Below are 243,793 nucleotides of genomic sequence, written 5' to 3' on the forward strand. Positions count from 1 at the left end.
CATTATTCCTCTTGTGCTTCAGCATCCCTGACAGATAAAAGAAGGGACCCCACAGACAAGCACTACCATAGCAGAATGGCTGGGGGCTATAGAAACGTTATGGTGAATAACGTGAGAACTCACTGATGGCTTGAGATGCCATTGTGCTATTCAGGAGAGCATGCATTTGGAAATGAAGGATATGTTTATTTCTGGGATTTTCCATGTGGTGTTTTCAGACTGTGTTTTAACACAGATCTCTGAAATGGTGAAAAGTGAAACCATGGTTGAAAAGGAAAGGCTAGTATCTGCTTTGGAGGGGTTAAACTAGAATTTTTAGTTTTAAGCATATTAAATTTAGAATTAATATATACTAAAATAAGGTATGGCAAGAAATCAAAAGAAGCTCATTGATAGTGGGGCGGGCCAGCATAGAGTGCAAATGAAAGGAAGAAAGAGAAAAAAAAAAGAAAGAAAGGAAAGGGAAGGAAGGAAGGAGGGAGGAAGGGAGAGAGGGAGGGAGTAAGGGAGGGAGGGAGCAAGGAAAGAGAGTTTGCAATGTAATAAAAGTTGTCTAGAAATGATCAGAGGGTGGATTATGAGGAAAACCAGGACTTGTAATTTAGAAACAATGAAAAATATGAATTGCATTGAGAATTAAAAACTCTATTCAATAACTGTGATATACCTTTTTGTAATAAAATCTGCATTGGGGAAATTTTAAATGATATAAAAATATTACTTATATATTAAGGTAGATAATAATACACATTTTGATTTGTGTGCCAAAAGATCAATATAGAAAGTGCGGCATCTATTTGAATTAAAAATGATTGACAGGCTTATACCACAACGCTAGTAATATTTATCTCATGTTTACAGACTGGCAAACTGATTTTCTTCTGTGCTTTCAGTTTTCTCCAAAATATTAAAGAAAATGGATTATTTCTGTGCATATAATCAAAACTATTAGAGGCTAGTGATTATGATTCCTTGATTTCTATCCCAATTTATTTTGAAAGATTTTAAAACTAAAGGGAAGTTGAAAAACAATTCAGTGGGCCTCAATTTCCACCTAAACTGTCATTTATTGTTTCATTTTCCTTTCTCATATATGCATCAGTGTGAACACACATTTCCACACTCCCACACACATACGCACACACACACATATGCCTATACACATTCACACAGTATTTACACATGTACACTTGCATATATATGCACACCTCTGCTCACATTCACACCTCGCACTTACGTGCATACATGCACACACACACCTATAAAAGATGTGTATATATATATTATATTTATGCTGAATTTGAGAAAAGTTGGAGATGAGAGGTTTATTTATGATCATCCTTGAGTTCACCCACTTGGAAGCGTTTGCAGATGAGCAAATTTTAAGTGTATCTAATTCATCCTTCAGTGTTAATATGGCATTTTATTTTTAAAAAAATAGCTGTTTGGGGTTTTTTTGGTGGGGGGGGACTTGAACTCAGGGCCTGGACAATGTCCTTGAGTTTTTTCTCATTCAAAGCCAGCACCTGAACCACAATTCCCCTTCTGATTATTTTGGTGGCTAATTGGAATAAAGCTTTCAGACTAAAGCTTTCAGACTTTCCTACCTGGACTGGCTTCGAAGCACAATCCTCAGATCTCAGCTTCCTGAGGGTCTCATTGGTACATACCATCTAAAGGTGCCACCATGTCCCAATAACAGCCAGGTCAGGGGACCAAGCCTTGGAGACATAGGACTTTGGGGAAACATTCTAGAGTCAAGCTATTACCGATGGCTTTCATATGCTCTGTGGCGACTATCACTTGTGTCTTTCTAGGTAGGAAAACTTAATGGAGCCTTTTCTCGGTCACTTCGTGCATATTCCTCTAGCTTATGTTCATTGCCTGTCACGGTTTAAAGATGGGTTCTAACTTTGAAATGATGTTCTCTGTTAAGTGTTTGTTCCTGTTCATAAAACACTGCTGTTAGTAATTGAATCATTATTTTCAGGCAATATTGACTTGAAACACCAAGTAAATATAGAAGGGGTATCCCCTCTCGTTTCCATAGCAACAAATTAAAAGCAAATACAAGCCTGTAAGCCTTTCCTTGTTGATGCATGGGGCACACATTAGCACACTGCCTCTGGGATCTCTCCTGCGGAGGGAAAGCATCAGGGACTATCCCTTATGGAGAACCACAGGGAAATCTGCTGGAGCTGCTGCGTGGGTTTACAAAGGAGATTTTATAAGTTCTATCACTGCAAGACTTTGGAATGCCTAGGTTGACAGTAGCAGAGAAACACTGGAGGATGCTCATATAGGAGAACTCTTGAGCAGTGTTCATAGAAAGTTTACCAGCAATAATTTGAAGCAGGGAATTAGGTGAGAAAGGGAATTCTGGGAGGTGACAGCACTTCCCAGTAGGAACAAGCCTTCCCAAAGGCCCAACACAGACCCGGAGCTCCAACTATTTATTTCCTATTTTCTAGAAAGTTGAAGCTTTGCTTACAAATAATCTAAGAGTCAAGCTTCAGTTTCTCTTTTTTGAAAGTCAGGCAGTTTACAGATTCTTTGTGTATTTCTTTGTCTGCATACATTGTTAGAACCTAAATTAATTGGGGATTTTGTGGTAGAAAATGCTCTCCCTAAAAGAGCGATTTCCATGTCAAAGAAATAATCAGGTGTCTATATTTTCACAAATGTAATTTTAAGCTATTAAAGGCCGATCTAAAAAGAAATTAGAATCATCCCTTGTTTATCTTTGTTCTTGAGGCACTGGTAAAGAACAATCTACACTATGTAGTATATGTCTTAAACAGCACTGATCTGGTGACTTAATTACTTAAACCACATCCCATAAATATGTGTACAGCTATAGAGTGTTAATCACATGACTTCAGGTCTAAGGTTGGTATGAAGGCCCCAAAGAATTCTAAGGCTTTCCATACCTATCCATACTATATTTACTGATTTTCTTTTCTTCTTTTTCCCACCAGTCCTGGGCTTGAGCTCAGGGCCTGAGCTTGTCCTTGGACTTTCTCAAGGTTAGAGCTCTACCACTTGAGCCACAGCACCATATCCGGCTTTTTCTATATATGTGATATCTAGGAATGGAACCCAGGTTTTCATGCATGCTAGGCAAGAACTCTACCACTAGGCCAAACTCTTGGCCCATTGCTGATTTTCTTTACCATGAACACATGCTCAGTAAACATTTTATGACATTGCATGAGGGAATAATTTCTTCTTTGGATTGTGATATTTCTTTAATCTCCTTTGTCTGCAGACACTAAATCTTCTCCATAGTATATAAGAGAAAAAGAACATTTAGTAGATTTTTTCATGTTGTCAGGATTTAAATATCACCAGAATGAAATACGATAGAAGATGTAATTTTATATATTATATTAATTTCACATCAAGCTAAAAAATTATGGTATTCTGTCCAGTTTCTGAAGAACACAACTTTACTTCACTCTGAAAGCACCAATCAGAGGCATGTATGCCCATGTAATGATCAAATTCAAACTGGCATGGAAGTGTTCATTTTATTTTTATTTTGTGATGTGTGTGTGCCCATGTGCATTTATGCATGTGTGTATGCATGCGTGCATAAGTCCTAGGGCTTGAACTCAGGACCTTGACACTGTTCCTGAGCTGTTGTGCTCAAGGCTAGTGTTCTATCCCTTGAACTACAGCTCTACTTCCAACCTTTCCTTTGGTGGTTAATTGGAGAAAAAAGTCTCAGACTTTCCTGCCCCAACTGGCTTCCAGCATGGAACCAAAGATCTGTTTCCTGAGTAGCGAGGATTACAGATGTGAGCCACTGCTGTCTGGCTGGAAATGCTCATTTTAAAAGGACTAGCTTTAAAAGCTCACAAGACTTGCTTGGCCCATCTTTACTCAACTTTTCCATATGAAGGAAACCAAATCTTTGGTTGTGTCTTCCAATATAACCAAATCTCTGGGAAGAAGCTGTATGGAAATTGTTTACCATCAATTTTCTGAAATAAAGCATGTGGTTATCTTCTGAGGTGGCTCAGAGGCAATTTACTTTTTCAACACACAACACACATTCACACATGTCCATGCCTGGACCACAGGCTGGTTTGCTGGGCTTCTTCACAGGCAAAAACTAGTTCACCAAATTGGTGTGTTTAAACAGATCCTACAATTAAACACCTAGTGCTGTCTCTACAGGCTAAAATCACCAAGCCCACATCATTCTTGATCTCATCAGAAATGGCAGTGCTAAACAAGTGTCAAATTTCTGTGCATCACACCCTTGTAAAGGTAGAGATTTCCAATTTATCTGTGTGTGTGTGCATGTGTGTGTGCATGTGCGTGCGTGCGTGCGTGCGTGTCTGTGTGTGTGTTGGTCCTGGGGCTTGAAGTTCAGGCCTGGGTGATGTTCCTAACTTCTTTTTCCCAGGGCTAGGGCTGCCCAATGTGAGCCATCCTTTTCTGGCTTTTTGTTGGTGGTCCCCTGGAGATGAGAGTCTCATGGATTTTCTTGTCTGATATGGCTTTGCACTATGATCCTCAGATCTCAGCCTCCTGACCCAGCTAGGATTACAGACATGAGTCACTGGAGCTCTGCATGCCTTTATATTTTAAGTAAACCTTTCCTGGTCCCTGTTTCCTCATTGTACAAGAAAGAGGATGCTGCCACTCTGTTTGGAACTTTGTTGGTAGACTCTAATCCAGAAGTGTTTTTAAAGTGTATACAAAAGGAAATAACTATATTAACTATTTTGAAACAGAGTGATTATGAAAATAAACCCTCTACCTGCCAATTCAGGAAGTCTCAAATGAGAATTAGACACAGCATATCTCAAGTTTAACTGATGAAATGGACACTTAACCTTTTTAATTTCAAATAAGGACCCTCTTGCCCATTGTGTGCTTAATTTGATTGTTGCTCCTGATATTTTGGGGCTTTAAGTGTGGCTTCATCATCCAGATATGCTGCTAAATTTGGGTCTGCAGAAGAAAACAAAGAGAAAAAAAATCACCTTCTTTGTTTTCCTTCCTGGGATCCAATTATTTTCCAAGACTATAGATGTATTATATTCATACGTACAAATGTGTGCTTATAAATTTGAAAAAGACAATATGTGACACTTGTTTGGTTTCAACTTGTTTCTGTGAAAAGGAGTAGACACATCTATTTGTCTGCTTTGTTAATATCATTGAGGATCACACAACCATTAACATAACAAATGTTGCACAAACTCATAGCCTATATATATTTATAGTTTTCCCTCATTCCTTCCCTTCTGCTCTATTTTGTTTCAAGTCCTGCCTGGGGCTTGAACTCAGGGCCTGGGCCTGTCCCTGAGCCCCGTTTTGCTCAAGGCTAGCTCTCTACCACTTGAGCCACAGTGCCTTGTGGCCTTTTCTGTGTATGTGGTACTAAGGAATCAAACCCAGGGCTCCATGTATGCTAGACAAGCATCCACCACTAGGCCATGCTCCCAGCCCCCGTTTGACTCTATTCTGTGTATAATTAATTCTTCTGTCCTTTACCACTCGGTATCCTTGCCTCTTTGCTGATACTATCAGCTTGTTACATCCCCTTGCCATTACTGTTCTTATTATCACCATTATAGGTGGAGCTTCCACAGAGACAAACTGTACAGCACTGGGTGCTTGGGACTTTGGCTTGGCTTACTCAGCACAGTGGTCTTCAGTTTTGCTTTTTACTTTGTCTCTACACACTTTGTCGGGTTTGTATATTGCTATTCCAGCAGTGTACTGCAACCCACTGAAAATATGATACTTGCTTTTAAATGCTCTTCTATTGGCTTAAATTGTCCTCAGTAATCATATCTACAGTAGTTATGCCCAAGACTTCATACTTGAAATGTTGATGTGGTCGAAAAATGATACCAAACTCTTATCAAATTAGTATAGAACTCTCTATAGAAGAGTTATTGATGCAACATGTTTAAAAATGACTTAACTACTTGCAAATCTTGAAATGTCCCAAATTATTAAATCTATAGGGAAGAACTTAGAAAGAGGCAATCCCCTATAGAACACAATGCAAAATAATTACCTGCCATTGACAAAAGGGAGTTGCTCTGGTAGAAGACACTTTTCTAAGCAAACAATTTTAACAAGCCAGGCACCAATGGCTCAAGTCTGTAATTCAGCTACTCAGGAGGCTGAGATCTTAGGATCACAATTCAAAGCCAGCCCAGGCAGGGAAGTCCACGAGAATCTTACATCTATTTAAGCTATTACTTACATAGATAGGACTGAGCATAACGGTTCAAGCCCCAGTACCAGCACAACAAAACAAAGTTTAACAAACTAGGCTGCAGAAAAATGAATTATTTCATATTGTCTTAATAGAAAATGGCATTGCCAAAGCATTGTTTTGTAAAGAGATGAAAAAAAAGACAATGTAAGCAAAAGAGCAGGAATTAATAATGGTATAGAACTGTTGTTCAATTAATTTTAAAAGTTGCCTATTTTCTGCTTTTGCATAACTTTCTGCTTTTTTTGTAATTAATAGTGAGGCCTTTTTAAATTACAAGCAAAACTACTATGAACCTTAGTTTAAACATTTTTGCAATTGTTATTATAAAGGTGATGTGAGAGGGGTTACAGTTACATGACTCGTGTGATGGGTGCATTTCGTTTTTGGATAATGCTCCCCTTTCCTTCACTCTCTCCCAGTTTTTCCCTCCCATCCTAACCACAAGTAGTATAGTTGATTTTGAACATAGTCTCCTGTGAGGACCTCTGTTGCATTTGTTCACCCTTTGTCCTTTCATTTCTGTGCCTCCTCTTACCCTCCCCAAGACAGAGAAATGAACAAACAGAATGAAAAGAGAAGAAAAAAAGAAAAGAAAAACTGCAACAAAGAAAAAACCTTTGTTTCCATTTCCTGGAGTTAATGTCAGTGAATAATATTTTATATGATCAGATGCACATAGGCATTGAACCTTTGTGCTCGTCTTCTAAGAATATTCTCCTTTGGTCTCACTGTGTGTGACTGCCTAGAGATCTGCATAATTTACTATGTCCCAGTGTATTTTAGAACTGTGTATGAGAGAAGACTGCTTGTCTCTCCGAGCTTGGTTTACCTAACTTAACATGATTTGCTCTGGTCCATCCATTTCCCTGTAAATGACATAATATTATTCTTCCTAATGGTGTGTGAAATTCTGTTCTGTACAGATGCCACAATTTTGGATCCACTCATCTATTGTAGGGCCTCTGGGCTGTTTCCACAACTTGGTTGCTGTGAATATTGTGGCAAGAACATGGGTGTGCAAGTATCTTTATGGTATCCTAGCTTATGGATGAACCAAAGTTTAAATGAATGATGTTGCATATTTTATTAGCTAAAGAGAATTTCCAGAATAGTATTAGTTTGCACATCACAAACTTTAGATGGCTTCTTGGTTAGCTTGGCTATTGTTCTTATATATACACACACACACATATATATAACATATAATATACATTTATAGATTACTATACATAGTGATGTTATATCTAATGGTATATATAGTATATCGTGTTATATATAATAGTACTAATGTTACATATTACATATTATGTATTATATATACTATATATAGTATGTATACTATATGTATTATACTATATATAAAGTATATATGTATATATACTTTCTACAGGGCAGATAATAGAGTAGCACATATACATATATAATGTAATTTATATAGTATAAAACATTCTATATATGGTAGTATATATAATAGTATATACATAGTAGTATATATAGTAATATATATAGTATATACATAGTATATATATAGTAGTATATATATAGTAGAAAGTAATTGGCAAGCACACATGACTACTGTGTGAACAGATTCCCCATCTCACACAGCCATACAGGGGTGTGCAACTTTACACTCTGTTGTTTACCAGTAATCCAAGTCTCACCAGCCTTCACTGCACACTAGAATCCAAATATGTCAGCCCAGGCCCATCCTGTCCAGTGAAATCATACCTTCTGGAGATCTGACACTTAGTATGTTGTTTTAACTGCCCAGGTGACTCTAAAATAGGCCCAAGTGAGAATCACTGCATTATACCATATCATAAACAGACAGTGTTGGCTTTGGGCTGTCTGTTTCCAGTTTTCAAGGCAGTCACGCTATATGAGTGGTCGGATGGCAGGAAGCTGGACCAACATATTTTTCAAGTATTTGCAACATCTTCTCTGGTTCACTTCCCAACAGTTCCCTGATCCACAGCTGGCATTGCTTAGTATCCATATGTAGGCTCTGGCCCAACCAGAGCGCCAAGCAGCCTTGTTCACCAAAGCCTGAGGAAGCAGACAGCACTGTCATTGGCCATGTTAGCACCTGTTAGCTGCAGTGGGTCAACCACACACCCTCAGTCCTAGCAGTTTAAAACTGCAATTAATAATTATCCAGCCTTTCACGTGCCTCCGCTTGATCAAATGACCATCAGATTGCTGCTTAGTTTACCTTTTCAATCTGGCCTCTACATCCTTATCAGATTATTTCCCACACCATCTTTGTATTATATTATTTCCTGGATTCCTTATAGAAGTGCTGTAGCATTTGTATTCCTCACAGTATAAGTGTCATCCAGCAGATGTGCTGTTCTTGTTTCACTGGTGTTAAAAAGCAAAGACTTTTCAAGTTCCATTTCAGATCAGGAAATGAAGACAGACATCTTGAAAAGATGTTCAGAGGGCCAGTGAAAATGTTGGAAGATGAATAAGCAGAAGATAGAGTTAGCAAATACATTTCTTCTGCTTATAAGTTCAAGGGACTGTTGGTTGCTGAAGGAACAAGTGCATCTGGGTCTTGGTCATAAACAACAGCAAGCTGAAAAGCCTTGTTAGCTTTTTTGCTCTTCTAACAGTATTTATTAAAAGCCCAGAGCCGTATTTACTTTAATAGTCAAGGCTTCTAAGTACTACTTAAAAAGCATAACTGGACAATGTCCTTTGTGTGGACAATAAATATGCTTTGTGTCCTTCCCCAACAGCACAGCGCTGGGCTTCCATCCAGGTACCTGAATTTGTCACTAGATCCTCTGAGCACACAAGAGTGTCACTAAAACATTCACAGTAATTCCATGGTGTGAATTGGTCATTGCCAGTACACTGCCTTCCTGCTGAGCTAGTGTTTTATTTCCCTATGTTTGTCGGCTTGGGTTTTTATCTGGGCTTGTTACATTCCTTTTATATTCTACAAGTACACAATACCAGGTCATTAATCTTAATAAAATTTCGGCTCAAAATTCCCATCAATTTGGAAACAGGTGAAACTGCCTGGGCTCTGGTGATGAAGGCATAATCAGCAAAAGAGATGAAGAACCCCCAGACCTGTTATGCTAATTGAGCTCCTCCTACTTAAATGGAAGCAGCAGGGGTGAGGAGAAAATACCATATCAGTCATGTGGCAAGTACTTATTTATTTATTTACTCTGAATTATATTAAAGTTACCCTCCTAGATCATCCATTGATTTAAGATCAAGGGGAAAAGAAGATAGCCCTTAAGTCAAGATGCTTAATTAGTTTTAACCCTAAGGAGTATTACAAACTCATGAGTATTACACACATTATTTTGTGGAGATTTGGGGGCACTTGTATTGATTCCGTGACATTTTTAGCATCCATTTAATGAAATTAGTGGGCAAAAAATATCGTTAGCATTTGTTTTCTTTTCTTCAGGATATTATAACTTTAATAAAAGTTACATGAACATATGATGAGTTTAACTTTTACTGTTTGTAGACTCCCTAAAAAACAGATCAAGAGAGGTACTCAAAAGTTCCCTGCTTCTCAGGGCAGAATCGCTAGTCGGCTCTCCTGGAAGAGAAAATGAATCAAATCAAAGAAATGCAGACATATAAAACCAACGGGTCTGCTTACCAACACAACTACGAAGAGAGGCAGGATTCAAAAAGAAAGCGAAATGTTGGAGAAAGTAGGTACTGAAAGAAGGAAGAGAACCAAGGAAAAGAGCGACTGTCTCTAGTCACATGGGAGGTTAGTTGGCTATCAAGCCATGAGAGAGAACAATGTATTATAACAACATATATTATGGGTTCCGAATGAACTTGAATTTCATGCCCCTGGAAGTTGTAGCTAATTAAAGCCATTGGAAGGACTCTGGGCACTGTGGGATCTTACAGCTGGTCTTTATCTTCTAATCCAATTCCACAGAGTTTTTCCTTCAAGCTGTCTCTGTGGTTTGTTTCTCTCTGTTGTCTCTTTCTTCAGACTCACCATCTTATGCCTCTTCTTCTACAACACTGACCTCAGATTTATTCCAAAAACCAAGGCTGACCCATCTAACCCTATCATTGAAAGCAGTTTGATGTTTCCTATAATAAGAATCACATTTCTATACATTACCTATAAGGTTCCTTTGACGAGCTGAGCATGCCTGTCTGTGCCCTCCATCTGGGACTCAGTGGTCACAATGGCTCTGTATATCCTCCACTCCCAGCACAGGACTCCACATGCCAGGGCGGCACAGAATACAAGTGGGCCTTCTTATTAGGCTACACATTGCATTGAGATAATGCATTTCTTAGATAAGACTCACCCATCTGGGTCTAAGCCCAGTTACATCTAGACTAAATCCGAAAGCCAAACCAAACCAAAACCAAACAATAAACTATTGACAGCTGGCTGCCACATGGGCTCCTGTCTCTAATCCTAGTTACTCAGGAGGCTGAGATCTCAGGATCCTGATTCTACTCATCTGGCAGAAAAATCCAAGAGATATTTCTCTCCTGTTAACAAGCAGGAAGACTGGAAGGGAAGATGTGACTCAAGATCTGAGTGTCAGCCTTGAGCAGAAAAAGCTGAAGGACAGCACTCAGCCTCTGAGTTTAAACCCTCCTAGCAGCATAAAAAATAAATACAAAATTAAGTACAAAATAGCCAATGACATAAATTGTGAAAGCATAGGCACCAATGAATAATTACTTAAATAAAAGAATAAACATAAACTCCGCTCTATTTTTCCAACACATTATTTTGTCTAGTTGGAGAATATTTATATTCAAAACTAGGTACTTGAAATAAAGATACATTTCTTAATCACGTTATATTGTTAATTGGAGAGTTCTACCCCTCATACTTTACTTTGCAGCTAGTTCCTCAAAGACACACTTTTCTTTAAGCAGATTGTCAGCTGCTTACATTTTCCCAGGACAAATATGCTCTTAAGAGCCTTTTCTAATTGAGCAATTGATTAATTAGCACTTTTCTTTCTTCACCAGGGAGTGAGAATTTAGAGGGTATTACTGTGTTAATAAGATCACACCTTTCCTATTTTAAACTGTTTTCAATTTTGGGAATACAAATCCCTGAGACAAGAGGAAGTAAATTTTAAATCTTTCTATCCAAGCAAAATTCCAAAGTAGGTCGATCTACCTGTTTCTATTTGACAAGACTGTTTCCTGAGGAAGGAGACACTTCTTCCTCACGTTTCTGTTTCAAATCTATGAAGTATTTGTAGGGGCACATAACATCACAATGTGTAAAAGAACAAACAGTAGTACATCACAGTCCAAAAAAGAGTGATCAAAGCCCTCAACTTTGACAAGTTTTATCTTTTACTAAGAGATCTCAACTCATGTATATTCATTAATAAGTAATAGTCCTTGTTATTTCCATTATATATATATATATACATTTATGTACTTATTTTTGTTTTGTGCTGATCTTGAGGCTTGAACTCAGGGCCTTAGCACAGTCCTGAGGTGTTTTCTTTTATTGTTTGGCTCAAGACTCAGTGTACGAGCACTTGAATCATACTTCCACTTTAGCTTTCTGGTGGTTATTTTGAGGTAAGAGTCTTACAGACTTTCCTGCCATGGCTGATTTGACCCATGATCTCCAGATCTCAGCCTCCTGAGTAGCTAGGATGACAGATGTGAGCTATTGGTGCCTACATGATTTCCTTTTTTTGATATCTTTCTCCTGAAAGTGGCAAGAACTACTTTCCAAGACAGCCTCAGGGGATGTGTGTTGGGAGGGGAGAGAGAGAGAAAGGGGAGGGGGGCAGGGAGAGGCGAGACAATTTGTGCAGGTAAGAAGAAAATGGTGAATCAGGTAAAAATACCATTCACACATCCCAGTGAGGCTCTAGGAACCAGTAGGAGACTGGAAGTTGACAAATGAGGCACTCAGGCAGAGGGAGTGAGGTGGGACCAGGCCTTTGAAGAAGGTTCAGGGCCTTGCCCATAGGCTTCCCAGAGAGGGCGGTGGGTTGCTAATGAGAGACTCATTTATGTGATTCCAGTTTTGGCCACTAGGTGTGGTGATGGCTCACCGCTATGGTGGATGTGTGGACATTGGAATTTGGATCTGTGAGCTGAGAACAAATGATTGTATACTACAATCAACCACATGAGGAAAGGAGGAGGGAAGCTTCTCTACACCAAGGCGCAGGATGTCAACTCTTTCCCAAACTGCTTAGGTCAGGCTTGAAATTGGATGCCAAGATAGTAACTCCATTCATAGTATTCAATATATTCCATGTGAAAAATGAACCATGCAACTTGTGGGCATGGACAAAGCAAAGGAAAAAGAAACATTGCCCAAGAAGAATTATAGTCATTTTCTGACATAGAATTGTAACCCTCGGTGCAACACCTTAATAGTAACAACATTATATGAATACATTTTTAATTAAAAAGTACTGTAAGATGGCTTTCCAGTTTAATAACTTGTATAAATTGATAATTCAGTGATCACTAAAAATTTAGACGTATACCACTTTCATACTCTTTCGCTTTTTTTCTAAAGTGTTTGGAATTTATTGATAAGAAAGATTAACATTGTGTCATCGTGTGAGTCACTCCTTTGCCTGTTTTGTAAGCTGGAAGCAGAATTCTGAGATAAGGTAGGCCCCTGCTCCTTGGCTCACTGCTTTATTTTTTAAGTTAATAGAAGCTCAAGACAAGGTATTTTTTGAGACATTACTTACTAGTCAGAGAAATGGCCAGACATGGATGTTCTTAGATCAAGATGAAGCCCTTTGCTCATGTCAGAGGAGCTAGCTAATTTCCTGGATGTCACTTTATTTCATCTCCCTACTTGAGCAATTACCTCTTTTAATTAGTCAGTGACTCCCAGCCTGATTGGGATAATTTTTCCACTTCCTTTGTTAGTTAATGTATTTGCCTGTCTAGAAGTCAGTAAGCTGGCTTTAAACAATAGGCAAGACTCTTGCACAGGATGTTGTCCTTGTGTTACCTTCCATGGAGCAACACCGTTCATGATCTCATGTGTTGTTCACAGATAGGCATTTGTCTACTTTTAACAACTAGTAAATGGAATTGTTATTTATAAGTTAATCATGTTTAGAGCATGGTTACTTTAATATATATATTAATTTTCCTTAATATATATATATTGGAAGATGCTAGCATGGATGTCTTACTGTAAACTCAGGTTCAAGGATTTATAAATGCTGTGAGATATTTTTCTTTTCTTGTGGTGGTCCTGAGGCTTGAACTTAGGGCCTAAGCACTATCCATGAGCTTTTCTGCTCAAGCCTTGTTCTCCATCCTTTGATCCACAGCTCCACTATCAGCTTTTCGCTGGTTAATTGGAGATAAAAAGTCTCACAGACTTTCCTGTCCCATCTGGCTTTGAACCACAAACCTCAGCCTCCTGAGTAAAATTACAATTGTGAGCCACCAACTTCTGGTTAAGATGTGAGGTACTTTCTTTAAGTTATATTCAATTTCTTTTCACCTAGATATTTCTCCATCTTTCTCTGCCATGCCCTGTGCCTGGCGATCTGAATTCTGCGAATTTCACCATCCAGATTCCTTTGGCCTCTGGTTTCTGGTTGGAGTAAATTAATAGAAGGCACCAACCAATCAGATGGTGACAGAGTTTCTCTGTGATTTTATTCTTTCTATCTGGTTATAGTGATAGACACTGATGTACTTCTCTGCAATTATTCATCCTGTCAGAGACCTTTTCCAAGCCCTATCAGTGGTTCTTCCAGAACCACTTCTATTCTTTTATTCTAGCCTTATAGAAATAGTGTGTTTCTGATGTTAGTTCTTGATAATCTCAGAATCCTCTAATCACCTCTGCTCACATCTCTAGAAACCCTCTGCTCTGTAAACTTTGTATGTCTTTGATGAATGACCACTGCAGGTGGAGGATTAACAGCCAGATTAAACCCAGGTCATACTGACTTCTGCCCACTGCCCCTTTCAGCTGTGCCAGGCTATAGGGATTCAGATGTAGGAAAACCATGGTTTGTTCAAGCAGGTCCACTTGCAACTATTAAAAATATATATAGGGGATACAATAGTGAAAGATCAAACACCATCTGCATCCCTAAAAATGGAGAGTGACAAATGATCCTCAAGGTTTTGATGGAGTAGATATTATGACATACCAGTGAAGGTATGCAGACACACTCCTGCTTTTTACAGGGGGAAGCTGAGCCCTCCCACTCCAAGAAGGAACTGGGTCTCTGAACTGATAGCCAATGATTCCTCCCTCTTCATTAAATCATCTAGGGGACTGCTTACATGGATGCTGAGAGGGCATTGCAGGTATCTAGAGATGTCTACACTCTCTGCTTATATTAATTGACGAAAGTGATTTTTCAATTTGAAGACAAATCACTTAGAAAAATTAAAACGCAGCTTTTATCCAGTTTCTCCATCCACCCCATAAAATTGAGAATAAATATGTGATTAAGTCTAATGGGTACACAAGTAGTTTAATCTAGACAGACTTTGAAGGTATATATTCTCCAGCATAATTTTTTAGCTTAATCGAAATCTTGACTTTTTTTTTCTTTTAGCTTCTCTATCCTCATTTACAAACTCAAGCTAGCCTGCAAGACAGCAGAAAGCTTTCAGCACTATAAGGGAGTTGCTACTGCTTGCACAGTGAGTCAACATTTGTAATTTGCTTTTAACCAGTGGGAGGTCAGTTGGCTTATCTGAAATTGAGAGCGTAAAGGAAAATCCTTCTGTGTTTATTTTATTCAAAATTGCTTCTACACAAAGATATAAAACAATGGAAACACAAAGAAATCCTAGGCTATTATACAGTATTTTTATGCAAAGTAGTTCTACTATTCAGACTTAAATATTTTTTAATATTGTACTTGATGTCTTAAATATTTCCAGATAATGTCACATTATTTCACTGGTTATTACTTAATTTAAGATTTTCTTTTTGTCAGTCATGGGGTTTGAACATGGAGCTTGGGCACTGTCCCTGAGCTCTTTTGCTGAAGGCTAGTACTGTACCACTTGAACAACAACTCCACTTCTGCCTTTGTGGTAGTTACTTGGAGATAAAAATCTCATAAGCTTTTCTGCCTGGATTGGCCTCGAACTATGATCCTCAGATCTCAGCCTCCTGAGCAGCTAAGATTACAGCTGTGAATCTCCTGTACCCAGCAAGGTTATTCTTGATAATAGCCATTCACCATAAAGAGAGTAAGAATTTGCTGTTCGGTTCAAATTGTTCAAGGTAACTTTGCTAGCTCACCTATTTAAGACCAGTGTGGCAACAGAGTGTAGAATGTATTCAATAGCTTTACTATCCCATTCATGTATTCTTACTTTTGAAATTTAAATAAAATCCAACTGAACTCATCTTTAGTTTCTGGCTTCTCCTTTCACACGGAAATAGTTTGTCATCGGGGACAAGATTCAGGTGATGAAGAAAGTATCCAATCCGGCACATTTTCCCCTTTGTTCCATCCCAATATTTCCTCTAAACTAAAACTTATGTCTTTCCACAAAGCGCATCGGAGAATTGCTTCACAGACTAATTTCCACTGATGGTTTCCAGCCACAGAAGTGCAGAGGCAGAAGTGCCAAACTTTCTCAGAAAGGGCTGCCCTGGTGACATCTTTTGGCAGTGGACAGTATATAGAAAACCTTGTTCTTTCATGATTTCCCCTAGGATCCCAAAGGGAATGAGATTTAAGACCAAATGCAAACAATGTCCACTATAATTTTGTATCCATACTTTGTGTGAGTGTGTTGGCCAGAGATTCCCCCAGGGAAACAAATCAATCCCTGATCAGTTGATCCACTCCAGTAAGATGAATGAGTCCCTACTATGTGCCAAACCTTATGTAACATGCTGTGTGGATAAAGAGGCAAATAAAAGTTCCCCTCTGCTTGAAAGTAGTCAAAAGGGAGAGAAAGAGATAAATGTCTTGAGAATTAAAGGGGAGAGAAAAATCATAATGATGACAGCGAAATATACTGGGCGAGTTTTCAGTGCAACACAACATACTCAGAGCATTGCATGACTTACCTCATTGCTTTCCCTAAAGATTCAGCTATCTGTAGTCCTCAGATAAGGGAGGTGAGGCTGACAAGAGGTTATTTGATTTTTCCCAACAATAATGACATAAAAAAAAAACTTCAGCTAGAATTCAAATCCAGAATAATTTTATATTCCCCAAGAAGTCTGCCCTGCTGGTATTATCACCATATAATCTTACCAATTAAAAAACAAACAAAACAAAGTAGATCTAACACTGTCAGACAATCCAAAAATGTATCTTAGCTCACCATAACTACGAAATAAATGGCATTTTTGTCATCTTGTCCCAGGATCTAAAGAAAGACTACAGGAAAGTGAGTGTATTCAGTATTATGTGGTACAAGATTTCTCAATTTTTTTCTAAGGGTTTTCCCCCCTGAAAAGTCACACATAGCTCCACTGTGGCCAGCTGAACTTTGTCATGTATTGGCATTCTACAGAAGGCGTTGTTTTCTCCTAGTGGCATCCTGTCAAGATGTGTCCCACTTTTGGAGATGTGACCTCTGATGTTCCTGGTCATCTGGTCAACTTTGTGTATAACAGGCTTTCCCACCATGTCATTATTTCTTGTGCTTGTTTTACTGTTGCTTCGTGCAGAAATACTTATATTAAATCAGGCTTTCCTCAGCCAGCCTCTAAGCACACATGGTTGCTGGTTCCTCTGTCAACCATCACTTTAATGACATCTTAAATGTCATTTCTTTGTACAATTATCTAGTGAAACATTACTATTGGAGATTTCCTTTTCTCTTTTTCATTTCTTTATATCTATACAGCTCTGAACTCATATATTAACTAATATACTCATTAAGCAATTTTTATTTTGAGACTGCATTGTCTTATATTTAACTAGAGAGAGCCCTGTTACCTGTCAGTGTGGTTTTGTGTCTATCCATCATCTGCCACTTCATACTCCATACTCACTGCTTTACTTACTGGCAGTGTTTGTGTGTGGGGGGGGTGGGGGGGTGGGTGTTTATGTGCCAGTCATGGGGCTTGAAATCAGGGCCTGGGTGCTGTTTCTAAGCTGTTTTGCTCAAGGCTAGCTAGCACTCTACCACTTGAGCCACAGCTCTAGTTCCAGCTTTTTGGTGGTTAATTGGAGATAAGTATTTCATGGGCTTTCTAGCCCAGGCTGGCTTAGAACCTTGATTGTTAGATTTCATCCTCCCGAGTAGGTGACTGCAGATATGAGCCACAGATACCAGGCTATCCAGAAATCTTGATAATGATAATGTATGTTTCTTCCACATAAATGATTCCTCTTCTTATCAGTTCTGCACAGAGCAAATCAAAGGATCTGTGATTTACCGGCATGTGTACAATCTTGAGGTTTGAGTAGAGCATGAGGATAAGTAGAGAGCCTGAGCATTATTGCCGGCTACAGATGTTACAAATGTTAGAGAAACTCAAATTAAGTATAAGAAGAAGTTTGCAAAGAAAACCATAGCATGCATTTCCACATCATCGTGTTTCAAGTATTTACTAAAATGCAGCCTAACCTAACATGCTATCCAGCTACAATAAACATTACCCACCTTGCTTGCTTTCAGTTGATACATACCATTGACTTGGTTGTATACCAACAAAACTGTATACCAACACAATTTGCATGCGAAATGTAATTGAAAACTCAATCTTGTGGGCTAGGAGTTTCTTTGAGTTAAAAAAAGATTCTGGGCATGAAGACACATTTATACATGTTTATTCAAAGAGATGCATTCCTGAAATAATTAAATACTAAATAACAATGAAGGAGACAGCCAATACTTACACTCATGTCAGTTCTCTTATTATTTAGAGTCCAAACCTCAAATTCTTTCTGTGGCCTTTATCATTTTCTTTGAAGATATAATATTCTTCTAAGAATTATTTTTACAGGAAGAATGAGAATGTACAATATGAAAAAAAGCATATTATCTTAAAGAAACAAAAGTACAACAGGGCTCTGCCCACAAATCTGCTCTTAATTCCACGTTATGAAACACAGACGGATGTAAACAGCCAGCCTCGGTGTATTTCATGGTTTCACTCTGCCTCTGTAAGCTAATGTTCTGAATGTTGATAGGGAGCCTTAAATCTTTGAGGGAGACCTCTGGATTCTGCAAGGGAGACCCCTTCATGACACCCCAGATCCCAGCAATAAGGCCCTAGCAATGTACTTCTTAGTCCCTGTGCTCTTTTGACCCATTTCTCTTCACATTGGTTTCCATATTTCATCTGTTCTGGACTGGGTTTGCTTTATGATTTTGGTTAAGTGTGAAGAAAATCAACATGGCAGGTGGAAGGAACTGAAGCTATTCTTTTCCAAATGTTAAAGTTCTGCCAATATGTATTTTGTTTCCCTAGGCAAAATCCCTAGTGGGTCATTTTTCACCATGTGGAGGAAGCCTTATCAACCCCAGTTAAGTACTATCAGATGTCATAATCCTTGCAGAGGACAGCGAAAGAGACTCTGTGTTTGCTAAGCTAAGAACAACATGGGCCAAGTGCCAGTAACTCACACCTGTAATCCTAGCAACCCAGGAGGCTGAGATCTGAGGTTCGGCTTTAAAGCTAACCCAGGCCGGAAAAGGACATGAGATTCTTAACTCTAATGATCCAGCAAAGAGAAAAAAGTGAAGCTGTGCCTCAACTAGTAGAGTACCAGCTTGAGCAAACAAACTCAGGGATAGCACCCAAGCCCTGAGTTTAGACCCCAGGATTTGCATCAAAATAGATAGATGATAGATAGATAGATAGATAGATAGATAGATAGATAGATAGATAGATAGATACAGAGAGATACAGAGATACAGAGATAGATGCAGAGATGCAGAGATATACAGACAGACTGATCACTATGGCTTATGGACAATAGTACACAATGAACTGAAAGAAACAGAGCCTCAGAAATATCATCAAATGCAGAAACCTGGTACTGGCTGGACTTCAGCTGTAAGGAAAAAACACTGAGCTGAAAATCTTGCCATTGGTCCTGACTTAGCTTGCCATGCCAGCTTACTGACAGCGCTCACAGTCTGAGTTCCTATCATGACAAAAAAAAATTCAAAATAAGCCAGACCTCAAGTGTTTTAATTAGGCAGAAGTGAGATAACAAATATAACATGGCTGTTGAGTAACACTCACAAAAATGACATGGATCCTTTTGTTACAGGTTTTATTTGAGTTTTTGTTTCCTTCTTTGGTGTTGTTATTGTTGCCCTCTGGAATGTGAATCACCGCAATCATCTTGATTTTAATTTTTAAAACAATCTTTAAGTTGTCTCACAAAGGAGTTACAGTTTTAAATATAATGCATCTTGATGTAGGTGACACCTGTTTCATCATTCTCTCCCAACCCTCCCAATCCCATCCCTCCCTTCAATTTTTCTTAATTTTGCAGGCTATGCATTAAAATTTAAGCCTGCATTCTCCCTCTCCCTCTCTTTCTCTACTCTTTTGTCTACTTACTTTCTCTTGATCTACTCCCTTATCTTTGAATACCTGTTTTCTGGTGTTTATTTTGTAGGAGTATGAGTTAGCTTTTGTAAGGAATTACTTTCTCTCCTGAATCTACTGTATTTTTGTTAATACATGTATACGCACTTGGCTAACACCCTGAAGTACTTATTATATTAATGTTAATAACAATTATTAATTATAATATAATTTCTATAATACAATACAATATTGTTATATATTGTTGTACTATATATTATATTATAGTAATATAATATATTATGTATTATATAGTACATAATGTATAATATAATTAATAATTGAATTCTAGGTTCCACATATAAGAAAAAACACTCACCCTTTGTCTCTCTGGGCCTTACTTACTTAACATGGTTGAGTTTACTTTCTTAACAAATTAAAAAACAGTTTCAGATGAGAATGTTGAAGGGGTTACATGGATCAAGATGTACTGTATTTATAATCAATGACGCCTCCTTTGTATACTCCTGACAAGTAATTTAAGAAAAAATGAATGATCTGAAAAACTTTCACCTAACAGGATACCAAGAACCAGCTGTGCAAATATAAATATGTATAAACTATGTATATATAAATATGCTGCTTGTGTGTACATATATTTTAGTGTGTATATACATCTTATATAGATTTTGGGGTGTAAACACACGTGCGCACACACTCACTCACACATCGGCCCAGTGCTGAAGACAGAATGAAGGTGAAGCACTGGCAGGTATTAAAATCTTCCCCAAGTGGGTTTAACATGAAGCCAGTGAAGAAGCCCTGTCACCCCTCTTAATCCAAGGCCCTTTGTGTGGCCGAGACTCTGCTTGCCCCCAGGTTACCATTCGTCTGGATGTACAACACTAATGTTAATATCAAAAATCTTCATCTGACATGGCCATTTTACTGACCTTTGTCATCCTCTCCTAGAAATGAAAGCAGATGCCGTGTGCCCTTCTGGCTTTGTAATGGAGAATCTCTCTTCCTGGATCCTGTCTATCACTGAACATGCACAGTGATGATCAAAGGAGAGACCTTCAGTCACATGAACTCTTGCTAAAATGCAGATGATGAGACTCATATGCTAATGTTCAGGAAACCAATCTTCACAAAGCTCAAGGGAAAATAACTCAAAATGTACCTATAAATGAATAAATACACACAGCCAACTATCTATGTATAGCAAAGTATTATAAAGCCCTCAACAAGGAAGGAAATCCTTACACATACTACCACATCATAAAGATTCAAATACAAACTGAAATCTGGAAGATGCAAAGGAAAAAAAGTATTTTATAATTCCTATTATATGAGCAGTCAAATAAAGAGAGAGAGAGAGAGAGACAAAAAGGACAGCGTTTTCCCAGGAATGGAAGGAGGCAGGGAGCAGAAAGTCATAGCTTCACAAGCAGATTTTGTGTTCAGGAGGATGTAAACTTTTGATAAGCAATTGTTGTAAGTCAAAAATACACATTTTGAAGGTTCAAATCTTGGAGTCTTTATTAAAAGGCCATTGACTGCATGGTAGACTACCTCTCAAAATCCAGCAGCCAGAACATACACTCAATACAGTCAGGAAACAGAGGAGAGATGACAGAAACAAAAGACACAATACCAGAAAGCCAGTTCTGCTCTGAGGGAACTGAACTGGGACACCATGGTGAACAGAAAGCAGCCTGGAGACAGAACACAGGATGGGACCATGAGACACATGGCATGGGGCATCATGGTGCCTAAGCTGGTCCAGGCTTAAATAAACTCAAGTCAGGGGACAGGGTGACAGGAAACTCCCAGTCCCGGGTATTGGACTGAGGTCTGCCCAGCAAGAGCAGCCAGGACAGCTGCAAAATTTTACTTAGGCTCAGCCACCATTTCACAATGTTTGCACAACACTGTGACTGTGATTATATGTCTAGTTTTATTTTAGATATCTTAGATCACAATGAAAAAAAACCCATAATAATTATAAAATATGGATTTTAGTTTAGCAGGCCTGGATAGGATGAGAGCCTGAGCTAGTTTGTTCAGATAGGATCACTCTGTGTGGCCAATTGTGGCCTGGCCTTTCCTGCCTCAGCCTTCTTTTGGGATTATACATTACGTGCACACTACTGGCCTTGTGACTTTGAACTTTGAACCAATTACTGGATGATGTCAATATTGTACAGTATGCACTGCTTTTATAGTAAGACTGTTTGAAAAAGATTATTTGACTGGAAGTGTGGCTCAAGAGGTAGAACACCAGCTGTGAACCAAAAAGCTGAGCAATCTAAGGCCTTGAGTTTGATCCCTGATAACAGTAAGAAAAAGAAAATGAAAAAAAAGGTAAATAAGAATATATATATATATATATATATATATCACTCTTTTAGGATAAATAGTTTGACAAAACAAGCTTGCTTAAAAATTTAACAAATAACATACACACTATGATCAAGAAACATTTGGCCATTGAGCAGAATATCTGCTTTATGATACTCAAGTATTTTCATATTTCTGTGCTGTTCTAATCACATTTTGGAAATCTGTAAGTGCAACAGGCATGTTGAGCTTTGCTGTCTTATCTCAATGATCCATATATCAACATCCTATAAGAAAAAATTAGCATTTTCAATGAATTTTCGTGTGGTTCTGTGGTTTCATAAACATTGTTCTTATCCTATTCCTCCCAGTTAGCAAAACAAAAATGTAATCATTTCTTGGTTTTACCACATTGCTCATCATGAATCTTGGATTCTATTATAAAAGACTGTCCCATATAAAACCAAGCAGTAATCTCACGTTTACTATCCCTCTTCTTTTTATTTTCCTGTATCATTACTAGAGTCAGGAAAGCAAACACTAATTTTCAAAAAAAAATGTTCCAATTCTTTCTGTTGACAGGGAATTGTAAATCTAGGTTTTGCAGATTTTTATTTTTTATTTTATTTTTTTATTATTTATTTTTTTATTGTAATTAGTAAAAGGGTTACATGATATTTGCCAGATAGCAGGTGCATTAATTCACATACATTGATACCCTTTCACATGTCTTGGTACCCATTTCCCTCCCCCCCCCACACTCCCCACCCGTCTTGGTTTCCCCCCCTTCCCTATCAAATTTCAAATATCCAAATACAAATAAACTCAATATATCAGATAACAAAGTGAGATACTATACCAATATGAGATAACCAAGGGATAGAAAGGAGATGAGAGACAACATAGTACATTAAGGACAACAATCATTCATTATATGGCTTTTGTTTCAATATCCTGGAGGTCCTTTCAATTAGCTTCACATTATATGGCCTTATGTATCAAGATTTTTGCAGATTTTTCTTTAACTCATTGTTAGAAAGAATAGAAGAATGGGGTTTTCCCTCTGGTCATTTACAGTGAGATTGATTCTTATAGAAGGGTAAAAGATGGAGCCTGGGGATGGGTTAGTTCTGAAGCTTCCATTTCCTTATATATAAAATTATGTTTTAACTACAGAAGCAGGGGCAGTTGGCTCATGTCTGAATTTTTCCTAGCAATTCAGGAGGCTAAGATCTGAGGATCGAGGTACAAAGCCAGCCTGAGCAGGAAAGTCTATAAGACCCTTATCTCCAATTGACTACCAGAAAACCAGACATGGAGCTCTGGCTCAGTATGATAAAGCACTAGCTTTGAGGAAAAGAGTTCAGAGCCTGTGCCCAGGAACTGAGTTCAAGCCCCACAACAACACAACAACAATAACAACAACAAACAGTGGACATCATTCAGTGGAAGAACACTTGCAGAACAAATGAAAAGTCCTTGGTTTGATCACCAGTACTGCAAACAAAATGTTGATGATTCTTTCAGTCTATCAATCTGTTTCTCCCTCTGGATTCATTTCACAAGATGGAAGGCCTGGTGTTGGCAGAAACAATGTGTATGATTTACCACTGAATGGCAGTGCCTAGTATAATAACTGGCATGCAGAAAGCTCCATGAAGATTTCAATCCATAAACAATACCAGTAACAATAACAACAGAATGCCTATGACACATTTATTTCTTTTGGGGTCTCCAAGGTGAGAAACAAATGAGTAGTTTGGAAAAGGAGTACATTTTTGTTTGGAATTTTGCGTGAGGAGAAATGGGTACATGATCCTGTATCTATTTCATTTTGAATTTTCTATTTTGGTGACAACTCAGTGGGAATTAGTATTAACCTTCTGAAAAGAAAGCAAAAGAAAATGTGAAGTGGCTGGTGCTGTGGCTTTGATTCTGTCATCAGCCAGACTTCTTCCTTGTATGTCTTTTATGCTCCTCCATTCCATCCCCTACACTGTCTTCCACAACCCTGAAGCTCACCCAGAAAGGGCCCCAGACATGTGGGATAATTATTTGCTCAGAATCACTAGGAATACCCAGAAAGGAAGCATTATTATTGAAAGACCAAAAAGATATGAAAATAAATACAGATTGCCTTTTTATTCTCATGTCCTAGCATCAAGACCAAATACTCAAATAAATGCATAAGTATAAAAGTCGGAGAGAAAGGGGGACCATGTCATGAGAAAGGGTATAGATGTTTGTGAAGTTATGCACCTTCTATCTGGTGATTATAATGTAACCCTTCTATTAATCACAATAAAAATATTTTTAAAAAGTCCAGAACTTAGAGGGGCCTAGTATATTGCTAAAATAAAAAACAGAGGATCTGGAGAGAAACAAAAACACGTTGAGTTGAGGGGTCTTCTGCAGTTAGGATTCCTCTGATCTTGGCTAGAATCTCTGGGCTCAATTATATCTGAATTCTTCCGATGACTGATGCCAGGAAAACAACCTTTGTTTATGCCTGTTGCTTGCTCTCTTTCTGTCCCATTTGTTTGTTTGTGATACTTGGTTCACAAAAGCTTTCCTTCTGTAAGCACTCTTCCTTGGAAATTTAATTAGATCACAAATTGAACGATTAAAAAGACTCAGCTGTGTACATGATGGATGAAACATTATCCAGGTAACCCAGAATAGAATGCAGGAAGCAGTGTATGTCCCTGGGAGACAGAGATAAACAAAGGAAGGCTCTGATAGAGGTCAACTGGGAAAGTATTGGGGAAAAAACAAACCATACCAGTCATTAGATCACAGTGTACTGCCTCATCATTCACATCTATACTGTAGCCAGGTCTGATTCTAAGATGGACTGCAAAGCTTTGGGAAAACTCCTCTTATTTCTTCAAATAAAGGTTTGTTTTTTTTTAAAAAAAAAGAATATATAGATTGGAAGATGGCACCGAGACAATAGGGGCGGTGCCTAGCTCTCTCCCACAAAAAGAGAGAACCAGGGAATCCCACAAGCCATTTACCTTAAGAAATCCACAACAACAAACTCAAGAAGCAACGGAGAAGGATTCAAACCAGAAAAGAAAGCCAGATAAAGCTCACATCCAACTTTCTCAAAGAGTTCCAAATGCGAGGACCCCTCCCCCACCCCTTGCCACCGGCTCTGAGCCGCAAAAAGCCTTGGCTGAGGGCGCCTGGCCAGGCAGCCCCGACCACCTCAGGAACCAGCAGCAGAAGCCAGATGCAGGAACCAGCGCAGACCAGACCAGTAAGCAGTGGAATCCAGACGCGGATAACAGGCGGTGGCGGAGATCCGAGGGGAGTGAAGGATTCTCCAACACCGTGGAGCACCCACAGCCAAACGCAGAGGAGTGAGTAGCCCAGGGGGTTCCCAAACCCATCGGGAAAGCAGAGCTGGTGCCAAGCTATAGAACCTATCTCAGACCTCTCCACCCCACCCGAGAAAGACTGGCACATGCAGGGGGGCAAGGAATTTAGAATCCTGTCCCTTCCCCCAACAGCCTCCTTCCCCAGGCTATTGACTGGAGACTGACAAACAAGCGCTAAGACCCAGCATCCCACCAAGTGAGGCAGAGGTGTCCCTGCTCACCCACCCACCAGGTTCCTCTCCCAGGCCACTGGGTCTGGAGAGTAGGGTCGCTGAGACCCTGCCTTCCAACAGTGGGTGGGGTGTGCGGGAGTCGAGGAGCCAGCATCTGTCCCCCTCAAATCTTCAGCCTGGGACCCTCCAGCTGGGAATCCCCAGCAAGACAGCACCGAGGGGCCCCCACAGTCACAGACTCTTGGCCAAAGTGGTGGAAACACAGCAGGGCACTGAAGGGCCAACAGCAGCCAAGCTCACCTTCCAAGAACCAGAAAGCCGGGGCTCCGCCCTTGGAGCCCACATCCTCAGCTGGGCCCTGCCCCTGGGAACAGAGAGGACACCTGCTGGCCTACCTGAGAGCCCCTGGAAACCCCCAAACTTCAGACCCTTGGTCGGGGGCCGCCCCTAGAGGCAGCCCAGGAAAACCAACCATCTGCCCAGCGTGCTGAGACTGAAGCACGTAGACCCATCCCACGGCCCACTGTGAGGCCACTGGTTGGGCTGAGAGATAATCGTGCAGCAGCACACAGACTCTGGAACAGGCTGAACACCTGCAAACACTGCTAACAGACCTAGTCAGCAGCGGAATCAATTTGGCTGAGAACCACAGGTTTACACAGATTCTGAGAACCACCAGTCCTAATCCAAGTAAAGACCGCCACCTACTGACCACAGAGCAAACTACAACAACAGTTCTCGATGCCTAGGAAAGTGCAAAGATAAATTACGACATACATAAATAATCAAAGTCCCACACAAAGCCCAAAAGGAAACAAGACCGAAGGGACGAGAGAGATGTCACCATCCCAAGAAATGACACCTGAGGAGACACGAAATATGACTCAAATCAAGGAGATGATTTTGGAAATGACTAACGAAATTAAGGCTGAATTCCAAAAACACAAGCAAGAAATTTCCAAGGAACTCTTTGAATTCAAAAGAGAAGAGGAAGAAAAGTTCAATACCCTCTCAGCAGACATGATCAGCTCAGTGTCCACACTTCAAGCAAAAATGGAGGCATTAAGCAGCAGATTGACTTAGATGGAGAATAGAACATCAGGAACAGAAGATAAAACACAAGAGCTGGAACAAAGAATCATCACCTTGGAAAAATCAGTCAGAATCCACCAGGGAGAACTCCAGGACCTGACAGATGCAGCAAAGAAATCTAATCATCGTATAATAGGGATTGATGAGGGCGCCGAATTTCAAGACAAAGGAAAGCAACTCTTATTCACCAAAATCATAGCAGAGAACTTCCCCAACCTCAAAAGGGAAAATACTCACATTATTAAAGGTTTCAGGACTCCAAATAGGCAAGATCCTAAAAGGAACTCATCTAGATATATCATAGTAAAGACACTAGACCCAAATACCAAGGAATTTATCTTAAATGCTGCAAAAACAAAGAAAGAGCTATACTACAATGGGAAAAAATTTTGAATTACAGCAGATCTCTCCATGCAAACCTTAAATGTAAGAAAAGCTTGGAAAAACATCATTGATGTCTGAAGACCAACAACAGCCAACCCAGACTGATAGATCCAGAAAAACTAGCATTTACATTTGAGGGAGAGAAGCTTTATGAATAGGTGCACACTAAACCAATTTTACAAAAATATTAATTAATTGAGAACAAATTGTAGAACATCAAGAACCCCCATCAAGAAGCAAATAGCTATAATTCACTAAACACAAAAGGGGAAAAAAGAGAAAGAAAGAAACTTAGAAGTAAAAATAAATAATGACAATGGACACTGACAACTTCTCCATAATTTCCCTAAATGTGAATGGGCTGAACAATCCAATCAAAAGACACAGAGCAGCAGACTGGATTAAGAAACACCACCCATCCATATCTTGCCTCCAAGAGACCCACCTCACCACCAAAGGCAGAAACAAATTCCAAGTGAAATGATGGAAACGAATTTTCCACTCCAATGAACCATGCAAAAAAGCAGGAGTAGTAATCTTAATCTCGACAAAAATAACTTCTCAGTAAAATCAGTACATAAAGATAGAGACGGCCATTATATATTAGTATAGGGTAAAATCCATGCCCATAATATTACAGTTATAAACATTTACTCCCCCAACATGGGAGTACCCAAATTCGTCAAACAAACTCTTTTAGAATTACAGAACAAGACAGACTCAAACACAATCATAGTGGGAGACCTCAATACTCCACTCTCAACAAAAGACAGGTCAACTCAACAAAAGTTAAGCAAAGACACTATCGACTTAAACGACACCATAGCCCAGATGGGCTTAGCAGATATACACAGAGTCTTCCACCCAACTGCGAAACTTTTTACATTTTTCTCAGCAGCACCTGGAACACACTCCAAAACAGATCATATAATAGTTCATACAGAAAACTTAAGCAGATACGAGAGGATTGATATAATCCCATGCATTCTATCAGACCACAGTGGAGTCAGACTAATACTGAACAATGCAGTCAAAGTCAAAAAGCATTCAATCACTTGGAAGCTGAAGAACACACTTCTGAATAACTCCTGGGTAACAGATCAGATCAGAAAAGAACTTAAAAACTTCCTTGAATGTAATGACAATCAAGAGATATCACAAAGGAACTTATGGGACACAGCAAAGGCAGTTCTAAGAGGCAAATTTATCGCACTACGAGCGCATATTAAAAAGACAGAAGAAAAGCACGTTAATAACCTAAAAAAAAAACTGGAACACCTAGAGGAGCAAGAAAAGTTAATTCTAAAACAACTAGGAGGACAGAAATAATAAAAATAAAATCAGAAATATCAGAGATTGAAATAAGATCTACTATACACAAAATGGATAAATCAAAAAGTTGGTTCTTCAAAAGAGTCAACAAAATAGACAGACCCCTGGCAAGATTAATCAAAAAAAGGAGAGGGGTGGCTCAAATAAACAAGATTAGAGACCCCACAGGAACAATCACAACTGATTTCCAAGAAATTCAGTCCATAATGAATAGGTACTACCAGGGCCTATATTCAAAGAAACAAGAAAATCTAGTAGAAATGGATGATTTCTTAAATAAATATAGGCTACCCACACTGAACAACGATGAGGTAAACAAATTGAACAAACCAATCTCTTACAATGAAATTGTGGAAGCAATTAGGGAAATGCCAACCAAAAGGAGCCCAGGTCCAGATGGATTCAATGCGGAATTCTACAAGACATTTAAAGATGAAATAACACCTATACTCTTGAAACTCTTCCGAGAAATAGAAACAGAAGGAGCAATACCAAACTGATTTTATGAAGCTAATATTACTCTCATCCCCAAACCAAGGAAAGACCCAACAACAAAAGAAAACTACAGACCTATCTCTCTAATGAACACAGATGCAAAACTCCTCAATAAAATATTAGCCAACAGAATCCAGAAACAAATTTAAAAAATCATACACTATGATCATGTAGGCTTCATCCCACAAATGCAAGGCTGGTTTAACATTCGCAAATCAATCAATGTAATACATCACATCAATAGAACTAAAGATAAGAATCATAAGATAATTTCTCTGGATGCGGAGAAGGCATTTGACAAAATACAACATCCATTCATATTGAAAGCACTAGAAAAAATACATTCCTCAAAATAGTGAAAGCCATATATGAAAAATTTACAGCCAGTATTATACTAAATGGTGAAAGACTGGAAACATTCACCTTAAAATCAGGAACTAGACAGGGATGCCCACTCTCTCCTCTTCTCTTCAATATAGTGCTGGAACCCTTAGCCAGAGCAATAAGGCAAGAAAAGGACATCAAAGGGATCCACATAGGGAAAGAAAAAATTAAACTATCCCTATTCGCAGATGACATGATCCTCTACTTGAGTGACCCAACAAACTCCACTCCCAAACTTTAGAATTAATAAACTACTTTATCAAAGTGGTAGGATACAAAATTAACCTTCAGAAGTCAGTAGCCTTCTTGTACACCAACAATACACAAACAGAAGACCAAATCAAGAAAATGATCCCATTCACAATAGCCCCCAAAAGAATAAAATACTTAGGAATATACTTAACCAAAGATGTAAAGGAATTATTCAATGAAAAATATAAAAGCCTAACGAAAGAAATTAAAGAGGACACTAGGAAATAGAAAGACATCCCATGTTCATGGCTAGGGAGAACCAACATAGTGAAAATGGCTATATTGCCAAAATTGACATACAAATTTAATGCAATCCCCATCAAAATCCCAAAGACATTCTTTACTGAAATAGAAGGTATAATCCTAAGATTCATATGGAACAAGAAAAAACCTAGAATAGCCAAAACAATTCTAGGCAAAAAGAGCAATGCTGATGGTATTACAATACCAGACTTCAAACTCTACTCTAGAGCCATAATAACAAAACCCGCTTGGTATTGGCACAAAAACAGATCAGAAGATCAGTGGAACAGAATAGAAGACCCAGAAGTAGAACCACATACCTATAGGCAACTTGTATTTGACAAAGGAGCCAAAGATATACAGTGGAACAAACAGTCTATTCAATTCTTGGTGCTGGCAAAACTGGGCAGCCACATGCAGAAAACTAAAAATTGACCCTAGCCTTTCGCCATGCACAAGCATTAACTCAAAGTGGATCAAAGACTTCAACGTCAGACTGGAAACCATGAAACTGCTACATGATAAAGTAGTAGAGACACTGGAACTCGTAGACACAGGCAAAAGATTCCTGAACAGAATCCCAGGGTCACAGCAGATTGGAGAGAGACTCGATAAATGGGACTACCTAAAAATAAAAAGTTTCTGTACAGATAAAAACATAGTCGCGAAAGTAGAGACAGCCAACCAACTGGGAAAAGATATTCACCAATAATACATCAGACAAATGCTTAATATCCAGTATCTACAGGGAACTCAAGAAACTAATCCCCCCCAAACCCAATAAACCATTCACTAAATGGGCATGGGAACTAAAGAGAGACTTATCAGAAGACGAGATTAAAATGGCAGAAAAGCATATGAGAAAATGTTCATCATCTATGGAAATAAAAACAACCCTAAGATACCATCTTACCCCAACAAGAATGGCCAAGATTTTGAACTCAGACAATGACAGTTGCTGGCGGGGTTGTGGAGAAAAAGGAACCCTACTACACTGCTGGTGGAAATGTAAACTAGTTCAGCCACTCTGGAAAGCAGGGTGGAGGTTTCTTAAAGAACTGAAAATAGACCTTCCCTATGATCCCACCATACCACTTCTGGGCATCTATCCTGAACACCATAACCCAAGATATGATAAGGACACCTGCTCAGGTATGTTCATCTCTGCACTATTCATAATAGCCAGGTGATGAAAACAATCCAGATGCCCTACTGCAGATGAATGGATACAGAAAATGTGGTATATATACACAATGGAATTCTACATAGCCAACAGACAAGATAAAATAATGGCATTCGCAGGGAAGTGAATGGATCTAGAGCAAATCATGTTGAGTGAGACAAGTCAAGACCTAAGGAACAAAAGGCGCATAATATCCTTAATATGTGGCTATTAAATCCAAAGAGTAGAAGAGCGAGGACTCAATATCTGCATACCCAATGCTATGGACATGGTAATGGAAATATAAACATAACAATATAGACATGAAAATGTATGACTCTATAGATACAATGTTTTATTTCATAAATTAATATGTTTCTATGACATACAAACCCTTAGCCTAATTTTGATTAAGTTCTAAATACTAAGTCCCAGTGATTGTAAATAGAGATTCCCTTCTTGAACACTTGTTTGTTAAACTTGTCATTTAAAATATGATATAAAAATCAAAGTCAATAAATTCTTTAATAAAAAAAGAATATATATATATATATACATTCTTTTATGGGGGGAGGGGTGTTCATGGGGCTTGAATTCTGGGCCTGGGCCTTGTCCCTGAGCTCTTCAGCTCAAGGGTATTGCCCTACCCTTGAGCCAAGCCCCACTTCCCATTTTCTAGAGGTTAATAAGAGATAAGAGTCTCAGGTCCTTTTGTGTCTAGGCTGGCTTTGAACCTTGATACTCAGATCTCAGCCTCTTGAGTAGCTAGGATTACAGGTGTGAGTGACCTAAACCGGCTAAAATTATCTTTAAGTAGTTGTACAAAGGAGTTGCCATTGAACAAAACAGTTTATGCAAACACTGTCTCTTGATCAACATTACCCCTTTCACCCTCTCACCCTTCCTTTCCTTACCCACTCCTTTCACTCTCCTTCATGTTGTAGCATATAAATTGGATTCTTGGCTACATTCTTTCCTTTTCCTTTTCATTCATTGATCCAATTTCCTTGGACCGGACCCCTCTTCTTTCCTGTACTTGCCTCCTTGTGTTTTCTTTTGCTGAAATTGGACGTTAGCTGTCTAAGGCAATCTCACCCTTGAATTCTACCATAGTTCAATAAAAATATATTATATATTAATTGAAATTAATAAATATTAATTGAAATTAATATATATTTATACATTCACTGCCCAATGTATCATCTTTCAAGTGTATAAGCTAAACCTAGCTTCCACAGACGTGGGAAGGCTTGCCTCCTTTGTCTTCCCGGGCCCGACTTACTTCATTTATCAGAAAGGTTTTATTTTTCCCTCTTCTCCAGTGCAAATTCTGGAAAGCTTGTTTTATCTGTCAAAATACTTTCCTTTTTAACATTTATCTTGGAATTGGAAGTCATCTGAAGATTTGGATTATATTTCTCATTAACTACTGGAAAACTATGTCACAGCCTGGCATAGCCTGGTCAGTGGGCAAGGCTGATTTAATGTGTTAGATCTTGGTTATGGAAAGATTATAGATACAACTTACGTGTGATTTAAAGAGCTAAAAATGATTCTCCTGAGTGGTTCTTTACATGTGCCATAGCACTAAATTGCTCTTCTCAATGCTCCATATAGCCTTTTTTCCTCCAAAAAAGAAAATAAATAAACACGTCATCAAAACCAGTACAAATTTCTGTCCCTGTCTAATTAGATACATCTGAGTTTCTTTAGCCTTACTAGTCTATCTTTTCTCTCTTTCCTTGGGCTAAGCAGAGAATAAGCGAGGGTGATGAGGAATGAAATGATTGTGTTATAAGAAAACTGTCTTAACAACATGGAAGAAGTAGCAGCTACCTATCAAAATTGTACTTAGTTAGGGTCCTGGGCAAATGGACAGGAATCTTTCAATACAAGAGATTTTTGTTTTCTTATAGAAACTGCCTTTGAAAGCGCTTGCCACAACTTCACCTACTAAATGTCTTGAGAGTCAGTTTCATGGATCCATTTGCTACATTTCTGCATAAAGTTAAATCATAAGTAGTATTTTTGAGACTTTTTTTTAAAAAACATAATCATTTGGGAGAAAGGCAGTTCTTTTGTTTTGATAGGAATGGGAGACACCTACTGGGATCAGATAGAATCTCTCCAGGAAAGGTGTGCTGCCACAAGGCATTCTGTAACCCCAAGTCCTGGTAGTACTTATTCCATTTGATTTGAGAGCATGGAAATACACAGAAGCAATAAAAATAACCATAAGTAGGTTTCAGTTTCTAAACAGTTTGATATTCAAAACCTGCTGCGAACATCACAAAAGGTCTCTTTTTTGGTTAACTTTTTGTTCTGTTCAATACACAAAGACTATTTGTATATATGTATATGCTGGTTCCTGGGACTTGAACTCTGGGCCTGGGTGCAGCTTCTGAGTTTTTTTCTGCTCAAGGTGGGTGCTTTGTCACAGCTCTACTTCTGGCTTATTGGTGGTTAATTGGAGATGAGACTGTTATGGATTTTCCTACTCCAGGTGGCTGTTCAAACTCTCATATTTCAACCCCCTGAATAGCTATGATTACAGACTTGAGCCACCAGTAACCCTGCAGAAAGATAATTTATTTTTCATGTGTAACATCCTTTGAAAATTTTCTTTTCCAAATACAATTTTAAGTGGCATTATTAGTGTACAATTTGCATACTAAACTTCAAAATAGATATGAGTACCCTAATATTCATATTAATGTATTACTTGAATCTTTTATGAATATATTCAAACATACAATTGCCAAGAAACCTTAAAACATTCTCATGTGACTTTCATTCAGACTCAATTTGACTATTAGGAGAAATAAGAAATGCCTGTCAGGCTCTGAAGAATTATCTAAGCATAATGAGACTATCAGATTGAGCCACTATATTCTTAGCCAATGATTGAAAGAGAAATAAATTATACATGGTCTAGACAAATGAAGATTGTGGAGAATTACTCTTGTTTTTGTTTGGTTTGTTGTTGTCTTGTGCAAGTTCTTAGGCTTAAATTCAGTGCCTGGGCTATTGAGCTCAAGGCTAGCACTCTATCCCTTTTGGCTTTTGGAGATGAGTCAAATAGACTTTCTTTTCCTCATTGGCCTTGAACTTTGATCGTCAGATTTCAGCCTCTTGAGTAGCTGGGTTTACAAGCCTGAGCAATGGGCTTTATTTTTTAAATTTGGAGAACTCAAAGGAGAAAGGCTATATTGAACTGTTGAGTTGAAGGCTAGGATGATATTTATAGATATTTTTCAATAATGTATCACACACTGGAAAGGAAAAGTTTCGGGGACTCTTTTCATGCAATCTTGGATATTTTCCTCACTTTTCTAAGACACCGTCAATGTTTCTTTTCACTTGCATATGAAATAAAAAAGGAAAATTATCTGACACATATTGTGCTTTTCCCTAGATTCCACTCTTTTCCCAGAGTTTAAATTGAGTTGGGGGGTGGAGTAAAAGAAAAAAAAAAGCATGCACAAGAATGTTCACACATCTGTAGAACAAATCAATAGAAAATGATTGGTTTGGATAGGAAATGCCCTAGAGCAATGTCTTTCTAATTATTTTAAAATGTGGAAGCAGTTTTGAAAATATCCATCTTATGGAATATCCATGTGCCTCTGCCTGGCCTGCAGAGGCTCCAAACGTGCAGACTATGAGACCCAGCCCTGCCCGGCCAGGCTAGTGAGCTTCTCTCTTCCCATGAATTCTGCACCTTTCCCAGAGAGACTGGCCCCACAGTGCCCGCATCTGCCATTGTTGTTGGAACTAAAGGTGCAATCTTTTCTGTATGTTGATGGATGCTTATTCTCATTTAATTTGGAGTTGCCAGATAAAGTAGCGGATGGCTTGTGAACAGCATTTTATGGATAAACAGCAAATAGCATTTTCATATAGCCATGACCCAAATGTTGCCTCAGATATACATAGTATGTGTAATGTTTGTGTAAAATTCAATTCATAAGACCTATGAATGTCAAAAAACATTTTATGTAAAAGTCAAATTCAAACAGATCATTCTGTATTTAATTGCTTAGTCTAGCATCTCTCTGTGGAAATGGTTCAGGGAAAAGAAATCACCCTGGATTTGAACTAATAAATGTAGGTAATCTTTTTATAAAGAGTGGTTTAAGAGAAGAAAATGCCATTGATAACTTTTTTGTGTGTAGGTGTGTTGGTACTGAACTCATGTCCTGGCCACTGTCTCTGAACTTCATGGCTAGGGCTCTACCATTTGAGCCACAGTTCTGATTCAGGATTTTTGGTGGATAATTGGAAATAAGTATCTCAGGGACTTTCTGTCTGGAATGAGAAAATTCTCCTTGCATTATTTTTTGTATGTTGGTTGGGGGGGCTTGAACTCAGGGTTTGGGCATTTTCCCTCAGTTTCTATGCTCAAGGCTAGTGCTCTACCACTTGAGCCACAGCTCCATTTCTGGCCATTTTAGTAGTTAGCTGGAGATAATAGTCTCACAGATGTCCTTCTCAGGTTGGCTTCAAACTGCAGCCCTCAGATTTCAGCCTCCTGAGTGACTAGCATTACAGGCATGAGCTAGTGGTATCTGGCTGGTCCCTCATTTTGTTAGCAAGGTATGTTAATACTTAGTTGTAGGTAAGAAAATAGTTTTATCAAACATGGTGGCCTAAGCCTGTAATCCTGGCTGAGGCAAGTTTGAGGCAGAAGGATCATGAGTTCAAAGCCAGCTTGAACGACAAAGTAAAACCCTCAAAAAAAAAAAAAACCCTGAAAAACAAAAGGTAACTTTCAGTGAAGCAGTGTAAGAATTTAACTCCTGTCTTCAACCTTTATTGGCGGGGTGTCTGGGTAAGTAATTAAATAGAACTCACCTTTGGTCCTGGGAAATAGGCATAGAATGCTTACCTGGTAGAATACCCACGAGAGTTACTTGGAATGTATTGAAAGACATCTGGTATCTACCTAAAACAGAGTAGATGGTCTGCTAAAATTACCCATTTTCTTAGATCCCATCCAAACACACAAAAATATTCCAAGATTATTCAGTGTTTATTTCACTTTTTTTCAGCTGATCATTTTTAATAAAACTCCAACCAAGTGACTACTTTTTATCCAATTCTATTTTGAATCTTAACCAGGAATTCTGATATAAAATTCCTGAATGAGTGTAATTCATAATCTTTACCAGCCAAGCCATAGAGGCCTTTTTCCAACTAGAATGCATACAGAGTAATAATTAAAACAGATACAAGCAATTATTTAGTGTCCACTGTCCAACAGTGGACCTGGATTTGGAACAGAGATGGTAAAATAACAGTGTATAAACTTTTATGAAGCTTGATCATATTCAAACCTTAACCCTTCCATAAAATAAGCAAGCAACACATCCTTTGAGAGCTAACGCAGCAATTGAATCTTAACCAAAGTGTATTTAATGACTCCTAATGAGTGACGTTGCATCTAAATATACCTACTGGCAGTATGTAGCAATGTCTTTCTTAGTTAGATATTCATTATTGATATCATCGACATCACTCTGCTGAGTATTTCGCACTCATTAATTTAATCCCATTGAAAAGTTGAAGCTGAATTTATATCCAGGTTACTATTAAGACTAATAGGGATGACTAACCAGGAAGGTGGAATTAGATATTTTAATTTACTTTCAATTACCCCCCCAGTCAAGTTACCACGCATGACACTGTGCTGCCTTGCCTTTCTCTAGAATTAATACAGCAAAATTAAAGATCACATTTCAATCAGAATGATGCAAATGATTTCCTTAAATTACTGTTAACTTGTTTGACAACCACCATCACCAGAGTGATACAAAGATCATGTCTCGGGAATTTTCTTCAATGGAAATTGCAACTCTAGCAATCAAACTTCAGAGAAAGTCTTGGAGGAGTTAAAAAAAACCAGAAATAGTATAATGGTCTCCATTCTTTTCTCAAACACAGTGAAAATAAACACATGTCTGTTTAACCAGATGTGGAGGGTAAAAAGAAAATCATAAACTAAGCAAACCTCACACCTGGATATTTGTGGGCCAGCAGTCATGCAAAGGCTGGGTGTTTGCTTTGACACCAACCTTCTTGCAGCACTGCATAATATTTTGCATGCTTATTAAAAAGTAGGAAGGTATTCTTTTGGATATGATTTTGATCCATATTTAAATGTGTGTCCACAAGAATATTTTCAATGAGTCAGAACAGCAGAGATCAAGTCCACCTCTTAGCTTGGGCATTAAATATCCCAACTGCCTGTCATAGGCCATTATGGAAGAGAAGCATTAACATCCTGGAGAATGGAGAGCACCCCCTCATTGCTGTCCTAGCCCTCTTCGTGTTAGGACCAAAAGCAGCACTTTAGATTCTTCTGGCTGGCATGAAGAAAAGGCAGAACACTGAATAGGAGACTCCATTTTAGTGAATAAAAACTGGTTTAAAAAGGTGGGTGTTGGTAGTTCATCTGTAATCTGAGCATCTTGGTTTGAAGACAGCCTGGGCAGAAAAATCTATGAGACATTTATCTCTAGTTGACCAGCAAAAAAATCAGAAATAGAGGTGTGGTTCAAATGGTAGAGAACCAACCTTGAGCAAAAAAAGCCAAATGACGTCCCAGTATCAGTACCACTCTCAAATAAATAAGCAAGAGCAACAAGGGTAACCAGCAAACTGTAACAAGGCTATTTACTTTATAGACACTGACTTTAAGTAATTAGCTAGACACAATTTGTAATATGTGCAAATCTGTAACTTAGGCCTGAACCTATGTGAATATAAACCCTACCAGTCCTATGCACATGCACTTATTTGCATTCTTTGTTTCACTAAAATTATTGTGCTTCTGCTTTACATTCACCGCATTATTTTAAGTTATTTAAAAATGATCAGCAGTAAACTTCATTTTCAAGATTAGCTGAGGTCAGGCATTTGTTCTTGCTGAGCTCTTCGACAATGAAATGTTTCCTCAGTTTGGGAAAATGTTCTTTTTCAATTAAACATGGAACTAGGCAAATCTGCAGTGTTGACAAAACAATTAATGACATAGCAGGTGTTAGAATTACATTAACCTCGAATTTGCCATATGTTAGGAGAACTTCCATATTTCGTTGTGTGGAAAAGATTGGCTAGTGGTACCTGTTTTTATCATCATTTTGGTTTGCTTAGGTTAAAAGTAGTAATAAAATAAGTTTTCCTATTTGAAGGCAAGAATGAATGACCAAGCATTCATTTCCAAATAAATATTTTAATATTACTTTTGTATGTAACCTTTTCTTAAAACATGCGTCTCAAACCATAACCTGAAAGAAAGTAAGTCTCTAAGGGTGGATAATGTTTAAAAACAAAAACCTAAGACTACTTAAGAAAAGGTTGTTTAAGTGTCACTGGAAGCAAATATGTCAATGTTACTGATGAGAAATTTTAGTTCACTTTTTGTTACATATAATTTGTTCCTGTATCATTTATTACTGAGTGTTATCACATTACCAACAAACACATTCATCAATAACCGTATTGCTTAATAACCTGGAAGTGTAATGAAAATATTTGCACAGATGTGCAAATTATTGACACCATAAGAAAGACAGCATATGTAAGACTAGAGGCTAAATTTGCTGTCTGTAGTTTTCATAATAGAATTTTGTATATTGATACCTCATGATATGATTTACAAACACGACTCCTATGTGTTTTACTGCCCAAGTCCTTTTCAGAACTCTTTCCTAAAATAAAGCAAGCTATGAATGACATCTCTGGAGTTCATCACTTTTTTAATTCAAGTCAGCTCTCTCTTTGACTTGACCTGATCTTTAAAACTTGAATTTACCACTGATTGCTCAGAGAAATCAAAACCATAAATAACAGGCCTGTAGGACTGCAACGTTGGCTGATAATTTCTCTTCTCTTTTGTTCTTACTCCTCCTCCCTGTCCTCCCCGTTCCCCTTCCCCCTCCCCCTCCTCTTCCCTCTTTTCTTCTCCTCCTCCTCTATTGGTTTAGTAATGCTATGTGGTGCAGTTGATGTACAGCTGAGAGGCAGCAGTGGAAGGAAGTGTGTGGAGCTGGCTTTGGATATGGAGTGAAACATAAGGCACAGGTGAGAGGCCTTAAGAACTAGGAGACCAAAGAAGTGGAGATTTCAGTCCTGTAACCACAAAGAAAAGCTGTTCAGCCAACACTGATTGCTCACACCTTTAGTTCTCAGGAAGGAGGCTGAAATTTGAGGATTAAGGTTCTAAACCAGCCTGTAAGATTCTTATCACCAATTAATTACAAAAGAATCTAGAAGTGGAGAGGTGACTCAAGTGGTAGAGCTTTGATAAAATAAAATAAAAAGCTCAGGGATCCTACCCAGGCCCTGAGTTCAAGCCCCAGGACTGGTACTAAAAATATGATTTCTATAAAGACCCAGGTCCTCATTTCATTTCAAATAACTGTCAATAGAGATGTGTTATATAGCAATTAAAAAAAATTTGTCCATGTGTGAAAAATTGAGTTGTGTACTTCCCATTTTGTTACCTTACTCTATAGTGTGGCCCTCAATAAAATATAAAATAAATTATAATGAAAGATAGAGGGAAGGTCTGGGAGAGAGTGAAAGAACCCAAGGCACTGCACAAAATTAGTGTACTCATTACCGGACTTAAGTAACTGTAAACCTTCTAACCCTCTGCACATTACCTTTATAATGACAATAAAAACTTTAAAGATGTTCTATTTCAACTGCTTGGATAATGAAGCACCATGTGAATTATGGAGAGATGGGTTAGAGTGTCCTTTAAAAGTACTGGAAATGGTCCTACTATGTGCTTCGCTTGCTGCTGGTCTCATGGGTTCCCACCCTTGCCAATAGCAAAATTGCCCAGGTGCAGTGGTATAGCCAGGACTAGGCTGGCATCTTCCACATATGCCTGTGTTTGGAAGGGAATTCCAGCCTGGAGCCTGGGAACATGGAGTTTCATTGTTCTGCAGAGCCAGTGCGAGGCTCTTAGTGAACCTGGGCAACCTGCTGCTTTCTGCCTCACTCCTGCCCCTGATCACAGATGGCAACACACTGAGGGAGTTTAAGAGGCATCCACAGATGCTTTCTCCCTCCTCCCAGGACCCACCATTCACCTTCACCAGTGAGACAACTGCACTTCACCAGTGAGCTTTCCTTCCCACTGTTGCTGGGATGCTTTGCTGTGCTTTGGCATGGATTTGCTGGCTCTCTGTGATGCCATCTTCAACGTCTTGTGATGTCAGCACACTGACTCAGTGTTACTGTAATGAGAATGCTTGGACTCTGGGGGGGGGTGCTCCCCAGGCAGGGGATAGTTGTGGATATCTTCATGGTTGGGCTCACTTGCCCTTGAACCTTCAGTTTGGAGGAGTCAGTGGAGAAGCAATTGAAACCTCTGCCAGGTGAAAAACACTGGTGTCCTCCACTGGGCTCTCACATCTCCCCATGCACTGCCAGCTGTAGAGCAAACAGAAGGCTCTTTGGAGACATCTATCTATCTATCTATCTATCTATCTATCTATCTATCTATCTATCTATAATATTTATCCATATATATACACTAATACATAGGAAATGTTTCTATTTTCTATTAAATACACACACATATTGGTTCAAAAGACTGAATGATTTTACTCACTCATCTCCATGTATCACAAGGCTCTAACTCAACCAATCCCCAAACCGTGTTCAGCTATAAACTTGGTTTACTATGAGAAAATGCACCCTAGAGTCACCTCCTTGCTCCTGTAAGTGTGTCTGAATAGGAGACAGAGTCCCATTAGCACATTTCTTCTTGTAAAATCCCTCCTTGGTCCCAGGCGTGAGGAAGAACTCTTCATGCCTTTCTCTAAAGCAAAAGGAAGATGCTCTCCAGAGCATCTCTCAGAACGTTCTTGTTTAGTGAAGTAAAGCTCTTGTGAGACCTGCTCAGAAAAGTAGGGGGGGGGGATATATTACATTCTATTCACCAACTCAAATATGTATGTGTTTGGAAGTAGATGTAAGACAGAACATGATAAGAGTACCTGTTATTTCAAAAGTTTTAGGAAAGTAGAAAAAGGTCGCCATGATTCTTTCTCGAATGCTCAGAGAGTTAGAGACATGAAGAATGGCTGTACTTCAAATCTGCAAGAAGAGAAGAGATAAGAAAAGTTAGGAACAGATGTGCCCAGTGGAAGGAAGGGCTCCTCACTTTACTAATCCCCAAGATAAAGTAGATTGATGGGGTGCTTGAGGCTAGGTCACGGGAAGGCCAGGGAAAGATCAAAAAGTTACCCATGAGAACCTTCATTGCTGTCACCCTAAAGTCCCGAAGCGAGACTGTGTTATATCTACATTTCTGGAGAAGTTTGTTCTCAATAGTAACAGAATTTAAGGAGGTTTCTTTCCCTGCCTCTTTGAAATAAAACCAGAGTTAGATTTATATATGTTCAGTATTTAAGGTCAGACAAATACTAGTTATTAACAAGTTGTTTTTTGTATTGTACTTAAATAGGATATACTTTTTCAATTACAAAAAATTTGGTAAGATGAGTTAATTTGCTATTCAGATACCTTAAAATATTGTTGCTTTTCCCAGAAAGGGGCCGTGTGCACTTACCTTTCATTTCTCTTTAGTGTACCATATATGCAGAAAGTCTAATGGTTCAGTCTTAAACATAAATCAGAGGAAAATGTCTAAACTTGTAAGGCCTCTGCCCTACAGCTATGTCTGGATAGAAGTTTATAGTAGGAAATAAATATGTCCATTTACTTAAAGCTTTCATGACTGAAACATATATATCAATATTCATGACAAGGCTTGAAGAGCATGCACTCAGCTTTCAGACCTGAAACAAATTCCTGCATTTACTTTGTACTGTTATGTGAAGCAACACAATTACTTAAAATCTATAGGCCTCAATTTCCTCGTTTTTCAAATGGGATTAATTTTTACCACATACAGAGAAAAAACCAGAAATGGATTGTGGCTCATGTGTTAGAGTGCTAGCTTTGAGAAAGTTCAAGGACAATGTCCAGGCCTTGCATTCAAGGCCGTGGATTAGCAAAACAAACAAACAAAAAGAATAGTGGGAATATACCAATCAATTATCATAGTGGTTTATGAAAAACAGTCTGTAACAATTTATCCTGTTCATATTCTAAAAACCTAGGCTAGCTCAAACACAATGATACAATATGTCACTCATTTATTCACTCATACATTTAACCCATACAGTAGATTTAACCAGATATTGGAGATAAATAATATAAATAGAAGCTGTACCTTTGCTTCAACGTTTTTGATAATATGCACAACTTTCTAAGCAAATTGATGAGTTCTTTTAATGAAGGAGTAACTTAAAGGAACTTTTATGTGTTCATAGTAGGAACCTCAAAAGTGGATGTAGAATATTTAATCAATTGCTTAATACTGGAACTCTAAATTCTGTTGATCTCTTATCATCAAAATCCAGACACATTATTACTTAGACACAAAATGAGAACTACATAGATCTCCTTTCTAAATTCCCTGTAGGGAAAGTGTAAGGTGAATTGAGAAAGTGCCCTTCAGAGATGAAAATCAAAGATGCTAATGTAAGTGTTTTAGAGGATTGGAGACATACACGATCATATTTGGTAACTTTTGTGCATTTCTCAGCTTGTGAACTGTTGTGGTTGATCAAAGGAGAAAATACAAACAAAATAGAGATTTCTGAACAGTAGACCATTCTGGCTTTAAATTTCTAGTCCAAAAGATGGATGGAAAATTCTAAAACACAAACAACAAAAAAATCCTCCTGTTGATTTCTGTGATCTATTCATTTTAAGTGTCTAGACTCAAAATTATTGAAGATTTAAAAAGCAATAGAGTTCCAACATCAGGCAGTAAGATGAGAAAGTCACCTGTCATATAAAATCATACAAATATGTGAAGAAAAGTCTCCAAAAGACAATATCGCTTGCCCTTCATTTCTAAAACAAGTGCATCTTCTGCTTCTTAGACTCTGTCCACAAACATATTGTAATCCATGTATTTTTCTTTTCTTGATATTAATTTGATTCTTTTCAAATGAGCCCTGACCAAAATTATTGAGCTTATTCAAATATGTTTGTCCTGAATGGCTGCTAAGAGTGGTCCTTCCTCTCTGGTTGGAAATTTCTGCTGGAAAAGTTGACTTCTTCCTAGGGGCCTCTGAGTATGGGGAGTCTGTGAGCTGGATTAATAGATGTAAGACTTAAAGCTGAAGATTAGAGATTTTGGATTCCCAGATCCTGAGATAAGAAGCCTATAGTATCAAGTACCCAGGTCAGATATTGTAAATTCTTGCTTGCTAATGGCACAAACACTCAGAAACGAGCAGAATCTTTGACTTTCAGAGCAGCTGACATTGGCAGCAGTAAGTTTTGATCAGTGTTAGGGCTCCTTGTCTTCTAATATCAGCTAGTCTTTGCAGTAGTACATGGGGGCTTACAGTTCTTGACTCTTGGATACAGAAGATCTTTGGTTGCGTATGCTCGATAACTTTCTGAAACACATTCTAGAAATCACCAGGAACAGGCCCTGGTGTTAGCTCTTTCAGCTTTTCTCTTTGCAATCAGAGTTCTCCACCACCTCTTCCTCTTCCCAATATTTCCATCCCTCTAGCCAACAGCTCTTGTTCCTAATCCCTCCCTTGACCTCTTCAACTGTCTGTGTTTTTGCTGCTGGCATGGATGCCCTCTGCTCTTGAAGTCATTGCTGGCTTTTTATATAGCCCATGATAAGAAACCACCAGGGACAAAGCCTATAATGGGACCTAATTGCAATACAAAAGGGAGATCAGACTGCAGAGAGAGATTTACCAAATAACTCCAGTAATGAATCCATAATTATGAACAAACCTTTGCTGGAAAGCACCAATTCTGCAAGAACACATGTACACACACACACACACACACACACACACACATCATTATGCAGTGGAATTATTCCACAGCTGCTGGTGGATGCTGAATCCACAAGGATGTCAAGCTTCAAACATAATGTACTTTTCCTTATACATGCATACCTATGAGAACATTCCATCTATAACTCAAAAGTTGTTCTCCCAGTAGATGTTAGCTTCCTCAGCATGTCATTAACAAATACATCAGAATGACTTGAACCCATGAATTCTTATTCAGGACAGAGTAGAAGCTAACAAGCCAACAAAGAAGATGAATGAAGAGCAAATAGAGGTAAGTATCCTAATTAATGAAGGAAATTAAGAGGAATATCTTCTATAGTAACTATCAATCACTTTTGTAGCTGAAAATGAAGGAAGGAAGGAAGGAAGGAAAGAAGGAAGGAAGGAAGGAAGGAAGGAAGGAAGGAAGGAAGGAAGGAAAATTTCACACAAAGAAGTACATGGACTTTGTTGCTTAAGTACCTATCATAAGGTAGAGTTTCAGATCTACATCTCTACATACACTTAATGTCTGATTCCTACAGGATGGGACTGTTGAATAAAATCACATGGAAACTGTCAAGTGTTTTATATAATAAATGTTTGCTACATGTGAGTTCCATCCTTTCAGAGATGTCAAAAGGCACTCTCTTCCTGCTTTAAAAACTAACATTAGATGCCAGGCACCAGTGGCTCATGCCTGTAACCTGAGCTACTCAAGAGGTGGAGATCTGAGGGTCATGGTCCCAACCCAATCCAGGCGGGAAAGTCAGTAAGACTTTTCTAGAAATGGAGTTGTGGCTCAAGTGGTAGAGTGCTACCCCTGAGCAAAATAAAAGCTCAGTGACAGTGTGCAGTCCCTGAATTTAAGCCCCAGGATAGAAACACACACACACACACACACACACACACACACACACACACACACACGCACACACACGCACATGCACACAAATAAAAAAGAAAATAATACTAAAACAATCTGTTAACAGTGTAAGTGGAAAACATTCAGAACAGAGATATTACAAGGAAAGCATTATATAGTGAAATTCTCAGAGATGAATGCTAAGACAGATTTTAAATATTTTCAAAATGGTGAAAATTATCTTCTTGGGACCAAGAGAACATGTGTTATCAATTTTCAGTTACTGAGTGTCAAACTCAAATGAACACGTGTTGTGAAGCAGTGGCAGGCTGCACGGTGGTGCTCGTGATGGTGTGTATGGAAACACGTTTCTCATCCAGTAGTAAAGGCTGAAGTTCGTCTTAAACCAAACCATACATCAAGGCTTCACTGAGGACATCAGTGCTGTTTGTGTACCTAAAAACAACCAAACATCACAAAACACAGGTTGCTCTTCACAACCGAAGAGCATTGTGCTCGCAGAGGAAGTAGCTCTTACTGGCAACTGGGAGATTTCGTTCTTCATTCGGTGCTGTGTAGGCAAAGCTAAGTTTTAAAACAGCAGTAATAAATCAACTTAATATTTCAATAAGTTAACAAAGGCATATAAAAACCAGAGAAGGAAAGAAGGGGAGAGGAGAGAAGGAGGGACAGAGGGGGGAAGATGGATAGAGAGGAGAGAGGGCAGAGGGGCGAGAGAGGGAAGAAGAGGTGAGAGATGTTATATCATTTGTTTCCTGACACATTGGTTGATGGAATGAGTTGATGAGTGAGCCACTTGGGAGTTATTCAGAAGGCTGAGATCAAGAGAATAACATTTGGAGGCCAGCCTGATAAAATGTGAATGAGACCCCTTTATAATCAAGAGCTAGAAGTGGTAGTGGCATGTATCTGTGTGCCAGCTATGACAAAACATGAAAAAATTGGAAGGTGGTAGACCAGATGTATATACAAGCAAGAAACAAGGCTTTGTCTCATTAAAAAACAAATAAACCAACCAACCAGTACAATGTATGGATCCAGTGATAGAAGATCTACATAGCAAATACTAGGACCTGGAATCCCCACTCCTGTCAAAAATACATATATATTGAATGTGTAATTAGCATGCAGAAGCCTCAGAATGTAAGTTAGGATCCCAGGAAAGTAAAGCTAAAGAGGAAAATGTGGAAAGTTGGTTGAAGGATGCACCCTGAAATCATGGGTGGTGGAGCCTATGAGAGTAACTCTTCATCAGCCTGGGAGAAAATAAAACATATTTCAACTTTGAGGACTTGATCCAAACGGGACTTAAAGGAAAACAACATTTAAACAGTACAACAAAGCAATTGTGGCGTTGAGCAAAGGAAATAGAAACTTTATGTTTGTCCTGGACAAAGAATGGTGACATAAGTGCTGACCTTTAATTGGCTCAATGGTAATTTGAGTTGTCTGACTTTCATCAGATTTCATATATGACATTTTCTTTCTGGAAATGAAGCAAGAGAAGTGAAGGAGAAAAGGGGAAAAACTAAAAGTGGGAAAATGAAGGACTCTAAGAATACAGGACTTAGACTTGTGGGTCATGTGGTGATTCAACTTCTTAAACAAACTTGAAAGCTACAGAGTTGAATTCACTCAAGAAAGATTTTTCATTTCCCACCTCTGGGAACTAGTTGATATCATTTTATCTTATGGATATAGGCCTAAAGCTTGATGGGATGAAATAAATTATTTATTTATGCAAAGAGTAGGTGACTAAGTCAATAATTTGCACCTTTTCCATGGAGTCTCCATGACACAAATCACTTATCTTCAGTAATTCTTCCTAAATATACTCTATTGGATGATGTTTACTGGTGTGTGTGCACGTGTGTGTGTGTGTGTGTGTGTGTGTGTGTGTGTGTCTTGGTCTTGGGGCTATGTTGGTCTTGGGGCATGAATTGAAGGACTAACTGTCCCTAAGCCTTTTAGCTGAAGGATAGTGCTCTACCACTTGAGCCACAGCTCCATTTCCAGCTTTTCTGAGTGGATAATTAGAGATAAGAGTCTTATGCATTTTCCTGCTCAGTCTGGCTTTAAATCACGATCCTCTCATCTTGGCCTCCTGAGTAGCTAGGATTACAGACATGAGCTACCAGTGTGGGACTCAGGGTTCTTTATGTGAAACTAAACCAGAAGTTACATCACTTCTGAAGTCTTTGTGATTTTTCCTTTTCTTTCACTGCTGTTATTTTAATTCAATAGGAAATCATCCAAATAAGAAATATCTCAAGCATCCTACAAAATTTTTATTTAGTTTTATTTTTTGTAGACGGTGGTATTTCTTTAAAATTTAAGTAATTTCAATTTAACACATCAGTTTATAAGTACAATGCATTTTGATTGATGCTGTGCTTTGCATGATTTTAATCAGGACCACTCCTTCCTTCCTTCCTTCCTTCCTTCCTTCCTTCCTTCCTTCCTTCCTTCCTTCCTTCCTTCCTTCCTATTTTTGGTACTTCCTTCCTATTACCAGTAATGGGGTTTGAACTCAGGGCTTGTGCTTTATCTCTGAGTTTTTTTTCTTTTTCTATTTTTTTTTTGTTTTTTGTTTTAGCATTCTACACTTGAGCCACAGTTCTGCTTCTGGCTTTTTGTTGGTTAATTGAAGATAAGAGTCTGAAAGATTTTCCTGAGATTTCAGTCCCCTGAGTACACAAGACTTGATTACCATTGGTTACAAATGTGTTATTGTTTATCACTCTCTGCTGAGACCTAGAGTGAGGGTATATTAGCTGGAGGGACTTCCAGAATAGGGTTTTTTTTGGAGAGAGAGATTTTCCTGCCTTGATGAAGCTGCGTGGCGTCTCTGTTCGTGCTCCCGGGAAGGAAGGCTGAGTGCGGGAGGTCAGTGGGCCCTCTCCTCTAGTGGCTTGGCCTGGTTGGGGCATGTTTTCCCCATCCCTCCTATTAGTTGAGAGGCACAGGGGACGAAGGACCCCGACAGAAAAATATTTTGAAAATGGCCAGAAAGAGAAAAGTACAGAAGTTTGCTTTATTTACATCTCTATTTTTTTTACATCTTTCAGATGTAGCAAGATAATACAAGCAGGTTTCATTCCAATTGTATTTATTCTAAAACATATAGAATGTAAGAAATCGAGAGCTTTTTTGTAAGATTCTAGTTAGAAGATTCAGCAAATAGCAGATCTATTACTCACAGTGAAAAAGTATTGAAGAAATGAGAATTTCCTTAGATGAGTACCTAACAAATAAACAGAGGAGGTTTATATAAAAAAATCCAAGCTTACTAATTAGGGCTAGATTTTGTGTTTTTCTACCAGTAGGACTGTACTTTCTAAACAATGGCAAATTTTAGATATAACATTTGTGGTCTCCATTTACTCAATGTAAATGCTACATGAGTTTATTCTCTATGGTATTCCAGTGGATTGAACTGTTTCTGTAGTTCCATATTTCAAAATGTTATCACAAAGTATGAAAACTAGATTAAATTCATCCATCATTAATAGATGAGCAATTACATGTAGGCGCAGATTTAATAAAGATTTGTAAGCCCCCTTGTTATCATGCCAAGATTTTAATACTTCTTTAGTTGCTTTAATTAAAGGAAGATGATTAAAATGTTAATTATATTAAGGATTATTAACCGCATCCATCTATGTGTCACTTTGTGGAGGGCTACCTGTGTATTCCTGCTTCAGGAATTCAGATCTTCAGAACAGGGGTAAACATTGAGTCTCCTCTGGAGCTCACTGGATTAGCTACTGCAATACACCAGTTTGAAAATGTAACTTACGCTACAGAAGCTACTTGCGAAAGATGGAAGCTGAATTTCCTCCTTCATAGGTTTTTTGTATCATTTCATGCTTTCTACAATTAGAAATAATTGACCCAAGCACCTTTGGCTCATGCATGCAATCGTAGCTCTTCAGGAGGCTGAGATGAGAGGACTGCGGATTGAAACCAGCCTCGGCAGAAAAACTGTTCAGAGATTATACCTTCAATTAACCACAAAAATGGTGTGCCTCAAGTAGTAGAGTGCCAGCCAAGAATAAGTGTGCTGGTGGAGTGCAAGGCCTTGGTACTGGCAATCACACACCACACACACACATATACATACGCACATACAATAGACATAATTAAACATAAGAATTGCATTTAGCTAAAGAGATTGTTATTACTTTTTCTTCAATGTAAGGGCTGAAGTGGCTTCTATTTTTTTAGTGGTGCAAGCTACCAACATTTAAAAGATATCAAATTCGATTTCAGGTGGTACCAGAGTGTATCACTTTCTCTGGGTTTGGAGAATTTTAATTATGTAGGAAACGGAAACAAGCTGGGCACCAGTGGTTCATGCCTGCTATCCTAGCTACTCAGGAGACTGAGATAGGAAGATCACGGTTTGAAACCAGCAGGGCAAGAAAGTCTGTGAGATTCCTGTCTTTAACCACCTGGAAGTGGAGCTGTGGCTCAAGGGGTAGATTTGTAGCCTTAAGGAAAAAAAAGCTCAGTGATAACACATAAGCCTGGAGTTCAGGTCCCAGAGCTGATACCAAAATAAAAACTTTAAAAAAAAAAAAGAAGAAAAAATGAACAAGCAAATAAAAGCTGAAGCTGTGCACCATTTCCAGACATAGGACAGCTGGCCACGGGTACTGCAGGAAGCTGGGCAATGTTAAATGCGGGCTGGCCAAGTATACTCTAGACCACTGGTTATCAAGGACAGGTCTCTCTGTGGACCTACTGGAAGGAGATAATTGGGGGCTATCCCCCACCAAAGGGTCTTTGGACTTGTGAGGAAAAGAAATGTGAAGATGCAGAATCAAGTAAGTGCACAGATTCAGCATTGACTTGTCATGAGTTAGAGAAAGATGGACAAGGACAGCTCATGCAATAAAGATGCGTTGATAAGCCTCAGGACCGCAATCACCCGTGGCTGTGGGCTGTGATTAGTTCTAGGAATTGCTAATATGTTTCTCTCTGGGCACGTTGAGTGGGTTCATTGCCTATATGCCTACTTTAAGAGAAATATTTGTGTTATCTTTAAGTAGTTGTACAAAGGTGCTGCCTTTAGTTTATGAACATAATTTGTTTTAATCAATACCACCCCTTTCACCTTTCATGTGACTACTTTTAGACATTCATTTCCTTTTTCTTTCTTCCTCCCCCCCACCTCTCTCATATCTGTCTTCCTTAACCTCACTCATTCCCTCAACAAAAGCAGTTTATATGTATTCAACATTTGTTGCTCTGCCAGACAACGGGAAATGTGCACCGTTCTTAGTAACAATCATTGGCGATAAACGTAGAAAGGAAGGAATTTGCTTAAAAAAACAGCCAGTAAAAATGCTGATCTTTCCCCAAATCCGTTCAAAATACCAATGTGTGTGTTTAACTTCTGTGTACTCGTACTATATTGTTACAACTATCATAGTGGTCATATTCTGAGGTACATCTTTTTTGTTTGTTTTTAACTCCAGAAATGGGGCTTGAACTCAGAGCCTGGATACTGTCCTTGAGCTTTTTTTGCTGAAGGCTAGCCTTCTACCACATGGGAAATAGCTCAAATTTAGTCATTTTTAGTGGTTAATTGGAGACCAGAGTCTCTTGGGCTTCCCTGCCCTGCCTGGCTTTGAACCCTTATCCTCAGCAGATACTCAGTCTTCTGAGTAGCTAGGATAATAGGTGTGAGCTACTAGTGCCCTGCTAAAAATACAATTTAAGTTAAGAAGTGAAACCTACACACACACACACACACACACACACACACACACACACACACACACACATATATATGTCCTTCCTTGGTAAACAAGAGCAAACCAAAGTTAAGTCCAGTGGCTATCTTCTCATAATGTCAGTTCTTGCATACTTTCTTTTTACATACTTAGACTTAAATTTTATTGGATAATAACTTCTAGCTTTGTGTTTGAACAGACTAATATTGATCCCTATTTGACCTTTAAATTCATCAACCTGAAACATTAACAAAGAATTGGAAGAGCAACTCAACAAATATTAAATGCCAATCATCTTTCTGGAATTCAAAAGCAGTATTTAAGTATCATATAGCTTACCCAAATTAGAAACTCTTTTATAAGTTCTCCTTTTTATTTTCACTTGTTTTCCCATTCTCTTTCACGTGCTTTATTTCTTGATATTTACCATCCCAACCTACACTATCTGCAAGAGTCGTACATTCCTATACTTAGACGAGGCAATAACAATGGTGACTCGATCGGCCTTGTCTGAAATGCTATGATGAGCACAAATGTGACTCCATTGTATACATTACTGAGCTGAGATTCAGCCATATGGGGAAATGAGTATTAAAAATGAGTGGGGAAGGTTTGAGCAAAAGGAGCTCAGGGACAGAACACACACCTAGAATTGAAAAGAAAACTGAGGAGTGTCGTGAAAAGATGGTTGGGGACAAATAGGTCATTTACTTCTTAATTCTGATTCATTTAATACTATTATTAGGCTATTAGTTGATTTTCATCCACTGGTACACAATAACTGCATAGGGTTATTAAAAGCATAGATAGTCTTTCACTGCAGTATCTAAGGACTCAAAAGTGTATTCAATAGTTTGTTGATTGGCTAGAATAAGCTTTAAATAAGCCTCTGAAAATGTCTTTGTTTTAAATATGAAATGTAATACCTAAGTAAGCATTTAGTGAATATATCTTTGATTCTTCTTCCATAATACAGTTCTGGAAAACACCCTCCTTCATTCTTTATTCTACTTCATTCTCCCTCTCTCTCTGCTTAGGTTATTACCTAATGTGGCAGGACAGTTCCTGGCACTCAATTCTCTCTGCGGTAGTTCTGAAACTTCCTTGAATTAGAATCAGCACAAAAGCTTTTTATCACATTTCACCTCTGGATAGTTTGATTTGTTTGGCATAGGGTAAGAACTTGTCCTGGGTATTTCTTTTCCTAGGAGATGTTAATAGGTTCAAAACTCGAGACACACTAAAAATAAGCCAGCAATGACACAATGACCACAGACTGATGTAGAAAAACACTCGATGAGGTCTAAGGTGAAAACCAACCCCCAAACCTTGGAGTATGGGGTAGATAACCCTTTCCAGGAAAAATTGATTTTCTTGAGCTAGAGAGGAAGGGATGAACACATGCACAGTGAGAATAAAACAGATACTGGGTACAAGGTTAAAAAAATAATCAGAGCCAAGACAAATTTAAGGTATTATCCAATGCAATTAAACAATATATTAATAAAATCAGATGGGCGTTATTAAATATGCTCTAAGAAAATCCTAAGGAGTGAACCAGAAGTCATCTAGAATGACATGAAGAAGGTCAGTTAATATATGTCCTTGCAGGGAAAAGAAAAATAGCAAGAAGGTGAAGCAGGATAGAGCAAATGGCTTTGCTGAAAGGGAGGGCAAGCCTGGCGCTGGTGTAATCCTAGAAACTCAGGAGGCTGAGGTCTGAGGATCATGTTCAAAGTCACCGGGGGCAGGAAAGTCCTGGAGACTCTTACCTGCAATAAACTACCCAAAAGGATGAAAGTGGTGCTGTGGCACTCACAGTGATAGAGCACTGAGTTCAAGCTGAACGACTGACCCCCACCCCCTCAAAAAAAAAAGGAAGGATCAGGTAACATCGGTGCAGGTTGTGTTTCAGATGTCTGGAGGATATCCAAGTGCAAAGATAGATGTAGTGAGGAGTGAATTCCTGGACAAAGAGAAGATATACCAACTTGTGACAACACTTCATTTTGGTGTTGAATGAAATTTGATGGCAAAAATTATACTCCTCAGGAAGGAAATTCAGGTGGAAACGAAAAGAGAACCAAAGGGAGAGAAGCACTGAACATCAAATTAGTTGCTTGCATTCACACACGAAACCTTTTTTTTTTAAGTGTGTATGTGTGTGTGTGTGTGTAAAATGATCCTGGGCCTTGAACTCAGGGCCCATAAGTTGTTGTCCTTGAGCTTCTATGCACAAGACTAGCACTCTACCACTTGAGTTTCACTATAGACTTTTTATGGTTAATCGGAGCTAAGAATCTCTGGGACTCTGCCTTGCCTGGGCTGGTTTCGAATCCTAGCTCTTGAGTAGCTAGGATTGTAGGCGTGAGCTGCCCACGCCCAGTGAAACCTTTCCTTCTGATGTCATAGGAAGCATGGATCAGCTCTCCACATCCTCAGGAGATGTTGAATGATTTGTGAGCTTTCATGGAAAGTGATTGTAAACGTCATGTTTCTTGTCCATCTCAAAGTTTCAGTATGGAAAATGACATGCTTCTCCCATCCTCTTGCAAAGATAGATTCCTCATGGATGACAGAAACACAGGCAAAGGCCTCCACATCTCTGAATAACCACGGATGGAAAACAAGCAAAAACACCATCTGGACTGTCATGGAAATCGTTATGGGTTCCCTGAATTCTCCACAGCTTTGTACAACGATTTCTGATGCTATGCATTGCACACCAGGTCCAATTTCCTTCCAAATCTTATTCTTCCTTCAAAACCAAATTCAATTTCTTGTTTTAGTTGAGTTCCTTTCACCATTGTCATCTACAGTGATTATTTCCTTTTCTGAACTCTTAGCATAATTTCTGGTCACTTGGTTGGTAAATGATCAGATTTTTTTCTTTTGTATTTCTTCTAATTAAAATTGACTTTTCATGGTTTCTCCATCTGAGATAAACAGACTTGCCCTTGGCATATTTCTGAATATATTATCATTGATTTACAAAAAGTTTTTCTTTTGTCCATGAGAAAGACAAAGTGTGCTCTGAATAATAAGGGATTTTGATCTAGGAGAAAAATAAACTGTGGCATTAACTAGATTTCTGTGTTCCTAACGTGGTCACCCAAGAGTTGACTTTCATATTTATTATCAAACTCTCAGACACACGACAAGCTACATCTCTCATTCTGTATTTACAGTATTAATTGAAATTAGTAGCAAATTATTTATCTTTTTTTGTCTCATATAACTTCCCCCCAGCCTTATTGTTATTCTATCTTTTGACCAATTCATTTGTTTTCTCATGACAAGATTATAGTGAAGTTTAATATTATATACAATCTTACCATTATGTATCAAAGTCTATCCCAAATATGCTTGGGTGCTGGGTGCTAGAGGTTCATGCTTATAATCTTAGCTACTCAGGAAGCTGAGATCTGTGGATCACAGTTCAAAGTCAGCCTGGGCAAGAAAATCCATGAGATTCCTATCTCTAATTAAGCCCAAAGGACAGAACTGAAGCTGTGAATCAAATTTTAGGTAGAAAATCTCAAGGACACAGCCCAGGCCTGGACTTGGGGGCAGGAATGGAAGACATAATAAGATTTTGCCACTTGGGCAGAGAGGTGGACATTTCTGTGCTAGCTGACAGCCATCTGAGAGATTCCTGGACTGCAGCCCGAGCAGTGTTTTATTTCTACATTTGCAGCAAAAATAAATGCCTCTCCACTTTTATTTCTCATCTATCAATGTCACTGTAGACCATAGGGTTAATTTGTTGTTTCATACTATTTTTTTGGCAGGGGAAGGTAATAAATGGCTCAATTAGATTTCTTTGTGAGGAGGAGATCATTCCTGCAAATATGAGGCTGTAGAAATCACGCCTAAGGGACTGAAGCAGGAAAGAAAAATATTTTCTCTAGCAAAAGCATCAAAGTCTTATGAGCATAGCCCAAGAAGGATGAGACAGGAAGAGTGTGGGTTGTTTAAGACCACACTGCTACAAAGGCTTTTATTCCATTCCAACCATTTCAGCGGAGAAGAATGATGGGTTGGAGATGGTTTTTAGAATACTCTGCTGCTTCTATTGCAGTGCTAAATCTTGATTCATCTTTATATATGTCAGGGAGAAGTCTGGATGGAAGAAAGAACTATGGCAAGGTTTTCAGATGGGTCTTCTGGTATAGTCATTCACCCAGAAGGACACAGCAAGTTTGCAATCAGGACTTGAAAGCAATCATATTCTGGTGGCTTCATCCACAGTGTCTGAAATCTTATGCTACTAAAAATAAAGGCAGATGTTGTGTCTCAAAAATGGGAAGAGGCAAATGAATGCTTCTATTCAGGTTTCCCAGATCAATGTAAGTGGCTCATGCCTATGATCTTACCTGAGATTGGAGAGACTCCAATTTAAGGTGGCCAGTCTTTTCTGGAAAAAAAAATATATAAAGAATTGGCATGGTGGTGCTCGTCTATCATTCCAGCTGTGCTGGGAAGTGCAAAACATTGGATTCCCGTCTGCACTCAGGCCTGGGCAAAAAATAAGACCTTATATAAGAAATATCCAGTTGGAAATAAAAAAAGGGGGCTACAAGTGTACCTTAACCGTAAGTGCCTACAAGGAAGTTATAAGGCCCTGAATTCAACCACAAGTGATGTTATTCTAGACAGAAAATCATCATCTAGAAGAAGGAAATATATAAGGGAAAAGCATAGCTGCTGGTCCATCAGTAAGCAGATAGCTAGGCAGGTATGTTGTGCACTGCTTTTGGCAAGAGATTTTGCAGATACAGTTCACTGTCTTCTGCTTGCTGGGTCAAATAAAGAAAGGACTGTGCACATGGTTTCCAGAAGAAGGAAGAGTAGTCTTATGCATTCCAGGAGTGATTGTGCCTTATCTGGAACAGCTGGCATCAAATCATGATCCTCAGATCTCAGCATCCTGCGTAGCTAGAATTATAGGTGTGAGCCACCAGTACCAAGCTTGTTCTGCCAGTTTAAAAGAATTCTAGGCTGTGTTGCAATATGGAAACTTGAACATCATCATGTGGATATTTCATAAATGCACACGCTATCTTACTGATAGCTTTTCTTTAAGATGAATGAGTGACGGAAGCATTGAAAAGAAGAAGGCCTTACTCCAATCACATCTTGCCAATGACACAGTACCATCGAGCCTTGAAAATTTGCCTACCCAAAAAAGCAAAGACAAACTTTGGACTGGTCAAGGTCTTCTAGCCTTTGGCCTTTTGAAATCAGAAATCCTGGCCAGAGATTTGAAGATGGTTATAAGTAACAACTCGTGCTTTTCCAAAGGAACAGAAGTATTTGAACAATTAGGCAGGGGAATGCACATTCCCTATTCATGTTGCTCTTCTCTGATTTGTTCCAAGGCGGATGCTCTGGAAATCGCATATCCATGTCTATCCATTTAGAGAAAAATGAACAAAAAGATTCACACTTCAGCAAAAGCAAATCATTGTAGGAAACTAATTGGTAACAGATGTTATTAGCTGAAAAAAAAAGAATATGACTAGATTCAATAAGAATCTGAGCATGCAAATTAGAGCCCAATTAGTCACAGACTCAAATAAATGCCTATGGAAAGCAATTATGGAGTCTTTGATGCACCTCTGCCCAACACCTTCTTCTCCTTCCTCATACCATTCCCCTTTTTTAATCCCATACACTTCCTTGTGAACACAGATGCTCGAGAATGCTCAACCTCCCCAAGGTGGCTGATGGGAAGGTGATACATGAATTTCCTCCAATAGTCTAAAAAGGCAGTTAATCTGCTTCCCTTCCCTTGTTCACACGATTCCATTTGAATTCATGGAAAATTTCAACAGTTTATAGACAAATGCGAAGCATATAGTTTTCATCAGCTCAAGGGCCCCAGCAGACTGGAATGAGATCAACCCTTTTCATTTTAAGGAAGGATTATATTTAAATACAAAAGGTATTTAGTGCTAGTCCTGGGGCTTGAACTCAGAGTCTGGGCACTGTTACTGAGCTCTTTTTGCTCAAGGCTAGGACTCTACCACTTGAACCATAGCTTCACCTGTGGCATTTTTTTTGTTTTGTTTTGCTAGTTAATTGGTCTCATGGACATTGTCTCATGGACATTTCTGTCCAGGCTGCCATCAAACCTTATCTTCAGTCTCTTGAGTAGCTAGGATTATAGATGGCAGCCACTGGTACCCAGCTAACATTGATTTGGAGCGGTTGGTCATGGGACTCATGTTGTCCTTGATTTTTTTCTGTTCAAGTGTAGCACTTTATCACTTTGAACCAGAGCTTCATTTCTGGTTTTCTAGTGGTTAACTGGAGGTAAAGAGTCTCATGGATTTTCCTGCCCAGACTGACTTTGAATGCAAAGATCTCAGCCTCCTGTGTAGTTAGGATTATAGGCATGAGCCACCAGTGCCCTTCTATTCCATTTCTTTTATTCTTTTTATGATACTGAGACCCAAACCCAGGACCTTGTACTTGCTAGGCAAGCACTTTGCCAGGCAAGCACTTTGCCAGGCAAGCACTTTGCCACTGAACCACATCCCAGCCCAGACATCTCTATCCTCCATTCTTCAAAACATAATGATAATGGTCCAGTGTGATTCTCTATCTGCTACCATTTTCTGTTCCACCAGTTGGGTCATGAGGAGATACTTGGTTAGAAGCAGTTTGCTGAAGCAGGGTTGTTTGAGCACCCCACAGGGCTGTGTGCCGGCAGCAGATGAGAAGATTAAATAAGCCAGGGCAGTGCAGGGGTCGTAGTTGAACACTGCAGTCTACCTTTGTGATAATGGCTTCCTAGCTAAGGATTCTATTGCATTAGGAAGATCAGAGGAGTGGGAGACAGTGAACTAGTCCTGTGGAGCAGGACAGATCACGGATGTACTACTGTGAATACACAGAACTGGCTCTCTTATATCACCCTACAGATGTGTGTGAAATCCACAGGCAATGTTTACCAAATATACTCACTATATAGCTCCTACTCCTTCATAGTCTTCTCCTTCAGGATGCCAAGAGAGAACATAAGATAACAGAACTGACTGGCTTGGATATGAATTTATCATTGTCAATTCATTCCAGATTTTTCCTAACAAGTGAAACAATGGTTAATGAGCAGAGCAAGTAGGTACATGTGTTTATAGGACAAATGCTACTTATTTCTTTAAATAATGTAGAATTATTTAGTTCTATGATTGGCTTCTGTAAACTCTCAGGAACTACTTTATTCAAAATTCAACTGAAACTGAGCACTGATGGTGCATGCCTGTAATCCTAGCTACTGGAAAGGCTGAGATCTGAAGATCACGGTTCAGCATCAGCCAGAGCAAGAAAGTCTGTGAGACTCTTATTTCCAACTAACTGCCAAAAAGCTGAAAATGTGGCTCTGGTCCAAAGTGGTAGAGCACTGGCATTGAACCAGAAAAGCTCAGGGATAGTACCCAGGTCCTGAGTCCAAGCTCCAGGACTGGCACCAGGAAAAGAAAGAAAAAAACCAAGAGAGACAAAGAAAGAGAGAATAAGAAAGAATATTCAGATGAACTTTGTACTGCTTCTTCTACTTCATCTTTTAATTTTTCATTATTTTAAATATTAATCTTACAAGTTATCCCCAAGACTTTGTGAAAAAAATATAAACCCGCAAGTCTAAGACAAAACCATGAATAATGTTACTGAATCTTTACATTTCTTCATGAGAAACAGGCAAGAAATTGAGTTGATGTAATCTTATTGTAGAAAAAGAATAAACTGTGTTTTTGTCAGTCCATGGACAGTTGAGTTAAAAAAATGTTTTCAAAGCACTTGACAAGAAAATATTGATATCAACCTAAAGTGACAATAGAGACTTTTTACCTCATTAATCTTGTTACACACAAAATGAATTACTGAACGCAATCCCAGACACTTCCTTATTGAACCAGTTGTCCTGAAATTCAGAGCTGCTGAAGGGCTTTGATGTCCAAATACAAACAGAGATTCTAAATCACCCAGGCCAGAGGAAGGAAAAGCCATAACCACCTATATGACCATTGAGAACGTTGTAAATTCTGCCTTAGGCTTTGTCTGATCCCCTACCCCCAGAAATTCCTTTATTTTGACTTAAAAGCCTACATTACTGAAATGTTTTCAAACACAAGCCACACCCCAGGGATGACCATTTTATTCTTTAGTTTCTCATGAAGATTCCCTTCATTCTACAAAGTTGTAAAAAACACTTATAAATGTTGATAGTAGGCGCAGCTCAGCAGGCATAGAATAGTTTGGTGATGGTTCATTTGCTCATCATCTACTGTGGAAAAAGCTCAGCAAAAAGAAGGGAAAGAGAAGCAGTCTAGGTCTCTGTCTCAGAATCTGTTTCTCACCAATTTCTATGATTCTCATAGAAATTGTCATGCTATGATGATCTCACTCTTTCCTAGGAACTCAGAGGTTCAGAAAGATGAAGATATTGCTCAAATATGGAGGCTGCGTAACCACTGAGGAGGATTTAAAACCAAGATGCCTGACCCAGAGCCACCAGACTTTCCACTGTTTACCATTAGCTGCCAAACAGCAAACGAACTCTCCCTTTACTGACAAGAGTCTTTCCTCCCTACAATCCTGCCAAAGATGTTTTAATCTTACAATAATTCAAAGCTATTTGCGCGTGTGTGTGCTTGTGTATGTGTGAGGGGGGTGTCCATGCACGTGCACGTGCCAGTCCTAGGACTTGAACTTGGGGTCCAAACACTGTCTCTAAGGTTCTTTTGGCTCAAGGCCAGCATTCTACCACTTGAGCCACAACTCTATGTCTGGGCTTTTTCTAGATAGTTGGTGATAACATCCAACCTATCTAGGTTGGTTTTGGACTGTGATCCTCAGATCTCAGCCTCCTGAGAGGCTAGGGGTATAGGCATAAGCCACTGGTGCCTGGTTTTCCAGTTTAAAAAGAATTAGCAGGAAATATTCATAATAATCATAGAAGGTTGATCAAACTTCTGGTATCCAAAGAAGATTTAGATTTAAGAACATGGTACACAAAAACTATAAATTATGCGTGCTTCATTGACTGACAACTTTTGATGTCTAAAGCAATTTTAGCTCTTATTTAGTATAGGCTTTCATTTCTTCAACAAAAAGATAAAATGACCAAGATAATTTTTTTTATCAATTTTGAAATAAAAAGACACTTTTTACTAAAATAAACACCTGGTAAAATGTTTTGCTCGACATTCAGTAAGCTTAAAATTAATTTTAAGTTTTGCCAGGCACCTATGACCCACACCTGTAATCCTTGCTACTCAAGAGGCTGAGATCCTAACGATCATGGTTCAGCAGGTAGGAAAGTCTGGGAGACTCTTATCTCCAATTAACTACTAAAAATGTCAAAAGTAGAGCTGTAGCTCAAGTGGTAGAGACTCTTGAGCAGAGCAGCTCAGGGACAGCATCCAGGACCTGAGTTCAAGCCCCAAGGCCAACCTTTTAGATTTTAAATGACAGAAAATGTGCAGAGCAGATGGAAATTTGATTGTTGTAATTTATAAAGATTAAGATGAAAGAAAAGTTTGTCTCTGTACCTATTTTTTCCTCTTCTTCCTTTGTCATCACATTCATCTCAAATAATATCTGCATTTAAAAACATTTTCTTATTTTGTCGGTGCTAGGATGGAATTCAGGGCCTCCATCTATCTTTTGGCACTTTTGTTCCAAGCTGGCTCTCTACCATTTGAGTCACCCTTCCACTTCTGGCTTTATGCTGGGTAACTGAAACGGAGTCTTTCCCTTAACTTTATTTCTGAGGGATGCCATTCTACCACTTGAGCCACAGGTCCACTTGCAGACTTTTTGAAGGCTAATTACAGATAAGAGCCTCTCAGACTTTTCTTCCCAGGTACATTCGGAAACATGATCCTCAGATGTCAGCTTCCTGAGTAGCTAGGATTGCAGATGTGAGCCACACCTGCCTGCCCAACACTTCCTTTTTCATACCACCAAACATCAATTGAAAATGGATCTTTTCGTTTGTTTGTTTGTGTGTTTTGGTGTAAAAGAGTGACAAATTCTAGCACTAATCCTCAAAACATAATTAGCTAATTTCTTAGCCTTCCTAGCATGTAACTCAAGAATCTGTAAGTGTATGTTAGAGCTGGAAAGCCAACCAACAATCAAACATTCTTTCTTAGCTGGGTAGTTCTTTCTGGTTCTATTAAACTATTAATACATGAAACCTTAAGCCAATAAATTCTGCTTTTATTTCAAGTTTCTTGAACTTGGAATAGCTGACTTGATATGCAAGTCAGATAGCCAAATGTAGGAAATATTTTTTAGAGAGCAGAAGAGTTTCTATGTTCTTTATTAAAAGGAGGGCAACGAACTTCATTCATTGTAAATGGACATGTCCTCTAAAATCAGGGTCTGGTGGGAATATATTTTAAATCAATGCCACATTTGCCCTTTTGCCCCACCAAACAAGACTTCAGCCTTTGTGACGTCACTTCCCAGATGCCCCAAAACTTCTTCAGAATCAGCAGTCACTGTGGCAAGCTCATTGTTTATCTTTTGTTCAGAAACGACAGAATTATCCTTGTAAATCTCTTTGAAACATGTTACTCCTATTGGGCCCAAACTCCCTACATCCTTTCTGGCTTGCTGACCTCTCTCATACAGGCCCAGTTGCTATCGCCTTGTTTCACAGTTGGTATTTGATTTCTTTCCACTGTTTGAAGAGTCTGGTTTAATTTCCTATTGACTCTTCTTGTGCAGCAGTGTCTGGACTCTGACTCTCATCCTCCAAATTAAATGTGTGCAAGTGTGGAAAGAGACGGTGCCCAGGTCTTTAATGAGTTCTGCTTTCCCATCACTCCCGAACACAATGTTTCTTTTTCAGATTGATTTCTCTTTTTTATTGATTTCTTTAAACAAGAAAAACAATCATTCTTATACTATAAAGAGTATTCACAGTTTTAATATGTATGATCCAGAATTTAAGATGATCTTTTCATATGTTAGAAATAGTACTCTTTCATTTTTTATACCTTATTTTATTTTTATTTATTTTTTGCCGGTTGTGGGGCTTGAACTCAGGGCCTGAGCACTGTCCTTGGACTTTTCTCAAGGCCAGAGCTCTACCACTTAAGCCACAGCACCACTTCCAGCTTTATTCCATGTATGTGGTCCCAAGGAATTGAACGCCGGTCTTTGTGCATGCTAGGCAAGCACTCTACCAATAGAGCAAACTCCCAGCCATGTTCTATTTTTTTTATTGTTGGGATAATGTAAAGGGGGTTACAGTTACATGTGTCAGGTAGTAGGTGCATTACTTCTCACACATTGATACCCCTTCTTATGTTTTTGTCCTCATTTCCCTCCCCCATCCAATCATCTTGTTTCCCCCTTCTCTTTCCTATTTCAAATAAACAAATAAACATATATACAATATATGAGGTAACAAAGTCAGATACAGATTAAATTAGCCCCAATCAATTGTACCAGATTTCACTTTGACGTGTCCGTGTTTGTATATAATGAAATATGATCATTCTTGCTAATCCCTCATAGCCAATCTCAACAAATTTTATAGTTTCATTTCTCACATATACATAAATTGTGTTCATCATATTCACTCTTCACACTCTCCATTCCTCTTCCTGCTTCCATATTTTTTGTATGCTAATTTTGATGTATGCTAATTTTAGAGTATGTGAATTAGATGTTCCTCCATGGTTCTCCACACCTGCATACAGAGTATTTTAATCAGATTGGTTCCTTTATTTACTCTCAGTTTTCCACATTCTTTCCTCTGGTTTTCTGATGCGGTGAAGATAAGAGCCAGCATCCCGAGGATATCTCGGAGTTACCATGTCTGTACAAAAGGACTAGAGTGTGCCATATTGCTGTTTCTTAGCTCTGTCTTGGCTCAACTAATCTGCAACTCACCCAAAACTCAACAGGCTTTATTTTAAGCTAGTAAATAAAAATCCTCAATACATTTAAATTTGAATTTTAAAATGTCCCATTTTGGTTGCTTGGTATTATACAGTGCTAATAATCTCTATCACTTGGTCAGTTTAACACATTGAGAGGTACTGAACAAGAGAAATGTGTTTGTTTATCATACCCACACAGCAAGCCAACTCATTTGACTAAAAGCTCCAGAGATACACCTATAGCCCCAGAACACAGCAGAGCCAGGCACGACCATTTTCACAGCACAGCTTATTCTAGTTTCCTTATTTCCCTTAACTACAGAATAAAATACAGAGAAATATGTGAGGAAAAAAAGGGTTAAGAAATACTTCTCTTTTCCAAATTTCTAAATAACATCGTCTGCTTTGTGATTGAAGGATTTCTACTCCTGGATCTTATTTGACCATGAATCAAGATGTTGCAAGGATATTCCTGAGTAAGAATAGAACACTGTGATGAGAGCCCTGGCTCAGGGGACAGACTCAAAGCAAACTGAGGACACAAAATGGCCGTTGGTGGGATGACACATGATTGTTCATAATTCAAGGTTTTTTTTTCTTTCTTACCCACTGTATCACCACAATTTGAACTATGTGAACCCAACATTTAGAGAGCAGCTTTTCTTGAGATACTCAGCCTCAAATCGCTCCCCTTTTGTCTTTTTGCCTGCCTTCCTTCCTTCCTTCCTTCCTTCCTTCCTTCCTTCCTTCCTTCCTTCCTTCCTTCCTTCCTTCTTTCCTTCCTTCCGGAAGACAAGGCCTTTCTCTTGCTAGGCGTTAGTTCTACCACTGGTTCCAGGCTTTTTTTTTTTTGCTTTAGTTTTCAGGAAGGGCATCACATCTCTTTCCTTGGACTGGTCTTCACCTTGATCCTGTTATGAAGCTGAGATGATAAACTACATCACCATATTTAGCTTTTTTATATTTTTTGAGTGTGTGGGTCCTGGGACGTGAACTCAGGGCTTGGGTTCTGTCCTGGAGCTTTTTCTCTCAAGGTTGATGCTCTACTACTTGTTATAGCTCCACTTTCAGCTTGTGGTGGTTAATTGTAGATAAGAGTCTAACGGACTTTCCTGCCCAGAATGGCTTTAAACCCTGATCCTTGGATCTCAACTTCCTGAGTAGCCAAGATAACCAGTGCCCAGTTCCAGCTTTTTATTTTCTTAAAAGGGTCTTAAAATATCACCTCCAATTCTTAGAAAGGTCTTGATACCTTTTCTTTGGAGTTGTTCTGCACCAGCTAGTTTCCTGCTTTACCTCCCACATTACCCTCACCAGTCATTGTACCCAGTCAAAACAGATGTTATAAAAGTTTCAAAAATTTGATGTGTTAACTATGACTTCTGGCCATGAAATAATGCCATAATCATTTTTGGAAAATTTTCAAAAAGAACGGAAATGTATATGTTGATAATGAAACATTTATTTAAAAACTCAATTCATACAGAAAATTTGTAAATATGACAGTGGCATTTCCAGGTGACATGTGGCCTCAAAGGTGCCTCAGTAGGTTAAAGTATCCGATCTTGAAGATATTAGGATGATGCAAAAAATATGAACGCTACCTAACAATAACAAGATCTAGATACTTCTGATAAGCAGTTGAGAGAAATTGGTCCAGGAAATAGAAATTACAAAGAATCCTAGCTAGTGTTAAGCACAGTAAAACAGGATAGCAAGACACAGAGCAAATGCTAAAATACTGAAGCCGATATTTTAGCACAGTAGGTATTTAACACACACACACACACACACACACACACACACACACACACACACGAAGACAGATGGACAGACAACAATGATTTCTTACCTTACCGTGATGGCATGGCTCATGCAGACTTTACCTATAATATCCAAGTGGGAGTTACCCAAAGTAAGTGGAATTTGGGAGAATTTTAAAAGCATGGTATGATGCTAAAGTCTACTAGTAAACGTTTGCATCTCATTGACACTGTTTTGGCTTGCATTATATTGTTTGTTTGTGTGTGTGTGTGTGTGTGTGTGTGTGTGTGTGTGTGTGTGCGTGTGTGTGTGAGAGAGAGAGAGAGAGAGAGAGAGACAGAGACAGAGAGAGAGAGAGACAGAGAGAGAGAGACAGAGACAGAGACAGAGACAGAGACAGAGGCAGGCAGAGAGACAGTATATGCTGGTTCTAAGGCTTGAACTCAGAGCCAAGATGCTGTCTCTGAGGTTTTGGTTGTTGTTTTGTTTTTGTTTTTTGTTTCCAAAGGCTAATGTTCTACCACTTGAGTCACAGCTCTGCTTCCAGCTTGTGTGTGTGTGTGTGTGTGTGTGTGTGTGTGTGTGTGTGTGTGTGTGTGTGTAGGTTTGAATAATTGGAGATAAGAATTTCATGGACTTTCCTGCCCAGGATAGTTTCAAATGGCAGTACTCAGGTCTCAGCCTTCTGAGTTGCTAAATTACAGGTATGAGCCACTGGTGCATGGCATACACAGGAATTTTTTAAATGGAGATACAATTTCAAGATTTATTCAAATTTTGCCCACACAAATGGTATTATTTAATGAGTACTTCAGGAGAAAACATATCCCCAAACCTCCAACCTTTATAAGAAAATTACAAACTCTCTGGCCAGATGCCTGAGAGGAGAACTCAGGGTGTAGAACTAGAGTCATTGAATTTTTGTTGCTTGCTTCTAACCCTGGTGTCATGTATGTCTAAATAATGAAAAGGCAAAGCTTAAGTCAAACACCAGCTGGATGGCACTTACTCACGACAACCCACACCCTTCTAACCACCCACAGCTCGCCATCTCTTTACCAGGCATGTGCTGTCTCAGGGTCTTGTGCATACTGTCCAGTTTCATTATTCCTCTGGTTTGATCTTTCCTGCTCATCTACTTATGCCACTTTGCAGATTCTCTGACCAGGTTTAGAACAGCGGAAATACCATCAGCTGCATCCCACTATTTTAAAAGCCTTGGAAACATATTTAAGAGAAATATCACCTCCAATTTTTATTTTTAACATTGAAACATGGTTTTCATTCAGAGACCACTAACCTTCTCGTTCTTTTTTCCTAACTACTTACATGTTAATCTGAGTAGGGAGAATATTAATAAAATGGAGACTATTCAGACTTCAGGCTGAACTTAACAAGGACATATGACTAACAAAAGTAATTCCTAAGAATTAAAGGACAGACAGACAGACAGAAAGACACACACACACACACACATGCACACACACACACACACTCACACACACACCACTGAATTTCATAATAAATAATCTATTTTTATTTCAGCTTTCTCTCTTCTCTCCATCCTCTCCTTTCCTTCTTTTCTCCCTTCCTCTCCTTTATTCTCTTCTTCTTCCTTTCCCACTTTCTCTTCTTCCTCTTCCTCTCTCCCCTTTCTCTCTTTCTTTCCCTCTTCTCTCTCTTTCTCTTTCTCTCTCTTTCTTTTTGTGTTCTGGTCCTAGGGCATAAACTCAGGGTCTGGGAACTGTCTGAGTTTTTTTCCTCAAAACTAATGCTCTATCATTTGAATGACAGTTCCACTTCTGGCTTTTTTGGTGATTGATTGGAGATGAGTCTCGTGGTCTTTTCCGTCTAGGCTGGCTTCAGATCATGATCCTCAGATCTCAACCTCTTGAGTTGGTAGGTTTCCAGGCATGAACTATCAGTGCCTGGCTATTTCTGATTTTCTTGTATTCCAGATCTGTAGATACTTTGATATTCGGTAGGAAGAAGTCAAGTTCTCATTGAATGAAGCAAAGGCAGCCTCACTTTGGTATTTCCTCAAATATAAGGCCTATATCTTTACATTTCTTCAAGAGAAAGGTCGTGTGTTGACTACAGAAAGAGAGAATGCTGAGTCCCTGTGAAAGGTCAGATTCATATGATATAAACTGGCAAAGAGAGAAACATTAGCTAAATGATAAATCTCCTGAGACAAAAAGAATTGAGTAAAATCCAAACAGACTTTGAAGTTTATGAATTATTTAAGGCTTTTTCCCTTCTTAAGCTTGTCTCTATCTGTTATACAAATACCTACATAGTTTCTCCCATAGAGATAAGATTAAAAAGTTACTTTTGATTTTTTTTTAGAGTATTGGTTTTCAGTTTACTCCCTGATAAAGTCATTCCATAGATCCTGTGTTTAATAAAATCCTGGCCACAAGCTGAAAGCACCAGAAGTGGCTTTTCCCATTGAGACAGGCTCCTGAAATTCCTTCCAATAGTATGGAGTAGCATTCAGAGAATGGAGTTTCTCAGAAAGTCGAACTGGGAGCCTGGGACATGGAGGGCAAAAGGCATTGAAGGCAGGAAGTCTATAGGATGAGGCTGAGAAAGAAGTGCCTGAGTCATTGGTGTGGTCTGATTTGAGAGACAGACGGACAGACAGACAGACAGACAGCGATGTATGTCCCTTGGAAGTTCCTACCAATACTACAGTATAGAACTGTATAGGTATGGCTCAAGTGGTAGAGCACTAGCATTGAGGAAAAAACAACTCAGGGACAGCATCTAAGCTCTGAGTTCAAACCCCAGGATCAGCATACACACACACACACACACACACACACACACACACACACACACACACGAATAATACTAACTAGATTTTTATTTCCATCTGTGTGACTATTGACCTAGTTTCTATTGGAAAAGTATTTTACCTCTATGGACTTGATTAAGGGTAAAATTATTAAAAAAATTAATAATCATCGTGCCTTCTAAGTCTCTGGACTGAGAATCACTTGTTGCTCCCTTGTGTATCATACACTGGTGAAGTGTTAGAGATGTGCCTGGGTGAAGTCTCACATACCTGGTGATGGATGGAGGTAGAGAAAGAAAGCTGCATTCACAATTAAAAGGCTACAGATGATAGCAGAAAAGAGACTTTTTCAGGTGCTGTGGACTAATACAGGCTAATAGAGAAGATGAGAGCAGAGTTGAGATCTAAGATGCAAAAAGAAGAAAGAAATATTGAATAAAAACTCTCTGGGCAGAAGGAATAGCAGATGTAAAGACTTTGGATAGGACTAGAGTCAGTGTTTCCAGGGAACAGAAATAAGGGCAGGAAAGCAGGCCGAAACCACCAAGTGAGAACCGTGAGTGAGAGATGCCAAGTATATGTTAATAGTTCCATGCTCAGAGTTAAACAATCTGAGTTCAAATCCCTCCTCTACCATCTGCCAGATCTGAGACTCAGAATGAAGTGCTGGAACACACTCACCCTTCTTTTTCTCAGTTCTGCATTTATATACTACTTAGCTACTATCACAATTACCTTTTAACTGCAGAATACATAAATGCTTAATAAATATTGGCAGTCATTCTTCATTGTGTGTGAGTGTGTGTGTATAGGCTCGTTCTGGGGCTTGAACTCAGGCCCTGGCACTGCCTTTGAGACAATGGCTAGTGGTCTACCACTTGAACCATAGATCTACTCCTGGCACTTTTGGTAGCTTTTTTTTTCCCCAGTCCTGGGCTTCAGCTCAGGGCCTAAGCATTATCCTTGGACTTTCTCAAGGCTAGAGACCTACCACTTGAGCCTCAGCACTACTTCTGCCTTTTTTTTTGATGTATGTGGTACTGAGGAATCGAACCCTGGTCTTTGTGCATGCTAGGCAAGCAGTCTACCACTAGGCTTTGGTAGCTTTTTTGAAGATAAGGATCTCACACACTTTCCCTCCAGAGCTGACTTTGAATGATGATCCTCAGATCTCAGCCTCCTGAGCTGCTGGGATGCAAGTGTGAGCTACCGGTGCCTGATGCTATTATTCTTATATATATTATTTTGTTGCCTTTGCTAATGTGATGAAGAAAGAAAAGGAGGTTTACCTACAGAATGAAATAGCATTCAGCCAGGAAGAAAAATGAAATTATGCTGTCTGCAGGAGAATAGCTGAAATGGAGATTATGGTATGAAGGGAAATTAGCTAGCCCCATAAAAGCAATGATAGTATGTTTTTCTCTCATTTGGAGTTTAAATCTGAAAATGTATAGACATATGTATGTATATGCAATATATCATATAGTATATGGCATATATTTACATATGCTAAGTATCTAATATCTATCTACCTATCCTATGATTGCAACTGTTGAGGTGGGATATGGAAGAGAAGAAAAGAAAATTACAAGGGGTGGACAATACTGAAATACACTATGTACCTGTATAGCACCAATCAGGGAACCCGTGGCTCAACCTGTCATTCTAGCTACTCAAGAGGCTGAGATCTGAGGATTGCAGGTCAGTGCCAGCCCAGGCTGGAAAGTTCATGAGATTCTCATCTCCAATAAACTACTCAGAATAAAACAGAAGGGGTTCTGTGCTCAAGTGGTAGAGCACTAGCCTTGAGCAAAAGACACTCAGAGACAGAGCTCAGGGCCTGGGTTCAAGCCTCAGGGCTGGCAAAAAAAAAAAAAAGGCAAAAAAGTAACTGAAAGCTGTTAAAAAAATAGTTGTAGAGAGGAAAGAAGGAAAACATAATGGGAGAACGCAATAAAAGGGTTTAATCAAATGGAAGTACAATAAATGTGTGAAATATTATAGTAAAAATCTCTTTGTACCAATAAATACATAGAAATCTTTTCGAAAAGTACACATGGTTAATCCAAGCAGCCATTTTTATAGCTAATGTGTACAATATTTCAGTGATGGAAGATTTTCTAAAATGTGCTTTATGCGGTATTTCTACAGTTATATTAGTTTTTGTCCTTAGGCATTATTTATTTTTAGTTTTATTTTTACTTTTACCACACAAGCACAACAAGGTTAGATGCTTATTGGTGAAGGGCAGGATGATTTATAAAGTCATTTTCAGCTTTCCGTGGTTTTTCTTTCCAATGATGAGTGAGGGAAAGTCATTGAGAATGTCAGCTGGGAATAAACTGAAGTGTTTCAGTGGCTTGTGGGTTCCCTTACTTATTGTCTGTATGCCGCGCTTTGACATTTGATCAGAACTTATATAAATCTTGGTTTGTTTCCTTCAGACTGAGTTTACTTCTTCCGTATTCAGAATTCGATCCTTCGTTCCCATATTGTGTTTCTTTATCGCTTCATCTTTGCTCGTTCTCCTAACGAGTCCTGTACCTACTTAGCTGTGTGTCCACAGCAATTACTCTCTCCTTCACATCTCTTTTCAGCCTCCCCATTGGTCTCTCAACATTTGGTTCCACAATTTACACACTGTGAAGAGAGTTCACAAAAAGCTAACAGTGGCTAAATCTTTGAAAAAGTACAAGTGGATGTTATTAGAAAATCTAGAATGAGAGAGAACCATCAAGCATGTCCATTTGCTAAGTCCTCTCATTACATTTGAAAAAGTTGAATATGTAGATATTGTTAAATATTTGGAATGCTATCAAGAGATATAAAAGATATAAAAGAACCATAAGAGTGCCTGATGTTATTTCTTTATTGCTTTACTTCTCATTCATTATGATAAAATATATATTTTATCCTGATATCAATATCTTATCTCTATACATCACCTCTCTCTATATTATATTTATCATCAATATCATGTGCATCAACATAATTCATATCTATCATGTATGATATATAAAGAGATTAAATACATTATATTATAGAGAGATATTATATGTGTATCAGGTTGAATTGTACCATACTATTAAACAAAGACATTTTTGATATAGAAATTATGAGCTAAACTCAACCTTTTTAACCTTAGGGCTATTACTTTGGGATTTATTTACCTTTTTATTTTGTTTCTGAATACAACAAAATCTGCATAAAGTATACTGAAGTATTTGTGATGAAGAAGACTAGAGAGAAGATGCAGAGCGTTCTGGATTTGGCGCATGTCCACGCGTGTAGTACTTGTCAAGAGGTGGCTAGGCCCACGGGGGTGCAGGGCTGTGTGTGACACACCATCACAGATGATGGGAACGGGGTGGTCTCCCCAGGGCTCCTGTGACAGGACGCCCCACACTCAGTGGCTTCTGCAGCCCAGCTTGGCAGAGGGTCTCTGTCTGAGGTGAAGGAAGGATCAGGCGTGGTTTCCGCTGTAACCGGTCCACTGCTGGCTTCTCTCTGATTTTTCCTTTGTGTGGACTGATGCTTTGTCCTGGGTGTCTGTTTGTGGGTCCACGTTGGTTTTTGGAAGAAATATCTCAGTCAGACTGAGTTCTACTTGGTCTACTGGCCTCATTTGAAATCTGTGAAAATCCTGTCTTCCCAATTCTGGTGTGCTGGGGTCAGGATTGCTTGGTATGGGCTTTTGGAGACATGTGTACCCTCGCACTGGCTGTTTCCGAGACCATCATACTGGCTGTTGACTTTTAATCTCTTTTCTGTGTCTGTGGTGATCAGGCCCTGGGAGCAAAAATCTAAGCACAAACTGTTTATCATGAGAACTATGAATGTGACTGGGCTAGAAATAATATTATCAACATCATAGAGATCATGTAACTCTAACCATATACAAATAAATCTTCTGGTTATTTTATTACAAAATATACTTAACAAATGCTGGTTAATTCCAGCCTTAGATGAAAAGTTCTCCTTTCTATTGGTTAATTTTTATGAAAGGTTACAAGCATTGTGACATCTTATTAGCCTATGTGTTACTATGTCTTCCAGGTTGATTTTACACACTGACTCTTAGATCTAGCTATTTGTCTTTGTTGATTATTGAGGATTATGATCCAAAGGAATACTATATAAAAAGTCCACTGGTCAGAATTCTTTCATATATGTAAACTATGCATTAGAACTCACAAACAAGTTATTTACCAGGAATTATCACCAGTTACTTTATTAGATAAAATTACTATATCAAAGAATGTAGCATATTCTCTTCAGTTTGTTGACACATAGCACAAAAACAACCCTGTGGACAAATGACCACAATTTATGCCACAGCGACAGTATAGTCCACCAATGTCTCATTTGTAAGTGTGTTTGGAATATTAACAAAATATTCTTATTACAGTATGTAAAATGCTGCCATCTCATTAACCTAAAAATGCATTTTTAGGACTTAGTTAGGTGACTTGGTTTTTGTAAATGTTTAATGTCTTTCTTTTTGAATCACCTGATTATGTCTTTGGCTCATTTTTCTATTGAACTACTTACTTTGTGCCGATTTGCATATTTTTGTTGTATATTAATTATATGAACATTGTCCTGGATTATTTTAAATATGCTTATTTTATCCAATATTTTTGATCCCCAAATAAGAATATTTTTGTACTCAAAAATCAGTATTTTCCCCTTATAACATTCTCAGGTTTTCTTCCTTCCTTACTCAGAGATCAGATATTATACCATTTTAAGTGAAATTCCCCATATGTTTTTCCATTTAATTCTATATGCTACACAATGTCTATGATTTCTGTAATGTGAACATCTGCACACTCTGCAAGTGAATGGTTATTTGGTACCAAAGACCATGTGGTATGGCATTAAAAGCTACGAGCTATGTGACCTTGGCCAGAATTGCTTGTCCTTCAGAAACTTATTTCCTACAAAATGATGATAATCGTGTCTACCTCATTGGGTTAATGTGAGGATAAAACTGTGTAACATATGTGAAAACACCTGGAGGTATTCAATAAAGTTAGTGTTTTTCACTTTTGCAGATGCATTTCCCCCCACCCCAAACATCGATATTGCTTAGATTTTGCTGGTGAGTTTTCTGTTCAGCGTAATGAAACCTATTTGCAGAAGAATTTTGGAAATTTTCACACTAAGTATTCATACTAAAACTCCAAACTAAAATATACTGCTCTAATATAATTATTCATATCCTCACATACCTTTGATGCTTAAAATGCCTTGCTTGCTATCTTATGCTTTCCTTGTTGGCTGTGAAATTCTCCATAAATGCCTCTATATTGCTAAAGGAATTAGGTATGAAGTATTGGTGAAATACTGAAATCACCCCTGCTCACCAATGTAGGCATAGTTTAGACCAAAGAGAGGCCTTCTTTAAACTTCTATAGGAAGTGAATTTTTAAAATTATTGTTATTATCTTTAAGTAGTTGTACAATGAAGTTGCCATTCAGCAAAACCAGTTATGAATGCCATGTACCTTGATTAATTCAACATTCTCATCCGTCCTCTCCAATCTCACCCCTTCCCTCACCTTTTTTAATTTTGTATAATATGCACAGAATCCTTGATTTCTCTTCCTTTGTCTACCCCCTTCCCTTTCATTGTACCCCATTGCTTTAAAATACCTATTTCTTGGTGTTTATTTTGTTGAGCTTTGATTTAGTCTTTCTCCCCTGAACCTTGCCATATTTCAGTTGCTGCATTTGTGACCACCTGAAGTACTTAGTTATATATTTGTAAATTAACTTTAGCTTCCACAGATGAGAGAAAAGATGTAACCTTTGTCTTTGGGTCTGACTTCCTTCAAATTAAGTTAAGTATGGTTGTTCAGTTAATTCTGACAGGAGCACTGCTAGGTTAACACAACTTGCAAGAGCTTCAAAAATCAAAAGAACTTATTTGGTTACTGTTTTGAAGTAAGGAAATACAACGTGACAACTAGCTTCTGGGATCTAGGCACTCCATGATTTAGTCAGAAATGATGATCTTGAGTTCTCTCCCTGTCTCTCTTTTCTCACGGTGCTCCATTGTTTGTGTCCAGTCATGTTACAGAGAATAGAATTCCTGAGATAGACTATTTTTGTTCACAATTGATTCTACTGGAAACAACACTACATCAGGACTGGTAACTCAGAATCCACCAGGCTTCACTCAGACTGGTTTTTATCACTGTGAGTCTTGTGTTCAGCATTGTTCTCGGGAACTGTAGGAATTCCATAATACAACTGTCCTGTCAGAGGTCTTTTTACCAATCTCATCTCTAACCTAAAGAAGACTGCCAGCAGGGCCTGCGAAGATAGGAAGACAAGCGAGAAACATGACAAATACTATGTCTACAGAGCATTCCTTTTATAAAAGCAAATCATTTGTTTGAACAGATTAGAACTTAGTACACGAAGCCTGGCACTGGTGGCTCATATCTGTAATCATAACTGCTCAGAAGGCTGAGAACTGAGGATCACAGTTCTAAGACAGCTAGGGCAGAAATATTGGTGAGATTCTTACCTCCAATAAACTACCCCCCAAAAAATACCCCAAAGCTGGAAGTAGAGCTGTGGTTGAAGTGGTAGAGTGCTAGCCTTGAGCAAAGAAGCTCAGGCACAGCATCCAGGCACTGTGTTCAAGTCCAAGACCGGCACATGCACACCAAATAGTTCTTATAAGAAAGATTTGTTGTATTCAAACACCCAGCCTGTGGTTATTACAATATGAGCTTTTTCTTATGGGATTATCATTCAATGTGTTCTTATACTCAGCTTTGACAGTATTTTATAAAGGTATAAAAACAAAAGTGTTTTATAAAGGTAAAAGAAGAAAAATACATTTGAAATCAGTTCATATCAGAAATGTATACCTTAATTTAATGTCTTAAGTTTACTTTAGCACCTTGAGGTTTTCAGTGTCTATAAGGGCTTAGCAAGTTTGTGAGAGAACGATCCATTTGTATGTTACTGTGATGGTCTAAATGACTAATAATTACACTCATAATTATCTCTACTTTAGCATGGCATTCAAAAGTGCCTAAACACAGAAAGGGACCTTTACTGGCATATGATAGAATCTAATTTCTGCCATCCAAAGGGCAAGTTAACAATATTGACCATCTAAAGGGCCAAATCAAACAACATAATGAGACATAATTCACTTTTCCTGGCATATCATTCCAGCTTTGGACAATATGGATGACAGAACAACACTGCTATAATTATTATTTGGCTTGCAGAGTTATCCAAATGAATAAACTTTCTCAATGCTACTTCCCAAAAAAGTTCTAACACTGTTATATAACTACATTTTTCCCTTGCCTTGGCTATTTTGGTCTTGTTAAAATGTTGTTTTTGATTAAATAGCCCATACACGATTAGCTGTAGCATTGTAACATAAATGAATCACAGCTGCACTGACAAATGCACAAGCAGGAACAGAGAAGGGTAAATACAAAAACAATTCTGTCTTGAATTGGACGTATACTGACAGCAGTAATTACAGGACACAGAGCAGCCGATGTGTGTATCATAGTCTCACTTGAAAATGCTGACAGACATTGTCAGAATCATTTAACGATAGCTCCTATGGAAGGACCGACTTTTCTTGAATAAACTTGTTAGGAAATTGCAGAGATCCAGAGCAGAGGTAGTTTAGAGCTTTGGCTGATTACTGTGAATTATTTTTTTTTATTATCTAAAATTTGTTGTGAAGGTTACAGTTACATAAGCTAGGTAATGAGTAACTTTCCTTTTGAATGGTATCATCCTCTTCATCATTCACTCCCAGGTTTTCCCTTCCCAACATCCCTGTCCCCCAGGTTTATTTCCTACTTAGGGTTGAGTGAGGATCACTGCTGAATTAGTTCACTCGTTATCTCAACTTTTCTGTGCTTCCCCTTCTGCTCTCAAAATCAGATAACTTACATACAAAGACGAGGAGTCCAGTAATCAAAAACAGCTACAAGAGGGAATAAACTGAAAGGGGCAAAATAACTGCAAACAGTATCATAAAGTATCTCTTGTTTCAAAGCCGGACGTGGTGGCTCATGCCTGTAATCCTAGCTACTCAGGAGGCTGAGATCTGAGGATCAAGGTTCAAAGCCAGCCTGGGCACAAAAGACAGCGAGACTCTTAGCTCCAGTTAATCACTAGAAAATGGGAATTGGGGCTGTGACTCAAGGAGTAAGGTAGTAACCCTGAACTGAATGAATAGCTCAGGGACAGCACCCAGGCCCAGAGTTCAAGCCCCGTGACCCCCACCCCCCCCACAAAATCTCTTGTTTCTAATTCTTGAAGTTCATTTCACTGAGCATTATTCGATTTGATCATATTTACATAGCTGTTGAGCCATGCTGATCCTAAGAATATCCTCCTTTGTTCCCCCTGCAAATTCTTTAGTTACTTGCCCCGGTTGTCCCGATTAGATGTCCCTTTGATCTAAGGTGTAAAATTTGTACATGAGTTTTTGTTCTCATCTTTATATTATGTTCATTTTCTTTTTGTAAAAGTCATGTGGATTACTGCTGTGGAGGAGGCAAGGAAAGGAGAGGGAGGAGAAGGGAGGGAAGGAGAGAGAGAGATGGAGAGAGAGATGGAGAGAGAGAGAGAGAGAGAGAGAGAGAGAGAGAGAGAGAGAGAGAGAGAGAGAGAGAGAGAGAGAAATGGAGAAAAAGAGGAGAAACAGCAAAATAGAGAATCTGGGAAGGGTGGAAAATCAAAGCCCCCCACTTGCTGATCCTGATAAGAGCATGCCACCACACAGGGTGAGGCAAGGATTATCTCAACTAAACATCTATTATAAACTCAAGTGAGAATAAATTTCTCCCAAGCCGGAATACCTGGAGCAAGTTCAAAGGCTCTACATGAAGGCATAATGGATTTTACTGGCAATAACTTCACATGCACAGACTCTTCCATGTTTATTAACAATCAGTACAATGAAACACCAAAACAAACTGGTATTATGTATTTCTGCTCTCCCCTATTCCTTTGTCTTCTATTATGGAAGAGAAAATCAAAGGTGGACTAAAAGAAAATACTCTCAGGCTGAAATTGAAGACCTAAGTAGAAGGAAGGGAGGAACTTGTCATTTATTTTCTAGGCAAAACTCAAGAACAGCAATTCCAAGTAAAAATGCTCTGACTGGATTTTTGAAACAATGTAAACAGAAGTCTGAAAAAGTATAAAGTGATGAAGAACCAGATACTTCAAAGATATGTAATTTACACTTTCTTTCTAACTAGACAAATTATATAATCATTATGTCACTTGTTTTTTGACTCATTATATCCCCAAAACTTTCTTGTGTTATTGCATGTTTATGTATCCTATTTTCAGAACACCCACAAAACACAGTATATTTAAGCATTTCTGTTCATTGACTTCATATGTGTATGTGTGTGCATGTGTGTGTGTGTGTGTGTTTAAATGAGAACTTGATCAAAACTTCTTAGACTATATTAAAACCACACTCGTCCTCATGCATTGCTTCACTGCTTGTACTTGTTATCGATCGGTCTAGGAGAACAGTTTGGAATTGGGGCATAGAATTCTTGGTCATTAAAAAAAAAGATTAAATTACTACAAGATGTTTGTCATTTTGTTTGCAAATTGTATTATACTTCTCAATGTCATCCCCAAACTGGAAGCCATACTGCCCTCTCTTCTCAGTATTATGATGACTACTTAATGAAAAGAAATCTCTTGTATATCCATATGTGCACATGAATGTGGGCACACACAGACACACACACAGACACACAGACACACAGACACACAGACACACACACACACACACACACACACATTTTAGGAAACTCCCACGGAGAAGCATTGGCATCCCCCACCCCGCCTGCTGCCGGGAGAAAGAACTGTGCTCCCAGAAAAACACAACTCAGAATGAACATTCAGTGAGATGTTAAGCTTAGCACTTCCTTTTCATTATACTTTTGTGAAAAAATTCAGGAATAATATATTTGTTCCAGGACAAAGCATCCTTTTTTTTTAATCCACTGGGAAATCTACAACTTGCTCTGAAGATTTGTGTTAGTATACCACTTACAGCGTTAATCTGGTTCTTCCTTGCTTCCATGCTTTTAATATTTTAAGAATATAGCTATGTATTTAGTCATATTGTTCTCTTCCAGTGTGGTTTTGGGGCATGTGTCAGAAGTAGGATGGAAATGACTTGTAAAAGTAAGGGCAATTCTTTTCTTTCATTTTTTTTTTCCTGTGCCAATACCGGAGCCTGAGCTCTGTTCCCAAGTTTTATACTCAAGCCTAGCATTCTACCATTTGAGCGATGGCTTCACTTCTGATTTTTTTAGTGAATAATTGAAGACAAGGTAGACTTTCCTGCCCAGTCTGGCTTCAAACTGTAATCCTCAAATCTTAGCCTTCTAAGTAGCTAGGATTACAGGTATGAGCCACTAGAGTTCAGTCTTTTTTTTTTAAGATTATGTATTTAAAAATTTTAAATGGTTGCACCAAAGGATTTCAATTCAACAAGTCAGATTATGAGGACAAGGCATCCTGATCACTGGTACCCACAAAAATGAATTCTAATATCAAAGTAATAACTCATTTATATGGTATCTAAGCATTCTGAGGTTGTGGATAATGGCTACTTTAACCAATCAAATCTTGGGTAAATGCCACATTTGGTTTTATTTTTAGATCACTTGTAAGTTTAAATAGTAAGTACGCATGGTATTTTAGTAAAACAAGAAGACATTGTCTTACAACCCACACCAAGAGTACAATTTTTAGATAGTTATTTATCCATCACTTTCATTTTTGCAGAAAATTATCCAGCAGTTTGTTAATCATTGTTTTGGTCAAGAATTGAGATACAACCCAGCATGGCCTCAAATGAACAAAATGACTTCTGAATAACATCAAATTAATTCCTTGGGAAATATTGTAGTGACAAAATTCTATTATTGGTTCCAGTAATAACTAAGTTTCATGACTGGTGAAAATAAGCACAAAAACTGAAGTTAGAAATCAACAACTATATGTACTACTCCCACATGTTTTATTTACTTCAAAAGATGATTTTAAATTGAAATTTTAAAAAGATCTATCAACTAAGCATTTGTTCTGATTTTAGTTATTTTTAATCCATTTCGAGATGAGTGTGGTAGAATGTGTTAGTTAAAGAAATACATTATTATGAATGAGTCAACAGGATTGAATTGCGAAATTGGAGAGTGGGCAATGATAAATGAGACCAGAATTATCAGGATTCTTTGCACCTATCATTTGATCTGATGAAATAAAGCAAGTATCATGAGCACAGCCTTCTTTCTCCAGCACTGCTTTTATCTTGGTAAGTACTGCTTTATCAGAATAGATACTTGCCTTGCACAGAATCTGTCTGAATATTTATTTTGGTGAACACATATAATTTACAGCAAAAGTCGAGTTAGTATGAAGCACCAAGAATGTAAACTATTTTTGGATTGTGTAAATACATGCAATGCATTCTTTTGTATTTTTTTTTGCCAGTCCTGGGGCTTGGACTCAGGGCCTGAGCACTGTCCTCAGACATTCCTCATTTCTATGCATGTGGTACCGAGGAATCGAATCTAGGTCTTCGTGCATGCTAGGCAAGCAGGCTACCACTAGGCCACTCTCCCCTCAGCGACAATGCATTCTTTCTACACAGAGATACTAAGAAATAACTGAGTCAGAAAGCTGATAGATACCAGTGGGCAGAAAATGAACAGAGTGTCTGCCACAAGGAACCTGTGGGGGAGAATGGCACCATTCAAGATATGTTGTACTCATAACCTGACATATTGAGGTGAATCTCCCTTGTATAATTACTTAGCTATCATTAAAACATATAGTACTTTACCAGAAGCCCTGGGAATGGCATGAAATATATTATTTGGTTCTATTTTAGGACAATACTTTTGTTGGTAGCATGCCCTTAGCTTTTCACTGAGGAAAAGCTAAGCAGAAGATGAGGGAGTGCTGATTCTTATTCCAGTTAACATTGAAGGAATATTATTAGGGTGACTGGAATGGGAATTTGTAGGAAGAAATAAAATCTTCATCTCTCAAAATATCAAAGTTTGATTTGAGCAGGACAGGGATGACAATATGCCACTCCAACACACCACTTTGATTGGTGGGTAATTCTACCTGCACAGCAGACAGGAGGCTTTCATTTTCTTCCATTGATTCTCCACACTTGCTCACCTCTTCTCCAAAATTTATAGCTCTTAGACCATTCCCCCCATCTTATCATAATCCCATAAGCTTTTCACTTATTCTTCATAAAGACATTTAATATTTTGGGCCTAACAGCTTCTTTGGATCTTTATTTTTCCTTCTGAATAATATCCTGTGCATACATGAATACTAAATAAATCTACATGCCTTTTCTTTATAGAACATAGATCATTTCCATCCCCTACAAATCCTATATTTTAGGTCACCTTTTAAACATATTACTAATGAGCACAATACTTATATGAAAACAATCATTAGCTAATATGAATTTCATGTATTTGATTTTAGTACCCTGTGTCTTGTATATATGTTTATCTGATTTGGGGAAGGAAAGGGGAATAGTAAAATGATGAGACAAAGGACAAAGGGTAAACCAGTGCAAAAGTGATACTCTCAGAACACTATGTTGGAAATGAACTTTACTATATGGAGGAGGTGGATGGGAGAGTGAAAGTAGAAGAAAATGAGGGATGGGGGTAACAATGTAAGACAAGAGAATGTACTCATTGCCATATATATATATATATATATCTGTAGCCCATCAGCACATCATCCTTACAATAAAATATTTTTAAAGAATTTTTAAAATGATATGATAGATATCCACATGTCATTCTGGTCCAGGATTTTGTCTCTATTCTACAGATTTCTTTTGGATGAAGCAATCTACTTCTATGTCTTCAAATACCAGCACAACTTTTGTATCCATATCTCTATCATAGTCACCAAACTCCAGATCCATTCTGACCACCTTTGTTATGTTTATCGACCATACCCACTCCACCCTTCCCATACTGTTCTGTCACTGTCCCGATTATCCTCTTCATGTATGGCTGCAAAAGCTCATGACCAATAATCTTGATTCCATTCATGCTACCAAGTAATCTCCGGAGCTTTCCAATATGATCATTAAACTTTTCAATGATTTGCTGTCATTTTCAAGATAAAACCTCAAAGTTCTTAGTAGAGCACACACACGCACATACACACACACACACACACACACACACACACATTCACTCACACTCACACAGCCTTTTATCATTTACTTTCTTGCCTATCTCCAGCTTTATCTTCTTACCACACGGTGTCCTAGACTCTGAATTATTTGGGGCTCATCAAACATTTCATGACTACTTTATCCTTCTTTGATTATCAACAAGCCAATTCTACTGCCTAGAAGGCTCTTCCCTATATTTTAATCTAGCTAGTTCTTAACTAAGCATTATAAAACTTAGCTTTTCAGAGAGCCTTCCCTAGCTTTTTTCTCTGAGGGAGCCTTTCAGTGCTTGCTTGGGTTATAAATACTTCTCACCCTATCTATGATGCAAGCTTGTTTGTCCTCCTGTCAGCTTCAGCCTGACTTCCCTCATGGCAGGAAATGTGATTTGAACTCAGTCTCACAAAGTGACAATTCCCACTCCCTTAATTAAAAATATTACCATATAGAAGAAGTAAAATAATAATAGATATCAATAAATGATATAATAATACATAGGAAGAAATGATAGAAACTTATTCCAATCATATCTAATTCTTCTGTGTTCTTTTTTTTTTTTTATCTCTGTCATCCCCATTTACTCCCCAAACATTCCCCAGACTTGAAGACGGGGTAAGGAGGAAAAAAAGTCACATAGCTTATTCCTTTGTACTCTCTTTCTTTCTTTTTTTTTTTTTTTGGTTGGTTGTGGGGCATGGACTCTGGGCCTGGTAGCTATCCTTGAGCTCTTTGGCTCAAGGCTACCACCCTACCCTTGACCCTCAGTGCCATTTCCCGTTTTCTAGAGGTTAATTGGAGATAAAACTCTCACAGACTTTTGTACCCTGGCTGACTTTGAACCAAGATCCTCAGATCCCAGCGTCCTGAGTAGCTAGGATTACAGGTGTGAGCCACCACACCTGGCTAAAGAGCCTTACTATTTTTTTTGCCAGTCTTGGCCTTGAACTCAGGGCCTGGGCAATGTCCTTGGGCTTTCTCAAGGCTAGAGCTCTACCACTGGAGCCACAGCACCCCCAGGAAATAGAACCCGGGTCTTCGTGCATACTAGGCAAGCACTCTACCATTAGACCAAACTCCAAGCTCTGTGTACTCTATTTCTAAGGACTAACTGCTATTCAGAGCTCCTTGTCTTGAAGAATATGATGTGAGAACTAGTTTTCACACTCCTAATACCAGCCTTGCCTATTAGCAATATGATCCTTACAATCACACTCAAAATAGCTAGATTTATAAGTAAAATATATCTCTCTATATATGTGTACATATATGCACGCATATGTATACATGTGTATATCCATGCATACATATAAACACATATGTATATATGCATGCGTATATATGTAAGTACATATACTTGCTATCATGTATGTATATACATATATTAGCTATTTTGTAGCTAATTTAAATTTGAAACTTATACCTAATATAAACTGGAAAAGGCTCCTTAGAATCTTGGGATTAGTTCAGACTACCCCAATTTACAAATTCAGCTTTCTAAAAATTGCTTGGAATCCTAGGTTTAGGCACAGTTTTCGAGTGACACCAGCTCGTGTTGAACACAAAGGCTGTTAACCTTGGAAACCTCAGGGTTTTCTTTGTGAATGGAATAGTGCTTATCCTGAGTGACAGCCACTGGATGGGATGTACTGACTTAAACATGAAATCAAAATGATTTTAAATTAAGGATCATAAGATATAATTGATTAAAAGGTGTCATTAGAAGCAATTTTCCTCACAAGCTAAGTACAAGATGTGCATTAACTTATATCATGGCCTTAATTTAAATCATGTTAGAAAGGCAGTTATATTAAAAGGGGGTGGGTGGTGGTGGAGAGAAGGGAATGGAGCCAATTTCTTCACAGTTTAACATCACTAAACATGCCAAGATTCTAAGCAATGAAATGAAATCAGACGGCATGCTGGGTTTGTGTATTCCTTCTGTGGCTCTGTAATACGGTGGACTTTATCGGTTTTGTAAGCCACAGAGCCTTGTGTGTGAGCGTGAGCCATCATCTCAGCAGGCTCACTCCGAGGGCATCCATTAACTTTGCCAACACTGCAAGGATCCTCAAATGACGGTATTCTAATGAGCCCCCGTGTGTCTTTTTCTATATTAAGAACATTGCTTTTCTAAACCTGCTGCTTCTTTATCTGAGCCAGAGTCAGAGATCATGGATGAAAAGGAAAATTGACCTTAAGGAAGACATTTACACTTTGTAAGCAATTTTTTTGTCCTATAGTTTCCCATTTTATCATATTTATAGACAAATTACAGAGTCTTTCACCCATTACCCATTGACGAGGAGCCAAAAGACAATTCAACTCTGTATACAAAATCAATTTTTATGTCATGTCTGCCTAGTCTATTTGCTTGTTTGGAGAACAAGGAAGTGTAGCTTATTTGATCCCTAGACTTTTGAACTGAGTGCTTTCATGGTAAAATTACGAAGTATGCTTTACTCTTTCCAGACTGGGTATGAGGTGAACCAATCTGTGCTGTGAAATACTAAAGCCTTAGGCAGATTTCCACGAAAAGGGTCAAATTGTTTTTATTTCTTTGAAAGAATGAATATGGTCCATGAAGAACCATGAAATCAAGAGGGACATGAGGAGGAAATGTCAAATCTGTAGGAAGCAAAAAAAAATGTACTATAATATACACATTACAATCACTTTAAGTTTTTGTCTCTACAATCTAAAACAATTAAAAGGCTGTGAAAAAAAATGGTCTGGTTTTCCTGCCAAAAGAATTACTTAACACTTAATTTCCTAGATAAGTTTGCTCTCCTGGCGGACTGAAACTCAATGCCCTTATAGATTCTAATTGGAGAAAACAATAGAGCATTCATAAGTAGAAATAGCCATCATATTTCTTACCCATACATAGGGTTAAGTTAGAAGTCATTCTATTAGGTTCACATAATTTACTTATACACAGAATAGCAATATTTAAACCATATATGTACTTTAATTATTATTATTGTTGTTGTTGGTATTGTTATTATTGTGCTGATCCTGAGGCTTGAACTCAGGGCCTAGGGGCTGTCCCTGAACTTCTTTTGCTCGACTAGTGCAATAGCACTTGAGCTACAGCTTCACTTCCAGTTTTGTTTTTTGTTTTGTTTTGTAGTTGATTAAAGAGTCTCATAAGCTTTCTTGCCTGGGTCTGGCATTGAACAGGGATCCTCAGATCTCAGCCTCCTGAGTAGCTAGGATTGCGGGTTTAAGTCACTGATGCCCAGCAATATCTACTATTTCTTAAGAAACCTAAAATAATGATCAAATTTGGAATTAAAATGACTATGCTCATTTAGTATGGCTAAATAAAACATCATGTCTGTTGAGAGGGGCAGACATTTCCAACAAGTGTTGTGGAATAATATCAGGTAAGCAGTAACGGATATGAGTTTTTAATCCTCATTCAAAGTTTCCAGGCCAGAGCATGCTTGAAAATTGTTCTGACTATGATTTGGGATTTTCTCTACCAGGATTTTTGGCTTAATTAAGAATGCCCTACAGAGAAATGTCCTATGATACTACTGTTTCCCCTTCCTGTTACAAGGGAGGACATCAAGAAATGTTAATTGTGTAAAATGTGAATTATTTTCTGTAGCTTCTGCTTCTCCATCTCTGAGGACCCTAGAGTAAAATCTGTTATTCAAAGTATAGTAAACTCAAAGAATTTGACAGATGGATAAATGTCCAATTAACATTTTTGCTTAGGTATTTCGAACATATCCACAACAATTTCCACATTCATATATTCATCCAACTTTGGTGGGATATTCCCTGTCCTCTAAAAACTGGAATTACAAGGCACAGCATGTGGCATTCAGAATGGACGAAGCCATATTCAAAAAATACCCAACATGACACTGATTAAGAGGCATTATATACATAAACTGCTTTGTTAAATGGCACCTCCTTTGTACAACTTCTTAAAGATAACAAAATACTTCTAACTTTTTAAATGGAGTTAAATTTGTGTCTGTTAAAAAAAACCCCACCAATATGACACAGGAAGCAGAAACCAAAAGCATGTGAAAACCTTTCTGTTCTAGAGTCATCCTATAATTAAAGAAAACTTTACGAAGCAGATCTTCCTCTGTAATACTTTCAGATTGTGCAAATTCTAGTTTCAACAAAGCTTTCTATAGTAAGCCCAAATACTAATATTACCTGGCTGTTGAATCTATCACACCAAAACTCAACTTTAAAATAAGTGTTGATTTAAAGATGTGTATTATTTAGGTTTCAAAGACTTCATTTATTTTAACAAGCATCCAAGATTGTAATCTCAACTTCAACATTTAATGATAAAGCACAAATACATAGTAAAAAAGCAAGTCTTATTCAACAAGAAAAGGTAGAGGCAGCATTATATTGAATAAATACAAGAACAATTTTGAATATCATATTCCAAAGTAATTTCAGGAATGTTTGGAACAATGGCATACAATAATGGCCATTTTTAAAAGTTAGATGTTTTGTTAAGAACCATATTACATAGCTTTTCAGACAAAATATTAAACTCATGCTGCAACTGTGATTATATGTAAATTTCTCTCCAATTACAGAAAACTATAAAGATGCTACATGCTAGTCTGTCAAGGAGTCCAGATTTTTACCCAGTACAGCCCATTTGATTTTGTATGCAGACACTTATCTGTATTGGAATAATGCTTGGAAATTATAAGATGCTCATTTTGAGATAGCAAAATGCACAGCAACTGGGCTCTGAAAATGAAAGCTTTTATTTATTTATTTGAAATATCCTTTTTTCTTCCATGTCCTAGGCAGGAAGCCTTTATGTCTACTATCACATTTTCACTAATGATCCCTTCAAATTGAGCAACTTAAGAAAGTTTTGGAGGGAGGGGTAGGGGGAGGGAAATGGGGACAAAAACATGAGAAGGGGTAGTAATATTTGTTAAGTAATGCACCTTCTATCTGGTGAATATAATGTAACCCTTCTATTAATTACAATAAAAATATATTTTAAAAAAGAAAGAGTTTTCTTGGACATAGGTCATTTAAAGGTGTGTGTGTGTGTGTGTGTGTGTGTGTGTGTGTACACTGGTCCCAGGGCTTAAGCTCAGTGCCTGGACACTGTCCTGGAGACTTATTTTCTCAAGGCTAGCACTTTACCATTGAAGCCACAGCTTCAGGCTTCTTTCAGTGGTAAATTGGAGAAAAGAGTCTCACAGATTTTCCTTCCCAGCTGGCTTTGAATCGTAATCTTCAGATATCAACCTCCTAAGTAGGTAGATGCTAAAATCATCAAACGCTAAAGGTCCAATTTTATCTCAGGAAAGTTGTTATAGAATGGATGACCCACAAAGATGAAATGCAATTTGCCTTATTTCATCAACTCTCATTCCAAGAATTAACAATAAAAAGGTTCAGCAACATAGGTGAAACTTACAAATAAAACATTTTTTCCTGATTTTTTTTCCAAAAACATATTTTTTTAACTCGGGTATTAAAACTTGTGAGATGTTATATCCCTTGAGCCAAACCCCAGTTATATGTATGTATGTATGTATGTATGTATGTATGTATGTGTGTTATATATATTTGCACCCATACACACAGACACACACACATTTAACAACATAGCAAAGGTCACAGAAATATATCTAGTATCCAGATGAGATTGCATATATATTATAAATGATATTCATGTTAAGAACAACAGAAATAATGAAAAAAAGCAGCCTAGGCCTTCCTGTCCTGAGAATTAATTTCTTTGATAAAAAAGGGGATGGGAGGAATGTGGGATAAACTGAACATAGCACCATTTTTGTAGCAAAACTGTTCAGATATTTTTTCATCAATTATGTAAAGAAAACTTTGACTGCAGATGCTGCACTATTCCCCACTTTGGAAATTAAAAAAATAAAGAATAAATTAAAAAGTAAAAACATCAAACTTTTCTGACATTTCAAAACAGTTCATTCCAAAAGTCCAAAAAGATCAAGGGTCTGATGAAAAGACATCATCAGAATATTTAGTTTTCGGTTTATTTACAGAGTACTCTTAAAGCATTAGTTGGGTACAGAGACCAAAGTAAAATTTTTTTAAGAAAATTAGATATTCCATTTAGATGAAAAGAATTTTCTGAAAGCTGATGCTTTGTTTAACTCTGTGAAAATTCAGTCTGGAAGATTATGAGTAGTGTGTGTCTCCGGAAATTGCTGTGGAGGGCATCAGATGTGTAATTTGAACTCATACACGTTTGTGAACATTAGGAAAGGAGGGCTAGGGCTGCCTCTAAATGAACTGTTTCAGTTTTTCTGTGCCCCCCCCCCCCGCCATATAACCAGGGTCCCCAAATTATTCCTTGCCTCCTGTTGGGCAAGGAGCTTCCATGTGTTTCATGTTTACATTCACACCTCGTGTGTGTGTGTGTGTGTGTGTGTGTGTGTGTGTGTGTGTGTGTGTGTACCAGTTCTGGGGCCTGAACTCAGGTCCTGGGTGTTGTCCCTGAGCTCAAAGGTTCAAATATGGCACTGTACCACTTGAGCCACAGCTCCACTTCTAGATTTTTTTTTTGATAATTGGACATTCAAGTCCAATGGGCTTCCTTGCTCAGGTTGGCGTTGATCCTTAGCCTCCTGAATTGCTAGAATCACAGGTGTGAGCCATTAGTACTCAGCCTAAACATAAACATTTGATTTTAATGTCTTTGGTCCATGCTTCATAATAGTTTCAACACACCATGATCATTTCAACACACATGCATTCTTTTCATTCTTTTTTTGGGGGGCGGGGGTCATTCCTGACTTGAACTCAGGGCCTCAGCACTGTTTATGCACTTTCTCAGGGCTAGAGCTCTACCACTTGAATCACAGCACCATTTCTGGCTTTTTCTATGTATGTGGTGCCAAGGAATTGAACCTTGGTCTTTGTGCATGCTAGACAAGCACTCTACCACTAGGCCAAACTCCCAGCCCCCACATATGCACTCTTATGTACACAATTATACAAACACACATACACTCACACCTCAGAACTGAAACAATCAACACTTCATGTGAAATGGAAAACCACATTTTCCATTTTTAGGAACATGTTAACTTTAGACATTGACACACTTGATGCGAAGAAGTTCTAATACTGAAAATTCAGACACTAGGTAAAGTCACTGATTAACAAATAAGGATTGAGCCCAGTAAGGTGGTTCATGTTGTAATCCTAGCTACTCAGGAGGCTGAGATCTGAAAATCATGGTTCAAAGCCAGTCCAAGGAATACCAAGCCTGGAGACTCTTATCTCCAATTAATCACTAGAAAACAGGAAGTGGAGCTGTGGCTCAAGGGTAGGGCGGTAGCCTTGAGCTGAAGAGATCAGGGACAACGAGCAGGTCCAGAGTTCAAGCCCTATGATCCCCATCCCCCCAAAATAAGAATATTTCTGGACACTAGTGACTCACACTTATAATCCTAGCTACTCAGGAGGTGAATATGTGAGGTTCACTGATAAAAGCCAGCTTGGGCAGGAATGTCTGTGAGATTCTTATTTCCAATTAAACAGCAAAATGGAGTTAGAGTGTTAGCCTTGAGCAGAAAGGCTTAGGGACAGTGCCCAGGCCCTGAGTTCATGCCCACACAGACAGTACCTGCATACACACACACAATAATGATATAGAAAGATTTTGATCTGTGTAATTCTATCAGTAGAGAACATTCAGTTTAAAGTCGAATCAAGCCTGAAAGCAGTACAGAAACTTACAAAGTTCTTAATCATCATAGGCACTTACATTTTTTCTTGGTTTGAGATTCTCTTTCATTGTTTCTTATGCTTCAGTGTAGGAATCCATCTTAGTAAAATGAGACTGCCCAAGATATGGCCTGAGGTTATGCATTCCTTTTTTTTTTTTAACTTTATTTTTGATTGGTCCTAGAGCTTGAACTCAGGGACTGAGTGTGATTCCTGAGCTTTTTCGCTCAAAGCTAGTGTCCTACCAATTGAGTCTAAACTCTACTTCCTGATTTTTGGTGGTTAATTGGAGGTAAGATTCTCATCGAATTTCCTGCCAGGACTGGATTCTAACTGTGGTCTTCAGACCTCAGCCTCTTGAGTAGCTTGGATTACAGGTGTGAGCCACTGGTGCCTGGCTTGAGGTTTTGTATTTCAGACTAACTTCCAAGTGATAAGATGGAGATCACTTGTTATTCCAACTTAGTTCTTGTCAATAAGGAACATTCCAAGGTACCATGAGACCAAAGAGAGAGAGGCCCACAAACAGAGACTGCAGAGGCAGACAGGTTGCAAAGAGCACAGAGATTGTGTGAACAGAAGTATACCCTGAACATCAGAAAGGCCAACTGGGTGCCTGCAATGTAGGTCAGAAATAAAGGTATATTTATAGGTTTGTCACAAATGTGAATTTATCCTGGATGAAACAGAACTGATTTTGCTTAAGGTACGAACCGAAAATTAGAAGCATTCCCAGAGCTAGTGTCTGATTGCAGAGACTCACAAATGGCTCTACAATTTGCTGGGAAACTATATACCAAAAGTATTGACTAAAAACTCATGGGCAATCAAAACATTTATAACTCAAGGGGGCTGGCTGGATTCACTACAGCTTCAGTTTCCTTGGGTTTATCTATATCAATGTGTCAACCCAAAATGAACAATGTAAACTCGAATAAACTTAGAAAATCATATAAAAGACTTTTTAAAATTCTTCTCAGCTTCTCAGGAGAATAATAATCTGAAAACTTGCCCTATGGAAGCCTAGGAAATTCTGGCTGACACAGAGAGTGGTGGGGGGAAGGAAGAAAGGAAGGAAGGAAGGAAGGAAGGAAGGAAGGAGAGAGGGAGGGAGGAAGGAAAAGAAGGAGGGAGGGAGGGAAAGAGGAGGAGGAAGAAGAAAGGCTTAGCCAAACAGTTACCCATTATTCTGCCTATATTAAATCCTATCCATTTACTGCACAATCAGTATATTCTTTTTTATATATTTATTATTGTAATTAATAGAAAGGTTACATGATATTTGCCAGATAGATGGTGCATTAATTCCCATACATTAATACCCTTTTCAATCAGTATATTCTTTTTTTTCTAGAATAATTTCTACAGATATTTTTTTATTGTAATTAGTAAAAGGGTTACATGATATTTGCCAGATAGAAGGAGTATATTCTTATAGTTTAAGGACTTTTGTGCATGGGGAGTCTCTTGGATTTCACTATTCTGACTTGCCTTTTTGTCATGTCTGGAAGCTTCCTTCAAGAAATCAACTTCTTTGCACTACTGTAGACTCAATGATCATTCAATATAGTATGCATTTATCACATAACACTGAACAAATTATTCTTTTATGCCAATTCCCAAATAGCAGCAGAAAGTTCCAGAGGGAAAACTATACCATTACAAAAAATAAAAACATGTTATTATCTTGGTCATTAGCAATTGCAGAATAGCTAAGAATTTGGCTGTCAATTATGTGGTCTTTTTGTGACTTGAAAAACAGCTACTCAACATAATATATAGCATTCAGAATAAGATAAAATGATTCAGCCGCCACATGCGACACCCTTTGTCAACTTTTCTATAAAATTGTTATGAAATTTCAAAAATAGGTCCAAATCTTCATCAGTGATGGAAACTAAAATTATAGATTAACAATATGCTAGATTTCAAGCAACATTACCATAGATAAACCACAAAGTCCTGAGTAAGAGGAGCAGGACTACAGATATTAGAAACTGGCATATTCATCCTCAACAATATCCAATGCCCAAAAATATACCGAACAGTGGAACTCAGTCGTCACTCAACTTAGGTAAACAGATTTACTAAATAGATATACAGTTTTCCCATTCCTGACTCAACCCCCAACGAAACTCCTGGAATATGTCAAGCCACATCGTTTGCCTAGCAGTAATTTATCTCTCCCTCCTGCCCTAGTGAAGAAACTGCTTTCATCCTATGAAAAATACTAAACATAGGAGATATTGAATTTCCCATGTGCCTTTGTGGTGGAAGGTGGTCACATGACCCTTTCCAAAGAGACAAAAGGTATTTTCTAGGCAAGCTTTGAGCTTGGAAACAAGAGAATCAACACTTCTCATCAGTCCTTTCTTTTTGACCTTGGGAATATCTTATTACCTTTGGAAGATAGTGGCAGAAGGAAAAGAAGTTGCTCTCCCTCTGAAATACTTCCTGAGTATTGTGCTTACTGAATTTATCACGGGTGAAGAAGATATAGCATACAACACACAGCTTGAAAGAATGAAGAAGAGATCCACCATGCCCTGCGTGCTAAAGAAGACCCCGGCCTGGTGGACTTGGCTGTTTGTGACACTCCTCGCGACAGGCTAACAGTATTGCACAGAAAGATTCTTGATGTTCTGGAGCCATTCCCTAATATTGCAGCATACAGAAAATACACAGAACAGATTACAAAGGAGAAACTCAATATGGTCAAAGCCGAACCAGATGTTAAAAAATTAGAAAACAAACTTCCGGATGGCCAAATAGAAGAGGTAGGTGATTCTTCAGGCTGAAAAGGAACTAAGTCTGGCAAGAAATATGTTAGACTTGAAACTCTGAGAGCTGTTAGTGGAAGAGCCTCCTGCCAACCAGTGGAAATGACCAATATAAGCATTATCAAAAGTCTTTGATCTGGGCCGGGAGTTTAGCCTAGTGGTAGAGTGCTTGTCTAGCATGCACGAAGACTGGGGTTCAATTCCTCAGTACCATATACATAGAAAAAAGCCAGAAATGGTGCTCTGTGGCTCAAGTGGTAGAGCTCTAGCCTTGACAGTGACCAGGACAGTGCCCAGGCCCTGCGTTCAAGGCCAGGACTGGCAAAAATAGTCTTTGATCTGCTAATGGGAAATGATGTAATTAAATGTTTTGTTAAAAATGTGTGCTATCTTGAGTAAGAAAACTGAGACAGGGACTTGCTTAGGAGCCTTGTCAGTGATGGTGGTATTAGTATTTTGTCAGTTGCATAATATTCTCTCAGATTATTTCAAAGATGTTTTTTCTTGATGTTGTTGTTGAACAGAAAAGTTGTGGTAACATTTGAAAGTTAATTGGTAGTTTCTACAGATAACGCTATACACAGACCATAATTTAGTACTACCTTAAGCATAATACCTATTTTTCATTTCAGAAAATAGACAGAATGAAATTTTATTATCTAAATGAATTTATTGGTAACTCAAGTGGTCATGAGACTGGAGATGTTCAATTAGAGAAAAGTGTCAAAAAAAATATCTTATAGCCAGACATCAGGTCTATAATCCTAAACACTCAGGAGACTGAGATTTGAGGATCGTGGTTCAAAGCTACCTTGGGAAGAAAAGTCTCCATGAGACTCTTATCTCCAGTTAACCACTCAAAATCTGGAAATGGCACTGTGACTCAAGTGGTAGAGGGCTAGCCGTGAGCACAAAATGCCTCAAGGACAGCACCCAGGCCCTGTGTTTAATCCCTACAACTAACGACAACAACAGCAACAACAACAAATAGTGTGTGATAAAATTTTAAATTGTGGTTAACCTCTTTGCTTTGATCTTATGTATAAAGCAAGATTAAAATATATAAATGTATATTGACCAAAAAAAAGAATGAAGGAGAATTCAATCACTGGTTTACGGGTATTTGGTCCCCTGTTGCTTATAGACAGAAGGACTCCAAGAACATGGTTTCTGGGGGAAAAAAATTGCTCCTTGTCTGTTAAGAAGAGTTAATAAAATATTCACCATTAAAGCTGAGAAAGGTGATCCACCACAGGCCTGAAGGTCTTCAGACAAGCCCTCTTCCTAATGTGTTCAAAGGGAATGATGTCATCACCTCATAAAGACATCTGTGCTGTGTTCATTGCAGCATTAGAAAAAAAATTCAAGGTACAGAAATGATGATGTGATGTGCCTATTGACAGAATACAAATTATCTGTATATACATACAAGCATTATATATATATACATATACGTATATATGTATATATACCCATATATGCTGTCTACATTATTGAGTCTTAGAAAAGGAGATTGTGCCATTTGTGGTGAATAACTGCTAATAAACTTTACTTATGCTACCAAGAAAGGTAACATGTGAGTTGAGAGGCTCCAGTTGCATTAATGTAATAGGCATTTCATTGTCATATATAATACATAGATGAATAGGTAAATTCATAGAACTAGATTTAAAGATTGTGGTAGACATCAGTATATAGATACACACATATGCATATATGTTAAAATATTGTGTACACCTTAAATATTTGATTTTTTAAAATGTGCTACCAGTTTAACAACATAAGGTATAGAGAAAAAGAGATAAAGAAAAACATTCTCATGAAACTTGGACAGAATATAAATGAAAATAAATTGAGAATTGATTATTGCCTAGCAACAATTATGTCCTAGAATAATAATGAGAAACTAGACAACAGACTAGTTACTGTTGCAGAAAAAAAATTTCTTGGAGTGTTCATCCAAAAGGTATGCATCATCAATTCTATGAGAAGGATTTTTGCATAAATAAAAAAGATAAAGCTTTACAAAAGTGATTTACAAAAGCACTAACAACACAAAATAGAACTATCCTGAATAGTGGAGCTGAAATCAGTGTTGGCAGGAAGGTTACAAAGATATAAATTTTAGTTAACTTGGCCAAGTTTTTCCTCTCACTGTCCTGGGAAAAATGGTTTTGTGAGATGTTAACAATGTGCTATGACAATGAGAAGGGGTTCTGGAACAGATATGTCCAGGGAACCCAGGACATGCTTTTTCTTTAGTGATTGGCTGGTGCCAGGAAATCAGGAGATCTGCAAATCTACAAAGCTATGTTTCCAGAAATGATTGCTGTAAGAGATGACTGGCATCACAACATGATTGCCACAGAATGATGGGATATATGTTGAAATATTCAGTTTTTCATATATTTTATTGTAATTAATTGAAGGGTTACATTATATTTGCAAGAGAGAAGGTGCATTAATTCACATACATTGATACCCTTTCTCATGTCTTGGTCCCCATTTCCTTCCCCACCAACCCCACCCCTCATCTTGTTTTCCCCCCTTCCCTATCCAATTTCAAATAACCAAATACAAATATATCCAGATAACAAAGTAAGATACTGTAACATTATGAGATAACCAAGGGACAGCAAAAGAGATGAGCGATAACAGTACATTAAGGACAACAATCACTCATTATGGCTTTTGTTTCTGTATCCTAAAGATCCTTTACTATATGGCCTTATGTATCTAGGTTTTGCTCTATTGTAAATCTCTGCTATGAGAGCCCAAGGTTTCTACTGATTTGTTTATTTGAAATGAGGGAAACCATTGAGCCTATGTTCCTTTGAGTCTGGCTTACTTCACTTAATATGACTTTTTCTAAGTCTTTCCATTTCCTAACAAATGGGGCGATGTCATTCTTTCTGACAGCAGCATAGTTCTCTAAAGTTTTCAGGGTGATTTCTTTCAAACATCCAAGAAAAATGTAATATTCATGTAAGAAAACCATTGCCAAACAGATGAGATTTACATAAACTTTCTAAGAGAATTTAGCCATTCTGCTCCAACTAAAAACTGACAGACTGTGCTATAAAGTCAAAAGATAAAGCTTTTTTCATTCCTCAAAAGACTAAACATAGAGCTCCCCGATGACCCAGCAATTCCACTACTCGGCATCTACCCAGTAGTCCAGAAACAAGGACATACTAAAGCCACTAGCATAATGATGTTCATTGCAGCACTATTTACCATAGCAAAGATACAGAACCAACCAGATGTCCCTCAGTAGATGATTGGATCAACAAGATGTGGTATTTATACACAATGGAATTCTATGCTGCCATCAGAAAGAATGATGACATCGCCCCATTTGTAAGGAAATGGAAAGACTTGGAAAAAATTATATTAAGTGAAGTAAGCCAGACTCAAAGGAACAAATGGGTTCCCTCATTTGTAATAATTAGTATAAACCTTGGGTTCTCCTAGCAGAGGTTTACAATAGGGCAAAACCTACATACACAAGGCCATATAGGATGAGGCTAAATGAAAGGACCTCCAGGATATGGAAACAAGAGCCATATAATGTGTGATTGTTGTTCTTAATGTGCACTGTTATTTCTCATCTCTTTTGTTGTCCCTTGGTAATTCTCATATTGTTACAGTATCTTACCTTATTACCTGGTATGTTGTATATATGTTTGTTTGTTTATTTGAAATAGGAAAGGGAAGGGAGGAAACAAGAGGAGGGGAGGAGGGCAGGGAGAGAAATGAGGACAAAAACATGAGAAGAGGTATCAATGTGTGTGAAGTAATGCACCTTCTGTCTGGTGAATATAACTCTAGCCCTTCTATTAATTACAATAAAAATATAGGAAAAAAGATAAAGCTTTTTTATAAACATAAAAAATTCAAACCAAAGTACCAGATACTAATAGTTTATAAGGTGGAATCAATTTCACATAATAAACTCGCTTCATGTTAGGAATATTTGATTACTTTATCATGTTAATTCCAAAGTATTTTGATGATTTCATACCATACATTGACTTTTAAAACCCTCTTCATAAAATAAAAGTAGGTGTGTATTGCTTACAATCGATAAGAAAAGCCTTCATCAAACCAAAAGCCAACATTGAATTTCCTTATAGAGCTTCTGAAGTAGTTCATTTGAGATTTAAGAATTACTAAAATATGGTGACTGATTATTATTCTGTCAGTTCAGTTTTACTAAATGAAATTATATGAATTCAAGAGATAATACTACTAAAATATGAGCTATGTTTTACTCTTATTTAAGTGAAAGCAAGAAAAATTGTAGTACCTGTTGAATGGCCTGACACAAGTAAATTATCACAGAACCCAACTGTCATTAAAAATATTATTTGCAAAAATACCTGGATGTTGTGGCTCAAGCATGTCCTGTTGGCTTCTTGGGTGATGTATATTGAAGAATTGTAGCTCAAGACTAGCCTGGCATACATGTTTATGGACTCTGTCTCCTATAGCTGGGCATGGTGCTGCAATCCTGTCTTTCTAAGTTAAAGGCAAGTGGCTAAACACAGTAGCAAGAACTGGCCACCCAGTGACAAAAGGTAGCACAGACAGAAAGACTGGAGTCTAGGAATAACAAAATATTGTCTCAACAACAGGCAACATAAAAAGGGGCTGTTGGAGTGGCTCAAAGAATAGGATACCCTCCTGAGCCCATCTCAACAGAAAAGGCCATGTTTGGTAGTGTATGCCTGCCATCTTTCCTATGATAGGAAATGTAAATAGGAGGCCACAATGCAGGATGGCTCTGGCAAAACACAATCAGAGTACAAAGGGCTTGGGTCATGGCTCAAGAGGTAAAGCACCAGCCTAGCAATGCAAAGCCCTTAGTTCCAAATCCTCTACGGAAAATAAAAAGCCTTGAAAAAAAAACCTTAAACTAAATTGTGTTTAGGAATTTATTGGGAACATGAATCAGATGTAATTTTAGGCAAGGGGTTACAGTGACAATGCAGTCTCTGCCAGCAGGAAGATTATATTCTAGTGAGGGGTTCACAGAAAACCAAAGAAGTAAATGGTTATTCTCACGATATTCACATTTACCTAATCTCTCAGACACTTGTCCATCTTCATAAAAATAATACTGTGGGTGTAGCCTCAAGTTACACTGTTATTTTTAACCTAGATGTACAGGTAAAAGATTGGAGATTGAAATATCAAAACACAATGGCACTTAGGTCCAAACATTGTCATAGTTTATCTGCCTTTGTCCTTACCACAATGGACGTGTATCCTCAGAGGAACTGGAAACTTCCAGTCCAATGTTCCATCTTCACTATTTTTCATCCTGCTTACCTCACTAGATGCGAATGGTCAAATGGCTTACCAGATCAAACTATGATGCTAAAAGACCAATTGCAGTGTGATTTCTCCCTATTGTGTTGTGTTGAAAGCCACACCAAAAGTTATATGTGAAATCTGTGCTGCTCTGTAATTAAAATAAATGATATATAATCAACAACAATAAAGATTATGATCGACTGCCAGTCACTTTGGTATCCAACAGAGCCCTCGCCCCATAAATGCCATGTTCTAATTTGTAAAACTGGAAGAACAAACATGCATTATCGGCAGAGCAAGACATGTGATTATCTGGGTCAGTGTGTACCTATAAGCCCCATAAGGCAATGTATTACTTCAGAGCCCAATTACCAAATTCAGTGCATTCTTATCTTACTGACTCATGCTTATGAATAAATTTCATTGAACGTCTCTTGCAATCCTAACCTCAAAAAGAATATAGAAGGCCTCCATGCTGATTTGCATAATGCAGGGTGGCATCTCTCTGCAGCCATTCCTTCATTTTGTTATACATTTTAATAATTTTAATGTTATAGAGAATGACATACAGTAATGATTCCAGAGGAAAGAGGGACATTTATGGAGTCTGATGTACCGAAAAGTATAGTAGTAATATAGTAAATGAGAAAAGAAGGCTCGGCTGGAGCATTTAATAGAATCTTCCAATAGTTTCCTCTTTTGGCAAAATAAAGACACCTATGAGAGGAGTCATATGCTCTAAGAGATGATTCTGCAAGCTATATAACATGGTCCTTGTTTACAAGATTGGGTTTTCATATGTACTTAATTCATTCTTCACTTCTTTCCTTTTTTTTTCTTAATTCAACCAATGGAAAAATAAAAATGACTAACCTCTGAAGCAAATGCAAATTATATGGATAGTTTACCATTTTCCAGAAAAAAATAAAAAGTCATCCTTATAAAGTCTTCTCATTATCTTTCTAGAATGGTACTGTGGTAGGATTAAAGTAATCAGTAATGGGAAATTTAACCACATGGTTAAATTCTTTCTCACAAAGTAAGGCCTCATGAAAGGCTTTTCAAATTCTTTACAAATATTTTATGATTCAGAAAATCATAACAGTGTATGTGTATGTGTGTTTATGTGTGTGTGTGTGTGTGTGTGTGTGTGTGTGTGTGTGTGTGTGTGTGTGTTCTGGGGACTGAATTCAGGGCCAGAGCACTGTCATTGAGCTTTTTCACTCAAGATTAATACTCTACCACTTGAGCAACAGCTCTGCTATCAGTGGTTTCGAGTTTAGTTTGAGCTCAGAGTCTCATGGACTTTCTGGCCCAGGCTGGCTTTGAACCACTATCCCGGGATCTCCAGCTCCTGAGTAGCTAGCTACTTTTTGTCTTTGAACTCAAAGCTTTTCCCCAATTGATGTCCACTCTACCACTTGAGCCATGCCCCTACATGCCACTTCTCATAGTTTCTTTATAATACCTCTCTATTTCAGACACAGGATATTATTTTATATTAATACCTGGTCTACAGAAATAACTGACCCTTCTTACCATTTCACACAACTAAAAAGAAAAAGCAATCAATACCCAAATAAGCCACTGTGTGCCTTCCATTAGACATTCCCACAGTAACGGATTCATCTGTGATCTAGCCCATGAAACAACTGCTTTATTTTTGTAAATTCATTGTAGTGTCAAGAAGAATTTCTTGTAAACATCACAACTGAAAACAGTCTACACATTTCCTGATGCAAGAACAGAGCTGTTTTGAATAAAACTCCCTTATTTTTTATCCGTGTGAATACACAAAATGCATGGCCTTCGCAAAAGCAGACATTTAACAGAACAGAACAAATTAATTCTTTAGTTTTTACTTCACAATGGGAAAGACAGTTGAGGACCCTTAATTGAGACAGTGAACAGAAAATCATGGTCTCTAGGACTCTTTCAAGAATACAAACCATTGAATGCTTTCCATTTTGGGAAGCACTTGGGGGAAAATAGAGTGAATAAATAAACTTTTGGTGGATGAGTTTCCAAATATTCTTTTCTAAATGAAAACCATCAACATACAATGTCAACATATCTTTCATTCTTAAATAAAAACCTCAGTCATCCCTAGAGATATTAAACTTTATTTATTCCATCAAGTAATGTGTTAGTTATTGAACATGTACATATCTCTCATTTTAGTCCAGAATTCCAATCACTTCTGAGCTTATCCCTTAATGATGGCTCATACTAATGAGGGCCAAAAGCTAAATTAACTCCACCTTAACTCAATGTTTGCTTTTTCTATATAAATAGTTAAGTTCAATGATCACTTGAAAACTTGTGAACTTGATAATTCAATGAAATTTACCTTTTCTCCCTCAGTAGTTTTGAATTTTTTTCCTTCTCTTCAGCTCTGTTAGTTAAAATAGCCAGTGGCTTCAAAAAGAGTAACACAGCCAGGTGCCAGTGGCTCACACCCATAATCCTAGCTACTCAGGAGGCTGAGATCTGAGGATCCAGGTTTGAAGCCAGAAGTGGGGCTGTTGTTCATGGGGTAGAGCGGTAGCCTTGAGTTAAAGAGCTCAGGGACAGTACCCAGGCCTAGAGTGCAAGCCCCACAACTGACAAAAAAAAAAGAAAAGAAAAGAAAAAAGAGTAACACATAGTTTAATAAGAAGGTCAGAACATTAAAAAAATTCACATATAAATCACAAGTAAACACAGTGGGTGGCAAGTAAGGGGTTTCAATGAATTCACTGAATTGTAACAGACTCTATGGAGAGCTCAAATGGTGAATTCTTAAAAAAAAAAAAAGAAAGTAAAAAAGAAAAGAAAGACTAAATCAAAGTCCAGCAAAGCAAGTACCAGGAAATGGATGCTTGCAAGAGAGGAGGATGCACCAAGGGGAGATGGGAGAGAATGCAGAAAAGAATTCATTTTATTTAACACAGAACTGAGAAATATAAGGCAAGGGGTGGGTCAAAGCCAGGGAGAGGCGGAGAGAGGTGGTGGTGACAATGCTAAAGTGGTGACACACATCAAGATGCTTAAACTACTCTGTTAAAAGGCAAGTAAAGGGGCTAGGAGTTTGACCTAGTGGTAGAGTGCTGGCCTAGCCTGCACGAAGACAGGGTTTGATTCCTAGGTACCACATATATAGAAAAGCCAGAAGTGATGCTGTGGCTCAAGTGGTAGAGCACTAAGCCTTGAGGAAAAAGCTCCAGGACTGGCCAAAAAACAAAAGGCAAAAAATAAGGGTGGATTGGGAGGAGTGGCTGAGAATGTGGAAAGGTGTGTGAGATTGACTAAGGTGCACTGTATTCATACACTGCTTTGGTAAAAAAAAAAAAAAGTAATTCCTTTGCACAACTACTTAAAAACAATAAAACTATTCAGGGAAAAAGAATTCTACTAACAAAAACAACAACCCCCCACATATATCCCATATGAATATATGAAAATTGAAGCTGGTAACTTGGTAGGGGTCGGGTTAGGAGAGATGAGGGATAGGATGGAAGAGGTGTCATTGGTCAGGGTACATTGTACTTATAACCTGATATGTTGAATTGAGATACCTTTTTACAACTACTAAAAGGAAAATAAAAAGAAATAACAGCAACAACAAAATCACCCCTGTTCTCTAAGGAATAGTGCTAAACATAAGGGAGATGTCATATTTGGATATTGAAAACAATAGTGGATCAATATGTCATCCTAGCCTTTAATCATGTATGTTCTCTTGGTATTCATTAATTTCCCTCTATTACTTTATATCAAAATTAAGCTCTAGCTGATAGACTGAATTGAAACCCCTTAAAGATTTTTTTGTTAAATGGTGGGGGGGGGGAGCGGAGAGAGGAACTCCGAATTTGCTTTTCTGTTCCCATTAGCAACTTCAAACAGGAATAATATAAATGTAGAAATACCAGCTAAGCAAGAATTTCTCTAGTTTTGCTCTTGCTTATCCACATAAAGTATAAAAGCTAATAATACTATGTTTTTATGTATGGTTCTAGACAACATTTTATGATATTTGCCATGTGTAAATAGTTATTACAAAAAGAAGAGTCCTAAATTCAAAGCATATGTAAAAGTACTTTATTAATTTGATAAATTAGATCAGTTGTGTTTAACTTCTGAAGTTGGCCAAGAAACATTGTAATGAGACTTGCAACAGACAGCATCAAATATTGTGTTTGCTTGACTGGAAAATCAACTTGGGTATGGTTTTTATTATTTATAAATTCCCAGATATAATTTATATCATGAATTCTCTTCCCTATGAGTTCTAAGTAAACACCAGTCCAATCTCCACTTGGGCAAGGGAACAGAACAATTTATTTAACAGGATTGGAAACCAGGAAAGAAAAGAACATTTGAATATTCTCCAAATATTACTCATGGGGGATCGGGGCAATGGTCTGAGTGCATTTGAGGAAAGAAGATGGAAATATGGATTGAGGAGAAGTGGGGAAATGAAAATACTTTCCACGTTAAGATTTATTCCTCAAGTTTCTTACAAAAATGGTTATTAAGAAAATCCTGTCTTGATGTTTGTTTATGTGGATGTCTAGGATTTGACCACTTAGCCATTATGGCTTTGAAAGCAACAAAGTTTAGTAGTGTCTTTGATTTTCCTCAGCATAATGGATGCCCTTACTTGGGTTTTGAGTTCTGTTTGGATTAAAGCAAGGCATGTTAGGATTGGGGATCTTATCTGAACTTCCAAGCCTTTAAGACTCCAAAGCTATAATGAGCAGTGAACCAAGAAAGGGAAATCTGTAGAGTGTGTGTGTGTGTGTGTGTGTGTGTGTGTGTGTGTGTGTGTGTATTGGTGCACTTATGCATCTAGCTTAAAAGGCTCTCTTTTCATAGGATAAATCTAAGGGGAAAAACATAAAAATAAACCTGCCATATATTATTTAATTTTAAGTGAACATCTACATTGAGCAAAATGAGTCAAAAACAAAAATTAGTTCAGGCCCCAGTTAAGAGTTCACATGATAGCCCATGTGCCTTTAGGAAAACCTGGATAATTTTGGATGGTCTCAAATCAAAAACCATTATGTCTATGAAATCCAAATCTTTCTTTGCTATCACTGGTTGGGTCAATAAAATCCACAGGCTCCTTCTCTTCCTCTCTCCTTTCCTCTTCCTTCTCTTCCTTCTCTTCTTTTCTCCTAAAAAAAGAGAAATAGCTTGTGGAAGTTGTTTAACCTCATGCAGAAACATAGATTGCATCCATGCAAGTAGCTTAAGGTCTTTCTTAAATGGAGGATGACATCATAGTCCAACTCTCGTTTCCTTTTTACCTCATTTTTTAAAATTTGTCCGCTATTTTAATTAACTTTCAGTAGAAGCCTTGAACAAAACCGATTTCATTTCCAAAGTGGACAGACCATTGTTCATCTGAGTCTTTGCTAAAACAAGGTGAAAATTCTACGGAGCTAGGACGAGGGATGTATTTTGGAATAGGTGGCTCTATCCTGGCTCTAAATTTATTTCTTAGACCTTTCTCTCCACTCTTCCTCCCTCCAATTTAATTCTGAGCAGAGACAGTTCATTAGGTTGTTTATAAATGCAGAAGAGAGGATACAAAGGCCAATTATAGGAGCTAACAGTAAAAACAAATTTTCTTCCCTGATCAAAGGAGATCCAGGGATAAATCGAGGCTGAGTGAGCAGAGGTTGTTTTCCCAAGTCATTCCCAGCTTTTACAATGGGTGATGAACTCAAACTGGCTCTCAGCAGCTTCTCTGCCCTTGACAGCTCTAATCAGATATTACACAGCACAGACCCCCATGGGCAATTAGCGCTGTCCACAGGTCTCTAACCTCTGACCCTTCATTCTTTCTTGATTAACACTTGGGGCTCTCATCTAGTCATGACAGTCAACAATTCAAAAGCAAGCATGGTCCATGGTAAGCATCTGGCCTGCTGGACTTAAAAGCCAGGGAAATCCTGTGGTACATGAGAGACACACATGTATATTTCTAGATGCTTTGAGTCCTTGGCTGTCCTCAGCCATCTCTCCATACTGATGATTCTGTATAGCATGTGAATGATGTTATAAATAACATTATTTGGTTTAAAAACCAAAGAAGTTTCTCACCTTTATAAGGATACTGATTCAGAAAGTTGCTAATTGCATCCAAGAGAGAGGAAGGCGGGGGAGAGAGATAGAGAGTGAGAGAGAGAGAGAGAGAGAGAGAGGGAGAGAGGGAGAGAGGCAGAGAGAGAGAGAGAGAGAGAGAGAGAGAGAGAGAGAGAGAGAGAGAGAGAGAGAGAGAGAGAGACACTGAATTCTGTGAAATAGTTATATAGGAAAAGCTAATTATGCATTAGCATGCTTCCATGTCCTGCCAGGCAGGTTTATTAGCATATGCATGAGGGAATACTAAATTATCCACGTTGGACATCTTAACTGCATCCACTCTGGGTTCTATTATTACTCTAAACAGTTCCTCCATAAAACATCCTCTGGTTAAGAACAGAATTAGGAGCAGTTTGGAAAAAATATATGTATTAAAATGCTATTTATATCTTATTGAGCTGCTTTCTTGGAGAATGGTCCTGGATTAATTACAGCAGTATAAGAATGCTATAATTTTAAACATTCTGTTCACTATCCAACCACATGGAGAACTAAATTTACAAGATGTCTTCATAAGTTTCAAATCTGAAATAATGAAAACCTTCTGATTTTGATAGGCTAGTGATGAAAAGCTCCTCAATGAGTGAACAGAAGAAGAAAGGTTAAAATGTGTTCATCCAAGCCTAGTGCCAGTGGCTCACACGTGTAATCCTAGCTCCCCGGGAGGCTATGATCTGAAGATTATGGTTCAAAGCCAGCCTGGAGAAGAAAGTCTATGAGATGCTGATCTCCAAGACTCAAGTGGTAGAACACTAGCCTTGAGCACAGAAAGCTTACAGACAACGTTCAAGACCCGAGTTCAAGCCCCAGGACCAGCACACACACACTCAAACAACAACAACAATAAAAACTTCCTGCTCATCCAGCACTTCCTCCAAACACATGGTAGGGGTCAATTGTGGAAGATGGAGTCATGTGACTTGACAGAGAAACAGCAGCTCTGATGACAGTTAAGCTCAGGTTTCAGTGCATCCTTAGGTGACATTCAATGGGATGGTTCAAGGTCATATTCAGGTGTTTTTTTCTCATTTACATTTAGGTAGATATATCTTTTTTCTTTCTTTTTTTTGGGGGTGGGGAGGGAGTCCATTGTGGGGCTTGAACTCAGGGCCTGGGCACTGGACCCTGAGCCTCTTTGTGCTCAAAGCTAGTGTTCTACCATTTGAGCCACAGCAACACTTCTGATTTTTTGAGTGGTTAATTGGAGATAAGAATCTCACAGGGACTTTTCTGCAGGGCTGGCTTGGAACCCTGATTCTCCAATCTCAGCATGCCGAATAGGATGGAGCATGAGCCACCAAGCACAGGGCTTAGGAAGATAATATCTTGAAAAGATCATTCAAGACAAAACTAAAAAAAGGTTTCTCATATTGTATCTGATATAAATATAAAATGTGGGCAGTGAGGACCCAGATATTAAACCACAGACCTATGGCCACCTAATCTTTGACAAGGGAGCCAAAAAAATAGAATGGAAGAAAGACAGCCTCTTCAACAAGTTGTGCTGGCAGAACTGGTTAAGCACCTGCAGAAAACTAAAGCTGGATCCTTCTTTGTCACCTTGCACTAGAATTAACTCCAAATGGATCAAAGACCTGGAGGTAAAAGCTGACACACTGAAAACTCTACAGGAAGGAATAGGAGATACACTAGGCCTCCTTGGCACAGGTCGAAACTTTCTTAATAAGGACCAAGAATCACAACAAATCAGAGAAAGGCTGGATAAGTGGGACTGCATTAAACTGCAGAGCTTTTGTATGGCAAAGGACATAGCTAGTAAAGTAATCACGAAGCCTACAGAGTGGGAGAAGATCTTCACCAACCAAACAACGGACAAAGGCCTCATATCTAAAATATATCAACAACTCAAAAAATTGAATCACTCCAAAACTAACCTCCAAAGTAACAACCATCCCATTAAAAAATGGGCCAAAGACTTAAAGAGAGTCTTCTCTGAAGAAGAAACAAAAATGGCCTATAGACACATGAAGAAATGCTCAACATCTCTGGTCATAAAAGAAATGCAAATCAAAACAACTCTAAGATTACACCTCACTCCAGCTAGAATGGCCAGGATCAGGAAAACGAATGACAACAGATGCTGGAGGGGATGTGGCCAGGAGGGATCACTACTACACTGTTGGTGGGAGTGCAAACTCATTCAACCACTATGGAAAGCAGTGTGGCAGTTCCTCAAAAGACTAAACATAGAACTCCTCTATGACCCAGCAATTCCACTACTTGGCATTTACCCAACCATCCAGAAACAAGGACATACTAAACCCACTAGCACAACAATGTTCATTGCAGCACTATTCACCATAGCAAAGATATGGAACCAACCTAGATGTCCCTCAGTTGATGAGTGGATCAACAAGTTGTGGTATTTGTACACAATGGAATTCTATGCTGCTGTCAGAAAGAATGACATCGCCCCATTTGTTAGGAAATGGAAAGACTTAGAAAAAATCATATTAAGTGAAGTAAGCCAGACTCAAAGGAAGTTAGGCTCAATGGTTTCCCTCATTTGTCATAATCAGTAGAAACCTTGGGCTCTACTAGCAGAGATTTGCAATAGAGCAAAATCTTGATACATAAGGACATATAATGTGAAGCTAATTGAAAGGACCTCCAGGATATTGAAACAAAAGCCATATAATGAATGATTGTTGTCCTTAATGTAGTATGTTGTCTCTCATCTGCTTTGCTGTCCCTTGGTTATCTCATATTGGTATAGTATCTCACCTTGTTATCTGATAAATTGAATTTATTTGTATTTGGATATTTGAAATTTGATAGGGAAGGGGGTAAAACCAAGACGGGTGGGGGGTGTGGGGGGGGAGGGAAACGGGTACCAAGACATGTGAAAGGGTATCAATGTACGTGAATTAATGCACCTTCTATCTGGCAAATATCATGTAATCCTTTTACTAATTACAATAAAAAAAAGAAAAAAAATGTGGGCAGTGAACATATTCCCCAACTTTTCATTGCAGTCACAAACTATAATGAAATGTTATTCCTTAGCATGAAGCTTGTTAATGTTTCCTAACTTCACTATCTTCTCCAGCTAAGCTAGAGAATGCAATGTAAAGAGTTCATTCTATCAGACAGCCACACAGGTACTTACAAGACCCTTTTTTTGGGCCAGTCCTGGAGTTTGAACTCATGGTCTAGGCGCTGTCTCTTAGCTATTTTGCTCAAGACTGGCACTCTGTCACTTGAACAACAGCTTCACTTCCCACTAAAAATGAGAATAATGACCTGGAGTGTGGTCTAGTGGTAGAGTGCTCACCTAGAATGCAGGAAGCCCTGGGTTAGGTTCCTCAGTACGGCATACACAGAAAATGCCAGAAGTGGTGCTGTGGTTCAAGTGGCAGAACACTAGCCTTGAGCAAAAAGTGTCCAAGAACAGTTCATAGGCCCTGAGTTCAAGCCCCAGGACAAGAGAGGGGGGGGGAAGGAGAGGAGGAGGGAGGGAGGGAGGGAGGGAGGAGAAAGGGGGAGGGAGGAGGGGAGAGGGAGAGGGAGAGGGAGAGAAGAAAGAGAAAACAATTACCAAAAAGCAGGCAACTAGAAATAAGAGTATCAAGGTTTTTGATTTCGTGCATTATTGTCTTCTAACTGCAGTCTTTATCTCGGCCTCCTATGTAGTTAAGATTAGAGGCCTGAACCACCAGTTTCTAGCAGATGTGCTTTTTAAGAGTCTCTACAGAATTGCTACTAGTCAATAATCACACCACCCATCAGCTAAGCTATATTTTTATGAAGAATTTGAAATTTTATTCAAGAGCTATATTTTGTCCACTTTATACATTACCAGTTTGTTTATTTAAAAATGATGAGTGGTCAGTGAAATGCTTGCATGAGAGTATCTTGTAGAACATTTTTTTTCTTTTACATCCAAGGTTTTCTACACTTTGGTATGCAAATTTTTAAACTAACTAACTAAATTAGATTTAAGGAGTCTAAATCATTCCTAACACAGACTCACACCTGGGCTGGAATTATTTTCTGTGTGCTTTATAAACATCAACTTGCCTTCTGACTAAAGCCAACTTCAGAAACTTCGGCTCTAAAGGATTCCACTGGAAAGAGTTCTAAATTAGAATACAGAGGAAAAAATGAGGTAATGAAGTTTCTTATGTGATTTAAAGCTTTCACTGAGATTACACTCATTAAATGTAACTTAAATTACATTTAATGACTGATTTTTAATAAGCATGAAAGTATTTACATATTAATCTATTTAAATAATTCTGGAATAACAAAGGTGATCTTTCTGAAAGGACAAGTGAAAATGACAGCAGATATGAAAAGATTCTAAAGGTAACATGTAAAGCAAATTTAAAGTCCATGCTTCACATAGATTATCTATAGGCCTGGATTGGGCTCACACTACACACTACTCATTTTCCTAGCCTCTTTCCTTCCTCTGTGCTCTATCTTGCCAGACTTTGCCATACTCACAGCCAGGTTTAATTGCCAATGAGTCAATGAATATTTAGTGCTAACCTGTTTTTTGTGTATAATAAAATACAATTAAAATAGTAGCATATATCATTTAAATACATGAATTATGCAATAGCTATCAGAAAAAAAAACCTTTTTTTGTTATTGCACTTGTGGGGCTTGAACTCAGGGACTAGGCACTTTTGCTTTGTGCTCTATTGCTCAAAGCTAGTGCTCTACCACTTGAGCTATGGCCAGTTTTCTAATGGTTAACTGGAGATAAAAGTCCCATGTCCTTTCTTGCTTGGTCTGCCTTTGAACTGGAATCCTCAGCTCTCAGTCTTCTCAGTAGCTAGAATTACAGGATTAAGCCACCACCGTCCAGCAAAACTTTTCACGTGTTACAAACACAGAGTGCATCTAATTACAATAGATATCGGGCAAATCTCTGCTAATTCATGCAAATACTGAGATTCTTGCAAATTGCTGGGAAAGAAAATTTAATCAGAACTAAATTAATCAGAACTAACTAAATTAATCAGATATTTCAAAAATAGTATGATATTTTTACTGTTTCCTTTTTAGCAATTTAATACTCTCAGCAATACATACCTAAAGGAAAACTAAAATTTTAGTAAAATGAGCTTCAGAAATATCAAAAGGGAATCGAACCATGTTTCCTCTCATGTCTCTGAATGAAAGGTAATTTTTATTTTCGAGAGAAAACAAAATCAGAAAAAGAAAAGGTTTATATGTATATGTAAAATCGTATTTATATGTTTATAGACATATAAAATATGGAGGGTAAACCTAAAATATGTTGAAATGATCTTTCATAAATATTTTTTATAAAGTAGAAAACTACCACAAATTCAGCCTGAAGTAAATTGTCTTTCATTTGGTTGGTTGATGTCTATCTATTTATCTGTCTATCTTTATTTATTAATATGTACATGAAGACAGATACAAAGATGAATATGGCATTGACAGTAACACATGAATGAAAATACAGAACTGTAGAATGTTTGCTCAAACAACATAGAATAAAGAAACCAATAGGGAATGTGTGTGTTTCAGAAGCCCGACCATTTTTACTTCCACCTCCCATTCATTGTACTAAACTACAAGACAGTGACTTTGCTTGAAATTCAGCAAAGGCATGGTTTGGAATTTAGAAATAGCTCCTCTTATTCAAAGAAAGATGGAAGTTCTAAGCCAGGCTGGAAAGGAAACACCAAAAAAAAAAAAAAGAACTGGAAATAGAGTTGTGACTCAAGTGGTAGGATGCTATCCTTAAGCAAAAATACAGGATTCCTGATGACTGGAAGTGAAGAGAACCCAGTTACTTGGAGGACAGTGGGGTTCTGCTAAGAAAATGTTGGGTTCAACATAGCTAGTATCTTTGGAGAAGTTGAGGACCTTTGCTTACTGTAGATGGGCGCCTATGTGTTTCTATTATGTGACTTACAGATACATTTTCCCATAAATGGCAAGGAAATGAGTGGAAGAAAGTAGCATGGGAGGACTGACAATAGAACTTTGATACAAATGGTGCACTTTGTGGGCTATTTCATGAACATTTGAGTCCTGGGTAGAATTTAAATTTTAAAGAGGCATGTTATGGGGGGGGTTGCTTGACCTACTATTTATTAATAGGATTTTATTTTAAACCTGTGGCTGGCATACTCATATCTATACTTAATCCCTCCTCAATCAAATGTGCCAAAACATTCACAGGCTAAGTGAAAGGCGTGAAGATATTTATGATGCTCTCCTTCCAGGTTTTCCATCAATTTATGAATTTCAAAACTAAATCATTTAAAGAAAAAAAGCAGAGATACAGCTCAAATACTTCAAAATTCATATTTAGTAATTATTTATAAGGACTTATCATGAATGTAGCAAGTTTTGATCTGTTGTGTATGAACAATAAATATAACTTCCTTATGGAAAACAAAGCTCTATTAATTTGCCTAAAAGTTACAATACAAAAGTAACTTTGATCTTCCTTGAAAGCTCAGAAAAAATCCCTTTCCAACTATTCACCATGTTGCAGTGTTTATAATATGCCATGTATTCATAAAAATCTTGGAAGGGACATGTGAATATTAATTGTTCACTTGTTATCTTTCTTATGTTTCCTCCAAGCTTCTTTACTAAAGAGGAGTTTTTATATGTGCCTTAGAATTTTATTTATAAAATCTTTGGATAAATATTGTACAAAATACGATTTTTTAATTTGTTCAGAAGAAACATTTTAATTTCTAAATGTGACCTTTCTTACAATTCCGCTGATTGATTATTTTTCCCTGTGTTCCCTCATTTTTAGGATCTTTTCATATGCACTAAAAATAATAGTTACCTTTTTACTATTTTGGTTACAAATGAAAAGTGAAGGGTGAAGAAATAGTGGTGAAGAAGAAGGAAGCAGCAAATGAGGAGAAGACAAGGAGGAAGAGGAGAGAGGAAAAATGATACATATACATCTGTATAAAAACATATGTTGTACATATGTATTTATATAAAACATATGATATATATGTGTGCATCTTTAGGATGCATATATGTATATATAATATATGTATTTGATATAATCATAAGAATATGGATAAACCGATAAGAATAATTAAGGGGCCAGGAGTATGGCCTAGTGGTAGAGTCCTTAACTAGCATGCATGAAGCTGTGGGTTCAATTCCTCCATACTACATATGCAGATAAAGACAAAAATGCTTCTCTGGCTTAAGCGGTAGAGTGCTAGCCTTGAGGAAGCTCAAGGGCAGTGCCCAGGCCATGAGCTCAAGCTCCAAAATAATTAAAATTATCAACCTTTGCATTTTTCTGTAAGCTAAGCTCCAATTGTTTGAGCCTGTGTATTATCCTTTTGAGTTAAAACTTATTTGGAACAATTGTGTTTTGAATTCTTCCTGCATTTTTTTCTATTGCAGATAGAAAAAGAATAAGAATTTCCCAGATGTTATTCAGTTTGGATAGACATTAGGGAAATAAGTGAAAAGTTTTAACTAACATCACTGGAATAAACCCAAAACAAAACAAAAGAAAACCCCAAACCCTCCCACATCTTGTCTTCCTTGCCTTACACTGATTTAAAATCATAAAATGACCTCAACATTCCTCCTCCTCCTCCTCTTCCTCCTCCTCCTCTTTCTGCTCCTCCTCCTCCTCTTCCTCCTCTTGCTCTCCTCCTATGGTAGTGATAAGAGCCTCGAGCTTAATAGACAGGCCTCCTACCATGGAGCCCTTTATTACACTGAACCCATTACTTCATCTGGACATCAATCCACCTGTTTTTGGCTTCCTCTTGCAGCTGGAATGACTGACTACACCACTGCTTTCAGTCATTACTTGAGAGTAAGTCTTTTATATATGTCTGCCTGGCCTTGAACTCCAATCCTTCTAGTCTCAGCTTTACAAGTCAATTCCATTATATAGGCTTGAGATATCAGCACCTAAGTCCAAATTCCTTTGGTACAATTCCCCCTATGTGTGTGTGTGTGTGCTCCTACAGCACAGAGACGGCCAATGAGCCACTCATTGGGTCATGGAAACTATGAGCTAAGGAAGGGGCGCTTCCAGGATGAATGGAAACTTAGCTCCATGACTTTATTTTATTTCTACCTAAGCACTGTTTGCTAACAGAATTACATATTTATAAAAGCAAAGGCTAAAAGTATAATCACGACTCAAAATACCACCAACAGCTTTTCATATGACAGTTTTACTAACCAAACACACTTCCATTGCACACCTGGCCCTCTTTCAACATTCAAACAGTTTTAGAAGTAAAAATCACATAGTCTATAGGTCATCACTGCTTTCCCAGCTTTCAACTTTCTCTCTTTCTTGAGTATACCAATATTTTTTTCACTCTGCATGGATATTTTCTTTTTTTATTGTAATTAATAAAAGGGTTACATGATATTTCCCAGATAGAAGGTGCATTAATTCACATACATTGATACCCTTTCACATGCCTTGGTACCCATTACCCTCCCCTCCAACCCCCTCCCGCCCCGTCTTGGTTTTCCCCCCTTCCCTATCCAATTTCAAATAACCAAATACAAATAAATCCAATATATCAGATAACAAAGTGAGATACTGTAACAATATGAGATAACCAAGGGACAGCAAAAGAGATGAGAGATAACATAGTACATTAAGGACAACAATCTTTCATTGTATGGCTTTTGTTTCAGTATCCTGGAGGTCTTTTCAACTAGCTTCATACTATATGGCCTTATGTATCAAGGTTTTGCTCTATTGCAGATCTCTGCTAGTAGAGCCCAAGGTTTCTACTGATTATGACAAATGAGGGGAACCAATATTTTTTGTGGCTATACTCACCTCATTGATTCCTGTACTGGGAATTAATTGTCCTTTACCTCAAAGAAAGTTATTGATGACAGATAAAGAAAAGAGTGTTTCACTTGAAAGTCTAAGGGAAATCAAACGATGCTGACAGATATTTGAGAGATGCTGAATATTCCAGAATGTGGAGTAGAATAAAGAAAATTGTCAGGTCAAGTTACGTGAGAATAATAAGCAAAGCTATCCTGATGGGAAACTTGTTCAATGCATAGTCTTTGAACATATTAGAAAATGTAATTGAAACAAAACTTACTTTTTTATACGAACAAGTAGAATAAAACATTTTTATTAATCCCCTAACACCCATTTTGTTATCTGAAAATTAGTTATTAGTTTAGGCTTTTAGATCAGGTTAAGTTCTAAGATAAATAAAAACCAATTTATTAACTTGCAAAATGAGTCTCTTATTCCTCTAATATTTCCTGTGGATTCTTAGATTTTAAAGGCTATTTTGACTCTATACCTAGATCTCTTCTTTTTGTGCTGTTGTTGTGTGGATGTGGGGCTTGAACTCTGGGCCTGGGTGCTGCTCCTGCATACTTCAGCACAAGGCTTTCACTCTATCACTGGAGCCACAGCACCACTTCCAGTTTTCTGGTGGTTAATTAGAGATAAGTCTCATGGACTTTTGTGCCGAGCTAGCTTTCAATGGTGATCCTCAGATCTCAGCCTCTTAAGTAGCTAGGGTTACAGGCATGAAGCACCGGTGCCTGGCTCGTGTTTCTTATTTCCATATCTGCAAAGCTATGAGGTGTGAACTTTTTATCTACAGTATAAGACCAAAACCCTGAATAACTTCAAATTAACTGTTTCATTTTTTTCATTTTCATTCAAAAAATCAACAGCCAATGAAAGTTTAAAAAATAAACATGTAGGATATAAATACCAATGATAATACAATATCTTGATATCACAGTATCTTTAAGAATAGATTCAACTAACAGAACTTGTGCAAATCTAGAGAGAAAATGGAGAGCAATGCTAACAAAATATCATTAATTTATTATTAATTATTATTATTATTAATCAAAATTCAAGTTAGGACAAAGCTTTCTGAGACTCCATATTAACCTATGGAAACTATGCACTCGACTTGTTACGACAAAATCTCTGCATCCATAATAGTTAGGATTACAAGTTTGTGCCCTGCCAGACTTAAATTTTGATGATATTGTTATTAGTAATAATAATTACCTGTAAATAATGGTGTTGTGGAAGAGTTCTGAGCATCTACTAGATGTCCAGTGTCGTCTTAGGAGCAAAATTTGGGAATGAGTTCACATGGTTTACCACCTCTTGGTCGTCTTATTGAACATAACGGCCTCTCATTTCTTTGTTTGGTATTGATATGCTGAAGTCTCATCTTTAAATCTTGATTGGCTCTTGATTCTCTTATGAAAAGGAAGAGTGGATTTGTGTTTTTAGTTGTGATTCTTCAGGCTCTCTTGGCTTCAGTTTAAAATTCTGTCCCATCCACCATCGTAACAAGCCAGGAAGGAAATCAGGGGAAGACGATGAATTGCAGAGAAAACTTTACACGCAAGTTCAAGCCTCTTCTGGCTTCTAGTTTTCAGATGATCACTGATTTCTTTGAAGACCTCAGGACAAACATCACCCTCTCTCCCCTGATTAGCTAAGTAATAAGATCCATCCCACGTCTCCATCACATCATGCTAGATTAACTCCATGTAAATAATACTTTCTGCTTCCGTGTTTAGTTATTACTGGAAGGAGAGATCCCAGTATGAACCAAGGACAATTGTCATGCATGTACTAAGCAACATAGGTTGTCACTGTGTCTAAAGTAAATCACTGAAAGGTTACAATTACTATGAGGAAGAAGTTGATGGCCTCTCTTCCTTTAACAGAGATTGAGTACACGTTCGATTGGGTATGGGTTCAAGGTCAAATGGCAAGGTTATTACAGGTAAGGCAAGATGTACTCCAGGAAGTCTGGCTACAAAGCCTGTGCCACACTAAAGAGATACCTAGCCTCTACAAGCACATCATTTTGCTTCTTTTTCCCATTGCTCTTTCTTGTACTCCAAACCATATTAGCACAGAGAGATTACTCTCTGAATACTACATTTGTAGAATAAATAGAGGAATGAACAAATGAATCTGTTAAAAGAGGTGAAATTATAAGTACAGACAAATTTAGAAATGTGCTAGTTCTGTATAACATAGACTGGATCAACAGCACTCAAGAAAGTTTAACTTAGCAATGACAAAAAGAGTTGAATGTGCAGTTAAATAATATAGCAAGAGAATGGAGTTTGATTTGAACTTCTAAAATCATTTTACTCTGCAAGAATCTATATGTTGAAACTACTCCTTTTGGCAATTAATATCTCTGACCTTTCATGAGTCTTTTTGATCAACTGTGCATTCTGAGGTTGTAGTTTGAATATTTTTTCCAGTATTCCCTTATTTATTTTTAATTATAGAGAAAGGAAAGTCTGTATCAGAATTCTGTCACTCAGAGAAGGCATTATCCTCCTTTTATCACAGATATTTAAATAAATAAATGTTTGACCTCAAATATCAGAGAAGAGGTTGGGGAAATTTACCAAGCCACAGCCTACTATATTCAGAGACTACATCCTTAGGAATGGGTCTGGTTTCTATTTTTAAATTACTGGAAACAGTTTATGTACAGAATTTGGAGGATGAGATAAGGGTAAAACAAGGAAGATTCAGAATAAAATGGAGCAGCACAATCTGACCTTATAGCATTGATTTGAAAGGAAATTGAAAAGCAAAAATAAAAGCTTTTGCTTCAGTTTTATGTTCTGTGGACCAGTCTGATGTTTGTCATGGACATAAAGCCTCATGTCAACATTGTGAACTGTGTCCTTCACTGGATGGCGTTCAGATTTCCTAGATAATTCTTTTATTATGTTTGAAACATTGATAGATCTTAAGATGCTTGCCATATTTTGGCAACAGAAATATAACTTTTTATGGAAAAAAATAGTTTATTTACATGACATATTAAAAACAATAGCAATAATTAAGCTTAGTCAAACTATTAGTATGATAAATTCTTAATAAATTCATAACTTAGAATAATTTTCTTTCTTCTACAACCAAATATAATTTCTTCTCTTGTTTCAGTCACATTTTTAGCATCTCTTTTACCAATATTGGAACTGCCTACTTTTCATTATCTGTCATTACTGTTTCTTTCTCCTGACATCTTACAATTACACAATGTTGAAAGTACACAATTAAAATACACTTATGGATTTCTCTTACAAACATATAATCTGGTTACCATTGCTAAATCACTGCATAAACAGGGCATGTCTTCCCAGTTCAGAATAGAGTTGTACTGTTTATTTAAGACCAGTTCCTTTGCAGATACTAAAAACTCAGAAATACCACTTTTATGAAGCAGCTTGCATTTCTAAATACTCCCCCATGTCATCCAGAAAATATATTATGGAGAAGTCAGAAGTGTTCAATAGAAAATTCCTTAGATATTTCCAATATTTCCAGATACAGAGTTTGCTAATACTCTCTCCCATCTCACTTGTTTGCTCCATTCTTTCTGCCTCCATTGAATTGGGCTTTTCAGGACATCTCCAAACACTTGTTGCCAAGATAACACAAAAACAAAAATGACTCTGCTTTCATTATATTCTACTGAGAAAATAAACTAACAAGGAAACCCTAACATATGTCAAACAGGAAAACTGAAGATGGAAGAAATATACCTCTAGCCTACTGCTTGTTTATGCATATCGGTGAATACATGTTGTATGTTCGAGATAAATAGCAGTGAAGAAGTGTCCAAAGGAAAATGAGCAATGTGTATAAAGTAAACTTTACAAAATAAGAGACTCACCAGTACAGCTCTAAGCCTGGCGAGAACCACGAGTTACAAGTAGAGCCAAGATATAGATACTATTTAAACTTACCACACATGATCCCTCAGCTATCACTACACTGAGTGAACATTCTAAATGTGAGCTCACGTGGCTCTGAGATTAAATTGTACTTAAGTTCATGAGTAGAGGATTATTCAAAGTCATAACATTTTCAAGGTATAGGCAGGTACTGCTCTCCCTGAAACTCTGTCTACTCAAGAAGCTGACATCTGAAGATTATAGTCTGGGCAAGAAAGTTCATGAGACTCTTGATTCTAATTAACCACAGAAAAAGCCAGAAGTGGAGCTGTGTCTCAAGTAGTAGAGTGCTAACCTTAACATAAAGAGGTGTAGGGACAACACCCAGGCCCCTGAGTTCAAGCACCATAACCAACAAAAATTAGAAAAACATTTCAAGGTATATTTTAGGTACATACTACTTGTGCCAGTTCAGGTAAATAACCACTTAAGTTCCAGTTTGTGTTTCTATGAAATGAAGATTACATGAGAGGAAGGAAGACCAGGGAGATAAGAAAGAAGAAATGAAGATGAAAAAACAAATGGGAACATCTTATCTTTATCTTGGGCAGATAAAGTCCTATAAAATTATTTGTGTTTCAATGTAAGAAAAAATTAGAGGGGCCGGGAGTTTGGCCTAGTGGTTAAAGTGCTTGCCTAGCATGCATGAAGACCCGGGTTCGATTCCTCAGTACCACATACATAGAAAAAAGCCTGAAGTGGTGCTGAGGCTCAAGTGGTAGAGCTCTGACCTTGAGGAAGTCCAAGGACAGTGCTCAAGCCCTGAGCTCAAGCCCATAACTGGCAAAAAAAAAAAAGAAAAAACTAGAAATCTATTTAGGTTAAAATATATACAAATCATTCATGAAGTCACTACAATATAAGTATTGACTTTTTGTTTAAAGTCTATTATTAAGTATTTGGAATGAGGTTACAAGTCTATAAGTCAGGTTACAAGTACAATGCATCGCCATCAATGTCACTCTTGTCATTCTCCTCCAGGATTATTTAGGTTAGCTAAGATTTTTATATAATTATAAAATTATTTTAAAATATTTTATATAATAAGAGTAAAAATAAATCCAAGTCACTAAAAGAAAGCTGGTACAGCCGGGCACCAGTAGCTCACACCAGTAGCTACTCAGGAGGCTGAGATCTGAGGACCACAGTTCAAAGCCAGCCTGGGCAAGAAAGTCTGTGAAACTGTTATCTCCAGTTAACCACTAGAAAACCAGAAGTGATGCTGTGGCTCACAGTGGTAGAGCATTAGCCTTGATAGAAAGAGGCCAAGGACAGCACACAGGCCCTGAGTTCAAGCCCACGACTGATTAAAAACAAAAAAGCTGACAGTTTAACAGTAGTTTTCTCAATAATGAAGGCAAATGAATGATTATGTACTTTAATAGGTCTTAGTCTCTCTGGTTATAAGGTCCCTGTTGTTTTCAGAAAGAATTTACAATGTCTTTATCATTTGGTAATACATTTCTCTCATTTTATACTATTTCTTAATATGGAAATAAATAATTCTATGTCAAATTTGCCACATTTTTTAAATACAAATGACCATTCTTTACAGGTAAAAATTAATTTATACACTATAATAGACTAAACCCTTAGCCCTGCTCCATATTCTTTGTAATAAGATTATACTGCCACATTCTGGATATGGGTGGGTGGTGTGCAAAGTATATTTTCCCTATGCTCTCTTCTTTTTCCCCAGAAGCCAAAATTGTGATTAAGTGCTTGGGATTCTCATTGATGCTTCCACTACCATCTTGAGAAGAGCTTGCCTTGTGTATCCCAGCAGACTGTTGTGAATGAATTAGACATGAAACCAATCAACCACACCCAACCAACCCAATCAAGAACGAGCAAGCATCAGGCACATTTGGGTAAGTAGTGAAATGCATGCAGATGGCTTGCAGTGGCTCACAGATGCAGTGAAATCATTCAATGTAATCATTTTTGGATATTTACTGGTATTTTTCTTTCCATGTATAAACCAATCTAGGAGTTTTGAAAATACACTTGTAATATATTCCAGCATTTAATAAACTATAAATTAATCATTCTAGGCTTTTCTCTGTTGTCTAACACTTAAATAAGAGTAATACTCTGTATAAAATTCTTGTCTACTCCATCTGAGTCTCAGATCTTCAAGTGTAAGCACACAGCATTATTTTTCTTTTATTTTTATGTCCGTCTACTTTCTCTTTTATGTCCCGAAAATAGGAAGCAAAAAAAGTTGTTGGCCCCAAATCACATAGTACTTATTTTACCTACTAATTTACAGAATAGCTGTGTTTCGGGTTAAGCAAATATTTTTAAGGGCCAAAAGAAAAATCCTTCATTTTGCATCAAACAAATGCTGGACTGATATTTCCCCAGAACTTTGGATTCCATTGCTCTATAAAGTTGGGTTAAGATTCTAAAACTGTCATTTGTGGTGAGAATGGCATTTTACAGCAGGCTACCACTTCTTTTTTAAAAAATATTCAGCCCTTTTATATTATGATCTTTTACCTCAGAATGGAGAAAATGATGTAGGGTAACATGAGTGAGACGGAAAGGAAGAAAAAACATTGAAGATATGGCCCCAGGGAAAAAAGCATTTGACAAAGAAAACATACAGAACATCAAGTGAACTTTCTGTCATTATTCTGTTCTAAATAATGACCAATTACTAAATGAGATTGTGTCAGATATGCATACTAAATTTTAAAGTTTTTAGTAATCTACCCCACGTTATCTAACAAAAGTATTTTAGAACTTATTCAAGTATATATAAATCTGTAGATAGTTAAAGCTAATCATTCAAACATTTAAGTATGGCTTATTAAAATCTATGAAAGGAACAACACTTATATAATTCATTTTAGTCTCTAAGGACAATTGCCTGAGACTTGAAAAACGAAGTTTAGTATAAGCATTTTTAGTATAAATAAGCATTTTTCTGTGTATCTATACTTTGAGTCTTGAGATAAAAATCTTTCATGTTGCAATGTAAGAATGCCATTTTACTATAACACCAGGAGTTATTGTACCTGTATTCTAAATAGATTTTTTAAATCAGAAAGGTCTTTTGTTTTGTGCTAGCACTGGACTTGATCTGGGCCTGGGTGCCATCCCTGAGCTTTTGTGCTCAAGGCTCTAATCATGTGAGCCAAAGCCCCAATTCCAGTTTTCTTTTCTGTGGTTTATTGAAGGTAGGAGGAATCTCACTGACTTTTCTGCCTGAGCTGATTTCAAACTTCTATCCTCAGATCTCAGCTTCCTGAGTAACTAGAATTACAGGCATGAGCCACCAGAGCAGTTTCTATGTGTATTCTTTATGCAACATTATAAGCTTCCCAAAGACTTTCAAAAGAGGCTGAGGGAGGGATGTTCTTATGAAACCGTAGTTTGATATGTTCCCATTTGTCTTCATCTAACTTTACAAATCAACTTTCTGTCTTGAAAGATGGATAATTTGAATTAGGTAATTTTTATGTTAAAAGAATGTTTCTCAGTAGACCTCTGACCTATTGAATCCAGGTATCCTAGGTATAAAAACACCCAGTGGCCTTTTGGGGGATCGGTCTACCTAGGGAGATGTGAATCTTGAGGGCTAATGACCATCATCCTTTTATATTACCCTATTACAGAGTAAACCAACCCTAGAAAGAAGCATAGGGAGAATCTCCTTAGGGATTGGCCAAAACTGACAAACTAAATATAGGTCCCTTTCTTGATCTCTAATAGATTTTTGAAGTATTTTTAATTATTTTTAAGTAGTTGTACAAAGTTGCCATCCAACAAAACAAATTTATGAATACAACATATCCTGACAACCAAATATTTATAAAGGAAAAGACAAAAAAATGAACATTTACCATGTTTTTTTGTTCTTTTGCTTCATAAATGTTTATCTGTACATAGAGTTTTAAATATAGTATCACAAAGACTTAGTGTGTTGGAGTCACTTGTCTGGGGGTATAACTTATATCCTTTCCAAAATTACTGATTTATTATTTTTGAAAGTCCTCAGATGCTGTTCAGGCTGAAATTAATTTCAATGTCTTTGAAAACAAAATATCCATGTTTTTGGTTACCAGCCAAATGTGTGTTATTTATTTGGAATAAGATGTGCATAATGATATGCTAGCTTTATTCCAAGATACTAATAGCTTAAGCACAATCGTTGTGTGTATATGTGTGTGTATGTGTGTTTTTAATGTAGTCTGTTGCTGTTTCTTAAACAGCTGAGTTATTTTAACAAGTCATATTGTTGCTAAGGGCTAACTTTATTTTCTCACATCTTTTGAAGCTCTCGTGAGGGCAGGACAGTGTTTTGAAACCTTAGCTGGTGAATGTTTATTCCTGGTAATTCTTGCTGCCCTGAATTTCTTCTCCTACTGTGTTGAGGGCTCCATCACTTCAGAGAGAGCAGAGGCCAACTGAAAACAAAGGGAACAGAGCTGAAATCTGGACTTCTAAAGCTAGCACTCCATACTCTATTCAGAGATGATGATTGTCAGAATCTGGTTTCTTTAGAAAGGGTAGGATCTTCTAATTAAAAAATAATAAGAGTAAATCAACTAGTTGCTGGTGGCTCATACTAGAATTCTCAGGAGGCTGAGATCTGAGGATTAGAGTTTGAAGCCAGCCAGATCACCAAAGTCCATGAGAGTCTTATCTCCAATTAATCCCAGGGGAGCTATGGATTAAACAGTGAGTGCTAGCCTTGAGTGGGAGAGTTCAGGGATAGCTGTGTTCAAGCCCCAGGGCTGTACACATACACACACACACACACACACACACACACACACACACACACACACACACACTGCTCAGGGCCTGAGATTCTAAGACACCAGGAGCCCTTTCTCGGAGGTCAGGTTGCAGGTCTAATAACACAGGAATTAGGTCAGGTATGGAATTCAGCTAAGCCTCACAAGATGAAGTCCCATGGGCCCAGAGGGACTCAGCACCAGCAGGTGACTCTGTGAACTTCGCTGGCTGAAGGAGCTGAATCTTGTTACAGGGGCCACTGACTGCTGTCCCAAGAGCAAGTAGCGCGACAACACACTGCTTGGAGCCCGTATGGAAAACCCTCCTTCCACAGCCAGAGAGAATCAATGCAGGACGCACACATGAGACCTGCAGCAAGGACGGGTGAAGGACAGGGATCATGCAAGTGTGACTAAAACGCTAACTCCTGCTGGACGACGTGTAAACCATGAGGTGCGGAGCTGCCTTAAAAGGCCCTTTTCTCAGGGAGATGGAAAGCACTTGTCAAAACTCATGAGTTTCCTTTCGTTGTGTATGAGATACACTTTAAATCTATGTCGCTGAAGGCAGTTTATGATGTCTTCCTGTACTCCAGTTCAAGTGTGAAGATTACAAAGATGGATGAAAAGGTTCATTCACAAGCAGCTAGTCACTAACAGTGAAGGCCCTGAATGGTGGTGAATGTAGCCCTGGAGTCTTTCTTTTTGAAAAAAAGCTAATACTTCAATGTATTGAGGAATTTTACTACTAGATTGTTTTATTTTTAATAGATCACACTCATAATATTTACTATTAAAAACAAATCACCTTCTGACGGCTTATTGATCCAATATTGGATCAATATGGAATATGGATATTTATATTAAAATCAGGAATAAGACAAGGGAACCAAATTTACCTTCTGAAAATCGCAGCTCTTTAAATCCCTCCATACCTTGTTACCAATTATTACAATGAACAATCCATTTTATTGTTTTATTTGAGTATTTTGGTCATCCTTTATATGAGAGCACTGCTATTCTCAATAACCAAATGTTGTAATCAATGAACACTGTAGCTTAAATCCTCTGTCTTGGAAAGTCATTCACTGAGAAAACATTGTTAGTGAATAGCTGCTTGTGAATAAACGTTTTCATCCGTCTTTGTAATCTTCACACTTGAACTGGGGTACAGGAGTCTCATCTGACCCCTGCCTCTATCTAGCCCCTGTGGAGAACAGTACAAGCCTGAAATTAATATTAATATTCTGGCAACAAATATTTTGGCACTCAAATGGGCACTTAATTGTCAAACACACATCATAGTCCACGTAAACAAGTTAAATTTTCAAAGAGATCACGTTTCCAATCAAAAAGCCTCGACCCCATGTCTCCTTTATCTTATGATTGTTCATTTCAGTATCACCCCAGTTCCCTTCTTATTACCCTTCCTTCTTATTCCCAGGGAGATTTTTCTTAAGCCTTTTCTTCTTCATGTAGTATGAATAAATTCAATGCAGTTTTCTGGGATGCATTCCAGGGAAAGAACAATGAAACTTTAGCTTTTGATTTTTATATTCGTAAGTTGTTTTTGGAAAGTAACCAATCTGAGAAACACTGGTAGTAATTTTTTGCTATGTGGAGTTGGGAAGGATCAGAATCCACAATTGCAACTCACTTGAAAGCAAAGCTCCCTCCAGAAGCCCACAAAATGCTTTCTGTCTAGAGCCAAACCCAAAACTCATTCTCTGGAAAGAACTGTTCCTTCCACTAGAAAAGATAGGTACTGAGTGGGGCAGATGACTCTATGTTTATTTGTGGAACCGTTTAGTCTCTGGGTCTTGAGTACAATAATTCTGTTTGGGGGCTGTGTAGGGTAACTGTTGATATTGAGTTATGTGATCCAAAATGTGTTAAAATGCAGGCTATGGTGCAGTTAAAAAAAGTTTATTCCTTACTCTTGAAACTTGTTACACAAAATGATTGCATTATGACTCTGTCTTTATTCCAGAAATAGTCAATGAAAGCAGTCTCTGTCTGCATTTCTCTATTATAGCTTTAGAAAAAGAACAGGTAAAACATATACAGCCTCGTTTTTCAGAACTTTTCTTTCTTTTTTTCTTTTCTTTCCTTTTTGACTTGTCCTGGGGCTTGAACTCAGGTCCTGAACACTGTCCTTGGGCTTTGTCAAGGCTTGAGATCTACCCTTTGACCCACAGCATCATTTCTGGCTTTTCTATGTTTATGGTACAGAGAAATCCAACCCGGATCTTCATGCATGCTAGGCTATCACTCTAGTCCCTCTCAGACCATTTTCTTTGGCGAAAGCAAGTCACGACATTATCAGATCAAGGGACTATGATTCTCCACTAGGAAACCAACAAATACAGAGGAACAATAATATATACTACACAGCCTTCTTCAAGAATGAATGCTAAATTATGATATGGCCATAAACAAACATAACTTTTTAACTAATACCCTTTACTGTCATTATTAAGTAGTTGTACAAAGGAGATATGATTCCATAATATTTAGTATTTTATTTATAATGGTAGTACTATTCCTTAATATCTCTTATGTTTTCTATATGGCAGAATCAAGGAGGCATTTTAAATGTTATTTCACTTAAATGGAACAGGTAGATATTTAAAGATGGCTATTTTTAAAATGAAGCTACCAAGATGCTGTGAAGTTATCATGTCTTATTAAAAAAAATCAGTGGTAGTGTCGGGAGTTTGGCCTAGTGGTAGAGTGCTTGCCTAGCATGCACGAAGACCGGGGTTCAATTCCTTGGTACCACATACTTAGAAAAAACCAGAAGTGGTGCTGAGGCTCAAGTGGTGGAGTTGTTAGCCTTGAGAAAAAAAATCCAAGGACAGTCCTCCGGCCCTGAGCTTAAGCCCAGGACTGGCAAAAAAAAAAATCAGTGGTACAGTTGATGCCTTTGTGTATTATCCTGTGTACACCAACAATAACAACCTGTTATTTTAAAGTAGATGTGCTTGAACAGGAGCTCACAACTGCTTTTGCTATAATTACCAGAGTATACAGCCACAGAAGTTTCTTTAATAAAATTCCTTTCAGAGCCCCCAAGAGAGCATCATATCTGAATATCAGTCAACAGCACGAAGAAAATGCTTGTGAGAGAACACAGAGGAATGCCACTGTCCAACACAGACTCCACCTGATAAACCTGGAAGAGGGCTTGGCATGGACGGAGTGTGATGTAGTGGTAGAGTGCTCACCTAACGTGCCCAAAGCCCTGGGTTCATTTCCTCAGTACCACATACACAGAAGAAGCCAGAAGTGGCACTGTGGCTCAAGTGGCAGAGTGCTGGCCTTGAGCAAAAAAGGGTCCAAGGACAGTGACTAGGCCCTGAGTTCAAGCCCCAGGACTGGCAAAAACAAAAACAAAAACTCCCAGCACTGGTGTCTCACTTCACACCTGTAATCCTAGCTGAGCTATGAGGATCAGAGTTCAAAGCTAGCCCCCATCAAGAAAGTCCTCAAGACCCTTACCTAGAACATAGAAGTTAGAAACCTGAAACATATCTAGAACATTATCTAGAACACAGAAGTTAGAAACCACCCCTTTGTGACTCTGAGATTGGTGTCAGGACGCTGTAAACACACCACAACCTGTTCACTTGTGTACACTGGCAATGCATTTGAATGTAACCTAGGCAAGCCTACTAAACACTGCCTCTTCTTGTAATGCCAAGCACAAGTACGAGTCCCAAAGAGGATGTTCTACCACGTTGGTTAGGTAACCCTCACAAGAAAGTGTCTGTGTGTATTTAGTACAGGTGAGTCTCCACTTCAACATAGATAAATACATATACATGCATACACATATGAATATACTGACAATTCATATACATATCTATGTATATGAATAGTCAGTGTATGGGGGATTGAACTCAGGGCCTCACAACTGCTAGGCAGGTGCTCTATCACTTGAGCCTGGCTGAAGGCTGTCACATACACACACACACACACACACACACACACACACACAAAGTGTACAAGCATGTGCACACACACACACGAAGTGTACAAGCATGTGCGCGCACACACACACACACACACACGCCCCAAACAAATAAAAACAGACTGATTTGATCAGGTAAAGTGATGGGGCATCAGATAAATTCAAATCATTTCTGAAGAGTTTTCGCACATTTTCAGTGGAGCCATTTTACATTATACTTATTTATAATTGGATTTTGCTTTTAACCTTGCTATATAAATGAAAACTAACACCAAAGCTTACTTAAACTTTAAGTAAGTGTTGAGCAGAGAATCTGAAGACTACTTCTTGATTTTTGGCTGTAGGCATATTTGAAAATCTCAAATATAAAAAAATACATAAATAGGAATAACCTGCTAATAAACATAAGTAGTACTGGCTTAGTAAAAATGTATTCTCACTTTTTGCTGTAGTTAATAATAAAAACGTATCCTTGCTGTGTTGAATTAATCACATACTTGAGATCCCTTTCCCCACATTTGATTAAAATTAATAAGTCTTGGTCATTTATTTTATATTATTGTTAGCCCTATCCAATTTAGAAATGTGACTCAGGCACAAGAGAACTTGATTAGAACTTCAGGTTCTAAAGGAATTGTCAATGTATTCAGTTTTAATTTTATAGAAATTCTGTTCACTTCTGGACTTCTGCCTAAACTTATCTGGGCCTTCCACAGAGTTCAAATCCAGTTAAATTCTCATTGCAGCCAAACAGCTGCTTTCTTCTTTTTGCATTAACTCTAATAAAACAGCCGCCTCAATTTGCATAACAATTGGATCCTTAACCCCCCCAACTTGAAGTTTGTTCTATCCAACTACAGATGAAATTAGATAAGTAATAATGCCCTTCAAATTACACTTCTCAGCTCCAATAAGGAAGTACAAGTCCTAAAAACGAAAACGCAAGTCTTTCTTCCAGTTATACTCTTGTTTGTTTCTGTGTTACAACAAGCCATTTTTGATCTCTGTGGAAGTTGATGTTGTGCTGTATCAAAACAGTTTGATTCCATGAGAAGAATCAACAGAGACAAGTGGGGTGTCAGTGATGGGTGCATGCTGACCCACGACTTACAACTGTGCTTGGTGCAAACTTTCCTACTTTCTCCTTGAATACACCCATAAGCACCACATAAACCCACTTTGGAAGAAGGGAAGACAATCAAGCTGGCATCAGGATGAGAAAGTACAACTAACTTCTCATCTGTCAAGCAGTAGATACACCCTTTTGTTTAGTTTTGCATTGCTTTATGCCCATACTGGGCTTGAACTCAGGACCTTGTTCTCTCTCTGTCTCTCACAGAGCTTTTGCACTCAGCCATGCACTCCCACTTCTGCCATGGCTCCACTTCTCCTGTTTCATTAGTTAATTGTGCGCAAGGTTCTCACAGGCTTTTCTGCCCAGGTTATGATCAAACCAGGATTCTCAGGTCTTAGTCTTCTGACTCGCTAGAGTTACAGGTGTGAGTCACCAGCTCCTGGCTCAATGAAATTGTTGTAAAATGAGGTAGCCAGGCTAAAATGGAGTCTTTAGGCCCAGACACTTGAAAGCTGGTCAAGTCCTGGCTTAGTGCATGTATTCCCAAACTCACAGCTCTCCTGGGGCTATCATTCCAGGGAATTACAAAAACAATGAGAAATTCTACCCCAGAGAATTCCATTTAGAAAGAGTTCTTCACATGTACTTATCTCAGGGGATGTCAGCAGAGCCATTTTGAGAATTATCTCCTAATTATTAATCCTTGGGAAAAAATTCACACAATTATATTTGAAAACATGGAAACCCTCATATAAAAATTAAACTCCCACATGTAATTCAATTTCTTTTCATTAATTAAGAAGAAATTAATAACTACTAAATAGCCAGAAGTAAAAATACAAATTTGTTACTGAGGAAGAGCAGTTTTTACAAGAAATAATTAAAGATATTTTATTGGCTTTGAGACTTTTCCAAATATACACACACAGACATATCAACCTGTGACACCCTTTCAGTATGATTTTTTTGCCAGCCCTGGGCTTGAGCTCAGGGCCTAAGCACTGTCCTTGGACTTTCTCAAGGCCAGAGCTCTACCACTTGAGCCTCAGCACTACTTCTGGCTTTTTTCTATGTATGTAGTACCGAGGAATTGAATCCAGGTTTTCATGCATGCTAGACAAGCACTCTACCACTAGGCCAAACTCCTGGGCCCCTTTTCAGTATGATTTAAAGTTTAACTTTCTCTTTATTTACACAGTAAGAAGTTTATTTCATATTTGAAATTTCATTGATAAATAATCTATTATTTTTAAGATTTCTGACAATTCCATTTCACATAAGACTAATAGCTACATGTATAAGCTCGAGACATGGCTATTTGAACAATAATAAATTTAGATTTAAATTTTCAGTGCTGAGTACTTTGGAAAGTATGACAACTTTTAAAAGTCATATGACTAACCTCTAATATATCAATTGGTATTCACCAAACATGTTACAGGAAGAAGGAAAGAAAAATGGAAAGGAGTACTTATCTTTATAAATGATCAAGCACACTCACAAGGCATTTATTAAACATTTGCTTAGAGCATAAACCTACTTAGAGGGTTCTCTCTCTCTCTCTCTCTCTCTCTCTCTCTCTCTCTCTCTCTCTCTCTCTCAAACACACACACACACACACACACACATCACATCACACATACACACACACATGTACTCTTTGGTTGGTTGTGGGGCTTGAATTTAGGGTCTGGGCACCATCCCCGAGCTTCTTTGTGCTCTGTCACTTGAGCCACAGTGTCACTTCCAGTTTCTGAGTGGTTAATTTCAAGTAAGAGTCTCATAGGGACTTTTCTGCCCAGGCTGTCTTGGAACTGTGATCCTCAAGCTCCATCCCAGCTACTCAGGAGGCTGAGACTGGCACACACACCAAAAAAAGAAAGACAAAAGACAAAAGAGAAGCCCTTCGTTCAACAGCACACTTTGTGATCTCTTCTCTAGGAAGCAAACAGAAGCACTGCACACTTGGGGAGTCTCTGGAACACAGCCTATGACAGCTTTATTCAGTTGCCTTGATTATTCATATTTAACTTATTACTTATAAACAACCTGTTGAATTGAAATCTCTTTGTTCTTACAGTTAAAGAAGATTTAACTTAGGACAGCTGTACACTCTTGGGGTAGATATGAAGACTAGCTGGCTTCAACTGGGCTCTCAGCACCATGGTGCCCTATCCCTCAGGGTCCCATGGACAGGGCCTGATTCACACACAGGCTCAAAGGCAGGAAGAGAGAATCGTACCACTGGATCAGGTGAAACAAGAAGGAAAAGGCAAAGGAACTAGCCAATACCTCTTTGCCGTCAGTTTTCTGATTCTTTGTCACCCAGGTTTAAATCTTGAGTTACAGTCATTTTCAAATTCCCAGATATCATTCTGTAAATGAAAAAAAAAAAAGTGAAGCCATTACCTCATCAGTCCAAATCTACTATGGAGGAGATGTGGACCTAAAATCCTAGAAGCTGAAACACAGTGCATTCATTCAAATTCCAAACTATATTCAGCAAAAAGAGGTTAAAATGGACATTTATGAAGTGTTTATGCAGAAATGTTACATCTCCTATTAAGGGGAAAATTATAAAATTCCCATTTGACTTTATGTGACTGTTTCAGTGCTGGGGCTTGAGCTAATGGCCTGGGCACTGTCCCAGAGTTTCTTCTTTCTTTTTCTTTTTTAAGGTTAATACTCTATCACTTGAGCCATGGCTTTCCTTCCAGCTTTCTGGTATTTTTTAATTAGAGATAAGAGTCTCCTTACTTTCCTGCCAGGGTTGGCTTTAGACCATAATCTTCAGATCTCAGTCTCCAGGGTAGCTACGTTTACAAGGCGTGGGCCACTGTTGTCTGACTCAATTTTGAGGTCTAAAAGAATGTACCTTAAATGTGACAAAATACAACTTCCTAATCAACAATAATCCATCTTTGAAATGTAAAAGCCTGGCTCCAGTGGCTTGCCTATAATCCTAGCTACTCAGGAGGCTGAGATCTGTGGATCAGGATTCAAAGCCAGCCTGGGCACTAAAGTCCATGAGACTCTTATCTCCGATTAATCACCAGAAAACTGGCTCAAGTGACAGAGCACTAGCCTTGAGCTGTAGAACTCAGGGACAACGCCCAGGCCCAGAGTTCAAGCCTCATGACCAAAAAAACAAAACAAAACAACAACCTGAAAAAAGAATGTAAAAGAGTTTATTTAGTAACTCAACACCAGTACTAAATCTTGAATGCAGGGCCTACAATTCTTACAGCTGATTCTGTATCATTTGAGCCTCCAGTTCCCAACTTTGTTGGTTAATTGGAGACAAGTCTCTTGTGTTGACCTGCCAGCATCCAGGTAAGTATTGGCATTGTTTTGAATTCTTAATCACCCATAGTTCCTTTTCTGATATGTCTTTAGGCTCATTTGAGTATAGTTACTGTGTTCTTAAATGTACTGTAAAATATTATTAAATTGCTGGGTGCTGCCAAGCTCATGCCTGTAAACCTAAGTTACTCAGGAGGCTGACATCTGAGGACCCTGGTTCAAAGCCAGACCAGGCAGAAAAGTTCATGAGACTATTATCTCTAATAAACTACTCAGAAAAAGAGTTGGTAGTGGTGCTGTGACTCTAATGGTAGAACACTAGCCTTAAGCAAAAGGAGCTCAGAGACAGCACTGAGTCCTGAGTTCAAGCCCCAGGCCTGGCACACACACACACACACACACACACACACACACACACACACACGCAGGCACACAAAGTTGTATTAAATGGAGAACTTAAATTGCCATAATACTATCATTCAAGCATGTATACTTCGTTTAGCAATATGTTCATTTTCTATGGGGTCCAATTTTTTTAAAAAAAACTAGACTTGGATAAATTTTACATATTAAATGTTTTATTCATATCCCAAATCATATATTTCAGTTTCTTCTTATGGTTACTTTTGGACAAATCTTACTTTTTGAAGTAAAACCGAAAAGCACGTTTTGCAAGGTTCAAGGGATTTTAGTTTTCTGGCAAAGCAGGGGCCTAGAGGAAAACCAATGAACAATTAATTATACACTCATCTTTTGTAGATAATGATTGGATAGTTTCATGCCAAACACCTAACCCTCAAGGGCTCTGAGTGAGGCTGAGTGCATATTTAAAGTGACAAAGGTGACATGACTGTCCAGTCTAGCAAGCAATGGAGAGGAAAGAACCAATTCAGTGTCTGGCAAATGCCAAGTTCCTGTAGGACCACGCCTGGCTGGTGCTTTCCCCCCCACCCCCCGTGTGTCTGTCTTTATCCTCAGCCTTTCATCTGCCACACAGTTATACACTGAGAGAAAGGAAAATCAACTCTTCCCTCTAGAAGGAAACCTCCATCCTTTTCTTATGACATCTGTCATAGAATGGGTGCTTTTAAAGGACGCTTCTTCACCTCACCGGAAGATTACATGTGCCGACCTGAATAGCTAAACCCTGGAGGGGACCAGTCCAGCACACTCACTAAAGAATCCCTTGGCTTTTGAGGCAGTTCTAAGTGCCTTTGAAAAGAGTGGAAATAAAGTGGCTGCTGATTTAAGCAGAGAGTTTGACGTGGGAATAGGTTTTTCCAATTGTTTGAAAGTCACACTGCATGGACTACAACTTTTAACATGTAAATGCAAGACACAAATACTGCAGGACACAATGGCTGAAAACACTGAGATAATACAAAGGACGGCCAATGCTTTTTTTTTTTAATTGTCTATCAATGAAGAAAATCATAGTATATCTGGTGGCAGAAAGAGGTAACTTGAAGCACTGGATAGATATTATCTTTGAAAATTCAAAATGATTTGTAGTTTTAGTTTCTAGAAAAGTATCTTTTAAGTAATTTCAATTTCTACAGAAGATCTCCAAATGCAGTGTTTGCCAGCTATTTGCCTTAAATAGTTTTGAACATAATAGAGTAAAACATTGCATATCAAAAATCAGCTTTTGGGGGGGTAATCCATCGATTCATATTTCAGTTCAAAAATACTTCTTTATAGTATTTGAGGAACTGACTCAAGGCAACAGTTCTCCTTATCAGATGATTTTTTTTCTCCAGGTTTATCTGTATTTCAATTTCCTCTATAATTATATTAATGAAGGAGTAAATAATGGCCCTGACACTTCAAAATATTATTTAAATACCAATGCCTTCAGTCTGTTAAAACACTGAAAAAAGTAGTCATAGAATGGGAAGGTATTTAACACAATCATAATTGAATGATTTCAAATTAAAATAAGAAGCATAAAACAAAGAAAAAAGGCAGATGAGCAGTCAGTGAAAGTAAAGGAATAGATTATTTACACTTGCCAATTATCAATCTAAATGTGCATCAAAGGAAATATATGAAAGAAACATGATATGCTTATAGGATGGAGCAATACTCAAAATTTTCTCTCTTTGTGTTAATGCAAGGAACCCTCACAGAGTCTGCTAAGTGAGAGCACAGAAAGACAAATAACTACCCACAACTTCACTTATATATGGGATTTAAGAAGTCAACCACAACCAAGGGCCAGTGGCTCATGCCTGTAATCCTTGCTATTCAGGAGGCTGAGATCTGAGGGTCACGTTCTAAAGCCAGCCTCTGCAGAAAAGCCCAGGTGACTCTTAGCTCCAATAAACTACTCAGAAAAAGCCAGAGGTGGTGCTGTGGCTCAGATGGTCAAGTGCTAGCCTTAAGCAATGGAAACTCAGGGACAGTGCCCAATCCCTGAGTCCAAGCCCCAACCAACACACACACATACACACACACACACACACACACACACACACACACGCACGCACAGTTCAGCCACACAGAAGGAGGGAGAATGGGCCAGGCTGTGGATAGGGGAAGATGTCAGTCAAGGGACATAAATTTTCAGGAAGATCGAGAAATATACTCCGGAGATTTGTTGTACGATATGGTGACTAAAATAATCTTTGAAAAAATTATAAAACAAACTGGGATGAAATATCACAAGTATAACAATCCAAAGAAGAAAAGCCTGCTTTAAACTCTATCCCCAGAATCTAATGATTTTCTACCAGTCCTAGAAACTGGATTTCACCTTCAATTGATTAAGTATATATCTTAAATTTATATTCTCTAAGGGAAAAGAAAGAAAAGAAAATTGACCTCCACAATCCAGGCAATGCAACCTCTACTATTGCATCCTTGCGTGGACATGTTATTTCCAAAGTAAAGCAAATGAAAAAATAGAATGTAGCTCCTTAATACATTCATAAAAGCATTAGTGAGTGCATCGTGCTGCACTAACAACAGATTCAGCCTTCCACATTAGATGTTCCTGCTTTTCAAAATTATACCAAAGCAGGAAAATTATTTATCCTCCCCCTGCCATGCCCACACTGCAACAACCCTCTGGCATATTTCTCTAAGAAGTTTCACACCTGTGATTGTGTTCATGATCTGTACCAGCGTCTTACCATTCCTAACTTGTCTCAATGGAATAACATATCGTCCACAATAAAGAACCCACACTCTGATTCCCATTACGCTTGCGTTGTCTTTTCAGACTCTCAATAAAATTATTCAAATGAAAAGCTTTCAAAAGAAGGAATGGGGAATCCATTTTCCACCAGCATGTTAGAAAAGTTTGAGTAGTCTTTTCACATTAAAATCAAGGGTAAAACACAACTATAAAGATCTTTTTAGTAGGAATGACTAATACTCAAGTCAAAAGAGACCAGTAGACAATGACATAACACACTATGTAGACTCCAAGCGGTCTTCTCCACATCTCTCACCATGCATTTATTATTCCCTTCGTATGTTCAACTCATCAGCGAACTGAGGTATACTCTGAGGAACCAAAACAGAGAGGAGGAAAAATGTATTTGTTAAAGCAATGCTATCCACTAGAACTGATAAACTATAAATTTAAGTTCAAGCTAAGGAATATATTTCCTTCTCACCACCCCATTCATGTCGGTTTTCTTGTGGAAGAGGAATTTGTGATCCTCTTTCAAGAATGAAATCTCCATTCCTCTTCTGGCTGAATTCTTCTCTTCAGGCAACAGAGGAATAAAGAGCTTTCATCTCAAGTACAGAGACTTAGGGCTCCATCGAGATTGAAGGTAGGGAGAAAATAGTTGCTATTTGGTTGGACAGCTACTTCTCCCGTAATGGAAGAAAAGTGTGGGCCTCTGCGGGTAGACATACTTTTTTGCAAGAATAAGATGTAAATCTGCAGACATTGCAATGGCAGTTACCACATGTTTGCTTTCTTCCTATATTTTGAGTACAGATAATATGTGGCTCAGAGCTACCAAGAGCAGAAAAAGACAATTTAAAATAATTTCCTGTTAACAGAAGAAAAAATATGATTCCTTGTCTGTGAAGATTACAGACCGCTGAACACAGATTTTTCCTGTTGATTTTACTGACTTACACATGATGTCGTGCATAAAAATTCAGGATTTATGTTATTCTCATTCACTGTTTCCATACATTCTTCACTTTGTATCAGAGTAAGAGGGAATACATACAAAGAAGCCTTCTCCTCCCACTCCTCTCTCCTCCTCTCCTCTCTCCTCCTCTCCTCCTCTCTTCTCCTCTTCCTCTCTCCTCCTCTTCTCCTCCTCCTTCTTCTTCCTTCTTCTCCTCCTCTTCCTCTATTCTTATTGTTCCTCTTCCTTCTCCTTTCCTCCCCTTCCCCCCCCCCCCTCCTCCTCCTCTTTTTGGTTTTTGCCAGTCCTGGGGCTTGAACTCAGTGCCTGGTCACAAGCACTGAGTCATAGTGCCACTTCCCCACTTCCAGCTTTTTTTCTGTGTATATGGTACCAAGGAATCAAACTCAGGGCTTCATGCATACTAGGCAAGCAATCTACCACTGAGCCACATAACAAGCCTGCTCCTCCTCCTCCTCCTCTTCCCCCTCCTCCATTTCATTTGGCAGTACTAAATACGGAGCTATATGTCCCCCTTTTATTAAAAACCTCTACCTCTTGATCCTTCTCTCTTGATCCTTCTCTCTTGATCCTTCATAACACATCGATAGGTGTTTGAGCCCCATGGGGCTGCTATTACTGATTCAGAAAGAATTGCACATGGACAGGGGTGAGGGTTGTGGGGGTTTTACAGAGAATTCTACTTGCTGGAACTAACAGCCAAAGAGGAAATGCTCTCTGGATAGCACCATCCAGCAATCCCTAATCTTCCTATAGAAATCTTAGTACATTCATTCATTCAGCAGCTACATGCAGCTGTGGTTTTCACTGGACTCTGTTGAACATGAACTACATAAACTGTGGGTAGAGATGGGAGGGAAGACCTGGGAGAGAGAGAGAGAAGGGCTTACAGTGTTCAAAGAGAAATGTACTCCTTACCTGAAAAGAAGAGGGACAGAATGCAGTCAAAACTATCATGAACATTCTACAGAATTAAGAAGATGAAGGGAAAGGTTGCTAGAGGAGTTATGGGTAAGAATGCTGAAAGTGCTGACATTGGTTAAGACATATTCATAACGTGTTAAATGGCAATTCCTCTGTACCGCTACTTAAAATAATTTTTTCAAAACTTTAAGTATCTGTATCCAGAATTTATAGCAAAGTCCTACAAAGCAGTAAGAAAATGGCAACAACATGGTTGCTGTAATTATGGACCCCACAAAGTAATAAACCCCTCAAAATTAAACATTTTCATGCACAATCAATAAATTCATTAAAAGTTGTTCAGCTTTTCAGATATTTGTAAAAATGAAAATTTAAACCACAAAGAGTTTCCCTACATGTTTACCAGATGGTCAAAATCAAAAGAATTAAAACGAAATATTGGTAAGGGTGAGAAACAACTAATTTTGAGTACTGATGGAATTGAAATTGATTTAACTACTATGAGTCTGGTATAATCTTCTCTATGTAACATATGTTAATCAGCTAGTTAGATACTCCACTCATCAGCAAGTACCAAACACAAATCTATTCACAAACCTATGAGCCTAGTAACATGGGGAGAATGTTGAAATCTGTACTGTTGACATACAGAGGCCAAAATATTGACAACAAAGGCCATTATAGTTGAAAGATACTATTTTTGATCTATACATATAGGGAATTATGTATGGCGATGCAATTAAACAAACCACAACTCTACATAGCAAAGCAGACATGTAAACATTACATTTATTTAAAAACATCAGCTAAAATAGGATCAGTGTTTTATTCTTTTATTCACATAAAATTCACAGAGGAGGGGAAGACTGAGGGACTGTCACCAGAACAGGATGTGAGGGACTATTTTGTCGAAGGTTGTTTCTTTGGCATACACAAATGCAGTTTGTAGTAAGGTATCAAAGAGTGCCCTTATGATTTAGGTAATTTCTGCATATAAATGGAAGGTTCATATTTTAAATGAACAGCATTTATTGAACAAAATCCTAGGTCAGTGCTGGAAAGTCAGTCCCTAAGCACACACAGAGCCAAGCCAAGATCTGCGCTGAGTTCAGGCTGCATACTTTTGCACAAGGCTCCCAGTACACATTAAACCACTCGAGCCACTATAACAGGAAACCCTAAACTAAAGAGCATATAATCACCAGAAATGTCTTCCTCACAATTTTTGATGTCAAGAAGTCCAAGGGCAAAGTCCTGGCTGATTCAACACCAGTGTGTACCCATTTCCTAACTCACCCATACATCTCTTTTCTGGTGCCATTTGTAGCTTGCACTGGAGTTAGCTTCCATGCCTTGTACTTGAGCTCTGCATTAGTCCTCTGGCTTCCACTTTCCTTTTCGGATAGGGTCTCTGCTAACTTTCCTTTCATGGGCCTTGATTTTCCTACCTCTGCTTCCACGTATCTGGGTTTACAAATGGGTTTACACCCATGCCTGGACATAAGTGATTTTTTTTTTTACAAATATATGAATCTCACTCATGGAAATCCTATTCTGATGATCCAAGCACTTCCCAATCACATTGTGTCTTAGTTTGTCAACACATGCATTTTCAGGACAGACAACCTGATCATAGCATAACATAAATTTCCATGATTAATAATCAAAGGATGGCCAGATACTGGTGGCTCATGCCTGTAAGCCCTAGCTACTCAGAAGGCTGAGATTTCAGGATCATAGTTCCCACTCAACCCAGGCAGAAAAGTCTGTGAGACTCTTACAATTAACTATCAAAAAGCCAAAAGTGGTTCTTTCTGACAGCAGCATAGAATTCCCATTTGTAAGGAAATGGAAAGACTTAGAAAAAATCATATTAAGTGAAGTAAGCCAGACTCAAAGGAACTTAGGCCCAATGGTTTCCCTCATTTGTCATAATCAGTAGAAACCTTGGGCTGTCCTAGCAGAGATTTACAATAGAATAAAACCTAGATATATAAGGCCATATAGCATGACACTAAATGTAAGGACCTGCAGGATATAGAAACAAAAGCCATATAATGAGTGATTGTTGTTCTCAATGTACTATATTATCTCTCATCTCTTTTGCTGTCCCTTGGTTATCTCATATTATATTTATGATATATTTTATATATGCTTAATTGGTTATTTGAAATTGGATAGGGAAGGGGGAAATCAAGATGAGTGGGGGTGGGGGAGGGAAATGGGGACCATGACATGAGAAAGGGTATCAATGTTTGTGAAGTCATGCACCTTCTATCCAGTGAATATAATGTAACCCTTCTATTAATTACAATAAAAAATATACGGAACAAAAAAAGCTGAAAGTGGAACTGTGGCTCCACTAGCTATACAGTGCTAGCCTCTAGCAAAAAAGCTCAAGGAAAGAGCCCAGGTCCTGAATTCAAGCCTCAGGATTAACTCACACACACACACGCACACACACACACCCCAAAATACATTTTTGTTTTTCTAGGAAAAGAGAGTCAGTGTCCATTACAAGCCACTTTTCTTTTTCCTACTTCCAGGAAATCAATCTAAAAGAGAATTTACTAGAACAAAATATGATCCTAAATTGGGAACCAGTGGCTTCAATATTTGACAGAGTTAAATATAGAATTACTGTTTAGGGAAATACGATAGTGCTAAGTGCAAGTTCTAGGATGAAACAAAATACACATTTTTTTTTTACCACAACAATTTGAGGAGCCAAGTATGACATTTTCACAAGTTTTCTATCCTTTGAAAGTTATCCCAATAACAAATGTATCTTATGCCATCTCATGATGAGAATGTATGGGAATCTAGTTGTAAATGCCTGGCAAAGCCATATGCTAAATGATTGGACCCCAGATCAGCATTCCAAGAAACTTGGATGTTTATGTAATAATTAAGAACTCCAAGAGTGTTTTAGATTAAGGGGGATCACAGTGTCTGATGTGTTGAAAGCTCCATTTGAGGTTTTTTAAGAAGGTTTTAAGCCAAGTTTATTTTTTGAAAGTGCGTCTAAAGACTTCCATTCTCCCACAACTCTTGCTGAATCTTTTAAAAAAACACAACACCACTCAACTTAATAAAAATGATAATATCACAGAACATAACTTTTATTTCCTTCTTTCAATTCATTTGTTTAGGCATCCTTAGATTCCCTTTCTCTTTGCAGCTATGACTTTATGAGTTAGATACAAAGGAAAATATAAACCATAGTTTTTAGCTTTAAAGTCCTTCCCAGTCTAATATGAATATTGTGACATCATGTGAAGAGTTACAGCTGAAGGTTTAAAAAAGCAACACTAAACACCATGATCTAAGTTATTATGTGTGGGGACTTATATTTCTGTAGTAGTCAACATGTACTGGTGCTTACCGTATGTCAAACATGGAACTTGAAATCACAACAGATTAAGACAAATCCCCAGTTACACAGCCCAGGAGCCCAGGCTCTGTGTGTCTGGAGTCTTCATTCTTCACTATTTTGCCAAATTAACTCAAGAGACCCATGGCATCATGGAGTATGACTGAAAATAATGACATCACTGTAACTGTTGATAGCATTTTTTTAAAAGTGGAGGGTAGGGCAAAAAGGGTGCAGTGTATCTTAGTGTGTGGCACACACTGAAGAATGGTCCTTTCTGCCATCTGAATCTTTACTTCTCATATCCTCCCTCCGCTCTCATAGGCGTATTCTCTGTGTTTAGCATGTCTAGATTTGTACATCTATGCCAAAGGTGACATGACCATCCAAATGTGTTTTGCTGTGGTTGCTTTCAAATGGAAAACGGTTTTCCTTGTGTGAGGCAAACAGCTTCCTGAGCGGGAGGAGCTTGGAACTGTGGGTATGCACAATGGTTCTCTGACAGCCAGAGGTCAGAGGCCTGGGTTGGTTGTCCCACCCACCCCCATTCTGGACCCTGGGTGCTTCCATTTACAAGGCTGAATACTCAGCAACAGAGCCTCATTACTGCAGCCCAGACCTTCTTCAGGGCTGTGGGTCACATCAGCCTCTTTTGTTCTGTCCAGTTTCTAAAACATTCCATCTCTTTGAGCTTCCCCGTCTTTTTCCTTAGCTTGCCCTGCCTCTTCCTTTCGGCAAACCCACCCCCTTCTCCCTTTATGTGCTCCCTGCATTGTGGTGCTTTCTCTGACAACAGAACTGAGCAAGAAGGAACACACTAAATCGTCTGAGAGTTGTTTGAGGTGGCAAGCTGTTGAACAAGGCTGATGGGAACCTAGCAGTTGCTTCCTGCTAAGAAGGAAAGGCCGAAGACCTCTATGCCAGTGCCCAGAAGATATGCTGGATCTTGGGGAAAATCTCCAGGTGTTGGAAAGACTGCACTGAAAGAGCATGTGTCCCAGCTTCCGCACAGCTCCATGAGAACTGGGGTACACAACACAGACTAGTGCAATGGTGCCCCACTCTCCCACATTCTCCACACTGCTTTCTCTGGATGCATGGATGGCGTTTGACAGAAGTGCACTGATTTGATGATTATGATATTAAAAACAAAAAAGAAAGAAAACAGCCATCATAGAATCTCTTTAGGGCTTGTTCCTCATCTGGGCTTTCCCTACCTCACTTTTATTCCTGAGTATTCATCAGTCTTTTCTGATGTTAACATTGGCACTCCGATTTCCTGGGTGAAGGGACTTTTGCCTCCCATTCTACAACTCATAGACGGAAGCGGTAATCTTCACCACCCCAGCAAAATCAGCAAATCGTACATCAGAGACAGAGAATCACAGGTGCACTGTGAATAAAGATCAGAGATGTGATCTTTAGAGCTGTGGTATCCTGGGGTTTTGCCCATCCCAGCATTTCATGCCAAAGTCTATATTCCTTAAGAGCAGGACGTGTCACAAATAAGGAAGAAGGAGGAAATGTTAATATCCACAGAGAAGGCGGGAAGGGAGTGCCTACGGGAAGTGGTCAGACAGCACAAGCCCTCTGGTCCTCCCCATCGTTATTGAGAACTCTCCCCAACTCACATCTCCTCAGTGACACACAAGCAGAAGTAAAATGAATTGTTAGATGACAAGGACTTCAAATGATCTTAAGCAATTGGTTGTTTCTTTGCACTATTAATTGCTTGACATTTTTTTTTCTGACTTCAAAGAATTAAATTAGCGAGGCACTAGTGGTACCTGTAATCCTAGCTAATCAGGAGACTGAAAGCAAAGGATCTCAATTGACGCCAGCCATATGTGGCACAAGTGACAAAATGAAACAATGAAAAGAAATTAGTAAAAGGTACTAAAAATCTAGTATTAAGTCCTTTAGAGAGAAAGGAATTGAAACATTTTATATGTTCTTTTAAAAACAGAGGGAACCTCACATTATCTTATCCCAGTCTCTGGTTTATGTTCCAGGTGTATTTTATAGCTTGGCACACTTATATTCATGATAAATGTTTGAAACTATTTTTAAACCATCCCTTTACTATTAAAACCAGCAAGAGGGCTTTTTAGCAAAAGGTAATAGGAAAGAACAGTCTTGTAATTATTATTCTGTTTATATAATATTTTCAGTGTTTGGGTTAAACATTTGGAAGCTGAATATACTGTCTCAAAGATACTCCTTATGTAGCTTCGAGACATAAGGTGACGGTAGCATTTCTAATCGATGTACCATTTAATGACTTTTGATCCACTGAGTTCCTGCAAATGAGAAACTTATCATGTTGTGTATCTCACACAAAATAAATACTAATTTCCCACACCTCCAAGCTGGTCCTGGAGCTATCTATAAAGGATAACTGCGATGATAAGTCAAATTTCCTTTTAAATTAGAGTATTTCTGTTCACTTTTAAATATCAGATGGCCATGATTGGAGGAAAGAGGACAAAACGGAAAGGAAAGAAAAGAAGAAAAGAAAAGGAGCTGTCAGTCTGTTTTCTTTTTCTTTTTTTTTTTTAGACTGTTTTCTTTGGGGGTCTTTTCTGTTCCTTTTGAAATTCATTACAGCCTGGATTTTGTAGTACTTGTAACCAGGCTGACCTAATGTAATTGCCATGACTTGTGAAGTTTCAAGATAAATACTTTTATTCAGTTTGTGCCTATTTCCTACAAGTCTATATTTTCGCATTCAGAAGCCTTGTCATTTCTCTTTGTACCAACACAGATTTGGGGGTTTTCAGTGGTAAATATATTCACAAGTTTCCTTTGATGCCATTGCTTGCTTTCTCTGTTCTTTGCTGTATCTGTTTGTGTGCTGAGAATTGCTGCCCTTTGTGGGATCCAGACTAAACATTCTTTGACTTGGAGCACATTGTATCACTACTGTATGTGTCTCTGTGCAAACCCAACTGCTCTCATTTACACGCTGACGTCGGGGGTGGGTGGGTGGGGTGGGGTGAGAAGGGGCACAGGAGACAGAGGGGAGTGGAGCTTAGAAACACTGTATTGAACAATTCCAGTCCCCAGAATGAACTTCCCTGCCCAGCAAAAGATTACACATTCCCTTGGCCTATTGAAAATAGAAAGGCTGTATCTGTGAGTCCATATTCATTGCAAGCCTTGAGACCTTGTAAAGAGAGTGCATACCATTTTACTGGTGCTTTCTTCCTAAGAAGGCATGCAGAAAGACTTCCGTGGGGTGGGGGGTTGGGGGGAACATCTCACTCTGGGACTATTGAGCTATAGGCTCCCATAAAAACAAATCTCACGAAGCACTCATGTCAGAGGCTCACGAGGGAGTGTTTAGTGGAATCGGAGTTCGTCTATTAACCTTCTTGCACACTCAATATGTGCCATCTGAGCAGCCCTTCCTTTTCTCCACACAAAAGCCATGTGATGCATTCACCAGGGGTATAAAACAGAGTGCAGGGTCAGGTCTGAGCTGTCCACACATCGGGTCTTGCCCTAGGTGTTGTGTGGCCCGCGCCCACCCTTGCAAGCCACCCCTCCTTACAAGCCTTTACAAAACTGTCCCTGGGCAAACATGAATGAGGCCTATTCTGCCCCATGCAGCACCATCTGAAATGGCACAAAAACCTGAAAAAAGAAAACGCAAGAATGCTGTTTCTCTTTACAATCTTGGGGTTGCTGAGACTGGTGAAAAGGGAATTTTCTTTTTGTGTAGGCAAAAGCGAGTCAGAGAAAGAATGAGAAAACAGCATGAAGCTGAAAAGATTCCATCTGAGCAGAATATTGTACCTTAAACAAACAGAGGGAGGTTATTTTATGAATGTCCAAAGCCAAGTCCCTACAGAGAAGCACTGGGCATGTTTTGGGTTCTCCATCCACAAGGGCTTTTGCCTGGCCAAGAAAATTATTTCCTGTCACCCTAGACCCCAAATAGCAACAAAGCCTCTTCAATGGGTCTCTAGTCAGGGAATACCAAATGCAAACATCATGCAACAGGCCATCAAAACGTCTGCTGCATGAAGTCAAGGTTTACAGCCAATGCTGAACTGCTCGTGTGTAGGAGACACGCCCTTTGGGAGTGTAGAGATCTCTGGCATCCTGAGTGCTTTATGACTGGCATCAAGTGCATCTCATTGCCCTTCCATGAGCTTCCTTTGTGCACTCCAGTCCATTAAAGATGGAGCGGAATCCACGACCCAGTTCATAAGCATAATGCTAATCACAGTGGGGGGCAGGGTGTAGCAGAAAGCTGGGCTCACCAAGGAAAACAAACGCCCTCACCTCAGCCTGTGGGAGGTATCTAGTGCCCAGAATACCTTAGCAGAGAGTTTTAAACCTATGCAGAAAAGTTTAGTCATTAAATCATTTAGTGGCCACCAGCTAAATAAGGCCACTTCTAAATGAATCCTTAAAAGAATGGTGACCATGGGATCATCAACAAGATTTAACTCATATGCAAAAATTATGATTTAACCAAAAATATCATGTGACAGAAGCAGGTAACTTGAGGAGTTGCATTGGATTGGGAGAGAGCAGAGAAAAATAATGGAAGGATGATGATACAGATGCAGAAACATTATATTCATACATTGCCCTGTTGAATTGAAATCCCTTTGTAGAACTACCTGAAAATAATTTTAAAATTTAAATTAAAAAATTAAATACTGAGTGGACTTCTCTTGCGAATTCACAGAGACACATGTGAGGCACCTTTTCTATAGCTTGATATGGAGTAGGTACTCATTACATAATAGTTCTTACTTCACACAGCCATTTAACAAATACACAGGGTTTTGTTCATGGAGTTATTCATCAGGACAAGAATAAGGGGGCTAAGAATGTGGCCTGGTGGTAGAGTGCTTCCCTGGCATGCATGATTCCTCGTACAACATTCACAGAAAAGGCCAGAAGTGGGTCTATGGCTCAAGTGGTAGAGTGCTAGCCTTGAGCAAAAGAAGCTCAGGGATGGTGCCCAGGCCCTGCATTCAAGCCTCAAGACTGACAAAATAAAAAGACTAAGAAACATTGAGCTAAATATCAGATTAAATCTCAGATACATACGGGGCACATAGAAGCAGTTGTACCTAAAAGTTATTGGATATCAGTTAGTAAATGATCAATCATATTAATATTGTTATTATGCAATTCTATACTTGCTCTTCTTCCTTTGCTGACATTTGTTTTTTTTCTTTTTTTATTGTAATTAATAAAAGGGTTACATGATATTTGCCAGATAGAAGGTGCATTAATTCACATATATTGATACCCTTTCACATGTCTTGGTCCCCATTAACCTCCCCTCCACCCACCCACCCCCGGTCTTGGTTTTCCCCCCTTCCCTATCCAATTTCAAATAACCAAATACAAATAAATCCAATATATCAGATAACAAAGTGAGATACTATAACAATATGAGATAACCAAGGGACAGCAAAAGAGATGAGAGATAACATAGTACCTTAAGGACAACAATCATTCATTGTATGGCTTTTGTTTCAATATCCTGGAGGTTTTTTCAATTAGCTTCATACTATAGGGCCTTATGTATCAAGGTTTTGCTCTATTGCAGATCTCTGCTAGTAGAGCCCAAGGTTTCTACTGATTATGACAAATGAGGGAAACCATTGAGCCTAAGTTCCTTTGAGTCTGGCTTAGGTTCACTTAATATGATTTTTTCTAAGACTTTCCATTTCCTAACAAATGAGGCGATGTCGTTTTTTCTGACAGCAGCATAGAATAGAATTCCATTGTGCACAAATACCACAACTTGTTGATCCACTCATCAACTGAGGGACATCTAGGTTGGTTCCATATTTTTGCTATGGTGAATAATGCTGCAATGAACATTGCTGTGCTAGTGGATTTAGTATGCCCTAGTTTCTGGATGGTTGGGTAAATGCCAAGTAGTGGAATTGCTGGGTCATAGGGGAGCTCTATATTTAGTCTTTTGAGGCACTGCCATATTGCTTTCCACAGTGGTTGAACGAGTTTGCACTCCCACCAATAGTGTAGTAGGGATCCCTCCTGGCCACATCCCCTCCAGCATCTGTTGTTATTAGTTTTCCTGATCCTGGCCATTCTAACTGGAGTGAGGTGGAATCTTAGAGTTGTTTTGATTTGCATTTCTTTTATGACCAGAGATGTTGAGCATTTCTTCATGTGTCTATAGGCCATTTTTGTTTCTTCTTCAGAGAAAACTCTCTTTAAGTGTTTGGCCCATTTTTTAATGGGATGGTTATTACTTTGGGGATTAGTTTTGGATTGATTCAATTTTTTGAGCTGTTGATATATTTTAGATATGAGGCCTTTGTCCATTGTTTGGTTGGCGAAGATCTTCTCCCACTCTGTAGGCTTCCTAATTAATTTACTAGCTATGTCCTTTGCCATACAAAAGCTCTGCAGTTGAATGCAGTCCCACTTATCCAGCCTTTCTCTGATTTGCTATGATTCTTGGTCCTTGTTAAGAAAGTTTTGACCTGTGCCAAGGAGGCCTAGTGTATCTCCTATTCCTTCTTGTAAAGTTTTCAGTGTGTCAGCTTTTACCTCCAGGTCTTTGATCCATTTCGAGTTAATTCTAGTGCAGGGTGACAAAGAAGGATCCAACTTTAGTTTTCTGCAGGTCTTTGATGACATTTGTACGTTCAGTCATTTGCAGGCAGATGGAACTGGGGGGTAGAGAAATTTTCTCATTTCTCGAAGAAAAAGAAGAAACTTTCCTTGCCCTTATGAGAATCAATTCTTTATCACAAGAGAGCTTTGGTAAAGCAGAAGGGTATCACTTTTAGATGAAGACCGTAGCAGATACAAAGAACTGGGGTTTGGTAATGAAATCAAGTCTCTGCTCAATTAAGTATTTCAGCAATGCCCAGGGATCGTACTCTCATTTTTCAAGAAATGACCTAGATCTCACATGTGATAAAGAGGAAAATGCCTCCTGCAAGCACCAAATAATAACAGGAGCCAATAACTGCATGCTTTCCATGGGCCTGAATCCTTGATTTAATAGCCTGCTGATTACCATATCTCAGTTCTGGTGCATGCTCAAACCCCAGGAGATAGCTACTATTATTAACTGAATTCTACAAATGAGAAAACCAAGAACCACAGTAGTTGTGGGACTTGCTGAAATTCACACAAGCTATTAACTACCTCAGGAAGAATTCAAACCTAGAAAATTAGGCTCTAGAGTTTCGAGATGAATCATGATTCCATATGCTTTCCCTTGGTGTTCACATTTCTGGGCCAAAACCCAGAGGAGCCCTTCACAACACAGCACAATAATACATTTTACAATGAATTCAATCTATTGGGTATGAGACTCTTTCTAGCTTGCAATGAATGATAATAATAAAGAAACTGAGTCCATTAAAAAAATCAACTTGGTAGTTGGAGGCAGTCATACTTTGGGTTGATTCTATTACAGTCTGATCTACATTGACCAAAATTATTTATGTGGTACATGATGAGATCTGAGGATCACAGTTGAAATTCAGCCAGGCAGGAAAGTCTGTGAGATTCTCATCTCCAATTAACCACCAAAAACCGAAGTGAAGCTGTGACTCAAAGTGATAGAGCGCTAGCCTTGAGCTGAAGAGCTCAGGGACAGCAACCAGGGCCAGAGTTCAAGCCCCATGACTGACCAAAGGAAAAAAAAAAGTTTTGTAGTTTTGTATTGACTCTTGAGTATAGGGAAGGAAGGGCAAAAATGAGGGATGGGGTGACATTGACCAAAAGCATTGTACTCATAACCTAACTTGAAGAATAACCTCTTTGTATAGTGACTTAATGAGAGCAATATCAAATGGAAATTTAAAAAGGCAGTGCCAGGGCCTCATACCTGTAATCTGATCCTCAGATTTCAGTTCCTGACAGGCAAGGATTACAGGCATGAGTTACTGGTGCCTGTTTACAGTTTACAACCTTAATTTTTTTTTTGTTTCCTTTTTGTGGTGTTGCTGTTGGAGTTTTAGAGAGGATTTAATTTAGCATTGTAGGATAAAGTAAGGAGAAATCTAACAAAAGAAAGGAGATGCATTTCCTGTTCATTCAGAAAATGAATATTTCCCAACAACCCCCTTCTTTTATGAGTCATTATAAAACTGATACTTATCCTTCCACTTTTCTTCAAGAGATTAATAAATCACTTATTTTAATATTTGATATTTTACTGTTTGTATGCAAACTTTTAAAAAGATGAATTCTGATGGCTCATATCTGTAGTCGTAGCTTCTCATGAGCCTAAGAGCTGGGGATCAAGTTTCAAAGTCTGCCTGAGTGAGAAAGTCCTTGAGACTTTTCTTTACAATTAACCACCAAAAGGCCAGAAATGGAGATTTGGCTCAAGGAGTAGAGTGCTAGCCTTGAGCTTTATGGATAGTGCCCAAGCCCTAAGTTCAAACATCAGTAATTTGAATGTGTGTTTTGTGAGTGTGAACGTACACACACACACACACACACACACACACACACACACTCAGGATAAATTTCTCAGAAAGTCAACTTGTTTGATTTGGAGGAAAGTCTAAGTTTTGATATGAACAAAACTTGAATTGGTTAATAGTCATAGATAATTCTGCCCTTGAAAACTGTGTCTTTACTTTGAGTCTTATATTTCCTAGATGTTTGTTATTGCTAGTATTTTCCTTCATTATCATCCTCATTTTCAAACTACTAAATTCAACCAAAGAACCCTCTGAATATGTTAGCTGTGGTAGTTTTTGCCCTATTGAAATTGTTTCTAAAGGAGAAAAATAAGTGTGCATTGATTTTTATGTCTTCCTGGGGGCTTTGGACTCAGAGCCTAGGCACTGTCCCAAGCTTTTGTGCTCAAGGCTAGCACACTACCACTCGAGCCACAGCTCTACTGGCTTTTTTTAGTGGATAATTGGAGATAAGAGTCTCAAGGACTTTCCTGTCTAGGCTGTGAAATATGATTTTCAGAATTACAGAAATGAGGCACCCAGCTTATCTTTACTGACATTTAAGAAACAAATGACATCTAAGATGGGTAGGGAGAAATCATTTTCCACCATAGATCTGGAATCATACAGCCTAAGAGTTGAAGATGGTTTTGGCAATTATATGGCAAATATACCTGCTGATGGTCTTCATCAAAAAAGAGTGTATACTCAGCACTCTGAAGGAATATAGAAGAAAGTTATGCAGAGGAGTTAGATGAGGATCCTGGAATATATTTTATAATAAAAATTGTACGTGGTAACTCCTACTTAGTTCTCTGAGCTTTATTTTTCCATATTAGGTCAAATTTGTCTGTGATGTTCTTTTTCAGCATTAGATTTTTAAACTTTTCTTTGAACATATCTCACTTTACATGTCCATCTATTTGTTGGATACCATAAGATTCCTTTCTAAAATGCCAATTCTAGAAGCAATAGTTCATGTTCACAGTGTTTGGTCATTTGGCCCATTAAGTAACATTTCTCACAAAGGACTGATGTCTCTGGTAAAGAAGTCCGCATGACTTCTCACATCCTACAAATGTCATGATAACAATGAGCTTGTGTTTGATATGTGGAGTGGGAACTAGCCAAAGGTTTCCCTTGAAGTAGTAGTTGGCTCAACTAGCATGCCTATGGCCCAACCCAGACAGTTGCTTCTCCATTCTGCTTTTGAAGATCATCAGCTGTTGTTCCTTCATCTCTTGCAGACACCTGCACCAATCTACATCTCTCCTCTTCTGGGGTCTCCAAAGGATCCAAGGTCATATGGAAAGAATTAAAATAGAGACCACGTGACGAAACTATTCTTCACAAGTTCTCCCAAGAAACACAGAGACATGGGCACACACACACATTTGGATCCAATTTTCAAAGGGTCCAATTTGGCTTACAAATTCTACCTTCCCCCTCCCCCTCCCTCTAGCCCTTCTCCTCTCCCCCTCTTTCTTCCTCTCCCCTTCTCTCCCGCCCTCTTGAGCCCTAGTCTCTCAGATTTTCTCACACCAAAATAGAAGTTGCCTTAGAGTTTTGTTTTAGTAGTTCAACGGTGCCTACTATTTCTCTCCTTCAACACATTTCTGATAAACTCTTTCCTTCCAGATCTGTCCAGTAGTTCCAAAAGGCAAGGGTCACTATCAATAAGTAGTGTCCTCTACAGAATTTAAACAAATTTTACAAAAAGGCCTATTCTTTGGGTAAGAATCTAAGAATTTCAGAATTCACTTTTATTGATATCTCACTAATGTGTTCCCTCTATGATTAAAGTCAAAACAAAAGTAATTTGGGACACAAATTAATGACTGCCAAGTAAAGGAGAATGACACTGAAATTTTGACAGTCATAAAAAGAAGTAATAATTTGTAGAATTTAAACAATTATTGCAATAAACTTCAATAAACCTGAAAATGTTTCTTGTAATATGTGAGCTTTAATCCTTTCTAGAAAGGAATCCAAAAATGTTTCCTTGTTATATAATTTGAAACAACTTCATGAATTTCAGAAGCATGATGGATTCTCCTGAATTATTTTCGATGAAAATGATACTTAAGAAATACCACACGGGGGCTGGGAGTTTGACCTAGTGGTAGAGTGCTTGCCTTGCATGCACAAAGACCCGGGTTTGATTCCTTGGTACCACATACATAGAAAAAAAAGCCAGAAGTGGTGCTGGGGCTCAAGTGGTAGAGCTCTGGCCTTGAGAAAGTCCAAGGACATTGCTCAAGCCCTGAGTTCAAGTTTTGGACTGGCAAAATAAAATAAAGGAAGAAAGAACTACCACACAATCTCCTTAATTATGTCTACTAGAAATAATAGACTCTAATTGTTCTTTATACCCTTCAATCACTGATACATACCCTGACTTAAAAATTCAATGTTAAAATGTTTCAACAGTAACTATAACATGATCTTTTTATCTCCTTCTTTTTTAATTATAAAGGTGATATACAGAGGGGTTACAGTTACATAAGTCAGGTATGAATACATTATTTTTTAACAGTGTTATCCCTCTTTTATTTTCTCCCAGCTTTTCCCCTCTCAAATCTGCTACCTCCCCCAAGTAATAATAGTCTTAAAGATAAGAAACAAAGCAGTAAAACGTAAGTTCATATACCCCCATCTCAGTTCATATCCTCCTCCTAGTTCCCAAATCTGATGAGCATCTTGAATAATTTCAAAAAGGAAATCTTTCATCAATTCCAAGAGACTCACATTTATTCAACCTTTACCAGGGCATTCCCTCTGATACAACTGTGCCATGGCAGAAATTTTGGGTTAATTTAGAATATCTCTTGTTTCCTGACAGCTTGAAGAAATGATGAAGGTTAGCAGCTGGCTTGAAGAGGACAGGAGTCATGAGTTAGAAACAAACAAAGGAAGTTCCTCTGCCATGAGACTATTTGAAACATATGTCAATAAAATGTTCAAAGGCTTTCTACAGGCCTCCAAAGATAAACAATAAATTGTTTTCTTGTTGTGAAAAAAATGTTCCTTACCTGCAGTTCTAAACTCATATCCATAGAAGACTGAGAAAGATAGTGATTTTGTGGTCTTCTTCATTTATGTACTGGGATGAAAACAATTAGTGTGCCTGAGGAGCGGGTTTCAATCACAGTTCTGTATCCCATTATCTCTGTGAGTAGGAGCCAGATCTTCGCCTGCTCCTTGTTCTACTTTCCTTATTTATAGAGGGAAAATAATTATAATACTCACTTATGGAAATGTTAAGTGAATTGATATATATAAAATTGTATAACAGAGCCAGTCACACCATTAGTGTTCATTAAATGTGATTATTACCCATTTTTCTTAATGAGTCGGAAGCTTTGAAAGGTTATTATTCTCCAGAGAAATAGAAGCAATGGTGTGTGTGTGTGTGTGTGTGTGTGTGTGTGTGTGTGTGTGTGTGTGTGTGGAGGGAATGGAAGAGCTTATTTTAAGGAATTGATGGTTGAGAATGGCAAATATATAAAAATTTGTTGTCCAACTCTGAAAGTATTTAGGTTGTAGACCCAGAAAGGAGCCCATGTTTCAGCTCAAACCTTCAGCCCAGCCTATCTGGGCACCAGGGCCCAGACAAATTGACAAAACAATTTCACCTAACACAGAATGGTGGAAGTCACATGCCAGTGTTTGGTTGGAATTTATTTAGATAAATACTTCAATGTTCCATTTCATTGCATCTTTAAAAATTCCTTTAGACCAGCAATCACATTCAGTAACGAATGATAGATCATACTGGTTTTTTTCCAAAGTTAAGACGTTTTAAACAATTTTAGGCGAGTATCTCTTTGACTCCTATTCATCTTAATTTTGAAATTTGTTCTTTAAGCCCGAATTATGTTTGTTGATTTTAATTTTTGTGTGCCAGGAGTGGGCTTTCAGTGCAGGGCCTCATACTCCTGGCTTGCCTTTTCTCTCATGGCTGGCACTTGACCATTTGAGTCACACTTCTACTTCTGGCGCTCTGCTGATTAATTGGAAATGTCTCATGGACTTTCCAGCCCAGGCTGGCTATGGACCAAGATCTTCCCATCTCAGTCTCTTGAGTAGCTAAGATTACAGATGTGAGCCACCAGCATCCAGTCCTAAAGTATGTTTATGATAAACTATTACAGAAACAAAGCAAACAACTCACTATGTATTAAGCAAGAATTTACTATGCTATCCCACGGGACAGTTCTGGAGGTATTGTTCTAAGCATTTTGCATGCACACAAAAGTAAACAGATGAAAGATGCTGACAGATACTTCCTTTGTGGTGCTTGTGCTCTATCAGAGGAAGATAAACAATAAATATTAAAGATGCTGGATTATTAAGTTCTATAACATGCTAAAGGGTGATACATAGAGTAGAAAACAAAAAAAGAAAGGGGCACAAACAATGTCAAGTGCAGGAAAGGGATTGTGGCAGAACTGAACAGGACAGACAGACAGGCCATGTTGGTTTTGTTGCTGATATCTGAATATCCAGATACAGAGTTCAATGCTCAGCAGGCACCAGAGATGAACACTCAAGTTGGAAGACTGCCTTTTACAGTCTAGAAATCAAATAATATTCTGAATTAAACAAAATGACAGACACAGAAAGACCTGCAGACAATTTCAAGCAGAAAAAACAGAAAGTGTAAGTCTCTTAGGCTAGGGGTAGAAGGCATGGTTCAATTGGCAGATTGCTCACCACTGAGCATAAGTGCCAGGTACCAAGTTTAAGTCCTATTCTTGAAAAATAAAAGACTCTTAAGCTGGTAAGAATGAGCTAGTGAGACCAGAAAGGACTGGATAGATAGTTTTGCAGATCACAGGGAAGCCTGAACTCAAGAGGAAGCAGTTAGCTGAGGCTGAAGAGTTGAACTGCTTACAACAGAATAGTTAATCAAGACTTGATCATACATTGTGTGTCACATATGGAAGAAAATATTAAGATGGCTCCTAAATTTTCATCTATACAGCTGAGAAAAATGTCAGAGTACCTGCACACAGGTTTATAGTTTGCTTTGCAAAATAACTCACTACATGGTTTATTTATTCTGATACAAGCTTCATGACTACATTTTAAATATGATCAAAACAAATAATGATACTTTCTTTGCCCATCAACTTAGAAATAAACTCTAGCTTGAGTCAACTTGTATGTACTTTACCGGACTTGTTCATTTACAAGTTAGTGAGCATTATCTGTAAGTGTGTCAGTGAGAAGGAAAGAAAAATCCAGCACCAGTTTCCAATCATGGAACATTGCCATGCTTTCTACTTAATAAGAGTGACATGGAGGTAAACAATATGCATGTCTGCTAATAAAGTTAAGCAGGGCCATTTTATGGCCAGTAAACTCCTGTGGTCTGCCAAATATTCTCCTCACTCATCTATTGGGAAAGCAATTACTATTCTAAGTCTGCTAAACAAATAGTATATGCTTTTATCTATTTTCTTCCAGGGTGAAAATTCTAAAATATTCTAAAACTTCATTTTCTGTCTTTCTTCTTTCACTTAGGATAACTGAGGTGACAACCATACATTACCTCAATCAAATCTAATAATGCATTTCTGAAAAAATAAAATTCTCATATAATAGCACATTTATTTTCCTGTGAAGCATCCTTAATTTCATAGGGCATAGCTATAATTGCAATATAACTGTTTTTTTGTTGACATTTTAATTATCCCATTAGCTAGAAAATAGACTCTGGACAGCTATATTTAGCTTACATTATAAACGCTGAAAAACTAATCTTCGGGTAGCTTCAAATTAGGTGGTATTAGCCTTTCTTCTTATGAACATTTCAATTTTTCTGTCTTGCTCTGGGTCTGAAATTAACTTGCACCTATTCCAGAATACCCCAGAAGAAAATAGAAAACTAAATTCTGGTGTTGTTCCTTATCTGCCACTATTGCTTCCTTTCCCAGGATAAGGGCTAGCTTTGCCACAATTTTGTCCAGGTTTTAGAGCTTCTTTGATGAAATGCAAAGAGTGAAATAGAGTTTTAGCTCTTAAACAATCGAGAGTTTGAAAATGTAAGTTGCTCATTATACAGGTTTTCTTTCAGACTTCATTCCAGAGATAGTAAAGAAGTACCCTAAAATGAGTTTCAGATTTCTGGGATTTACTTACTGAACTATCAAATGGTTTAACCAGTCATATTCACCAGAAAGGAAAAGGGGGGCTGGAGATACTCATCTAACTATTTCAGATACAAGGAAGAAGATGAGAAAGAAGAGATGGAGAAGAGAGAAAGGGAAAGAGAAAGAAAGGTTTAAAAAAGTAAAGAAAGAAAGAAGTCAGAAGAAAAGAGAATTAAAAGGGAGACTTGTGGGAAATGATAGATTAACTTGAATATTTTACAATATATACATATATATGCATGTACATTTATTGTCAATTGAGTCTCAAAAAACTAGGAAAAACTAAAGCAACTTGCTTCTAATAATTCAAGGCACAGAAAATCATAGCTTAACAAAATCAGATGTCCTTGTATCTGATATGATTAGGTGCCAATCGCCAGTCCCATATTTCTTTTCTTGTGATTTTTTTTGCCAGTCCTGGGGCTTGAACTTAGGGCCTGGACACTGTCCTTGGACTTTCGCAAGGCTTCCGCCACCTCTTGAGCCACAGCACTATTTTTGGCTTTTTCTATGTATGTGGTACCGAGACTTGCTAGGCAGGCACTATTTCTATAAAATATGTGGTAGCTAGAGTTAAGATTACCCTTAATAGATGGGAATTAGCTTTAAAGTACTGTTCCGCATAACATTTTATGCTTTAGGGCTTCTGAAGTTTATTTTCTTATAAGTAACCAGAATTTAACTAACATGAATTTCAAACTAAAGTCTTTCTTCTTGCAAAATAAAAATACTGGAAGTTGGTACCTGCTATTATTACTTGCTTTGTAAAAACATGTAAGGACTACCAGAAGTGTTTTCCGGTACTTTGGTTGTCTCTTGCTTGTCTCAAGCCAGTTTCTTCTCCATGCAGTGAGCCTCTACACTATCTTTTTTTTTCTTTTTTTTATTGTAATTAATAAAAGGGTTACATGATATTTGCCAGACAGAAGGTGCATTAATTCACATACATTGATACCCTTTCACATGTCTTGGTACCCCTTACCCTCCCCCCACCCCCTCTCTCTCCACTATCTTAATGACATGTGACCCAGCAATGCTCTGAGTTCACAAGTTACAACCAACCTGTTCCCTACATTTTCAACAATCTCAATAATAACAATATGCTGTTGTCAAGAAAACTCTAGACTCTGGAGGAAGCAAATCTCTTTCTTTCCACTACTATGCCCTAAGCTCCCAATTATGTAGAGAAAGATACAGATCCCCATGATAGGTCATAAGCTTGTTTCTCTCCTGAACTTCACATTCTTAGAGTCACAGAGCCCATGAACTCTGCCCTGGATGTAAAATATCATGAAGTAATAGCTTGCAATTTGACAATTAACTCTAAAAAAACAATGAAAAGCAAAAATTATTTTAAAGAATAAAATTAAGGAAACTTGACCAACAATATGTTCCATAAACATTATATACATGCCTATATATACTATATATTATATACATATGGTATACACACACACATAAACAGATAAATGCATATATATCTATTGCCAGTTTAGGAATGAATAAATAAATGAATGCGAAAAAGAATAAATCTAGACACAAAATTAGCCTATGATTCAGCAAACTATCAATAAATGATGCAAATAACAGATTATAAACAATACCAGTATTTGTATATCTATTTAATCACATGGAGGTTCGAAATCATGAAATAATATAAACTTATGTATCTGGATATAAATAATATTTGAATGAAATACACACATTACAACATTTTTTTAAAAATCCATGCCCTACAAGGTTTTATGATATAACACCTTGAGAATATATTTCCAAAGTACTAGAACTATACATGGCAAATATTCTTGTGATCTGAGGATTCAATTCCAAAAGTAAAGATTATGAACAAAAATAATAGTTTCCTACATAAATGTTATTACTAATTCATAAAAATTCACAAAGAATTTTAGACATTGAAAGATCACTGAAAAAATGAGGTGAGTTTTTAATATATTTGCCAGATAAGGTAAAAGTTTTTACAAGATTGTGTATGCTAAGAAGTAGGAGGGCTCCAACTTTAATTTCCAATATCTAAAATCAACAAAAAAGCTAAAGGAGAAAGACAGCTATCTCAAGAGTAAATGTACCTGAAGCTAGTAGCTCATACATATAATCCTAGCTACTCAGGATGCTGAGATGTAAGGATCATGGTTCAAAGCTATCCTGGGCAGAAAAGGTCCTGATATTCTTATCTCCAATTCATCAGCAAAAATATGCAAATAGGAGTGTGCCTCAAATGGTAGAGTAGCAGTCTTGAGCCAAAAAACTAAGCAAGAACACAGTGCCTGAGTTCAACCCAAGTAACAACACACACACACACACACACACACACATACACACACACACACACACAATGAAGCAAGAACTGGAAATAAATATAAATACAAATTTAATGCAGTAACAGTATGAAAAATTTTGTTGTATGTTAATAAAGGGAATATGAAAATATTTTTTAAAATTGGTAAGTATACTTAATACAAATTTTGGAATTTCTTAGAGAAAAAAATAAATTTTGAAGTATTATTCAATAAATGGTAGTAGTTTTTCAAAGAATGTTTAAAATTCTGTTATATCTTTAACTCAGCAATTTTATATCTAGAAATTTACTTAAAGGAAATAAGACAGCTCTATACTTTAACTATTTATAATGGTTATTTTAAGTCTTAAATATGCAGTTAATTATCAAATACAATTTACTGATCCATGTATTGTCATAATACACCTACTATTTTTCTTTCTTTTTTGGCAGGGAGAGCAGGCTGTCATGGCGCTTGAACTCAGGGCCCAGGCACTGACCCTGTACTTTTTGCTCAAAGCTAGTGCTTTACCACTCTGAGCCACTTCTGCATTTCTGGTAGTCAATAGGAGTCTCACAGATTTTCCTGCCCAAGCTGGTTTTTGTGGGGCACATCACATCAAGGGTGCTCACTTCCTGGTTTTGGAAATCCAACCATGCTGTCTCCTGGTTGGGAGGTTTGGCTGTGGTTTGTGATGTAAAATAAGGCTACCTCGAACCCACTGATTGGCCCCGCTGCCCTCTCTGACCGCACCTACCTCCCCCTGTCCTGCCCACCTTTATGCTGATAGACTCCTGCTTCTTACTTTAGCCCCTTGTACTTTCCCAACAAACAAGTGACTGCTGTGACATTCTCCCTGGTGGGTCTGTGTCTTCCCTCTGGAGAGGGAGGGCTGGGTGAAGGCCTCCAGTCGGCCCTAACCTTTCTCGGTCTTGTCTAAGTCGGGGCGTGTTCTCCTTGCCCCTCCTGTGGGTCAGGAGGCAAGGAGCACTAAAAACCTCGATATTCTGGTTTTGAATCATGATCCTCAGATCTTGGCCTTCTGAGTAGCTAGGGTAAGTCACCAGTGCCAGGGGGTATTTTGATTTCTATTAAATATCGATGTCCATAGTATTTGTATTTGTGTGTGTGTGTGTGTGTGTGTGTGTGTGTGTGTGTGTGTGTGTGTGTCATGGGACTTGAATTCTGGGCCTGGGCGCTGTCCCTGAGCTCTTCAGTTCAAGACTACCACCTTATCCCTTGAACGGCAGCCCCACTTCCCATTTCCTAGTGGTTAATTGGAGATAGGAGTCTCATGGACTTTAGTGCCTGGGCTCGCTTTGAACTGAGACCCTCAGATCTCAGCTTCTTCAGAAGCTAGAACTGCAGGCATGAGCCACCATGCCCGTCAATATTTGTATTTTTAGACTCATGATCAATGAGCTGTAGAAACATGACATAGCTGGGTCATAAAAGACATCTCACAAAAATATACTAGCAACCTAAATGGCATATTTACTAGCTCTAGGAATATATTCAATTATTCTATTTTCAGCCGTTTTTAATAAAATATCATCAACATATGCTTCTAGATACAAACACAAAAAAAGATCTTAGTAGCATATGATTGCCCCATCTGTAATAGAAGGTATTTCCAAAGCAATCAAGCATATCCAAATAGCACTGAAAATAAACACAATATAAATAGAATGCAGCTTTTCATGTGTGACCCTCATAAATTGAGTGTTGAGTCAAAGAGACAAGATGCGTGCTTGCACTACAGTTCTATTTATGCAGTTTAAGAACACAGTAAAACAAAACCATATTACTTAGTGAAGTAAGCATATGTGGTAAAATTGTGAGGAAAATCAAGGAAACAATTACCCTATCAGGATATCACTGACCTCTGGAAAAGGCAGCTATTAGGGTTCGCTTTCTAGATTTGATCAGGACGAGCAGGGAATTACACGTGAGTTCACATTTATTCACTCATCTCTCCACATATGTATGGTTTTACTGTTTACAAATTTACTCTTATATGTTTCAATAAATTAAGAGTTCTTAAAAGAGTTGCCATTCTGTGTTAAAAATAGCCAGGTCCTTTGATATCTGGAAAACAGACTTACATTGCTATTATATGAATATTTGTCCCCCCAAAAATCATGTTAAAATTTGTCATTGTAGGGCCAGGAGTGTGGCCTAGTGGTAGAGTGCTTGCCTAGCATGCATGAAGCCCTGGGATCAGTTCCTTTGTACCACACACACAGAAAAAGGCAGAAGTGGTGATGTGGCTTGAGTGGTAGAGAGCTAGCCTTGAGGAAAATCAAGGACAGTGCCCAGGCTCTGAGTTCAAGCCCCAGGACTGGCAAAGAAAAAAAACATCGTCATTGTAGCCTGGTGCTGGTAATCCTAGCTACTCCGGAGGCTGAAATCTGAGATCACAGTTCAAAGGCAGCCTGTGCAGGAAAGTCTGTGATACTCTTATCTCTAATTAATCACCAAAAAGCTGGAAATGGAGTTGTGGTTCAAATGGTAGTATGAGCTTTGAACAAAAAAAAACTTCAGAGACAGAACATAGGTCCTGAATTCAAGCCTCAGTACTGGTATCATTCAATAAAATAACAATAATAAAAAGTCATTGTACCCCCCAAAAATGTTAAAAAACTGTCACTGCAACACTATCAAGCCACAAGGCCTTCAAGAGATGGTAATATTGTCCGAGTAGTAGATTCCTTTTTTTTTTTTTTTTTTTTTTTTTTTTTTGCCAGTCCTGGGCTTGAGCTCAGGGCCTGAGCACTGTCCTTGGATTTTCTCAAGGTTAGAGTTCTACCACTTGAGCCTCAGCACCACTTCTGGCTTTTTTCTATGTATGTGTTGCCAAGGAATCAAACCTGGGTCTTCGTGCATGCTAGGCAAGCACTTTAACCACTAGGCCAAACTCCTGGCCCCGAGTAGTAGATTCCTTTTAAAGAAAAAGTTCTCTGGCTCTGTCTATCTCTCTCTGTGTCTCTCCCTGTGTCTCTGTCTCTGTCTCTCTGTCCCCATCCAACACTAATTCCCCATGCCCCACCCACCTCTCTCAGGTCTTTTGAAAATGTGACATCTTCTGCCCTACTATGGTATAATAAGAAAGCCCTTCCCAGCTGCTGGCACCCTAATATATGTCTGCCCAGCTTGTGAAATTATTTCTGCTCAGATCTTTCTCAGATGTTCTCTTAAAGAATCATAATATAGACTGACACATGTGATAGAAAATTCATGGAAAAGATATGAATAATACATTAAATTTTTATTTCAATTGTTGCTTAAACTCCCTATATCAAAAAAGGTGCCTGTTTATATAATGGAATCTTTTTTTTTACTTTTGAGGTTTTATAAATAAAATTATAAGCAAACATCTCAAAGAAACTTTCTTAAACATAAACAGGCTCATACCTGTAATCCTAGCTACTCAGGAGACTGAGATCTGAGGATCATAGTTAAAACCATTCCAGAACATGGAATTCTACAAAACTCTTATCTCCAATAAACCACCAGAAAATCAGAAGTAGTGCTGTGGCTCAAAGCACTAACTTTGAAGAAAAAAAATTCAAGGACAGTGTCCTAGCACAATGACCAACTGAAAACCATTTTTTTGTCAGTCCTGGGCCTTGAACTCAGACCTGAGCACTGTCCTTGGACTTTCTCAAGGCCAGAGCTGTACCACTTGAGCCACAGTACCACTTCTGGCTTTTTTCTATGTTTCTAGTACCAAAGAATCAAACCTGGATCTTTGTGCATGCTAGGCAAGCACAGTACCACTGGGTCAAACTCGTGGCCCCTAAAAAAAGATTAAACAAATTATTCCTTCTTACATTATACTGATAATTTCTTTCAGTATTAATTTTTTATCCATTTCTCATTGCTCAATTTTGAAACATGTTAGTCTCTTTTTCATCTCTATACTGTGATTGAAATAGATATTCATGTTTAATTTGAAACATTTTAAATGTACATTGTTGTCAGCCTTTCTTTCTCCCTTTGATGCAAAAGTTATGAAATGTAGAATGAGTCCAGAGGAGTACATTTGTGTAAGTCTACAATGTTCAGGAATGGACAATGTTCCTTTCAAAGTGACTACCTTTCCTAATTTATTAGCTTTTCCTCTGGATTTATCATGTGGGATAACAGTGCAAGAACCATTTGTCCACGCAGCCTGTATCCTATGTCATGGTTTTGAGTCACTCTGTTCTGCACATGTATTTTTAAAAGGTGACAAACCTTTCCCTGTGGAATATTTAAATACCACTCAAAAGAACACATTTTAGGATCTGGAATAACTGTTAAGAAGAAAGGGGGATGGAGCTTAGGTCTTCTCAGCTCTCATAGCAGGCTGATACTTTTGTCCGTCGAAGCTTGAAGTAACTCTGTCCTGTGGAAATTGTTCTTTGATAAGATCTAGCTTTCTTTGGTAGTATAAACATTCATGTATAAAGATAATAAATAATACATTGGACTATTCCCAGAATTATTTGTCAAGACAATACAAACATTTCCATTGTAGTTCTCAAAATCATGTTTCTTCTTAATATCCCACTCAACTCATCAAGAAACAGCCACATAAATTTGGCCAGCTGAATATTTGATGTGATGTCTTGGCCTAGATATGGTTAAGCATTTTACTGCATAGGATAAAAATATTACATCTTCTGTGAAATAAAGAATTTGAGCCTAAGAAATCCAAAGTGGAAAAATTTGTTGCAGAGTGCTAAATTTCTGAAGCTTTACAGCGAATTCTGAAGTAAGCTTTTATAAAATTCGATAGTAAAATATCAGAAGCTTCATGTTTTCTTTATAGTAGACTCACTGATGAAGAATAATCAAAGTATTACAATTATTTGTCTCGAAGTAAAAGGCAGATAGACAAAAGAACTAAGTTGGGACTGAGGAAATTCAGAAAACATATGTCATATTACATAGAAAAGAGTTTCAGAAAGAATGTTACACATTCTTTATATCCTTCTACATTCTTCTATATTTGCATATACATTTGTACATGTCCTATATCCTAAGTACTGACAATGGTCCTATATCCACTGCTAATTTACCTCTACTCACTGTGTTATAATTCTGAGTATATGTGGAATCTTTCCTGTTAAAACCTGAGGTGAACATCCAGTTTTCCCAGCACCATTTGTGGAAGAGGTGGTCTTTTTCTATCTTAGGATTTGGGCTCCCTTGTCAAATATTAAACAGCTGTATCTTTGGGCGTGTATTTCTGGTTCTTGGAATTCTGTTCTATTTGTCCTGGGGCCTGTTTTGGTATTAGTAGCAAGCTTACGATAGTACTGTAGTAGCGTTTGATGTCTGGAATTGTTATACCTATGGCCCTTCTTTTTAAAAATTCATCCTTAAGCAGTTGTACAAAGAAGTTGTCATTTAATAAAGCAGTTTGTGAATAAGATATATCAATCAATGTCACAACTTTGAACACTCTAATGGCATTCCTCCCTACACACCTTTTCCCTTATTCTTCTTAACTTTGTAGGATTCACATTAAATTTGATCAGGATTGCATTTGTGATTTGGGACCATTTTGGTACCAGATGAATTTTGGGATTGCTTTCTATAACTCTGTGGAAAATGACACTGGCACATTGATGGGTATTGCATTTGTAAGTTGACTTCAGTCGTATTTAACAATTTCATGGTATTAATCCTGTCAATCCACAGACACAGATGGTCTTTCCACTTCCTTATGTCTTCTTCAATATCACTGAAGTCTAATAGTTTTCGTTGTAAAAGTTATCCACTCTCTTGGTTAAGTTCATTTCTTGGGTTGTGTTATTTTTGAGACTATTGCAAATGGAGTTGCTTTCCTGATTTTACTCTTGATATTGTCCTTGTTGGCATATAGTAAAGCTACTGATTTTTCTGGATGGATTTTATACTCTGCTACTTTGCTGAAGTTATTTGTGAGCTGTATGAGCTTGGGAGTAGAGTCTCAAGAGCCCTTTAGATATAGGGTCATGTCTTCTTCCTTCCCTGTTGGATCACCTTTAAATCTTTCTCTTGCCTTATTGCTCTGGCTAGGAATTCCAGCACTATATGGAATCTATATTGATTCCTACCTGTCATCCTGTGATAATACCACATTCAAAATTGATCAAAGAATCCAATGTAAGATCTAAAACCCTGAAACTACTACAGATAGGAGAATGAGAAACATTAGAACTTTTTTTTGCATAAGCAGAAATTTTCTGAATCAAGTTCCAGGTGCTCATCAAATCAAAGAGAAAGGTGGCAAATATGATTAAATCAAACAGAGAATTTTCTGTGCAGTAAGAGTAACAACTAAAAAGACAGTCTACAGAAGATGTTTTCTAGATGTCAGGAAAGAGCCTAATATCCAGAATATACAAAAATCTCAAGAAACTAAACCCTTAAAAGATTCAACAACCCAATTAATACATGGGCAAACTAGATAAATAGGACCTTTCCAGAAGAAGTAAAAAGGACCAATAGACACAAAGAAATACTCAACATCTCTGGCCATAAAAGAAATGCAAATCAAAACAGATTCCATATCATTCCAGTTAGAATGGCCTTCCTCAGAATACAAACAACAAATGCTGCATGGTAAAAAAGGAACCTTAATAAACAGTGTCGCTGCCTGCTGCAACGACGTGTCACTTTGGAGGCGGACTGGGAATAATCACAGACTCAAAAAGCTGTAAGCAGAGGTTTATTTCTCTTTCCTTTCTTCTCTCTCTCTTCTCTCTCTCTCCCCTGGAAATCCTCCACCATTTATATCATACAGCAGCCAATCACAATAAAGGTCATCTGCGCACGCAGCAAGCATACATGGAAAAGTCTAGCGATCACGTTCTATCCATGAGCATGGAAGAAACAAATCAATCAATGCAAAGAAACTTCCTGGTCAGCAAGTACTGACTCACTGGCGAGCTGCCAGGCACCATCTTATAATCTTACTTCCTCAGGAGGCTGAAAGGAATATCTCCAACAAACAGTGGGGATGTAAACCTGTTCAACAACTCTAGAAAGCAGTTTGGAAATTCCTCAAAATAATAAATGTAGAACTTCCCTATGATCCAGCAATACCATGCTTGGCCATTTATCTAAGAGATTACAAAAAATGACATAGTAAAGCCACTTGCACAGCCATGTTCATTGCTGCATTATTTACCATAGCCAACATATAGAAATGGACCATATGCTTCTCAATGGATGAATGGATCAAGAAAATGTGGTATATATACACAGTAAATTTTACTCACATATTGGAAAGAATATAACATCACTTGCAATGAAATGGAAAATACGTATTTTTCCTTAAATCAAAACCCAAAATTTTCTCTTTTTCTTTGTTTAAGTTCAAGAGTAGGACTCTAACCTGATGCTTTCACTCACTGGCTTGAGTTATACAAATAGTCATACCTCTCATCCCTCAAATTCCCTATTTTAATCCTAGTGTCTCCACTATATTTTGTGTGGTGCTTTCACCTTCATATTTGGAGCCTTTCTCAGTTATCTGTACACCAAAAGGTAGATTTCTATCTTTATTAATTGTATCCTGTTGCTTTAGCTACCCCTTCTAACCAACTCTTTGATCGTTTCTCTTGTCCTTAGTCTTTTTATAATAACTAAGCAGGAGAAACAAAGACAATTCAAGCAACATCATGTTTACTTGATTACTGTTAGAATACGAAGTCAGGGCTCCTTCTTCTTCTCCTTGCTATACTCTAGTGTATTCTTCTCCATTTGTTCACATTTCTATATAAAGTAATACCTTTTAGTTGAAACTGTGATTATTCTTCAGAATCTCTGCCTATTTAAAATGCTTCAATGGCTTTGTGCTGATAGTTTTAAGAATAAGGAAATAATCTTCCATGTAAAAATGATTTCATTGCCAGATGCCATTGGCTCATGCCTACAACCATAGCTACTTAGAGGGCTGAGACCTGGGAATCACGGCTCAAAGCCAGCCCAGATGGGTAAGTCCATGAGACTCTTATCTCCAATTAACCACCAAAGGGGGGAAAAATGTGCTGTGGTTCAAGACGTAGAGTGCTAGCTTTGAGGAAAAAAAGAAAAAGAGTTCAGAAAAAGGGACAGTTCCCAGATCCTAAGTTCAAGCCCCAGGATATTAGCATGCACATACACCACACACACACACACACACACACACACACACACACACACACACACACACACACTTTCCTCCACAAAAATAAAATCCCACACTTCATTGTCTTGCCTGCCTCATATCACAGTTCTCATTCTTACTCTATGAGAAGGCCTAAACAGGGGCTCATTTTAGCTCTGCAAGTGACAAACTCTCCCTTGCCAGAAGACCTTTTTATGTACATTTATTCCTGCTTCCACAATTTGTAAACTCTGTATTTAGTCCCTCACTGAACTAATTAAAAAGGGCAATGTTAAACTCTACAGAGGTAGTAATATATGTTTTCAGTCTATTGTATATGGGCCTGGTAAGTGTTCTTTCTTCCTTCCTTCCTTCCTTCCTTCCTTCCTTCCTTCCTTCCTTCCTTCCTTCCTTCCTTTCTTTTTTTCTTTTTGTCCCAGTTCTGGTGCTTGAACTCAGGTCCTGGGCATCATTCCTGAGGCTAGCACTGTACTACTTGAGGCACAGCTCCACTCCCAGCATTTTTAGTTGGTACTTGGAGATAAGAGTCTCATGTATTTTCCTGCCAAGGATGGCATCAAACCATGATGCTCAGATCTCAGCCTCCTGAGTAGCTAGGATTACAGGTACACGCCAACTGGCATCTGGATCCTTGATAGGAGTTCTTAATAAATATTTGCTGAGTAAATAAATAAGCAAATGCAATAAGGTAAAAGTGCTCTAACAAGACAGGAGTCAAACCCATACAGCAAACTGAGACCAGTGCCCTCCTATTCTTCCATAGAATGCTGGGATACACTGCCTTCTATTATATTCACTCACCTTGCTTTGACTAACCTGTGGCTTTGAATACAATGATTCTCCCAACTCATGTAGTTCAAAACAGGCCTAGATTTTAACACTGTGTTATTTGACTTGTTCTAACTAGAGATTTAGATTTGATCTAAACACAAAATGAAATATTCAAAATTATCTGTGTTCCAGGATTATTTTCCATTGCAGTATTGATCTTGAAAGGCAATCCTTCTTATTTTAGTGACTTCTTATTATTTAAAAGATAATCCTGGGTTGGTAAGATGGTTTATAATAACAAATTAATTCCAAACATAAAAAAACATAGTCTATTTTGTTTCTTGTTAACAGAAATTCCTTTCAGGACATCAGGCTATTAATAAGTTCATGCTTTGCTTATCAGATTTAGTAAAGTGCTAGAAACAGGAAGCTTCAGATTTAATTTCTCTTTATTGAAGGTGAGCGGGATTTTATTACAATGAAGACTTTGGGTGAACGAATGTTTACTACTAAGTAAAATAAATATACAAAGTAGAAAAGGGGCGGGGGAATCTGATTCTATTAGGAATGTCCCAGAAAGAACTCTTCTTTCCTAGGTTTCTGTTGAGTATTTATCATTTTCTTTTTTTTACTTTTCATTTTATTTTTTATTATTGAAGTAATGTATAGAGGGGTTACAGTTACATTCACTAGATAGTAGGTGCATTACTCCTCACACATGGTTACCCCTTCTTACATTTTTGTCACCAATATCCTAGTATTTATCATTTTCTAAAGAAGAAATCAGTGAATGAAATAGATAAATAACTGTTTTTAGCTACTTTACTTGGATTACACTGCTAATTTTTTTTAAAACAAGGGGTGACATAACTTCATTGATTAACTCCAGATTTTTCTTGAATTGCTGGGCAGACTTCCCTAGAAGGTAGCAATGTGTAAATTTCCCTCAAAGTAAATCTGCAGTTCTTATCTTGCTTATTGCTTTAGTATAAAACAATCCTGCTCTGTGAGATAGAAATTTTGAGTCTACAATGGTTTCCCTCATTTGTAACAATTAGAACATATCTAGGACTCTCCTAGCAGAGGATTACAATAGCTCAAAACCTAAGGTCATATAGAATGAGACTAAATGAAAGGTTCTCTAGAATATAAACATGAGAAGAGAGAATCAATGTGTGAGAAGTAATATACCTACTACCTGGCCTATGTAACTGTACCCTTCTATACATTACCCCAGCAATAAAATTTTTTAAAAAAGAAATTGAGTCTATTATAAGGTACATGCTTAATAAATTAATAAAAATCATTTGGTAATAAAAGAGGTAAATCATCATATTTTAATAATGTAAATCACATACTTGGCATGCTTGAAAGTAATCACAATAAGATAAGTAAAGCACAAACATTTCATTTGAAGATTGATGGTACTGTGGACATTTATCTGTAACATTCATAGATAGCCTGATTTCAACAGTTGCCTACAAAATGGCAAAAGCTCATTGAAGTAGATTTTTTCTTTGTTTCTGAAGTTCTACTGAATATATATTTGACACTCAGAAGAGAAAATTAAGTTTGATTTCAGTTTTATGCGATAGTTCAAATTATCGCTTGCCCTCACCATCTGAAATTGTAAGGGCAAAGCAGAGATGAAAGAAATGCTTCCACAGTGGATACCAAAGGGTGTCAAATCTCAGGGAAAGGGGAAATATCATTTTTATGTAGATTTTTTTGGCATTAAAGTCTTCCTTTCTAGGAACGTGGCTCTTGTCAGGAAATCTATCATTGTATTTCAGCAGTGGTATTTTACCCCCAAAGCAATGCATCATATAAAAAGCTAATTAACTTTGACTGTGCTGCATAGAGCCTCCCCAAAGACTCAGGCACCTTTTTGTTGGGGTTGAATAATTAAAAGAAAAATAGAATTTCCCAAAGGAGCAGAACTCCTAGTTCAGATGCCATAAAACACAGAAATAAAACAACGTGTTTCCCTGGGGAAGAAATGAACTGCAAACACTTTCCATGTGTTTATTTAGGAAAGAAGGTAGCTTACCTCATTCTCACTGCCATAGACGATTAGCTCTTTTGTTCTGGCTTCTGAGGCATGGAAGGATTTCCCATCTGTCAACAGCTTTTCACACCAGGACTGGCCATGTCTGTTCTTGAACATTATAGAAAAGACATACAATGATGCCCAAAGTTGTAGTCAGTACTGAAGCAAGTAATAGTAGCTAACTAGGTAACACTGTTTCCCACTTAAGTGCAGAAGGGTTTGAAGCTTGAAGGCAAGACTCACCTACCAGAGGTTCCATATCAAAATCTGACATATCATTCTCAGTTCACCAGTTGTTAGAAATCATGGGATGATTTTTTGCAGCTTTCTATCAATAATAGAGGCTACAATTGGAACATTGTTTAAAGAAAGCAGAGCTTAGAAGGCATACCATCGCCAGCCAGCCTTTTTGCAAATGAGACAGAAAGTGAGCAGAAAACTCTGTAACAGGTAGCTGAAGTCTTATGAATTGCACCTAGCACTGAGATGTTGGGTGGAAGATAAATAATTCTTCTAAATTAGAAACTAGTTTATTCTTTCAAAGTTAAATTAAAAAAAACTTTGAGAATCTTTAAACACTTTGACACTAAGTTCTGTGAGTTACTAGACATTTTTAGGATTGTTAAGATAATAGAATTACGAAAGGTTTATGCCCCTGAGGTCTTTGATTTACTTTTTGTCTATAAGTTTATACAGAACAGGCTCAACACCCACCTTTAGAATGATGGGTAAAATAAGTACAAGGGCCAAAGGGAACTAACTTTGAAAGATAAAAATTATCTTGCATGTTTCAAAAAAAGTTTACTTGTTCTGCATTTTTTTTTGAAATTGGCAATCATTTATAAAGATCAGATTGATGTTACTACGGTAATATTGCAATATTTTGCCTCCAGAGACATCGTGTAGCTCAAGGGAAAGGATGTGAAATATCTGAATCATATCACAATACTCAATACAAACCTGGTGGCCTTCATGGTCAAATTACAGGGCAGGTTGGCTTTAGCATTAGCTGTGTTCTGCAGTCTTATTTCATGGTTTAAACATGAAATAAGCTCATTGGCTTTTAAATAATTGAACATGTTTGTGAACATTTTGTGTCTTTATCATTTCCGTTCTGTAGGCAATGTTTCCTATTTTTCCGGTCTTAATGTTGACAATATTTTAGTATGGAGCCACATCATTTTACTTTTGTACACAGAGCTAAAAAACCAATGAATGAATGCAAAAGGAAGTGAATGAATACAAAGGAAGTGAAGGCTGGTATTATATTATTTAAACACAGTTATAGTGTGTTTCTTTCCAGAGACACAAACCGAAGAAAAGCCAGGAGACTTTTTTTTTTTTTTTGCTATTTTCCTCCTTGGCAAATATGGTATGAAATTGAGCTCTGAAGTCAAAGGTTTCAAAAAAAATTCTCTATAGACTCTGTAGGCTTCTCACAAAACTTTGTTATAAAGCTCAAAGGCCTGCCTTCCTTCGTTCCTTCGTTCCTTCTTTCCTTCCTTCTCTTTTTCTTTCTTTCCTGTTCTGGGGCTTGAACTCAAGGCCCCTACACTGTCACTGAGCTTTCCCCCTCCAAGGGGTAGCCCCTACTACTTGAACTACAGCTCTACTTCCAAATTATTTGAGGGGGGCTAGTTAAATGATAATAAATGATCTAATGGACTTTTCTTCCCTGGCTGGCATCAAACCATGCTTCTCGGATCAAAGTAGCTAGGATTACAGGTGTGAAACACCCGCACCCAATCAAAGCTATTTAATAGATAAGAATTCTCTAAAATATAAACAGAAAATTACTTTTTATAGATAATAAAAAGGTTCACCCTTTAAAAGCTACCCACCAGTGGTGAAAAAAAAAACATGATTCAATAATTACTTTTCTTGGCTTGTTTAAAGAGCCATTTTCTTGACAATTGAGCATGAGCATAATTATGCCCCCATGTAATTGGGCCACGTTGCTCATACAGAGGTGAAAAGTTAAATAAGGGCAATATACCTGCTAATGGCTTGCCAGGAGTAATGAAATTTAATACAGGACATAAACAATTGAAATGTCAGAATCATGTGTCAAATGGGAAAAAAGGTTTGTATGAGGAAAATGGAATTATTTTAATACACACAGGATCAGTGGGTAGGTGGGAATTGTGTTGTATTTTCATTGTCCTGCTACTTTAGAGTGGAAGTGCTACTACAAAAGTGTGTGCTATTGGAAAATCATGGAATAATACATAGTAAGAGTGAGAAAGGGACTTACAGTTTCTTTCATTTTCTGATCAGCAGAAAGCGATTTTCACAAGAGCTTGAAAAGAGCCAGAAAGAACATACTTAACAATTCTTTTTTGTGAACCACAGCCTACCACTATCTGCTGTCCAGACAAAAATTAAACATGTGAAGGGTCATAAGTGATTTATGACCTATAACATGTTGCTTTCTGTTGAAAGATTGAGTGGTTACAATTTTTCTTTTTTAATCTTTTTTTCTAAAAAAATGGGCTCCAAACTAATATGCAGAATTGAAATGCCTTTGTACAACTACTTAAGGATAATTAAAAAGCAGGATTCTATATCCCTGGCCTGTCATTATAGCTACACTGCAGGCAGAGAGAGCTATTTGCATATCAAGGTCAGCCCAGGTAAAAATTAGCATGAGTCTATCTCAAACAACCCTTTGCCTGTGGTAGTTCATGTATATAATCCCAGTTTAGCAAAAATGGACAAAAGTAGGAGGATGAATTATAACGTTGAGGGCAGTCTGTGAAAGATGTATGAGATCCAATCTGAAAACTAAGTTAAAACAAAAAGACTGGAAAAGTGACTCAAGCATAGGGCCCTAATTTCAAACACTACTACAACAATATTTAAAGTTCATATTGTAAGTTTTAGAATAAATCAAGAGTGAATGATGTTCTCATTGATTTATGGAATAATGTTTTCCCCCCAAAAGAATGATTATAGCATATTTGTCTCTTTTAATTTAAATGCATAGAACATACCAAAAGGCTCATTTGGGTTTTCCAGGCTTTTCTCTAAATCTTATAATTCCCAAATTATTGTCTATTAAAAGCCATACACAATGAAAGAACATCTCATTTTCTTTTCCCTTCTCCCTGAGCTTCTGCAGTGTCACGTTTTACTGAGACTGGGACAATTCTTCTAGACCACTAAGAAAATTAGCATGTTTGGCCTCTGCACTCTACAATCCATCTCGTTCGTGTTGCCAGATAACTCAAGCCTATGGCAGAAAAGGCGTTCATGAGCAAAGAGATTGATTGGCATTAATAGAGAAATGACAAAAGAACAGATAATTTCCTGGGAGCTAATGGTGCATAATTATTAACTTGTATTTTAGCATTGGTGAGACTGACAGAGCATAGGTGCAAAGGTCAAAATTCTTCTTCGTGGTCCAGAAATTCAGGAAATGGGTCCTTCATCCTGAGCAGCGAGTCCAGGGCTGGCATTGGCTGTGCCCCACTGGGAGACTCCTTCCTTCAGCTGTCAGCACTTGAAATCCCAACATGACCCCTTCATTCGTTCTTCAAACCCATCTATGGAAATTCCCCCATTTTTCCAATTAAACCACATTTTCGGGCATCAAGGAAGATAAAACCTAAAATATAAATAAGAAATATATTTTTCCCATTATACTCTCAAAGCCTTTTCTACCTGTTTTCAGTGTCTTATGTCATTTTCTAAGTATTTCTAATATATTCATTGATATTAACCCTTTTGGCTAGGCAAAAGTTAAACCACACGGTGTTTTGCTGAATATACAAAAGTAGATAGCATCTTTACCTAAATTGTAGTTTAGAAACCACAAGCTGACTGTCTAATGGTAGACATTATCAGGTGGCAAATACCTTAAATGATTACTGGCTATGTATACATGTCATGAAATAATTTGTTATATCCAAAATAAGTGTAAAGTTGAAATAGACTTTTTCCCCTTCCCTATATAATTTATGTGGTTATGTAACATACAGAGAAAGATAACATCAGAGTTAGATTTATTCAAACTCTAGGAATCATAATTCTATCAAAAAACCAGAAGGTGAAAGTTCTGATTATTAACTATTCAGTACAGTGAAAAAAATTGTTCTAGTCTACAGTATATCTGATCTGCTTATCCTAATCAGTTCTAATGTTAACTTTCCAAAAGACTTAAAAAAATTGGGATTTGTACTATGAAGATAGTAAAATCTATGTACAACATCTTTATATTGGCAATGATATTTAATGAGCTCTCTTGTAATTATGAAGAGACAGTCACTTAATGCAACTTTATTTGCTGTAATCCAAAAATATTTGTTAAACAATGAATGACCTCAAGGCTGCCACCTCAAGGTGGCAGTTTTTACAAATTTTAAAATTTATTTTGCTCCCTCAATTAGGAGAATATTTGGATATATGAAATTATCATGGATATAACAGACAAGTGTACATTGACTCAAAAATTATATGACCCTCCACATAGCTAAGTTTCTAATTATCTCCAACTCCTTGGTATTCCTTTTTGCTTTAGTATTTAGATACAATAACTTGACTTCATTTCTCTACACAATGAAAACTATCACTCCAATAGCTGAGAAATATTGATGAGCTATTTTTCCTAGTTTCCCCTGGTTCAGTGTTGTAACTTCACTCTTTATTTACAAGTGGCATCTTCCAGTTGCAGCTGGTGCTAGTGGTTTGTACACCTTAGAGTAGCTAATAAAGAAAAAACATGCAAAGTGGAGCACAGTGGCTTGCATCTGTAATTCTAGCTACTCAGGAGACGGAGATCTGAGGATTCCAGTTCAAAGCCAGACTGGGCACTAAAGAATGTGAGACTCTTGTGGCTCAAGGGGTAGATCGGTAAACGAGCTAAAGAATTCAGGGACAGCGCCAGGCCCAGAGCTCAAGCCCCACAATGGAAAAAATAATGTAAAAAAGAAAATATTTTTGAACCAAATTCAAGCAGAATGGTCAGGGATGCTATTTACTTGTTTAGTGACTTTAACTAAAGAAAACTCAGCAAATCCAATCGGGAGTAATTTTTGAAATAGATAACTATTTTCTGTCACTGAATAAGGACACATTTCTAAAGATGAAAGGATAGCTTGCCATTATCTTTTGGGATTCAAATCATAGCTAGAGGTATATTGCAAACTTTGCCCCAATGTTTTTTCTAGTCTTGCATCTATCAACATCTATATTCCTTATTTCTAAAAGTTTGATAGACTTTCACACCCAGGAAAATAAGGTATCTAGGAAGACAGAGTGAGCTAGCATTAAAAAAAGCAACATGGGATTTTTGAAATGAGATCTAATACATATTTGTCAATGACCAATGTGCTGGCCTTGGGTAGGTCATATAACCTATGTTTGATCTTGGTGCTAACATATGTTCAAGTTCCTTCTCACTTAAAAAAAAAGTCAGTGCATACACAGAGCTCTAGACTCAAATCAAGGCAACAATTAGGTTCTAAGCACAAAATGTGAAGAAACTGTTTACATATTAAACTGCGTTCCATCTCCCACCATCATGAGAGGAAGGGAGGTACTCAAATAATCCACAGAATGGCTCCAGACCATACATTTAAACATATACTATTAGTTACTTAAGAACATAACAAAACAAAATGTTGTACAAATTCAACCTGTCTTTGTATCCAAAATAGTTTTCTTTTCTTTTTAGAATTCCAAAAGGTGGAAATGACTTCATCAAAGAGGAAAATAACTATCTACAGTCAGAAATCTGTTGATGTTTTTATAAGTTCAAGAAGATAGTACCTGGAAATTTTTCAGCGCTGTCTTTTTAAGGAATTTCTGATTTGTTGGTTAAGATTTTTGTCTCAAGAATACAGATAGGTGATTATTTGAAATAGGAAAGGGAAGGGGGGAAACAAGATGATTGGGAGGGGGTGGGGGAGGGAAACATGAGAAGGGGTATCAATGTGTGAGAAGTAATACACCTACTACCTGGTGAATGTAACTATAACCCCTCTATACATTACAATTTTTAAGTTAAAAAAAAGAATCCAGACAGGGCACTGGTACACATCTGTAAATCCCAGAACTCAGAGGCAAAGACAAGAGGATCAGGGGATTGAGGTGAGGTCTATATTGGATACTTAATAAGATACTGGCCCCAGACAAACAATAACAAATAACTCTTGTCTTCTAGGCATAGCTCTAGGATATATCAACCAAAGTACTTACACCAGTGATGAACAAATTTCCTTGAAAGGGTTTTTCCAGTTTATATACAAGTTCAAAAAAATAAACAAAAGAAAAAAACACCAAGAAGCTGAATTATAGAAGATTAAAGCATGTAATTTAAGAAGATGATAAGTAATATAAAGTGGCATTTTCATATTTAAAAAATGTTTTGTATTTAGAAAAGATAAATGACATCAATTTTAAAGTGAGAAGTGATTATTATATAAAATATACATTTGCTTTTTATCACTGGTCGGTGGGGGGAAAAACACCTAAAAGAATTCTTAATGATTTCTAAATTGCTTTTCACTGTAATGATTACAGTTTGTACTGTATTGTGCAATTAGATCAGTGTGTAATTACTACACATTATCATCATATTACTGCTTTCTTATCCATTTGCTCTTTACTCTAGGATCTCTTAAAGAATCAATGACATTCCTTGAAACTACGAGATTTCACATATATCAACGGAGAATTTGATTAGTTAATGGAAAATTATCCTCTGCAAGTTCTGCTGAATTGCCATTTTTTTCATATGACCCTTTACTCTTTGTTTGATGTTAGCATTTGTGGTGGGAACACAGTACAAAAGAAAAAGAAATGTGCTCTTACTTTCTTTTTTCTGATCCCTTTTTAAATGCAAGTTATGAATTATGAAAATCACATTTGTAACTGAAGAACTATTTTTCTTCCCTCTTTGTAGACTTCAGTTCCTAATGGTGATGAAATCTTACCCTAATTATGTGAGGATCCCAAAGGAAATATAAAGCAACAACCTCCCTTCAAAAAAATATAAAGCAGACTATTCTATCTGTATTACTGGAAATATACATTTGTAAGTACACCGCAAAGGCATCTGCTCTCATACAGAGCATTTGTCTTCCTGTGGATGATGCCGTGAGATATGGTCAGAGAGCCTGGGAAGGTAATAATGTAAAGGACCAACACAGTCTCAGATAAGAGCATTTACTGGTGCATTTGTTCTAGTTGCATTGTTTTTCCCACCAGTAAATTATCACAACCTGTAGAGCATTGAAAGGCTCTAAGTGGAGCCCCCTAACATTTATAGGAAAATAAATATAAAGAGGAAGAAAAGATGTGTATATATACATATACAGAGAGACAGACAGACAGACAGAGAGAGAGAGAGAGAGACAGAGAGACTATATCTAAATCCAGTCTGGCTTCCACCTTTAGTCTCTGCCTCACCACCACATCAAGCCTCTTTCATACCCACTCCACGATGTGGAAGATGTGAGACTGTCTCAGGCTTGACACACTGGGACCCAGGAAAATTCTTTAGATTTCTCTTTCTGTCTTTTGGATGGTCTAATTAGCACTGCAGTTGATTTCACCTCCTTCCCATGGTAGACAAAAGCATGGGCAGAATCCTCTGGGGTGTGTACAAATGTATAGGCTCTTGAAGAATAGCTGAGGTTTAGCTACCAGGGACAACAGAATGAAAATGGACCTGCAGACTGCAGGTAGGACCATTATGGTGCTCAGGACACCACTCCTAACACCTCTGTCTCATGTATTAAGTTGCAGTTTTCTCATCAGGAGGTTAACAAGGACTCCAGCTTGTATGTGTGCATGTACTGTAAGTAGAGTAGAACAATTTGGCAAAACAACCATTTCCTCATGTGATTTTTCTATGCCAAAAGGCCATTTTCCAACACTTACATCTTTGAAATCACATCAGATATAATCCTCAACATCTAGCTAATCTGGCTTAATCTAAGTTGTGAATTAAGTAATTGATAAACATTATAAAGCAAATTTGAATAGATGAAATAGTGAGACATGAGACATAGTAAAAAATATTCATTGAATACTTAAGAAGAAAGGTTAAAGAAAAGTTACACAATTCTGGACATTTTCTATTTCATTTTACCTCCTTCACCAACCAGTTATGGCTGAGAAGTTTTCATCCAGAAGAAGTACAGGAAACACAGACTAATCGATGATTACAAACACATTGTAATCATGGAGTCTGTAACTTACAGGTACAAAAGCCACCCCATAATAATACAACCCAGTCATCAGGAATGAATGGAGCATACAACTTAAATATGTAATGCTTTTGTGAACTACACGGTGAGAGAGTCATAAAAACTTCACTTAAAATGGGGCTTGGGTTACAGCCCAATGGCAGGCCATGAATTGAGCATGCTCAAGCCCTGGATTCAACCCCAAGCACCAAAAATGAATGAATGAACTCAGTAAACTTTTGGTATTGGGACATCTAGTTTTCCAAGAACAGAACTGTAGAAGAAAATAGTGAATGCTCACGATGCAGAGTTCAGCATTATTCTGTGGGTGCCTGAATCATCTTTACCCAAGATGCATCCAACTTCCATCAAACATGTGAAATCTTTCAACAAACCTAGAATCACCACTTTCTCACTTAAATGAAGCACATTTATTTTTTTTCCTTGTGTTGAGGGCATCATTTGCTTTTGAAGAAGGCTATTTTCACAAATTTAAGGACATGAAAACACTAATCAGATACTTAAACTCAACAGACAGTAACATGTGACTGGGAATTTCACTGAGCTACAGAATATACTAATGAAAATTTAAAACTTTTGTCTTTGCAATTTCTTTTGATAACTTTTAATATTTACTTATCTATTTTAACTGCTTGGTCAAAACTGTATGCAATAAATCCACAAACAAGACAAGATTACTCTAAATAAATAAACAATAGGGTGTATTGGCTCATCCAGGAATTTAAAAGTATTTTTTTTTTTTTTGCCAGGCCTAGGGCTTGAATTCAGGGCCTGAGCACCGAGCTCCATCCTTGAGCTTTTTCTAGGCTAGCGCTCTACCACTTGAGCCACAGCACCACTTCTGGCTTTTTCTGAGTATGTGGTCCTGAAGAAGTGAATCCAGTGCTTTGTGGATGCTAGGCAAGAATTCTACCACTAGGCCATACTCCCAGCCCCAACAGAATATTATAAATGAGAGATTCATATGACTTCCTCCTTAGAATCACCTATAATTCAGTACTATTTACCAGATAAATGTATGAATTACTAGTGAATCACTTAAAGACTACTTGCCTAAAATATGGTCTGCATTCTTCCACGGACACTTTTGAATACATATAATTTTAACCAAAATAAACAACTTTGTGCAATGCACTGCCACTATATATTCATTGCCACTATGTATTCAGAAACAGTTCTTTCCTTCTATATCTATAGTAAACCTAGAATAAGTAAGTACATTTGTGCATACATGTGGGTATATGCACAATACATGGGGATATGCTCTTAAAATTAAGCCTACATTTATGTAGATTGTCAAAATAATATTACAATAAATTTTAAAATGCCATGGCCTAATATTCCCTCTTCACATAATATAGGTAGGCACTCATACTCCGCCTTCATAGAATCTCTAAGCATGCCTTCCAGAAATGCTTTTCTTAATTCATTGCATTCTTGTGAGGGGAAAAAACGGGGAGGACAGGAAAGACTAAGGGCACTGAAAGAGATCATACAGATGATCATCTGTGATCTTCTCATACGACATATGGTATTTATGAGTATCATTTGTGATAGTTTAGTGTTTTGCTTTCATTGCACTGGTTTTGGTGACCAAGGACTTCATCCTGTACTTGTTCAGTGGGTTAAGAGAGATTCTCCCAGTCTCACAGACCTCAACTTTGGTCTAGCTGGACTGAACCTGTACACAAGCTCTTACCTCAACTCCTTCCCCTGAAGCAGGCTGCCTCTCTACAGTGGGAATGTGGCAGAGTTCATTTATCATGCACAAGAACCAACCGGTCTCCTTTGAAACAGAAAAAGCCTGAAACTGTGATCTCCCTTAGTGGGCTCAATTTTAAATGGATCACTGAATTAAAATGACAGCCTGCATTATCAACTTCTAAGTGTTGTTTATCCATTAACTGGAAGTGCTGTCAATCACCCCACTGCAAGTTTTCACATGCTAACATGATGATGGAGTCCAGACCTCTCTACAACGTGGGAATGGGTTTGAAACTTTATGCTAATTTAATCAATTTTCTTCTCCTCTCAGATGGGCAACAAGGCCACCAGTTGGCTTCTTTTTGATTTCATATTTTGATTTAGTATGATACTCACAAAAGATATTCCTGTCAGGCTGGGAGTTTGGCCTAGTGGTAGAGTGCTTGCCTCGCCTGCAGGAAGGCCCAGTTCGATTCTTCAGTACCACATACATTAAAAAAAAAAAAAACCAGGAGTGGTGCTGTGGTTCAACTGGTGGAGTGTTAGCCTTGAGTAAGCTCAAGGACAGTGCTGAGACCCTGAGTTCAAGCCCCAGGACTGGCAAAAAAATAAAAAAAAATTAAAAATACCAGTTTTACAGATTAAATTTCAGCTGCAGTTATACTCATCTGCAAAACTTTCTTTGATTGTTGATGAAGCACACAAAAGTGCCCCTGAGTGAGCCTTCTCCTTCTGGAACATACAGAGAAGCATATTGCACATAAATAGAATGGCCCTAAATATAACATTTAAAATCGCTTTCACCTAGGAAGTCAACAACAACAACAATAAAAAAACTATATTTTCTTTGTCACAGGCCTTGAGAAACCTGGATTTGTACTTTTTATTTCTTTTTGGCATGTCATATGTTATCCTATACTAATTAGAATCTAGTTTCAATTTGCTAGTTTCTGTAGAGTTTTGTTTTTATTATACAATACTATAAAAATAAGAGATGGTCAGAGTAAAGAAAAGTTAGGTCAAAAGATGGCAGCCCAGACCAGTTCCAATATGAGAGAAGAAATGACTTAGTCATTTGCATGTAGAGATGAGGACCAATCACAAAAACTCCACAAATCACATGTCCACCTTTTGACCAATCAGAATAGAAGCATGCCCTAAGAGTAGGCGGGGCCAGGGACCCAATATATGCCCAGTCCTGAGAAAGATCATCTACCAAGGTCCAGCTGTTTCTTTGCTTTTAGACTAACTTGCTCTTTCATCTTTTAACAATTCTCTGTCCTTTCATTCTTTAATGCGTGGAGAAAATGTGCTCGAGCCCTCCTTAGCATCAATAGCATTGCTGCTCTAACACCCCATCTCCATGGTCTCCTGTGAAGTACTGGAAACCCTGAGGCCAGTGGCTGGAGATGGGCTCTGGATTCCACCACCTGCAACACAGGATCTGTAAAGCTATTGTAGCTACATCTTTGGACTTCTCTAGATTTTAGTTATAAACATGGAGAGATAAGTTGACGTCTTGGGTCCTTTTCACATTTAAACTGTCTCTGAGTTTCTAAAATAGCTGTCTATGACAAATAATAAATGGCATTACAAAGGCACTAACCTCACAGAGTTAACAATAAACATAGCACAGAATACGAAAGACAAGATGTAAAAAGTTAAAGACAAACATATGTGAAGTGAAAAAATCTTAGCTCTTGCATTAGGCCATTAAACAATCAAAAGAATTTTTTTTTTAATTCTGGAAGCTAGAAGTTCACAGTCAAGATCCTCTTCCCGGCTTTCCGGGGACAGTCTTCCCACGGTGGCTCTCACATGACTTCTCTTACGGTGGAGGGGAAGAAAGGAGAGAGAGAGCTGTTGTATTTTTCTCTGCTTAAAAGGATACCAGTGCCATAAGGTAAAAGTCAAAGTCATGACCTCATTTAACTTTGATTACCTCTCAAAAGTGCCTGTCTCCACATCTTCACAAGCGGTTTGACAGGAACTTTAGAGAGAGCACAATCCATTCCTTAAGAGCTCTCTTTAACCTTTACCATACACAGCTGTATGACTCAGACCAAATTACTGAACCTCTGACTCTCCTTGGGCTCTGAAGAGAACTGGACTGACATATTCTTTAGGAAAGAACTGATTAGGATATTGCAGGTGCTGTGTTAACTAAAAATACTAAAGTTCATATTATATCATTTAATATGATTATTATAACCATTTTGTTATGATAAAAAACTATGCAGCTGAAGAATATTAAGTGTATTTGCAGATGAAAAATATGCGCAAAATCTGTGGACAGGAACTGTCCAAACAAAAGGCCTGAGGGATGAAATCAGAACTTAGAGTGTTTATAAGTGTTGATCTTTTTCATTAAAAAAGGGTCCAAATTCAAATCCTGTTCATTAATTTTAAGTTTGAATGAGTTTCAAAACACTGATATCCAACTTTCTTGCCGTCGAAGCAAAAATCATATTGCTTCCATCAAAGTTTATAGTATTACAGCCTGACAGGTTGTAACTAATTTGTTAATAGTAAGAATACCTAAAATGATATGTGGAAAGTGGTGTTCACCAGAATGAGTGAATAAATTTACAAGGAAGAAAAAGCATATTTATGTTATACAGAAAGGCAATGCTAAGATGGTGCCAAAGTAACAGGTTAACAATCATGTCAAAATTATCATGTCAATTGTCATCACATGATAAATCACAAATATATACATATTATATATACATATATATATCCTCAGTGGATGAAAAGTTATTTGTTCTCACTCAGTTGGAGTTGATTAGACTGGGAAAAGCTAGCTCTGCTTTGAGATATGGCTTCCCATGTCTGACTTCTGCGGTTGGGTAGGACATGGCAGTACTTTCATGCCTCCTCGACAAGCAATCCATCTATCCAGACATGAGTTGCTCCCTGTCTTTTGCAGAGAAAACAGACCAAGGGAAATCAAGGCAGAAGTGGCAAAGTACATTATGACCTAGATTCAAAAGGGAGGCAGAACAGATAGCAAAATATTCACTTCTGGTGACTTCTACTCACAAGATGGGAGATTAAGTTTAGCGCAAATTCAAGAAAGATGTAAGGATGCAGTGGCAGCTAGCAGATACAAAGGTGTTAACTTCAGACTCCAGTACCATCAGGAAGAGAGTTAGGGAAGAATTTCAAATGAAAATAGACACAAACATATCCTTCCTTTTTTTGTTGTTTGTCTTTGATCTCTGACACTAAGCAATTAACTGAACCAACTATGTTCTAAAACGGATTGTAAAATGTTGTTAAAGGCCCCTCCTAATGGTCTCCACATAGGAGACAGAACCAGGAAGAGTTTGAGGCCAGCCTGGAGGTGGGGTTTCTCCTCATGAAGACCAATGCCTTCTCATACAGCAAATAAGAATAAATATTATCCCAATAAAATCAACAAAACTGTGAAAAGCTCTGTGTGGCAAGGACTCTGCTTTGAAGATAAGAAGTGACTGACATCAGGAACTCAACTAGATATAAAACAACACCTCATAAAATCCAAATATCTTTCATTCCAAGGCTGGTCTCTAAATAGCTAAAAGCTCTTTCTTACCCTCCTCCTCTCTTCCCTTTCTCTCCTGCTTGCTTTTTTTCACGGATCCTGGGTCTTGAATTCACAGTCTAGGTATTGTCCCTAAGCTTCTTTGGATTGAGGCTAGTACTCTACCACTTCAACCACAGTGCCACTTCCAGCTTATTTTTTCATAATATACTGGAGTTTATAGTCTCAGACTTTTCTACCCCGGCTGACTTCAGACTGAGATCCTCAGTTCTCAGCCTCCTGACTAGTTAGGATTATAGGCGTGAGCTACCAGCACCCAGTTAAAAGCCATATTTCTTAAGAAGACTTTCCCCTCAGGATAAAAGGATGGGAAAGCTTTCGTTTGTTTGTTTTTCTTTGGATTCTTTCTATTTCTGTTGTGTTAGGGACAGGATCCATATGTTGAGGAAGCACTCTATACTAAGCCACATGCCCAGCCTATTTTGTATTCTTTAAATTAAGGCACAGTAAGACAAGTCTCAACATCCCAACATCCCTGCCTCACTGCCAAGTGGCCTGATGCTGTCCTTCTGCCTGGCTTCTCTGCAGCTTCAACCGGTTCATTTAAAACATCGCAACACTATGGTGAACAGAACTTGGTGACCCTGCTTCATATTGTACCAAAGCGGCGCGCACACACATACATACACACACACACACACACACACACACACACACACACACACACACAAAGAATCTTGGGCATTGAAAAGGGGAGCCCAAACTTTTATGGGTTTTCTTTCTCCCAGACCCCAGACAACAGCATTGTCATGAAGCAGCAGTATTCCTAAAGCGGACTCTGGACATTGATATGCAAATGTCGGCGACAGTCATCCCGTTTGGCCTCCCAAGTCCTGTGTCTAGCACTGTCACACAAATAGATTTGAATCTGAGCAGTTCATTCAGGACCATAAATATGTGTTTCACCCTGTGAACGAGTTCTGTTTGCTCACAGAGTTCACAGGCAGCCAAGTACAAGGTAGGCTCTGACACAGGGCCCTTCAGACTTGGATGCAAAGATGTTTGAATGGAGACTTACAGTGACAGCCCAACACTCCTCTGTAAATGCACACACTAGACCAAAAAAAAGGGGGGGATTATGGTGCTTGCTGGTTGTTTTTTAGTCATTGTTGTTTAAAGTATATTCACTATACTTTGTATCAAAATAATGTATTTGCTTTGGGTGTATGAGTACTTAGAACTCCCGCCTCAGTGCTGTCTCTGAGTTCTTTTACCCACAGCTGCACTCAGCTTCGTGTGTGTGCATGTGTGTATGAGAAGAGGGATGCTAATTGGAAATAAGAGTCTCAAAGACTTTTCCTGCCCAACCTGGCTTCAAACCAAGATCCTCAGATCTCTGCCTCCTGAATAGCCAAGATTACAAGCACGAGCCACCCAGCGCCCAGATGTATTTGTTTTTTTTTTAAATATAGAAATGTGGAAACAAGCTTTAGTTCATATTGTTACCCCACTCTTGGTATCTCCATAAAAGCTGTTTTAAGCTTGGCCCAGGGTCCTCATGCTCCACTTCCTCAGAATACTGCTCTGAATCTAGATAGCTCTATGACTATGGCAGAGCAAACACAAAGTCTCACCACACTTTTACTAGTGAACAAGAGGTGTGAGGCAGAGCACTGGTTAAGTGTGCTCTAGTTGTTCTAACTTACTGACCTAAGGTAAACTTGTATTTTTATAATAAATTACCATTGGGAAAAAATAACAGGAGAATGTAAGGTTCCAATCACCAATAAGTTCTATAGACAAGTACGAAACAAAGCAATCTAGGGTATAACACACACGGGTGACAAGACAGACTCACAAAAACTTACTATTGTTTAACTTTCTCTGGAAGATGGCAGAGTTCTCTGTCCTGCCAATAGGTGTGCATGCTTCATTTTGTTCCTTCTGTTCTTTATTTCTAGCCACAGCAGTACAAATGGAGGAATCACTTTGGGGAGAAAGAGAGAATCTTGGAATTGTATGAAATCACAATTCGTTGTATTTTTCACAACAGAAGTTTCCATTCCTTTTTAGAAAAACCATTAAGTACTGAATTGAAAATTCATGCCTGTCATTCCCACTCCTATATTTTGCATTGTATGATTGCAAACTGATAGTTATATCATCAAAAGCATAATTAAGTAAAAATTCCTTCATCTAGCTTTTCTGAGTATTTCTGAAATATCTTCAGTGGAGGTACTGACCAGAACATAGACATTGTTTGTAATTTCCCCAAACCATGATTTTGTCAAAAATGAATGAGATTAGATATTAAAAGATGAATATGATATCATCATACTACGCAATATCTTAGGAAATCTTGTTCTCTTTTATGTATAGTATACTTTTAATCAGCTAATAATGTTCACTAAAGTTAGAAAAATTGAGAACTGATTGTTACAAATAACATTTTAAATCTCATATGCTTTATGGATATAATTTAACTTCAGACAAATTAATGCTGTTCAAAAAGTTGTCTTGGCATTGGCAGCTTTGATCCAGGATTTATTTCAGATAATTTAGCTTCATATAATAAAAGAGGAAGGAAGGAAGGAAGGAAGGAAGGAAAAAAGGAAGGAAGGAAGGAAGGAAGGAAGGAAGGAAGGAAGGAAGGGAAAAGGCAGGCAATAAAGGAGCTGTTTTTAAAAAATTAAAGAATCCCAGCATTTGAGAGCCTGAATAGGAGAATCACAAGTTCAAAATGGCCTGAACTTTGCAATGTGACCTCTGAAAGAGGGGGGAAAAAAATCAAGGGAAAAGAAAAATAAATAGCATTTCAGGAAGTTGTGAGTAAATACGTGCTCCTTTCTCAGGCTAAAAGAAAAGGAAAAGTGTTAAAGGCTCCATTGGAAAAACAAATTCAGCATATTCAGGAATATTATGATTATGAAGAAAGCTCTCAAAGCCAGTGCCATTTTTTAACATGAATTTTCTCAAGTTAAATTTCAGAAGATTTGGGTTGTCCCAGTTTTCTTCTTAATTCTCCAGCATTACCTTAACACCTGTACCTAATGGTTGTAAACAATTGTTGCAACGCAGACAAGAGATACCTTGACTTTATTTTACTTTTTGGATTCTTTTTTGGAAATTTCACAGGGAAGATACAAGCTAAAAGCATAACAGACTGAATGATCCTTTTGCTGCTGAACTAGTTACCTGGTTTATAGTGGGTTTTTGTTGTTGTTTGTTTGTTATTTATTTCCTCTAGTCTTTTTCTAAGTTAATTATAAAAAATTACAAACAATATTTAGGGAGAAAATGTTTTATTTTTATTTTTATTATTAGTCATGGGACTTAAACTCTGGACCAGGGCGCTGTCCCTGAGCTCTTCAGCTCAAGGCTACCACCCTACCCCTTGATCCACAGCACCACTTCCGGAGAAAAAGTTTTAAAAGGGCAAAAACTCCTGTATTTCAATTTAATTGTAGAGTGTAAATATTTGTGAATTATTTTCTTGGGTTTTTATAGTCCCTTCTTAATTTTATTTCTCTCATAGGCGATTTCTTTGAAACACTGGCGCCATCTACTGGAAAAACATGAAATGAAATGAAAAATTTAGGTCCATTGTTCCATAAGCAAAATGTCCAACACAGTTACAGCCATGGACCCAGAAAAGAAGAGTCATTCCTCTGGCTTAATTGAGTATTCCAAGATGCATAAATAAAGAGCTTATGGTGGTTATTATCATTACAAATGCAGTAGAGTATAACAGGAACAAAGATGAAGAGAACCCCACAATCCTTCCTTCAAGGTGGGGAGTGTAGCTCAGTGGAGAGCATGGGCCTAGCCTGAACAGGGCTCTGGTAAAAAAGAAAACAGAAAACAAAAGCAAAAAAAAAAAAACCAAAAACAAAAAAAACTTTTCAAAAAAAAAGGCATGTAATTCCGTGAGTTGACAGATTGAAAGAGTTATCATAATAACACTACAAATATACTAATAAAATGATGTGTCACAAGAATATATGCAAATCACAAGGAAGATATATTTTTTTCTTTTTATTGTAATTAATAGAAAGGTTACATTATATTCACCAGATAGAAGGGGCATTACTTCACACACATTGATACCCCTTCTCATGATTTTGTCCCCATTTCCCTCCCACCACTCCCTCCCCTCATCTTGTTTTCCCCCTTCCCTTTCCTATTTCAAATAAACATATATACAATATATCAGATAACAAGGTAAGATACTGTAGCAATATGAGAATAACCAAGGGACAACAAAAGAGATGAGAAATAGCAATGTACATTAAGAACAACAATCATACATTATATGGCTCTTGTTTCCATATCCTGGAGGTCCTTTTATTTAGCCTCATCCTATATGGCCTTGTATATCTAGGTTTTGCCCTATTTTTTCCTCTGTTAGGAGAGTCCGAGGTATATACTAATTATTACAAATCAGGGCAACCATTGAGCCTATGTTCCTTTGAATCTGGCTTACTTCACTTAATATGATTTTTTCTAAGTCTTTCCATTTCCTTACAAATGGGGCGATGTCATTCTTTCTGACAGCAGCATAGTATTCCATTGTGTATAAATACCACATCTTGTTGATCCAATCATCTACTGAGGGGCATCTGTGCTGGTTCCATATCTTTGCTATGGTAGTGCTGTGAGAACATCATTGTGCTAGTGGAGTTAGTATGTCCTTGTTTAATGCCAAGTAGTGGAATTGCAGGATCATAAGGGAGCTCTATGTTCAGTCTTTTAAGGAAATGCCATACTGCTTTCCATAGTGCTTGAACGAGTTTGCACTCCCACCAACAGTGTAGCAGTGATCCCTCCTGGCCACATCCCCTCCAGCATCTGTTGTTACTAGATTTCTTGATCATGGCCATTCTAACTGGAGTGAAGTAGAATCTCAGAGTTGTTTTGATTTGCATTTCTTTTTTGGCCAGAGATGTGGAGCGGTTCTTCATATGTCCATAGGCCATTCTTATTTCTTCGTCAGAGACGTCTTTAAGTCCATCTTTAAGCCCATCTTTTAATGGGATGGTTGTTTCTTTGGAGATTAGTTTTTGAGTGATTCATTTTTTAAATAAATTTTAGATATGAGGCCTTTGTCTGTTGTATGGTTAGGGAAGACCTTCTCCCATGCCGTGGGCTTTCTATTTAGCTTGCTAGATATAGCTGTGTCCTTTGCTATATAGAAGATCTGCAGTTTAATGCAGTCCCACTTATCCAAACTTTCTTTGATTTGTTGTTTTTCTGAGAAGGAAGATACATTTATTAGAAAAAAATCGAACATGACTATTGAAAGATTTTACACAACTGTCTGTCTTGTTAACTGAGCATATAGGAGACTAGATAGATAGTAGATAGACAAACACATAGATAATTTTGCCAGTCCTGGAGCTTGAACTGAGGGCCTGGACAATGTCCTTGGGCTTTCTTAAGGCTAGAGCTTTACCACTTGAGCCACAAAACCACTTCTGGCTTTTTCCTTTTTTCTTTTCTTTTTTTTCCTTCCTTTTTTTTTTTTTTTTTTGTTCAGTCATAACCTTGGACTCTGGACCTGGGCACTGTCCCTGAGTTCTTCAGTTCAAGGCTACCACCCTTCCCCTTGAACCATAGCATCTCTTCTTGTTTTCTAGTAGTTAATTGGAGATAAGAGTCTCACTGTCTTTAATGCCTAGGCTGGCTTTGAACTGAGATCCTCAGATTTCAGCCTCCTGAATAGCTAGAATTATAGGTGTGAACCACTGTACCTGGCCACTTCTGGCTTTTTCTATGCATGTGGTACAGAGGAATCAAACCCAGAGCTTTGTACATGCTAGACAACCACTCTACCTCTAGGCCACACTCCCAGCTGAGGACTAAAATTTTAACGCCAGGTTTAAATCATATTATTAACTAAAGTCATAGCTGAAATTAAAATCCAGGTTGACAAATGGACTTGACAGGGTTTCCTTTACACACTCATTTATTATTAATAATTTGACATATAACAAAGCAAAGCATCATAAATGAAGACATGCGATAAGAAAACATACAAAGCAACAGGATAGATGATTTCAAATTTCACATTTTTATCCTTATTTTGTTCACTGGTTTAAAGTGTGTGTTTACAACTGGACTACAAGAATGTATATTAGAATTTGGTAGATTACCTGTCTGAATACAACAGGTCAGAATGAATGAATGAACCAAGCAAGACAAGAAATTTGCAAAGAGCTGAAGATGGTGCTACTTTTCTCATTGTTTTTACATCCTGACTATTTTCATGCAAGTATGTATGCATGTTAGCGAATAACACATTAATTATCATTATTTAAATTGACAGCTTGAATTGGTTCAAATAAATAGAATACAATTAATAGTTCTCTCTTTTTATTTCTAGCAGGGTAATCATAAGTATAATTCCCTTAAACAGAAGATCCTTGGGTGGTCCACAAACCAAAAAGTCTGAAATCATCTGTACTATATGCATATATGGGGGATACAAAATTACTCAACAGTTTGGGGAATTTCATACTAGTTTATAAGTCTTGCATTATAAATACGTGTCTGAACAAAATTACAAATGATGGAATGACACGGGCCTTTGGGAAACCTTTCCAATAGTGAACATCTGCAGTATTAAACCACAATTTCCTAAGTCTGTCTTAGTTTAGGTGAAAATTCAATTACATAAAACTCTTCAAAAAGAGTAGAGCAAAATAAAGTTGTAATGGTAAGCTACAAAATCCAAGTTTTTGAAAAACATGCTAAGAAAGTATTTCTACGCATGCCATGGAAAGTCAATGTGGAATTTGAATATGAAATAATAGTAAATAGAGTGTGAGAGACACACATCAAAAATCAATTGAAGATATATATAGATATATATAGATATATATTGAGGATGGGTAGGATGAAGAGAAAAGATAACTAACCAAAAGGGATACAATTATTACATGAAAGTAATGCATGGTTCATTTAAAAACTTAAAGAAAACAGGAAAAGAGAAAAACACCTAGGAAATACTTTAAAATACTGTACACATATGTAGTAATACATGAAAAATATGAATTGATAATGCATGTGTTCTCTCATGGAGAAATGGACTTTAGTCTAAGTTTAAATAATTTGGTCCAGTTCTAAAATGCTGATATTTAGCCAGTCACTGGTAGCTCATGTCCGTAATCCTAGCTACTCAGGACTCAAAGTCAGCCCAGCCAAGAACAGCTGCGAAACTTGTCTCCAGTTAACCAGCAACAAACCAAAGATGGAGCTGTGATTCAAGTGGTAAAGTACTAAGCTTGAGTGAAAAAGCTCAAGAATAGCATGCCCAGGCCCAGAAATATATAAATATTTGAGGGTGCATTGGGATAGTGCATTCATAGGACTTCCCCAATATGAGCACTGTAATAATGAGCACTCCACAACTCTTAGTAAATCAACTTTCTGACAAAATGCTCAGACTGGAGTTCCATGGTAATCATACCATCCATCAACTTACTCATGGGTATCATAAACACACTAAGTGTCCCTTCTCTCCAATCTCCTATTCTTTTTAAACACCTTGAAAATGGAGGCACACTGTGAGCATAAATTTGTGTCTGATGAAAAGCACTTAGGATATCACTAATGATAACTCAAAAGCCTGCCCAAATCACTATAATTTTATAATAATCCTTCTTCCAATGACTGAGAAAATAGTGGTAGATAAATATACAGGACACTTGCTGCTCTCAAACTAACAGCACAGAAACAAATTCTAATCAAAATACTTGGATTGACACAGGGCATACATTCATCCACAGAGGTATTTGCACTAACAAAAATATGAGGTATATAAAATTCAGTTGTATATATCCTTCAACTTGTGGTGCTATTGTAAGAAAAATTTAACAAAATACTGACAATTCCAAAATAGTGGAAGTTACAGAAGTTTGTAATTTGTTGATGGGCATATTCTAAAAGGTATAACATAAAGCCTGAAATTTAGCCAGACAAAAATCACAAAAGAATTCATTAAACATAAACAAAATCAAATAAAGTTGGTAATTTAATCAAGACTTGTGGTTTTTTCTTTCCTACAATTGACCTAAATATGCTAAAAGATAATCCTCTCTGAAGGAATTTCCTAGATTTGCATTCTGTCCTATAATGAAAAGAAGTAAGGATAATATATATATACACAGACATAAACAAAAATTCTGCTTATACAAAAATACATGTGCTATATATACATCTCTGAATAGATTGCTTTATTTAGGTGAAATACAGGGTTTAAAGATGCCTTTAAATTTTGTTCTTTCCCATAATCAAATACAGTAGAAAAAAAGGATCATTTTACAACAATGTTTTATTGTTGCCATCTTTCATCATATATGACAAAAATAAGAAGTGAATATTAAAACAATCTGAGGCTCTGATTAGCAACATCGTCTGGATTCCCATAGCAAATGTGGCAACAGATAGTATCATTGTCTCTAGTCACCTGAATAAGCAGATTATCGGACCATAAGATTGATAATGCAGACACTGAAGCCTCTACCACAACGCTATGCACACAAAAATATAAGCCTGGGGCCAGGAGTTTGGCCTAGTGGTACAGTGCTTGCCTAACATGCACGAAAACCTGGGTTCGATTCCTTGGTACCACATACATAGAAAAAAGCCGGAAGTGGTGCTGAGGCTCAAATGGTAGAGCCCTAGCTTTGAGAAAGGCCAAGGACAGTGCTCAGACCCTGAGCTCAAGCCCAGGACTGGGAAGCAAGATTATATATATATATATATATATATATATATATATATATATATATATCCCTAAGCCCTTAGCCATTGATGCTTTACACTCTACTTTGTGAAGAGAGAATAATATTAGCTTGAAAGTCAGTGACTGGCAAAATATCACAGTGGCAGGCATATTTCCCCTTACAAAGAGAAAAAAGGGGAAATGGATTTGCTTCCCCTTCAACCTGCACCCAGGGGTTAAGAATAGTTTGATAACTATGGGAAAAATTGTTGACGTTTAAGAAAGTATCTTCAGCTACATTTATGCAAAGATCTTACAAAATATAGGATATGAAGGTGTTATAAAGTGGGAACTTTTAGAGGCACATCATTTATTGAAATTATTGTTTTCTACAATACTTTTTTAAAATTTTTATTATCGGGGTAATATAGAGAGGGTTACAGTTATATTTGCCAGGTAGCAGGTGTATTACTTCTCATACACTGATATCTTTTCTCATGTTTTGTCCCCATTTCCCTCTGTCTTCTACAATTCTTATCTCCTCAAGTATGTTCCTCTTATTGATAAGGAATTTATCTATCTGATCAAAGTTCTTGAAACCAATAGCTTTAAAAGTTTAAGACTGACTTGATAGAAGACAGAAAATGCACAATTTGAAAGTCATGTTCTGATTCATCATTCAATCTTGGCAATGTTTAATTTAAACAATAGGGAATGATATTCATTCAATAGACATTTTACTAATAAATGAGGTTCTTGTCCAGGCTGGCATCATACACTCCTGCACACCTTCAGAAAAACCACATAAAACTCTGGCAACGACATTGTAAAACAAAAAATCATTGTTCACATTTGTGCTAAATGAACTTTTCCATTAAGAAAAAAAGATTATAATTTGAAAGATCTACTCAGAGAAGAAATATATTCAAATAATTAAATGAAGAAAATATGCATGACAAGGGAGGAAAAAAGAAATCCAGTAGTGGTTAAATTTAATCATTTAGATTAAAAGAGGCCCAGTGTGCCCTAATGTCATTGAGCAATGAGCATGTGTCATCTTCTAGATGCTCAGATCATCAAACAGACCAAGGCATTCATTTAAGATAGCTGAGGGATTAAGTTTTTCTTCTGTTCCAACCCCAGGCAAGGTGAAAGAGAATATTTCAAGGAGCTCTCACTCGGCAATGAGCCTAAAGTAATTTCACTAGGCAGTGAGAAACATCTCTACCCCAATCTCTGGACATTTGTCATCATCTCTACATATGTAGAAAACTTCTTTCTTCCAATGACCCCACTTCTGAAAACCCTGAATCACAGTGGAAGTATTTGCTAAAGAAGCATTATACTTTGTTTTAGCTTCATTGTTGTTGGTTATACTGCCATCTATCCAATAGCCCAACAGAGTTGAAATTTAGGTAATATTTTACAAGGGCACCATATTTAAAAGTAAGTCAATACTAAATCACTTCCATTTTAAATTCCTTTTATTTCTCTTTTAAAATTATCTTGACTTTTTTTCCTCTTTCAGTTTTATTGCCTTTAAGGAAAATGTGAAATTGCAATTACTTGTATTGAGGCTTGGTAGAATTAGAATTTTTATTTTATTCTATTTCTAGTCACTATATAGTATTTTCATTTTCAAATACTCTTCTATAAAGCTGGGCAAATAGAGACATTTGAAACTCAAAGGTCATGTCTAAGTATAAAGTACTATATGTACTCCACTTACAGATAAAATAAAATTAGCCCGATATCTACCTAAATAAATTTTAATTCATTTTTGAAATAAGAATTTAGTGGTCCATACCTCTTTGTGTCCAATCTTTTAGAGTGTCATGTCAAGTATGCAATATATATATATGTACATATGTGCATACATATTCTTTTTCTCCATGCATGTACATGTGCATGTGCATGTGTGTGTGTGTGTGTGTGTGCGCGTGTGTGTGTGTGTGTGTGTGTGTGTGTGTGTGTGTGTGTGTGTGTGTAATGGGTGGTCTATGCTCTTAAGGAATTAACAAAAAGATTTTCTACTTAAAAATATTAAATATGAATTTAAACCTTTACACCGTTACTTCTGTGATTATATTTATGTTTCCACTTTCCCATTAAAAATTGTATCAATTTTTCCTAACTAAACATCCTCTGTAGGCTACCATACCCTCATCTTGGGCACAGAACCTTATAACTATGATAAGCAAACTGGTCACCTGTTCTAACTTCAGAAATATATGAGGATCATTTACTTCATAAAAGATTTGATCTTCAAACCTTGAATTATCTTCATAACATTCTTCTGAGTTAAGAACTATCACTGTCTCTGTTGCAGTATAGGAAGACCAAGTCATTGAGAGTAAGAAACCTTTGCCAGGACTCACAGTCTCACAGGGCAAAGCTAGGGTTCTAATCTGGAAGGTGATGGTCTCGAGCTCACCAGCTTCCACGCTACTCTGTACCAATAGGATGGAAAGCAATGGTGTCCAACCGTCAAAGATAGTATCAACAACTGTGGTGCTATTTGCCATTTAAATCTAAGGCAATCTAAGGCTCTAGTATTTGGCTGGTCTCCTTCACACTTGACATAGGAGTTTCTAAGAATAAACCATCGAATATTGGGAAAGTCATGATGTAACATGTTCTATCACATATGTGTGGGTTCGGGCACACTGATGCCTTCTCATGGGGAAAATCATTGTCTTTCCACACTCTTAGTGGAATGACGGAAGTTGACCTTCTAAAGTTGTTGCTCAGGGCTGGGTATGGTGGTTCACGCCTGTCATCCACGTAGAAAAGACACTGTAGAAGCAAGGATCAATAGTCCGATGTGGGTCCCAGGAACAGAGTAAGACCTCATTTAAACAGTAATCTCAATCCCAGTGCTCTGTGTGTAGCTCAAGTGGTAGAATGCCTGCCTAGCAGGTACAAGGCCCTAATTTAAATCAAACACACACACACACACACACACACCCCTCAGAAGTAGTTTCTTGATTTCCAAAAATGAGCTGAGTAGCTAAGGTATGACAGGGTCTCAGAAGAAGAAAATCTATGCTAAAAGCAAATACCACAATATTCTAAAACAATAGTGTGGAATGAAATAGTAGTTTATATATGATAAATCTACAAAAAAACATGATATTTTCCCACAATAACACACCAAGTTATAACTGAAAAAATAATCAGATGTGTTTAATCCCCCAAAAGCTCCTTGCCCAGCAGGAAGTACTTAAAAGGTCAGGAATTGCAGAGAAAAACTTGTCCGATGTTCATGTTTGTGAGTTCACCTCCAATGTGCCTCCATCGTGGTTCATGAGATGAGGGATGCCGGTGACCTCACTTATCTCCACTTTACGACAAATGACTTGTTAGTCCATAAATCCACACAGCATCAGCAACTACTATATAATTCTGTCAGTACTTCAAGTCATACTTCAAGGTGAGCTGGGAGCTCTGCTCGTGGGAGGAATTGAGAATGGATAGAGAAGGTTTTCTCATCTGCCATTCTGGCATTCTCTGAGGGCAGTGGCTGAGTCAATCATTGGTCTCATTGATCGAAGGAAAAAATAAAAGTATACTAAGGAAGGCCACAGGAAGCTATCGAATGTGTTAGTTCCAAATAAGTATTTAAAATAGTGTGACTATGGAGCACACATACCTGCTGACTTTGGTTTAAAAATTAGGACCTACAAGATCAGGAAGAAATCAAAGAACAAAGTGGAATAGCTACATTTAGTGAAGCAAGGCAAGTATGAGAAAATATCTGACTCACTATCTGAAACAGAATAGGCCCTCAATAAAATGGGAGTGTCCTAATCAGTAGAAACCTTGGCCTCTCCTAGCAAAGATTCACAATAGAACAAAATCTAGAGACATAAGGCCATATAGTATGACGCTAAATGAAAGGACCTCCAGGATAAGGAAACAAAAGCCATATAATGAGTGACTGTTGTCCTTAATGTACTATGTTATCTCTCATCTCTTTTGCTGTCCCTTTGTTATCTGATGTTGTTACAATATTTCACCTTGTTATCTGATATATTTTATATATGCTTAATTGGTTATTTGAAATAGGATAGGGAAGGGGGAAATCAAGATGAGCGGGGGGGAGAAAGGGAGGGAAATGGGGACCATGACATGAGAAAGGGTATCAATACTTGTGAAGTAATGCACCTTCTATCTGTTGAATATAATGTAACCCTTCTATTAATTACAATAAAAATATATGAGGAAAAAATGGTAGTGTCTGTATCTAATGCTTTGAGAGCAGTCACACTGTTCATCTCCTTTTTGTCTGTTTGTCTGCGGGCTTGGTTATTCAATAAGACTCTGCCAAACTTTCTTTTTTCTTTTCTTTTCTTTTTTTATTGTGATTAATAGAAGGGTTACATTATATTCCCCAGATAGAAGGTGCATAACTTCACAAACATTGATACCCTTTCTCATGACATGCTCCCCATTTCCCTCTCATCCTCCCCCCGCTTATCTTGATTTCCCCCTTCCCTATCCATTTCAAATAGCCAATTAAGCACATATAAAAATATATCAGATAACAAGGTAAAATATTGTAACAATATGAGATAACCAAGGGATTCTGCCAAACTTTCTTTAAAGAAAAAAATTATATAGTAGTGTCTATCATACAGATACATGTGACACAGATTTTAGGACATACAAATTTTAACTTTCAAAATCTTCATAAGAACATTTAGTAGTTCCTATTTTTTGTTTATTTGTTGTTGTTCAGGTACTGGGGCTTGAACTCATAGTGTAGGTACTTTTCTTTAGCCTTTCTGCTCAAGACTGGCACTCTACCACTTGAGCCAGTCTCTACTTCGGCATTTTGGCTGATTAACTGGAGACAAGAGTCTCATGGACTTTCTTGCCCTGGATGGCTTTGAACAGTGATCCTCAGATCTCAACCTCCTGAATAGTTAGGATTACAGGCGTGAACCACCAGCATCCGGCATAGACACTTTGCCTTTTAATTTGCTTTCTTTCATTTCTCCTTTCTTTCTCTCTTGTTTTTCCTTCCATTCTTTCACTTTCTCTTTTTTTTCCTTCCTTTTACAAAAAATTATGGTAAGGGTGATGTCAGAGAGGGTACAGTTAGCTAAGTAAGGTAATGAGTACAATTTTGTCAAACACTATTGCTCATTTTTCTCTAACTTGCCCCTTCTTTTACCCCCCAAGTTATAAAGTTCCTTTCCAATCTAGTGTCATGATGAGTATAGAGGCTGCATTGGTTTGCCCTTTGTTCTTTGTCTTACCATTTTGTTATTTACCTTCCTGCTCCAAATCAGATAAAGGTATATTCAAGACACAGGGTACCAAAATCAAATGCAGTGACTACAGAGATAAACCAAAGGAAAATAAATGAAAGAAAAAAAAAACAAGAAATAACTTCACTCAGTACATTAAAAAACAAAACAAAGAAACAACAAAATAAACCTCTTTTTTCTATATCTTGTAGTTCATTAATGATTAGCATCATTTTATATAGTCATAAGTACAGAGCTATGGAGCTATTGTGATCCTCTGCTAGGACTATCTTAAACATACACAAATTACTACAAATGAAGGTAACCACGGAGTCTATGTTTCTTTGGGTTTCATGAGAGGAAATAAGAATAGCCAATAAATGGGGGGGGGAGGGAAATAGAGACCAAGACATATGAAAGGGTATCAATGTATGTGAATTAATGCACCTTCTATCTGGCAAAAATCATGTAACCCTTCTATTAATTACAATAAAAATATATGAAAAAAATAAAAAATAAATAAAAAGAATAGCCAATAGACAGATGAAGAAATGTTCAGTATCTATGGCCATAAAAGAAATGCAAGTCAAAACTATCTTAGGATTCCACCTCACCCCAGCTAGAATGGCCATGATCAAGAAAACAAATAAGAGGTGCTGGTGGGGATATGGACAAAAGGGAATGCTACTACATTATTAGTGGGAATGTAAACTTGTTCAACTACTCTGGAAAGCAGTATGGAGGTTCCTCAAAATACTAAACAGAGTTCTCCTTCCCTCCCTCCCTCCCTCTCTTCTTCCTACCTTCCTCCCTTCCTTCCTTCTTCCCTTTTTTGGTGACAGTCCTAGGTTTTGAACTCAGGACCCAGGCACTGCCCTTGAACTTTTATGCTCAAGGTTAGCAGCTCTACAACTTGAGCCTGAGCTCCACTTCCATCGTTTTGGTGGTTAATTGGAGCTAACAATCTTACAAACTTTTCTGCTCAGAGTGGCTTTGATCAATGATGCCCAAATCTCAGCCTTCTGAATACCATGAGCCAACAATGCTAGGCCTGTTGTTTTGTGGGTAAAGTGTCTGACGTTCCCTCTCATAGGTACATGCTGCTCACCCTTCATTGCCACAGTTCTTCAAGAAATTAATTTGACTATGTTTGGAAAGTCCGATAATCAAGATTATAAGATGATGGGCCAATTTTTTTCATACAAAACATAATTCATTATATTTGAATGCACTTAGCAGCTGAGACCTTTCTTTCTTTTCTTTTTTTTTTTGTCAGTCCTGGGGCTTAAACTGAGGGCCTGAACACTGTCCTTGGGTTTTCTTAAGGCCAGAGCTCTACCACTTGAGCCACAGCACCACTTCCATCTTTTTCTGTATATGTGGTACCAAGGAATCTAACCCAGAGCTTCATGCATGCTAATCAGGCACCCCATTACTAGGCCTGGCTCCAGCTGAGGCCTTTCTTCTAAGCTTGTTCACTGTAGGCAATTTCACTGTAGGAAATTTCCAAGGAGATAGAGTCTACTTAAATGAGATGCTATAACGAAGTAATTGAGCACAGACAACAGACCACATCTAGTTCCAGCTATGCTATTTAGTCCCAGAAGCTTATAGCCATGCCACTTCTACTTTTCTCTTCTGGAGAATTCTGGAAATAGCTATGCTTGTTTGCTGGGGTTACTACAGATATTCTATCAGACAATGTGCTCCAGGAGTGCTTAAGGGCAGATAGGATTTTTACAGAAATAATTCGGCTATCAGATTAAATCTGGCAAATGTAACCGTAACCTCTCTGTACATTACCTTGATACTAAAAAATAAAATGAAAAAAAAATTCCAGAGTAGGTGCTTCTACTGTAGAAGGGAAGTCCTCTGAGGTGCGCAGAGCATGGGCTATATATATGCAAAAAGCCAGAGAAGAAATTGAAAAGGTAGATGTACTCAGTCTGGACAGATGGACAGAGTAGGCAGGGACTGATTTTTGTGGGCATGGAGAGAAAAGACACACCTTAAGGAACCAGGAAAGGACTTGAGGTGGGTAGGCCAGAAGTTTCTGTGGGGTCCAGGCCAAGGCTGAAACCAGCCCTGACATCCGGCTCCTCCTCCACACACAGGAGCAGCCCCAGAATCCCAGCACTGGGGACCAGCCTGTGTGTCATGCCTTGCTGGGCCACATCTAGAGATGGTCTCCTAGGACCGTAGCCTCCCTGCTTCCTGCCTCTCAGAGTGATGGTGTGGCTCTGGAAGGAAACCTACCTGATGTACAAGGAATTGGGTAGGGAGATATGTATTGGTATTTTTACCAACAGCAATAGGAACTAGTAATTTGTAGAATCCAACCAGCACAGTTATAAAGTAGAAATTTAATCCAAGTTTTACTCACAGGAAACTTTGACTTGAAACAATTAAATGTCTTGCCTAAGGTTAGCAAGTCAGGTAATAGTAAAAAGGTGGGCTAGGGAATTCAAAGGGTATACAAGAAAGTGTACTGGGTGTTATGGGATAATAACATGACCTACCAAATGTATTCGATTAGTGAGTTCCTCAAATGTTCAATGATGCAAATGTCCTTGAGAAAATTAGCCAACAGCAGACTATATACTCATGACACTTTCTAGTTACAACAGTTGTAAATAGTCCACAGTAATGAGTCTCATTCTGACACTCTTGTCATTAGTAGATGCTACTTAGAAACGTGTTTTCCTGCAGAAGAAAATGTCCACGAGGTCAGTTCAGAGCAGCAGTAACTGCACGTACTGTTCCCCAGCTCTTTTCTTTAACATTTTCTGGATGGCCACCAAGTAAGGAAAAGAAAGAAATTCAGAGGCCGAATTGCTGCCTTTCCTGTCCACCTATGCCTTTGTGGCAATTGCTCTAATCACTGTCATAGGATTGTCACGACAAGATAGTGAGGGGAAGCAATGGCTAGGATATAATGGCCATTTTGTAATGGTTTCGCACACGCTGTTCAAGTGCCTGCCATTACTAGGGCTTAGGCTACAATCTAAACTAGCATTGTGATGCAAGTTTGGGATGGAACTCCAACAATCATCAACACTAGTCCTCATCCATCTTCTTACCAGCCCATTACCTATAGAGCAAATTACACACTCAAGTTCAATGAACCCATCTTAATTTTAAAGGAAGAATATTTTTCACTCCAAAATGTTTTTTTAATTTCCTAATGGAAGGGAATATCTTTTAATAAGAGCAGTTTTTCCTTTTCAATTTCAGAATTCTGTTCCAACAAGTTACTGCCACAACAGAATATTCTTTTCTGTCTTAAAAACATTGTACATGGCCAGGAGTTTGGCCTAGTGGTAGAGTGCTTGCCTAGCATCCATAAAGACCCAGATTCAATTCCTTGGTACCTACATATGTAGAAAAAGACAGAAGTTGTGCTGTGGCTCAAATGGTTGAGCTCTAGCCTTGAGAAATCCCAAGGACAGTGCTCAGGCCCTGAGTTCAAGCGCCAGGACTGGCAAAAAATCATTGTACATTTCTTCCCACCCATATTATCATCTCCCACATAGCACATGTCCTAGTATTAGAGTGTCATCCTCTCATAAAGCTAAGCCCAAAGAAAATTTCATAACCATCTAATAATTTTTTGATACAGACTTTCTAGAAACACATACTCCTCAGAAACACTGATAATATTTGAAAATTTCAAATTATCCCTGTAATTGCTTAATGGCTGACAATCTTTCCAATAAACTTGGCTCCCCAAAGGCATAGACAAACTCAAGTTTGTATTGGCTGACTGAGTGGTTGACTGATTGCTTGATTTGTGTGCTGTGCTGGAAATTAAATTCAGGGCCTCAAACTTGCCAGGCAAAGGCTTTATAACTTGAGCCATGTCCTCAGTCATACTTTAACTTTTTCATAACTGTCATTTAGTGTTTACTATTACATATCACATACATTCGATGAATATATGGCTGTAAGACTGATTAAATGCAAATTCACTTATTGCATAGTACCTTGAAGGAGTCAGAAGGCTAAAGATCTCCTAAATATTTCCTAATTTTCTTCTAAATTCATCCAGTGACTTTTAGTGGCCTTTTCCTACCGATCTGTCCCTTAGATATCACATAATATTTCCTCAAGCCTATAGCATTTCACTATACCACAAAACCAAAAACTGTCTCTATAATTCCTTCAATTATATGATTTCAACATATCTGATGTGTTAATGAGTACAGGTGTGTATGCATTCATATGTGTGATTTAGAAACTATGTTCTGTTTAACTTATGACACAATTGCATAACATAAAAAGTAAGGGAGTTTTAAATGTTACAGTTTAGAAGACCTTGAAAATGATGTCATTCCCCAATGACCTCATTCATGATGGAATTGTGAAGTGGATTATGACAATGAAAGCATTACTGGGACAACTTCCAAACCCATCTGGCAAGAACAGTTTATATTTTTAAAGTGATCACTCCATTTCTAAATGTAATAGGCTAAGATTAGATGTGAAACCAGCGGGAAAGTAAACATAAAAGCCAGCAAACATAAATGATTGGTATAGACCCAAAACAAGGAAAAAATTATATTATCTAACCTAATTATCAAGGTTGAGTATCCTAAACACAGTTTCTATAGTACTACTGAATTATGCTTAAAGACGTTGAAGATATAAAATATAAGTAAAACAGTTTAAAAATAGAAAAATTGGCAAAGGAGAAAGCAAAAGTTTCCTGTGAGAAGGTCATAGAATAGGGCTGGAATAACTAAAAGGATTATGTTTGGTAATAAAATGCTAGAGTTCTACATTTATACAGAATGATGTTGACATGGATACATCATCACTGCAATGAAATATTCCTTAATTTGCATCACCGTATTGAAAAATATTAGCTGGGTGCTGGTGGCTTGCCCTTGAAATCCTAAACTACTCAGAAGACTGAGATCTGAGGATTAAAGTTTGAAGCCAGCTTGGGCAGGAAAGACCATGAGACTCTTGTCTCCAATTAACCAGTAGAAAAGCAGAAGTGGCTTTGCAACTCAGAGCACTAGCCTTGAGCAAAAATGCTCAAGGACAGTATGCAGGCCCTGAGTTCAAGTCCCAAGATTGACAAAATTGAAGAAGGAAAGAAAGAAAGAAACGAAGGAAGAAAGAAAGAAAGGAGAGGAAAAAAACAGAAGGAAGAAGGAAAAAAATGATCAAAGTTTCTGCATCAAAGTGTCCTGAATATCTAAATGTCAGTCACACTTCAGGAATCTTTTCTGTCTATCCAATGTCATAAAGTCCATTGCTCCATCATTTAATCAGTCACAGTCTCCCATGTCTTCTCTTCCCACCACATGGGTACACGGACAGTGTCCAGGGTCCTCTTCATGATGGAAATAGAGGGTGGGGTGATCACGTGCCATTCTCCATCACCACTGCCTCCCAGTGGATGATTAATTTATGTTCTCTTAGTATGACATCCTTTTCTGGGTGCTGTAGGAAATCTACATCTCCTGTAGTTTTCTGTCACATTTATATCTTTTGTCTTCATCTTTTTTGTTGTTTGATTGTATTTTTTTAAGATTTCAAAAATGATTAGCTTATACTAATTATACAAGATGGGTTTGTTACATTTCTACATGTGTTTACAATATATTCCAACAGTCTCACTCTTTCCTTTTCACTACTTCCCCAATTTCCACAGGCTTCATTGTTTTATTTTCACAGATGCCCACAATTGACTTCAACACCATTAATCTACTTTCTTAATGATGTCCTGGAGCTTGAACTCAGGGCTTGGGCACTGTCCTTGAGCATTTTTTGCTCAATGTTAGCAATTCTACCACTTGAGCCTCAGCTCTACTTCTGGCTTTTGGTGGTTCATTGGCAGTGAAAGTCTCAAAGCCTGCCAGGCTGGCTTTGAGCGTGATGCTCAGATCTGAGCCTCCTGAGTAGCTAGGATTACAGCGTGAGCCTGACTTTTCCAAATGATTTTTTAATAAAAGTGCAAAGGCAATTCAACGTAGAAAAAGTCTTTTCAACATATGGCTGTGAATGTTAGGTACCAAATAATCTGGAACTCTAAATGCCACTCTTGGCCTCTTCATCCATGAATCTCTCTCTCTCTGGGCTCTCTGCAGTTGTGCTGAGCACTGACCTCTAGCTTGCCACCCCACTGTTCTCTTCCCTGGAGTGATAGCCAGTAACAACAGGATTATGCTCTGCTCTGGGGACTAGAACGAAGGGTCACATGCACAGGGCAAAAATAAAACTCAACCTACAACTCACACCGTACACAAAATTGATCTCTCAACACTGATGATTTCGAGACTCCCCAGGGAATGATTTCATAGCCCAGCTAATATGTCTTAGCTATTACTTCCTACCTCTGGCTCCAGACGCTTCTCTGCTGGTCATATGGGACATTTCCTGTGAGAAATGCTGGATACTTGCTTAGCTCTGAATTTGCCTCTGTGTATCACAAGCAGCAAGTCTCTGACAGAAGGCCATCTTGTTTGCTCCTTTCATTCTACCCCGTGTCTGGGTTCTCATTAACCTATTAGGAATACAGAAGGAGAGAAAAATGTTCTGTTTCTCATATTTCACATTTACTCAGTGCTCTGTTCTGCAATGGTTGATTAACATTAAGTGTATTTAGGCAGTTACAATACAGAAATTTCCTTAAGTTCAGTTTAGACAGGGTATAAAACCCTCACTTCAGTGATACCAAACTAGTCAGCCTGGATTTCTCTGCACCAAGTGTGTTTAATTCTTTTCACAGTCCTATCTCTAATATGACACCATGAGAAAAAAAAAATGCTCTTTCCATTTATTTCTTCCAGCTTTACAAGTATAGAAAATACATATTTACAGTGAAATAACATGTTTGCACTCCCTAAACTGAATCCAGATAGGTCTTAAGTAGCTTATAAAAATGGAAGTCTATAAAAAAAATGGAAGTCTACAGGCAAATGAAGTTCAGGGTTCAAATAAAAAATACTTTGTAGAAACAATGTTGCTGAAATCACACCCAATTTATTTTTATTCAACCAAACACATAATTTCTCAGTCTGAAAGTGGTGATTTATGAAATGTTTCTTTCAGGTAAGGAAGGGTTCCCTGTGGGAACCCTGTGGGAGGTGGAGGCCAATGTTTCATGTGATTGAAAGTTTTCTAAAGTGGCTTCTCTGCTGATCAGGCCAAATTTCATCTTCTATTTTTACATAAAAAGAAAGAAAAAATAGTCCTAATGTTTTAAGCCAGAACTTGAAGTCTACATTTAGCCACTGGGTTTACTATAGGTATCCCAATACCATTAAATGATTATGATAAAGACAGTTGAAATGGAGCGTGGTGTGTGCACTCTCTGTCAGGTCATTTCCCCTGCTTATATGCATCAGGATCCTGTTCATGCAGTTCTCCTGAGTCACATGAAGTCAAGCTATGCTCTGGGCATTACCAGTAGAGGCTAAGGCAGGACTGCTTGGTTCCACAGTAGAGATAAAAATAAGAATGTACGAATAAGCCAGACAAAATATATTATTTGGTGTTCAATGTAACCAACTGGTCACCTACTGGCTTTCTTCAATTCAATCCCTGACTGTTCCTCTGTTTTCCTCTCTAAAGAACACAGATGCAGGTGCCTGATGAAGTAGTATAATCCTTTTACATCTATCTATTTTTTCAAGAATTTGGACACCCTGAGCTGGTGGCTCATGTCTATAACCCTAGCTACTCAGGAGGCTGAAATCTAAGGATTGTGTAGTTTGAAGCCAACTAGGACAGGAAATTCCATGACATTCCATGATCTCCAATTAACCAGAAAAAAAAAAAAAAGGCTGGAGGTGGAGATGTGATTCAATTGATAGTGTACTAGCCTTGAGCACAAATGCTCAGGGACAGTGTCCAGGCCCTGAGTTCAAGCCCCATATCTCTCCACACACACACCCCAAAAACATTCCATGACATCTGCTTTGGTATTAAATCTTAATTCAACACATTTGGTTCACATAATTGCTTTTTTTATGGACACTACAACATCTGAGATCTTACCTGCTTCTGACCAAATTTGACCTTCCCATCCTTATAGCCTACTGTATCTGAAAATAGATACTGAATTTGAAGAGGGAATACAAATAAATTTGCTTGGTGAGATACAGTGTATTTGATGTTTCCTCTGAAAGATTCACAGTGAACAGGAAGTGATAAATACTGCCCTGCAGAGGCCCTCCAGGGAAGCTTTTCTGTCCTGTCAGCCATATCTCTTGGTATATTGCACTGCCTGTGCTGTTTTACTATTTCATTTTTTTATTTTCTCCCTCTAACCTCATTACTAGAGGAACTGTAATAAAATCTTTGTTTTCCTGAGGCTAGTCCTAGCATTCATGTCAACAGCACTTGAGGGTTGTTCAACAGTTCCCAAGAAAAACTTACGACCCAATAGATTTCTCAGTGCTCATCTCTGGGTAACACAAAGAGGCCACATAAGACAAGTCCTTTCCAGAAGGAATGGGCCCCAGTAGCGTGTCACCATGGCCAGCCACCTCGGGAAAGATAGGAAAACAGGGACAATAGGCATCAGGTATACCAGACACCACAAATAATGCTTTATAGCAATTCTTGGGCCATACAAAGTTATCAATACAGGCAAAGGGCCACAGGCTCTCAGTAAGAACCATCCATGTTTGCCCTGTCATGTACCAAGTGGTCTGGGGGGCTGCATTCTGACTGTGTGGGCTACACATTCCTGTGGATGAGCCACAGACTTCGTGAGTACAGGTGACACTTGCTTCTCAGTCACAAAGCAAACACAGTGGGAAATTTTAGAAAGTTCATGAACATAAAATCAGTCATCCTGTCATAATAGAAAAAGTCAACCAAACCAGAAGCCAACAAAATTTCTATCATTTAACATTTATTTTTGGTGTAATTTCTAAGTATTAGAAGTAGTTTTAAATCAATGACTGGATACTCATTTGGGAAGGACTAGCTTTGAAATAAGTATCTTAATCATACCCATTGAACTGCATGCTCATAATAAATGACTCAAGTTAAATCAGCCTATATGCTTTGCTTTGTCATTTCAAATACAATACAAAGTACAGAGAGAAGAAGGAATAAAGAAGCAACAGGATGGACCTAAAAGAATACTAAGAAATGATATAACTTATTTTTACCATAGCTGGATAACCATTTTGGTTTGGTCTTTTGGTTTTTCAAGGTTAATAAGGTCAATGTGTACATGTCTTCACCACTCACGGGGTCTTCTCAATGTGCCTAGGTGGGTTCACCTCTGCTGCCATCTTCTCAAGGTACCCTGTGTGGACCATAACCTTCCTTCTCCCCTCCTTATGGGTATTCGAGGCTATTACAAGGGTGGGAATTGAAGAGGCATGGATAAGCAATATGTTAGCTGGTCATTAGAAGAGTGGTAGAGATCACTGAGTGAAGAATATGTTCCTTATAAATCAGCTGGGAAAACAGCCAGACTATGTAGTCACTGGGCATCAGAAATGGACAGAATTTGAAGGCTGAGGGTCAATGCCGGGAAAGAATCAGAAATTCAGTGAAAGAATTACGTACCAAGAGGTCCACAGAAGCATAGAAAAATTTAAATTGCAGAACAAGCAAAAGAATCTGGACTCAAACCAACTAACCCTAAATCAGACAAAGTCAAATAAGATGAACAGATAAACAGATATTGAATAGTGTTTTCAGAATCTTATTATTTAAATGAAAAATACATAGAATATATTGTCAAGTTTAAAAAACATGCACAGCCATATGTATTGTGTTTCAAATCCATGTCAAGGGTGCTATACTCAAGATGAGTTAAGATTTGTGAAAAATACTTAAAACAGTATAAAGACATTTTCATTATATTTGAAATAATAAGGGACGAAAAGGCAGGAATATAAAAATCTTATTACTTCTTTCAATCTAACAGACTGAATATTTTCTAGAGAAAAAAGTGATCTTCATATGCAAAAAAGTAGAATACAATAAAATTTTCATAAAATAGCTTACAAGCTTCCAAAGGATAGAAATAATATCTATCTTGGCATCTATAACATCTAGCACATTGGCATATATTAGTTCTTCAATTAAGAATTTGATAAAGATTAAGAATTTGGATATAAGAATGAATGCACAGTAAGGATTGAAGTTTTAAAGGGATCCAGAGATCCTTTATAGGTATCACCTCAAAGTATTTGTACACAGATTTTGTAAGTTTTGATAAGAAAATTTTCCAGGTAGGCAATGGTGGCTCATACTTGTAGTCCTAGCTACTAAGGAGACAGATCTGAGGATCTCAGTGCAAAGCCAGCCTAGGTAGGAAAGCCCCTGAGATTCTTATCTCCAATTAAGTACCAACAAACTGGAAGCGAAGCTACGGGTCAAATGGTAGAGTGCTATCCTTGAACACTAAACCTCAAGGAGAACACCCAGGCCCTGAGTTAAGGCTTCAGGACTGGCACAAAAATGAAATGAAAAGAAAAAAAGACTTCCAGTGTAATCAATCATTCCAGAACTAAAAAGCTGATACATTTGGTCAATTCAATACTACTTCTCTCAGTGACTTTAAGGCACACAAAATGATTTTGTATCTTTTTATCAATGAAACTCAACAGAATGCAAATGAACCAATTGCAAAAATTGTGTTTTATCTTGTCTTGGTAACTTCCTCTTCTTTTTCAAATTTAGCATACAACTATTTTCCAAAAGGAAACAGGGAAGAGGCGAAGTCACAAAGATTGTGTGCCTTTGGATCTATCAGCTCTGGACTGCACACACTGAAAATTGTGATCAGAGGCTAGCTACAATCATGTTCAGGTCTTAAGCGAACATTTTTGAGGGAGGATGAAGAGGGCCAGGAGCATGGCCTAGTGGTGGAGTGCTTCCCTCGCATGCACCAAGCCCTGGGTTCACTTCCTCGGTACTACATACACAGAAAAAGCCAGAAGTGGTGCTGTGGCTCAAGTGATAGAGTGCTAGCCTCGAGCGCAAGAGCCCATGGATAGCACCCAGTCCTTCAGTTCAAGCCCCGTGACCAAAATGAAAAAAAAAAAAAAAAAAAAAAAGGAACTTCAAACACCTCAATGATGATTGCCTATAAGAAACAAGCCAGAGTAGTTTATTTACAGCCCAGAATGATGACTTTGAATTTAAAAGTCATATTTTAGAAACCATTTTCAAAAACTTACAGAATGAAAGGAAATTTTAAATTTTATTTTTCACTCGTTCCAAGGAATGTTTTATTACAACCTTAGAATGATTCAAATCAACCCTTTAAAAGACATAGGCAAACTAAAAATGTCTTTAAGGTGATCAGGGTAAGAATTCTATCCTCTCATCACCTATTTCTATAATATTGGTTGTAAAGGGTACAATATTTATGCAGCAAAGAGGGATTTACTAATAAACAAGTTACAACACAGTATTGTGGATAATCCAAAAATATTAATTCATACTTATTCAAAAGGAACCAATGGACACTGGTGGCTCACCTCTGCCATCCTAGCTACTCGGGAGGCTGATATCTGAGGATCGCTGTTCAACGCCAACCCAGGCAGGAAAATCTATGAGACTCTTATCTCCAATTAAATACCAGAAAAGCTGGAAGTGGAGCTTTGGCTTAAGTGGTAGAGTGCTAGATTGAGCACACAAGCTCAGGGACAGTTCCTGGGCTTTGAGATCAAGATCAAGGACCAGCACGCACGCGCGCGCGCACACACGCGCACACACACACACACACACACACACACACACACACACACACACACACACAGAGAGGCTCATTTTCTCTTACTTATGATTAGTATGTTTTATTTGTAAAGATTAATGAAATGTAATTACTCCATATATGTATACAGTGTGGTCTTTAAAATCCACCTTCCCCTCCTTTCTAATCTTTAGCACTCACCTTCCTAAATTCAATCTTTTAGTTTCCACCGATGATAAAGAATATACACTCTTGTCCTTCTGGGTCTGGCTTATTTTATGTAACTTAATGTCCTCCAATTAAATATTGTGTCTTTATACTTCATGATTACAGAGTGTTTTCCCATTGTAAATAGGTGCCACATTTTCTTTATCCACTTCATCTGTTGCTGACTACCTAGGTCAAGTCACAAGAAATAAGGGCACATGGATGTCTCTGTGGCATGCTGATTTCATCTCATTTGGAGTGGTCCACAGAAGTAGGACAGCTGAGTCACCATATACATATATATATATATGAAATTATTTTATATGTTCTGATTTGAATCTGAAATGTCTGCATTTTTTTGTGTTAAGGATTGCTTGTCAGCTATATGGACTTAGTGGAAGTGACTGGATCACTTCCCAAAGAATAATGGATTCATCCATATTCATAATCATAATCCACAATCGCAAACACAGGGATTTTGAAGTATGATACATGTGAAGAACAAGGAGATATTGTTAAAAGACTTTTTACTATGGAGTTAGAGCTGGATGTGTCTGGTGCTGCATGCCTGTAATCCTAGCACTGGGGAAGTAGGAGCAAGAGAAACAAGTTTGAGGCCTGCCTGGGCAATCTACTGAGACACTATCTCAAAAACTCCAAAGGATAGTGAGCGTTAACTTGGAGGGATATTTCAGATCTATGGGAAATATGGTAGCCTTTCTACAGCTTCTAATGCCAATGCACCCACCAATGAGAGGAGGGCTGAATATAGACATACCTCAGTTATTACTAGGTTCCAAGGAACGGCACTCTCTGTGCTTGCACACTGCCCAGACTGGCTCATGGTTTGAAGGCCCTTGCTGCTCAGTAAGTATATAAAGAGGTAATCCTTTTTGAAAAATAAATATCTTATTTTCTTCTTATTTCAAGTATATAGACAATTCTGGAACTTATCTCCTCTGACTTTCTGAAGATATAAACAGAGTCAACACAGCATCTTTCAGTAAACATACCGTGGGAGTGAGACTCCTGGTACACTTCTGTTCCAGGTATTCCCACGCTTAGTTTTGTGAGTTTATCCTTGAGCCAGAGCAAAAAAAAAAAAAAATCAGCTATAAGAGAATCCAAGCCAAAAGTATGATTAAAGGTTATTATGGTTATTATTTACTTTTTTTGTTTTAGCAGCAGCAATAATTCAGCACAACTTAGAGATGCTTTTTAACATCCAAATCCCACAAAGTTGAAATTATTGAAATACCAAAACGTTTTCTAGAATTTATGTATAAATATATGTTTAAATATTAAATTATGTTACAGATGTCACTAAAAAAATAACATAAATTTGTTACTGGAATTTTTTAAAGGAATACTGAAGAAAAGAAAGCAGCTAATGATGTTTCTAAGATACATCATTATGATCAAACCTTATGAATAAGCAAAGTAACTCCTAAGCCCAGTGCTGGTGATTCACATCTGTAATCTTAGCTACAAAGATAGCTGAGATCTCTGGATTGAAGGGATAAGTCAGTCCAGGCAGGAAAGTCCATGAGATTCTTTTTTTCAATTAAACAGCAGAAAGTCAGAAGTGGAGTGGTGGTTCAAGTGGTGAAAAAAAAAAAAACTGAAAGGAAGGAGTCCTTGAGTTCAAGTCCTAGTACTAGTACTGGAACTAAACAGAAAAAGGAGAGTAAGTGGGGGGGGGGGTAGGAGAAGGGGGGAAGAAGCCAACTAAAGTGAATCCAGGGAAAATGTAAAAGAATTGTAGTAAATACAAAAAAAGTAAAGCAAAAGCTACATTAAATACATTTATTCCAGTAGAATATAAATTAAACTCAAGATACTAATCCAACTATTTAATAACTGCCAAATACAATTATCAGCTAATCAGAATTGGCTGTTTCTGTTATCAGCCAGGCAAATATCTATTGATTCGTTTGTTTATATTACCTTTAGTAATACAAAGAAGTTTCAGTTCAATATTCAGTAGCTATTACTTGAGTTTTTGAGGTCCCAACACTCTTTATTCTCATACCCATACAGTAATACATCTCTAAGTAGTAGGAAGTGGAACAGTATACTCAAACAGTGTACGTTAAGGTATTATATAATATACATTGAAATTGCACATTATAGTATATAAAATTATGTTTTAAAATCAGACATATTTAAGTAAAACTATACTTCCTGCCACTAACTAGTTATCCCAACTTTATAACACATTAACCCTCATTGCCAAACTTTAGTTACTTATTTATAAAAATAGAGGATCCTTTAAACATTCTATAAATGTTATTAGAAAAGAATGAAAAAAATGTCAAACCAGGTATGTCTCCACATGTTTGTAATCTTGGCTACTTGGGAGATGTATATAAAAGGATCTGAAGTGCCAAGCCAGCCCAGGAAGCAGAGTGTGACTATCTCAAACTGTCTCAAGAAATAGAGGAAGAAAGAAAAAAAGAAAGAAAAAGAAACAGAGAGAGAGAGAGAGAGAGAGAGAGAGAGAGAGAGAGAGAGAGGGAGAGAGAGAGAGAGAGAGGAAGGAAGAGAAAGAAAGAGACAAAGAGAAAGGGAGAAGAAAGAAGAAAAGAAAAAACAAAGGAAGAGAAACCAATCCTGTGCTCATTTTTTGTTGTTGTTGTTTGGTTAGTTTTTTACTAGGAAAGTTTTATGTATTCTTTGACTAATCAATATGTTAACAAGAAGCCAATTTATTACTTGCTTAGAAAAATTGACTACCTTCTCCTTTAGTGAGCCAAGGAATATATATGATGGCCAGTTAATTGAATTACTAGAAATAAAAGATAAAGCTGATTGGAGGGAAGTGATTCAGAAAAATACCAACTAATGGTCAAACAGCCAGTGAGAAATGCCTAGTGTCCAGCAGAACTGGAAGATTTAAAACATGTGGTTCTCATTTCAGTTGTATCTTTGTTCTCTCTGTGTATAAATAAATCTTCTACATTAACCATAAGACCCAAGCCACATAGGTCAATTTTGGGAACCAGGAACTAGGTCTGAGTCATATACTTCAGAAAGGGGGTTAATCTGGAAATGGAAACATTCTCTAGAAAATAACAACAGGGAGTGAGAAATCTATAAAAGCTACCATTCACACCAGAGTAAAAAAATATTTCTACCCTAACCTAAGAATCATCTGAAACTGTGGGAAGAGAGATGTGTCTCTCACAAGTATTGGAATGAAAAATATCCTATTACATTTGGATGTATGTCCCTCTCATCCTTCCCCCCCCCAGCCACTCCCACCAAAAAGAAAAAAAAGAGAAAACAGTAAAAACAGAAATCTGAAGAACTAGGGATATCTACTATATGACAATGCTTCTTCTGTTTTACTTCTCAGTGTGGAAAGATAAGAAAAGCTTGTTTACACAGATATGGATTAATAGTCTACTTAATGAATACACTGTTTTTCTTCTTTGTTTTTTAAATGTGGATTTCTAAATTGTTCCAGTGTAACTCAATGTCTTCTCCTTTGTTCTGTTATTTTCAAATAGTAAAGGTTATCATTAAATAAAACCAACTAAAAGACAGTCAAGTCAGTGGTATTCTAACTCAAGTACATGAAAAGATTGTCATGTATTTATGGACTGTTTACATAAAAATATACCACAGGAGCATTCTTGATGTCAGTTAAGCATAATCACCATAACTGACACTAAAACCATTTTTATGAATGTTTGTAGAGAAGATGGCCTGAAAATGAGCCAGCTCAAGGCACACCTGTGTCAAATCAGCCCCTTGGAACCAGCTTAGTGGTAGAAATTATGGCATGCAGATACAATTGTTATTTACTTTTTGAGAGCCTATTCTATGTCTAAACACCTGACATAAAAAATTTCTGGAATATTACTTGCTAGAATGTTTTAGTGAAACAAACAAGTTAGAAAAAACAGAGGTCAACGATCATTATGAATGTCTACAGTAGAAAATGATCCTTGATTTTGTAAAGTGATATATTTATGGATTTTTTAAAAAGCCTGGAATGCAAGCACTAAATAAAACAAAGAACAGATATTAAATGGAACAAATCTGATGCACAGGAATCCTAAGAATTATTCCAATCATTGCTACTTCCATAGGTGGGTGTAAATATTCTCAATAGAAAAGCAGGTTTCTGACCCTATGTGGCTAAATACTAAGCAGATATTCATGGAAAGTGAAATCTACACTTGGGGAGGGGGGAACTTGACTTCTATGTTTGTCACTCCCATTTGCTGATTCTAAAACAACTTTATTGAACAAAAACTCTACTTTTTAATTCTTATCTATAGCAAAAGAATTTTGAAAAACAGATTCAAAAATGTTAGCTAGATTGGGCCTGGAATGTGGTCTAGTGGTGGACTGCTTGCTTAGCATGCAGGAAGACCCTTGACTCGACTCCTCCATGCCACATATGCAGAAAAAGGGGAAGTGATGCTGTGGCTCAAGTACTAGAGTGCTAGCCTTGAGAAAGCCCAAGGACCGTGACCAGACCCTGAGTTCAAGCTGAAAAAAAAGTTAGATAAGCTTATAAAACTTGACAATTTCAAATCCAGGTCATTAGGCTCCTCATCCTAGCTTCCAGAACAGTGAGAAGTATGCTTCTGGTGTTTTATTTACCTAGTCTAAGGTGTCTCGCTGTAATGGTCTAGGCAGACTAATAGTGATAATTATAAGCATTCCTTAACATAGAAAATATCAACACTCAAACTGTAGAACTAAGTAGGACCCTGCTTTGATCCTCAGCAAGTAGAAGAGGATTCTAGTTTGCTTTCTTAGTCATGATAACACTTAACAACAACAAGAAAAAATCTGATTCCTTGAAATGGAACTTGTCAGCCACTGCAAATACAATGCCAAATGGGATGATTTTGTGAAACATATTGACCTCCTAAATTTTTTTGATGTTTTCTTTTTTTCCACATATTTTTATTATAGTTAATAGAATGGTTACATTACATTCACCAGATAGAAGGTGCATTACTTCACAAACATTGATAACCTTTCTCATATCTTGGTCCCCATTTCCCTCCCACCACCCCTGCCCTCATCTTGTTTTCCCCCTTCCCTATCCTATTTCAAATAACCAAACAAGCATATATACAATATATCAGAAGACAAAGTGAAATACTGTAACAATATGAGATAACAAAGGGACAGAAAAAGAGATGAGAGATAACAAAATACATTAATGACAACAATATGGATTTTGTTTCTATATGCTGGAGGTCCTTTTATTTAGTGTCATACTATATGGCCTTATGTATCTAGGTTTTATTCTATTGTAAATCTCTGCTAGGAGAGCCCAAGGTTTCTACTGATTATGACAAATGAGGGAAACCATTAGGCCTATGTTCCTTTGAATCTGGCTTACTTCACTTAATGTGATTTTTTTCTGAGTCTTTCCATTTCCTTACAAATGGGGAGATGTCGTTCTTTCTGACAGCAGCATAGAATCCACTTGTGTATAAATACCACATCTTGTTGATCCATTCATCAACTGAGGGGCATCTGGGTTGGTTTCATATCTTTGCTATGGTAAATAGTGCTGTGATGAACATCAATGTGCTATTGGATTTAGTATGTCCTTGTTTCTGAACGATTGGGTAAATGCCAAGTAGTAGAATTGCTGGGTTACAGGGGAGCTCTATGTTTAGTCTTTTGAGGAACTGCCATACTGCTTTCCATAGTAGTTGAGTTTGCACTCCCACCAACAGTGTAGTAGTGATCCCTCCTAGTCACATCCCAGCCAGCATCTGTTGTTATTAGATTTCTTGATCATGGCCATTCTAACTGGAATGAGGTGGAATCAGAGTTATTTTGATTTGCATTTCTTTTATGGCCAGAGATTTGACCTCCTAAATTTTAAAATTAGCATCTAATGTTTTGCTTTGCTATTCCTCAGCAGAATGATTCTTACTAAAATTGCCCACTCACTACTTAAACTTGTGAACTTCCTGTGAACCAGATTATACATACATGTGGATGTGTTTCTTGGGCCTCAGCTTCATACTTTCCTTACTTGTTGAATAGTAGTTCCCACAGATTTCTAATATTTATACCCATCTAAACGTAATATGACTATTACCCTGCTTAATAAAGGACCTTTAGTGATTTGTCAATATTACGGAAGTCCCAACAACTTGCTTCAAATTTGTTTCTCATCAATCCAGTCTCAAATCCTTTTTCAGGTATTACTTCTGACACAGATATTCCCTGAGCTCGCCCCAGAATATTCCTGACATCTAACTCACATTGATCTTTCCCTCAAAAGTAGCCACAGACCCATTTTTTAATGGGATGGTTGTTGCTTTGGAGATTAGTTTTGGAGTGATTCAATTTTTTGAGTTGTTGATATATTTTAGATATGAGGCCTTTGTCCGTTGTTTGTTTGGAGAAGATCTTCTCCCACTCTGTAGGCTTCCTGATTAGTTTACTAGCTATGTCCTTTGCCATACAAAAGCTCTGCAGTTTAATACAGTCCCACTTATCCACCATTAAGTGTAATACTAGCAGTGGGTTTCTCATACCCAGCCTTTATTACATTGAGGAATGTTCCATGGATTCCTAGTTTCTCCAGAGCTTTTAACATAAAGGGATGTTGGATCTTGTCAAATGCCTTTTCCGCGTCTATTGAGACAATCATTTGATTTTTGTCCTTGCTCCTGTTGATGTGTTGAATTATATTAATTGATTTGCGTATGTTGAACCAGCTTTGCCTCCCTGTGATGAATCCAGTTTGATCATAGTGTATAATTTTTTTTGATGAGTTGTTGTAGACGGTTGCCCAGCATTTTGTTGAGAAGTTTTGCATCGATGTTCATCAAAGAAATAGGTCTATAGTTCTCTTTCTTTGATGAATCTCTGTCTGGTTTGAGGATGAGGGTTGTACTGGCTTCATAGAATGAGTTTGGTAAAGAACCTTCATTTTCAATTTCTGGTCGTAAAAGAAATGCAAATCAAAACAACTCTAAGATTCCACCTCACTCCAGTTAGAATGGCCAGGATCAGGAAAACGAATAATAACAGATGCTGGAGGGGATGTGGCCAGGAGGGATCACTACTACACTGTTGGTGGGAGTGCAAACTCCTTCAACCACTATGGAAAGCAGTGTGGCTGTGCCTCAAAAGGCTAAACATAGAACTCTCCTATGACCCAGCAATTCCACTACTTGGCATTTACCCAACCATCCAGAAACAAGGGCATACTAAATCCACTAGCACAACAATGTTCATTGCAGCACTATTCACCATAGCAAAGATATGGAACCAACCTAGATGTCCCTCAGTTGATGAGTGGATCAACAAGTTGTGGTATTTGTACACAATGGAATTCTATGCTGCTGTCAGAAAGAATGACATCGCCCCATTTGTTAGGAAATGGAAAGACTTAAAAAAAATCATATTAAGTGAAGTAAGCCAGACTCAAAGGAACTTAGGCTCAATGGTTTCCCTCATTTGTCATAATCAGTAGAAACCTTGGGCTCTACTAGCAGAGATCTGCAATAGAGCAAAATCTTGATACATAAGGCCATATAGTATGAAGCTAATTGAAAGGACCTCCAGGATTTTGAAACAAAAGCCATATAACGAATGATTGTTGTCCTTAATGTACTATGTTGTCTCTCATCTCCTTTGCTGTCCCTTGGTTATCTCATATTGTTATAGTATCTCACTTTGTTATCTGATATATTGGATTTATTTGTATTTGGTTATTTGAAATTTGATAGGGAAGGGGGGAAAACCAAGACAGGTGGGGGGTGTGGGGGGGAGGGTAATAGGTACCAAGACATGTGAAAGGGTATCAATGTATGTGAATTAATGCACCTTCTATCTGGCAAATATCATGTAAGCCTTTTACTAATTACAATATAAAAAAAAGTAGCCACAGACAACTAATTTTCTTCTTATTGCTAAAAATCACATTCCTCTTTCAAGACCCAATTTAAATCCTACCTTCCCACAGAAGTGCCTAATATAAGGGCAACATTATGTGGAAGTAGGTCAGAATAATACATAGTAGAAGTTAAATTAGAAGGAAGTTTCACCATAGACAGCATAAACACCAGACTCAAAGGCCTCTTGAGAGATGAGCCATAAAAAACATATCCTTATACTTTGTCCAAGGTCTAGTCTTCTTCATTATCAAAGACTCAAGTGTTTCTAGTGAAGCCAAAGAGCGTTGTTTATATTACCCTAGATCCCATTTTTAATTAGCAATGGTGAGATCAGAAGCAGTGCAAATGAAAATGGCATAAAAACACAGCCTATCACTTTTAGAAGTGTAAATGAAATGCCCTGTGGATTTTTTTAATTGCATGAGGACAGACAAGGAAATGTCTCCATAAAACTGCGGCTTCTCAAAGAAAAGTGCTAATGCAATGTAAATTAAAATTGGAAAGTCTATTTAACAGAAATCAACAAGATCACGAGTTATGTCAATGGACAAGCCCAGTTTCTCAGACTTGAGAATGGAGTCCTGCAGAGCTCTGATGGGCAGACATATCTCTAGCTTGGTCATTTTAAGCAATAGTTCCACTTTATAGTTCAACATAAGCCAGGAGCTCTAATTTAACTGAAAGAAAGATTCCCCCCCCCCCTGGATAGAAACTTTGAGGGATAGTGAAGAAGGAACAAACTTCATATTTATTGTGAAAAGAATAAATTCACAAAGCTGAAGGAGTCTTCCTAAATGGATGTTAACTGCCCTTACCCACTAAAGAAACTTTTGATTTCTATGTTTCTCATGAGACAAATGGGATTTTTAAATCTAGAATTGAACTTACAAAACAGATGTAGCTGTAGATACAAAAGCATCTATGTAGCACACCTATTCTTCTTATTACATGAAAATAGTTAAATGTTAATAAGGCAATTATATTTTCATTCATTTTCTGATTCCATAACAGCTTCAAGCAAAAAAATTTTAGTCACATTTTCCTCTATTAGCATACTGAGAAGAAATCATTACTCATAGTTAATATAATCTTTATACATTTTAGCTTGACTTTAGTTAAGGGAAAGGCTGAAGTTTTCCAACCTGGAAAATAAATGTCTATGTTAAGATTTTCTAAACTAAATAAATTGACTTATTAGTGTGTACCTCCTGCTTCAAGTGACCAGCTACTGCAACTGCTTTATATAAACAAATAGAAATGCCATAGTTTAGAACTAAAGAAACAACCTTCCCATTTACTTAGAGTTGTCTACATTCACAGATTTCTCCCCCACCCACCCCAATAGCATGTCTTTTTTCAGTTCTGAAAGAAACTGAGCAATCTGCTAAAGAAGCAATGGCACAGCACCTACCTTTGAGGAGAACAGTCCCATGAAGAAGTCAGAAGTCTAAATGCCAGCCACAGTATAAAATGATACATATGCCACTCACATCTCTAGTCAGGAGACTGAGATATAGGAAGCATGGATTGGGGTTCCCCTGAGCAGTAAAGTCACTAAGATTCTTAGCTCCAATTAACACCAAAAAGCCAGAAGTGGAGCTGTGGCTCAAGCAGTAGAATGCTAGCCTTGAATGAAAAAGCTCAAGGTTAGCAGTCAGTATCTGAATTCATGCCCCAGGACCAACACACACACACACACACACACACACGCACCCCCCCCCACACACACACTTGCACCTTTTTACCAGACAGTATAGGATTGGGAGAAAGTAAACATTTTCACAACTACAGTGATAAATAAAACAGGTATTTGAAATCAGCTTCCATAGAAAAAGTAACCTTTTAGTTAGAATTTGAAAGATATGGATGATTTTGAGAACCTAGTAAAAGTCATTCTAGAATGAGATCAGAGTAATTAGAGTCCCAAGGTCTATAGTAATGTAGTGATTTTCACCAGCAGATCTTCAGTTTCCTCTGCTCTGCCCAGCACAATTGTTTACACTAATTCCCGTTGTTCTCCTCCAGAATAATGAACACCTGCATTTAGCAGCATTTTCACCAGCGCACAACAATAACACTGGCATAATTGCCTAACTCAATTGCTCTCTCTCTCTTTTTCTTTTTCCTTTTTATCAGTACATGAATTTGAAGTTAGTGTTCTGAGCTTGCTGGGCCATTGAACTGGCTCCTTTTTTCCTTGTTGTTTTTGAGGTAGGAGACTCCTCTGCAGCTGCAACATAACCTATTCCGGGCTTACTACAGTTGCTGAGAGCACACGTGCCCATTACTATTATCTACCTTCCTCTATGGAGATGGAGCCTCCACGATTTTTCTGCCTGGGTTGACATTGTTGTAAAATAAGAATATGGAGAAACCAAATTTTGAGAAGTCAAATCTTCGAGTCTTTGTTAAAAGACTAGTGACTGTATGGTATATCCCTGCCTCAAAAACCAACAGTCAGCAAATACACTTATCACAATTAGGAAACAGGCCAGAGAAGAAAGAAACAAACCAACAGTCAGCAAATACACTTATCACAATTAGGAAACAGGCCAGAGAAGAAAGAAACAAGAAAAACAATACCAATAACACAACTCAGACCCAATGGAGAACTGAACTGGGACACCCTGGTGACTGAAGAACAGCCAGGAGAACAACACAGAGGCATGTGGCATGGCTGATGGTGCCTGAGTTGGTTCAGGCCCAAATAGGGTCAATGCAGTGGACAGGGTCACAGGCACAGGACTGACAGTGTTATAACCTATCAGCCAATTGCTTGCCCCTGTCTTGGGGATCTAGGCACGTCCTTCACCTAGGAGATGGTAGCTGTGGCTTCACTTTTCCCCTGCCATCTGCCATGTGGTCGATATGGCACTGGGCAGGCTTGACTTCCTTACTTCAGCCTGAAACCATAACCCTGCCAGTATCAGGGTAACAGGCATATACCACTACACCTTGTTCTGGATTGAGAAGGGTCTTGTCCACCTAAATCAAGGAAGCTCTTGATCTCAACCTCCCAACTGGCTAGGATTACATATGTGAGCCTACCATGCCCAGCCTTAAAAACAGATTTTAAAGGGCAAACTGAGGAAACAAGACATCATACCAAAGGAATGTGAGAAATAAGTCTACAATTGAGTGCTTTGATATAATCCAAATGGCAAAAAATGGGTGGGGAGACAAGACATTCAAGTCAAATGGCAAGAAATTAGATTTGACTTTCTAACTTTACTTCTTGTTAACTACATTTGAATATTTCTACTCACTCACACGTTATCTGTGGAAGAATACCAATCATTATATTTTCTGCAGGAATGAGATCAGATTACACTCAGCAGAAAATTGTTTCATCTTTTGAGTAATCTACTTCAGTGCTAACTATCACAAATGTGAGGTTTTAGGAAGTTCAAATTCTCTCTCAGATATGGACACAATAGAAAAAAATGTAAGTAAAAACAAGAAAAACTCAGCTTCGCCAAACTGTGCTATCATCATATGACATAATGAAACAAACTAAGGCATACCCCCTTTTATAAATGAACCTGACTTTCCAACAACAAGGGTAGAGGAATCGAAAATTGAAGGCAAGTCTTAACATAGTTAAAAACTGAGAAAGATAGTGTCTTCAGTCAGGTGTATTGACTTTAAATATATGCCATTAAGTACATTCTCTAAAAAAAAAAAAAAAAAAAAACAACCAAAGAAAAGAAAAAAAAAGCAAAGCAGTTCTGCATTTCAAATAGGTACAACATTTAGCGTCATACTATATGGCCTTATGTGTCTAGGTTTTGCTCTATTGTAAATCTCTGCTTGGAGAGCCCAAGGTTTCTACTGATTATGACAAATGAGGGAAACCATTGAGCCTAAGTTCAAAAGGAAACATTTCATACTGCCTTGTTTGAATAGCACTTGGTAAATTCTAAAGCATTACATAAATGTAAATTATTTTACTCTTATGAAGATGGTTACTTTCTAAGCTATACTCTTTTTTTAAATTTTTTATTGTAATTAATAAAAGGGTTACATGATATTTGCCAGATAGAAGGTGCATTAATTCACATACATTGATACCCTTTCACATGTCTTGGTACCCATTACCCTCCCCCACATAGTATGACACTAAATGAAAGGACCTCCAGGATATAGAAACAAAAGCCACATAACGAGTGATTGTTGTCCTTGATGTACTATGCTATCTCTCATGTTTTTTGCTGTCCCTTGGTTATCTCATAATGTTACAGTATTTTACCTTGTTATCTGATATATTGTATATATGCTTATTTGGTTATGTGAAATAGGATAGGGAAGGAGAGAAAAGAAGATGAGGGGTGAGGGTGGAGGGAGGGAAATGGGGACCAAGACATGAGAAAGGGTACCAATGTTTGTGAAGTAATGCACCTTCTATCTGGTGAATATAATGTAACCCTTCCATTAATTACAATAAAATATATGAAAAATAAAAAGAAATAGGTACAACAGTTATCCTCAAAGATGACCCAGTGACTACTGGGTGTATTCACAACTTTGTATAGTCCCCTCCCAACAACTGGGGGTGTTCACAACTTTGTACAGTCCCCTCCCAAACTGAGGTATCTGGGTTTATGAGTATGATCAATAGAGCATACCAGAAGTCATCACATATCACTTTCAGGATAGGTTACAAAAGACTAAGTCCCAGAGATTATAAATAGAGATACCCTCCTTGAACACTTGTTTGTTAAATTTGTCAGTTAAAATATGATGTAAAAATCAACGTTAATAAATTCTTTAATAAAAAAAGACATTACTCCATTTTCCTTTTTGAAATCCCTTTTGATGGTGGATACTAGTTGCCATGTTATAGTGCACAATCAGGATATACTGAGAGACTCACTTGACAAATCTGCCCAAGTCAGCAAAGAGACAAGAGGACCTGCCAACAGTCACATGATGGACCATCCTGAAATTGAATACCCAACCTGTCAAACAATCAGGGGACTATAGCTCCAATCTCCACCTCCATACTATACAGGAAAGACTAAATGAAACGCTTATCTTTGAGTCTTACGATCATGGATTTTTAAATTTTTCTCTATAATGTTCACATTTCCCAAGTTTTCTATTGTCAGTGTTATTTTCAAATTGTAAATTAGAAAAGGCAATGATGCATTTTAAAAGAGAAAAGAAAGTATGTGTGCATGAACTGCCTAAAGAATGGCTTGACCAGACTCAAAGGAACTTAGGCTCAATGGTTTCCCTCATTTGTCATAATCAGTAGAAACCTTGGGCTCTCCTAGCAGAGATCTGTAATAGAGCAAAATCTTGATACATAAAGCCATATAGTATGAAGCTAATTGAAAGGACCTCCAGGATATTGAAACAAAAGCCATATAATGAGTGATTGTTGTCCTTAATGTACTATGTTATATCTCATCTCCTTTGCTGTCCCTTGGGTATCTCATATTGTTACAGTATCTCACTTTGTTATCTGATATATTGAATTTATTTGTATTTGGTTATTTGAAATTTGATAGGGAAGGGGGGAAAACCAAGACGGCTGGGGGGGTGGGGGAGGGTAATGGGTACCAAGACATGTGAAAGGGTATCAATGTATGTGAATTAATGCACCTTCTATCTGGCAAATACCATGTAACCCTTTTATTAATTACAATAAAAAATATTTTAAAAAAAGAATGGCTTGAACTGCCTCCTTCCTAGAGCTCATGGTACATGAAAGAGGAAGGAAGACATTAATCAACAGGTTGTGAAAATATATAAGCCCCAATAAGTATAATGAGGGGAATCCAAGATGATAAGGATTGGGGTGCAGAATAGAACCCAGTCTATCCTAGAAAGACAGCAAAGAACCTATGATGATTTCCTTGAGGAGAACCAAATCTGCCAGCTGAGCTATTTGCCATTCCAATAAAGAACGACATCATTGCTTTTGTCAGAGAGAGAGAGAGAGAGAGAGAGAGAGAGAGAGAGAGAGAGAGAGAGAGAGAGAGAGAGGACAGAGAGCCCTTGATTTAGAAGAAAATGGGTTTTAAAAGTTTTTATAATCAGTTAATTTTCCAGGCATTTCATACAAATGTTTACAAAGAATAGAAACATCATCAAATGCAGTGTTTAGGGACATTCTAAATGAACAATATCTGACAAATTATATGAGTGTCACAAAAAGAAATGTGTATTTAGCCTTAAGGCTGGTATAAACATTTACTACGAAAACAAATATTTTTTGTGGGGAATCACCTTTTAGTTCTCAGGCTCAAGAAAACTTTTTGTTTAGGTATTTCTTTCTTTTGTAGTTACAGGAAGGAGAGAAGTCTAAAATAATAACATTATGTTAAATAACACTAAAAATGTTATTTTTTTCAGATATATCACATTACCTCCAAAATGAGGGAATCAAAGACTTTAAGAGCTAATCCACAGAATAACTAACAAACCTCAGAGTCAATTTATCTAAGAATTAAAATATCCCACTGATAAAGATGCAGTGTATTTAAGAAATCATATGTTGAACTGAGGACCTTTATGCAACTACTTAAACATAATACAATGCAAATAAACTAGCAGGATATGAAAAATAGAGATGTTTTTGAATATTAAAAATAGATTTTATGACAATTATAAACTTCAGAATGTGTTCAGACTTGTTTTAGAAGCAAAGGTTAGATTCCTCTTGGGAATTTTCTTAGAGCAATAAATTAGGTTCAAAAGTTTTAGAACTTTGAATGATTTCAGATTTCACACAAAACCTAATCTTTAACAAACTATCAGTGAGTGTGATCTTACCAGTAGAAAGGGCAGATTAGTAATGGAAAGGAATGAAAAAGCCATGTATTCACCAAAACCATAACAACATATCACCTGTATAGTAGTAGATTATAATGTATATGCTTTTAAAAAATGAAAATAGCCATATATTGCTAGCTATAAGATAATCATGAAAAGGTAAGCTTATAAGATAGAAAGAACATAGTCAACTTTTCCATATATTTTTCAGATTTGTTTTCATACTAAATTACGTCCATATTCATGCAAACACCTATATGTGGGTAAGGAAAAACTTTTGTGTAAACTTAGCTATAAGAGCTTCATGATAAGAAAGAATTTTAGAGTGGAAATCTCTAGATTCTGGAAAAAAAATCACTGGGTTCTCAGCCAGAACTTTTATATTAAGTTTTAATTTTAACAAATTAAATGTGAACTGCCTTGGCTACCATAATAATTAAATTAAGTTCTAAATCTAAAATACAGCTGCACAATAGATCTATGTAGCCATCTAACTTGTCCTGATAAAAAATCTTAACATTTTTTCATTTACCAAAGCCACTCTGCTAAGCATAGTAAAATTTGTTGCAAACTAGAATAAGCAAAGTAAATCCTCAGTATTTTTTGGTATTTGTAGTACTAAATAGGCCCGTACTTTAAAAATCTTCTATAGACATCTAATTATCTCACTGGATTTCTTACCTTATCTAACAATCTAACCTCAAAAATCTCACTTTAAAAAGTACTGCAATACTATACATTTACTAATATTTAAGTTGTATGAAAAGTAAAAAAATATAATTAACATCAAATGTTCATCTGCTTTTAATCTTTCCTCATAGGTCTTATCAACCTTCACCATGGGAAAATACTAACTTAGAGTAGGCAGATTGAAACAATTTTTAAGACTGGAAAAAAAGTGGTAAAATTCATGATCATAAAGTTGAAATGATAAGCTACAAAGTAAGCTAGTGTATGATTTTATTTCATTTGCCATGGAAATATTTCTACTTGATGCTTTTGATTATGCAATCTACTCCACCCCCCCAATAGAAAAGAGATGCCTATAATATTTGATATCTCACTTCAGGTATCAATGACAAGCTCCATCATTCAGACTTCAAGCAATGATTGTGCAAAATAAATTATTAAAACCATTCTTACATGTTATATTATAGCTATAATAAAACAAGATTAAATAAGGAAATTGTTAACAAAGCCAATCAGTAATTTATCTTAATACACGTTATAAATTTTTAGTTCAATTAAACTTTAAGTGATTTCTTCATTTTTAAGTTTTTTAGTATATGTGTGGTGTAGATATGAACTGAAAAAGTATCAGGTAGGAGGAAAGGTATTTATAAACTAATATTAAGATAATCCAAATAATTAATAGTTATGAAGTGGTCCAAACAAGACTATTATGAGAACTATGTCTATTTGTCAATGTTTCCTCAGTTTAAACAATAATTAAGTTCATAAGAAACATAATAAATACAAAGAGCACCTACAAAAACCTACACTTTTAGATATTATCAAAATCATTATTTGACTCAAAAGAGGATACAATTTTGGACCTGAAATACTTGATTTATATGTGTAGTCTCTCAGGCTGTATGAAGTCTTCACCAGGCTCATTCAAGGCTGATATATACAGCATTTACTTCAGTTCACAAGTGTGGGCATAAGACAACCTACAGCTTTTTTATAGTTTAAAAGAGTTCTAAGCACCCTTGCCAACAGTGCTCTTTTCTCAACACAAAACTGCTTTTGAAATGAAGCATTCATTGACTAAAACAAGGCATCTGCTGTTAAAGAGATTGATTATCCTGGGGCCTGACCTAATTGGGAGATTAGATATGGTTCTCCACTCTGGATAGAATGGTTTGCAAAGGAAAAAAAAAAAATAGGACCAAGAAAAAAAGCAGTCTTTAAAAAAACAAAACAAATGCACTGTTATATAATTCTAATTTTCTTTAAATAAAAATTAACAATATTGGGAAAATGTTAGGTTGATGAAGTTGCTGTTGTGAGTTAAAAGTTCATTAAATTCACAAGTGATTTCTCACTAACAGGTACACATTCACTACTGACATAGAAGCCATTCTCAAAGAAATGACTTTTAGGAGGACAAATCCCACTAAGATGACCATCTCCTCTCCTCTCCTCTTCTCTCTCTCTCTCCTCTCCTCTCCTCTCCTCTTCTCTCTCTCTCCTCTTCTCTCTCTCTCCTCTCTCCTCTCTCCTCTCTCTCCTCTCTCTCCCTCTCCTCTCTCTCCCTCTCCTCTCTCTCTCTCTCTCTCTCTCTCTCCCTCCCTCCCTCCCCCCCTCCCTCCCCCCCCTCCCTCCCTCCCTCCCTCCCTCCCTCCCTCCCTCCCTCCCTCCCTCCCTCTCTCTCTCTCTCTCTCTCTCTCTCTCTCTCTCTCTCTCTCTCTCTCTCTCTCTCTCTCTCTCTCTCACACACACACACACACACATGTGGCCTTTGTGTGGATGATACAACATTGCAATATTTCTATTGTTAGCTAGTACTGGGATTTTCTTCTGAACACAGACATCACCTCATTGCTGCAGTTAGCTGCATTTTCTTCCTAGTCTTTGACAACCAGACCTTTGTTAATGCTATTCAGTAATATATCAGACTCAGGTCATCCATCCCACACATGACAAAAGACCCAGATGCTGATGTGAATTGCACTCCCCAAAAGTGCTGCCCTCTTCCTGCACTGAGATCTACATGCACGACGCCCTCCCATGTTTGCAAGCCCTCTTTGTTTCCACATAATCTGTCATGCTGGGAAAAAGTGGCTGTGCACATTGCACTTCCTTTACATAATTAATTTAACATCATGCTAGTTATAAAGTTATATATAGTCATCCTTATAAAAATGTAAGATAGTTTATTCTAGTTAAACTTCAAAGTGGATCCATTACCCAGAATGATGGGATCTTTCTATTTATTTTTCACCACTTCTTGAACCCCTTAGATGAAACCAAGTTTGATTGTCCTCTTTCACAGAAAAAAAAGGGAAGAAAAGCTTTCAAGTAGAAGTGTTCAAGCCGAAGTGAAGGACTGAATAATTCATAAAATAGTGCATTTATAATTAGTCAGTTTTACTACTTTTGTTTTCTTATTTATTGCTTTTAGTATAATTTGTATTGTACACTAATTGCTCAGAATTTATACCTTGTAATTTAATGTCAAGATATTTAAAAACTACTATAATAATGCTTTAAGAAAATGCAGAGTCAATCGGTATAGGGAGACATTCTATGTGTGTAGATACAGTCACATTGCAGAACTGAGACTGCTTTCCATTAACTTTTCATCCTTCATATATTTGACTTCATAGAATTTTAAATGTAATAGTTTTAAATGCTTACTGTGAGAAATGGCAGAAATAATTTATTGAATATAAAAGTAATTTATCCAGACCAACAGGAACATTTTTGGTATTTTATCCAGTTGAACAAGAACATTTTGGTATTGTAAGGAAAGCATATGCTCAAACTAATATAGATGAGTTTCTAGACTTAATTTGGAAAGTTCTGTTGTAATCTGAGTGAAAAATTAGCAAAATGGAAGACACAGGGTTACAAGTTTACCCATATATCTTCTACTCACAAATATAAACACACTAAATTTAACATGTCATCTTTTAAGTATAGCACAGAAAATATTTTGAGTTTATGCAACATGGTATAAAACATCAGTAATCATTAAATATTGTACAAATGGTACATGAACTGTGGTTCAAGTGGTAGACTGCAGTCTAAATGAACTAAGGGACAGCATCTAGACTCTGAGATCAAGCCCTAGTACTGCTCCTCACAAAAGGGGTTATGACTAATGACTGATTTGTAGTTTGGTATATTTAGCTTGAGTACCTTTTCCCCTCCTGGTCCTGGGCACTGCCCCTTCTTCTTCTTTTTTTTTTTTTTTTTTTTTTTTTTTTTGCAAGTCCTGGGCTTGGGCTCAGGGCCTGAGCACTGTCCTTGGACTTTCTCAAGGCTAGCACTCTACCACTTGAGCCTCAACACCTCTTCCGGCTTTTTTTTTTCTATGTATGTGGTACCGAGGAATTGAACCTGGGTCTTCGTGCATGCTAGGCAAGCACTCTACCACTAGGCCAAACTCCCAGCCCCCATGGCCTTCTTTTTCTACTCAAGGCTAGTGCTCTACCATTTGAGCCACAGGTCCACTTCTGGCATTTTGGTGGTTAATTAGAGATGAGAGTCTCAGGACTCTTCCTTGACCAGGCTGGCTTCAAAATATGATCCTGCTATCTCGGCCTCCCAAGTAGTTAGGATTACAGACTTGAGCCATTGGCAGACTTTAGCCATTTGAGCCATACAGAGAAGGCAAGTTACATAAAAGCGACTGCACTTGAAAAACCCAATTTTATACACATATGAAATAGAAAAGTATTAGCTGTGCACTGGGGGCTCACTCCTGTAATCCTTGCACTAAAGTTCGTGAGACTCTTTTATCACCAATTAACCATCAGAAAACCGGAAATGGTGCTGTAGCTCAAGTGGTAGGGTGGTAGCCTTGAACTGAAGATCTCAGGGACAGCACTCAGGCCCTGAGGTCAAGCCCCCCATAACCGACAATATAATATATATACATATATACACATATACATATATATAAAAGAAGAGTGATTTTCCATATTTTACAAAGTATTTTCTTCTCATAAATGTTTTATAAAATATAATTGACAAATATAGTTACTGTATAATATCAGTAACTAAAAATTGTTCTTTTACTTAGTCATACAAGAGAATTTTATTAGTAGTTGGCAGTTAAGCAGAATAAATTCATTTGTATTGAAATATGAAGTAATAAAAATAATCCTACATTCAGAAACAAGCTGAAATGGACTAACAGCAAAATGTCTTACAAAATTAAACAAGTAATCATAAAATTACATTGAAAATCTAATATTATTCATTTTAACAGAATCTTGGTTTTAGTATTTCTTCAGAGTCCTTATGTGGAACGTTTCCATATTTAACACTATTCTAAGTTATCTGGAATCTCAATTACATTTTAAGATACACAGATAGCCTGGCATAGGTGGCTCACACCTGTAATTCTAGCTACTCGGGGCGCTGAGATACAAGGGTCATGGTTCAAAGCCAGCCCAGCAGGATAGCACATGAGATTCTTATCTGCAATAAACTACTAGGAAAAAGCAGGAAGTGGTGCTGTGACTCAAGTGGTAGAGTGCTAGCCTAGAGCACAGAGGCTCATGGACAGCACCCAAGCCCTAAGTCCAAGGTCTGGGACTGGCCAAAGAGTCTTAATATCCTGTACACTCATTAGGTCATTAAATATTATGAACTCTACCAATATAGAAATATATTTACTGATTTTTAAGTCATTGCCAAGTAGTAAAATTGTTATAATTTAAAATCATATTACCTTTATGAGCACCAGAACCATCATCAGAGCCTTTAGGAGAAAAGTAAAAGATGGAAAAATGAGGCTGTAAGAAATGTACATTGTACATGTCAATTATTAAGTCCATGAGGATAATATATATATATATACATGTATTCATTAGACTTACAACATTACCCTTAAATAATGAGAATAGAAAGTTTCTCATTTATTTTCTTTTACATAAAATGAAAAATAATCTCTAATAAATAAATATATGGTATGTGAAAAAAAAAATCTTTTCTTTTTTTTTTTTTTTGCCACTCCTGGGGCTTAAACTCAGGGCCTAGGCACTGAAGTCCTTGGGCTTTCTGAGCCACAGAACCACTTCCGGCTTTTTCTATGTATGTGGTACAGAGGGATTGAACCCAGGTCTTCATGCATGCTAGGCAAGCACTCTATCACTAGGCCAAACTCATGCCCCCCCCCAATTTTTTTTTAATAGAAAATTTCTCAAGCTGATATAATGACTGTTTTATAAGAAATGGAACAAAAAAACTACATTAAAATCACAAACAAATATCTCCTACTGTTTCATGATATTTACAATCATTTTGAAAGAAAATTTTTACCTATTAGAATAACTGAATTAGGTAAAATGTTTTCTTCTACATAACACACTCTTATGAAACAATGTTAATGCAAATATATAGGCACTTTGCATATTTTCAGTATATGTATCTGTGCATATATACCAGATGTGTAAAATGCATCTCTGTATACTAAATACATTTCTGAAGTATATTATGAACCAACAGTTCATTATGAAATATTACATATATACAAATAATTTAGAAACTATTAATACCAGCTTTCCCTCATCTTATGTTGAATTGAAGATCATTCTCAAGCTGATTTTTTTTTTTTATTATTCATGGGGTTTGAACTCTGGGCTTGTATGCTGTGCCTCTCAAGACTAATGCTCTACCACATTGAGCCACAGAGCCATTTTCTCAAGTTGAATTTTTAGAGGTATTATTGTACATGCAAATACTGCCATCTTCTGGCCACTGGAAATACTTCCATGTTTACATAAAACTCATTATTTCTAACTGCCAGTAAAAATGTTTAGCCTAAAACATGTTAATTTAAAAAAAAAAAACTTTTAAAATAAGCATTGCTTAGTATATTTTTCAAATGAAAGAAAACGGGAAACAGGAACTTCTTTTGATTATCTTCTCTGTCTTCCACTTGCTAGATACCAAATTTCAGACTAATCATAAATCATTTATAAGATTATGTAAGGAAGTCATTCATGAAATCCGTCTTGAGTCTCTGAAGTCCAGTACTGTACATTTGCAGCATATACCAATTCATACTAATATATATCAATGGCTTAAGAGTCAGCTGCCACTAATGATTAATCAGTGAACTCAATTATTGTGGAAAAAAAGGAAGAAAAGGGACAAGAACAAGTGCTAAGAATTTGCAGAATCTTTTCACATGTCCAGGTTTAAAGACCACCATAATATACTGATCAGTACACATTCATTCTAACAACTGTAAATTAACACTGGAGAAATGTCATTTCTGAAACTCTAGAAATTCCTGGGTTTTTTTTTTCCAATTTAATCAACTCAGATGCATCACCCATATACTCTATAAATGGCCTCAGTTAGTCATCCAACTGTCCTCGACCAGAACATATTTTGTTTTTTCCATGACAGTTTCTTAGAAAATATGCAAATGTCCCTACACTCAACAAACACTTAATAGAAAATACACTAAATAGTATCATAGATAACTACAGCCGTTAAAGAAAAACAGAAGTGGAGATTCCAGTTTAGATATACTACAAGGCCAACTAGCAATAACCATGTAACCAAAATTGAACTTACCAATATGCTTGATAGTATTAACCAGTGAAATTAAGTTAGTAAACTACTGAGTTAATCAGCGTCAATAGCTTTTTTTCTTAAACCAAAACAAACAACATATTTAATGTAGAATAGTAAGGATGAGAAAAGATTATGTGGTGAATTTATTAAAATTCCCTTTTGGTTTGAGGTCTCCTAGACAAATTATACTTTTTGTATAATTTGCTTACATATTTGCAAGCTTGATATGACTTCATTTTTGCACAGAAAATACAGCATATATTTTTACACAATTATTAACAGTGAAAGAAACCCTCTCAAGTAGCACCATAAGATACCATGAAAGCCGGGAGTTTGGCCTAGTGGTAGAGTGCTTGCCTAGCATGCATGAAGAACAAGGTTTAATATCTCAGTACCTCATACATAATAAAAGGCAGAGTGCTTAGGCCCTGAGTTCAAGCCCCAGGACTGGCAAAAAATAACTAAATAAATAAGGCCAGAGAAAATTCATTTAGCACATAACATGTAAGAAAGAGTACCAATATCATGTGGAATCTAAACAAATAAAAATGAAACTTCTAACAAAACAATGAAACTTCTAGACAGAGTAAACACAGAAAACCACGACAAGATGACAAGTGCCAAATTAATAAAAAGAGGAAACAAATGAGAAATTAATGCGCTATTTCATGATGTGGATAATGTTGTAAGAAATGTGTTGTTATGCTATCTTATATAATAAACACATGCAAATATCACCGGGTATACCTAAAAGATCTAGCTGCACATTCTACTCTTCACCTAGGCTCTCTTGCTCCAGGCTATGAGTCTGTACTGAATATTAAATAATGGCATTTTTATGTACCTAAACATAGCAAATGAATAGTTATAAGCACTGGTGGCTCACACCTGTAATCCCAGTTACTTGGGAGGCTCAGAACAAAAGGATCATGATCATGATCATGGTTCAAGACCAGTTCAGGTAGAAAGTCACCAGCATCCTCAATCTATGGCTGAGCACAGTGTCCTCTTAGATTCTAGGGAGGTGGGAGATGGCTGGCATTCCAGGCCAGCCCAGGCAAGAAAGTCCGTGTGGTGGTGTGTATTTACAATTTCAGCTATGACAGAAAACTTAAATAGGTGAATCCCAGTCTGGCACTCAAAACAAGGCTAGAGGTATGATCATCAGTAGATCATCTGTCTAATGAACTTCAAGTCCAGAATTCAAGTTCAGTACCACCAAACTATAAATAAAGGGAAGATGTGATAATATATATATATATATATATATATATATACTAGACAACAATGGTTAATTTTTGGGACCACCATCACATATAAAGTACATGATTAGACTGGGGGAAAAAAGGTCATCCAGACAAGCAGAAGCCAGAAGAGCTCAAATTCATGACTCTGGTTTCCCTTTACTCACACAAAACTATCTTGTTTTTTGGTTTTACATAAAACTTTACTACAAGCTTCTAGCCATACCTTCTAGATCTCTTTCCTCTAACTTCTCAGAGTACAGGTATTTATGACCTCTACAGATAGAAAATACACATTTAAATAACCCTTTAATTTCCACAATCTTCCAATTCTAGTCATCACTATTTGTAGTTGCAGATAATTTACAAATTACATCACAATGAAGTCCGAGAAATTCTTTTCTGAGTTTTAGCAAACAGGGTTCTTTAAAAGGAGGGGGGGGGGGGGGGAGTGGTGGAGGGTGGTGTCAGAAGGTTGAGATCTGAGAATAGCAGTTCAAAGCCAGTTGGGGTAGGAATGTCTGTGAGACTTTATCTCCAATATACTACTCCAAACTGCCAGAAGTGGAGCCTTGAGCAAAAGAAGCTCAGGGACAGCACCTAATCCCTAAATTCAAGCCTCAGAATCTGCATGTGCGAACCTCCCCCCAAATGCCCCATACAAAACAGCAGAGGTAGGGTACTTTATGGACAAAGGTGGGTCTGTGCTTGACCAAGTGGATGCCGGAATTCTGGCTCTAACACCCTATGGAAGCACCCTATGGAAAGAGGAATGGGTTCTCCTTGGCCTGTACTCCACACTGCCTCCTGACAGGAATCACTTGCAACAGCCTTGTCTGACCAGGCACAGGGCCCCTTATGCCATGGCCCAGATTTCTTTCCCGTAGAGCTTAGCTAGTAAATGGATGCTGCCTATGAGCTGCTCATTGGATGCAACAGTCACAGAAAACTTAACACTCAGACCTTTTCTTGAATATGTACATCGCAGTACGCGCGGCAGCTATAGCTCCTGAGACTTCACGTTCAAAGTAATGTCCCCAGGTTGGTTTAGGAATAAAACATTCACAGTTGCATGAGCATGAAAACCTGCCCCTGCTGCTTCCTACTTCTTACCCTGGAAGTCACTGAACTTGTGACGGCCAATGTCTTCCGTGTGGCCGGGGGATTTCTGGAGGGGTAGGCCTGATTCCCGGCCACCTGACAAAGCTAGGGAAGGGCTGCACAGACGTGGGCCTGGCAGCCAGGTCCCTGCAGGGAAAGCAGGCTCTGGGCCCGGGACTGCCAGGGATGCGGCATCTTTTCAGAGGGTTCTATAATCCACCAGGGGTCACGAGCGACTACATCGACTTGAAAATATCTTGGAAACTCCAGCGACGGTGGCTGGTGAGAGCACAGGCCTCAGGACGCCCCTCCACCTTCCAACTCGGTCCACTCAGACCTTCCACATCCAGAGTGGTGCCTCCAGGGGCGCCGACACCTAGGAACCCAACTGCGCATGCCCACTCACCCGCCGCGCCTGCGCAGCCGTGCCTCTCGGCCAGGGCGGGAAACGCAACTTCGGAGGGCGGAACCGAGCAGCGTGGAGGCGGGGCCTAGGGACGCGTCGCGCTTGCGCAGTAACGTCTGACAACGTTACTTTTGAATCGTGTGGCGGGCTAGTGCCGGGCGCCCGCTGCGGTCGCGGCCTGCGGTGTGTCGGCGTGCGAATCACTGTCGGCGGGGACCTCACCATGGCGCTGCAGCTCTCCCGGGAGCAAGGCATCACCCTGCGCGGGAGCGCGGAAATCGTGGCCGAGTTCTTCTGTAAGACCTCGCGCAGGGCGGACGGCCGGGAGGACGGGGCTCCGGAGGCCCGCTAGGCCCCAAGGCCGGCCCAGGTGACCCGGAAGTGGTCCTGCGGCCCGGGGCTTGGGGCGGTGGGGGGGGGGTCACCCGGTGACCGGAGGGGCTCGGATGGGAGGAAGGGCCTGGCGCGCGGGGCCCTTCCTTCCCCACACAATCCCTGCCTCCCTAGCACCCCACTCCTCAAGGCTCACCTGCGCCTGGGCGTGGCCTGCGGTCTGGGGTCCGCCCCGCCCGCACCCCACCCGGCCGCGGCTACCCGGGACTGACCCTGGAGGAAGGGGGAGGAGAAGGGGCACCCCACGAATTTGGAAGCCTAGGCCTGTTCTGACACCCTGGGGCCCACAAATCTGAATTTCGTTCACAGGGATTTCATGTGGTTTACCGTTTCCTTCATGCTGCATCGTAAATGCCAAGGGCCTTTGTCCCCCCCCCCCCAAAGAAAAATATGTTTTCATCGCCACCTCCACTCTGCTTTCAGGAAGACCCGCAAGCAGGTTTTCAGCTGTTTTGACAGCTTTGAACAATTTTTTTTTTTTTTCCTTTCAGCCTTTGGCATCAACAGCATTTTATATCAGCGTGGCATATATCCATCTGAAACCTTTACTCGAGTGCAGAAATACGGACTCACCTTGCTTGTAACCACTGATCCTGAGCTCATAAAGTATCTTAACAGCGTGGTGGAACAACTGAAAGGTATTTTTCTAATCACTGAAAATACTTTTGGGTTGCATATGTTCTAGTATCCGCCTTTTCAAGCATCTCAGGCTCATAAAGAGCTTATCGTTCAGCTCTTTGTGTAAATGAGCAAAACTGCCAGCTGACTGTAGTGATTCTGATTTGGAGAGCAGATGATATAGAATTGCAAAGAAATCACAGCCTTCCACTATGCCTTCAGTAGGACAACTGTTTTGTTATTAGTTAGATATTAGTCCTAACAAAACAGTCTATGGCATCTTCTAGAAATGGCTCTTAAGCTAGGTGTCAGTGACTCATGCTTAAAATCCTACCTACTCAGGAGTCTTGAGATCCGATAATCACAGCTGGAAGCTATCCCAGGAAAGTCCAGGGGACTCTTACCTCCAACCTCCCACCCTACCAGAAAAAAAAAAAAAAAAAGCTGGAGGCTGAACTGTCATTCAGATGGTAGATAGCTAGCCTTTAAAAACACAGGCTTCGAGTTCAAGTCCCAGGAATGGCACCAAAAGGAAAAAAAAGGCTATTGGAGTTCATTTGTCCAAATGCAACAAGCTTAAACTCACAGTTTTAATGATAACCATTATCTGAGATAATACACAATACGTTCTTAACATTGTGTAGTTTTCTGGAACAGGTCTGTAGTCATAAGAGTAATATCAAGGAAAATAAAATTAGACTCAACTAGGGAACTAAGTGTAAAACAATTTACTAAACAGCTCATGATATTGTGTTGGTTGGATTTGTGCTCCTTCTCTATTTCTTCTAGAATTCTTTCTAGTTACTATATTTCTTTTCACTTGGAATTCTCATTTCTAATTTTTCTGTTTGTAAGATGCTTTTCCCCATTCTGCCAGAAAACACTGTATTAGTTCCTCTTTGTCTCTTTTCATTTTTTTATTTCAGAAATTTTTTTTTTGCTTCTATTGTAACTTTATTGTTTTCATTGCACTTTCATTCAGATCTGTTTCAAAAAGGCCTTATAGTGGTACTGGGGATTGAACCACAGTGTCATATACATGGTAGGCAAGTTTATATTTTGTTTTTTGAAATAGGGTCAAGCTGATTTTGCTTGTGCTGGCCTCAAATTCTCAGTTGTCTGCCTCTTGAATAGCTGAGATTACAGGTGTGTAAATAGCATGCCATGCTGATATCTTTTTCAAGTGATAGCTATTAATGTTTTCCTGCCATTCCAATCTTCAGTAGTTTAGTCTCCAGCACTGCGAGTTGAGTCTCAATACTGACAGACACAGAAAGATGAAATTCATTTTGTAGTGCAGATTTTCTCAGCCTTAATATTACTTTTTTTTTGGTAGGCCACTTAAGGGGGTTTCCTCTCCTGTTATTAAAAGTTCAGCAATATTTTTCTGTCCACCAGATGTGAGTGAATACGTGTCCTAGCTTTGACCATAACGGCTTTGGTGGGCAGGGTAGACTCTACTCTCAAGTACAAACAGGAAACACATCCATAGGAACCCACCTTGCCTCTCCCAGAATTACATCCAAAACTGAGTGATTAATGATCTGTAGTCATTCATATAAGGCTGTACTCAGCCTTATATTACTCAGGCAAGGATGGATTTGTATCTTCATCTTCATCAACTTCTACCTTTTAATCTTGGTTAAAATAAGATTTGTTTATCTCTACAGACAGAATATTCCCTTTATTTCGAATCTCCTTTCCTTTAGATTTTATCTTATTTTTGTTTTTAGTTTGTGTGTCTTTTATAATCTGAATTGTTCCCATTAGTTTTTTCTTTAGTTTTAATCCTTAAGAATTGCTATCTCTTGAGTATGGTGTTCCAATTTCATGATTCAGGGAGAGCCTACGCTTTTTATAATACCATCTCTAGCTTACTCCTGACACATATAGCTTCACTAACAACGTTTCTGTAGTTAGCGTCAACTTCTAGCTAACCCAGCTGTCTTCATTACAGACCTGCATATCCACTGGTTATTTCTTTTCTGTGGCTACCCTGTAGATACTTTGTACTTACCCAAACTATGATCCTCAGTAGCATAAAAGTCTAACCATAAGTATAAGTCAGAGTCTTGGAGGATACTCTTGAATTGTTCCATGTCTTACACATCCATTCCTGTAAGTCCTATTATTAGCATGTACTGTCCTCCCATTTTTACAAGGTTACGTTATAAACTCATTACTTTTTGTTCTGTTTACTTGTTAACTTCCCCCAGAGTCAATGAACTTCTGTTTTGTTTTGTTTTTTTCACATGTGCTACTAATCTTGAACATTTGAAAATAAGCTTGATTGCTAATAGGACAAATTTCCCTACTTTTGAGAAGCTGTCTAAAGTACCTGTAGTAGAAATTTGCTAAGAATAGGGAGTGGAACCCTGGAAAAGAGTTGGCTTTGCAGTAGACTATAGAAGATACGTGTTATGCTTTGCAGAGTGGTTGTACAAGTGTTCTGTCCAGAGACTGGTGGTAGTCATCTCAAATATTGAAAGTGGTGAAGTTCTTGAAAGATGGCAGTTTGATATTGAGTGTGACAAGACTGCAAAAGATGACTGGTAAGCATGAACTCAATTGCTCTTTGATATTTTCTTTTTCTCCAAAACTGGCTTTATTGCTGTGTAAGTTCTAATTACATGAGATAGTTAGTATATAGTTTATTTTGCCAGTGTAATTTCTAAGGTATCTTCTCTCCTGTGGCAAATTGTCTATGATCATGTTTCTTGTCATTGATTGGCATAGATATTTTTAACATAATTGCCTTTAGTCAGTGAATGTTGAATTTGAGTATTTTTGGTGATAGATGCAAAACTATACATGGCATATGAAGTTGTCTGGTCAATTACTCCAAGGTACTTTCAACTGTAAAGAATGGTCCTTTACCCTGTCCAACCTAAGATGTCGTACAACTATACTTCATTCAATACTATGAGCTACACACTTCACAAACTTTTAAAAACTACAAACTCCTTAAGTGAGACAAGTCCATCATTATCTTATTAATATCTAGCATTTTCTTAGGCATACTCTTCTGTAAACTTGGAATTTTGTTTCTAAAACATTATTTTAGGGAACTTTTAGCCTCTACGAATAATTTTATAATTTATTATTTTATCTGAGGCAATAGGAATTAGACATTCAATCATTTTTAACCACTGTATGACTTTTATTAGTTTAATGGACAGCAGGTTTATCATGTCATGCTAATTTGATGCAGTTAGTAAATTTTGTAATCATCTTATTCTAAATGGCCTGGTACTGTGACCATTCAAGATGATTTGAAAGGACCAATTAAGGCCAGGAGTTTGGCTTAGTGGTTGAGTGCTTCCCTAGCATGTACGAAGACCTAGGTTTGATTCTCGGTTACATACATAGAAAAAGGCAGAAGTGGTGCTGTAGCTCAAGTGGTAGAGCCCTAGCCTTGAGAAAGCCCAAGAACTCAGTCCCTGAGTTCATGCCCCAGAACTGGCAAAAAAAAAAGGGGGGGGGGGACTAATTAAAAAATATACTCATTACACATTTTACACTTATTGAGTTATAGGTTCTCAGGATGCTTTTATTTCTTAATTTTCTTTTTACTTTTGAAATATTTAACCAGTCTTATGTCATTGTTTTTAATAACTTGTTCTGTTTTCTTTCTTTGATAGTGCTCCCAGAGAAAAGTCTCAGAAAGCTATCCAAGATGAAATTCGTTCAGTGATTAGACAGATCACAGCAACAGTGACATTCCTGCCCCTCTTAGAAGTTGCTTGTGCGTATTATACAGCTCTTTTATTAAATTATCAAGTAATGTGTGTATTTGTATATAAATGTGTGTTTAGATATATGTGTGTGTTACGTGTGTAAAAGTAGAAAAAGTGTAAGTCCTGTAAAAGAAAGATATTCCACAACACCAAGTTGAACATTTTTGTTATCATTTCACTGTTATTTTCTTTTTATTACTATGTATAATGTGAATAGGTCTTGCTTTTCATTCACTCTTGTTAGTCCTTACTTGTGAACTATTTATCAAATGCCTTCTATATGCCAGGCACTTTTCTGAGAACTATAATATAGCAGTAGCTTTCAGTCATATTTTTATGTGGTTATATGTTTTCTTTTTAATTTAAACTTACTGTCTTTTTAACACATAAATGTGAGTTTTTTCATAAAGTAAGATGAAGTGCATAATCCTGATTATAAATCAGTCTAAATTGTTTTTGTCCTTTTGAGATAAACAGGACTGTTTTTATTCTGAACACTCATAATTTTCTTATTCCCAATGTAGGCTCATTTGATCTGCTGATTTATACAGACAAAGATTTGGTTGTACCTGAGAAGTGGGAGGAGTCAGGTCCTCAGTTCATTACAAATTCTGAGGAAGTCCGTCTCCGTTCCTTTACTACCACCATCCACAAAGTGAATAGCATGGTGGCCTACAAATCACCTGCTAATGACTGAAGGTGAGACTTGGGTAGTAATGTAGTTACATTTCTCTAATGTTATTCTCCTGAAATTTAAGTCAGTTGTGGTTAGTAGGTCTTATTTCATGGCATAATTTTTGGTTGGGGAAAGACAACACTGTACTTTGGTGAATGCGCATTGTTCCATTTGGGGAGTACCTGCTACCACAGAGAGTAATGCACATACTTCAGGAGAAACCACCAGCTTGTGTCAGCTTCGTAATATAAATTCTTTGAAAGTTGTATTCTTTAGAAAATATTCGCTAGAAAGCTGATAGCTTGACTTACAGAGATGCTTGGATATGTAATACAGCAAAAGAGAAACAATATCTTTGCTTAGATTCTGAAAATAGTGAAATATCGATTTATTGTCTCCTATGTCATTGTTACATTGTGTAGATCCCATAGAAAATTTTCTGATTTAATTTATATGCTCTAAGCCTATGAAGAATGGATATTTGCACTGTTTAATTATTTTTTAATAAAGAACTTTACAAAAGTTTTAGTATTTTCTACAATCAAGCTTTTACAACAAAATAAATTTAAATCTGTATGTTCTGAATTTGTCCTATTTTCATATTGTTGTGGTACAAATACTGTAAAATACACAATTGACAAGTGATATCTTTTTATTAAACTGTGTCTTTATCTTATAACAACATTAAGCTTAGCAATAATAAGTATAAAGAAATACCATTTCTTCAAGTAAGCTAATTTAGAATAGACTCAATATACCACATGATTTCTTTTGATTATCTTTTTCATTTCATAAAAATACATTTAAGCAGGGCATTAGTGGCTTATGCCTGTAATACTAGCCATTCAAGTGGCTGTGATGTGGGAATTACTGTTCAATTTTTCTTTTCTTTCTTTTTTTTTTTTTTTTGCCAGTCCTGGGCTTGAGCTCAGGGCCTGAGCACTGTCCTTGGACTTTCTCAAGGCTAGAGCTCTACCACTTGAGCCTCAGCACCACTGCTGGCTTTTTTCTATGTATGTGGTACCAAGGAATCGAACCCGGGTCTTCATGCATGCTAGGCAAGCACTTTAACCACTAGGCCAAACTCCCGGCCCATATTGTTCAATTTTTCAAGCAAGGAAAGTCAGTGAGACTCTATCTCAAGTTAACTACCAAAAAGTGAGAAAAATAGCTGTGACTCAAGTGGTAGAACACAAGTTTTGAGCATAAAAGCTCAGGGACTATACCCAGGTCCTTATTTCAAGCCCCAGGAACCCTATGTGTGCGCATGTGTGCACACACACACAAACTTATTTAAAATACACATCCTTGTGAAGGGGATTTGTCATGTGAAGTTAGTTCAGTTTTTGCAATATTGGGGTACAGCACCTTTATCTTCTGCCTTGTTTTCAGCTCATTTTTCTTATGGCACGTTTTTTTTTTTTGGTGGGTCATAAGTCTTCTACTCCACCTGGGCACTATCCCTGAGCTCTTCAGCTCACGGCTACCCCTACCCTTGAACCAAGCCCCACTTCGCATTTTCTAGAGGTTAACTGGAGATAAGAATCTCAGGTCCTTTTGTGCTGGGGCTGGCTTTCCACCTTGATCCTCAGATCTCAGCCTCCTGAGTAGCTAGGATTACAGATGTGAACCAACCCACCCAGCTACAGCTCATTTTTAAACATCATTCTTACTCCTTCACCTTTATTCTTGGCCTTAGCAGATATCTTCTTTTGAATTCCCACCTGGTTTTTCAAGGTCAGTTTAAAACTTACAAAACAGTTCGGGTCTCTAAAACTCTACTTTATTTAGTAATTAATTCATTTTTAGTAACTGTTTTAAACTGTTGTTGAGTTTACATAGTCTTTATCCACTCATGAAAGCTTAACTTACCATATTTTAATGTACAAAATACTAAAGAAAGAACACTGTTAAAAACAACAATAAAACAAGTCCTTGGCTGTTCTAAAGCCTGAGACTTTGGGGAAAAAAAGGAACGTAGAACCCGAAGTAACTCACCAAATGCATTTAATTTTGTAATTGGCTTTATTACATTCAGAAAAATCATTGCATAGGATCTAATGTATGCATATTTCCGATAAAGGCAGTGTCTTAGTTTTGTCATCTCCTAGTTCCTGAATGACAGGTAAGTAGAGTACTGTTTATAAAAATCCTTTCTTACACTTGAGTCTTAGGCATCTAGAAAAAGTCACCCACAAATGTTTTGTCCTGATAACAAAATAGGTATGCACAAGTAGAAGTAGATGTTGAATTAGATACTATTAAAAGCCTAGATTTCAAATAATATCAATGGCAGGATAAAATTATGTTGAGATACAAACATTCATTTGAGTACTGTTCGTATCCTCTAGCACTTGAAATGTAGGTTGAGAAGAAATGTAATAGTGAAACGTCTTCCATAAATGCATTTGAAAATTTTTGTAGAAAGTAATGCTTTTCAAAACAGCAATCTGCTAATCACTGGGACTAAGTAAGTCCATTTCTGCTCCCCACACAACATTCTTATATACTAATGACCCTAAAAGTCACTTGGTCTTTTGTTTGGCAATCTAGAATTTCTAAGTGATGAGAAATATTACAAATTTTGTGATTTAGTACCAACCTCCATGATTCTAGAAATTAATGGTCTGAATTTGTTAGTGCAAATAAATAGTAGGAATTGCCATACAATATATTGTCTGACTCACTATAGTACTAGTTCTATAGTAGCTAGGCTCTTGTTTGTTTGAAAGCAGAAGAAACTGGTTATAGAAAGATTTAGTGAAGAACATTAGTGTCTTTTGAGCAATCAGTAAAGACTGCATATATGAGACCAGCGCAGACACACAGGGTTCTCAAATTTGCAGACTTGGAATGATTTTGAGATACAGAAGTACCACTGATGTTCCTTGAAGTTCAGTTTATGATGAAGACATTTAATCAAACAACAAAACTGACTAGCTTTTAGTTTGTGTTAAGCATTAATAATCCAGGATTCTGGGCCGGGAGTTTGGCCTACCGGTAGAGTGTTTGCCTAGCATGCATGAAGACCCGAGTTCGATTCCTCGGTACCATATACATAGAAAAAGAGCCAGAAATGGTGTTGTGACGGCTCAAGTGGTAGAGCTCTAGCCTTGAGAAAGTCCAAGGACAGTGCTCAGGCCCTGAGCTCAAGCCCAGGACTGGCAAAATAATAAATAAATAAAATTATCCAGGATTCTGCAAGATTAGTGGGGCTGAACTCTGACCTCAATTTTGCTTCCTAAATGTAGAGAAATAAAAACTTGTTCCAGTTGATACCACTGTGGTCTGAAATAGAGTCCAGAAGAGACTAAGGCACATCTACTGAAGCAGAGGTATCCCAGTATCCCTCTGGCTGGCTTTTATTGTGCAACAAAACAAAAGATAACCATATTTCCTCTCATGCAAGTTTACTGGTCCTGTTCAGTATATCTCTTATTACACCTATTTAAATCACTGAATCACTGATGGTAACTTGCAAGAAACCAGATGATATGCTAAGGATTTAGGCAAGGGTTTAAGTTTACAACCACTAGATCCACACTGTGCCTTGGGTTATGAATTTTCTGGTCTCTCCTTGTTAAGAGCAAGGTATTTTGTGGTTTTTAGGATGTATTTATGAAATAATATTTCTAGTGTCTATTAATTAAATAGGTAACTTCTGATTTTGTCTCAGTCCCCTTAGCTCAACTAGCATTTTTTTGAGATATTATTTAGGGTATCACATAGAATTTTGATGTCTTTTGCATGTGACACATTAAAAAGCATAAATGATCCATATTTTTTAGTGTACACATACAGGGAATAAATATTTATTAGAATGCAGGCATTGCTTGTTATCCTCCTCTGTGTTTTATAATGTAAGACCCCATAATTACTGACAGATTCCCTTCTAGACATGATTCCTTACCTGAACCCTTTAGTTACTTAGTGTATAAGTTTTACCTTAAATTTACTGTATGTAAAAGCTCAGAAAGTTTTGTGTATAGTGTAACTTTTGTGTTTTCCACTAGGTGTCACTAATGCTTCAGATTCATTTGAGTTCCCACTCCTCTTCTTACCTTGCACAGATTCCAGGAAATTAAGTGTCCAGAGCAAACTAGCTCTTAATGTGCTTTACTTTTAAGACTTGAATATGTCTTCATAGTTATCTTGTGTGTGTTCTTTGCTCAGATGGCCCATTGTCAGATGACTGACCAGAGATGTGGGAAACCACAACTTGATCTTCTACCTTGCCTATATTGCTTAAATCATAAATTGTGTATGACTTTATGAACTGCCATAAAACACAGTTTTCCATCCATCAAAATTGTTTACTTTAACATCAGTTATTCATAATTTGTGGAGTATAATTTTACGTAACTTGTAAATTTCTTATCACTTCCTTTTATTTGTTTTTGTTTGTTTTGTCGGTTGTAGGGCTTTGAACTCTGGGCCTGGGTGCTATCCTGTTCAGATTAAGGTTAGCTCTCTACCACTTTAAGCCAGTGTGCTACTTCTAGTTTTCTGGTAGTTAATTTAAGAGATAAGAGTCCCATGGACTTCTGTTTTCCAGCTGGCTCTGAACCTTGATCCTCAGATCTCAGCCTCCTGAGTAGCTAGGATTATGGGTCCAGTCAGGGTAGACCATTTTAAAATATCATATTAGACTGGGAGAGGCTTTAAAGCAAAATCATACCTGCAAGTTTTAAACTGATAAAGGCTAGGTATAGGTAGCTCACACTTCTTTCTCCTCCCTAGTTCTGGGGCTTGAACTCAGGGCTTGGACACTGTCCTTGAGCCTTCTTAAGTCTAGTGCACTATCAGAGCCACAGCACCACTTCTGGCTTTTTCTGTGTATGTGATACCAAGGAATTAAACCCAGGGCCTCTTGCATGCTAAGTAAGCACTCTACGACTAGGCCACACTCCTGGCCCCCTTAGCACTTCTTAAGTGTGAAATTGTGATTTTAATTGGGCCTAACAAGAAAAAAGCTGCAATAACTGCTTAATTGCAGACTATATGTCTTTCAATTTCAGGTCTCTAGAGATCTTCCCTTTCTACATAATTAAAGCTTTAAATGTCTGTACCTTATTATTTATTCTGTTGCAAACTGCAAAAAAAAAAAAAGCCTCATTGGACAAGTTCATAAAGGACTAGAAAGCAAAATGATAGTTAATCCTGAGATTGCAAAAGATGTTTTTTTAAAAATATTCTCATGCATCAGTTTGTCCTCTATATTTGATCTCTATGACAATCATTTCATTTATCTGTGCTGTTGCATCAGTTTGTCCTCCATATTTGATCTCTATGACAATCATTTCATTTATCTGTGCTGTCTGTTTTCCTCTTTTTTGTGTACCATTTTGCTATACAGTCATTTGCACAGAGCAGTTTATACGCTGGCTCAAATTCTTATTGTTTTGCTTTTAAAATAGATAAGACACTGTCTCCAAGAACTGATAATCACAACTGAAATAAGAGCTGAATGTTTCTTATTGTTAAATACTTAAACAGTTTCTACTCATGGCCTAGAAATTCTTGTGGAAAGCTCACAAGTGAAAGTTGGAAACAATGAAGTTTATGGGACAGGTGTCTCATGGCTTGAGTAGGTAAATGACCGGGTGAATATTTAAGAGAAATTGAGCCCAGCATATTCAACAGTTTATTTTACTCTGAAATAAAGGCCAGCAAATGAATTTCATCTATGCATGTGTGGTATTAAAAATAAGAAAGTAAATTTGAAAGAAGTATATCCTAGCAAGAGCTCATAGAACCATTTCTTTGGGACTATACAAGGAATAGAACATCTCAGCAGATGCCTGTGGGCACATCTGAGGTCCAGATGAATGATGACTCCTCTTCCTTGGCTCCACAGCTTCTCCCCAGTGGCTGACCACATAGAAATGCTCATGGGAGAATGGAGAAGCCTTCAATGTCTACTTTGTGATAACAGTCAAGTTAGAAATTGAGCTATCATATACAATAGCACATTGCCTTTTCCCATCAGTATGTAGGCCCACCATACTATAATATGCCTGTCATAGTGGTCGATTCAACATGGTTTTGAGTAAAAATGTTTAAAATATGATAATGAAAAATATCAAAAGAAATTTTAGAAGCCAACATTTTAAATGCATTCACTTTGGATTCTGCACCTTGGTTGATGGGAGTAACTGAGGCCCTTTCTTACTTGTACTCTGTCTTTAAATCAACATATGATCTGCATTGTATTTCATTGTCCTTTGCTATAAAACATTCCTCCTGGAAAGCACAGCACTGAGATTGGCTCAAAGGTGACATTTTTAGCAAAAGTCGAGTGGTATAACAGGAAAAATGCTCAGTAATATAAAAGTAATTATCAATCTAACATATAAAAAGTAATTTTATTAATTAAAATTACTGTATAACATAATTAATAAAAATAATATAGAAATTATGCCCAGTATAGGCCAAGTTGAACACCATTCTGAGCACTAGAGTGTTACTAGGACTACAGACTTGTGCCTATCAAAGATCTACTGTTCTTACACAGCACCTGGAGCACATTCACTGCTCCTATATAGATTGCTCCCGAACCATATTTCTCAATGGTAGATTTTCCCTTTGGAGAGGCAAATACCAAGTAATTATTAAAATTACAGAGAAAATCTGCAGTACGGAAGCTGGTTTTCCACCTTACTTGACCATAGGACTTCACTGAGTACTTGGCAATGCTCTAAGGAGCATAAACTGATAAATACTGCTCCAAATCAATATTCTTACATCACAGGTTTTAATACGTTGCTTAATCTTTGGGGATCTTGAGTGAATTTCTTTTCTCTGCAAACACCCCTTACAGAAGCTGCTGCTGAACAACTTATTGTATATGAGTTGTTTATTTCCTGATGAAAATAATTGATTAGCTTAGTGATAGATATGGAATGCAACTGTGATATTTTCATCCATGCACTTGCATGAAGATTAGGAGGCAGTCCATGTTATGCATATATAGGACAGACCTGCTACAGTTGCAGTAGGATGTATCTGAATTAACCAGATGCTTAGATTTGTAAACTTTGGTTTCCTTTATGGATTGGTTTAGCAGAATTGAGGCATTCAGCACTAAATTCAAATTATTTTCCCCATGTTGATTCCCCTGCAAATTAATGTGACTATCAAGTGAACCACGACAATTTATGAGGCATTCCAAATTACCAAATTAGGGAACAATAAGAAACCTTGGGTAGGGGCCAGCAATGTGGCCTAGTGGTAAAGTGGTCACCTCATGTTTGAAGCCCTGAGTTCAATTTCAGTACCACATACACAGAAAAGGCTGAAAGTGGTGCTGTGGCGCAAGTGGTAGAGCACTAGCCTTGAGAAGCTCAAAGACAGTGTCCAGGCTCTGGACTGGCAAAAAGAGACTGGTGGGGGGGGGGAGAAGGAGGAGGAGGAGAAAACAAACTGGGTTGATCCTGCAAGTTATAGATGTCAGGTGATCACAGTCCAAGGCCATCTCCAGAACAAACTCATTTCCTAAGACTAGAGAATCATTTATTGGTTGTACTTGTAATAAGTTTCATATTTGTTTTCAGTGAATGTATCAAGTTATCTTTTAACTTGTACTCAATGTCATATCATAAACTACTAAATTGTAGATTTTTCTATATTTTAAATTCAGATCTTTTGAAATCTTCCCATTCTACCTGATTATCATTTGAAAGCTAGCCATATCCACTATAGCTTGTTAAAAAACAAAACCTAATCAAATGAATTACTTAGTCTTTGTTAAAGTTGACAGTTTTCTCTGGCAAAAAAAAAATATATATAGTATATTATAAATGAACCAGAGAAAAACATCAGGATTGGCCCTGGAATTACACAAATTGGTTTATTACCTTATTTTTATTTTATCTTCAACATCTATGTGGTCTGTTTTTATGCTGAGAATCATAACATGACTTTATTTGTACAATGTCCACTTTCATCTATGTTTATCTGTACAATTTTGCTGTGCAAGATTGTGTGCCCAAGGCAACTTACATCAGAAAATCCTTATTGTCTTGGAATTTTATCTGTGATTATTCAGGCCTGCAAGTGTAAATAGACATCATATATTCTTAATTTCTGTGCAAAGGAAAGATCCCAAATGTTTTCACTAGTTAGGGGTCTATGCAATAAATACCTAGACAAAAATATGAAAGACAGAGTACCTTGTATTCACCAATATCCTAATGTAGAAGGCTTAAAACCTCTCTCTCTCTCTCTCCCCCTTCCTCTGTCTCTCCCCCTTCCTCCCTCCCTCCAGCTACTTCACTTCCTCTGTCTCTCTTTCTCTCTCCCTTTCACCATGAAAAAAAACTTAAGAAGATGTTTGTCTCCACATCAGTAACAGCGCCCTCAGCAAAACCAAGCATGCTGGTGTCTTCCAGTCTCCAGAACTGTGAGCAATAAATTTCTGATCTTAAAGTTGCTCAGTGTGTGTTACTTCATCATGATCAATAGAGTTGACTAAGACACAGACACTGTCACTTTTACTCAATTTAGAGCTCTTCCTATAAATATAAAGAAATAGCAATGGCCTTTTATCGACTTAGTTTTTCTTTTCCTCCATGTTTATTATTGGTAAGTGCACAAAATGTGAATCATAATTTTGAACTAGATAATCAGGGATCTTAAATACATCCCAAATGTACAGCCATCACCACCATCACCCTCTGTGAACCTTTTCATCTAGTAGAATACAACTTTGGGCTCAAAACATTTCTTGCTCCAGCCTCTGGCAACTAACATTTTCTTTCTGCCTTATTTTGACTTTTCAATAATTCATATCAATGGAATTATGAAGAACTAGTGGAAACACATTCCGTTAGTTTTTTCTATTAGTGTATTAGTTCACTTAGCATAAAATTATCCAGGTTATCACTTTGTGGCTTATGTCAGAATTCCTTCCCCGCTATTTCTTTTGCCATTCTTGGGACTTGAACTCAGGGCCTGGATGCTATCCTTGAGCTCTCTCAAGGCTAGCACTCTACCACTAAGCAACAACACTCCTTATCTGTGTATGTGGTACCAAGGAATTGAACCCAGGACTTTGTCCATGCTATGTAAACACTCTACCACTAAGCAACACTCCCAGACTCATTTTTTTCTTTTTTCTTTTCTCCTGCCAGTCCTGGGGCATGAACTCAAGGCCTGGGCTCTATGCTCAAGGCTAGTGCTTTTACTATAGCCACAGTGACACTTTTGGCCTTTTCTGTTTATGTGGTACTGAGTAATTGAACCTAGGACTTAGTGCATGATAGGCAAGCATTCTACCAGTCAGCCAAATTCCCAGTCCATTTCCTCTTTTTAATACTGAAAATATGTATTACAAATTCACTGACACATGAACATACGTGCACATATTCATGAACATAGGCACATACATGCACTCAGGCATGAATCACATCCCATTTTCATTATGGGTTAATTCGTAAGTGGAAACCTGGAATGTTCCAAAGTTTTACTATTGTGAATAATATTGGTACCTTGCCTTCAGAATCTATTTGCATTTATTTGAGAAATACATGCAGAAATCACCTGTCAAAATTATATTAAATTTCTTTTAATATGTGTTTCCCTATTGTTTATCTGTTGAACAGAGTGCTCTGTATATATACCATTATATTCTTTATGAATGCTAAATTAATTACTGTGGGCTTTAGCAGTTACACCTTGTTAATGTAGAACTATTTCACGGTTCAGTTTTCAGCATATGCTTCATGGGGTTTGATGGTCTAGTTCTGTGAGCATTCATGTTTATACATGTTATGCCTTCTTTCTGCACTGAAAGTTGTAAATGTACCATCACCTGCATTGTCTTTCTTTGACTTCTACCCTTGTCTCATTTTGACCAAAAGACTTTGTCTTTATTAGTATAGCCACCCCTGTTCTCTTCTTGTTTTGTTTTGTTTTGTTTTTAAAATTGGGTCATGGGGCATGAACTCTGGACCTGGGTGCTGTCACTGAGCTCTTCAGCTCAAGGCTACCTCCCTACCCTTGAGCCACAGCCCCACTTCCTGTTTTTTAGTGGTTAATTGGAGATAAGAGTCTCATGGCTTTGTAGTGCCAGAGCTGGCTTTGAACT

At 37.8% G+C, this 243,793-nt stretch overlaps 1 protein-coding gene, 2 long non-coding RNA genes and 1 pseudogene across 5 annotated transcripts; 2 read left to right on the forward strand and 2 right to left on the reverse strand.

Moving 5' to 3' along the window:
- Positions 1–4,874: 4,874 nt before the first annotated feature.
- Positions 4,875–9,810, reverse strand: LOC150047231 (uncharacterized). The gene is made up of 3 exons (XR_016539381.1): positions 9,568–9,810; positions 7,979–8,296; positions 4,875–4,965 (listed from the first exon to the last, which is right to left on the reverse strand). It is a non-coding gene; the product is annotated as an uncharacterized LOC150047231 (long non-coding RNA).
- Positions 9,811–89,959: 80,149 nt separating this feature from the next.
- LOC150047232 (NADH dehydrogenase [ubiquinone] 1 alpha subcomplex subunit 5 pseudogene) lies at positions 89,960–90,829 on the forward strand (annotated as a pseudogene).
- Positions 90,830–100,143: 9,314 nt separating this feature from the next.
- On the reverse strand, positions 100,144–228,589 carry LOC150047233 (uncharacterized). Its single transcript, XR_016539417.1, has 5 exons — positions 228,505–228,589; positions 198,051–198,220; positions 179,595–179,713; positions 164,284–164,391; positions 100,144–101,195 (listed from the first exon to the last, which is right to left on the reverse strand). It is a non-coding gene; the product is annotated as an uncharacterized LOC150047233 (long non-coding RNA).
- On the forward strand, positions 228,409–243,179 carry Mad2l1 (mitotic arrest deficient 2 like 1). Of its 3 annotated transcripts, none has more exons than XM_090356637.1 (6): positions 228,409–228,578; positions 229,167–229,313; positions 231,725–231,845; positions 232,935–233,038; positions 233,555–233,729; positions 241,973–243,179. In XM_090356637.1, the coding sequence occupies exons 1-5, from the start codon at positions 228,506–228,508 to the stop codon at positions 233,725–233,727; spliced, it is 618 nt and encodes a 205-aa protein (XP_090212763.1). In that variant the 5' UTR covers positions 228,409–228,505; the 3' UTR covers positions 233,728–233,729; positions 241,973–243,179. The 3 variants fall into 3 exon arrangements, with proteins under 3 accessions (XP_090212763.1, XP_090212764.1, XP_090212762.1); XM_090356638.1 differs by lacking the exon at positions 241,973–243,179 and adding an exon at positions 239,564–239,739; XM_090356636.1 differs by lacking the exon at positions 241,973–243,179 and having other exon boundaries at positions 233,555–234,212.
- Positions 243,180–243,793: the final 614 nt, after the last annotated feature.

The sequence above is a fragment of the Megascapheus bottae genome, chromosome 23 (genome assembly GCF_031878675.1).
Source record: "Megascapheus bottae isolate mThoBot1 chromosome 23, mThoBot2.hap1, whole genome shotgun sequence".
Lineage (NCBI taxonomy): Eukaryota > Metazoa > Chordata > Mammalia > Rodentia > Geomyidae > Megascapheus > Megascapheus bottae.

What these genes read in the sequence shown, in the direction of transcription:
- Mad2l1 (XM_090356637.1), top strand. Translation starts at nt 228,506, where the DNA reads ATGGCGCTGCAGCTCTCCCGGGAGCAAGGCATCACCCTGCGCGGGAGC. An exon ending in AAGACTGCAAAAGATGACTG is followed by an intron (nt 231,846 to 232,934) that starts GTAAGCATGAAC and finishes TTTCTTTGATAG; the next exon opens with TGCTCCCAGAGAAAAGTCTC. An exon ending in GCCCCTCTTAGAAGTTGCTT is followed by an intron (nt 233,039 to 233,554) that starts GTGCGTATTATA and finishes TTCCCAATGTAG; the next exon opens with GCTCATTTGATCTGCTGATT.